This window comes from Canis lupus, chromosome 17 (assembly GCF_011100685.1).
Source record: "Canis lupus familiaris isolate Mischka breed German Shepherd chromosome 17, alternate assembly UU_Cfam_GSD_1.0, whole genome shotgun sequence".
In the NCBI taxonomy this organism is placed as follows: Eukaryota; Metazoa; Chordata; class Mammalia; order Carnivora; family Canidae; genus Canis; species Canis lupus.
Genome location: NC_049238.1, coordinates 16,952,735 through 17,241,092, shown reverse-complemented (window position 1 = coordinate 17,241,092; position 288,358 = coordinate 16,952,735). Strand labels below are relative to the sequence as shown.

At 36.7% G+C, this 288,358-nt stretch overlaps 2 long non-coding RNA genes across 7 annotated transcripts; one reads left to right on the top strand and one right to left on the bottom strand.

The window, feature by feature from the left end:
* The first annotated feature begins 120,339 nt into the window (after positions 1-120,339).
* LOC111090525 lies at positions 120,340-241,327 on the top strand. Of its 3 annotated transcripts, XR_005372194.1 has the most exons (5): positions 120,719-121,088; positions 121,400-121,472; positions 223,427-223,513; positions 223,711-223,833; positions 241,252-241,327. It is a non-coding gene; the product is annotated as an uncharacterized LOC111090525 (long non-coding RNA). The 3 variants fall into 3 exon arrangements; XR_005372195.1 differs by lacking the exon at positions 120,719-121,088 and adding an exon at positions 120,340-120,692 and having other exon boundaries at positions 223,427-223,833; XR_005372193.1 differs by having other exon boundaries at positions 223,427-223,833.
* On the bottom strand, positions 209,686-247,270 carry LOC111090524. Of its 4 annotated transcripts, none has more exons than XR_005372192.1 (3): positions 247,086-247,270; positions 222,385-222,524; positions 209,686-211,802 (listed from the first exon to the last, which is right to left on the bottom strand). It is a non-coding gene; the product is annotated as an uncharacterized LOC111090524 (long non-coding RNA). The 4 variants fall into 4 exon arrangements; XR_005372191.1 differs by having other exon boundaries at positions 222,385-222,495; positions 247,086-247,268; XR_005372190.1 differs by lacking the exon at positions 247,086-247,270 and adding an exon at positions 223,021-223,158 and having other exon boundaries at positions 222,385-222,495.
* Between the last annotated feature and the right edge of the window lie 41,088 nt (positions 247,271-288,358).

Genomic DNA, 288,358 nt, shown 5'->3' with positions numbered 1-288,358 from the left:
CCTGTCCCCTTTCATACCTGTTGACATTATCAGATAACAAGGGCAAAGTCAGGGCTCCCCTGACAGACTGTGATGCCATTTCCATAGAATATAATTATGTTCAGGGAATGACTGGGCTCCATAGCCACTGTTACGGAGTTTTGGTGAGTATCATCATTATTAGTGTTATCTTCACATGGACTCTGCCCTCTGAGGATTCCATATGCTATACAAACATATTTAAAATAAGCATCCTGCTCTTGCTTATAAATTCAGGCCTATGTTTTATAGCACATAGCAGGTGAGTATTGGGATTATTTTGTTTGTTTTAGAAAAACAAATGTGGAATCAGAAGTTGAGGTTCAGGTCTAGGTCACTAGGCCCCTTTAACAGATTCTCTAGTCTATCTGCCATTGGCTGAACAAGGATCTACCTTAATGTCAAAATCTTCTATCCATGGTTTGTATAGTAGCTTCTTAAGGACCCTACTCTCCAAGCTACAAGGAAATATACCATGTCCTCCACTCTCTCGAGTTCTTTTTTTTTTTTTTTTTTAATTTTTTATTTATTTATGACAGTCACAGAGAGAGAGAGAGAGGCAGAGACACAGGCAGAGGGAGAAGCAGGCTCCATGCACCGGGAGCCGGATGTGGGATTCGATCCCGAGTCTCCAGGATCGCGCCCTGGGCCAAAGGCAGGCGCCAAACCGCTGCGCCACTCAGGGATCCCCTCGAGTTCTTAATCAAAAGACTGTCTCTCTTAATTAAGTTTTTAAGTGATACAAAAACCCGTGTCTACATTCCATTCACTTATGGATGTGATTTAAAAAACAAAAACAGAAACAAAAACAACTGGCATCTTATTTCTTAGTCATTTTGGAGATAGAGTGAGGAACACAGGAATACTATTTTTCAGAATAGTATAAGAACCATGTGAATAAAGAGAAAGGTGACAAGTGTGAAATGTTACTTGTGTAACAGTTTTGAAAGTGATTAGCAAATTTGGGTGATGATAATGCTTGAGAGTAATGCTCTTTTAATCACTCTCTATAAATAGAGTATCTGCATGAAGTAGTGGATAGAGCTGGGACGGTTTAAGACAAGTGATTAGACATTTCACTTCCACTCTGATAGCTGACATTGTACTTTTTAAAAATATTGATCTTGCATATATTGTTTTATATTAAAAAAGATCTAGAGAATAAAAAAACCAAGCCACAGACTAGGAAAAATATTTTCAAAAGCTACATCTGCTAAAGGACTATTATCCAAAATATACAAAGAACTTCTCAAAAATCAATAAGAACACAATAAATGGGCCAAAGAAACTTAAAATATATTTCACCAAAGATATACAGATGGCAGATAAACATATGAAAAGATGCTCCACATCAGATGTCATTAGAGAAATGCAAATTAAAACAACGAGATACCATTGCAGACCTATCAAAGTGGCCACAATCCAGAACACTGACAATACCAAATGCTGGCAAGGAAATGAAACATCAGGAACTCTCATTCACTGATATTGGGAGTGCAAAATGGTACAGCCACTTTCAAAGACAATTTGGTGGTTCCTTACAAAACTAACTATACTCTTACCATAGGATTAAACAGCTGTTATTATTGGTAATGCTCAAAGCAGTTGAAAACTCATATCTACACAAAAATCTACATATGAATATTGATAGCACCTTTATTCTTTATTGTCAAAACTTAGAAGAAACAAGATGTCCTTGAGTAGGTGAATGGATGATGAAACAGTAGTATATCCAACCAATGGAGTATTTTTTTAGCACTAGAAAGGATTAAACCATGAAAAGACACAGAAGATACTTAATTTTGTGTTCTTAAGTGAGAGAAGCCAATCTGAAAAGGCTACATATTGGATAATCCCAGCCATGTGACCTTGTGGAGAAGGCAAAACTATGGAACCACAAAAAGATCAGTGGTTGCGAGGATTGGGAGGGGATGTGAATAGGCAGAGCACAGAGGCCTTTTAGAACAATGAAAATATTGTGTATGATATTATACTAGTGGATACATGTCATAATACATTTGTATAATCCCATAGAATGTACAATATGAAGAATAAACCCTAATGTAAATTTTTGATTCTGGGTGATAATAATGCCAAGTGAAGTTCATCAGTTGTGACAAATGTACCATTCTGGTGAAGATGTTTACAATGGAGAGGCTATGCATGTGTCTGGGTAGGGAGTATATAGGAAATATCTGTACCTTCTGCTCAATTTTGCTGTGAACCTAAAACTGCTATAAAAATAGTCTATTAAGAAAAGAGTACAATTATTAAAAGCATAAAATAAACATTTTGAAACTACTTTTTAGAACAATTACTAGTATTTTACAAGACAGTGACAGTAGCTCTCTTAAGAGCTTATTAGTAGTGGTTGGCACATAGTAGGTGTTGAATCAACATTTATTGAGAGAGCATGTGTATATATGCATGAGTGTCTGCTCACCAGTCAATAACTCAAAACACTTTTAGTCCTACAACCCAAGGAACACTCTAATTTAATTCAAGTTGGCCCTACTACACCAGATGAAGCAATTCCATCTTGGGAGATTTTCCTAGAAGTTTTGTATTTTAATGATCATCTCTGTATTTTGTTTTGTTTTTAAGCTAGCCAGTAGTTTTGTAATCAGATTTTGGTTTAGAGATTTTTCTTTTAAAAATCCACTGACTATTTCTGTATCCCTTGAAAGTTGACAGCAGAACTGGCAAAATGTCAAGAACGATTCGCAAAAATGCCAATACAGGATATTCTTCAGCAGAAGTAATACATCTTTGGAAGATTCTCTGCCTGAGTTAATTAGTGCTCTTTCTGAAAACTCTCACAGAAATATCTTAGAACTGCTTTTATTAGTGGCTTTATCTGTAGCATACAAGTCATGACCAGGCTTTTAGTCTGGCCTTAATACAGTGATATCTGTTCTGACAATCCCTGTTCTTTGATTGGAAAAGGGATTTCAAGAAGACTCATTATTAACTCTTGTTATGAGAAATTGGCTCCCCAGCATGGAGTTTAGTATTTGAAATGATTTTTTTTCTAGTCCTAGAATATTGTTGGAATTGAAAGAAATGCTCTGAATTTGATGGAGTCAGATGAGGTATCAGCCTAGGATTCTACTCTGTGGAAGTCCTGGATATTGGTCTTTCCCTCTCTTCCACTCCCCCAAACCTCCTTACATAAGGAAATCCTTTTAATCAAGGTAAATTCTCTTCTCTGTCAAAATGCATCAGTAGGCACCCTGAAGGTTGAGTGGGGCTGATGGATTCTGAAATATCACTCCTGAACAAATGTCCTTTTATAGCTGCTGATCTCTTTCCCTCTTTGCCTGTCCCCATTCTAGATTCCTTGATACATGTGGTAGGTGAGATAAGATGGGGAACATTTTATATCTTGAGGAGCTATACTTATTCTGCAATCATATACTGTGTTTAAAGCCATTTCATCAAGGCATGTCAAACTAAAAATAGCTTCTCCATATCGTTCTTTCTGTTCTTTTCTCCTTGCCCTGAGAGACACAATCATTTTACTTTATAAGCAATCGTCCTTGCATTTATTATGTATCTGTTTTAATAATTGCAGGTAAAAAAGTCTGACAGAAATAACAAGTGACAGGTCATAAGAAAAAGAGACATGGGAGTAATTAGAACAACATAGACATGTGGTAGAATTTTTGGTAAAAAAACACCAAGCGATGCTTTATGTGTCGTATTAAGTCAAAGGTGTGGGAAGAGGGAGAAGGAATGTTTCCATATTGTCATTTACAGTGATTACCCTGGGGGCACTTAGGTGGCTCAGTTAGTTAAGTGTCTGCCTTTGGCTCTGGTCATGATCTCAGGGTCCTGGAACTGAGTCCTGCAACAGGCTTTCTGCTCAGTGGGGAGTCTGCTTCTCCCTCTCCCTCTACCCCTGCTCTCTTTCTCTCTCTCTTTTGCATGTGTTCTAATAAATAAATAGAATCTTTTAAAAAATTTACAATAATTACCCTGAATCATTAAGTAATGACTAAATTACATTTAAAAATAATTGTAGAGCTTATTTATGTGATGCTTCTTATTTCTCAAAGAATATTCTCAAACATCATTTCCTTTGAAGTAGGGTAATGTCAGAAGGAAAGGCAGTTTAAAAAAAAACTATCTCCACTTTATTTGTAAAAACTATGGGCTAAAGAAGTGAAATGGCTTTAAAATGTCCCACAGTAACAGAAAACTCAGAACCATAATCTGCTGATTTTAACTTTCCCTGTTCACCATCTCTGATGCAAACTCACAGAAAGCCTTCTGCCTCGTTAACATATAATGGTTCATTTACTCCTGAGTTATTAGGCCCATCTTTCACCCCAGCTCAAAGGAGGCATCAAAGAACTGGAGAACATATGTATAGCAAGGCAGGATCAAGCTGCTAAGTCAGAGAATGGATGGAAATGAAGAGATGCAGCATTACAGTATAAGATTTAAGTTTTTATCATCAGAAAATGTTTGAAAAGAGAATAACCAAATCATTAATGTGATGAATTAATAGTTTGAACATATATTGAGCACATATGATGATTCCAGAAACAATACTATGTGTTTAGCATATAAGGATGATACATAGTCCCTTTGGGGGAAACACACTTAAACAATTGCGGAAAAACCACACAGATGAGTCTTCTGGTTAAAAACGACAATTTGAGTCCTATGTATTTAATTTAATTCTCTTCCCTCCCAAATTTGCATTTATATAAACATATGTACATATGTGCATATTTATGTATGAATGCATATAAATATGTATGTATGTGTGTGTCTATATGTATATATGTCTACATGCATATGCACACACACAGATCAGAAGTTTAAATCAGCATAGATAAGAAAGTGAATGATGTACAAAATGTCATGTTGATAGCATCAAATTGAAGGCTGGACTGACAAACCCAATATCCAACAATTGAAGCCATATTAGAAAGGGTTATGAATATATAAGCTTTTAATTAGGAGGAAGGGAAAATTTTAGAATTAGAACAATATATAAGCTAATCACATGTGACCAGCCACAATTTGTATATGTCTATAAATTATATTCCTAAGATTATTCATAATGTTAGAGTTTTATTCCAACTACCATCATTATCCACCCTTTCCTGTCATCTTTATTCTTATTCACCTGTGGCACCATCCACCTCAGCCTAGGTGGGCTTAACCGTAGGGCTTGTGACCAGTGGAATGTATTCAGTGTTTGTAACTTTGGTCTTAAGAATTGTTTCTGCTCTGGCTCACCTGTGGTCCTATGATCCACCGTGGGGAGCTCATGGGTCAGATATCTACTGTCCCTGAAAGAGAAGATGTTTGGCACAATCTAAATCTGACCTGCTCCCAAGCCCATTCTGTCCCAGCAAAGTCATAGCCTACCCAGAAAGGTAAGAAAACTAAGTGCTTGCTATTTTAATCTATTAAGTTATTGAGGTTGCTTGTCACACAAAATTATTGTAGCAATAATTTCCTGATGCATCATGGGTTCTCACTTTGTATACATGGCATGGGGCACATGGTATTCAAAGTAGGGGCATTAATGAAGACGATCTGTTAATAAGTAAAATCATATCCATTACGAAAAGGAAAGAAGAGCCCAGCTAACTTTGGTACATCACAACTATCTTGAGAGGGGAAATTCCAACTATTTTGCCAGTAGCAGCAATGTTTGTTACCATATACTGCTCTTTCCAGTAGTAATGAAAAGGTATGCCAGTAAGAGAGGAGTACCCATTAGGTTAGACAGAAAGGGTTGAAGAAAAGTTGGGGGAAATGGGGGAAATTTTGATTTTTGGAAATGTAAAGGTGCACAAAACCTCCTCTGGAGGTATGCCAGATAAAGAGGAGGCTTTGCAACCACCTTACAACTTGAATATATGCACCTAATAAACCTAATAAACCTAATAAACAAGGACCAGGTGCTTACTAAGGTTGAGCTGCTACATTAAACACAAATGATGACAGCCCTGAACATAGAGGACTAAATTTATGTCAGAAGAGAAAAACTTTCACATGGAACAAATTTCTGTAGTTATAACTTCCTTCTTACTCCTCATTTACAACTGGCATCCTTATCTGGCAAAAAAGAAGTGCAGAAAATAGCATAGAGCAACACAGTCATCTTCAGTGGTTTGCTGAGGAAATGGCTCTTTTTTATTTGGTGGTTTTGTGTGTGTGTGTGTGTGTGTGTGTGTGTGTGTGTGTGTGTGACTGCCTCTAGCCAAAGGACCCTGGAGGGTTAGTCTGAACCTGGTGATCTCAAGGATTTTCCTGATGTCCATACAGAAGTCATTCACATTGTGAGATTCTGGCTTCCTTCATGATTACCCAGGTCCTCCCCATCCCTCTGATCCCTGTCCCTGTGTTTCAGAGAATTGGAGGATTGCCTTCCATGTATTGAATCTTAGGCTAGTAAGTAATTTTTCTATCTAGCAATCCAAACCTATATTATATCTTGGAAAAATGTTCTCACAATATTGAATATGTGAATGGCATCCTTCCCTGTTTGGTCACACTGATACAGTTTTCTAAAATATACATATTTTTATATAACATTGTAAATATAAATGAAAATTTAGCATGGTGCAGTCAAATATATGGGCTCTGTTTACCATCTTGAATAGAAACTTGGAGGCATTTCCAGAATCTAATGAACAAAATTGACAATGGATTATATATGGAAGAGATTTGGAGGTTTTGTTTTATTTGGGAGCCTTGAGAGATGAAATTATGAAATATAAGGAAATATGTGGAATATATGAAATATAAGAAAAGTACATGTAGAGGGAATTGAATACAATTCTTTATGTACTAACATTTAATGTTAGTACATTAAATATACTAGACTAGATAGACTAGATAATGGAAAAGACAACTCAAGAAAACTTAGAAGAAATTTTCAAGGTTGTAAGGAGAAAAATCAAGGTATTGTATGGTCTTAGAAACAAGAGTTCAAAAAATGAGAGGGCAGCCAAAAGTGACAAGCGCTATTGGAAAATGGGTATGATAGGATAGAACTGTCCATCAGATTGGAAGGTTGAGTAGTCCTGGTGAGCTTGAGGAGATCAGTATCAGGAAAGGGTGTGGGCTAGATTGCAGTGTTAGGAGTGAATGGAATAGGATGGAGTGGAGACTATAACACTCAACAGCCCTTTTGGGAATTTTGTTAGCCCCCCATATCTCTCTCCTATGTTCTAATAATTCGTCACTTGATTATCTTCCCCATAAGGCAGTAAGATCTTGAAGGTAGGTGCTATGTCTTTAATTTTTGTATCACCAGCATCTAGCACAGAGCCTGGTACATAGAAGTATTCATTAATGTTCCTAAATGAGTGAATTACCAGCTTTGGTGGCCAGTAAGCACCATGTTGACAGATATTTATACCATCTTTGGCAAAGGAGCCAGGGAAAGCATGATCCCCCTGGAGAGAGTTCTCTAAAAGCCTTAGCAAAGCTTTTCTGTGCAACCTGGAATAGATGGATTGCCGAAGCTACAGTCTGCAGAAACTGCAAGGGTAATTTTAGGTCATCAAGATGTCATTTCCCTAAATGGAATAACTAGTCTCTTGCTGGTTGGAAATCAAGTGTATTCTTGTCAGAGAGCTTTCGGTGAGGATACTGGTGATGGCCTTGCTGGTTTGAACTGAAGCTTTTAGCCCTCATTCTATAAGCATTAGATTTGGATCCACATTTAAAATGGAAAATGCTATTTAAAAATATCTGATAGCCCATTAAAGTTCATCGTTCTGTCATCTTACCATCTCCTCTCAAAAGAAATGCTGGGCTGTGCTCCTCTCTGCTGGAAGCAGCTTTTACAGTGACACAGCACACAAAGGCTGATTGTCTCTTCTTGAAGGGGTACGATCTTCCTATCTCTGGATAGGTCACTTTTTAGAAAGCATTGTTCCAATTCAGCTAATTTCAGTCTGATCATTTTCTTCTGTTCAGTCTTCTAAAAAAGCATTCATTTTGCAACTCTAAATTCCATTCTGATTTTTCTTAGATTTCATCTCTCGTGAAGTTTTTTTTTTTTTTTGCCTTTTTGCCTTTTCCAACCAATACCAATGTAGTCCTATACCCAGATACATATATTTGAATATATATTTATTTGTCTATATGTATATTGCAATAATTTTTATACATGCATGTATTTTATCATTAAGGAGATTAAAAGGAATAGATGGGTTCATTTGTCTATAAATAGTGGAATGCTAGCCACTTGTCTGTAATACCCCAAAGAAAAGTAGATTCATTGTTTACCCCCTTATCTTTTCCTGTTTGGAATGAACAGAGAAAAAGATGTTATCTCTATTTAAGGCTTCTTCTAGGTCTGACTATTTGCTAATATCCCTTGTGTTTCAGTCTGACAGGAAGGTCCAGACTGATATTGTGGATAATAAGCTCAAGGACAGAGACATACTTAAGATGGTGACACCCTGGATTGAAATAAACTCTTTCTCTCCTCCTCTTCTTCCTCACTCTCATCTGTTCCAACCTCTATTCCATCCAAGATGTTTAAGTGTCTGGTCCATTATATACACTCAAAATTGCCACTGAGACATCTTTTTCTGTTCAATTCGTCACCCCTTCCTCCATTTTGTTTCCCTGACCATTATATCCATAGCAATCTCTCTTCACTCTGAAATTACATAGCATTATTTAGCCATGTCTCTGTGTTCTTCATATGCAATGTTGATATTTTATTTTTTTAATAGCATATAGCTGCATTCTAATCTTTTTAGGGTCAGGGTACTAATTATTTTCAGCTTTGTTTCTCCTTTAGTCTTAGAGAACAACTAGACAAAGTAGGTGTTCAATCAGCATATTTGTTGGTTCACGGACTAGATCACCTTTTAAAATTCTATTTTTAAATGTCTGATTGTGGTTTTCAATTTTATGTAACCTTTAGTTAAATGACTCTTCTCCTAGGCAACCAGTGTGGGCTGATCCCTTAGGACCCTGCTCAAGAACAAATTTATTTTATTTCAAAATGGCAGACAATATTTGGTTGTAAATTTGATAATCATTAAGATAACATATAGCTGCCTATCTGAAGGTCTCAAAATAATCCAAATATTTGTAGAGTGATTAATGATTTCATAGAATATCTCACTCATAAGATCTTTTTTTTTTTTTTACAATTATTTACAGCAAGTATGTAAGCCAAATTTTACTCCATATTAGAGAAAGGTGAAATGTCTTAACTTGCTGAATGTCACAAAGCCAGCAAATAGCAAACTGGAACTGGAAACCTAGTTTTCTACTTCTAGGACTAGTGGAGTTTTGTTTGTTTGTATTTGATTGTTTCTCTTCTACCAAAGTATTCCCTTGGATATTTAAAAATTTTGTGTGCTCCTTCACTTGTTTCACTGGAAATTAGAGCATTTATATTGTTTTTATTTAGTTTTGCACTCTATTGTGGTAACTCTGTCTTCTGTGGCTATATAAAAGGTTTTCCCAGAATTAATGTTTTTTTTTTTTTTTTAGCAAATTTGTAGCATGGTATTTTAAACAGAGTCCTTCAAATGAAATTTTAAAAGGTTGGCATGTTAGGGCTGACCTTTACACAGAGTGAATCCAACTTGACATTTCCCATGCTTTAAGATGAGACTTCTCCATGATTGCTTCCTCTCCCCACCCTGCCTGCCTTAATTATTCCTGATCTCTTATACTAAAGCTTTGCTTAAGTGAACTCCACTGTACCTACCCCTGGCCTCCCAGAAGAGCAGGTCAAAAGCAATTACCATTACAAAGTGATTGGCTTTTTCTTAGTGGAACCGGAACTTATAGAAAAGTACTTTTACTGCCTTTCTGTGGCTGAGTCAGTGCAGAAAGGCTCCCCTGCAGAGCCTGGCACATCATCCCACACAAAGCAAGCTCCCTAAATATCACGTCATGGTTATCAGCTGAGTCCTTAAATTCTCCTGGTTAAAGACACTAAGTATCAAAAGCAGATTAAGAGTATATCTCTGTCCTGGGTTGACCAGCGTCTCCTGTATATCTAAACAGAACTCGGAACGTAGACTTTTTTTTTTTTTTAGAAATAGGGTCTTTGCAAATATAATTGGTTATGATGAGGCCATACTGTTTTAGAGTGAACCCCAAATCCAATATATCTTGCCTCCTTATAAGAAGAGAATAGAACACACAGAGACACTGACATGGAAGAAAAGTGGCAGACATTGGAGAGATACAGCTACAAAACAAGAAACACCCAGGATTTTGGGCAATACCAGAGGCTAAGACAAAGTCATGGAATAGATCCTTCCTTTGAACCTTCAGACTATGACTCTGCTGACACCTTGATATTGGACTTCTAGCCTCCAGAACCATGAGAGCATATACTTCTGTTGTTTTAAGCTACTGGATTTGTGATGATTTGTTACGGCATCCCTAGAAAACTAATTTAAGCTTCCACCCTTGCAACACAGTGTTTTCTTTGTGGGGACAGCATACCTACAAAACCCAGTGCTAGACAATGGCCACCTTGGTAGTTCAAGTGTGGCTTAGTCAGTTCAGGGAGGGGAGTAGAGTGAACTGGTATGATCAATGTAGTGATCATGGAGAGGTATGAGTTGAGATGGACTTTGAATATTAAACGGAATACAGAAAATTATAAGGAGTGCAGGTGAGAGACATTCTAGGGAGATAACTATTACGCTTTATACTAAATTTAGGAGAGTAGGTAGGAATAATGGAGAGCCCTACACTAAGAATAGGTTGCAAGTTCTTGGATTGTATCCTTTAGAGGGACTGGGGGCATTCAAGGTTTCAAAACTGAGGCAATGCACTCATCATTCTCTCACTGATTATTTATAAAGTTACTTGTCATTCCATTTCCAATATATTAAAAACTGTATAAAAATGAAAAATAAAAAATAATTTAAAAAATGTAGGGAAGTCTATATGACTTAGAGGAAAGACAAAGAGTCCCCAGATTTGATTTTTCCTAGTATGTTGTTTTCAATGAATCACTGTCAGTTCTTCTCAGTTGGCTTTAATTTGGCATAGTCAATGAGAGCCTACTGTCCTGTGAAACTGTGTCTCTGAGCCTGGCATGCCATGAGATAGTCATTGAGAGATTGAATATTCAGGCCTTTTCACTAGAAGGAGTGTTTTCTTGGGAGACTATACCTGGTGGGACTTCCAGGCCAGGTATACATGTGAGTTCTGCTGCTGCACCCTCTCTTGGTTGAGAATCAAGACCTGTCATGTGCACTTGCAGTGTGTGCATGTTTACATCTCCTTCCAGAAAGTGAGCCAAGCCCAACAAGGCTTCTTAAACTTAAGGATGTTTTCTCAAGTTTTTCTCAAAACCATGTTACAGTGGTATTGCCTTTGGTAACAATCGAGCAAACTGTGGATTAGAAAAGCTTTTACTGGGCAGCCCTGGTGGTGCAGCGGTTTAGTGCCGCCTGCAGTCCAGGGTGTGATCCTGGAGACCAGGGATTGAGTCCCACATTGGGCTCCCTGCATGGAGCCTGCTTCTCCCTCTGCCTGTGTCTCTCTCTCTCTCTCTCTCTCTCTCTCTCTCTCTCTGTGTGTCCGTGTCTCTCATGAATAAATAAATAAAATCTTAAAAAAAAGAAAAAAGAAAAGCGTTTACTTGTAGACTATGACCACTCAGAAGTCATTTACCTCAGAAATACCTGAGTACAACACAATAGATTTGGTCATAAAAAGAATGGAAAGTGAGATTTCATGATAGTGTTTATTTTTTGCACTTTGATTCTGATAGTTAACTGGCATATTTGCCATTGATAATGAGATATATATTTTTTGATAATGAGATATTTTAAATGTTCAGGAGTTTCTTTCTCTTTTAAACATTTATTTCATGTTCAATAAGTATATAATTATATCAAAAGATCCAGAAGTAGATTATATGAGATAAATAATATTCACAATGTCAGACATTGAATGAATGAATAAAGTTATACATCTGATTTCACATATACTTCTGGCCACACATGTTTTCTAAATATATTTTAAAATATATTTTTTAAAGATTTTATTTTTTTTATTCATGAGAGACACAAAGAACGAGAGAGGCAGAGACATAGGCAGAGTGAGAAGCAGGCTCCATGCAGGAAGCCGGATATAGGACTCCATCCCAGGACTCCAGGGTCATGCCCTGAGCCAAAGGCAGACACTCAACCGCTGAGCCACCCAGGTGTCCCAAAATAAGTGTTTTCATAAGGCATTTTTCTAGACGAAATAGGAATGTGTTCATTTTTGACATAAAGTTGAATAAAGAGTTACATAAAAATGCTGCACTGTTGGGGATTTACCCCAAAGATACAGATGCAATGAAACGCCAGGACACCTGAACTCTGATGTTTATAGCAGCAATGTCCACAATAGCCAAACTGTGGAAGGAGCCTCGGTGTCCATTGAAAGATGATGGATAAAGAAGCTGTGGTGTATGTATACAATGGAATATTCCTCAGCCATTAGAAACGACAAATACCCAACATTTGCTTCAACGTGGATGGAACTGGAGGGTATTATGCTGAGTGAAGTAAGTCAATCGGAGAAGGACAAACATTATATGTTCTCATTCATTTGGGGAATATAAATAATAGTGAAAGGGAATATAAGGGAAGGGAGAGGAAATGTGTGGGAAATATCAGAAAGGGAGACAGACGTAAAGACTCCTGACTCTGGGAAATGAACTAGGGGTGGTGGAAGGGGAGGAGGGCAGGGGCTGGGCGTGACTGGGTGACAGGCACTGAGGGGGGCACTTGATGGGGTGAGCACTGGGTGTTATTCTGTATGTTGGTAAATTGAACACCAATAAAAAATAAATGTATTATTAAAAAATGCTGCATAAGAGGGCAGCCCTGGTGGCGCAGCGGTTTAGCGCTGCCTGCAGCCCAGGGCATGATTCTGGAGACCTGGGATCGAGTCCCATGTCGGGCTCCCTGCATGGAGCCTGCTTCTCCCTCTGCCTGTGTCTCTGCCTCTCTCTCTCTCTGGCTCTGTATCTCTCATGAGTAAATAAAATAAAATCTTTTTAAAAAAATTCATAAGAAGTTCCTTCTCCTGGGACACCTGGGTGGCTCAGTGGTTGAGCGTCTACCTTTGGCTCAGGTCCTGATCCCACAGTCCTGGGATCGAGTCCCACATTAGGCTCCCTGTGTGGAGCCTGCTTCTCCCTCTGCCTGTGTCTTTCCCTCTCTCTCTGTATCTCTCATGAATAAATAAAATCTTTTAAAAAAAAGAAATTCCTTCTCCTAATTGAAAATCTCATGGGTAAGTGGGTTCTAGTATATTAAAAATTACTATGTAATAGGATATGTAACAGATTACTCTATCTGAGGCACAATCTGAGGCCAAGGGTAGAGACCGATAAGTACCATTTCTTCCCTTAGGAGCTCACATGTTGATTTTATTAGAGAAAGCTGAATTGGATTCTATGGTAAAAGAAGGATAGAATGGCAAGTGGGCCCAGAGAAAGGAGCCCCCTAATACTGGATCACACAAAGACTCTGGTAGAAGTTACTAAACAAAGATCCAATTATCTAACTGGAGTTCAAAATGGAAAAAATGACAGGCCCAGACACTGTCACTAGCATGGGGCCTAAAATTAGGGATGGAATGATGCCAAGTTCTCAGTATTGGTCTGGGTACCTTTAATTACTTTCAGGAGTGAAATGAACCCCATGTGACTTCTGTGATACTGGGTGTGTGAAAAGAAGGCCAGTAGAGGCTCAGATAATTATGATCTTTAAAAAAAAAAAAAGATTTATTTATTTGAAGGGAGAGGGATAGAGGGAGAAAGAGAGACAGAATCTGAAGCCGACTTCCTGCTGAGCAGGGAACCCAACACAGGGCTCAATCTCACAACCCCAAGCTCATGACCTAAGCTGAAACCAAGAGTCAGACACTCAACCGCCTGAGTCACCCAGGCACCCCAAGGCATAATCTTTTGACACTGTTTAAAATGTTGCAAGGAAGGTCTTGGGATAATAATCTTGGATCTGCCTCTGACACTAATTGTATTTTGTAAAGCTTTTGCTACATTGCAACTGTTACCACTCCCCAGCCTAAATTCCCAAGAATATTTCATTCCCCCTCCTGGTGAAAGTTAATAAACAAGATGGTAGTGTTCCCACTTTGATAGAAAAGGAGAAATATGAATTGATTGGGAAACTTTTCTCTGGAAAGAAGAAGCTCTATAAAAGAAAGACTTAACAGAAGGGGTGGTTGTGATTGTCTTAAAAAGAAAGTTATTATACTTTATAATTGCTTAAAGGATATAGTCTCAAGGGTCAAAAGGCAGTGGTTGATTGACTCCAACCTTGCAGTGCTGGAAAAGCATTCTCTGGGCCTCTAAGCTTAGTCAACACTCACACACTTCCAGGATTATCTGTTTGATTTTCCCTGCCAATTTAGGACTTCTTTTAAAAATGAATATTTCTGGATCATTTAATCCCTATTGTTAATGCATGACCTCCCCATTCCTATATTTCAATTAGATGTTGTAGACAATGTTGCAGAGGTGTGCACATCATTGTAGAACCAGAAGAAGAGGCCATAACTCTGCAGAGAAGAATGATGTTTGCTTAAAAAGCATAAAGCATTGTTAAGCCAAAATAAATGAACAATAAGTATGTGACAAGGAGTTAGATTATATACAGTGACTTGATCACCACATGATCTTATACAATCTTATACAAGGAGTCTGGAGTAAACAGTTGTACACTGTGTGTCTACACAGTTGTGAGTGTGTATGGGCCCCCTAGAGTTTTAGGAATGAAAGCACCGTACATTCAAAATAGCACAAAGTAAATACACAGGAAATGCTGCGCTTTAGTCCCCCAAATTTCCACTCCAGTCCTTTCCATTCATCATCGAGACCTTTACAAGGTAACTTCAATCTCAACCCACAGGCCTTTGCAAATCAGAGTCAGTTGCTAGAATATCTAGGGAGAGCTGAATGGAGCCAGCATTCTGCTCTGGCACGTTCTACAAGTAGGTGAGCAGGAAGCCAGCTGAAAGAGAATACTGTAGGGTGTACTCTGTTGGATGGGGCTATAGGAGATTAACAAGAACCTGATAGTGAGTTCAGGCCATCCCTCTGGTTTTACCCTGAACAATATACCTTCATCATGGGTTCCCCACAGACCTGTACAATCCATATAAATATGCATTACAATTCAATCACAAAGAGACTATCTCCCTAGACACCAAACAGAACACAACTCCTAGGATGAGTCCATTTGGCTTTCTCCTTCCTAGATCGAGGTTCAGGCTTCAAATCACACCTTTAAGTCAAATTGTGAGATCACTGTATCTAGCACTTGTTTTACTTCTTTTGGGGCTGCTGTAATACTCAGACTAGGTGGCTTATAAGCAACGGAAATTTATTTCTCATGGTTCAAGTGGCTGAGAAGTCAAAGACCAAGATGCTGATAGGTCAATCAAGTCCAAGATCAATGTCTGGTGAGGAACTACTTTCTGGTTCATAGATGATAATTTCTCACTGTGCCCTCCCACGGTGGAAGGGGCTGGGGAGCTTTGCAGGATCTCTCTTATAAGGGCACTAATGACCTGATCATCCCTCAAGGGCCCCACTATTTATCATTTATTTATTTATTTATTTATTTATTTATTTATTTATTTATGATTTATTTTTTTGAGGGGGGTGGTGGTAGGGGCAGAGAGAGGGAATCTTCAACCAGATTCCCTGCTGAGCATAGAGCCAGATGCAAGGGTCAATTTCACAACCCATCAGATCGTGACCTGAGCCAAATAAGTTGGACGCTCAACTGACTGAGCCATCCAGGCACCCCATGGCCCACCTTTTAATACCATCTCCTTGAGAATTAGAATTTCAACCTATGAATTTGGAGGGACATAGACAGTCAGACCACAGAAGCACTTTCTGAAGTCACTTTATTTTACTCTAAATGTATCCCATGAGTACAATGAGTATAGCTTTTCCTTTCTCATCTCAAAAACTCCTCTGCTTAACTTGAGGTCTTGATGTTTTTTCTAGTGTCTGCATATATTAAAACTATATCCAGCCCCTTTAAATTGCACTTTTTGAGGTATTGCAACAGACTAACCCCAAATCACTTCCAGGTTTTAGGCTTTCCACTGAACTTTTAAAGAGGTGCTATTTTAAAAAGAAAGCCCTCTCTCCATCATCTGAGAATGAATGGAAATAGCAGAGAAAGAGAAGTTTTTATAAACATAAAAAAAGCAAATGCAAAGAAAGTTCTTTGTTGTTTTATACTTCAGAATAACCTGGCATTACCCTTACCCTGAGCGTGGACGACTAATCTCACAGAACTTTTATTGCCCCGGGCTTTAGGACCATGGTTGTAGAGGTCAAATGATTTCTGAGGTTCTATAATAATTTTCAAAACCTTCATATTCCCTATCATTTGTAGAGCTGCAGAATATCAATGAGGGACTTTGTTATGTCTTTGAATAAGTTTCCTACCTCTTTACCACTGGAGCAATGGGTATCTGCCTAGGCTCTGAGCTCTATGAAAGAGACCATCATTTCCTAATCCACTCCATCTTTATATTCCCAATTCCAGAAGAGTGCCTAGGATTATTTTATAAATAGTAAATATTTTTTAGCAATTGGAAAAATGAAACAATTATGGAAATGGATACTAACTGTAAAAAAAAAAGCAAGTATAGACATTCTAGGATAGTAAAACCAAATAGGATTAGAGAAGGTGGCCATCTTAGAAAAGTAGATTTTGTGATCAAGAATAGGGAGTTCCCTAAATTCACTTCCCAGGAAGTTTCCTATGTTTTGGAATTGTTTTAAATTTCTTGTAATAGAAAACATCTCTCCTAGTATAATACTGTCACTTTGTTTGTGTAACTCTGTGTGTGTCAAGCCTCACTTAGTTGAAACTTCCTTCAATGAGCCTAAAGGAGGAAATTGCTACATTTTTGTCCTTTTTAAAATATATTTTGGGATCCCTGGGTGGCGCAGCGGTTTGGCACTTGCCTTTGGCCCAGGGCGCGATCCTGGAGACCCGGGACCCAATCCCACATCGGGCTCCCGGTGCATGGAGCCTGCTTCTCCCTCTGCCTGTGTCTCTGCCTCTCTCTCTCTCTCTGTGACTATCATAAATTAATTATATATATATATATATATATATATATATATATATATATATAGTTGTTGTAGGAATATTGTTTTTTTTATACTTGGTGTTTATGACATATTCTTGTGTGTCATCAAGAAGAGTCATTGTTTAATGTGTAGTCTGATCATTAATAAGAATGTTGATGAAACTCAGCTGGTGGTTGAACTGTAGTTCTCAATCTTAAGTTGTTCATATTCCTGAAGCTCTGTCTGGAGAGACCGTGGGGAGTGCAGGGATGTAGTAGACTCATATCTGCAGTGAATCATGGATCAGTTTGTTGTTGCTGTTGTTAATGGCCAAGCTAAGGATTGAATTTGGCAGGCTGTGGATGTAAACACGCTATCCATGGTCAACTTCATGACTTGGCCACAACTAAAGCCTTTTAATAGTTAGATTTTACCGATTTTTTATTTTACCTACTATGGAGGAGGAGTGGATAAGAAAATGTGTTTACCTGAATTATCTCACTTTATTCTAATGCTACCACATTATATATAAAATATATTATTATTTCTATCATCCAACTTTATTTTTTAGATTTTATTTATTTATTCATGAGAGACACAAAAAGAGAGAGAGGCAGCGACACAGACAGAGGGAGAAGCAGGCTCTATTCAGGGGGCCTGTTGTGGGACTCGATCCCGGGACGCCAGGATCATGCTCTGGGCTGAAGGCAGGTGTAAATTGCTGAGCCACCCAGGGATCCCCTTATTATCTCAAATTTAAAGAGGTGAAAACTGATCCAATTATCAATTTTATCTAATTCAAAATTTTTTTAATTTTTATTTATTTATGATAGTCACAGAGAGAGAGAGAGAGAGAGAGAGGCAGAGACATAGGCAGAGGGAGAAGCAGGCTCCATGCACCGGGAGCCCGATGTGGGATTCGATCCCGGGTCTCCAGGATCACGCCCTGGGCCAAAGGCAGGCGCTAAACCGCTGCGCCACCCAGGGATCCCAATTTTATCTAATTCAGATAACTGATTATCTGACTCTATAAATGCCACCACATTATATATATATACTTATATATAATATAATAATATATATTATATATAATATATTATTAATAATATATATATTATTTATATGTTTGTTTATATGTTTATATGTTATATATATATATATATTTATATGTTATTATTATCTCAACTTTAAAGAGGTGAAAACTGATCCAAGATCACGGTGTGATAACAATTAATTAACAATTAATTCCCTTTTTTCTTTCTCTCCCTCTCTTTCCTTCCTCTACCCATCCGTCTATTTTTACTCTTCATTTTAACTCTCTCCCTTTACTTTTTCTGACTCGCTATACCTCTCAACTCTTCATCTCTCTCTCTTTTTGTCCTATTCATTCTCACTCCATTTCCCTCTTATTTTCTCTGTATCTCTCATTATTTTCCTCTCATTCTTATCATCTCATTATTTTCTTATAAAGGAATACCTGAAATGGGAACCCAAACCAGAAGGGATCTCTCTCGTCTCTGCCTCATTTCTTGGTAAGAGAGTAGTAGACTTTTTAAAAAATATTTTATTTATTTATTTAAGAGGGAGAGAGAGAGAGAGAGAGAGAGAGAGAGAACACAAGCAGGGGTAGCAGCAGAGGGAGAAGAAGAAGCAGGCTCCCCACTGAGCAAAGAGCCTGAAGTGGGGGCTGATCTGAGGACCCTGGGATCATGACCCGTATCAAGTATCAAAGGCAGATGCCTAATCAACTGAGTCACCCAATTCCTCTGAGAGAAGCAGATTTTGGACTTTTCCTAAAAACTGCTTTTACCCTTAGAGGAGAAGAGGCCTTGGGTTTAGGAAATAAAAGCATTATCATATTTTAGTGTGAATCATTGTTTGTAACTGCCTTTAACTATCACCTTTTTTTGGGATGCCTGGATGGCTCAGCGGTTAAGTGTCTGCCTCTGGATCAGGGAGTGATCCTGGAGTCCTGGGATCAAGTCCAACATCAGGGAGCTTGCTTCTCCCTCTGTCTGTGTCTCTGCCATTCTCTCTCTCTCTCTCATATATAAATAAAATATTTATTTAAAAATATTTTATTTATTTATTCATGAGAGATACACAGAGAGAGGCAGAGAGACAGGCAGAGGGAGAAGCAGGCTCCCTGCAGGGAGCCCAATGTGGAATTCAATCCTGGAACCCAGGATCACACCCTGAGCCAAAGGCAGATGCTCAACCACTGAGCCACTCAGGCATCCCAAATAAAATCCTTAAAAAAAAAAAAAAAACCCACAAAAAACTGTCACCTTTTTCTTGGCATTATACTTCCCAAGAAGCTTCCCTGTAAGCCATGGAGAGGTACAGTTTGGATGGTGTGACCCATACTTAGAATATCAAGAGACTTGGATGTGATTTGGTGTCCAGGATTTTCAGTTGCCAAACTGTGCTCTAGTCAGAAGACCTGGGCTTGGGGACTGTTTTACTTGGTCCCCTCTCTGGGTCTGCATTCTTCTGTAACATAGGCATGATCTCTCCTCTGCCTGCTTCACTGATGTGTTCTGAGGACCAGATAAATAGGGCAGAAAGAGCATTAATTATAAAAGAAAAATATGATCATGGAGTTATATTACACTTGACATAACAACAAAAGAAGTCATTAAGAGAGAGAAAAAGCAACCCTCAATGGGGAGAACTTATTGACTACACTCCTATCCAACAAGGACTCTTATCTAGCATATATAGAGTACTCCTAAAAATCAATAAGAAAAAAGAAAAACAATGCAGTAGAAAAATAGGCAAAATGTGAACATAACTCCTCAAAGAAGGATGTCCAAATGACCAGTGAAAAAATGAAAAGGTGCTAAACTCTATTAATTATTTGGCACTTCACAATATCCAAATGATAAATAAATGTATGAAAAAGTGATCAGTTGGGTCATGTGATCAGTTGGGTCATTTAATCAAAATGTGATACCACTATATTCTTATGAAAATTGCTAAAATAACAACAACAAATAATAATAATGCCATAAAAACTGCATGTTGACGAGTATGCAGGGCCACTGGAATACTCAGCATACAATAATGGTGATGGAGTACATTTCTACAACCGCTTTAAGATACTATGTGGTAGTGTACCACAGTTGAACATATGTATACTCTAGACCTCAACAAATCCACTTCTGAAATTTTCATACAGAAATTCACTTGTATACTCACCAAAATACATGGACAAAAATGTTTGCAGCAGAACTATTCATAATGCTATAAATAAGTAATTACCCAAATTTTCACCAACAGAGGAATATATAAATTGTGGCTCATTTACAAAATGGGATGCTATCCAGTAATGACACTGAATGAAATACAACTCCATGCAACCATATGGGTGACTCTCAAATGTAATGTTGACTGAAAGAAGAAAGACATAAAAGAATTAATATCATGTGATTTCATTTATATAAAACTCCAGAGCAGGCAAATTAATTGTTGCTAATAGAACACAGGATAATTATCTACTACCTCCTTGGGTGGAGGGTAGTGATGGTTGAAGGGCCATGAGGGAGATTTCTATTGTACTAATATTCCTTTTCTTTAGCTGCATAGCTGGTTACAAAGGTGTAAAATTCTGAAAATTCAGCTGGCTTAACACTTATGATGTAAGCACTATTCTGTATATCTATTATACTCAATACAAAGGTTAAAGATATTATCCTGTAAGTTATCTTCAGATTCAGAAATGATGAAAAATTCTTCCAGTAGAAACACGTTCTATTTGTCAGAAATTCTACGCATAGGAAAGAGAAATTATGACCTGTTTCTAGTCAAGGGACAAGTTTAGACTAAGAAAAAATTGATATAGATTTGAATTCAATGGAGAAGAATCAAGGAATTAAAGAAAGGAGAATATTTATGGTATAATCCTGGATTTATGTGTAAACAAGGCTGACTAGAAATTGGAAAAAAAAAAAAAGTGGCTGGCATGAAGTCCTGGTAAAGCTCCAGTTTAAAGAGTTTGTTCTGAATTCTGAGATATTGAAAGTGTTTGATTTCTTACCACAGAATAAAAAACAGGTAGAATGACAGAAGGGCTGGAGGTGGGCTCTGAAGTCCAACGTGGAATGAAGGGGACAGGTGAGATGAAAGAAGGAACAGTTAGGCACAGCAAATAAAGTCTTTGGTCACGAAGGTACTGAGACCTGTAAATTCTTTTTTATTTAACTAGATTATCATGTGTTGTGACAGAAATTAAAGTCAACATCTGTTCTAAGGATTCTCACAGAACTGGAACTTCATTATGAGTTTTTGTATTTGTCCACATATACCATATATATTTACAGTGAGTAATCTCAACTATCCTCACATTAATATGTGGGAAACTATAATTTTTGTTTTTAAAGCATCGTTAAAAAACCTGGCGATCTTCTCTTCCTTCTCAGCCAAAGTGGAGTAGTAGATTGCGCTCCATTTATGAACCGGCAGTACGTTAACTTGCAGCGTGGGTAGGATTACCATAAATTAAGGCAAAACTACAACGCTAAGCAAAAGAACAGAATGTGTTTGGCAATGGGCTATCCTTGACTTTGTAATCATTTGTTTTAGTTCTAATCTGCACACTCCAGTAATCTGCCAGCCAAAGAGGCTTGTGAATTAGCAAGGTTTAGCTGTTTATAAAACACATGCATAAATATATGCGGGGACTGTGTTTGCATACAGGGTGTGCGCTTCTGTGTGCAGATGCATCTGTGTGGGAATGGGCACAACTCTGGATGTCGTAGGGGAAATGTGAATTGTGTGGGTCTGTGTCTCTATGTGTTGAGTGGGTATGTATGTCAATGTGTGAAGAGAAGTTGGAGTTGTCATGTACACAGTTGTGCTGGCAAGAATTTTCTCGTGAGGGACTGACACAGCCAGAGGTTTGTAAAGTTGCTCTCTAGTCTACTCAACCACAATCAGTATCATGGAGCAGATGGGGATCTTCGAGATGTTCTATGAAAGAGATCACAGCGAGAAGAGATGGCATGCTCAGAGTCACATGCATAATAGAGATCTCCTTTAAAAAAAAAGATTTTATTTATTTATTCATGAGAGACACACACACACAGAGAGAGAGAGAGAGAGAGAGAGGCAGAGACACAGGCAGGGGGAGAAGCAGGCTCCATGCAGGGAGCCCAATGTGGGACTCAATCCCAGGACTCCAGGATCATGCCGTGGGCTAAAGGCAGGCGCCAAACCGCTGAACCACCCAGGGATCCCCCTAGAGAACTACTCCTGAAAATAAGTGCAGAATGAAGGATTTTCTAAGTCCATTGAGTAACATTGGGTCTGAGAGTTGTAATCAGAATCAGAAGTCAACATTTGGAAGGTAGGCAGTTCCACTTTCAGTGACATTTTTCAGTGTCACTTTCTTTATTTGCTTTGGTGTGGTAAAATGGTGGCCATTGTCCCACTTGCTGGAGCTTCTGGAGACTAAAGACTGAAAAATAGGGGGATTGTAAAAAGATATTTAAGTGTGTTTATTTAACAGATCTTGGTAATTACAGGGTGTGCACATACCAGGGTACCTATGTGCGTATCCATGGCTTTAAGTATACAGAAACTAGGTAGTGACAGTGTACTATGAGGTCAATAAGTGGCCGTCTTTTCCATGCTTACTTATGTATTAAATTCTCTTAATAAGAAGAAACAGCTTTTTCTTTTCCACATGACAAGGGTTAGCAATTGATCTCCCTAGGAAGCGTGGAGTCATCTGGAGGGGTAACAAACTGATTAGAAACCTTCCCCAAAACAGAGCTGAAAACTGGACAAACAATAGAGTGTGAAGATACCAGGAATAGAGGAAGTATAAAAAAAGAGAAGGGCTCATGAGCTAAGTTTCACTGGGTCAGAATTTGCTGAGCATTGGCAGTCTGTGGTGTGTGTGTGTGTGTGTGTGTGTGTGTGTGTGTGTGTGTTGGGCATGTACACACATGAACACATATTGAATATATAAATTACCAGCACATTTTCTCTGTTGTGAAGTATTTAAGTGCCAAGATATAGGTAGTTCTTGGAAGTACTTACAGAACATATGCTGTGCTATTCCACCATCTGTAGCCTAGGACTTTGGACCAGATTCTGTTGCTTTGCTTTGGGGCAAGGAGGAAGGAAATGAGCAGATTTCTCTCTCATTTGTGACTCCTCTACCCAACCAACTGGGTCTTGTGACTCTAGTTCATGCCTCTCCTTGGGGTGCACTTGAAACTGGATCTTTCAAGTTAAGAAACAACCCTGTTCTCACTTAAAGGAAAATTTTGCCCTTGCAGACAACACTGTGGAAGCAATTGTACTCAACAGCTTGTTTGTCCAAATTCTTCAAATACACCAGGTTTTTTTCCTTCCCTCAGGACTTTATGAATTTCACTTTCAACTGCAATTGCCTTCCTTGCCTTGATGATGTAGTCTAGCTAAGACTAATCTTATCACTGTCTACCCATAGCTTTTGCAACAAAATCTAAACTCTTAATTTAGCTACATAAAACTGTTCATGGCCAGATTCTGTCTACCTTTGCTGACTCATGTCTCACTACCATTGTATCTGTTCCGTTGTCCCTACCACTTAGATTTATGTGAGGTTACACCAATTTGCCACTCTCTAGGATGCCAGGGGTGTTATTTCTCCTGCCTGGAGGGATGAGGGGCAGTAGCCATCCCTCCCACAACCCCTGCTCCACCAAGCCTTCCATTTCTGATGCCACCACACCAGGGTCTTATAACACTGTGAGTGTTCAAGTTCTCCTGGCTGAGCCATAGAAGGAGAAATCTTTCCATTTGTCCTTTAGAGATAAGGAGACTTTTTTTTTTTTAAATGAGAACAGCGAGGGAAAAAATAGAAAGAAAAAAAAAGCATGCGACAAAACATAGATTTTATTAAATCATACAAAATGGGTTCCTTATTAAAATATCTTGCCCCAAAGGACCTAGCTATCCTAGTTTTCTCCAATCCTGCCTTGGCTGAACCAGGGAATAAACAGATTTCTTGAGACCTTGGCCAGTATTCTGACACTGTCTTGGGAGGTTTTCTCCTTCACTCCAGGGGACATTGCTGATTCATATTGCTTCGTTCTGGAAATTTGGAAAGAGCAATCAGACGTTACACTGCATGATTTTTCATCTCCATGCTCACACAGAGGGCTGCAATGAGGGCATTGAGTGAGGTGACCTCCAGGATTAGCCCTCCCTGGGTCTCTCTCCCTAGCATCCTCCCTTGCAGCCCTAGCTGAATTTTTAGACTTTGCAGCTGAAACTTGCTTTTCACTCATCCTCAGGGTGATTCTGGCATGACCAAACCTGGAGTAGAGGAAGCACACTTCGTAATTAATTACGATCTGGGACCTCTTAATGACGCAGCTTGTCCGATGGCAGCAGTGATGTGAATGGAGACTTGAAGCACCACTTGTGGGGTGATAAGCTCCATTCGGCTCTTGGCTGTCTCTTGGTTGCCATGGTAACATCCTTGCTCTAGGGCTCTGTGACTATGTGAGGGGTTGCAGGGATGAATTTATGGCAGCCTTTGGGAGTCAGTCCTGAGGCTGAAGGACCACTCCCCACCTCCACCCCCCCTCCCCCACCCAGGGACAGTGCTTTCTCTACTCTATTGGTAAAAAAAAAAAAAAAAAAGGAGAATGTGGCATTGCCATTTTGAGGCTGTTGGTTTGTATGGTTCAAAAGCATACTTGAATGCTGGGTTGTGAGGACTTGGAAAGCTGAAGAGCAGAACAGGGGTTCTTGGCTGCTGAGGACTGGCATTAGTGGCAGTGAGGAGTGAGTTCCGGCTTCAGATGGTAAATGACTTGGGAAGCTTTGATGCACTGAGGCATTGTCTGGAATGCTGGATGATGGAGCAGTGCTGGCTTTTTAACTCATGTTTGCTCTGTGCTGGTGGTTCTCAGGATGGGTCCTGTCTTGTGCTCACTTTCATATGTTTATATGAACTCTGTTTCTTTTTCTAGACCATAGGAATCCCCACAGCATTCCAATTACCAGCAAGGCCATGATTTCTAAGCCGGCGTTTTTTGGTTTAGCTTTTTCGAAGTACAAGTGACAAATTAAAATTATATATGTTTAAGATGTACAGCCTGATATCTTGATACACATACATGTTGTGAGATGAAGTCTGTGGGAAGGCATGCTGAGTGTGAGTAATTTGCCTGGGTATGGAGTGGCCTCTGAATCTTGCTCCCACTCATTGTGCCCACTCTCCTAATGCAGGATGTCTGTACTTAAAAATATTTAGATAGACAACAGTTTATTTACCTGATTCCTGTTAGTGCATTGTAAGAATTTGGAAAAATATCTTAAGTATTTTGAAATGAGAGGTTGTATCCAACAAAGGGGACTCAAGCGAAGGATGGTATTGGAACAGGTTTTTGAGGAGAATGACAGCTGCTACTTGGAGGGCATTAGTTTCACTGAATACAGTGAGATAAGGAGGGAATGAGGTCAGTATTTGGACAGAGATGAATTGCTCCACACACAGCAAGGAGAAGAATTAGAAATTCAAAGACATTCTAGAATGGAGGCAAGAATTGGATAGTAATCTAGATGATAGAAACAGTAATGTGTGATAGATGATAATCCCACTCAATGCTTCCTTAAGATTAGTACTATGTTCTCTTATTAATTAATCTTTGGCATATTACTCAGTGTACTTTTCATAAGCCAATGTAGTAATAATTACACCTTCTAAATCTGTATAATGTGAAGTAGTTTCCTTGCATTATTTCACTTACACTTTCACAGGTCAAGATGATTTTGTCTGTTTTCTAGATGAAAACACATTGGGTATGTTTTCTAGATAAAGACACCTAATTTTATCAAGTATTATTTCCCAGTAAAGTGATCGGTTTACATGGGAAGTCTCAGACATAAAAATTACATTAAATTTACATATAATTTATTTATTCAGCAACATATATTCCTTCTTAAAAGAATAAAAGTGCCTAAGCCTAAGATAGCACATAAAGATTCAGGTGATAGGGCTGTTTTATCATGGAAGTCAAGAATCACCTTCCATACAAGGATCAGCTTTGACTCTAGGGTGGAATTTATTGGTGTATCCCTGTTCTTCTTCTGCATTCAAACACTGTGAATCCTATCTTCTTGATCACTGTCAGTCCTAGTCTGGAATTCTTATTCTGGTCTCTTCAAGTTTCAATCAGTATTTTCTTGTCCTATAATTAGGGAAAGGTGATGTGTAGTTCTTACTCTCAGAGATAAGGTCCTCGATATCATAGATTATTTTGTTACTCTTTTCAGAATACCTATTGCTTTTTAGAAAGGAGTTTTGGGGGAAATTATACTGGAGGCAGCTTGCTGCTGAGAGAATATGAGTCAAATTTTAGACTTCCCCACTTAGAGTTCAGTGACTGGGTGGTCACTGCACCCAAGAAGCTTGCCCTAAGCAGTGCCATTAGGTTTTAGACATCATTTTAGAACAACCTTACTTGCTGGAAGTTTTGTATTTACAGACAAACTTACCTTTGGGTTCTCCAAATAAGTTACAGATAGGGGATTTCAAAGTATCTCTCAAGGACCACAAAAACTCAAATGACTTCAGAGTCTTTTAGGAAGAGGGCAAGTGATAGTAAGGGCAATGACTGTGGCACATTTGCACATAAATTTATATATAAATATATATTATACACATAAATACATGCATATATGAAACACTGCACCTTCTAAACTAACAACTCTATAGCCATAAGAAGTCCAGAGGCCTTGTATCTAAAAACCTCTGAATATTATTGGACTAAAAAATTAATGCCAAAGTTGAAAAAGAAAAAAATCAGAAAGGGCCACAGATGAAGAGTTTAGCTTTGATTCTTTAGTCTGCAATAAATCGTATAGATGTATAGATGTATGCTCAGTACATTCTGGTAAAGGTTCATCAGCCCACTGAGACCCCGGTGGGAACCTTGAATCATATACTATCCAAGCCAAGGATCAGAATTGGGCATCCCAGGAAGACATATTTCTGTCGCTGAGCCTCTGGTCACCAGGAAGGGAAGTGGCCTTGGACAATGACATTGATAATTGAAGGTCAGAGTAGAATCAATTCCTTACCAGTTACTTGGTATAGCAATAATTCAGACTTTAGATCAGATTATTAAAAGAATGGCTTGGGGTAAAATATGTTTTGTGTCTGAAGATTGTCTTACTGAGTCTTCAATGTGCTGATGAAACAAGTCATTTTTGAACCATTGGATTTTTCTTTTCCACATTTAGATTCATACCTTCAATATGGTACATTATAGCTTCAACCCAACTGCTATCAGATTCTGCATTGGGAATTTGGTTGAGATAAGAGGTTATCAAGTAAACAATTAGAATCATGAGGGAGTAGAGGAGGTGTTCTTCTAGTGGTGTTGCTTCAGGGAATATGTTTGTTAGCACTTGGCTTTGTTGAAATGTGCACATTATATTTGGGAGATCTTGAGAGGCTTTTTAAAGTTTAATTGCTGCAAATCTCTTGTTATCATGCTTTCCTGTGAGATTTACACAGCTCTAAATGCTTTCCAGTATGAAAATTATTCTTTCCCATATTGTTTTGCCTGGAAAAGTAGAGTGTGATGAGCTATAGGAAAGAATAGCCTTCATTCTCTAGAGTCAGTAAAAGTGTGTGTTAGTTTGCTCCAACTACCATAATGATATACCGCAGACTAGGGAGCTTAAACAATAGACCATTATTTTTTCATAGTTCTGGAGGATGGAACTTTGGGTCCAAAGTATTGGCAGTCATGGTCTCTTCCAAGACCTTTGTCCTTGGCTTGCAGATGCCTGCCTTTCCCTGTGACTCACATGGTCTTTATTCTGTGTGTACACATCCCTGGTATCTCTTTGCATGTCCCGATTTGCTTTCCTTGTAATGACACTAGGCAGTTGGATTAGGGGCCAACCTAAAAGCTTTGTTTTAACTTGATCCCCTGTTTAAAGGTCTTATCTCCAAACACAGTCATATTCTGAGGTCCTGTGGTTTAGGGCTTCAACAAAATATATTTTTTAAAGATTTTATATATTTATTTGAGAGAGAGAGAGATTTTGTGCATAAGAGCAGCGGGAAGGGGGAGGGAAGAGAGAGAAGCAGATTCCCCGCTGAACAGGGAATCAGATGTGGGGGGCTAGGTTCCAGGACCCTGAGATCATGACCCAAGCAGAAGGCAGATGCTTAATTGACTGAGCCACCTAGGCACCTCCAACAAAAGAATTGCAAGGGGATGCAGCTCAGCCCATTAAAAGGTATAATTGCTTTCAGGGTTAGACCAAATGATGAGTAAGTTCTCTTTTTAGATATATAAGTGTAGGATTCTCTGATTCTGGAACTTGCTTTATTTATGACTTCTGAAAAATTCAACCTTCATAGAAAGTTGATTTTCTGTCTCTTTCTTGCACTGTGTTGGCCAGATAGACCAGCTTCCCCCAAAGAATCAAGCTCAGACATGACCTTCTGTGCTTTTTTTAAGATTTTATTTTTAAGTAATCTTTATACTCAACATGGGGCTCAAACAAAGATCAGGAGTCACATGTTCTACTGACTGAGCAAGCAAAGAGACACGATGACCTAAGTGTCTCCCCACTCTCAACACAATCCCCATTCACAACCTGGTCAAATTCTTCTTTCTTAATCAGAAAAAACTATCAAATATGGACATACAAGTTGCTAAGGAGAAAGGAGGGACTGCTAAATATTGTTTCCTTTAAGGGAACAATGTCTGTTGACACATCCTCATGAGAAACAATGACTCAAGAACAGAAGTAAATAGAGATTTAAGAGAAAATTCTGGGGTGAAATTCTATGGATTTGACTTCCTATTAAATATGGTACAGGGAAAATGGAGACATCTAGAATGTCTCTATGAGTTCTGGCTTTTCTGATTCTATGGAGGGTAGAGCCATTAACCAAGATCACTAGTAAAGGAGTGAAGTTATTTTAAAAGTTATTTTAAAAAGCACACACACACACATATATATTTCCCCACCAACACTTTTTAAAAATATATTTTATTTATATATTCATGAGAGACAAAGAGAGAGGCAGAACTTATTAAACTCAACACCAAAGAAACAAACAATCCAATCATGAAATGAGCAAAAGACATGAACAGAAATCTCACAGAGGAAGACATAGACATGGCCAACATGCATATGAGAAAATGCTCTGCATCACTTGCCATCAGGGAAATACAAATCAAAACCACAATGAGATACCACCTCACACCAGTGAGAATGGGGCAAATTAACAAGGCAAGAAACAACAAATGTTGGAGAGGATGCGGAGAAAAGGGAACCCTCTTACACTGTTGGTGGGAATGTGAACTGGTGCAGCCACTCTGGAAAACTGTGTGGAGGTTCCTCAAAGAGTTAAAAATAGACCTGCCCTACAACCCAGCAATTGCACTGTTGGGGATTTACCCCAAAGATACAAATGCAATGAAACGCCGGGACACCTGCACCCCGATGTTTCTAGCAGCAATGGCCACGATAGCCAAACTGTGGAAGGAGCCTCGGTGTCCAACGAAAGATGAATGGATAAAGAAGATGTGGTTTATGTATACAATGGAATATTACTCAGCTATTAGAAATGACAAATACCCACCATTTGCTTCAACGTGGATGGAACTGGAGGGTATTATACTGAGTGAAGTAAGTCAGTCGGAGAAGGACAAACATTATATGTTCTCATTCATTTGGGGAATATAAATAATAGTGAAAGGGAATATAAGGGAAGGGAGAAGAAATGTGTGGGAAATATCAGAAAGGGAGACAGAACGTAAAGACTGCTAACTCTGGGAAACGAACTAGGGGTGGTAGAAGGGGAGGAGGGCGGGGGGTGGGAGTGAATGGGTGACGGCACTGGCGGTTATTCTGTATGTTAGTAAATTGAACACCAATAAAAAATAAATTAAAAAAAAAAGAGAGAGAGGCAGAGACCTAGGCAGAGGGAGAAGCAGGTTCCTCTGGGGAGCCTGATGCAGGACCTCAGGATCATGACCTGAGCCAAAGGCAGATGCTCAACCACTGAGATACTCAGGTGTCCCCACCAACAGATTTTAAAATATGCCAGCTAAGCAGAACTTCTGCTTTCTTTCAAGGAAGCCTAGTCACAGAACTGAACTTATTGAATGGTTAGCAGAATTATATCCCTAGACTAAGGTGCCTAAGAGCATTTCTGTTTTAAATGGAAAATGGGTAAGAACAAGAACTGGACCATCTGTAAACACATGGCATTTATATCTTAGAAAAAATAATCCATGTTGAAAAAAAAAACCACATAGCCAATGATCCAGCATATAGAATTAAATAATATATGTATTAAATCAAAGGACTGCCAATCTGCAATTCTTTAGTTCTTTTGAAGAATTCCTTTTTATCAAAAGGATAATGCTCACTACTCCTCAGTAACTAATTAACAATAAATAATGTGTGGAAAAGGTTGAGAAATAAAACATTCATAGCAAGCATTTCATTATGTGATTAAAGATCATTAGATGTATTAACTGCTTTACTAATGAATGCATTGTTAATTACTTGTTAGCATTTTGTCCAGGCACATTACTTAGAATACTGCTGACTCTTGTGAAGGGATATGTTGGCAGTAAAAAGTGGAAATACTGGGTAACTTTTAGAGAAATCGCAAACCTATCAAGTTCCCCTAACCTAAATGATATCAGTATTCCTTTCTAAATGATTATGCAAAACCATCAATGGAAGTTGACTATTGATAATTAGATGCAGTAGAAGCAGAAGGTGTGTTGATTTTCTCTGGCCAAAAAAGATGAATGTTTTCTTCATATGTGTTGTGCTTTACTGCTAACCAAACTTTACCCCTATTCTTTATTCTGAAAGATGGAGTTCAAAGGCTGTTGATACTAGGTTTCAATATTGCCAAATCCACAAGTAGACCCCTCAGGGATAGTATAAGCTTAAGTGTGGAATAATCCATATCATCCAACATGTATAGAACATTTGTTTTGTTCAAGAGTCTGAGAAATTTTCATTGTTGAAACATGATGACGTTGATAACTACAGAAGATGCCTAACCAACCTTCATATAAGCAACTCATCAGAATAATTTTGTCAGAACTCTATTTGTAAATATATTGAGCAGTGTCCAGGCAAGGCAATCTTATCTTATAGCCCACAGGCTCCGCACCCCTGTTCCTATGCCTATCTGTTCCTGCCACTGGTGCTAAGCTTATCACGAGTCAGTAAATATATTTATGCCAGTTGCCCTTGCCATTGTAATTGCATAACTCAATTAAATATTATGTAAGTCAATGAGCCATGAGTGCAATGAAAAAAAATGTTTCAGATTGTTTTTCTGTGAAGATGAGGTGCTCAAAATTGTTATAAAATTAGATGTGGTTAGACAATTATAAAGGTAGAGGAAATTCTGTTAAAATTCTAGAATTCCGGGCTCAGATATGCTCTTAAGAAACTTTGCATTCTCAATCTCACTTGAAGATACCAAAAGAATGGAATTGTAGACCATGCATCATAAATGTGGCTTTTGTAAGAAAACTGGAATTCTAATGAAAAGACCTGAACACAAAGAAAAAGCCTTGGCCCTACAACATAAGCACAGCTAATGAAAGTATACTTATATATGTTAAGTGAAAACAAAATGTTTAAGCAAGGAACATATTTTATAATGATTCTCTGCTTTACAAATATTTTTTACAGATTTTTTTGGATTAATTGACCAGTTATTGACTCTTAATATACTAGATAGGAGAGCTTTGATTGTATACGGGGAGTCAAGAAAGCAGTGTAAAATATGTTTGTAATATAATCTAACTTCCAAAATTATATGTGTAAGGGTATATATCTGTAGAGAAAGTTTGATGAGAATATTAATATTTAATGTTGAGTAATTATGCCAGGTTTTTATTTTCTTTGTTATATTTTTCTGTATTAAAATTTCTTGTAATTCATTCCCATTACTTTTATATTGAGATGACAAACCACTAAATATTTCTTTTAAGGTTTTATTTTTAAGTAATCTCGATACCTGATTTGGAGCTCACAACTCACAACCCCAGGATTAAGAGTTGCAAGCTCTACCAACTGAGCCAACCAGGAACCCCAACCACTAAATGCTTTTTTAATGCACTATGTTTTTTGCTCCTCTCTCTCCATTCTCATATTTCTTCATATCTAAGCCAGAGTGAGACTGGTCTGGGCTTCTTCCAAGATGACACAAAGGGACTTCAGTGCAGAAAGACCCCTTTTAATTTGTCTTCATTAACATGGTCTCTTCTTAGTCCCAGGGACAATTTAGAAGTAGTTTATGTGTGTTCCGGAGATAAAAGTGCTCCCTTTTCTTTGTTTTAGTGAGCCATGAGCACCATGATTTAGCTGAATAGTTGAGGGGCTGTAGAAAATGGAAACATTCTGAGTCTCAGCAACATTTATAAACATTTCAAATAGGTAATAGTTTACATACTTTATCTCCTTGCACCCATGTTATGAAAAATTATTTTAGTTGAACCTGTACTGTAAATTACACATGTGGGTGGTTTTATTTTTTTTTGTAATTGTTGAATAAATAGGGGGAGAAATGACTTGTTTACATCAGGAGGACTAAGCAGATATAAGGTAAACACCTATCACTAAAGCTGAAAACTCAGAGGAAAGAAGAAAAAACTCTAGAAGGGTATTAAAAGAGGGTAACACAGAGGCTTTGTTACACTGGGCCCATGACTCTTGCACCATAAAGCACACAGGGAACCAACACACGGAAGGCAGTATGCAAGGCATCCAAAACTCTGCCCAGAGTGTTCCAAGAGTTTGCCAGTCACTGGTACATAACAGATGGATATGTGGTTATTTTCAGAATGTTTTGTCTGATTATGTTTACATCTGAATTTATTATTTCAGTTAGATAAAGTTTAGTTTAATCTTACTTGTTCTGTCATGTGTTGGCATTTTTCTTTTGTAGGGCTCTGGTAACATTTTTTTTCTATGATCCAATATCATGTCTTTGAGTCAGATTGTCTTATAATCACTGAATATATAGATCAAAGAAAGCAAGAAGAGCAAGGTCAGGAGTCTAGATTACCTCACAGTAGTTCAATCTGTGCTCCTTGGGTATACTAACGCCATCCATGGGACTCCTCACCACTTTGGTGTGGGCTTCAGTCTGTGCAACAGTAGGTTCTGTATGAGAATAAAAGTGGTACTTAAATGTATTGAGCATATATGAATCCCTAATTTACATATGTTCTCTTAGAATAATCCTCACAATTGAGAAAATTGAGGCTGTGTGAATTTAAAAAATCAATTGTCTTGTAATCACACAGCTAAGAAGGGTGATAGCCAGGGTTTGAACTTAGTACTGTTGTGGAGGTTCTAAGAGACTATTTGCACCTTTGAGGGGGTTGCTGCATCTATCTGGACCTATCCCTTCTTCATACATAGCCAGATTGTTCACAAAGGGTGGGGAGAGGACAAAAAGGTCAATCATATACACCACCCCTCAACTTGCTATCTCACTCTCCATCTACCCCCTTTCTTGGGTTTTTGATGCTACATATTAGCTCTCCTCGTTTATTGCAAACTATGAAATATATTGTCTGGTAGTATTTTTTGGCATTTTTTTTGTTTTTCTGTTTAAAAAAATAACGAGATATAATTTATGTACATATTTGTACAAAATGTACATATTTTGGGTATACAGTTCAATGAGCTTTGATAAATTTCATAACCATTTAAACACTATCCTAACAAACATATAAAACATTTCCATTGCTTCCAAATATTCTTTCATGCCACTTTGTAGCCAATCCCCACACTCCAGTATCAAAACTTCTTTCTGATGTCTAGCACCATGAAATGGTTTTGCCTCGTGTAAACTTCATTTAAACCAGAATTGTAGAGTGTATAATTTTTGGTCTGATTTATTTGACTCAATACAATATCTATGAGACTCAAGCATGGTGTTTCATGTCTCATTTTCATTGCTCAGTAGTTTCCTACTGTACAAATATATATCAATTTGTTTATCCATTTTTCCTATCAATGGACATTTAGTTTTCCTAGTTTAGGGCCATTATGCATAAAGCCACCATGAACATCCACATATAAGTTTTTTTGTGGACATGTGATTTCATTTCTCTTAGGTAAATACTTAAGGATTAAATTAGGTCATGGGGAATGCATATTGTAAAACTTACAAGAAACTGTGCTGCTTTCCCACATGATTGTACTATTTTATATCCCCACAAGCAACGCATGAAGGTTCCAGCGCCAGATTCCACATCCTTGCCGATACTCAATTTTAGAAATTGTTTTCAATTGTAGATGTTCTAGTTGGGCACAAAGAGGTATCTGATTATGGTTTGAATTAACATTTCCCTGATGTCTTACGAAGTCCAGTCACTGTTCATTTGTGTATTGGCCATTAATATATCTTTTTGTTGTTAAAATGTCTGTTTAAGACTTATCCTAATATAAATTTTAAAAAGTTGTCACTGTTTTCAGAGTTCTTTATATATTTGGGATTCAAGTCCTTTGTCATGTATATGTACTGTGATTATTTTCACCTAGTTTGTAGTTTCTTGACTTTGACCTTTTTCTCTTTAATAGCCACCCTCCAGCCCCATCATTGTGCTGCCCACACACAGTGAGCATTCTCAACTCACACAACTCCTTCCTCCCCTGAGTGCTCCCTGAATAATGCATTGGGTTTGCTAGTAACACTCAAGAGAGAAGTACTTGTTCCAGAGAGCATCTGGTGGCCACAAAGTCATGAGCCCTCCTCTTGCACCTCTTTTTCCTCCCCACCAGGAATCTGACATGGTCTTAAAATTAAATATGGCTTAAATATTTCAGATCCCTCACTTTTTTCTCCCTTTACTTTATGATTTGCTTCCAAATGTCAATGATAAAATGGTTCCTATCTTGAAGATTTTGTGATAATCTTTGATTTTTTAATAACTACTTCTGCCAATCTGATGACTAATACCACTACCGGAACGCATAGTACATTTCAGTTCATTTATGCTGCATACCTATAATAAGCAGAGATGAAGCCATAGAATTCAGGAACAATAACTTCAAATATAGGAAATGATTTGTCTGGTGAGTAATATCAGATTTGGCTATATTTTCCAAGGTGGTATGAATGGTACTATAAGTAAAAATTGCATTTTTAGCAGGAGGTTGAGGATTTTTTTGGATGCCTGAGGAAAATGAAATTGTCAGTTTGAAGTAATATAAACAGTTTGAAGTTGAATGATCTATACGCCTTTCACCAATAGCAAATAGCTTCTGGTAGAGGATATGGTACGATGTAAAATGTAGAATATAGTGTCATTTTTATTGCAATTCAGAAGCAATGGCAACAACATTCTGGTGTGCTGGAGACTGTTTCAATCTGTCCTAGGGTTTTCTGAGTTTCTTTGCTCTATGTCCCCTCCACTTATCCACAGGTAAATTGGATCAGTTCCCACATGGGCATCAAGACTTACAAGACTAGTCTTAGTGATGGGGCAAGAATCCCCAAATGGATCCAGGTCACATGGACCAGGCATTCGATGTCAATGGAGAAAGGCTAAACTTAGTGTCTTTTGGGGTTCTGTCCTCTTTGGGACTCAGTGAGTACAGAATATATGGAGATTTCGGTAGAGGTTCTGTATGAGCTATCAAGCTGAACTGGAAAAAAATAGGGAATTTCCAAATTTATCATAGGAAACTCTGAATTCAGTGGAAGGATCTGAGCTAAAGATTGGTCCCTAATTCATAAAACATATTTCATGGAATTAAAACCTCTTGAGTCAAGGGGTATCACTGTTCCTTCTATGTGTGAGTAAATGGATCCATAGTATATGGAAAGACAAAGAAAACAGAATCATTTTCTAAAAGATGCAATATTCCATATTGGACTAGTTTTCAGCTTAAGAAATTGTAAAGCCTTGGGATGCTGTGAAAATAAAAATTATTAGTTCTGATTGTTATGCTCCGTATACAAAAGGGCTAGAGGATCATGCAACAAGCAGTGATGGATCATGGCAACATTAGAAGTGCAAAATTTCATCTTTCACCTGAACCCAGAGTATTAATGCTTGTGTTTACAGTGGACTTGCATCTGCATGAAGGATGGCCTTGTTTCAGCAATCCTGACATCTATGGCTGCAGTTGGGCTGCATCTATTATATAGCCTACATTTCTTTCTTGACTGATGCCTTCAATCCTTTTGTCACTGAGACAGAAGAATGTCACATTAACCTTCTGTTTCACTATGATAACTCTGTTTTGTTCAGAATTCAGCACAGTTACATAAAACCAATACTCTATCCACAGGTTTGGGGGGGGGGTCATTAGTAGCTTTGGCTGCCATAATTATTGAATGATCCATCATCTTGAAAGCCTTATCCTCATGGTTCTCCTTTTATGTAAATCCTCAGCTGCAAGATATGTCTTTCCTGAATTGTAGAAACCAGTCTTATGGCAGTAGCTGCCCTGTCACCCTCTGTAGAGAAGGGACAATCCAAATGTGATATAGCACATTGGAAATGACAGCCAAAAAGTGGTATCATCTGTGCCACAAAAACAAAACAAAACAAAACAAAAATCAGAAAAGCAGGTAAAAGCAGAGATTCCCCCACCCTAGGTACACAAGAAACTTAGTAAACAGTCATGGATCAGGGATAGTAAGTCATCTTGATAGAAACCTGCTAATAACCTGATTACCTCACCCATCTCGCCGAGAGACATCTGTGGAGTCCAGTGGGGGTTGGTCCTCTGGGTTCTTATAGCCAGAAGATCAGCTAAAAAGAATCTATAGTTTCTACAGGATGGCTCTAACAATTATTTAAACCAAACATTCATGGACAAAGGGGTGGGAGGATTAAAATATTTTAACAGTAGGTAAATGTACTGCCTGAGTTTACAAGTAGAATCTCAGACCTTCAGAAGTTTAAAATAAATGTCCTTGAATTTAGAGTTAGTGTGCCTTCTCAAAGAAGAAGTTAATTATGTCTCTAAGAACAAAGATTTATCTCATCAGAAACACTGCAATATTTCTCACAACTTGTAGCTGTTCTGTCAATTATAATGGAAATAAAATGTTATTATAACCTTTTATTTAAAGTAAAGCACATATTTTTAATGATTAAGCTTTCTGGAATTTAAAAAAAAGTATTATTTTTTTTTATTTTCACTATCTCAGAATGTCAAAAGTACTGAATTATAACTAAGGATGCCAATCTGTGAAAACCTGTTTGTTACAACCTGTTTACTCAGATAGACAGGCAGGCCTGGCCGGGCAAGCCTGGGGATGGTGCTGCTGGACAGGCTGAGAAGCAGCTCCATCTGGAAGAGGTGAACTCAGGGAAGGTGGGCAGAGGGAAGCAAGGAAAGAGGCACAGAAGAAAAACTAGCTCTGGAGCTAGTCTGGAACTAACCAGATCACACTGGTATCTCTGTCTCCTCAAGGTACCAGGCCAATCCTGATTTTCCACTTCCTTTCCATTGAACAAACGTGTGTGCATGTCAGAATCTATGCTGGGTGCTTGAGATATAAGCCATCAGTTAAACATGGTATTTTTGTTCTCCAGTTGCTCAGAGCATTTGAGGATTACAAACTTATTAACTAAATATTATCACTTTTATTTTTCCTGAGGTATTATTTAATTTTTGTTTGTTATCTTTTCTTTGCATAGGTAATAGATGCTTATTGGAGAAAATTTTGTAAAATTCAAAAAAATATTCTTTTTTTTTTTTTGATTGTAATGTTTCCTTTTATAGGCAGAATTTATTGATATGTACTCAGTGGTGGTTTTCTCCTTACATCTTACTTAATGAGAGATCTTTAAAAATTTTTCCTTCCGGGTCTAGGCAGAAATAAGCCTCTGTTTTGGATGAGGCTTTCTTGCTCAGAGATGCAATAGGGGCTGACCCAAGTTGTAGACCACAGGCAAATTGTCAATACCTGACCAATAATTTCTGAGTAGACTACAGGATCAAATCATGAACATAGAGGGAATAACATGTATTATGCAAGATGTAGTAAGGAGGATAGAAGTCACTGTAGATACTTCAAGCAGGAAAGATTTAATATGGGAAATTATCTACTTAGAAAACTTTGCAGGAAAGATAGGGAGCCATGAACCAAGGTCAGTTCAAGCATTTGATTTGGCTCTGTGGTAGTCAGGACATATAAGACTTATAGGGATTTCCACACATGATCTCAAAGACCTACAGCTCCAGAGGGGGTGAATTATAGGAGACCCAGAATGCTCTGTGAACCCCACTTCTGCCTTTTGCCCTTTCATCTATTTGGAGAATGAGAAGGGTGGCTTCTCTTTCTCTTCGATTTTTTTGTTTGTTTTTTTGTTTTTTTTTTTTTTTTTTTTTTTTTGTTTTTTTTTTTTAGGTGAGTTTCATTGATGGACTCTAAATTTGAACCTTTGAACCTGGGAAAGGTACTTTCTAGACATTGCTAGTACAGCTTACAGCTGTGTGTGTGTGTGTGTGTGTGTGTGTGTTTATTTTTTTTTTTCTGGGGCATATGCTGAATACCAATAGACAATCTCTAGAATATAATAAAAATATAAATAATAAAAGTAACAGGTACAAAGCATCATCTTGTTCTAATCCTCATACTAGGGATTTTACATGTATTCTCATGGGAGCTAGGAGAAGGAGTCATTAATATTTTCTTTGTTTTACAGGTCAAATTTACTGAATTTTAAAAATATTAAGGAAATTTATCAACTCCCCCACCCCCATCACCATGTAGCAGAACTGGCATGCAAATTCAGGCCTATTTTATTCCCAGGCATGGACTCTACCTAACATTGTATCTGGCTTCTACTGTTTGATCAGCTAATGACACAGAGATACTTACTTCTGAATAATTAGATACATTCTGTATTCACTCTCTTGCCATAAAGCAGAAGTCAAAAATGACAATTCAGAGAGTTCATCAGTTTCCCAGATCTTCACACCTGCCTCTTTTATCTAGCCATTTTTATTCCCTCAAAACTTTATCTGTGCTTTGGTTAGTAGAAATTCCCCCAGGGTTTTGGCTGAGCATTGAGAAATTTCAAGTTTCTAGTGCTGTTTCCACTTGGTAACGCTTGTGTATGTGTTTTCATAAATGTTACATCAGGGCCACAGCTGAGAGGCATTCACAGATCTTTTCAATAAAATATATGTCCATTAATAGAGATATGCATTCAGGGCTACAGAGAAGGAAGGAATATGCATTGTATCTTTTTATTGTGCTAACAGAGTATTTAAAAAAATATCCCATATCCTGATGTTTTTATTCAAATCACATGGTCACTATAAGCATGGACAGTAGAAAGAAGATGTTTAGCTATAGAGGTGATAAATATTAGCACTGGACCAGATGCTTCCCAAACATCCAGACCTACCTAAACTATCCGGCTTGGTTTTTCTAAATTAGGTGAAACTAGCTTTTCATACTTGAGATTGTAGCTAAAGAACAAAATGGAATAAAATAATCACAAGAATTATGTACAGTTATTAGGGTTTTAAGAACTGTATTTTTTTGTTTATATTATATCATTTGATCATTTTAATCAACCTAAAAGTAGTTAGAACATATAATATATCCTTATTTACAAATGAAGAATCTCTGGTTCAAAAGCATTAAAAGTGACATCATGTGTTCAGTTAATGCCTGCCTAAATTTATCTCCTGTGAAGTTGGCATTGTGTGAAAATGAAGCCTGTTGCAACCCCCACTCTCAAGCGTTTAACTTGGGGATGCATAGCTGATACACAGGATCTGTGAAATGCCAATTAAATACAGAATATGGTGTGGCAAGCTAGATATGTAGAGTGTCCAAATGAGTCGTGTAAATATCTAGTGCTCAATGTGCTTGGAAAAGGGACAGAGGCATGCAGAAAAGTATTGTCAAGAAAGTTCCCTTGGGGCTCTGGGCAGTGGATAGGAAGCAAGTAAATGAGATGTTGGCCAGAAACCCATCATGAGTATATTGCCAAGGCAGGAGACAAGAACTTTCCTTAAACCTCTGCTATACTCTAGAAATCATACTAGTCATGATAACATTAGTTTTCCATTTAAAACCCATCAGAGACCTGTGATTTAGGTAAAATTGTCCCGTTTAAATACACATGCACATACACACACACATACATGGAAATTAAGAACATGAAGTTGGGGATCCCTGGGTGGTGCAGCGGTTTAGCGCCTGCCTTTGGCCCAGGGCACAATCCTGGAGACCTGGGATCTAATCCCACGTCGGGCTCCCGGTGCATGGAGCCTGCTTCTCCCTCTGCCTATGTCTCTGCCTCTCTCTCTCTCTGTATGACTATAATAAATAAATAAATAAATAAATAAATAAATAAATAAATAAATCATGAAGTTGAAGTTACTATTTCAAAATCACAAATTTTTATGTAGTGAGGACAATATTTGAATACAGTCTGTCTGACTTTTAAGTCCAAATTTGGGGTTTCCTCTTACACCAAACTAGAAAGCAATGACTACGTTTTATCTTTTTTTTTTTAAATATTTTTTTTAATTTTTATTTATTTGTGATAGTCACAGAGAGAGAGAGAGAGAATGAGGCAGAGACACAGGCAGAGGGAGAAGCAGGCTCCAGGCACCGGGAGCCCGACGTGGGATTCGATCCCGGGTCTCCAGGATCGCGCCCTGGGCCAAAGGCAGGCGCCAAACCGCTGCGCCACCCAGGGATCCCTGACTACGTTTTATCATTTTAGTTACCCACTCATCTCTTTTTTTTTTAAAGATTTATTTATTTATTTGAGAAAGAGCATGAGAGAGTGGTAGAGAGAGGGAGTGGAAGAGAATCTCAGGCAGACTCCTCACTGAGTGTAGAGCCTGATGTGGGGCTCGATCCCTCAGCCCTGAGATCATGACCTGAGCTGAAAACAAGAGTTGGCGGCTTAACCTACTGAGCCACCAGGTGCCCCAGTTACCCACTTATTTCTTCAGCATATGTTTAGGAAGCAACTATTATGTTCAAAAGAAGAATCTTGCCTTTTAGAATCTTAGGTGAATGAGAAGACCCAGAAAATGATAGCTGGATAGTGATGTAGTGCTTTTTATGTCACTGACCAGGTAAGTTGCCAGTATAATAATATTCCATTTGGGAATCTTCTATTTTAGTACAGTCTTCATAGGGTTTAATCAGGGGATTTCCACAAAGATTATGACTCTTTTTTTTTTTTTTTTTTTTTACTTAGAGGCATATTAGACAACATACCAAAATCACTAGAACCTCTTGCTCCCCTGTGTGATCAAAGATATTTTTGAATACTTTATAATGGGAATGTGCTTTTCCCTTTCAGGTCTAGAGTCCCAAATCACAGGGCAGTGGTGGTTGAAATGACTTGGACATGAATTTAAGGTATAAAGTACCATCTGTTTTAAGCAGTTAGGATAAAGATAATGTGAGAGACAGTTTCCAAGATAGATGGTTATTGGAAAACAACATTTGGTTGAGGAATTACTAAAACAGCACACCCGGGTCATTTTCAATCCACCCAGCATTCTATGACAGAAGGAGAACAAAATGGTGTGACAACAAAAATGGTGCCATTTTCCCGCCCGGTGGTATAGCTCAGGAAGTGAGGTCTGTTGTGTTATATCAAGAGGAGACATCACAAGGCAATCCACAAGCATACTCTGTGAGTCTTCGGTAAATAAGACTAAGAGCCAGTGAGAATGCAGCTCTCTGCCTTCTGTAGTCCTGAACCTCTGACCTCCAACAGCATGAAATCAGCTTTCAAGGTGTTGCAACTGGACTTCAGGGATGGAGTTTCTGCATTTTACAAGACAGTGTCCACAAACATCTTCAGTAGAAGATCAAATAACTGAGGATAGCCAGTGTCCTAAGTAATACTTATCTGAGCCGTGTTAATCAACCTTTGCTCTGTATTTGTGTATTCTCATTTCAGCCATTTTACTCTTGCCTTTTTTTTTTTTTTAATTACAGCGATGTAAGAAGATTTTATTCTTTTGTTAGGCTGTTCCTCTTCTATTCATCCCCTCTGGTATTAAATTATGTGTGTGATTCTCTCTCTGAATTCCCTAGCATTGGTTGACCTCTGTTTAAAATACAGAGACCCAAAGTAAAATGGTCCTGCAGATCTGACACATCAGGCATGTAGAGGCCTTTTTCTCTTTCGCCTAGGTTAGATGAGAGCTTTTTGTCCACAGCCCAAGTGATTCCTGCATGTCTGCTCCCATCTCCTCTTGGCAATGTCTTTATGATGAAGCGTCCACTTTCACCAAACCCTCGTGGTCCCTGCTGCTCTGCTTCCCATTAACCGTGTGTGTTTCTGCTTGTTTGTCTCCAGATGTATTCGTTAGCATTTTTCCAGTTGAATCTCATCCTGCTATTTCTTGCTCATATTGCTAACCTCTCCAGGGGCCCATATGCTTCCACAGCTCCTGTGCCAAAATCACAGAGCATCTTAATACAAACCTTCCTTCAACGTCTTCACACCAGCCAAAACCACAGGCTCAATGGACTGCTAGTCTGATTTGCAACCAGCTCTGCTGCAGCGTAATAGAACGGGCGTCAGGTTTGGAGCTGAAACATAACCATGCTATTTCCTAGTTCTGTGACCTTAGGCAAGGTGGTTCCACCAATGAACCTCAGTTTCACTCATGCCCATTCTAAAAATGGTAACCCTCTTGCATAATCAGAATATGAGATGATGGTTGGCAAGTACTTCCTATATTCCTTGGCACACTAGGGGCACCTCTCTGTCTCCAGGGACAGCAGAGAAGAGCTGAGATTTTTGGTGAGCACCCAAGAAAAAGGAGGTTGTGGCACAATAGTCAGACAAGGCTAGGGCATTAGTGACATGACTGCCTTGAAAAAATAAACTGTGAGGGCAAATTGGTATAAAATAATTTAATTGATAGGCACAAGAAACTGACATTTGGGCCAAGGTCCTCCTCCTAATTCATTGGGTTTTTGCTTCTTGTGGATAGACTTCTAGTTCCCTGAAGACACTGTGCTTGTCCACACCTTCATACCTAAATAGCATTATCTTTCTATAGAATGCCTGTACTTTCCCACATTTTTCTCATCTAATTTCTATTCAGCCTTCAAGAGTCAGGCCAAGCATCTCTTCCTGCAGGAAGATGCCTTAACCTCCCTAGGCTGAATTAAACACTTACAGTTCTGCACTTCTATATTAACCTCTGCAAATCTCTCAAAGCACAAATCACATTACTGTCTGTTCACTTCTACAAGGCAAGGGCTACATTCTACTTTTCTCTGTATTCCCCGAGCCAGAATTTTGTTTGATATATTAAACAAATGCTAATGAAGGCATGTGTGAATAAATGAGTGAATGAATGAATGAACAAACGAACACAGTAATTTAAAAAAAATCCATCATTTTCATTCAACTTTGGCTAATAGCAATCCAGAATAACGATTTTCAGACTTGGTCTTAGGATCAGAGAAAGAGTAAACTCCATTGAAATGTCCTGCACAATGGCTGTCCACCCCACTACCATCAGAAACAGCACTTGCTATGCCCTCTTTCTACTGCTAGGAACAGAAGAAATCAGACTATTCTTCCTTAGAAGTGATTTTTGACTGTTTAATAAGAACAGGTCAGAAATTGAGGAAGCTAAACAGCAAGACTAGCTCTGCTTTCCCTAGTCATGTACGAAAGGGAATTCAGTCAATTAGTACAGGGGGAGTTCAGAATGGGCTCACAGCTCCAGGAACGTATAGACTGTGTCTTTCCATGTTTAGATACACAATGTTAAGCTTATTTATCCTTGGAAGTCTTTCTAATATCTAACCCTTTCTTTGGAATGCTTTTTCCCAGATCATCTCAGGGTTAAGAGTGGGCTTCTTTGACCATCTTTTATAATGTGGCTCCCCATCTCTCCACTCTGTATAAGAGTATCAGTGTTCATTTTCTTCCGATCATTTATAACTTTATAAACTTACCTTGTTTACTTACCTACATCTTTTAACATTACTCTATGAACCTTATCCCAGGATTCTAGGTCCCATGAGGACAGGGATTTTTTTTTTTTTTTTTTTTTTTTACTTAGTAGATAGTTAATAAATATTTGAAGATTTACTGATTCATTTCTCATGCTGCAACATTCTTCCTCTTCTTTTGCTTATTCATTTAATAATTAAGCACTGACTGTGTGCCATGCATTGATGTAGTAGTGGGGCGTGATGTGGTTAATTTGAGGGAAATTAACTTAGAGGGCTTATAACGGAGAAGGGTCATCTTTAAAAATCAACTATCTCTGAAATTGTAAGGTAGGACAATAACATAAAGTAATGTATGAGAAGTATGCATTTTTCAGAAGTCCTTAGATTTCAACAGATGGGGATACAATAAGGTAAGAGCAAAGCTAACTATGTAGCGACATTTCTACCCAACATAATCCATGGTTTACAGATGAGAGGTTCCCTGCACAACCCATGTACCTATTTGTCTAGACTACCCCCTAACCCCTGGCATATATTTAATCTGAACTAGATGATAAACTCATGGGAAAGATCAGAATCTCAAGTTATGGATTCTTAACACCCTTAAACTTGTAGGTATTGGATTCTTGGGCAATGAGAAGCTAATAGCCATTTACTACAATTGACAGTTTTTGCTCTTTTAAATTACATGAATTTAGAATGTAACCATGGATAAAATAGGAAATCAAACACTAATTATCCATCTCATATGTGCTTTCCAAAAAGGCTTTTTTTTCCCTCTGGAGGCTAGGAAAAATACAAAGGAAAATTTGAAGTCAGTATCTTGAGGAAGACATAGCATTCTGTCTTGGAATGGAATCTTAAGGCAGGAGGCCATAAATATGAATGAAGAATATAAGAATCAGAATGAATATACTCAAAGTTGGGTGATGTTCCATTGTCAGAAGCTACTTGAACATCTGAGAGGTGGAACATAGAGAGTGACAATCAGGCAATGATATGCAGAGTTCTGGGCAAATAAGGAAAGGGGAATGGGTCCTTCACTTCTGGGTGGTCTCAATGATCAGAGAAGTGGATCTATAGATCCTGAGGTGAAAGGTAAACCATCAGTGACAAGCATCATGAGTTACATAAACAATTTAGAGCCTACCTTTTTATGAATTTCATTTTATTTTTCTATATATTCATAATTATAGACATACACTACTCACACACACACTCTCTCTCCCTCTCTGCTTAAAATAAAGTAACCACACCTAAATGAGATTCTTTTTAAAATACAGATAAAGCCAAAATTATTTACAACATTTATAGGGTTCTGATACAGGTACCAGTTAGAAGGCCAGCCAATGTGGTGAGGGAATTTTATTTATTTATTTATTTATTTATTTATTTACTTACTTACTTACTTATTTGGTGAGGGGATTTTAATGTCAACTTATTTTATCTTTCAATGTCTCAACTTCTCCCTTTCTCATCATGATGCAACCATTATGAGATCAGTACAGGGAGGGACATATCCAGAAGCAGAAAAATGCTCCACTCAGAAAGTCTACTCTTAAAGCTGCCAAGACAGGATACTATCCCTAGATTTGAGCTGCTATATGCCTACTTGAGGTAGCAGGAAGACTCATCCCCATATGGGGTGGAGGGTGATGGACAATGGTAAGGGTTTCCTCAGCCAGTTCTTCCATTGTTCCTAACTGCTGGCTACCTCCTCCTTACTATACTTGGTCATCCATTCCCTGCCACTCTTGTCAGGCTTGGCCCTAGTGTTTAATTCTTAACCCAGAACCTTAACAGGATAGAAGAAATAATCTTTTGTAGAAAATAAGGAGAGAGACCAGTGACTGCACTTTACAAAGCACTTCATTCACTCAGCTGATACTCACCAAGTACCCATTTCATGTTAGGTATTGTGACAGTCTCAATGATAAGGGCTGCTTAGGCTCTGACCTTCAGGACTCAGTCTAGGGAAAGATATAGAAAAATTATTGGCCAACCAAAATGAAATATGATTATACTGATATTAAATCTGTCTCTGAATTAGATTCATGCAAGATATTTCATATAAATCCAGATTTCTTGCCCCCTACCCGTTTTTTAAAACTAGATCTCTCAGGATGGAACCTAGAATTCTGCATTTAAAAACATGAAACCTTTTTCAGGTGATTCTGATGGCCTAGTTCACGGACTTCCTTTGGGAAACACCACTGTAATAAATGTATGCATCATGGACAGTAGGTAAACAAAAAGGTGGTGTTTTCTCAGTCTCCTGTTTCCTCAAAGGTTCTCCTTCAACCATCTTTGACTTTATAGGTTTCACACTTTCTATGCTTAGGGAAACTGTTTTACTTTTATTTGCTATCACTAACAGAATGCCTCCAAAGGGTGGCTCCTTTTGTCTGTGTAATATTAGAAAAAAATTACACTATGTACTACACATCTGTAGAAAAGTCTTCGACTTTTATGTACTATGGATTTCAGCTCATGTTTTGAGCTTAATAGCAATGTGCTTTAACACCTGGTCTGTGATATATTTTGGAATGCATTCAGGAGCCTGCTACTTCCTATGCATAATTTAAAAATATAGGCACCATGTGTCGTTTAATGGAGGAGAAACCACCAACTGCAAACTGACCTTGCTTGCTCTTCCATTCAAGTGCTCTGCTAAGTTAATTGTCAGTAAGAACAAAATAACATTTTATGAGAAACCATTCCCTGTGATCAACCCCAAGTCCCCATCTCATCCCCTGCTAATTGACTTGACCAAGACCTTTTTGATGAATACATTGTGTAAAACTGGCAAGGAATTTTCTGTCTGAAGCTCTGTTGACTCTCAAATCTAACGTTTCAGCAGAAAGAAAATTGATTTTGTTACTCTTTTTTTATGCCAAGAAGTATTTAATATAGATAGAACCAAAACTGCTCTGAATACCCTGGTTTGTACTTCTTTGCACTTTATTTGGAGAGAGTCCATGATCTAGGTGGGGCCCTATTTTTCCATCTCTAAAGTAAGGAGGGCTGCATTCATATACTTAGAAGAAATTTTGAAAAATAGGAAAAGGAAAATGACTACAAATCTGATTCTGACAGCATTATCACCATCACTACCACTATAATTTGCCCCACCTAATAGTTTAGAAATTGTATATCTGGCCGTATGGGAATCAATACATTTCTTTTAAGATGTTATGTTATGATAAGTCTCTGAAGGGGTAAAGTTTATGTCCTACTTCTTTCTTGTTTTTCCCCTGCATAACCTAGAGCCTATATCTACTTAGCAAGTATGTAGCATCCACTTAATAAGTCTTACTGATATTGTTTGCTTGGTTATGGTCTTATGGTTCAAAATCTTAACTTTGAAAGGTGCCATTCCATAGTTCACAAAGTCTACCCTCATGCAATACCTCGCCACCCCAGGAGCCCTCCTATGGAAGGAGATGTGCCATGATAGTAATAATATTACCATAGTGATACTATAAATATACTATCCTATAAATACTAATACTATTTATTGACTGCACCAGGCATTGTACCTAAGAAGCAGATGCTAATTGCCCCTAATTTTACATATGATGAAATTGCAGCATTATAGTAACCATGACTTGCCCAAGATAAGGTTGCAAAGTCAGGAAATCTAATGCCAGAACTGCCATCCTAATCACTACCCTCTCTGAAGTGCAGGTATCATGTTGCCCATTCACCTCTCCAATACTTTGCAAGCTCTAATTAAACAGTATAGTTCTGAGTTCATTAGTTTTATGTATTGAGTCTTTACAGGCTATTTCAAATAAAACTATTGGTGCATAAACCACTCTTGTACATAACAGAGAAAAATATCCTGTAATGTGTTCATAAAATGTCTTTTCTAGAGCTTTTCTTATGCTTCAAGTAACATCATAAAAACTAGTATTTTAATTCAAAAATGATATAATTTAGAGGAAAATGCAAAGAAATGCCAATACCTGGACATAAATGAGTTTCATTCATCATTTATTGTAAGCTAAGCTTTGTGTAAGGTACTAGGTTTAGACTGAGCTACCTGTGCTTAACATTCTTTGTGGCTGAATGTATTGATGTTCTAAGTTAACTAAGCTACAATGATGAGGCTGTCATTTTTATAGAATGTAAGACACTGTATATAGCAAGATGTATCATTATTTTATGTACCATTAAGAAGAAAAAATACAATTGTTAACTGTATGATGACATGCAACAAATGCGAGATGAATTTCATTTCAGACATCTTAAAAGGTGAAAATATGCATTTAGGAATTAATTAAATGTAATTACCTTCAATTCTCTTGTGAGGTTGCTAGTCTTAAACTTTTATCTTAGAAGAGTAATAATTCAACCTCTGTAGATACAGTTGTGGTTAGGAAAATGAACTCTGGATTTGAACTTCATAGGTTAGAATCCTGACTCCACCTCACATAGCTTATTTTTGTGATTTATTTTCATTGTTTATAAGTAGTAATGAATAATATTATCTACCTCATGGCATGGTGAAAATGACACAGGTAATTTACATAAAATTATTTGACACATAATGAGATTGCTCGGTGCAAAATAGATATTAAGTATTTGTAGTTTACAATTACATATGAAAATAGTAAAGATTATGAACATTTTCTTCAAAGGTAAAAAAAATGACCAAAGACTTTGAAGTTCCTTCTATCAAAAGGAACTCTTCATTTCTCTACTCTTTGAATATGAGCTTGGCCATATGAATTTCCTTAGCCAATGGGAAACCAGCAAATATAATACAAGCAGAAAGGCACCTGTGTGGTGTTGTCACTTAAGCATCCAACTCTTGATTTCCAATTGGGTCATGAACTCAGGGTCATGGGATCAAGCCCAGCTTCTGGCTCTGTGCTCAGCATGGAGTCTACTTGAGATTCCCTCTCCCTTTCTTTCTCCCCCTCCCCCTGATCATGCTCATTCTCTCTCCTTTCTCTCTCTCTCTAAAAATAAATCAATAAAATCTTTTAAAAATAATACAAGAGGAAACTTGAAAAGTGTTATTTTCCACTATCATGTGAATTAATTATTGGATGATGAGAGACATGTAGGCATCATTCCAGCTGACAGCCAACCATCAGGCACATAAGGGAAGTACTACCCCCATATTCACAGCTTGCCAAATACCAGAAATGTGTGTGAGGCCATCTAAGACCAAGGAGCCCTCATCTGAACTGTTGTCTGACTGTAACTGGGTAAATCAGCTCAGAAAAGCATAGCAGGAGGACTGCCCAACCGAACTGAGCCCATGTTGTTGATCCACATAATTGCCACCTCTTAACAATTGCTATTCTAAGCCACTAAGTGTTAAAATAGTTGTTATGCATCACCTAACTGATACAACTGCAAAAGAAAATATTTCCCTGTGACAGTTTTTTACAGTTTCTTTTTTTACAATGTGAAAAAAAGTCCTATTGGCCTTACTGGTCTAATTTTTATTTTTAAATGAAGGTCAACATGTGTAAAATCCTACTTTTAGTCTACTAAATACTTTAGCAAGATCTGAGAAGCCTTCAAGCTTTTTCATTATTTTTTGTGGTGGAAACAAATTTCAATTCCTTTGGAGTTATAATTTTTTAATTTTGAAACATTCAATAGTAAAGAGATATTTCAAATAGAGGTATACAGTAGTTTCTCCACATTTCTGATTTGGAGTGTTATGAAAAATAGTAATAAAAACATGGGGCATGTAGGGAAGCATCATGTTGACAGTTCACTATTTAAACTGTCTATGAAAGCCTGTTTATTTTTTTTAAAGCAATAACATACTATTTAAGCCTGGCCACAATTAAAAATAAATCCATGGGAGAACCTTGGGCATGCAGGAATAATGCAAAATCCCTGATGGTGTCAAAGAACAGCAAAATGAATGTGCTATAAACACAGACCCCAGAAGAAGTGTATTTAAAATGCTAACATCTCAGAAGACACTACCCTTCTAGCACCAACTTAAACATCTCAATCTTTCATACCATTGAGAAGTCAAATCAGTCTTTTTCTGAAAGTCCTCAAAGTCCATGGAGAGCTGAAGAATTGTGTGCTGCCTTTTTAGGCAGGCCAGCCTTAGTGAAGTTACAAAGTTATATTCATTAAAAACATTTTTTAAAGAGTATTAAAACCCCCTGGCCTCACAATGAACAGGACTGAACAATGACAAAGTAGCAATATTGTCTGATTTGCTGTATACTTGCTATTGAAAAAAATTCTATGAGATTCATTTTAAAAAATGTATGTCAGCATTTGAAACATTTCATTAATATAGAAAACTATTCCCTGAAATTGGAGACAGCTTCAGAAGTGTCTGCCTTGGTGTTGGTTTTATTTCCTACAGAGTTTACTGCAATGTTCATTTTATTTAAAAAGATAAAAGATATTTATGTGGAATTATTCTTATAATTGTGGAATTATTATAAAATTATTATTATTAGACATACTAGTAGCACTAGTAGCATGTGAAATTATCATATAAACATGAGTTGCTTTCTCCAGTACAGAGTTTCTTCATGGAGGGGTCAAATCTATGCCTAATATACTTTGGACTCCCCTCACCTTCCCCAGCCCATGTCTTTTGGTACCATCCTTGTCCTGTTGCAGGTGCAGAGTAAAGCTGTTTCTGATAGACAAGTTTTTAAATATGTTTGCATATGTGCTTTTACAGAATATTTTCCTTGCTTCTTTTCCATCTTCATGGCCAGTATAGCGCTGAACATAAAGAAGGTGCTTAATGTAATACACTAGCTTTGAGGATAATACATTCTCTGAGGATGATAATGCCAGCTAAGAAATTATTTTATTTTTATTCTCAACATTCTAGATTTTAATGCATGTACTGAATCAAAAAGAATACTTCCTTCTGGCACCAATGACTTAATTGGAAATTATTAATACTCCTTTAATAAAAAAAAACTAATTTGAAGAACTCTGGAAAAACTAGGAGACACAAATTAGGAATTCTCTCACAATTCTCTTTGCCTTCTCACGTTGTCAAATGAAAATAGCAAGGAATTTTCAGACTCAAACTTTATGATTATTGAATAATTAAGGAAAGGACAGATCTGAAAGTCTATGAGGTTCTTCCAAGAACCATCTCACTACTTGTTTGTTTGTTCTTACCACAGCAAAGAAAGTCATTTTTTCATGTTTTGCACCAAAAAAATAGGTTAGTGATAAGACAGTTGCCATCACACTTATACATGTTTTTGTAATATGTCATTAAATATTTATATACCCTTCTCTTCTACCCATCACTGAGTTATTCTAGGATGTATACTTCTACCTTTTATCTTTTATGACTGGCATAGTACCAGTAGCATAATGCTTCAGTTATCTATTGCTGCAAATTTAGAGCCTAAAATAACAGCAGTTTCTTTGTTTTTCATGATTCTGTGAGTTGATGGGTCTCTACATTCTGTTGGGAGCTGAGCTGTGGCTGAAAAGTCCAAGATGGCCTCATTCACATGTTTGTCTAGCAATGTTGGCTGCTGGCCGGGCAGCTCAGTTATCCTCCACATGGTCTCTCTTCTTCCATTAGTGTAGACCAGCTTTCCTAATGTATGGTGACTAGATTCCAAGAGAATAAAGCTCAAGCTGCCAGGCTTCTTCAAGTTGGGCCCAGAACTGGCACAGTGTCCCATCTGCTGCTTTCTATTACTCAAAAAAAGTCACAAACCCAGATCAGATTCAAGTGGAAGTGAAACAGAACCCATCTCTGGAAGGGAGGAGGAGCAAACCAATTCCTGGATGGGAAGAGTTGTTGGTAATCATCTCTGAAGGCAATCTTAGTTTTTTTTTTTTTTTTTTAGCTTCTAGTAAATATTTGTGGAATTAACAACTGAGTAGTAGGAAAACCCAGTCAGGATGACAATCAGAATTGAGAAACATCAAATACTGGAGAGAGAACATACATATTTTTGTTTTCTCCTCTTTCCCTTGTTCTCCTCCACCTCTCTCTTTTTTTTTCACTTATTCGTAAGTTCTGAATAATAAATCTGCATTTGCCTGAAAAAGAATGAAGTGACTGACATTTCAGATAGAGGAAATTCCCTATTCAAAGAGCTAGGGTGATGAGATTACATAATGGGTCTGAAGAACAGCAAGTAATTGGACATGGCTAATAAAATGAGATGTTTGTAGAGGAGTGAAGGGGCATGAAGATGAAAATGTATGAGGAGTTTGTATATTATAGAAGATTAGCATCTGTTCTTTAAGCAATGTAGAATTTGAGGATTAGAAATAGGATAACATCATGAACATCATGGTGAGTTTTCCTAGTATGTGTCTAAAATAGATTATTTATGGACTCTATTGAAAACAAAAGTCATACATGCTTTATTCTTTGCTAGGTCTTCTCTTCTTAAAACTCTGCCATAGTGTACCTACCATATGCTAGGTAATGTTAAATTAACTTAAGAAGAAGGTTGAATACTTGATTATTAAGTGAATGAAGCTATCATGTGCCAAATTGTTCAGAAAAAACTAAGTATGAGGGAGCTCATGCACAAGATTTTTTGCCATTAACTGGAGCCCTAGGTGATGAACTTTGCATACAGGCTTTGAAAGTCCTGATGAAGATGAATGGATCAATGTGAGATCTTGTTCAACTAACCCTTTCAAAAGGAAAGCTTTGCATAGATCACATCACTTTATTTATTTTATACCCAAGACATATTCTAAGTAGATATTTCCTGTTATTTATATAATTAAATGTAAGTTACCTCTATTATTTTAACTCATTATTTTACAATAACAAATATTTTATTTTTGTCATTTTACTTGTTCTCTTTATCTCTTTGAATTTTGGCCTACCTGGAATAAAGACTCATTATATTCTTTGCCTACACCATGTTATGATTGGTCTGGAGGGAATAATGGTTAACAGTTACCTTTTCACAGTTAAAATTTTCTAGGTACATAAAATTTTTTGTACATAATTTAATTATAATATTGATCCCCACTGCAAGTATGTGAGATAGGTTGTTTGGGTATTAGAATCCCTTTTACAAATCCAAAAGGACAAAAGTGTGCCATTTTGATTGTTTTAGTAACTGATGGTAGAGAACCTATGCATTTATTCTGATTTTGGAGAAATTGCTCCCAATGAACCATATAAGTAGAAGCAAATAAAAGATGGACTCAATGAAATTTGGAAGAGACTGGAACTACTTCTTGTATCTGACATCTGGGTTCTTTGCTCTGTGACCTGTGGCTTGTTGATTTCATGTTTCTCAGTAATTGCTTATTTAATGCCTCAAGCTGAATGCCTCCTGGGTGACCAAGACCAAGAACAAGTACACATTTCTCCTTCAGATCACCTGACCATTAGGGCTACAGGCCAAGTCCAAATTTACATCATTCTGTAATATACAGGAGTACCCAGTTACCATGCTTCAGCATACACAGGGCTCCAGGGACATGCCTGTGGCTCTGCCTTCAGGTTCCCCGACAGCCTTTGGACACAAGTTGGAGAGCAGACTGTGGATTTTTATAAAGTCTTCCATATGCATTTGGAGCCTGTTATTCTATAAACTGAAAACAAATTCCACTAAATATTAAAAAAAATGAAAATTTGGCTCAAATTTCCTTAATAGAATGGTTACATTTATGGAAGTAGTGGTAAGAAGATAAGTTGATGATTTTTTTCAAAAATTCTCTCTTCTAAAAAGGGAGTGCTTTGTAAATAAGAAATGAGCAGGTACCTTCCTGAGTTTCATCAAGGATGTATGGAAAGAATAAGCTCAAGTGGGCCGTTCCTATAATCATTCTTGCTTACATCTCTTTCTTCCTCCTCTGCTTACCCTAGTGTGTTCACTTTCACATTTCCCACAGCCTTATTTATTCTTTTATTTTTAATCATATGGATGGACCCAGGATGCTTTTTAATTCAATATATTCAGACACAAATTCATTCTGGAGATACTGCTGGGTAGCATTGGAATGCATTAATTCTGGTATTAAACTGTCTTCCCTCTGTCTTTCTAGTATCAAGAATTATATTGTGAATGAATTCATGATCACATTTTTAAAGATGTTACTTGGGAGGCTGATCAAGTTACTTGTAGCTGTCTGAGTATCCAATGTTGTATTTTTAATGTCCTACTATGGGCCATCTAGATGTGAAATTACAGGCTCTCATACACACCTATTCACACACCAACACATACACATTCCTTTACAAACTGGCCACTACTCACCCTGATTTCTCATTCACAAGTAATGCTATGTGATGTCCATGTGGATTGCTTATTTCTACTGCTCAGGTTTCCACTGAGAGAATTTTTTCCTTACACTTCAAGCTTCTTGCTCTATTCCCTCACTCCTTTCTAGGAAAAAAGGAGTGTATTCTAACTGATGCTACAGGGAGTAGAAACTAAAGATGTGAAACGGGATGCTCCCCCTTTTCTCTTTGGGATATCTTGCTTGCAGAGAGCTTACGCTTTGGTCTGTCCTTGGGTGTGTGGTGTGCTGACCTGCAGGTGAGGCCCATGGTTTCCGAGCATTGCTTGCAATGTGATAAGTAAATTCAAGGATGTAGTATCCCTAAGTCCACCTAGTTAATAGTCTTAAATCCTTATCCTGCAAGCCAGCCTTTGAAAGCCATGTATGTGATATATTTATCTCTATCTTCCTGATTCATTTCTCTTTCAATGTGATCAGAACTGGGATAGAGAAGCAAAGGTGCAATTGATTAGTCCCCTTGAACTCTAACATCTATGACTGAAATTTTTTTATCTATAGCTCGTTGTCAGGCTCCTCTGAATGTCCTTCCATGTGATGAGAATGATCTCGTTATATCCTCTTTTGCTTCAGTTAGTAAGCCCATATTAATTCCCTCCATAGAACTAGGAAGAAAAGTACTTTGCCTAAGACATGTATGGTGGTGAATAATATAACCATAACTGCTGACAAATATGAACAGGACTGTGGAAGCCCAGAGGCATGCAATTTATTTGGAACTTTCCTATAAGACACTGTTTTTTCTTGAATGAAGGAGAGGTACCAGAGTAGCATGTGATCGTTTTTAATTTTTTTTCTTTCATCAAAAGAATCCCTTTGTTTGAAGATTTATTTTAGTTCAATTCGTAGAAGAGGTAAAAATGATGCCATCATAGACAAAATGGGGTGAAAGTCCACAGTTAGATACTACCTCCTTTTCCATTATGATGCCTCAATAATACCCTTAGAATATATGGCTGGAACTCATTTTTAAGACCAGAGAAGAAAGATCACTGCACTGGAAGTCAAGCATATGAGAATTTATGTCCATAAACACCTAAGTGAACAAAGAACATTTGAACTGGTCCATTTATTTTTTCATCTCCTGTTGGAGACAACTGGTCTCTTAAAATGCCTCTGGCTTATAGAATTAAAGATAATATTTTTAAAACTAGAAGATGACCCAGTTTCTGAATTCCTATGGTACCACATTTCAACATTCCATTCTTTAATTTTCTACAGTGTCTAGAATAGTACACCTAGTGCAGAGCTGATAGTGAATGTTTCATGACTGAATGAGTGAATGAATGAGTAAATAGAAAAAGTTGGGGGATCCCTGGGTAGCTCAGCGGTTTAGTGCCTGCCTTTGGCCCAGGGCATGATCCTAGAGTCCTGGGATCGAGTCCTACATAGGGCTCCCTGCATGGAGTCTGCTTCTCCCTCTGCCTGTGTCTCTGCCTCTCTCTCTCTCTCATTAATAAAAAAAATAAAATCTTAAAAAAAAAAAGAAAAGAGTTGATAGCTGTCCTTAGGAGAAGCAGAATGCAGGAACCAAGCATGTACTATGTAATAAAGAATCTCATTCAGAAAGTTCTCTATTGACTTTTCAAAGATCAGAAATCTATAGACCTAAAATTACCTTCTCCATTTTCAAAGAGAAGTCCCTGTCTGTTGAAATATACCTCTCACCTGCTGAAAACACCTGTTCCTGATATATTTTGCTTCTTTATTCTGCCAATGCATTGTGAAGAGATTACCCATAGGCTTCTAGAGCAAAAACAAAACAAAACAAAACAAAACAAAAACATTGTTTCATTTAGTGGCAAGACTGAATCTTGATGAGAAAAATTCTTTTTCACGTGTATCTAAGTTTCTAATTTCAACCGCCCTTTTTTCTTTTCCTGTAGAAAATAAATGCCAGGACTTTAAAAAAAAAAAAAAAAGTATTGTCTCCTCACCCTCATCCCTGTCACCTTGTACCTCTAAACCATAACTATTGACATTTATAGGAAGACTGTGAATGAGAGGTTAGTATCATTCTTTTATATCTGTGGATCCCAAAATGTTTGCTAAAGTGCTCCAGAGCACTGTGGCAAATTCATAGGAGGCTTTTAGGATAATTTAAATGTTTGGGTGAAATAAAACTTTTGTTGGACATTGCCTAAACTACTACCTAAACGTGATTCACAGTTTCAATATTAGATTAAGCTACTTTCCTTCAGATGGTGTCATATCTTTACATGACTGGACTTCAGAGGATTGCCATAAAAAGAAAGTTCATAGGGTTCATTTCTTCTAGGAGTTATACCAGGGATTGAGCCTGAATTGCTCTTTCTCATGAACTGGTGAGTTAGTATTTCCTATGTGACATCTAGTTACTATCATTCATAACCACAGGAAAGAAGAGTTGCAGAGAAGACTTAATAAGGAGAAAATTGATGCTTAGATATCTAGAAATTAAAGAGCGTGTGCCACAGCCAGTGGCTCTATTACCAAAGGGAGAGGTTATAGGTAAAATATATAGGAAAAATTGTGCAGAACATTGTGTGAATCCTGCATGAGCTACAGTAGTGCTTCAGAATTCACCGGGAAAATGCAACACAGAGATTGGGAAAGGACATAAAACACAGTGTGCCTCCTGCAGAGTGAGGCTTCAGAGGAGCATCCTGATGCTGGGTATCTCAATGGCTTGCAGGTTTGGCACACTGGGTGGAAAGCAGAAGGCACCATGGAGGGCACCTCTCTTTGTTCATGAGGAAGAAATTCCTTAGTTGGTTGGTAAACAGTGAACATGTGAGGAAAGCAGAATCAGAAGGAGTAAAAAGAACATATTAGAGACTCTACCTGGGGACTCCCAGAAATATCTGAGGAGACTTCATGGAGGGGGGTGCTGTTACATCAGCAAGTTAGGGTGATTAATATGTTAATATGAACACCATTATGGGGCAGCCCCGGTGGCGCAGCGGTTTGGTGCCGCCTGCAGCGGAGACCCGAGGTCAAGTCCCACATCGGGCTCCCTGCAAGGAGCCTGCTTCTCCCTCTGCCTGTCTCTGCCTCTCTCTCTGTGTGTCTATGAATAAATAAAAATAAAATCTTTAAAAAAAATATGAACACCATTATGTCCACAAACTGCTGGGTATGGAATTTTTCTTTTTGCACATTCCCAATAGAATTTATTTCTTCCTCTACTGTGCGTTGGCTTTTTCCCGTTATCTGTAGAGGGTAGAAAATGGAAAAAAAGCCATACGGCCATTTCACTTCTGTTTCCAGATGCTTTTCTCCCTGACTATACTATAAGCTCTTTGAGGGCAGGCACCATGATCTTTCCTGTACTTTTTATTCCCTCACTGAATACAGTGCCAGGAAAAAGAGTAGATGCTCATTAATGCTAATTAACTAGAATTGAATTGCGTCTGCAACCTTAGAGAAGACTAGATGACTGAAGTATTATTTTCTAATTTGCAACTAAGAGGCAACTAGCAAGCTTCCTCATAATCAAAGAAGTGATAACTATCAAAGCACTATTAATCAAAATGTGTTTTATTTCCTACCAGACTTTACTCATTAGGAAAATGAGGGAGGGGATTTATGTGCAGGCATAAATCAAAGTTTGTGATGCTAAAAGAGCTGTGTGCTGCTAGAACCAGACAAATGACCCCCAGCTTAAAAGAAACAACATTTAAACCTCTCTATGCATAGAATTCTCTCCAAGAACATTGCAGCTTTCTGTAACTATGGGAATGTTGAAACAAGATTTAATATTGAAGGAGAGAGATTTACTTATACATTGAAGCATTGTTTGTATCTTTTCTATGTAATTCCAAAATTATTTGGGTTTTCTTTTACACCATGTTATTGAAGTGTCCCTACAATTTATACACTTCAATAATAGAACTAGAAATTGTGATGGAAATAAAAATAAATAAAAATTGCTTTCTTTCTATTGATAGTTATGAAAAAAATGAATATTCTTGTTAACTAAACGTTCACCATATTCCAGGAAGGAGCTAGGGCATCACAATATGGAAAGACAGGCAAAATCTGCCCATGCCTGGGAACTAGGTGCAAGTCTCAGTTATCACTGGATGCCATGATTGTATTGTCTGCAACAGTGAACATAGTCCTGCCTCTGGTTTTACAACTATAGATAGAAAGGTTACTGGCTGGAACATCCCTTACTTGAGGCAAAAGTGAAGGTAATCAATAGAAATGTAGGGAGAAAATTTGATATGGCATATATGATCTCTGGGCTTCAGTTTTTGGATTCTTGCCCTATAAAACAGAAGGGAAAGGAGAGTTTTGTAGATGCCTTAGATAGAATAGATAATTCTTAAGGATTCATTTGGTGATAGCCTTAAACCCCACTAAAATGTCCTTTATACTCTCAGATGTTCTGGAGGCTCATGAGTTTCATCCTAGGTTCATTTAAAAATGCTCTTGAGTTCCAGCCTTGTAACAGTATATTGTTACTATACCACTTTCTGTTTGCTCTTTATACACATAACTCATTTGCTTCTTACAAAAATCTTATGAAATCAATAACATTTTACCATTATCTCACAAGAAACCTAAGTTTAGGGAGTTTAAGAAATTTTTCCAATCCTTCATGTGGCTATATAACATAGCTGGATCTTGAACCCATATCAATGAATGAGATTGATTCACCACTAATTATATTGCAACAACCTCACAGAAACAGAATATGACTTGTAAAAAATCAACTAATTTAAGTCATCAATAAGTGATGATAGAGTCCTTTCTAGATGGATTTACAACTTTCTGTGCTAATTTCTATAATTCAAATTTTCTATATAGATTTCTACCTCTGGGCTAGACAAAGATGTATTCTCTTATTCCAAGAAGGTCTTAGGGGAAGAAACATTTCTAAGTTTCCAGCCATGAAATACCATGAGAAGTGCTATAAAGAGACATAAACACAATGACATGAGAGGTTCAAAAAATGAGAGATTAGCTCTGAGTTAGAATATCTACTAATTTTACTTTAATTCAACACAGGACCTGGGTGGAACAAGAGACCTTGAGAGAGAGATGGAAACGCTAGATCTTATAGGCAAAAGGGTAGCATAAACAAACGTGTGAAAGCAGTGAATGAAGATCTTGTTTCAGCATAAGATATTTTAGGTAAAGAGTTGGGACAGGATATAAAGAAAGGGAGGTGTAAGATAAGGCTAGGATCTTAATAGATGTAAAACAAGTTGTTTGATATAATTTCTCCTTTCCATTTAACATATTCCTGGAATTTCTAACATTAAGATTTAATTACCATACTTGAGAGAGATTTTGATCAAAAAGGAGTGCATCTAGATTTAAAAACTTTTAAAAATGTTTAGAGACTAATGTCCAGCATATTAAAGGTAATAAGTAAATATTTCTTAAATGATTGAGTAATCACACCATTAGTGGCTATCTAGAATTTGTGATGAGTTTTCAAAATCACTGATTTTTTTATTGTATAGGCAATGTGAATTAAATTGTAATGAGTTTTAATTTAAACTTGTTCCAAATGTGAATTTTTTTCCATAATAAAGTATGTTCTAATTATTACCAGAGTAGTTCATATTTGGTAATGGCTGGCATTGCTGTTGGGTAGTCCATTAAATCATGAAGTGATTGATTTTCTTTTCCTTTTCTACTTTCAAGGGGATTATTTCTACCAAATATAATTGCCCTTTAGTGAACAGTGTTAGTTTGATGTACTGTGAACTTCCTTGGGGATGATCAGCCTCTGTGAATAGTAGCATTAATCTAATACAGAAACATTAGTGGCTTGTAAGGATTAATTCTATTTTAAGAACCTTTTACGAACCTTGAGTGTACACATGCTCCATAATAACTTGTTCCCAATTTCTCAACTGTCACATCTTTAATTTGGTTATTCACATTGTTTCTTCACAGTTGTTGATTCAAAAATCTGCTATACATTCTTTACATAACATTTTCAACCACTTCTTTCTTTCTGAGAATAAAAAATGGATGACAGAAATGCCATTGGTGTTTAAAGCACATGCATCAAAGGTAGAATGGGTCTTTCGATCTTCCTTCCTACTGTAGCAAATAAATAGCCCAGGTTTTTCCTGATTAAGTTCTGTTTCTTATATGTTGTCAGCAGAAATTTAGGTTTAAATTTTGCATTCAAATTTCTAAAACAATTATCACTTCACCTGGGCCTTCCAACAAGTTAATCAGTGGTTGAACTGAGATCATCATCACCTCATCAAGCAATTGCACAGAGTATCTGCTAATTCAGTTCCAGTCAATTAATCCTCAGTGGAATGAAGCTGCAGAGCAGATGGAGATGGAGGGAGTTTCTCCTATCCAACTCATCATTGGTCCTAACTCATCAAGGAACCAGTAAGCTTTCTTTCTGGAACTTACAGTTGATGCACGAAGGCCATATCATTTTCCTATTTAGCATGATGGATTATAAGATTCTCTGGGAAAATATTTGCATTGTGTAATGATCATAGGCAGGAAATGTTTTTCTTTAGAGAGGGCTATTCAACAGCAGATAAGGGATGCCTGCCTGTTTCTGGCAAGAGAATTAAAAATAAATAAATAAAAGGGAAGCATAGTCTAATATTATGCCTGGGATTAATTCTAATTGATCCCAGAGAATTTAGAACCTAAGTCTGGAGAGGTTAACATATGAAGTAAAGCTCCTTAAAAATAAATGACTTTTCTATTGACAGTTTGATGGCTATGACATCTCTGGGCATAATAGCCTTTTTATCCTGAAAGATCCCCAAATTGGGGGAGGACAGAGCTGAACTTTGGCTTATTATCATTTGTCACACCTCAGTTCCTGTGGATGACAGTATTGTTTACTAGCATACTAGAGTGGCTCTAAGCACTTAAGAGAGTATACATGTCATTTGGACATAGGAAAGCTTACTTTATAACCTCCCACTGGTAAATGTTTTCTGGCTGAAGCCCAACATAGGCTAATAGGAACATGGTAAATTAATGAACCATTTATTCTTTTTTAAAAATAATTATCTATGTTCTCAAGTAAATCTTTTATCTGAAAGGATATAGCTTTTGAGGTAGGAAGCATCCACAATTTGAGAAATTGAGGGAAATGAGCCTGCCAATGTATCACTGTGGCTGGATCCAATTATTCACTTTTTCACCTATACGACTCTTCAATAATTTTGACTAAACATATTTCATGAGGATAATGCTGTGAAAAAACAAAGCTTGAATGAGAGAATTCCTTTATGCAAAAAGGTTTAAGGCCATCATTCAATGAACTATGATGGCTGGTTTAATGTTACAGGGGGAAAAAGAAGAATAAAGAATTTAAGCTCCAGCAAATTAAGCACCATGCCATTTCTCAGACACTTTTTTTTTTTTTTTTTTTTGGCTAGCATAGGGCCAAGCATACATCAGACATTTGCCCAAAAGCTAAAAGGATAATGGTAATGCCAGAGTCATGAGTCTGAGCTTTTCTGTGCAGTGATCCCATACTTCTCTCGTAGTCATGTAGGTGAACTGTAGATGTTTCAGGATAATAATGCCTTTGTTTTAGTCAGTAAATCCTTTCTTAGCAAGCCATTGGTTAAGGTTGGGGTGGGGGTAAATGCTCAGTAGTTAATTTGAAGAACTGTAAATATTTGGAGCAAGCCAGAAAAATGGTGTAACTTTGTGTATGTTGCTAATTTCTAAGTCTCGCTTTTTATTGCTCTAGAAGGACATTTTGAAAGTTAACAGACATCATGCAGAATCCTCTAAGTGATTCAATTTTTTTAAAAGGCAAATCTGTTAAAAAAAAAAACCTATCTGATTAATATTCTGCTTTGTAACTTACATAATCCATATTCAATTGCTTAATGAGTTTTTGATTGTCACAATGTTCCTTGTATGTACTTGAAGGTGAATTGAAAACAAAAGTAGTGGAAAAATATACTGAATTCTCAAATGCTATAGAAAAGCCATTCAATTAATAATCAATATTTGATATTTGAGATATATATTTGTATATATTTAATTATTAAAATAATATTAAGCTTGAAGTCAGATTCAAGAAAAAGTATATAACATGGGCTTTAAAAATTGTGTATTTATATAAACTAGCAGATCCAGACTGGGAAGAAACAATGCATTGATTGTCTATATACAGTTATAAGTAATGTGGTAGAGATTTTCTCCCAAATCCCTAACATGCTAACATATCCTTAAATAATATGACCTGATTTTCAGATGAATTACAAGCATGGTCATCTGTCATGACAAAGAAAATCAAGAATCCTCAAATAGATCATTCATAACGTCATCGTACATACCATTGTTTAATCATTTAATACATTATATTATGATTGTATATTTTCATGTTTCTATTTCTTATAAGACATTTGGGTCTTATCATTTTAGTTTTGTAGATTCAACTCCTTACACAGGTGCTATAAAAGAAAGAAGTATTTATTTGATAATTTATTAGATATTAATAACATATTAATTTGCAGAACTTACCTTATTCTTTGGTTAGTACTACAAAGAAAAAAAAAGAAAATCAGAACATTTCATTATTTTGAAAAAGAGTGAGACCAACATTACAAAATTTATTTTTGTCTAACATTCCACAGCATTAAAATAAGCAAACATTGAATTTCACCAAATATCAGCTAGGGATTCATTTCACAATGACTTGTTCTGGAAAAAAAGATGCATTCAAAATTCATATGTTCTATACAAGCCATTCTGGGATGGCAGACTAGTTGCTTTAAATATATATATATATATATATATATATATATATATATATATATATATATATCCAGACCCTGTGGTCCATCTCTACTACACTATGATGAAGAACTGAGAGTTACATACTTGGGCAAGGTATATACTTGGACAAGAACAACCTTGGGGGAAAAAAAGTGTTCCTTTGAGTATGACATGCTTATAGGATGTCCTTATAACTAGTCAGGAAACGAAGTCTGACTTTTATTTGCATAGCTGAATGTTAGCTTTGCCATCTGGTCATCTTATTGGTCAAAGACAAAGATATCTAGAGCTCAGGATAGGATATTGAATTGATCTTGACTGGATAGTTATTGAGTTTCCAAATATTTTCTAGAATATTTGTTTTTAGTTATTCTATTTTAAATATTATTTTATTTTAAATTACCTCAAAACATTCTTAAAATATCCACAGTATATATTATGTCCATACAATGCTCATATTTGTTTATGTGACAAGATATATGTACCTAGCTATGCAATTTTTTTTTGTATGAATACCTACTCATGAAATTTTGAGACTTTAATAAACTTTTTGAAAGGAAAGAGATAGTGGATCTTGAAACATGGTTAGGATTTGGATATACACATATTTATTCAGAATTTTATGTGAGATTGGCTGGATCCTCTCTTATTCATGGCAGAGCAAACTAGTCTGGATGACTGTGTAGTAGAGGTATAATAAAATAGAAATAAGGAAAAACATTTTTAAGATTATTTATTTATGGAATCTCTATACCCAACATGGGCTTGAGCTCTTGACCCCAAGATCAAGAGTGGCATTTTCTATTGACTAGCCAGCCAGGCTCCCCAAAATAAAGAAAATTTAAACACAGGCTCCAATAAATGGGCTTTAAAACTAGATGTTCTTTAGTATCTTCTTTTGAGGTCTTTCTCAGCTTGTTGATTTACCGAGATGTTTTAAGCATGATCAAAAAAATTAAAATAATCATTATAGATAAAGTAACCAGAATTTGGAATTTAATTATTCTTTCACATTATTTTTACATTGTTCCTTTTATATTTGCTATCTAAGATTTTGTCATAAGCTTCTTTCTGATCCTGATGGATAAGTCAATGATCTACCATTTAATTCCCATTTATTTAAGGCTATTTCTTAAAGATGATGTTTAAAATATGGTATACATATAATTTACTCTGATTCCTACTTGAGGAGTTCTCTTGCTAACTTAGTAGCCTTTATTGAACCCAGAGAAAATTGCTAGTTCAGTGATTGCCGGGTCTTAATTAATTACAAACTGCTTTGCATTACCTGTGACCTATGGATTTATAGTTAGAGAGGAAGCATCTTGCAAAGGATCTTTGGGGCAGAAAGATATGGAAATAAAAATCCATCTCTCTGTTTTGCCTTTGTAAAGAGTGGATATTGTCAATGTAATTATGTCTGTGTGTTAGTAAGGAAGCTTTATTCTCTGCTTCTCAAATTAACATGTGGAAAGTCTTCAATTAGACTAACTGTCCTGGCTTTTCTCTCCATCCTCCATCCCTATAAGAGGAAGAATATGTTATCAGACTGATGAATTTAAAAGGATAAATTCACCAGGCTCAGCTCAGCCCGTTTGTTTCTCTTCTCTTGGATCTTTTTGCTGTGGAAGATACATTATGATCTGCTGTTACATTCCAGTAAAGGGACTCTGGCAATACTAAATACTAGATTCTGGGGAAATAACTTGGCTTTGGATAAATCCTTTAGTTAGGATTGGTCTGTTTGGTATGCATGCTAAACTGAAATTCTTTATATTCTTTCATGATAAAGGCACATAAGAGACTTGGTATTGTTGAACCAATGCAACTTATATATTCCCGAAAGAACATTTTTCTACACTGGTGTCTGGAATTTGTCCAGTTTTGCCAATAAGGGATGAATAAGGCTGTTTAATATTAAGACAGTGAGTGTTAACCAACTCTTTTATTGGCAGATCTAAAGTTATATTATAGAGCTTTTTTTTCTACCATTAACGCAGCTAATGTTTTCTTTTCCATTTTTCTGTCTTATATGTTGCACAGTTGGTTCCAATCTTAGGAAATAAAGAAACGGGTAATGTTTACCAATCCTGTAAAGCCCAAGTCATATGCCTATCTAACGATAGGTAGCAATCAATTTTAACACCTCCTATCAAACCTATTTCAGGTATGAACATAAGCACATTAAGGGTACTTTCTACGTGACCAAAAATTCTGGCCCCTTTACAATAGTTGTAAAAAAAAAAAAAAAACCCACTGTAGTTAATCTTAATCCCTACACTGAGCTTCTATCTTATCTTTGATCAAAGTTAAGTGTATCTAGAAATTTCTTTATGATATGGATCACAGATAACTGTGAAAACTTATGGTATATTATATTATTATTCCCAAAATGTTTATTGCCATTCTCTATCACATTTGTCATTTCAGGGCCCCACCCTTTGGGAGGAATGTAAACCCCACCTTCCACTGGTGTTCAGCTTGGCTCTCTGACTTGTTTTGTCCAATGGAATGCCAGCAGAAGTAAGGTAGGCCATGTATGAGAAGTTTAAAAAGCCGTCCTCAAATACATCATTGCTTCTTTCCCATGCTTTGAAGTATGCATGTCTCAGATGTGGGCTGGCCACTACTTCAGCCTGGATCTCAGCTAATAAAGGTAAGAAATAAACCCTTGTACTCATAAACCACTGAGATTAATTGCTTCTGTACATGACACAGCCTGTCACATGGTGGGTAATATGATACAGATTCAGCAGTAATCATCTACACACATATTTTCTCATTTCTCATTCTTGTGTTTCCCTTTATCATTATATATATATAATATATATCATTTTATATATCATATTATCATTTATATCATATATCACATTATATATACATATGATCATATGTATATATATGATCCCTTGTCCTTTTCTCCTCCCTATTTTATTCTTCCTTTAGATTTCTGATTTTCTGCTCATTTGTGTCTGTTTGTTGGTTTGACCTCCTCAACCCCACTTCTTTTTTAAAAAGGCTCTGTCAGAAATCTGGTCTTAGCCAGAGTTGAAAAAAAATCAATTTTCCTAAATTGACTCATCTGGGTGGGGTTTATATCCAACTTATTGTATTTTTGAAAAGGTCTATGAGAAACTTTTGACATTGAACATTTTGAAAAATTTTACTTATAAACATTCTTTGGTCTCTTAGCATTGTCATACCATGGAAAAGAAGAAGGAGGACATGCATAAGATTTATATAGCTGACAGAGATTTCTATGTACTGTGTGCACTACATTTATATTTTCAGCTTAAATCATTGAGTGATTATTTTCTGAAAGAATTTCGTCTTTCTTGGGGGAGGTTGAAAATCATGTCTACTCGATGATTTATTAAGTGAATAAGTAAGTGAAAATGAACAGACTGGTACTGATTTTTACCATAGGCAGCAAATTATGAATAATGATTCTTCCATGCTTGAACTCCTTTGCAGTGATTCTGCAAATAATTCTAGTTTTCTCAGGTTGTTTCAGCCAAATGGATTTGCATAGGCAGGAGAGGCTGAAAGACAGCAGGTTAGGCTTGAAGCACTATGTCGGGGGGCACGTTAGAATTTTATTAGAAATATGGGCTTTTGTGCCATTCGGTGCCCTGCGTTTATCACTGTCATATGCTTGCAGCTCTGTAACTGAATGGAAGACTAGAAAACATTTAGAATAGGGTGATAGATAAACAATATATGGGTTAAAGAACTTTTAAAATGTACTTAAAATACTAAAGGTCTTATAATTAAACTGAAGAGCTTTAAGAAATCTGTGGAATCTGTCACTGCCTACCTTTATAAATAAATACTGTTAACTGGCATTCTTTGAGAGGAAAACTGCTTCTTTTTTCCAAGGTAGCACTTTTAATATATAAGACTGAACCAAAAGTCATTTCCTTTTTTTTAGGTCAAAAGTAGTTGAAATTTGGCAATTTCATATTGTTCAAGCAAATAACTTAAAATTTGCAGTCCAAGTGCACCCCATGACAAAACGTCCATTTCTCAGTGTGCACATTTGAATCAACATGCAGAATGTGCATTTGTAGATTTATAACGATCAATTTCTATTATAACATAAATATTTTATACCATAAGTATTTTGCTCCTACTCTAGGAGGATCTCTAGAATACGAGATTTTTATTGATATGTCATAATTTATTAAATTATCTTAATATTGAGCACATAGTTGTAGTAGCAAATTTTGTTTGCTTTTGCTTCAATAGATTATAGTAAAATACCCCTCTCCCAGTATATACCATGTGTACATACTACATATGTTGCATGCTTTTCTTTTTCAAATATGTCTATGGTTTCTTTATTTTATACCATTTTGCTTTCCTAAAGTATGAATTTAAAGTAGGATTGTAAATAGTTAATTTATCATCTTTAATTCCATTACATAATTATAATATCCTTATCTTCATATGTCAATGTATGTATAATCATTATCTCACTTGCTAGAATTTGAATTACTACATTTCTAGTGAAATCTAATGTTTTAGGGGGTAAATTATCTATTAATGTTTTGGGGTCATTTTTTCTATTGCAGGCTTTCATGTTTTCCATGCCTTAATAATTTTCTCATAGATACATGCAGAGATGTTTGATAAATGTGAGAAGGCGGGGAGCAAGGGAAGTCAATGTGCAAGGAGAAGCAAAGGTGACCCAGAGAGAACATGACTGGGAAGGAGGAGGAAATCTGTCAGAGCAGTGCAAATGTAATATGAAGCCTCAACAATGCAGAGTCAGGATAAAGTGTGGAGATGTGTCTGATCTCTTCGATTTTTTCTTGTCCCTAAAACTCCCATCCCCTCACCCTGCCATTCCCTGAATTTGTACCTTTGTAAAGTGAAGGCTGCATTAGAAAGGCGAAAGTCAGTTTCATTATGCTGTGAACCTCAATGGGAAGAGGCAGTAGGCAGGATTGTGGTCTGGAGTGTGTGATGACAGGATGTGTGCTCTGGAGGCACAGGTCCTCAAAAGGGGACCCCACATGAGCTGGACTAAAGCAAAAGGCAGTGGTGCCTTGGAGGCAGGACACAGCTTCTAGTGTATCTGAGTCCCTTGAAATCCCATGTGGGGACACAGATGAGAACTCAAAAGGAAAAAGCAGAGGTTCCTCCCCAAATATACTTAAGCTTTTAATTTGTTCATATTTCTTATTTGTAGGGAATCTGATTTAGAAAAACAATTATTTTTTGGCATTTAGTGAAATCTCAAAATATTCTTTTATGTTTTACATTTTCACCTGGGAGATTTAAATGTTCTTTTATTCAAATCTTTAAAAAACAGTTTTAAAACTTAGTATTTTTCTCTTTTCTTAATAATTTAATTTTTTATGATGAAATATGTCACCCATGTAGAAAGTTTATAAAATGCATATGTAAAGCTTCAAGAATAATAAGATGATTACTCAGGTAGTTAAAAACTAGCTTAATGAAAAGAATATTACCAGACTTAGAGCCTGTGAGAGTGGCCCCCACAGACTGCATACCCCTCTATCCCCCTGGGGAAACACTGTTCTGGATTCTGTGTTCATCACCCTCACAGTTTTATTAAAGATAGTCTATTTTCTTTTTATTAAAGATAGTCTATCTTCTACCCATGCACACCTCAACAATATATGGTAGGAATGTTTCTTTGATTTGTCTCTGCTGCAAAATTATGCTTCAATTTCTCATCCAAGTGGTTACAAGTTTCTGAGTAGTGGAGGCATAGTTCACATTTTTATTCCTATAAGGACATCTTAGAATTTATATTTACATTTTACAATTGATAGACATTTGGGTTTTCTTATTTTTTAAAAAGATTTATTTATTTGTCTTGAGAGAGAGGAGATAAGGGATGGAGGCGAGGAGTAGAGGGATAGGGAGAAAGAGAGAGAATCTCAAGCAGAGTCCCCATTCCAAGCTCAGTGGGAAATCTGATGCAAGGCTCAATCTCATAACCCTGAGATCATGACATGAGCAAAAATCAACAGTCAGACACCTAACTGACTGTGCCACCCAGGAGCCCCTGGCTTTTTGAATTCCCTTGAGTGAGTCTATTTAACATAAGAGTTTAATAATTTGTCTCTTATATGAGACACATATATCTTTCCTATTGTAGAGCTTGCCATTTACTGACTTTATGAAAACAGAATTTCATGAATCTGTGATATTTTCTTTTCATGTTCAAACTTTTTACATGTTGCTTAAGAAATTTTTCTAGGGGCAGCTCTGGTGGTGCAGCAGTTTAGCGCCGCCTGCAGCCCAGGGTGTGATCCTGGAGACCCGAGATCAAGTCTCATGTCAGGCTCCCTGCATGAAGCCTGCTTCTCCCTCTGCCTGTGTCTCTGCCCACCCCTCTTTGTCTCTCATGAATAAATAAATAAAATATTTTTTTAAAAAGATAATTTTTTCTATCATGAGATCATGAAAAAGTCTCTGTTGTTTCCTAAAAGTTTTATTGTTTTTTCCATTTAAGTTTTTAACCCACTCAGAATTGATTTTTGTAGGGTATGAGAGAGGGATAGAAATTAATTATTTTGCATGATAACCAATTATTTAAGCACAGCTAGGTAGATTGTTCTTTTTCACTGATCTGATGGTCCAGTTCAGTTGTAAACCACATTTGCATACATGTATGAATTTTAATGACTACAGTTTACAATAAATCTTGCTAACTATTAGGGGAAGTCACCCCATCTTGTTCTCCTCTAAAAGGACCTCGCTCTTTTTCATCTCTGGTGTTTTCATATAAATTTTAGAATCACTTTGTCATTTCCATGAACAATTCTGTAAAGATTTGGTTTGGAATTTCATTGAAGTTAAAAGTATATGGAAAACATTTACATCCTTGGGATATTCACTCCTCTTGTCTTACAATATATCACTTACTTTATTTAGATATCCTTTAATACCTTCAAAAGAGTTTTTAATTGTTTCCTTAAAGAATTGATAAAACTTCTGCTAGCATTATTTCTAAACACTTTGTTTTTCCATCATAAATAGCAGTCCTTTCACCTTTTAGTTCTTAAAGTCTTTCTGACATTTTACCTTCATTCTATCTCCCATCCAAGTTATCACGTGTAATCACATATATTAGTTTTGATAATTTTTAACCTTATAATCATACTTATGCTGTACACTCTTTTGTGTCTGACTTATTTTTTTCAAAAGTATATTGGTGATAGTGAGATTAATACTAAATAATGAAAAAATAAATAAATAAATAAATAAATAAATAAATAAAGTATAAAGTGTAAGTATTATTCCATTCTAACAATGTATTAATCTTTATTGATGGACATTTGATGTATTTCCAGCTTTGTGTATTAGTTAAAATGACACATACAATATTACATACTTATAATAAATATACTTATGAATAATTTGATGAACATAAGTATGCATTCCTGTTGGGTGTACATATACATTTAAGTGAAAGTATGGTGTCATAGTCTATGAATATGTTCAGCTTTTATAAATATTATCAGTTTTTCAAAGTGGTTGAAAAATTTTAAAATTATCCTTCCATAGTAATATATAAGAGTTTCAGTTTCTCATTATTTCTACGTCCTTGTGTAATAGGCTTTTTGATTTAATTTTTATTTTTTCTGGTGGGTATTTAGTAGTTGTCTCTCATTATGGTTTTAGATCATATTTCTCTGACGTCTAGTGAGATTGGACACTTTTTCATAATGTCTATTGGCCATTTGATTTCTTCTCTTGCAAAATGCCTGGCTATGTCTTTTGATACTTTTTAAAAGCACAAATTGGAGTGCCACTTATTTTCACTTTGAAATGTATAAGAATTTTTCATACATATTTGATAACAGTTTTCTATCATATGCAATTTAAATATTGTCTCCCACTTGGCATTTGCCTTTCACATTGTTGATGGTGTCTATTGATAAACATAAGTTCTTAACTTTGATTTTTTTCTTCATATATTTCCTCTTTACTATTGTCTTCTTCTAGAGATTATGTCAGGAATTTCTTATACTTAATTCTGTACATCTTTTTTTTATATCTTAGCATTATCAGGTTGCGTTATATATAACTTCATCAAATGTGTTTTTCATTTTACTAATTCTCTCTTCAGCTATACAAACTCATAGTTTTTTTTTTTTTTTACTTCTTGATGAAGATTTGCCCTCTATATCTAAACTCAAAGGAAATAAAATTTCCTTGCTGTTCTCTAATGTGTAGTAAGTAGGTTTAGAATTTGTTTATTCTTGCCATATAGGTGTGCATTATGAACTCAAATTTATGTGAAACTTTCCTGATACTTCATCTTGGATACTTTCAAGACTTAAGGCTTATTTTATATCCCATAAATTTGTGTGGCTATAAATTTGAAAGCTCAAGATCTCCAGGGATTATTAAAAATCTTCAAGGTGGATACAAAATCAATGCCCAGAAGTCAGTGGCATTTCTATACACTAACAATGAGACTGAAGAAAGAGAAATTAAAGAGTCAATCTCATTTACAATTGCACCAAAAAGCATAAGATACCTAGGAATAAACCTAACCAAAGAGGTAAAGGATCTATACCCTAAAAACTACAAAACACTTCTGAAAGAGATTGAGGAAGACATAAAGAGATGGAAAAATATTCCATGCTCATGGATTGGAAGAATGAATATTGTGAAAATGTCAATGCTACCGAGGGCAGTTTACACATTTAATACAATCCCTATCAGAATACCATGGACTTTCTTCAGAGCGTTGGAACAAATTGTCTTAAGATTTGTGTGGAATCAGAAAAGACCCTGAATAGCCAGGGGGATATTAAAAAAGAAAACCATATCTGGGGGCATCACAATGCCAGATTTCAGGTTGTACTACAAAGCTGTATTACAGGGAAGCTGTAGCCATCAGGGATACACAGATCAAAACCACAGTGAGATACCACCTCTCACCAGTGAGAATAGGGAAAATTAACAAGGCAGGAAACAACAAATGTTGGAGAGGATGTGGAAAAAGGGGAACCCCTTGCACTGTTGGTGGGAATGTGAACTGGTACAGCCTCTCTGGAAAACTGTGTGGAGGTTCGTCAAAGAGTTAAAAATAGATCTGCCCTATGACCCAGCAATTGCACTGCTGGGGATTTACTCCAAAGATACAGATGCAGTGAAACCCCGGGACACCTGCACCCCAATGTTTATAGCAGCAATGTCCACAATAGCCAAACTGTGGAAGGAGCCTCAGTGTCCATGAAAGATGAATGGATAAAGAAGATGTGGTATATGTATAAAATGGAATATTACTCAGCCATTAGAAACGACAAATAACCCCACGCTTCCACGTGGATGGAACTAGAGGGTATTATGCTGAGTGAAGTAAGTCAATCCGAGAAAGAAAAACATTATATGGTCTCATTCGTTTGGGGAATATAAAAAATAGTGAATGAGAATAAAGGGGAAAGGAGAAAAAGTGAGTGGGAAATATCAGAAAGGGAGACAGAACATGAAACTCCTAACTCTGGGAAACGAACAAGGGGTGGTGGAAAGGGAGATGGGCGGGGGGTGGGGGGATAGGGATGACTGGGTGATGGGCACTGAGGGGGGCATTTGATGGAATGAGCACTGGGTGTTATGCTATATGTTGGCAAATTGAACTCCAATAAAAAAAAATCTTCAAGGTAAAATCTATTTTGGGATATGACTTATGAACGAAAGTCTGGCTTTTACTTTGATTTTGATTTTGGCCTCTGCAGGTAGCTTCAATTTTTCTAGATCAGCAATGTGTTCTTAATGATTGATTTTCTTTTAATCAGCACTTTTATTTTATCTGTTATTTAATTTGTAGTAAGAAAGGCCATTATCTGGTCTGCCATACAGCTAGAAAGAGAAGTCTAATTATCTTGATCACAAAAACTCATGCACATCAAAATAAGTGTATTTTATACCTTATTTTGAGAAAAAATGATTTTTTTTGTTGTTGCATCCATTGCTTTCATTAAATAAAGTTACTGAGGATTTGTCCTGTATTTAACTCAACTATCTTTCCAAGTATAGTATTTTTAATGGATTTATTTCAACTTATTTTTAACCAAAGTGTTATGTTATTCATAAGTATTAACTTTCGCTGATTTTCAATAGCATTTTCATAAAATTATGCCTATAACATTAAATAATTTAAACTTTTATGTTTTGTCAACTTAAAATTGGTTTTCATTTGTATACTTTTGAATTATTTTTTTAAGATTTATTTATTTATTCATAAGAGACACAGACTGAGAGAGGCAGAGACATAGGCAGAGGGAGAAGTGGGCTCCTCACTGGGAGCCCGATGTGGAACTTGATCCTCGATCCCAGGATCATGACCTGAGCCGGAGACAGGGGCCCAAACACTGAGCCACCCAGGCATCCCTTGAATTATTTTTATATAAGCTCTCATAATATTTGTATACTGTTTGCTTATCAGAATACTTGTTTGGTTTTGTAAAGTTTCATCTTGTATCTATTGAAGTAAAGGCTCTCACTCCTAACATCTTCCAATGAGTCCCATTTAGAAAGTTATTCCTAGAGTACACAAATATACACTAATGGTTCTTGAAATAAAGTAAGTGAGCAAAGGAAAAGAATTCTCAAAGCCAAATTTGGAACAATTTTAACAAGATAAATGAAGTAGCACTAGGTTATTACCCAAAATATAAAATATATACCCATGAATCCATATTGATATAAATATGGATAAATAATGCTTGAATAAACTTATAAATGGAGAAGAGACAAATTTCCCAAGCAGAAGAATTCCAAATAAATCAAAAAGATACTCTACTCTTAAAGAAAGGGAGCTCAACTCCTGACCTTTTAAATTTGGGCTTTGCATAGTGACTTCCTTCCAAAGAGTAGAGTATGAGAAGGGGAAAAAGTGTAACTTTGCAATATAGAAATCTGACAACCATTACTTCAAGAAATAGATGATCAAGGTCAACATTAACCATAATAAATCATATTAATACAATGTATCCTTGACATGATATTATGACAATGACATTTTACCTCTATTATATTCCTCCCTAAAATCCATAACCTCTGTCTCACCAGAAGAAAAATATATCACAAATAGCAGTAGTGGGGCATCCCCCAATATCTCTAACCATCACTCCTCAAACTCCAAGTCATTGAAAACAAGGAAACTTTGAGAAACTTTCATAATGAGCCTTAAGAGACATGAAAACTCAATGTAATGTGGATAGAATTCTAGAACAGAAAAATGAGATTAGGTAAAAATAAGAAAATCTGAATAAACTATGGACTCTAGTTAATAATAATATGTTATGATTGGTTCATTAATTGTAATGAATGTGACCTGCTTGTGGAAGATGTTAATTGTGGATGTGGGACATATGGGGACCATCTGTACTACCTTCTTGATTTTTCTATAATTCTAAAACCATTCTAAAAAAGTCTATTAATAAAATAAATAAAGCCAGGGAAATGTGTAAAGCTGAGGTGCTTTCAGGGAAGTTGCTTTCAATTCAATTCCGAATATTCCTTGATCCAGATATATTGCCATTCAATGTATTTTACATCTTGAATGCAGTGACACTCCTGATTATCAATGATTGCCTGTAAGTTACTTTGGAACCATTGCATCCAAATGAGTGAGCCTTGTCCAATTTGTAGTACAAGTGAACATCTTTTTTAAAAAAGGAGCTAGGTAATTGAAATAATAATTATCCATCATCATTTATTATAGCCTGTGATGGGAGCTAGTGCTCCAACCTAGTACACTTAGCAGAAACATGAACTTTTATAAATATTGAATGATAATTAATCAAATTGAAATACTTTGCTCCAAGACATAAACCTTAATTCTTTAGAAAATTAATTGAATTTAAAGTAATATTTTTGTAGGTTTGGGTAACTATTCATTAATACCGGGGGACATTTACAATTGCAAGACTTTAAGAACATTTAATAGAAATACAGACTCATAGAACTAGAAGGGAGATCATCTGCTTCTAGTCTCTCATTTACTCTACTAAGGAGAGAGATCAAATGACCTGGTCAAGACTGCTGCATTGTTTGTCACAGAGTGCTTAGAATTTATTTCATTTTTCCACTGAAGCTTAGAACTTGAACCAAGGGATTTGGATTTGGGTCCTGAATGTGTCCTTCAAAGGCTATATGAAAATAAGCTGGTTCTTTAACTTTTATTTTTCTAAATATTATTTTTCTTTATTATGAAATGAGGTTAAAGATGATGATATAGTAATCATTCTCTGAGTACTTCATAATGCTCTTTAAGGTTTCAATGGCAGCTTGTCCTGGAAGGAAATTTTAAAGCTCTAAAGTAAAATACAACTTGTTAATATTGTTCTTATTTTTAAAAATTTTAAAAATTTTAAAAATTTTATCTGTCTTTAGCCTCTGATTTTCCTTTTCTAGATGGATACATTAGTAACCAAGCCAAGAAGCCCAGTCTTACAGAACTGTTGAAATTTTACATATACTTAGGTATGGACAGATTGTACACTTTTCATCAATTTCTGTATATCTTTCTCTCTTTCTTTCTCCCTGTCTCTCTTTCTTTATTTGCCTGTAGCCTGTTGTGTGCTTTAAATTGTTTTGCTAAGCTTTATAGTACTAAGAGTAGGAGACAGTGTTCCTCTGCAGCCTTAGATTGTCTTCATCCTTTTTCCTTCTTATATTCTCTTTTCCAGGGATTTCTACAAGGATACTTCTGCCCAGTTTTCCTTCTACTTCTTTGAACACCCCTTGGCAATGTTTCCTTCCTCCTGTGCCTTAGACAGTAATGTAACTCTGAATTCTATAGTTAGCATCCTTGTCTTTTCATTACACATATTTTTCTTGGATAACTTCATTTAACTTCCCATGACCCCAAGTTTACAGTATGCATCAGTGAACTTCATATTTCCTCCTCTAGCTCAGACCATTCTCTTGAGTCTCAGACTTATAAAGCTAACTACCTACAGATACTTCTCCCAGAAAATTTAATAGTCACATTGAATTCAAAATATCCAAAGATAAAGCCATAGCCCCAACCCTCCTCTAATTTTTCCATAACCTTTTCTCAACTTTCAACTCGTATCTATTGTACGCTTCAGAATTCCAGAAGTTATCTGAAGCATTTCTTCTCTTAACATTCTCATTTCTAATTGTGAAAAAAATATCCTGTTGAGTTTATTTCCCAATAATTAACTAAATATGTCCCCTTTTCAGCTTTTCCACTTTCTCTGTTTTGGCTAAGGTTTCCATGATCTCTCCTCTATACTCTCACAATAGTCTCTTAGCTAAGGTACTTGGGATTCAGGTAACTGAATCATCCTTTTTTAAAAATAATTTTTTAAATATTTTATTTATTTATTCATTAGAGACAGAGAGAGAGAGAGAGAGAGAGAGAGAGAGAGGCAGAGGGAGAAGTAGGCTTCATGCTGGAAGCCTGACGTGGGACTTGATCCCGGGTCTCCAGGATCATGCCCTGGGCTGAAGGCGATGCTAAGCCACTGAGCCACCCAGCCTGCCCTAAATCCTCTATTTAATTCACATTTCCCCAGGTTTCTAAGTTACATGTATGCCATGTGATTTTACTGTTTAAAACTGTTTGTTGGTTCCCTGTTGATAACATACACATTGAAGACCAAATTTCTTAGAAAGTAATGAAGGATCTTCGTGAGCTGAGGATCTTTCCAACTTCATCTTAGTTCTCCACATAATATGCTTAAAGTCCCAAATGAAATGCCTTAAAATTTTTTATTTACTCATTTGAGAGATAGAGGTGCATATGAGTGGGGGGAAGGGCAAAGGGAGAGGGAGAAGGAGAGAATCTCAAGCAAACTCCTCACTGAGTGCAGAGCCCAAGGGGCTCCATCCCACAATCCCAAGACCATGGACACAAGCCAAAACCAAGAGTCAGGTGCTCAATACACTAAGCCATCCAGGAGCCCCAACTGAATGCCTTTTAATGAGTGTTCACTTTATGTAGGATGTGTTATATGTAGTTAGTCTATTGTGTTCAAGATCCAAGTCAAATGTTACTTCTTATAATTCTTCAGACAAGGTATAGCAATCCATGTCTCTAACAATTTTTCATGGCAATGAAATTGGTTAAGTATATACTTTTATGGTTAGGCTACAATGCACCATATTGTTCTATAAGATAGAATAGTAATCCAGTCCTGGGTATTCATTTGACAAAGTTAAATTAGAAGTATAAAGTGGTAGAAGATTCCCTTTGGTGTATATCACATGAATGATTCTAACGTAATTAATAAATATCTAAATTGGTGGAAACTGGATCATTTGAGTATGATCAACGGCCATTGGTTTTCAACACTGAAGTGAAAGGGATCAATCAGTATAGGAGTCCTTGGCCCAAACTCCCTTCCAATAAAAAAGGATTTTTTAATTTGATAATTAATTGAAATATTCTGCTCTGGAAACATTTACTGAAGTGTTGCTTATGCATTTTTCCTATGATGTCTTCTCAGGAAAACTTCTGGTCACTAGTGTTGCCACAAGAAAGTTGTTGTTAAGGTTGGGTCTGCTAATGAACTCTGTAAACACATTCAGCATCTGGCAGACATTCCAAGGTGAAAGCCAAGCAGATGGCTAATTTAATATAATCTAAGTGACTTTGGATCAGATAAAGCAATTGAATTAACAGCACTTTAACTCCGCATACATCAGTTCCCAGCCATTCCTACCATTCCATTCCAATAGGCATTTCTTCAGGATGAAAATCAATGCTAATTGAAAGCTCATATGGTGATGTTTATGCCTGTAAAATGTGTGGTTAAATAGCATATTAAAAACATGTGGGCATGAATATTAGGATTGGGAAATGGGTTTAATATAGAATAAATCATAATGCCCTTAGAGTTGCTCTATGGATTTTAAATCACAAATTGTATCTTATCCATTGTGCCTACTGTATTAATCTCAATTTCTTCCAGACTCTTTCCATTAGATCCACTGGGATTTATGGTTGATTCATAGTGACTTTCAACTTTCTATCCTGTGGGATAGGGCTCTCTCTCTCTCTCTCTCTCTGTGTGTGTGTGTGTTGATAGATATTTTATTTTGTTATTCCATATTATATATGTTTTTAATATATTCACTGCACTTGGCAAAGTATATTTTAATCTTATTTTATAAAGAGAGATTCATGTGCAGCACAAAGTTGTAAATAATTAGTCTCAGGTCACTTAGCCAGGAGGTAGCAGAGTAATCTCACAATTGGTGACTTTTAGCTATAGTGATGGACACAGTAATTAGAAAGACCAGGGTTCAAATTCTAGTTCTGTGACTAACCACCTGGGTAACAGACCAACACTCTGCTTACTGAGAGGACAGCATGGCATGATGCTTGTAACTCAGGGAACACAGTATATCAGGTATTTGATAAATATAAATCATTATTGTCAATACCTTCCCATGTTTTCACCTTTAGCACAATAGCCCTAGCCATCCTTTAATCAATGTATTTAATAAGCACTCATGTACTGTTTGCAGAGAGCTACTCTAAGTATTAATAATGGAAGAGTAATACAAGGGAGGGAAGATAATAAAGTAAAGTGAACAAAGATGTAGACTTTGAAGTCAAAGTGCATGGGTACGAATTCTGGCATTACCACTAACTGGTCCTTTCCCTTCAAGCAAAGCACTAACACTCCCTCTACTTTAGTCCTTCCATGTTAAGTTGGAATTAATACCAGTACTTACTTCATGGGTGGTTCCTTTAACATGTTTATAGTTGTCTAGGCTTTGAACATTGTTTGGAATACAGTAAACATTACAGAAGTGATAGGAAAATACTAAAATATAAGCTGCATGAGAAAGGAGATTAGTTTACTCTTTTGTTTACTACTTCAGAAAGTTACAAATATTTATTTAATAAATGGAAAGCAAATTCCTTTTGTTCAAGAGACATAGTAAAGACTTTTAGAATCACACAGATCACAATCAAAGTATCTTTTTGTGTATGCTAAATAAGTTATGCTTACACATGACTCCTGCCCTCTTAGAGGGATTTGTGAGAAGCAAGAAAAACATTAATAAAATATGTGTGATGACTTCACAATTAATTATTGTACCGAAGGCATAGACTTTTGTCTTTGGATAATTCAATGAGAAAAGAGAGAGTTCTCTTAGAACTCTCTAAGTTAGAGTCTGATGAAACCTCATTGATGCCATGATCTCTCTGATTAGGGATGATGCCATTTTACACTCACAGCTCAAGAGTACAGTCGATTTAAAACCATGCCTTTCTCTCCATTGCCCAGCACTCTCCAGTTCAGCACATCTTCTCTCATCACTGGTGTCTCACATCAAAATGAGCTAAAGGACATTTTATTAAGGAAATATAGGGGAGCAACCTACAAATATGATCCAAACTTTCAATTCACAGGTAATTTTATTACTTTCTTGTAGGACATTGACATCTTGTGATATGTAATACTCTAATAAACATTACTTTTCACACGGAAAGTTTCCAAGATAAGGAGCTATTAACCATTGAACTGCTCTTGATGATACTTTGGCTCTGTATGTACACACACACACACACACACACACACACACACACAGTATCCTTTAAGTGTCTTTCAGGCAGGAGAGATGATTGCAATAGAACTTGGCTGTCCCATATACCCCACAAGCATATAAGCTATGAGAAAGATCATTTTTCAGTTTTCACCTGGAAGTGCCAGATTAGTAGCTTCTAGTTTTAAATGGCAGACTCTTATGCTCTCTTCTCTGTGTGTCTCTCTGGGACTCTCCAAGAAGATACATGAGCAGTCCCTTTATTTATTCCTAGGTGTGGTGCGTACTTTTACTGCTGTCTTCTCCCCTATAACTCTCCCTCACTGTAGACATCTGTCTGCAAGTCACCCACATGATTATCTCACTCCTAACTTCTAAGGCCCTTGGCTTATCTGCTTTATTTTCCAACATTCTGTCTAATGGAGAAAATGCCCTTTGCAAATCTCTTGTTTTAAAATATGGATCTCAGGCAGAGTATATCAGACCCCTAGATGATACAATATTTTGTTCATTATTATACCAGCTTTTCTTTCCCAAACTTTAGTGCTCACTCTCTCTTGGGCTTTGTTGCTTTGCTTTTTTTTTGGGTTCCACCAACTGCTCACTCTCTCTTTGGGCTTGTTGCTTTGCTTAAATTTGGGTTCCACCAACTGCTTTATTCCTTTTCTGTGTCTTTCCAAACTCCAATTGAAAATAAGTTTCAAATTTTTCCTCCACAGTAACTCCAGAACCATGAAGCAGGGGATGTGACAGGACACCTGTAAATGTCACAGTCTATTTTACCATGGTTATCCACTGGGAGACATAAGTGACTCTAAGGGGCCACACGCTAGCTAAGTCCATGGTGAGTGTACAGAGACATGTGAACACAGCACATCACTGCAAGCTATGTTGAGCAAGTAAAAACCATTGTTTCAAAAATAAATAAATAAAAATAAAACAAATTGGGAAGATGAATGAAAGACAGGGGTTTGAACCATATACAGCAGGCCCTTGCTTTTAAGTTGAATGTCCAATTTAGCTCATCCCAATTTTAATTGAGCATTTCCTTTTATAAGCATTCATAAAGCAAAAGACATATTACCATGTCTGAACAAATGTGTAAGAAATAGTATGAGGGACACCTGGGTGGCTCAGCAGTTGGGCGTCTGGCTTTGGCTCAGGGTGTAATCCCGGAGCCCTGGGATTGGGTCCTCGCATTGGGCTCTCTGCATGGAGCCTGCTTCTCCCTCTGCCTGTGTCTCTGCTTCTCTCTCTGTGTCTCTCATGAATAAATAAATAAAATCTAAAAAAAAAAAAAGAAAGAAAGAAAATAGTATGAGCAATAATGGTGTACGTGAGTCATGTGACTGAATCTAGTTTTAGATCCTATTTAGGTCAAGTCAACAACTTCTTGCTTCTAGTTTGACATGGCTAAAAGCCTCAACACTGTCCGGTCCCTCCCTACCTCTCCTGGCCAATTATCCACAGTGCTCATACCAACTCTCTCAGTTCCATCTATACTTGCCTTCATTTCATTTCTCAAACGTGTGATGTGCTTTCCCATCCCACAGCCTTAGCATACGCTATTCCCTTCCAGACTTGAGTTCCATCATTGTTTCCTTGGGGAAATGCTGCAAGACCCACTGGCTATACCACATCTCCTCATCAAATGCTCTCATAGCACTAACACATGTCAACTGTATTACATGTCGCTTTTGCCACTTTATATTTATCCTGAGCTAACTTGCCTAAATATCTCTGTCCACCTCTAGCCTGGAAGGTTCATCAAAGTAGGAACTCCATCTGTTTTGCTCACTGTCTGTTCCTTTAGCCCTGACCCAAGGATCTGACACATAGTGGCTCATTGAATATTTGTTGAACAGATTACTGATTTAGATTTTGCCTCTTTTTTTCTTCTTCATTTTGTAATATTTTTCAGCTTTGCCTCTGGCCAAGCACTTTCATGTTTTAGTACGTGTATTTTTTCATGTACTTCTGTTATTACTTTGAGAGTTATTTCCTGATTAATTAAAGCATTGATTCTGGAAATTCCTTAATTGGAGAATGGAGAGGATCTTGATGAACAAAGAAAGGATCAGATCAGATTTTGCAAGAAGGTTTAGAATTGATCTTTGTTAATCAGGAATGAGAAATAGCCATATGGTGAACAAAGAGAAGAGAGAGAAAGAGAGAGTATGAGAGAGAGAGAGAGAGAGAATGTACAACCCAGGGGCCTGTTCCCACTGCTATGTGTCCTAGGAGGAGTGGATGTGAGTATTTGGGATTAAATAAGCTTGTTCTTGGCCCAAAACTTAAAGTACCTGTCACTGCAGCTGGCCATGATGAATTAAGTGGAACCTGTTCTAAACAGGCCACCCTGCATATTAAACTTCTCAAATACACTAACAAAGCACTTTTGGAAGTATTCTAACTAGGTCAGCAATACATTTGCCATATATCACACGAATAATTCTAATGTAATTCATAAGTATCTAGGCTTATGGAAATTGATGTTTTCTGTAAATATTGGAGTGTGAACAACTCTCACTGCCAGTCAAAACAGAATTAAATTTCAGGCTGGGCTATATCAAGGGAAATAATAGAGATTCATAGATTATAGGGTGAGAGGGGTCAAGTGCTACGTATTATCTGGCATAAACAGAAACTTCCAGACTTATAGCCTTTTTTTTCCCATAGAGTTATAGACAATCTGCTCTCCCTTTGAACTATGTTCCTGAAGGCACCTCAGTGAGATTTTCTGGAGTAAATGATTCTATTGCCTGCTTGAGCTTATTTGAAAGGATTCATCCTAATGCATCCTCTGAGCTTCTCTTTCAAATCACTGGCCCTCTTGACTGCCTTGATTAACTTTTCCAGACTTATATCAGTATGATCTCTTCAGAAGCCTCAATAACTTTAATAAGAAATCATCCAAAAATTTTCACTGAATTGTTAACAGTGGTTAACTCAGGATAGTAACATTACACACACGTACACATATCTATTTTCCAAACTTTCTATAATTAGTATGTATTGATTTTATAATGTGTCACTCAATTATTTATTCAGCCAATATTGATTGAGTGCCTACTGTGTACTCTCAGTCTTCTAGCTGATAGAGATACAGAGGAAATAATGATTGAAATAAATCACCAGAGTGTCATGTGGGAAGGTGTCGGTAAGAGCCATGCTAACTCCTGCCATTACATTCTACACAATACCTTTCAGAACCAAAAGAGCAGTCCGTGGCAGGAGCTCCTCTGGTCTAAAACTTGGGAAGGAAAAGGCGTAGCTGAGAGGAGAGGAGGTTCTACTCTTTAGTTAAAGTCCCGAGTTTTTATTTCAGAATCAAGTTAAAATTACTTCCTGAAGGTGAACTAATTTTCTCTTCTATGTTTTTGGAGTTTCCTGTGGAGTGAAGCATTTACTGACCTAATTCTTGGTAAGATTTTGTAATCTAGAGGAATGAAAATTAAAAGAAGAGATGTGTGCTCAGGAAAGAAAGGAAGAAGAAGTCAAAAAGGATGGTTGATCACCACAGATTCTAGCAAGAAAAAAAACAAAACAAAAAAATCTGTTAACTTGCTACTATATTGATTTTGTGTTCAACTTTTTTTGGGGGAGTTGTTGACATAAAAAGTTATATGATAAAAGTATTTAAATTTACTATCCCAGATTCTCTAAATATCTAATAGGCAAGAATTAGATCTTTTAAATACTAGGTTTAGTTAAATATTTATTTGGTGTCAACTGTGTGCTCAGCAATAGACAAAATGCCTAACCTGCCCATAGAAGCTAGTCAGTTGTTTAAAATTTTTTTATATGTGACAGGTAGCTAAGGCATAACATATAGATGTCAGCTGCCATTCTCATGGCTTGCCCCAGGCACCTGTCACTTCAAGAAGCTTTGAGAGGAGACCTGGATTTCCTGCCCAAGGCTTCAGAAGGAACATATGGCTCCAGGAAGGCTGTCAAAGATGATTCTCTTGCTGACCCTACCCTTGATGGACAGCTCTGTCTTTGAGCTGCCTGTCTCAATAGGAGGTTAGCCTGGTTTGTGCCATAGGACCCTTCCTATGACTTATCTTGCGCTAGCCTGGTCCCTGGGAAGATGCCACCCCCCAACACACACACACATTTAGTTCCAGAATTCCCTGTACATATTCAGGAAGTGGGACACATCTTGGGATGTGTATGCTTTTTTGTCAACCATAAATAGTCACTGTGGCTCATATTCAGAACTTGACCTATCATGGATGGGCAACAGAGAGAAACTGGAGAATATGTAGGAAGATTCTTATTAGATGTATATCTCTACTTTCTTTTAATACAGCCTTTTCTTGATACACTCAACATAATGGAATTTACCATCACAGAAATTAGGTGAGCATGCAAGTATGGGTCCACCTTGAGCTCTTCTTTTTCTCTAGGTCTTTTTTCTAGCAGGACAGCTTCCTCAACTGTGGTGCAAACCTCTATTAAGCACATCATACCCACTGTGTTACAAACAAACAAACAAAGCAAGGCACTTGCTAAGGGAGTCTTTTTCTGCCTCCTCTGGCTAGTCTCCATACACAGGGAAAGCAGTCTTTTAAAAATGCAAATGAGATTGTGACAATAAACATTTTTCTTCTTTAATCTTCATTTTTAAAAAAGATTTTATATATTTATTCATGAAAGAAAGAGAGAGAGGCAGAGACACAGGCAGAGGGAGAAGCAGGCTCCATGCAGTGAGCCCGATGTGGGACTCAATCCCAGGACTCCAGGACCGTGCCCTGAGTCAAAGGCAGACACTCAACCACTGAGCCACCTGGGCATCCCTAAATCTTCATTTTCAACATTTTTAAGTGGCTTCCATCACCCTCAGAATAAAATCTTGATTAAGACCTGGACATCCGTGAACTTTCTGGCTTTATTGTGTGCCCTCCGCCTCTTGCATTCTTGGCTTTGTCCACGTAAGTTTTCTCTTAGGACACCTAAAACTGCCACTTAATTTATATTTCCTTTGTGCTTTTGCACATAAGATTCAATTTGTCTAGAGAGAACCCTTTCCCTAAGACTCACTGCCCCATCTTCTAACACATGTTAATGTCTCAGCTTACATACCATTTCCTGTCTTCAAGGCCATGCTAAGTCTTCATGGTCAACATGCCTATATATCCCAGCACATTGTCCACAAGCACCAATGATGCTAACCAGCCTTGCCCAATGTTGATCTTTATGGCTGATTTAGATATTCAGTACAGATAAGAACACTTTCTTTATATCTACATATTTGACAAGAAATAATCAGGGATTGAGTGAATTGAAAGCCTAGAGTTTTCTCTTGCTCTAGAGTCTTTATCTTTCTGGGAGAGAAAGCAAACACAAACATTTTAAATGAGTGCCATACCTGACAGGAAGAAAATCTGATTATGGACCAATAGCTTGTATTTACATTATGGATTGAACTGTGTAACTTTTAATACCATCTTTGTGGTATTTTTTGGCCCTTAAATAGGTTCATCTCCAGCTATATAACACAAGTCAGAAGGGAAGTATGGTTCAGGAAATGGAATCCTGTTTCATGTATTCTCCACAAAACTTAATTCAGGGATCCCTGGGTGGCGCAGCGGTTTGGCGCCTGCCTTTGGCCCAGGGCGCGATCCTGGAGACCCAGGATCGAATCCCACATCGGGCTCCCGGTGCATGGAGCCTGTTTCTCCCTCTGCCTGTGTCTCTGCCTCTCTCTCTCTCTCTCTCTGTGACTATCATAAATAAATAAAAATTTAAAAAAAAAAAAACCTTAATTCATACTGGCCCTTGAATCTTTGACTAGGCATTAATGTCAGAAACATAAAAAAATAAACAAACACATACATATATACATACATAAATAATTGAAATTCACAGATGTCTACAAGGTACCCATGATTCTCCCCACTTAAGACACAAGGACAACAAGAAAGTACTTCATCAGCAATTTATCAGTAAGTGTCTTGCAACTTTCCCAAATTTTCTCCATCTGAGCAATCAGGAGCATAATTGAACACAACGAGGTGTTGAAAGCTTTTTCAAAGTAATACAGAACAAGATTAACTATTCAGTTATCCTTTACAAATCTAGAATATCACTTCTCTTGTTTCATAACCTTACCTTACAGAAAATTGTTATGACTCTTTTGAACTCTTTAGTAGTTACTACCCCATCATTATTGGCTGTCATTCCACCCATTTTTCAGATGAAAAGACTAAAGTAAAGAACAATTTATTCTTCAAAGGGCAGCAACAATATAAGTTATCATGATGTGAAAAAGAACGGTGATCACATATTTACATCATTTTTATATAAAACAGAATAACTATGACAAGTATTTTCACTGTACATATCAAAGCAACATCAGACAGTGCTACAGGAGACATAAAATCATACGAAGCAGATATAGTAATTTAAAAACATAGCAGGCTGGGTTATTTATTATGGGGGAAATATGTCCTTTATGACTCACTAGTTTCTGGGTCATTGCTGAGTGACAGTCCAGGATGGTTTGTGTATTTAGCATAATGACCCAGAGTCATCTAATCAATTTGAGTTATTTTTATATCCTTAGGTTCAGGAGTCAGAGAATTGTGTCATGCATTTTTTAAAGATTTCAAGCTTAGAATTGAGGTATAAAAGTTTATTATGGATACTTTGTGCAGTCAATAAACAACATGATTTCAGTGGTAAAATTCAGGCTGGTTTGACTCAGAAGCCCTGACAAGAGGAGCTGCTCCCCTGGGGGCCCCCAGCATCTTGCAAACACTTGTCAGATTCTACTGTAATTGGTTGTACATCTGTCTTCTCAATTATGCTCTTAGCCCCAAAGAGGAAGAATTGAATTTTCTTCTGTATAACACACAGCACCTGGAGCATAGTAGGCAATCCATAAGTGTTTCCTAGAGGAAGGAGACCCACTTGGAATAGTCTGTGTCAGTCTGCATTGGCTGATTGGAGAGCGGCCAAGAAACTCTGAACTTCCAGATTCTTCAAATCAAGTCAGGGAGGAAAACTCAACTCTTTTTTTTTTTTTAACCAAATATGGGCATGTTTATAGTTAGGTCAATATGTATGTGAGGCATTGATGATCAATCATTCAGAAATTTAGATGTTAAGAAAAATGACTCAAAACATGGAAAGGATTACGGAAAGTCTTTTCAAATTGTGCCACTAGACATTATCTCACAGCCCTGCCAAGGGATTATCCAATTCTCTTGTCTTGTATATTCCCTTTGATTTGCTATTTATTATCATTTAGAATAGTTTGAAACTTTGTAAGGATACGTGTTTCCCTGCAGAAAATGGACAGCAATGTAGATTCTATTTTTTTTTAATTTTTTTTATTTATTATTTATGATAGTCACAGAGAGAGAGAGAGGCGCAGAGACATAGGCAGAGGGAGAAGCAGGCTCCATGCACCGGGAGCCTGACGTGGGATTCGATCCCGGGTCTCCAGGATCGCGCCCTGGGCCAAAGGCAGGCGCCAAACCGCTGCGCCACCCAGGGATCCCCAGCAATGTAGATTCTAATCCTGTAGCAATGAGAATTAATTGCAAGTGATTTTTGACTAAAGATAACAGAATTACTTGTTCTTGATGAACTTTAACTTATTTTGCACATGGACTAGCAATCTTTCTCAAACTTTTTTCCTTTTAGCCACTAAAATATCTCTATATCTCAATGCTTTTGAACCAGCTTCAGTGTCCTGGTGATTTCATCAGCAGTAAACTAAATAATCTTTGACATGTGCTTACTTTATATTTGCATATAATTTATTATTTTAGCTTTTTCAAAATTACACTTCGACAAAGTAAGATCTATATATAGTTTGTATAACCATGTTTTAAAGGTACTAAAAAACACAGAAATAACCATCCAAATCCCCCCACATTACATTTTGTATTATATTTAATTTTTTAAAAGATTTTATTTATTTATTCATGAAGGACACACTGAAAGAGGCAGAGACATAGGCAGAGGGAGAGGAGCCCGGTGTGGGATTCGATCCCAGGACCCCAAGATCATGATCTGAGCAAAAGACAGATGCTCAACCACTGAGCCACCAAGGTGCTCCTGTATTATATTTAATTTTTAAAAAAAATTTTTCAGGAAGAGAGAGTGTGAGTGGAGGTGGGGAGGGGCAAACAGAGAGGGGGAGAGAGAATCTTAAGCAGGCTCCACGTTTGGCGCAGAGCTAAACATGGGGTTTGATCTTACAACCCTGAGATCTTGACTTGAGCTGAAATTAAGAGTCAGATGCTTAATTGACTGAACCACCCAGGCACCCCTACATTTAATTGTTTAAATATTGATGTAAGAAACCAAATATGTGTGTGTGTGTGTGTGTGTGTGTGTGTGTATGTGCAGGTGCTAATCTATAGATTACAGGTTGGATTTTGCATGCAATTATTTTTTTAAGGAAAAACAAGATGGCACAAGTGAAGAAAATAGATTTTGACAATGAGCACACCAGTGGGAAAGTGATACATTTGTCAATATGGAGTGCAGGCAATAAAAATACAAGCAGGCCAGGAAATATGCCAGTAAGGGAGTCTGGGCAAAGGGGAGGTGTTGGGTGGGAAACTGACAATGTTGAGGCATTCTATTCCAAATATCCTTGGAAAATAAAAATTAAAATAAAAATTATAACAGCATAGTTACATAGGCTTTTTTTAAAAGATTTTATCTATTTATTCATGAGAGACACACGGGGGGGGGGGGGGCAGAGACACAGGCAGAGGGAGAAGCAGGCTCCATGTAGGGAGCCTGATGTGGGACTCGATCCCAGGACTCCAGGATTGCGCCCTGGGCCACCACTGAGCCACCCAGGGATTCCCACATAGGCATTTTTTAATGAAATATTTGGTTCAAACTCCATTTTAAAATAGGTTATTGAGGGGAAATTCAGGGACTGATGTTAAAACAGCAATGCCAGTTAAAGCATGGCATATTTTTTATTCAATGCATATGTATATATATGATACGTGAGATATATATGGTATACATATATACATATATGTGTTATATGTGTGTATATTTTATATCTACATATACATACATATATGTAGGTATGTGATTTACATATATATGATATATATATATACTTATATATATATGGGGTTTCTACTATTTGCCAAACTTTACAAAGCACATGACAGATATTTTTTTAAATGTAAATCATGGCCTTTTTTCCCAGTAATGTGAAATTTATTGAGAATATAAGGCATAGAAATGCAAAACAGTGGAAGTGAGAGGAGAAATTAGATACGTATATCAGAGGTTGTGGGGAAAGCAGACTATAAGAATAGCTTCTTCTTGAGTAGCAGATAGTTATGATCATTTCTAAACCCTTCTTGATATTTGTCTTCAATCTTCAGCTTAGGGAAATTCTTATGAACAGATAAAATAACTGAGTAAGTTAATATCATTTTATTAGGAAATGGGACCCTTTCAAGTGAATATAGGCATCATCGACCTGGACTCTTGCATGAGGCCCTCGATCATGTGTCCACAGCACTTGGCTCAGATATGGCTGTGGGCAGTGTCTACTCCTCTGTACATCTCAGGGAGAAAGCCAGGGAACGTGTCCTCGGGCAGCTCTAGTCTTCATTTCTCCTTTCAGTTCTCTGAGTGGATAAAGGGGAGGTAGATCTGTAAATCTCCGAATTTGTTACATTTCCCTTTATTGCACAGATACCCTTAGAACAAAATTTGGTTAGGGAGGGGGTTATGAAAAAAAAAAAAAGAATCTCCTCCAGCCTCATTGTTGGGAATATTTAAAATGCTCTATAATTTTTCCAGCTATATATTGCTCTAGTATTTATCCATATGTGAGCATGCTTCTACAGAATTTTATCTGTAGTATTGAAATAGTTATTTTTCCTGTTCATTTAATGCTCTTTCATAAATATTCTCCTTGTAATTATATGTTCATAATTATTTTATATTGCTGCATAAGATTTAGACTTGGTATACTTCACTTAGATGTTTATCTAGTTGTAGGCATTTATTTAAATATTAGTTTTCTATTTTAACTAATTCTGCCTTAAATATGTTTGTGAATGTCTCCATGTTTTCATCATATGAATGATTATAAACTCTAAATCCTAAAATAAATATTTTTAATATATTAACTACTCTAAAATCAGGGTATGTTTTACAATCTATATGTATTTAACATGGTTATTAAGTATTATTAACAAGCTGTATTAAATTGATGGCATGTCCGAGAATCAGTATTAGTTTGGAATCTAGAAGTTTAAGTATTTCCTTAGTGTAAATTACTAAATTGGTGATAATAAACATATAGGAGGATATGAATGTGATAAAAATAAATTGTAGGATTTAAGATAGAATACAAAAAAAGAAGAAAGTTTTGAAATGCTCAGTATTATATACATGAAACACATTTTATGAAAATAAAATATCAATATTTTATGAAAATAAAATATCAATATTTTATGAAAATAAAATATCAATGAATTACAAAATATTTAAGTATTAAGTTTATAGAAGTTGTAAATGCCATTGCCACTTACAACAGAAATACAAAAATAGATATTAAGAATGAAAATAGAAACTAAAGTAGGGAGAAACTATCATAAGTAATTGTATAAAATATATTTTTAAAGATTTCACATTTAGCTAGGTAAGTCAAGAACAAAAATCAGGAAATTACAAATAAAATTCAGAAATAGAAAAAAAGACAAATACTAAGAGGTATAGAAGATTATACATGTATCTACAGAATCTTACAGGAATCATTTGGAAAATCTAAATCAAATGCAAATTTCTAGAAAAAACATGTTAATAAAGGTTACCAAGAAAACACATAGAACATAAAGGATGAACTAAAAAAACCTAAACAGACTGATATCCATATGAAGTTTTGAAAAGGTAGTCAAAGAATCATTTCTAGTTAAAATTGAAGGGTTCAGATATGTTTCTAGATAAATTATGTTAAATATCTAAATAATTTTTATATTCTTTATCAACAATTTGTGACATTGAGAATAAATCAATGTATGTATATTTAATGTCATTTTTAAAATATCATTTTGAAAAAGGTGCCTGCGTAGCTCAGTCAGTTCAGCTCCAACTCGATTCTGGCTCAGATTGTGATCTTGAGGTCATGAGACTGGCCTGCATTGGGCTATTTGCTCAGTGGGGAGTATGCCTGGGAATTCTCTCTCTCCCTCTCCCTCTGTTCTTTCCACTCTCTTTCAGAAACAAATAAGTCTTTAAAAAATAAAATGTCATTTTAAGAAAATGAAAAGTAAGCATGTGCTAAAAAGTATAAGTCAATTCATTTAGGAATGCCAATGCAAATTCCAAATAAAATAAATATTAGTAGTTAAACCTATACATAAAATACATGGCTTCTCGATTCAGTAAATTATTTGAGCATTTGATACATGTGAATTACTGTCCTAACACTCCTAAAAATGGCATAAATGAAGTAGATGCATAATAGACAAGGTCTTTAGAGAACTAACACTCCCTAGGGAGAAATAGACAGTAGCCAAATAAATGTTTACCAGTTACTTAGAGATTTTTGACCTATGCTGTAGAGTAACTATAAACAAAGATGAGATAGAAAGTATTTGAGGACATCACTTCAAATAAAGTGGTAGTAGGTGCGTGTGTAAGTAGATGGCATTTGTCCTCAAGAGAGTTTCATTCTAGAATAAAATTATTTGATAAAAGTCAACATTAATTTCTTGTAAAAGCATTAGCAAAATTGAAGTCAGTGGACAGTTCCTTGAATCTCTCTCATCCTCTTCCTCCCTTCTTTCACCACCCCCCAAAAACAATATTTTCCCCCCACCTAATAAAATAAATGATATAAGTAATCCCATTAAACCAAGAGGAAGACAATGGGCTCGTTATAACAGTATTATTTAAATTTGTTCTGGTAATGCTAAAAAATGTAATTAGATAAAACCACAATGTAAGATATACAAATGCTGCTAAAGAGGTAAAGTTGTCATATTTGTATATTGCATATTATATGGTTATTTATAAAGAGACTGGAAGAAAATGAGCTTAAAAAGATTAGATATAATAAGGTAATATAGCAAAGCAGGTGAAAACAAAAAATCAATTTAAAAGAATCAATAGCTTACCAATGTATATTGTATGATAAAATCTAATTACATAGTATAACAAGGGGGAAAAATCCCTTCACAGTAAAAGTAAAATAAAAACCAACCTTTTAGGGATATATTTATCAAAAATAAATAGGTTTTTATATAAAATGAATTCTAAAGAGTCTTCTGAGGACATAAAAGAATTAAAGGAACCACAAACATTGGAGAACATCAATAAAGAATAAAGATAGTCATTTTAAAAAATACATAAATAAATTCAATGTGATTCATTCAAAGTATCAACCATCTATTTCTTAATTTAATGAAATGATATGGAAAGTTCATCTTGAAGAATAAAAGTGCATAACAAAAAAGTTTTAAATATATAATAAAACTTACCATGACTTTATAATACATTTTGATGCCTTGCAGCATTAATTTTCCCACCTCCCACTTCCCATTTTACATCCTTTCCAGATTTGTCCTGGCTAGCTTCACCGGCTGCTTCTTATTCTAGATAACATCAGTATCAGGTTGTTGGTACTAAACCAGAGATACTTACATCACTGAGCAGAAATGAGCACCAATTCACCCTCTGTAGCAATTGACTATATGTTATACTTTGTATTTCAAGTAAGTGAACAACAATGTTAACTTAATTCATGCTATAGGGATAACTGGCTAAATTTTTGAAACCTAAAAAGTGAATTAACATTGATCATCATAACAAAATATTGAAAATATATAAAATGCTTATATGTAAAGAAGAAAACTCTACAAGTGCTTGAAAAAAGTGTAAGTGCATTACTCTTAAAAAATATATATTTTTAATGCTGAAGACCTTTCTAAACATAATATGTTACCCAGAAATTACAAAAGAAGGATTAAAATGCTTCATTGTCTTAAACCTGTTAGGGTGGTCAGAAATATCCTAACTGTGGTTAAAAGACCAATGGTAAGTTGATAACAACCATTTGTAATTTATGACAGAAAATGGCTAATTTTCATCACACAAATTAGTCCAACGAATGCATGGACAAAGTACTTAAAGAAATCCAAGTGACAAGCAAAGAGAGAAAAACACATAACTTCAGTTTTCATTAAAGAAATGAAAATGAAATGAAATACTCATTTTACCTATCATAGTGCCCTGTCTTCTTCCTGCTTTTTTTTAAATTTTTATTTATTTATGATAGTCACACAGAGAGAGAGAGAGGCAGAGGGAGAAGCAGCCTCCATGCACCGGGAGCCCGACGTGGGACTTGATTCCAGGTCTCCAGGATTGCGCCCTGGGCCAAAGGCAGGCGCTAAACCGCTGCACCACCCAGGGATCCCCTCTTCCTGCTTTTTAAAAAAGTCTGACAAGAGCATTTGTATGCCAAGACAGAGGAAAACACATGGGGCTGGTGTGTTTCTGTGCAGAAAGGGTTAACACCACCTGAGACCGATGTTCTTAGAAAGGTCTGCTTGCAAAGAAGGCAGCTGGGGACTTCAATTTCCACAGTTTTTCCACTTTTTCCTAATTGGTAAGAATGACTCACTGTACCTAGACTGTTTATACAATAATATGGTTTCTGCCGAACACTTCCTTTCCTTCTGGAATTTTGATAAATGCCAGATAGAAGATGTCTACATGGGGCACCAAGGTGGCTCAGTTGGTGAAGGGTCTGCCCTTGACTCAGGTCATGACACCAGGATCCTGGAATGGAGTCCAGCATTGGGCAGAGTGGGAGACTGCTTCTTCCTCTTTCTGTCTCCTCCCCTGCTCATGTTCTGTCTCTGTCTAAATCTCTCAAATAAATAAAATCTTAAAAGAAAAAAAAAAAAAAAAAGGTGCTACAGGAAGAGCCTCCCCTGGAAACCTCCAGCACTGCAACCCTAATGCACTGGAGAGAGAAATCACACACATGTTGTTGCCTTTTCATTGTTGGAGGGAGAGGGCTCTGTGTGGCTCCTTGTGAGATGGAGAGTGTCTAAGAAGACTACACGTGGGCTCCTCCAGACTCTGCTGCCTGTTTTACCTTTGTGATCTAGCTGTGTGCCCTTACTGTGTCGCTGTGAAAAACCCCAGCCATGAGTATAATTGTATGCTGAGTCCTGTGAGTCCTTTCAGTGACCCTCTGAACTAGCTCCTCAGTTTCCCATTTGTGCCTCCTTGATGGAAAATGTTTGGCAAGTACTGTCAAATATGCATAATCTTTGTCTCAGCAATCCCATTCAAATATACACTTTTATAGTTGAAAACCACGGGAAGATATGATGGGGCAAATTCCAAACTTAATTCCAGTATGAGAGAATGTTGCATTAAATATGGTAATCCTAGGCAGCCCGGGTGGCGCAGCGGTTTAGCGCCTCCTGCAGCCCAGGGCCTGATCCTGGAGACCCAGGATAGAGTCCCGCGTTGGGCTCCCTGCGTGGAGCCTGCTTCTCCCTCTGCCTGTCTCTGCCTTTCTATCTCTCTGTCTCTGTGTGTCTCTCATAAATAAATAAATAAATAAATAAATCAATCAATCAATCAATCAATCAATCTAAGTAAGTAAGTAAATAAATAAATAAGGTAATCCTGGAAGTGTAATTGCTAGGTGAATGTATAACCCTGTAACCATGGCTCTTGATACAGAGTGCTAGATTTGTTTTCCAGAAGGGTTGCATCATAATGCATACAGATGCTACGTTTATTGCCATGTTAGCTTATCACAACCTGTCCTTCATTGGTTTCCATCATACATGTATTGTTCCTTTAATAAAAATGTAAAATTCTTTATTTAAATGGATGTTTCTTTTCTGAGTTGAATATTGTTTTATTTGTTGTATTTTGTTTTTTCTGAGTTTCCTAATTCTGTCCATGGTTCTAAAAGTGTTAAAATGGGGATCCCTGGGTGGCTCAGCAGTTTAGCGCCTGCCTTTGGTCCAGGGCGCGATCCTGGAGTCCCGGGATCGAGTCCTGCGTTGGGCTCCCGGCATGGAGCCTGCTTCTCCCTCCTCCTGAGTCTCTGCCTCTCTCTCTCTCTCTCTCTCTCTCTATGTCTATCATTAAGTAAGTAAGTAAATAAATAAATAAATAAATAAATAAATAAACAAATCTTTAAAAAAAATAAAAATAAGAGTGTTAAAATTCATTTCAAATTATAAAGACAAATATTTGAGTACTACATCAATATTTTCCTTACTGATTTCAATTATTATTGAAAAATTTAAAATTAGCAATTTGACGATATAAAAATTATGACACTAATGTGTCTGTATATAATTCTCATTAGTTTAGAGATAATTTCTGTTATTTACTTTTCACTTTAAAATATCGAAGTATACTCTAATTTGATATACTACATATAATTTTCCTTAGGTCTTTTGATGACTTATCATAAATTTAAGTATTATATAGTCTAAAATCTTTCTGAAAATTTATTAGGAGGTGTATGTATATATGTGTGTGTATATATATACATATATATATATATAAAGAGAGGAAGAGGTAAATATATAATAAACATGTGATATATAAATACATAATATATATTATGTATAATATATTATGTATTCTATATTTTTCTTCTGCACTCTTAATTACTATTGCTTAATGATTTATTAACTTAAATTTTATTTATGTAAAACAGTTTGTGCATATTGTGGACTAATTAAAAAAATAAAGACAAGGAAAAGGCATTAAGTATCATCCTTAATCTAGCAATTGACAGTTAATCATTAGTCACACTTTGTGCATAGCTTCTAGAATGTTTCCTATGCTAATATGTACTCGTACCGTGTATAATGATTTTTATCCTGTTGTTCATTGGTTTGTTTCTTCTTGATAATCTACCATGACCTTATTTTCATGTTATTATTTTTCTATTACCTAACCTTTAATTACTAAAAAGATTTCCATAAAAAGATCTGGCATGATTATCTAACCACTTCCATGTTTTAGGAAATATATGTTATTTTCAATTTTTTATCAACTGTGAGCAGATGACTATTATTGTAAATTAATATTTTCACACATGCTTAATCACTTCCTTAGGATAAATTCCTAGTTGCAAAATTATTGGATCAAATGTTATGATTATTATAATAATCTTTGATACATATCATAATATGGCCTCCCAGAAAGATTTTACCCTTTCACAATCTCACCAGGAAGGTATGTGGGGCAAGATACATGTTTGTTTACATATTTTCCAGTATTAGATTTAATATACTAGCCCATCCTTTAGAGGAAAGTATCTTCTCATTAATTAACACATTTATTTTATATGAACTTTCCATAAGTGTATCAGCTATTTGTACTTTTCACCTTTAAAGTTTTGGGGTTGGTTATTCTTTTTTTTTAGATAGTTCTGAAGTTAGCTTAATTTTCTTTGAGATGCAAGTACATGAATCAGTAAGGAGTAAAATAGACCCCTACCTGGCTGATGAAATAATGGAATTAAACATCTATTTCTCTATTGCTTGTGGTATGGTAGAAAAGTGACAAAATTAGGTTTATCTTTAATTTTGTGATTCTTGTTTTTATTTCAGCCTCCACTGTGTATGTGAGGTGTGTATGTGTTTCAGTTGTGTTTTCTGTGTAATTGATCCTGATACCATTTACTAAATGTTATATTAGTTCACTGGAGACAGTTTAAAATTGTTTTCCATTTGAGCTCAGACTGAAAAAAAAGAAAATCCATTCATTTATTTGTTGCTGACTTTGCTTATTTGATCTTCACTCTAGCTTTTTGATCTTTCAATGAGCCAATAAAAACATGTTTCTTCAAAAAAAGAACTTTTTATTAGTCAGCTTAAATTTAGTTATTGTGCAGTGAGAAACAACCCCAAAGTCTCAGTAGCTTTCACATAGTAAAGGTTTATTTCTCACCCGTGCTGAAAAATATTGTGGATTAGCTGCTGCTCTATTCCATGTTACCTTTACTAAGGGTTCAAGCTGTCAGAACAACCTCTAAGACATCACCAGTCTCCTTCCAGATGGAAAAAAGTGCATGGCAAGTCATGCATTGGATTTTAAAGCTTCTTCCTGGAGGTGAAACACATTATTCAATTCACAGTTCATTGGGCAAAGAAGTTATATGGCCAGACCTGATGTTAAAGGAGCCAGAAAATATAATTCTCCTCCCAGAAAGATAACAGCAAATATTTTGAACAAAAATGCTATCACCTTATCTGTTCAAGTTGTTTGCTAATATTTGGCTCTAGAATTATAAAGCCATGCCAGTGTAAAGCCCCTTGTGCATTAATTAGCTCAAGAAATGTACCCCAGGGCAGCCCTGAGTGATTTAAAGCAAGGGCCTGCAAACTTTTCCATAAAGAGCCAGATAGTAATTTTTTTTTTTTCTGGGCCATACAGTCTGTTGCAATACGTGGAACTTCTCAAGTCTGCTAATATAGCCAGGAAAGTGCCATAGTTATTGCAGAAACAAATATGTATGTCTGTGATTTAATAAAACTTTATTCAAAGATAGGCTATGGGCTGGATTCGTCTGGATGGTCGTTATTTGCCAATCCCCTAGATAAACCAGTTCTTACCTGGTTAGTGTAGAAATTCAGAACATCTTGTTGGAATCTGGAGTTTTATCTGTTCTTACTAAAAGAAGTTCTACTAACAGATAGAAACTGTGAAATTTTGTTTATGGTAGGTCCTGCTCCAGTCTAAGGCAGGCCATATTTATTTTAATAGCTGTTGATTCTGTGAAAAATATTCCAAAATAGAGACATAATTTGAAACATCATTTTCAATACACTTGCTTTCTTAAAAAAAGGCTTAAAAAAGAAAGCTCTATGAAATTTGCTCGGCTAATAGGGACATGCAAAAAACTGGGAAATATTGTAAGGGACATGGATTAAGAAAAAGATGAGAAATTCTGATTTAATTGTTACAACAGAAATAAAGAGAATAGTTTATTCAAAAGGGTAGACACATCACCGTCTTCTTGGAAATGGCATATTACTATTTAGCATCTAAATAGATACAACATAGTTATAATCAAAATCTAGCCACAGTGTGTGTGTGTGTGTGTGTGTGTGTATACATATATGTATACACATATATGAAACTATAGTCACAAAAATAATGAGATCACAAAATATAGCCAAGGATGGTGATGTCTATGTCTTTTAAACCTTCAGAGGAGTTATTATAGGTAAACATAAAAATAGAACTATCTATAGTTGACAAATTAAAACATTATCATTCTATTGGTTTGAGACTTGCTGAAAATATTTAACAAAATTATATTGCTCAATTTTGTTTGTAGAATAGGTATGAAGTTTTCAAATTTCTTTCCCCAAAAATGCAGGCTTAAATACAAAGAAATGTTAATTGATGCATTGAACTTTTGAAGCAACTATTTAACATTTTCAATAAAAAGAAGCCTACCTCTCATCCCAGGTGGTAGCTTTACTAAGGACATACATTATAATTATGCTTCTGTGTTCACTTTCTCCTAATAACAGAGACCGGGGAAGCCTGCTTTCTACATCTGGATTTCAAGTCATCATTCAGACAAAGCTTCATTAAATCCTACCAAACACTAAAGGTCACTGCGGTTTCATATGTTTGTGTTATAGCAACCAAATGTTGCAAAAACTCTATCAGCAGCCAGCAAAATTCCAAAATACCGGAAAATGGCAAGAGTCAGATGAGGACATAGGTGATAAGTTCATCTGTTCAACAAATAGAAACACAGATGAATAGAATATAGTTCTTTTCCTCAAGGAAATCATTCTACATAGAAGAGTAAAACTAAATTGACAATTAGAATATTTCATGTAAATGCAAAGTGATTTCCATTAAAGAGCTGGCCCGGAAAATCTTTTTCCTATTTCAAATATATAGAAATGCCATTTAAAATATAAAAACTGCAAATGTAAATATTTTGCGGAGTTTAAGATACAAACAAGGAAAAAAGTCTCTAAATACAGAGGGAATTCAAAATTGGAACAGTGAATGGAACCTGAAGCCCAGGGCACACAGGCCTTACTGGCTGGGGCTTCGGACTCTGCTAGCCATTGGCAGAGCAAGACATCATGTTGAGGATTAGAAATGAGTTATTGGGTAAAACCAGGATTCATAAAGACTGACCTATTCATAAAATGGAAACTATTTAAATTATTAATAACCCAGGAAAATAGCACAAAAACTTTCAGCCTGCCTGAGGGCATGGACAGAAACAATGATCTGAAAAGAATTATAAACTCAGGTCTTTTCACCTTTTATGAAGTCTGAACTCATACTCTATAATCTACACCTCCAGCTAATCAAAGGAAAATACTTATTAGAGGCACATATTTCTGAAGAGATATTCTCACAATCCAGGAAAAAGAGAACTTCTACTGAATGTGGCTTCTTGTGAGATGAACTTATTCTAAAAATTACAAACTATGTATGAGAGTCAGCAAGCACATCAAATAGAAAAAAAAAACTGGAGATAATTAACTTAAAGAATTTAAGGGGATTTTGAAATTTTCATACAAAGGAAAATAATACTGTAAGAACAAACTATGATAAAGGGAAAGGCAATGTTGAAAAGCAACTAAATAGTCTAAAAAACAAAACACACAATTGTTAAAATAAAAAAAAATCCTTCTTTGGATCAGATGATAAGTAGATTGGATATAGTTAAAGAGTGACTATATTAATTGGAAGACAGAATGTAGGAAATTGTCTGGGATAATGTATAATAGACCCTCATAGTATAGAGGAAAAATAATTAACCAAGCCAAACTTTACTTAAGAATGAGGATGAAATGAGGGAATTTCCTAGCAAAGGTTGAGGGAATTTCCTTCTGGCAGACTGATAATAACTACTAAGGATATGTTTCAACAAGAAGGATATTGAAGCCAAAAGAAAGGAGTAAGATAAAAGAAACAGCAAATGTGGATCAATTTAAATAAGCATTGAGTGTAAATAAGAGGACTGACTCAGAAAGTGAAGAAACTAGTAGATCTGAAATACTGAACAAAAGTAGGAAAAGTGAAAAAAAATAGGAAAAGTGAAAAAATATAGGAAAAGTGAGACTTAGGGAAGATTGTTCTGAAAGAATTCCGATGTTCTTATAAACAAATTCTGAATATTTATGTTAAATGTTAAGTGCTACTAAAACAATACACATAATATGTACATCTTTCCAACAGATAGAGGAAACAAAATATACAAAAACAAAACAAAACAAAAAAACAGGGTATTATACTGGGTGGGATAAACCAGACTGAGAAAAACAAATACTACTTGATTTCACTCATATGTAGAATCTTAAAAAAGACAAAAACAAAGAATCAAACAAAAGGCAAAATCAGACCTATAAATACAGAGAACAAACTGATGGTTGTCAGAGGGGAGAGTGGGTGGATGGGCAAAATGGGTGGAGAGGAGTGGAAGGTACAGCCTTCCAAGTTATTGAATGAATAAGGCAGAGGAATAAACGGCACAGCATAGGAAATATAGTCAACGATATTGTAATAGCGTTGTATGGTGACAGATGGTGACTACACTTGTGGTGAACACAGCATAATGCATAAACTTGTTGAATCACTATGTTGTACACCTGAGACTAACGTAACAGTGTGCATCAACTGTACTCAAGTTAAAACCAAAACAGCAGTAACAAAAACAACAAAAAACCCCAAACACTTGGTCAATCCAATTAAGGGCAGAAAATAAGAAAAACACAATGAACAGTTAAAGGAAGACATGCAATAAGATGGTATAAATCATGTACCTAATGTACAATAGAATGTGATTATATTAAACTCATCTGTTTCATTGTGATGTAAGGAATTGGAAAAATAGAATAAATTCAGCCATGTGCTAGTCAAAAGAGCTATGCACAGAGTAAAAATAACTTTGAAAGACTATTATAAAGCAATGAAAATGAGAATGTGTACTATTAGATTAGTTCAAATGTTACATTATAGTTACATTACTGTTTGAAATAAATTTTTTTTCATGAAGTGTGTTTCAGTGGGGCATTTGATAAATATTTATATTTTATGTTTTGATTTTTTAATTATATTCTTCCACTATGTTTTTCTTTTTTTTTCCACTATGTTTTTCTAACCAATTATTTCCTGTACACATAAATATAATTACTTTTATGTATTTATTTTGTAATCATTTATATTCTTAAACCTTGTTAATCATCTAATCTATACAGAATTGTACATTAGCTTCTTTTTTCCAAGTGATGGAAAAAAGATAAGTTTGTCATATTTCAATGACTAGACTTCCAGAGAAATACTAAATTACATGGTGACGGCTCGTATATGTGTTTTGTCCCTGAATTCAATGGGAATTCTTCTAATATTTCAGTATTAGATATACCATTATTTGTTAGTAAGATATAGTAAGATATTTGTTAGTAAGATATTTTTTATCATATTAAGGCAGATTCTTTATTTCTTATTTTATATAATTTTTTCTTAGGTTAATGATTTTATTATAGTTCATCATATCTAATAATATGGTCAGATAAGTTTTCTTTTATTCCCTAATGATAAGAATATTAACAGTTTCTTGTTATCAACCATTCCTGCATTTTTAGGATAAACCCTAATTGGTTATAAAGTGTATTTTTTTGTTAGAGTGATTATTTGGGTAGTATTTCATTTGGAATTATTGGATCTATGTTTTTTTTAAAGATTTATTTATTTATTTATTCATGAGAGACAGAGAGAGAGAGAGAGGCAGAGACACAGGCAGAGGGAAAAGTAGGCTCCATGCAGGGAGCCCGACATGGGACTCGATCCCGGGTCTCCAGGATCAGGCCCTGGGCTGAAGGTGGCACTAAACCGCTGAGCCACCAGGGCTGCCCTGGATCTATGTTTTTAAGTGAGATTATTCTGCAGTTTTCTTGAAAATTGTGTTTTATCCTGAAAAAATCCTTTAACATTTCTAAATTCAATAAAGAAGGAGCTAAGTTTGTTTAACATTTATGCTTATTTAACATTTATGCTTAGCACAGTGCTGGGCACATAGCAGAAAATCAATAAATAATTGTTAAATAAGGCAAACTGACTTTTATCAGCAGTCTTCTACTTAAACTAAGCTTTTTAAAAATCTTTTATTCTCTTCAGGCTTTCCTTTCCCAGGTTCTTCACTAGCAAGGTAATTGTCAAAGATCTCTTGTCCTGAAGAAAATCACATTAGGGCATCTGGGTGGCTCAGTGGTTGAGTGTCTGCCTTTGGCTCCCATTGTGACCCTGAGGTCCTGGGATCAAGTCCTACATCGGGCTCCTTGCAGGGACCTGCATCTCTTTTCTGCCTATATCTCTGCCCCTCTTGCTGTCTCTCATGAATAAATAAATAAAATCTTTTAAAAAAAGGAAAATCACACTAAATTCTTTATAACTCATTTAAAAGTCTAAGGAAAGAGTTTTCTTTTACTTTTTTTTAAAATAATAATTGAGGAGAAGTTTATCTGTTTAATAATTCCTAGTTATGCTTGCCTGCTTTTGGAGATGGAAGGAATGAAATCTCTAATATTTTGAAGAGTAAAATTTTATTTCAAGATGTTCCCTTGTTTCTCAGAAGCACTTTGATAGTAACTGTCTTAATTCTCTGCAAATGGCAATAACCTCTAAGTATTCTATTGGATCATAGGGAATAACAAGAAATAAATTGATCCCCTTTTGCAGGCAATTTAATTCTTGGTTCCCTGGCCTGTCTAGCTGAAGTACTGGTGGACGGGGAGGGTGCTTTAAGACAGTCTGATGAACATGCACTTCTGGATCATACTTAATAAAATGTTAGTCTGAATTGTTTGTGTGGAGCTACTGGAATATATTGTCAGCACCTTGGCCAGCGATTATTCTAGGCCAATAAGAGCAGGGCCTGGATTTGCTCTCTTACATTTCATGTGGCATTCATTGTTCCTTTTCTCTCTTTATCCTCCTCATAGGGCTACCACTTTCTCTGACTCTTGCAGATGCTTTTGCCATTATGTGAAAATTTTTGAACCAGAAAATAGAAGTTACTGAATCTCTCTAAATTCAGCTTCTCCAATTATAAGCTGTAAGAGAAAATCCCTAACTCAGTAGGTTGCTATAGGAGTGTGAGTGTTCAGTCTTACGAAGAATGCCGTATGGTTGCTAGCATACAGTAGGGTCTAAAAAGAGATAAATGGCTGTTAGTTTCCACCAGTGTCTCATGGTTATATAATGCTTTAAATATGGTTTCTCTTTTATTCTTTAATTATTTGTAATATGTAATACAAAATCCCAATATTATCTGTTGGGAAAGGCAGTCTTGTGTGTGCCGTCTTTCATCCCCATTCAGCTGAATAAGAATGAGCCTGGGGCCTGAAACACTCCTTTACCAAGAGATAAAGAGCCCCCACAGCCTTGTGCTGAGCTTATCACCTTGTGGGGGGCTATTTTTCCCTGTTTCAAACTCAATGTGCACTCCTTAATTCTGTTTAGTGTGTGTGTCATTAAGCACTTGACCAACCCCATTACTGTATCTGAGGTACAAGAGGGTAGCATGCAAGCCAACAGCCCTGTGTTGGCTTCCAGGACTGACTGCTGGCCATGGGGTCCAGCACCCCCTATTAAAACTGATCTTCCCTGTCTCTTCTCCATGTGAGCAAAGCATTGTTCTATTCATTGCTTGACTGCACTGTGCTTTCCTTGATGACTCCAATACCAAGATGCAGTGGGCAGAAGTGTATATTCCTTGTGGTCTTGGCAGTAAGCAACAGATGCCACTTGCTCAATAGTTTTATAACAATTCCAGAGAATTGCTATAGATGTAGAATAAAATATGAAAGTCTCCTTATTAATTCTCACTTTTTTCTCCTGTATCTTACCCAGAGGTAACCGTCATTAAAGACTTAATGTGCATAACACTAGTCATTTTTAATGATTTTAATGTATATATGTATATATGCACGTGTATGGTATCATCAGATAATCACATATCATAATTTTTGTGACTTTTTCTTAATAATATAATCTTAAAGATCTTGTTCTTTCTTTAGAATGCTCATAGAATACCGTGGTATGGCTATATTATAATAATTTTTTCTCTATCCTTTGAGGAGTGTTTGAATTTTACTCTTTTAATTCTGAAAAATATAGCCAATTTTTCTTCCAAAAACAATTAAATAAATTTACACTTTTCCCATTGATGTATGTAAATATCTGCTTTGTGAATGAGCAAATAATTTATTTCACTTAGCATAATCCCCTGCAGATTCATCCATGTCACAAAGAACAGGATTTCCTTCTTTTTTGAATTTATATTTTACTTTTACATTTACAATAACACTCCTTTGCTTACATGTTCTTTATCCATTCATCTGTCAAAGAACATTTAAGTTGTTTCCCAAATTGGCTATTGTGAATAATGTTGCAAGGAACATGGGTGTGCAGATATCTCTTTAAGATACTAATTTCAATTTCTTAAAATACATATCCAGGAGTGGGATTGCTGGATCATATGGTGGTTCGATTTTTAATTTTGAGGCACTGCCATACTGTTTTCCATAATGGCTTTGCCATTTTACATTCCCATTGATAGTGTATGAGTTTCCTTTTCTGCATATCCTTGCCAACATTTGTCTTTTTGATAATAGTCATCCTAACAGATTTGCATTTTAAAAGGATGCTCTTCTGTAGGTTGGGGAATCTAGAGGTATAAGAATGAAAACATAAAGATCAAGTTTTTGTTTTCCTCAAAGAGATGACCAGTTCTCTCAAAACGATATTAAATAATCTTTTTCTCACAAAGTTGAGGAGGTAAAATGTAATAGATCTGAAGCTGATTCTATTGATACCCCTCTTCATTTCTTTTTGTATGTAGGACTATTCTAGTTACCATATGGTTTGAATTGGGCCAAGTTTTACCTCATTATTCTTCTCTTTACACTTCTTTACTGTTGTGCATTTTCTTCCTTATCAATTGTAGAATCAGCATGAAAACATACATTTTCAAAATGTATTGAGATTTATTTATAGATGAATATGGAAGAAATATTACATATTTGCAATATTGAGTCTTTCTAAGGAGGGCGCTTTATTTAGGTCTTTTAAAAATGTCTATATCACTTTAAGCAGAAATCTAGTACACTTCTTGTTAATGTGTTCTTAGGAATTTAATGGCTTTTGGAACATTTGTAAGTGGATTTTTTAAAGTACACTTTTGGGGTGCCTGGGTGGCTCAGTCAGCTAAGCTTCTGATTTCAGCTCAGGTCATGATCTCAGGGTCCCGGGATCCAGCTCTGCATAGTGTGGTGTCAGGCTTTCTGCTCAGTGGAGAGTCTGCTTGTCTCTCTCCTTCTACCTCTGCCCCTCCTCCCACTCATGCTGTCTCTCTCTCAAACAAATACAATTTTTAAAAAAATATTTATTCATGAGAAACAGAGAGAGAGAGAGAGAGGCAGAGACACAGGCAGAGAGAGAAGCAGGCTCCATGCAGGGAGCCCGATGTGGGACTCGGTCCTGGGACTCCAGGATCACGCCATGGGCCAAAGGCAGGCACTCAACTGCTGAGCCACCTAGGTGTCCCTAAAATCTTTAACATGAAAATTACGTTTTAAAAATTTTTACCGGGTTAATTGTGTGTTTTATACAAATGTTTATCTTGTATTCAGAGGCTTAATTCTGTTGTATTATCTTTAATAGTTTATTAGTTAATTCTTTATAATTTTCTTTAGAATTTTCTAGGTAAATACTTGTGTTACTTTCAATGAGTGACTACTTTGAATATTACTTTCCAATATTTCTACCTCTCATTTTATTTTATTTTAACATATTTGTTAGGACCCTCAATAAAATGTTAAAAAATTTTAAAAAGAAAGTTGGCATTGAACATCTTCAGATGCTTTCATCACTAATATAGTGAGACACATGTTTTATCATCAAAGGCATTTTTAAGCCATCATTTAGGGACTACTTACCAATTATTTCGTTTAATCTTCATAACAACCTAATATTGCTGTAATCTTAGCACACCACTTTTTGTACGAGGAGACTGAGCAACTTGCCTGGGGTACATAATAGAAAATTGAATACATAACTTAGAAGACTAACTTTAGAGTGTATGCACTTGGAAAATCTTTTCAGGTTAAGAAAGTTTTCTTCTCTTAGTGTACCGAGGGTTTTATCAAGTATGAATGTTGAGTTTTATCAGCACTCTACTGAGATAATCATATAGTTGTTCACCTTTAATCTTTTAATATACTGAATTACATTAATAGATTTCCTGATGTTAATCCATTCATGCATTGCATTCCTGGGATATACCCTAGCTGGTAATGACACACTGGTGTATTTGATTTGCTAATATTTTATCTATGATATTTCATCTAAATTTATAAGTGGAATTGACATTTTTATTTCATTTTACTAGCCAAGATAAATATTAGGATTAGGATAGGCTTTTAAAATGAAATAGAAAGATTTCCATGTTTTCTAATAACAAAATAATAATATTAATCATCAAAAAATGTAGCTAAAATTTTTGATAATATTTTAAAGCTTTGCACATATAACCTCACTGAATCCTTACAATAAGCCCTATGTAATAATAATATAATTATCCACTTATTAAGAGATAACAACAGCTAGAATGTTGAGTAACTTGAGAAGGGCCACACAATTATGGCACAGTCATGATTACAACAACTGAATTTTTATGTCTGCAATGTCTTTATTTCTATGGCATGCTTTCAAAAGGTAGTTTAGCTGATTAAAGAATTTAAACTTGATAGTTTCTCACTCAGCACTTTGAGGATATTATTCCTCTAGGTAGTAGCATCTACTATGCTGATGCTAAGTCAAACTCCTGGCAATCTGACTGTTGGCCTTTGAAGATCTGTTTTCTCTCTCTTGAAGTTACTAAATGTTTTTGCTTATAAAGTGACTTTTTCTTATCATTTTTACAATAAGCCCATGAGTGTGGACTGGGGTGGGTACTTGGGTGTTTTAATCAAAGGATTTGGTATTCAATTTTTTAATTTATTCATTTAATAAATATATATTGGACACTTCTTGTGTTCCAGATACTGTTCTAGGTGTGGCATATAAGCTAGTGAATAAATAAGAGAGAAAATCCTACCCTTACAGAGATTATTGTCTAATCTGGAGAGTTAGGCAAAAGATAAAATAAATAAGTAAATAAAAAAGCAGGTTGTACAGTCATAGTTCTATGGGGGAAAATAAAACAGAAAGGGTGATGTGGAAATTCAGGTTTGGGACTAGAAATTTTAATAGACATGATCTTCACTGGGAAGGTGTGTTTGAGAGAGTGAACAATGTGTATGTGATATAAGGAAGACACCATAGTTGCAGAGAAGTCAGAGAAGTCAACAAGTAGGATAGAGATAAGCGATGCAATAAGAGAGTTATCATAGGTCTAATGGTATAGAACTTTCTAGGCCATTTAAAAAGAGCTCAATTTTAATCTGTGTGAGATGGTCAACCACCAGTGCTTTTAGCAGAAGAGTTTCTCAACTGGATTTGTGTTTTCACAGGATCATTCTGACTACTCTATTGTAAATAGATTATAAAAAGGCAAGGGCAGAAAGATGGATGCCTGGAAAACCAGTCATCAAGTTATTGTATTATTTTTAAGATTATAAGAGCATAGAACAGGTGGTAGTAGTGGAGGTTATAAGAAGTAGTACGATTCTGTACATATTTTGAGAGTAGAGCCAAGTGAATTTGTAGGTGAATTAGAAGTGGGTTAAAAGAAGAAAGGAGAAATCAAGGAAAATTTTTTGTCTTAATCACAGGAATGATTGAGATACCGTAAGTGGTCTAGAAAAGACTGGGAGAAGCAAGATTGAGGAGAAATAATAAACCAGGCTGGGATCTATTACATTTGAGATAGTTATTAGAACTCCATAATGAGTAGGCAGTTGGAAATCTGAGTCTGTGGTTTTAAAGAGAAGTCTGATCTGAAATACAATTTTTAGACTGTCCAATTTACGCATGGTATTTAAAGACAAGCAGTTGAAAAATCTCCAAAAGAGAAACTGGATGTAAACAGAGAAGAGATTAGAAGGAAGGACTTTTTTAAAACTCAAAAAAACAAAGATTGAGACCTGCAGCACTCCAACACAAACAGTGAAAAGATTATTAGTTTCTTTCAGCAAAGGAAACTGAAAATGGTGAATCAATAAGGTAGGAGGAAGATCAGAAGTGTGTGATGTCTGAGAAATTAATTGAAAACATTTAAGAAGCATAATTCAGATGCTACTAATATGTCAAAACTTACAGTGGAGTTTTGGGGAAGGTCTAGTTCAAGTTGGTTTAAGAGAGAATCAGAAGGACAGGACAGGGAGACAGTAAAATAGACATATAGACAGTGGTTTCAAGGACTTTTGCTTTAAAATAAAGAAGAAATATACACTGCCAGCTGGAGGTAGAATTGAAGACAGCAGTGGGTATTTTTTTATGAGAGGAGAAATGAAAAGAGCAATTTCATATGTTGATAGAAATAATTCAGTAAATAGGGGGAGGCTGATAATACAAAGAAGGTAGGAAAACTTGCTGGTGTGATGTCCTTGATTACATCTTGAGGGGCTGAGAGCAGATACACAAGAGAAAGGCTTGATCTCAGCTAGGCATAGGGAGTTCATCTGTAGTTGCAGGAAATAACGCAGCATATCTGCCTGCAGATGTTGGTAATTGCATATGCGGCAACTTGTGAAAGTTATCTTTTAATTGCTTCAGGTTGTCAATGAAGTAGGGAATAAGGTCTTTAAGGAAAATCAAGGATAGTGGGGGAGGTAATATAGGGTTGACAAAAAAAGAAAATGACTGAAGTAGCCTTCTAGGAGATTGGGAGAGTCAAAGCATTAGGGAGATATATTATGATTAATATATATAAAGAGCTCTTATAGATGAACAAGAAATGGATAAACATGCCAATAAAACATGAGAGAGAAGGTACATCCATAATTCATACACACGTACATACAAATACATATGGCTAATTATCATTAACCTCAATCGTGGTGTAAGAAAGGAAAAACTAACACATTGGCTGATATCACTGGAGGGACATTCTTTCTAGAGAGAAATTTTTTTGTTTTTTAATTTCAAGTTGTTATTTAAATTCTAGTTAGTTAACATATACAGTAAAATTGGTTTCAGGAGTAGGATTTAGTGATTCATCACTTACATAGAACACCCAGTGCTCATCACAAGTACCCTCCTTAATGACCGTCCCCCATTTAATCCATCCCCTTCCCACCTCCCTCCAGCAACCCTCAGGTTGTTCTCTATAGTTAAGAGAGCAATTTGTAAAAGAAATAATTTGTTTCAACAATATGCTTATCCTTTCACTTGCCTTAAGGAATTTTTCCTCCAACGAAATAATTGATTATGCTTGAAACTTATTTAATCCTATATTGTTTATCTCTACTATTTCTGAACATTCGTGGGGGAAAGTAAATGTTGAAAGAAGAAAAGCAGATAGGTAAATTGCTGTGCAAGGCAATTCAATTATATTCAACTAGTAAAATATCATTAATTGTAGACGAATATTTAATTAAAAAGTTTATGAGACACATAAATGAATTCATGATGCTAATTATGCTAGTGTCTTCTTTTGAAATTGTGATGCATATATTTCTATTATGAAAACATGAGATAGGCTGTATATGATTTTGTTTTTTGTTTTTTGTTTTTTTGTATATGATTTTGGTATTGGTTTGTCTTTATTTGTTATTTTAATTCCATGGAAGTTTTTCTTGATTTTTTTTTTTGTTGTTGTTGTTGTTGTTGTTTGTAATGATAATTTGTAAATTGGTGATTCCACTGTCATCTTTCTGGGAAGCTCAATTCACTGATTGTTTCTGCTACATCTTGGCCTGATCTGACTTTCATTTTAAAAAGATTATTCAAAAAAAAAATAAAAATAAAAAAATAAAATAAAAAGATTATTCAAGTACCACAAGTGGTATGGTTTCGATAAAGAGAAATTGGGCACATGGAGAACACTTAGAGCCCTCTTTAGGAATCCCTGAGGGAGGTAATGAGGATCAGGGATGTGAGCAGTGGGAACAGAGAATAGGGAAAAGCATAGTGGATCTAGATGGGCTGTATGAAGGAAAAGCCCATGACATTCACCTGGAAAACCACAGACCAAAGTGAACATTCAGAGAAATCTACAAATGTGGCAGCATAAGCATGAAGCAGAACCGATTTCTTCCCTACTAAAAACGCCAATCTCTGCTTATACCTCAGCTTTACTATCACAATTTAAAATTATAGGATTATTTTTGTCTTCAGTTACTCCGTCTGTGTTTAATTATACACCACTGTGATGATAGGAAAATAGCAGCTATTTTGAGGACACTGTACCTTTTCAGGCTCTGTATCCCCTCTCCATGTGATACTGGAGTTAAAAAGAAGAAAATGAAACAGAAGAGGCGCAGGTGGTTGTGTTTATGGGCTTCAGGGAGATATGATTACCTCACTCGGCTGATTGCTACCTGAAGGAAGTCAGATTACAATTAAGACTGTCAGGTAAAGCACACAATTAAAGTTCATTGCAAATGCTGTCGACAAACTGGTATTAGCTGGGAAATGCACTCTGGCAAACAGATGTACCTTGGAAAATAGAAAGGGAATGTTTCCTTCTAGAACAAATCTACTTTATCAAATCTGACAACTTTCACTTGAGCTCTGGGTCCTGCGCTAAAAGGAGCTTCTCATTTGATTTAAGCAATTGGCACGTAACATGCAGGTTGAAAATGAGTTGACTCATTAACTTATTTTGCTTAGTAGGAAAGGTAAAGGTGAGAGAAAACATCCTTACATCGCTACATTTTGCTCGTTGCTCTCCAGATTTGCTTAAAATCTAGAAATATTGCATTCTACTATGTTTATTAAGAGGTGAGGTTGTGGTTCTAGAATTGGAATATTCTTATCACAAAATGTTGGAAAAAATCATACCTATCTGTTTTTAAAAATTGGCTTTTAGTCATTCTAATGATGTGGCTATACCTGGCCCATGCATTATCAATCTCTTTAAGTATCTACTTACATTTATATGACACTAATAAGAAAGAGTTCCTATAGACAAATAGCAATTCTGCTATTTGACTTTACCCCATAAGTAACTATATATATCATTTGCTCTTAATAAAGTGGAGTATTCCCTCAGCTTGCACACATCACAGACATTACTGCTAATGGAAGTTATGCATGGGGACTGAGTCGAAACTACCGCTCCTACTCTCAAGCTTCCACTCTGTGTTTTCCTATAGAAATGATATTTTTCATCTAGCCAGTAATGGGGCAGTTGCTCTGGGGAATGGCTATCACAGAGAAATTCTAATCTAGGGCAAAGGGTTTGCTTTTCTCCGTAATACTAGGAACCAATGGTCTAGATCAAACCTCTTTCTATGAGAAGCTGCTTCTGACCACCATGAGAATCTCAGGAAAACACCCAAATTAGAAATGTAGAAAGTAAAGAAACACATAGTATTCTGGTTTAGGATGAGAAGAGTTTTATGGTATAACCACTGTCTTCTCTTTCTCATGGCACATCGCTCCCTTGGGAAAATTAACCTCTCCAAGACCTGGTAGTAAGCCCTCAAGGAATGAGGGTGTTCATCCTCCTTTCCTCAGAATCTTTGGGGTCCTGAGTGCACAGCCATTGGTCCCATGCTCAGTCTTTCTAGAAGACCCCTTCACTACTAACATAAGCTGTAGTGTCTATGGAACAGCCAGTACAAGGCCTGAGTCGTGTCTAGCTCTGCTATTGGCCACTAGAGGCAGTAAGCCAGTGTGTTCTGTGGAATTCAGAAGGTGCATTGACCTACTATATTCCTTCTAAAACGTGTTTTTTTGTTTTGTTTTTGTTTTTAAACTGCAGGTTTTTTAAAAGAAAAGATAGATTTATTTATTTATTTATTTATTTATTTATTTATTTATTTATTTATTTATTTATTTATGATAGACATAGAGAGAGAGAGGCAGAGACACAGGAGGAGGAAGAAGCAGGATAGGATTGGGCTCCTCCATGCCAGGAGCCCAATGTGGGACTCGATTCCGGGACTCCAGGATCGCCCCCTAGGCCAAAGGCAGGCGCTAAACTGCTGAGGCACCCAGGGATCCCTAAAACTTGTTTTTAATTGGAGTAACCATTACTTACAATAAGGTCTGAAAAATGCACGAAGCTTAAGTGAACAGCCTGATATATTTTGGTCTATTTCTACATACCTGTCCATTCCTGTAAGCACCATCACCTCATTTTAACAAACTTTATTTCCACTTCTTTTAGTAAAATATCCAAGAATACCTCAGCTTCTACTTCCTTCAGTATATGAAAACATTATATTCCTACCTGCTCTTTTTTGAGGTGCTTTGGAATTATTGTTGCCCTCAGATATGCCCCACTTTTAGACTTCTGCTACCTGACAGGGAAGTTTGGCTATGGAAATGTAAAAAAAAAAAAAAAAGCCACACCAAAAAAACAAAAAACCAAAACTCTTCCTAATCACCAAGCATTTATGTAGCAGTAGTAAAGACATTGTGATACACTCCAAAGCATGAGGGATAATACCTGCTTGTAATGTGTTCATGTTAGTCAAGGCAAGGGAAAATACAATGACACTAACATTGAATCTGTGCCTGTTCTGGATCAAAGGTTATCCTGGGTGGTTTACAGAGGTGTAACCTTTAACCTTGCAAGTATTTTCTGCAGAAAGCCACACTTAATACTCTCCTGCATCTCCATCATTTTCTTACTCTTCTAAACCCCTTTGTAGTGACTATCTTGCCACAGAACTATTCTTTGTAGGTATTGCCTTGTCCCTAGCCCTTATTTCTATCTCTCTCTCTCTCTCTCTCTCTCGTTTACACTCTCCCTTCATCTCTCTCTTTCTTCCAGTCTCTCTCTCTCCTCCCCCTCTCTCTGGCCCTTCTTTTAGCCTTACATTCCTCTTTGACATTCATGAGCTTCCTTTCTTGTTTTCTTATCTTCTTTTCATCTCTATCCTCTCCACTGCACTCTGATATCTCAGATTGATAAAAATCCATCTGTTATGGATTCCTGAGAACACTAGTCCTCAATCTTGAATGCCTGGCCAGCTCATAAAGTGTTTTCTTCAGTCATCTCCCACTGGTACAGGGAGACTCAGGTTCCAAAAGTAACAGTTCTTTTGTGGAAAGGAGCATATGTTGCTTTACAAATTTGGCCACTGGTCCTAGCTGAGTCATTTCCCACCCTTTTTAAATGCCTGATTTCTTCACTTGATTCCAGTTTATCTCTCTCTCTCTCAATGGTTGTAGGCATCCTTCATCATTCTGAGCCAATATCCACATTAATCTTTTCTATTATGTTAATTATCATAATTCCTTAACATCCTGTTCAAAGCAATTCAAAACAATGAAATAACATCTTACTTGAATGGAATTACTAATGTTTCTCAGGAGCTCTTTCATTTCATTCTCACCCTACACTGTAATCTAGGAAAGGTGGATATTTATTATTTTCATATTTCAGAATATTGAGGAAAGGGACACAAGAGAACTAAATAACATGCTGTGGGTCACTTAGCCCAGCCTGCAATGAGATCTATGCTGGTTTTGCATCTTCTCTCTCCTCTACTACAATATAAACTTCAGAGGACACAGGAGTATATCTGTGTAGTCCACTTTTTTATTCTCAATGCTTATCTCATGCCAAGCCCTGAGAAAGTAATAGTGGCCTGTGGATTTGAACCTGGAGCTCCAGTCTAAAATTGTGCCATCGTGGGCAGCTGGTGTGCTGATACTGCTCATCTCTGAGATTTCAGTTTCTATTTCCCTTCATCTGAATTGTCCCTTATGACCTGTAAGCCTTTTGTTGATGTGCAGGTTTTCCACGTTGTAGCTGTCTCCAGTAATACTCCTAGAGTTATTGATACTTCACCTGTTTCGCTGCTAGGTCCCTTAGACATACTATCTCTTAAATATCCAGGTTTTCTTCAGCTAATCTTCATAAGCCTGGGGAAACCAGTACTCTATAGCCTGAATATGGCCACATGGCAGAGACTCTTTCACCTTATGCTCAATAGTATGGTTACTGGGGTGAAGAGACTATCCCTAGGGTCCTTTCTGATTCCTTTTATTCCTGGTTCTCCTGCTATATCTCTGTTCCTAGTCTCTGAGACCCCATATGTCTTAATTCTCCAGGGCTGTCATTCCCTTAACCCATATTCAATATACACAAAAACAATAATGGAAACAATGGCCCCCAAGAAATAACAATTCTTATTTTTGTATTATGTTTTCAAATTATGATGTGACTATGCGAATAAATTGTCCTGAATAAGTTCTTTTCTGAAAAGCATTTTTAAATGAATCATATTGCTCTCTTTCTTTCTTCCTCCAGCCTCACCTGGGATTAATCAAATCAATCATCACCAGATTAAATTCATCCATAATGTCAGTAGAGTTTTATCATGTTCCAAAATTTCCGACGTCTGCAATTATCAGGCACCTAAGAAACAAATCAGCCCTTTGAAGAGCCCCATTTTTGTATGATGTTCAGCTAACGAATAGGGCAAGTACCTTTGGCTTTAGGATAAAAGTCAGGCTTCCCACCAGAGTAGACTTGGCCGAGCATTGCATACAACTTCAGTTAAACTCTAACTTGCAATATGATGGTAAAATGAGATTCAGTTAGAGTGAATTTTTTGAAGAACAATCATTTTGAAAGAGCAAAACACCTGTACTGACGTTTTAGAGCTGGAAGTTCCTCTGCCCCTCCCCTACAGGCATACATGCTCTGGACTCCTGGAGATGATTGTCAATGGATTTATTAGTGCTGTTGTATCATGGACTTGCCAACTCAACCAAGCACTAGACTTAGTGCTATGAAAACGAGGAATTCAAAATTTTAAGGATATGTGTTTTCCTTAAAAATATATATATATATATAGGTGGAGAAGGAGAAAATTATGGAATCCAGGTTCAGTCTGAAGTTAACACTAGGTTGGGGGTCTCTCATAAGTCCATTCATGTGCTGAATATCTCACCCCTGGTTATACCAGTGCTTTGGATTCAGGCAGACATCCATGTGAATCTTGGTTCTTCTGGTTGTTGGCTGTGTAAACTTGTTTGTATTTCTCATTCTTTCTGAACCTCTGTTTTCTTGTCCATGAAATAGGGATAGGAATACCTCCCTTGTGGTCCTGCTCAGAGGATTAATTGGAATAATGTATATATGGCACTTCACACACTGCCTTCAATGAGTAAAACATAGCAAAGGCATTGGTTATTATTATTATTTTTTGTTCAACCTTTATTGCTTTATTCATTCAACAAATATTTGTTGTTCCAGGCACCTTGTGAAATGCTATGAATAGAGATACAAATGATAACAATAAAAATAACAATCAGTGCCCTTCATGAGCTCATGCTCTGGTTGGAAACACAGGTAAGGAAATCCTGCAATTGTAGTTCAGTAACCTAAGTGTAACGATGGGGGGAAAATAGAAACTGGAACTTCTGTGTCCCCACAACATTGCACTTGCTGCAGGGAGGAAGTTTTCCCTCTATTTAGCACCATGCTAGGAACACAGAGTGTTTGCTTTCACTTTCACCTGCTGGCCCAAGCTGTACTTGAACCGCAACAGTGGGGGGCTAGCAATGCAACCCACACACATTGTTTGCTGGGCACAGGGTCAGATTTTCCTCCCAGAATCCATATTTTCTCTCTGTGCTTACTTCTTAACCAGTTGTGAAGAAGCACCAGTCCCCTGGGAAACTTTTATCAATATGCTGGTGGTGTCCATCTCTAAAACAAGGAGAAACTGGAAACCCAAAAGATCTTCTAACAATGTGTCTCCAGTTCTTTTATCTCTATAGTTATATCTGAGGCTAACCATAGCCCTCTTAAGAAACTGAGACTCAGAGGAGAAAGTTATTTGCCTTAGATGAGACAGCTAGTTTGGGCAGAGCCAAGACTAGGACCTAGGCCTCCTAACTCCTGGTATACAGCTCCTTCTATCTGCTAAATCTGTCAGAGCAGTGTGACAGAGCAGCACTGTAGGGGAGGAATCACGAAAATCAGTGTCATAGCAACTCTTAATAACAGCATCTAAGTATTACCAAGTGCCTATTTTGTATCAGGTACTGTTCAGAGATTTTGTATAGTGCTAATTTATTTGGGTCTTATAACAACACTAAGACCTAGATCCTTGTATTCATATTTTATAAATAGAGTAATAGAGCTATTAAGTAGTTGTCCAAGATCACATGCTAGTAGCCGGCAGGGAAAGGCTTTGAGCAGCCTGTCTGACTCTCTGAATGCCTCTCTGTACTGTTCTCCCTTGGTACTATTTTCTAAATGACCACTGCCAGCTCAAACTTGTGTTAGGCACACCTGGGTCAAAGGCATCATGTGACTCCTGGTCACAGGGTTTAATCATCACCTTCATAGTGGAAAGTATTAGTGACAAAATCAGAGCAGAGTCCCATTAGACCTTGAACTGCAAGAGCTGGTCTTTAAAAATATCAGCCTTTTTGTTAAAAATAAGGAAATGGGTTGGAAGCCTTGATCAGTAAGCTGGCTAGACCCTGATTGCTTCATTCTTTTAAGCATTTACTCAGTTTATACTTGGAAGTATCTTATGGGGCAGCCCTGTGGCCCAGTGGTTTAGTGCCGCCTTTGGCGCAGGGCATGATCCTGGAGACGCAGGATCGAGTCCCACGTCAGGCTCCCAGCATGGAGCCTGCTTTTCCCTCTGCCTGTGTCTCTGCCTCTCTCTGTGTGTCTCTCATGAATAAATACGTAAAATCTTTAGAAAAAAAAGTATCTTATGAAGCAGGCACTGTCCAATGCATTGGGAGAGAGTTTGAGGGGACCAGACATACCCTGGCACAGTGAGTAAAGAAAGAGAACTATAGGGTCTTGCCTTTCCGAAATGCAGGGAATCCTGATATCTACATTTGCCCTCACTTATTTTTTTTTCTTCCTGAAATGTACACCTTCCTCTTCTGGCAAACTCCAATTTGTCCTTCAAGACCAAAACAAAATATTACCTTGTCATTTCAGCTTTCCCTACATTTATGGGGAAATTATTCACTGTTGTCTCTGTGTTCCCAAACCACTTTCTATATGCAAATCTTATAGCACCTGTTGCATTATATTTTAGTGATGAATTTGTGACCCCTTCCCAAATCCCAGCTGAAATCTTATGTTGTCATCATCATATTTCTAATACCCAGAATGGAGCTTGAATCATAATGGAGTTTTAGTGAATGCTTATATTCTGTGTATTAGTCCTATCATTTCTTTGATTCTTACCATTCTCATTACTCTTTTTGTTTGTTTGTTTCCTGGGTCCTGACTGTAGATACCTTGATGTATCTTGCTCCTTGTTTTTCCTTACTAAAGTGCTGAGTGCAATGCTAGGAAGATGGCAGTTAGCATCTAAGTGCCAACAGGTGAGTGAGGGATGATATGTATATTTTCAAGTTTAATTTCTCAGACTCTTGGGTCTTTAGAAGGTGGAAGTACTAGTATGCCTCCAGCTTGTTCAAAGCTTGTGTCAACAAAGATCCCAATAGGGTCCAATACTGCAGAGAGGATTCTGACATCCAGTCTTAGAAACCATGTGTCTGGCCTCATTTGTATATACTCAGATAGTTCTGTGTCCTTGGAAGTCTTTTGACACCTTCTCTGGTTGCACTATCTCTAGGTGAGCCATTCTTGAATTACCCAGGGTTTGGTAAGGATACAGCGTCTACTCATTCTTTTATATTCTATGAAAACAACTTCCTGATTATCTCCTAAGTGCCTGGCACTATCCTACACATCTGTAATGCATGAGTGAACAAAAGCAATAAAAAATTGCCAACCACATAGAGTTTACATAGTGAGGGGACATACACTAAATAATACATGGAATAAATAAATGTATTTTATAAGATGTTAGAAAAAGGATCAGGGTAAAGAGGAAGGAAAGAGTTCAGGGATAACTAGCAAGGTGAGACAATAACGATTTTAATTCTAACGGTTAAGGTAGGTCTTCTTCTGAAGATAACATTTAAGCCAAGACTTGACGGAGGTGAGGGGTTTAGCCCATGGACATTTTTGGGGAAAGAATATCAGAACAGAAGAAACTGCCACTGAAAAGGTAATCTATCTTTCTTTCTTTCTTTCTTTCTTTCTTTCTTTCTTTCTTTCTTTCTTTCTTTCTTTCTTTCCTTCCTTCTCTTTCTTTCTAATGGTGTAACAGATTTTTATAATTGTGTGCCTGCCCCTATATCTCCCTCTGAGATTTCTCCAACATTTTGAAATATAAGTTAAATTAACAGGTTTTAAATGGTAGAGTCTGTCACGATTGATAGTAAAACCCCACAAGGATGAATACTACTGCCACAAATGAGGCTTAGTCCATTTGATGGTTACAGATTTGAACACATCAGAAGTCAGAAATTGTCACAGTTATTAACACATTCCAGCCTTAGGGAAAGAGGTTTCCATGCAGAGATCTGTTCAGGCTTGCCTCCCTTCAACTGCCTTGGGTAAAAGCCCTTTGGACCCCAGATACATAAGGGAACAGGGAGGTCAAAGGGCAGGTGGTGGGTCCCTGAGCCTGATTTATTCCTTTTACTACCCATGAGGTAGCCTGATCTCATTCTGGAGTCAGTTTTATAGTAAGAGGCAATACTGCCAGGGTTTCCCAAGAGGATTCAGTCACCCTCATGCTGTACATTGTTGTGTCTGTGTCTACTCTGCTTGCCATGTCTCTGAGTCCTGGCCTATGGTATGAGGGTGAGTGGGAGAAAAGGAGCTGCAGTTACAGCAATGAGCAAATACAATCTCTATTCAGAGTGAGTCAACAAAATACTATGGAAATAAGAATCAGTCATGTAAAGGTAGTCAACAACTGAAATTCCAAATTAAGATTCTAGAAGTCGCTGATATAAGAGCTCAGAAAAGAAAGAAATCTTCATGGATCTAAGGCATCAAAGAGGGCTTCCTGGGGGAGGTGAGGACCTGAATAACACGTGGAGAGTAAGGGGCTGTTGAAGGAAGATACTTCCAGGCTAGATTCAGTGACTGGCAGAGTAAGAACCTGCATGAGAATTAGAGGTTGGCAATGGAAGAAGCTATGAGATCATTTAAAAGCTTCCAAAGTGCCTAATAAGTCTCCTGGTCCCACTCTGCATCTGCTATGCAATGATTGTTGTAATAAGAATCATTAGCAACAAAAACTGAGGTGCAGTCTGGTAACAGAGATTGGAATTTGTCTTTAGAGCACCTGGTTAAATCCTGGAACCATCAATTCAATACCAGCTAACAGGACCAGGGATTCAGTTTTCTTACTTATAAAATTAGGACTACTCACAGAATTTTCAGTCTGTTGGAACAATTGTGGATTCCTTATAAAGTATTAATGAGGTACATATGCCTGCTCCTAAATTAGCACTATCTTGATTATGTCACATGGGTTGTTGCCTTCCAGAAACTTCTAATTTAACCTTGAGATAGCTGATAATTTGATAAAGCAAATAGACAACAACAAAAATGTAAGTGAGGTCAAGTATTAAGCTAGAATGAGATCAGATTGAATTGACAAAACCTTATTTGCAAAGCATGGTAGGGCCTTTTGTCTATGGTACAGTTTCTAAACAGTTTTTGTGTTCTCCACAAGGGTACTTCAAGCTATCCTTCTGGTTTACTTAGAAGTCTGCTGCAGGAAAATAGATGTCTGTGGCTCACCTCTGCATGTCTTTTAGAAAGAAGGGAATAGTTAAGAGTTCCCATATAGTTAATAATCTAAATAAGGACATTTTTGAGAGTGAAAAATACTAGGAACTGGAATTATCCTAGAAAAACTGGGTTATTTGGTCACCCAGAGTACAGTTCCTTTGCTTTGATGAGTATAGTAATCTCAGGGGCTCTGAAATGCACCCCAGAATTACAGAGCATTGTGTTTATAGAATTGTTGCCACAGATCATAACTACCATTATTCTGGCTCTGATGAGGTCATCTCTGGGGAGAGACAGGAATGCATATGGCATATTCAAGGTTAGGGCTATAATCAATATCTCTCTACTGATTCTGCATGAACAGGCAAATATCCAAGGATTTCTAAGATAATCCTCTGGATGATTTATATTTTCAGTCTCTACTACATTTAGTTGCCAATCCTGTGTGTATATTGTGCTATGTAAAGACTTTCTGCTTTGTTGGCATCTAAACTGCCTTTGAATCTTGTGGGTTGCCACTTTCTTAATTTACCTCTCCATCCTGTTCATAGAATCAATGGGTCAGGTAAAAAAGGAAGGTGGATCTGTATCCATTTTAAAAGCAGAGAAGCTGGGGTTTCAAGTTCACACAAAGGTTCAGATTCTTGTTAACAGTCATGACTTCCAAATATTATCTCTCCCTCGAAGACTCCCTTGTCCAAGTATTGACTTGTTTTTTTGTGTGGACCTATTATACATTGGGTATGCCTTCCTTTTGGTAGTTAATGTTTGTTACTGTGAATTCTTCTAGATAATTAACCTCTAGAAAGCAGAGACTATCTGTAAATTAGCTCATATTAAATCATTCTGCATACTCCTGTTTTCTGTATTTGTTTAATGAGTGTGTCTCAACAAGCATTGTGCCTGGAATTACTTTAGTCTCATGGCTGGTGATAATACTCCAGGTTCTGAGGTCCCCTTGGAGATAAAGAACATCAAGAACCTGGTGCAAAACAGTAGATGTAGATTTAGATAGGAAGAGTTCCAAATGCTGATGCTGCTGAATCAATAATTAGCTGAAACCCGTAAGAATGGATAGATGTGTAGCATCTTCTCTCATAATGCCAATAAAAACCTCTGGCATGCAGGAAGCACTTAATCAGCTCTGCTCAATTAATTAATGGATACATTCTATAGTAAGAGAAGAGAACTGAAGTGTCGTGGAGTTTCAAGCCATCTCCACTGTATCCACTTATTGAGGTCAATTCTCTCCTCACTGGAAGACACTCTGATGAGGCAAGATGATGACCTGTCAGGGATGATGGGAGAAGGTGAAACCAGATGACAAATAAGGCTCCCTTGGGATGAGAAAATGTATGATTTAGGTACTATTTTTATTTTTTAAATTTCTGGCTTTTAAAATTTTGTCTTATGAAGACAACTAAAGTATCTTGACTCAGAGACATTTACCTGAGGGTTTTTCATTTTCAGTAATTTCCTAATTCATGTCATTGCTTATATTTTGCTGTCAAACCTGGACTGTGATCACTGAATAATGATGGTGGAGATAGATAGAGGAACATTGTTGGTGGAGGAAAGATGGATCTAAACTTTTTCTCTTCTGAGAAGTCTTTATCTTCCTCAACACTACCTTTTTGGGGTTAGTGGGAGGGGTATAATATTTTGATATTGCCAATTGTCTGTTCTAGATCGTTTGTCTGTTAGTGACAAATATAGAACAACCGTCTTAAATCAACAAAATTTGGTATGCCAGATAAGAGGTAAGATACATGATTTATCCCTTTCTATTTTACCCTTGTTAAACTATTGTGACTAATCTCAAAGTCTGAGGGCTAGTTTTCTTCAAAAGCCCAAAAGTAGCACAGTTGCTGAATGAGGGAGAAAAGAGAGAATCATGATGTAATACCCTACCATTCAAAACATTCTGCTTTCAGGAGCCTAGAACTGAGATGCGAGAGATGAAGTGTTTGACACTTCTCTCCAAGTTTACTCACATCATATGACTGCTATTATTGTTATTGTAATCATGTGCCAACATGATCCAGTGTTTTTTTCTCCTGCTCTACACTAGATAGTCATTGGACCTGAAGCTTCTGCCTCATTCTTTAAAACTGAAGATCATATCAAAATGTACAAAATCACAGGTATGTGAGGAGAAATATCTGAAGGCAATGTCTCTTATAAAATAATCATTTTCATAAACCTAACTTAATCATATCTGTAAAAGACTAGAACCCTGGATTCCTATTATAAATGTCAAATTATAAACATGTCATTGATTTAGAGTAGAGGCTGCAATGGAGATCCTGGAAGCAGCCTAAGAGCACGAGATAGTTGGTAGGGGTTTGGAGAAGGAAAGAAGGGCAGGTAGTAGCATAGAAAGTGTTTCTTTTTATCTAGGCCAAGTCTCTGTCATTTCCCCACCCAGGGTTTCACCACCACTTATAAAAGATTATTTCCCCATCAGGGAAGGGCAGAGATTTGTGGAGTTAGTAGCCACTTAGATAATAACTTCTTCATCATTTTTTTAAAGATTTTATTCATTTATTTGAGAAAGAAAAAAAGGGAGAGCACAGAGGGAGAGTGAGAGAAGCAGACTCCCCACTGAGCAGAGCCAGACATAGGGCTTGATCCCAGGACCCTAAGATTATAACCTGAGCCAAAGGCAGATGCTTAACCAAGTGAGCCACACAGGCATCCTGGATTAAAACTTCTTCTCTTCAGCTAAGTCAATATTCATTCTTCCAACCTCTGCAAAAATGCAGAAAGTTTTACACCTGGTTGCATTCTCTTTTATTAACTTTGTCTTCCTAAGATAATACAGGTTTTTAAATGTCTGTTGTAACTTTAATGGACTCACAGAGAGAAAGGAGATAAACAATGGTAAAATGAAAGTTATTATTTGGGCTTTCTTATTTTTAATATATCCTGCTTAGTGTTGAGGTAAACATTAACAAGTTAAAGCGTTTATATGGTGTTAGTGCATAGGAAATACTCTAATGATATCACCATCATTATTATTATCCTCCTTACTTGTATAGCCCTTCTATCATATATTCAATGTGTCTCTGATTTTTGCTCTGCCCTGTGGCCTCATACCTTTGTGCCCTGACATTATAGGCAGTTCATCTATTGGATCATAATACTTAGTTGTAAAGCCTAGCTTACACTTGGAATTTATGTCTTGGCTTTTCCCTTTTAAAACAATGACACCAGACAAGTCTTCTCCCTAATCATTGACAACTCTCCCAGGTTCCTAGAACCAATACCTGGAACCTGTGCACTGATTCCCACTGGCTTGGGAGTAAATGTCTTTTCCAAAGAAGCTAGCAATCCAGCATAAAGAAAGATAAGAACAAATAAGTAGCAATAAATCATACAATGCAAACTCTACAAAAAAAGCATGCACACATTATAGTGAAAATCCAAAGAAGGTAGCAATTAACTGCATGGAAATCTTAACCTAGAGAAGATTATTTCTTGAATTGCAAGTGTCTTCCCCCAAGATTATTCTTTGTCTTTCACCCCACAGTCTAATCTTTTTCTAAAGTCTCTCATTTTTTTTTTCTGACATACTTTCTCTTACTGCCTACTTCTCCCCATTAACACTGTCCTTATCCCAGGCCTGACCTTCATCACATTCCTAGAGCATGATACTGTTTGCCAAATGGGACTGCTTATAACTATTTTCTCCTAGTCTAACATACCCTACATATTGCTATCAAGTTAAGCAACCTTCAATACTATTTAGATCATGATACCCTATGATTGGAAAGGTAGAATTTTTCCTGATTCTATTACCATGAAAGAGACTTCTAGTATGTTTCTAATATCTTCCTAACTTGCTCTCATTTGCTACTAAATGTTCATTCCTGTATTCATTTATTAATTCATTTGTTAAATCAGTTAGCAGTCAACATATATTTAATAGTTGCCTTCTACTCATGAAACCAGTGCCATAGCCAAATTTAGGCATTCAAGTTCATGCTGCTCCTTCCCTCCTTCCTCTTTCCCTTCTCTCCCTCCCTCTCTTTCTTATGTGTGCTTATTTTTCTCTCTTCCTCTATGTATATGTGTGTGTGTGTGTCTGTCTCTTTCTCTACCTCTGTGTAATGAGAATACTTCCTTTCCATTTTGCTGCCCACTTTGCCCAGACACATGGCATCCATACCTAGGTGTTCCCTGGTCTCTTCTGGCTGGCACAAAGGCAGTAAGCAGGTGGGTGTGTGAAATATGATGAGCCAAAAGATTCATTCCTTTATTTTCTTCTAACTGCTTCAGCCTTCATAAAATCCAGTTCTATAGGTTATTGATTTTCACAAAAAGAAGAAAAACGAGTGGGGGTGGAAAATTATGATGTTATGTCCTAAATGAATTTTTCAGAGAAAAAGAAGAAGAAGAAGAAAAACAACAACTATTCTCTGTCTTGGACAGTTGGTCAGAAATGAGGTTTGGGGTATGGAACAGGAAAGGCAGGAGTCCGTCTGTCCCCAGGGGAGAACAAGCATTGATCTCTTGGGTGATTGCCCTGACTACCTCTGAAGCTGAGAATTAGGTTCAATATGTTAGTGCTAACATTTAAGTCCTTTCAAATCTCCAGGGGCAGAATCTGCTTTCTCTCCCTCTACTTCATTTATGGTTAGGTGAAAACTGACTTAACTCTTTAGTTTCCAGGTATGCTCTTTATGCAGAAACTTAGGTGTCAGGAAATCCATGAAAGCTTTGATGGGATGTTTTAATTATTGTTTCATGAGCAATATTGAAAACTGAGATAAATAAAGCCAAGTCTCTACCTCTGTAATAATTCACTTTCTAGCTAAAATAGCAGTAACAGACCCATTTCTTTTGCTCATCATCTATGAAGAACACTCAGCAGCACGGTGTTATAAAAAGCCATACATCAGAATCACTTAGGGAGATTTTTAAATGTGCATTTGCAGATGCAGCTTCAGACCTGCAATCTGAATCTCAAGTGTGAGGCCTGAGAATCTGTATTTTAGCTTTCTTATAGTTTACATTAATTGGCTCCTAGATATAAAACAACAAAGGCAATGAAGGCAGGGGCGGGACACCAAACTCCATGGAGAAAACTGCTACAGATCAAAAATTTAAAGCTGCTTTGCCTAATTTCATGAATATAGCACCAAAGAAAGAGCATAATAAGAGGAAAATGTTCAACTGCAGACTTCTAGCAACATAAAGATGTCCCCCAAAAGCCTATTTAACGATCTATTGATCAGTGTTATGAGATCTAGGGTCAGGCAAGGGGTAAGGAAGAGGTGGAAAACAGTCCTGTGGAAAAATTCCTCAATGTCTCTCAGTAGTCAGCAGGGAAGGCTTGAGAAGAAGCATACCTACCAGCTATTTCTATCACCTAAAATGCAACTTGTTCTCTTAGAAGAAAATCTGGTGAGGGAGTGCATTGAACAGAGATTTTGTAAGCTAAAGGACTTTGATTTGAGCCACACGAAGCTAGTACATACAGGAACCTGGGTAATATGTGCCCTTGAGGCAAAAGATAAATCAGATTTGGCCTGAGGACGTTTGGAACAACAAGGTCATATAGAGGCTGATAAATACACCAAATTGTTCCCCTCCAGCTTTCTGAACAGGATGTTCCAGCAAAAGCCAGAGTTACTCAAGAAAGAATAATTTCAAGAGAAATAATTAGAAATAAGCCAAGAGGAAACCTATGAACGAAAACCAGTAAGCCATATTTTAGCCAAGTTAATGAGTTCCAAGGGAAAAAGAAGAATCACAAGCCACTGACACTGTGATGGGTGGGGTGGGAACATCTGATTTCTGTATAGAGAGCAAAGAGGTCAAAAGAAAAAGTCTTCAGCCTCCATATCCATAAAAGGAGAATTCATTTATTCACTCATTAATTTATTCAACTACTATCAATTGAATATATACTATGTGCCAGTCACTATTGGAGGATTTGGGGATATAGTGCTTCACAACAGAGATATGTCCCAGCTCTCAGAGAGCCAATATTCTAATGGAGGAAAGAAACAATACAAAAAATAAACAAGAAAAAGTGTTTTGGAGTCAAAATAACCTGGTTTCAAAGCTCAGCTCTGCTACTCACCATCTGTATTGTACTTAACTTTGTTGTGACTATTTTCTTCTCTGCAAAATTGATAGGAATGCCATCCTTGAAAGGTTTTAATGAGGATAAGAGAAAATTTGCGCTGCTGACTAGTATCTGGAATATAATAAGCATTTTATAAATGTGTTGGATGAAAAATTGGCAACATGTAGGAACCAGTTAAAAGAGAGAGAATGAAATTCAAAGCACAGTAGAAGAATGTACTCTTAAGGAAGTAAAAAAAAAAACTGACTGATGCACATACACACACACACACACACACCTCTATATACACATAAATATGAATTAATATATCTATGTCTATAGGAAAGGCAGAGAGCCACAAAGGGACAGAGAGAGGCAGAGAAAGAAGATATATGGTTGAAGATATAGGTGAGGTGATTTGGTGAGTTTGGAACAGAGAGATGAGGAACTGGTGGTTTCCATTTCATCCATAATATGGAAGGTGAGGAAGGAAGAGCTAAATGTTTAAGGAGGGTAATTATGTTGAGGAGAATAGTTGTGTAAAAGAATTCATGACAAAATGGCATAGTGAGTTGAACAGAGTTTCACTTTTGCAGGCTCGGAATCCTAATTTCATCATATGGGAAGAATTCTATCTTTCAAAGATATCTATAAGAAGTTGTTGGAGACATAGGTACCTATCAATATGTACCAAGAAATCAGATGGTCACAGAAAAGTCAGAACTCATGGGCATAACCAATCTTTTACAATCTGAAGGCCTATGTGGGAAGCCAGATGGCGATCATGGAACTATCATAGTGTCTTACAGAATCTCAGAACACATCTGGCTAAGGTAGCTCAAGGAACACTCTTTGCACTTTTAGAGAAGGTTTTGTCAGTGGGACTAGAGCATTCTCTCCTCCACCTCATCTAAATGAATACTAGCAACATTGATTTCTCTGACTGTCCTGCTAAGCTTTCATGGAACCAACACTCGTTCTGGCCAACATAATCTTTCCTAGATATGTTAATACATTCAGTTAGTCTCATAATACCATTCAATTGACCTGGAAACCTTTCATTTTCTTTAAAGTAGCTTTGTGTAACTTTATTTTCTTATTTATCTATTGATTTATTAACTTAGAATCAAGTACTACAGGAAGAGTTTTACTGTTTTCTAAAGTAATGGGATGACAGAGCCCCCACTTTTTTTGAACCCTAGGAAGAAGATAGATTCTTCATTCACTAAGGAGTGCCATCAGGGAGAATTTCTAGGTCACATGATTAATAATTAGAAAAAATAAAAAGTGGGCACAGAATCTTCCAGAAAGTCTGTAATGTCTTACTGTTTGGAATCCTAAATTGAAGTAAGCTACGGGAAAGCCAATGCCAGGTTAAGGCTGTATTCATTCAGAAAGACTCACTCTCCTGTTTACTGTGGTTAAGATTTAGCCTGTTAACCTAAAAAGGCTCCTCCCACCACCCACCAATCTGTATTGTGGTATCCTTTATAATTTGCTCTTTAGTAATAATTCTAAGGTTTTCCTGATAGCATGACTAAGGGCTTTTTCCATCCAAGATTTGAGGGTAGGATTTTTGGTTCCCAAGATGCACCAATTTCACAGTCCCTGTCATTTCCCTATTTGTGAACTTTCATTCTTCCTTACTTTTCAGTTCATAGTGTAATGAATAATCTATGTGGCTTATCACCACAGTGATGCACAAGAGTGCAATTGGGAATAATCAGTGCTAAGTACCCTAATGGAGAGGTGAACTCACTCTACAGAATTCTAGGTACCAGTAAATGTTCAATCATACCAAAACCCATAAATATGTCCACAAAAGAGAATAGACTCCAGAGGGGTCTCTCCATTACAACTTCAGAAGGTCATTATAGATCCTGGTTCCTTAGAGAGCTATGCTCCAATTTAGGAAGAATTACCTTAAATTTCCAGAGAAGCTACTTTTCTATTTGAAATCATATGTCCCCGATGTGGCTAATAATTGTGTGTATAATTAGAAAAGAAGCTCTGACTCCCAACTAGATCCTTCCCAGACATTGACTCTTAGTAACATATGCTATTTGCATGATGATGGCTCACATCATGAGATTTATTTTTTTTTTAAAGATTTTATTTATTTGTTCATGAGAGACACAGAGAGAGGGGCAGAGACACAGGCAGAGGGAGAAGCAGGCTCCATGCAGGAAGCCTGATGTGGGACTTGATCCCAGGATTCTGGGATCATGCCCTGAGCTGAAGGCAGACTCTCAACTGCTGAGCCACCCAGGCATCCCTCTCACTTTCCTTTCTTTCTTTCTTTCTTTCTTTCTTTCTTTCTTTCTTTCTTTCTTTCTTTCTTTCTTTCTTTCTTTCTTTCGACTTCTTTCTCTCTTTCTTTCCTTCTTTTCTTCTCATGCAAATCCCTCCTTCCTGTTCTTTCTCCTCTATGAAGTGCTTCCTTTTTTATCCATCATGGCTCATGGGTAAAGTGAGTATAAGGGAGACTGATTCATGTGTTAGGATGATGAGTTCCCACTGATTCTCATTAGAGAGCTGCTAATCAATCAAAACCAAACCTTTGTTAGGGTTTACTGCATTAAGGGAAAACATCTTGACAGAGCCTCAGTAGTGCCTGAACTGAGGAGCCAGAATTTGAGTATTTACAAGGATTTGGGGTCTGAGTTTAAGTGGTTAAAGGCAGATCTTAAAAGGTAGGAATTGACAGGGATTGGGTATACTTTGTAATGTAATTGGTTAGAATGGTAGACATAGCAGAGTGAAAGTCTTGAAGTGAGTCTCGATATGTAAACTGTGGTTAATAAGTAAGCTGTTACCTAGGTGTCTCTTATAAACTGACCTGTGGAAGTTCCTGAAGCAAGGTGTGAAATTATTTATCAGATTATAGCTTATGTTTTCTGGGCAAAGCTTTCTTGGAACAAATGACCAAATTATTTTTAGATCAGAGGCCTATACTCTTATCTAAGTTATTGTAACACAGATGGCCTCAATTCTAATGAACTAGTTGACAAGACAAGATATCACTGACGACACATGATGAGTCTTTGAGGGTTGGATATAACTCACCAGTGCAGAAGGAAACATCTTTCAAAAAAGGTGACAATAAATCCTAATGCACTTTAGCTAGGACTTAGAGAATGGATAGGATGTGTTTAGAGGAAAGGGTGGAGTATTTCACCTGGGGTTAATGATATCAGGAAATATATGGAGGTGACAATTATGTTCATGCATTCATGGAATTCTGATGTGATGTATCTGTATGAAGCAGAGGTTAAATTTGGAGAGCTATGCTAAATAAAGTCGAGTCATGATAACTCATATTATGAAAGGCCCAGAATTCTAGATAAGTTGGTTTGAATTGGTTAAGGTTATCATGGAGGAATATGTGTCATGGGCTTCCCTGTAGTCTTTTTGGCCATTTGAGACCACGTGGTAACTTTAAAGAGAAGGCCAATCTGTTGACAATTATTGAAGATTTTGCTATCCACATGAGACCAATGAATCCAGTAAGAAATAGACAACAGAACACCTCAAACTTCCTTCAAACATGTATTTATTTATAATTTACATAATTCCCACAATACAAAATCATCATTTTAATGATTTTAAGATATATAATTCAGTGGCATTTATTATACTTATGTTGTAAAACTATCATGTCTAGTTTCAAAATATTTCATCACCTCAAAAGGAAACTCTTTTCCCAATCCCCCCCTTTCCTTAGCTCTTGGAAACCACTAATCTGCTTTCTCTCTCTATGGACTTGCGTAGTCTGAAAATTGCATATAAATGGTATCATACAATATGTGACCTTTTGTGTCTTCTTTTCCCCCTTTAGCATATTTTCAGGTTTCATCTATATCATTATATGTATCAGCACTGCATTCTCTTTCAGAAATGAATAGTATTCCATTGTATGGATATACCACTTTTGTTTATCCATTCATCAGCTGATAGACACTTGATTGCTTCCAGTTTTTGCTATCGTGAATATTGCTGACATGAAAACTTGTGAAAATGTATACTTTTCTCCAAGTATTCTACAGTTTATGAAAGCTGCACTCCTTCATAATTTTAGGATATTTCTAACCTAACATGATAGCCATCTACATCATTTAACAAAGACCCTGAATGCATATGGTATCAGGATATACATAAAAAGAATTAAGACACATTTGCCAAATTAACCTTGGTTCTAGTAGATCATCTCCTGTTTTTCCCTTGAAAGTTCTTGGAATCTTTTTATTATTAATATCTACTCTAAAGCACTAAATAATCTAGACATATTAATGCTTGATGATTTCTTAGCCATAGAAGGCTGTCAAACTTACAAAAATCTTACATGTCAAGGGAGAAAATGAAAAAAACAGGGGTTCCCTGGGTATCTCATCGGTTTAGCACCTGCCTTCAGCTCAGGATGTGATCCTGGAGTCCTGGGATCAAGTCCCACATCGGGCTCCTTGCATGGTGTTTGCTTCTCCCTCTGGCTTGTTCTCTCTCTCTCTCTCTGTCTCTCTGTCTCTCTGTCTCTCTCTGTGTCTCATGAATAAATAAATAAAATCTTAAAAAAAGAAAAAAATAAATAGTATAATTAATGGATTATCAAAAGGTGACCCTGTTAACTAGCTAACTAATGGCAAGTTAAAGTTTACACTTACATTACAGAATGGTGCAAAGTTGTGATTTGCCTCATCTGGGAAGTTCTGACTCTGGAACAATGATGGTGAATGGGAGTGTCTAAGAGAAAATGATCTGAATCTATTCTGAGAGAACTGTTGGAGCTGATGGAAGATTTGGAGTATGAGAGCAATATGATAAGAATGATATTTTGAAATCATTGAATGATATTTTGAAAGATGACTGATGTGCAACAGGATGGATTCATGAGTCAATTCTTAAAAAGTGTTTAAAAGACTACCTGGCATGGGGCTCCTGAGTAGCTCATTTTGAGCATCTGACTCTTGATTTCAACTCAGGTCATGATCTCAGGGTCATGAAATAAGAGTCCCATGTTGGCTTCCCACTCAGCAAGGAGTCTGCTTGAGATTCTCTCTCTTTCCCTATCCCTACCACCCTCATACTCTGTCTCTCTAAAGTAAATAAATCTTAAAAAAAAAAAAAAAAAGACTACCTGGCAGACAGCATTAATAATAGAAATAACAATAACAATAATAATAATATTGATAATTTGGAGAAAGAGGACAGACGAGGCAGGGAGAACAGTCAGGATGTCATGAAATAACACAAAGGCACTGATGCTTGTCCAAGGGTGTAGGTAACGAGGAAAAGTCAACCCAGTGCTAAAGCAAGATAAATTAGAAAGTCAGATAAAACACTGTGCCACTTTTTCTTTGCTTACCACAGCATTTATTAGCCATAGGCCTGGTTATTCAACATGTGACACAGCAGGAGCAATTGTTTCATCTGGAAGCTTATCAGAAATGCAGATTCTCAGGCTCCACCCCAGTTGTTCTGAATCTGAATCTGCATTTTAATAACTTACCTAGATGATTCTGTGCCTCTGATTAATGAAGGAAAATTCAAGTGTTTCCTGGGTGCAAAACGTATTTTCATTTATAAAAAGTTCATGGTCTTTATTTGTTTGCCCTCTTTGATGCCTATGTCCACAACCACTGACATTTCCCAATGTCAGAAAAGATAACCTCTTCACTCCTTCTTTTAATATGAGTATTTAAAAGACAAATTACAACCCTACTTAATACCCTTCAAATTCTAAACTTCTTGTACTTATTTACTCATTTATTCTATTAGTTTAATCAGAACAGTTTCCGTACAGATCTGTTGTTCAATGCTTTTACTCTTAAGACATTTTGAGAATTTGATAAAGTCTATGGAATTCCTTCACAGAAAAATGTACATAAATACATGCAAGGATTTTTTCCCCACACAACTTATTTTTGCATTGTAAATGTATTTCCTTCACATGTATTGACTATAAAAATCTTCATAAATATTATACCTCTTGTTTTTCATGCAAAAATAAATATCTTCTTCTTGGAAAAGGGCAAATAAACCCAAACCATACAAAATAAACAGAATATAAAACACTTTATAACTGAAAAGTAAATTCCAATGAGATGCCAACTTTGACATTCAACTGATTCTAACTTTCTGTTTTGAATCCAACAAGTGCCGAAAGCTCTTGACTTACAAAGGTAAGGATAAGCAGAGAGTATCAGAGTTCCCATGGCTCACATTGCAGATGAAAGTAGGCTGTCTTCAAGTAATAAGAGAATTCTTTAAAACCCTTCATGTTGAATCTATGTCCCAGTATTTTCTTTTCTTTGTCCTCAAGTCAACAGGACAATCTTAGGCAAAGCCTGAAACACTGATGTTATCTAAATAAGTGTGAGACAGGTTATGAATTTATTACTTCTCTGAATCTACCTAACTTTTAAAATTATTGAAAAGAACCAACCTCCAAAAGAAATTCTGTAGTTTCTTTGAAGGTATAACTGACTTCCAATTGCTGAAAAGCACACACACACACACACACACACACACACACTTCTCTCATCTTGGCTATAGCCAATGAGCCAATGGAAGTGGTTCTTTTATAGCAGCACAATCTTTCCTTCCAGAGTGGAAACTTACTTTAACCAAGAAAGATTATAGTTTTGTTTTGGATTTTATTCTCCATACCCCTACACCAGTGGGAGTCATAACAATGATTTCTAGGTTATATATTAAAATATTTGTTTTATTGATAAGGTTAAATACATGCAGCACATAAGTGAATGATTAAAGAAATTCTTCCCAAATTGCCTTTAGAGGCAGTTAGAGGATTTTTTTTGGAGGCAATTATAGACAGATTTGTTTTTCTCTCTTTCTCTCTCACCAAAATGAAAAGAAAGAGGGAGGGAGAAAGAAAGAAAGAAAAATGAAGTTCATTCAAGTTTTAAGAATTCCCCAGTAAGCCAAATGATTTCTGTATGATACTAATATTCACATTTTACTCTAATTTCTTGAAAATTGTCTTAAATAGTAACGTTTCAAAGTCAGGCTGATAAAGATAACAGTTTGCATGACAATAAGCCAAGATTTCTTTAAATTAAATTATGTGACTCTAGAAAGCAATGAATAACAGTAACTTTCCTTCAGCAAAACACCAAAATCATGTATGTTGTACTCACATATTACCGTCTTTCCTAAAAACACATGGCCATCTAGAGTATCTTGGCCTGATTCGAAAGAATCCGCTTGGAAGGAAGAAATGCCACATGGTATTTCATTGGCTGATAGAGGAAGTCAGGAAGTCTCTTCTTTCTTAACTCAGAGATAAGGGCCTCCTTCAGCACATGTGAGTTATCACATCCCTCATAACTCCCTCAGTCTCCTCCCATTCACCCCATTTCCAAACCCTGCCCTTGTAGAATGAATGAAGAAAAAGCCTTTCATGCTCTTTTGTTTGGTTCCTTTATCTCACACTTTAATAATTCAAATTTGACCTTGAGATTCAAAGAAATAAATTACTTAAAGTTTACATATAGGTGGGGCTGGGTCTCATCCAAATAATCATATAAGAGGCACACTAAAGCAACTTTGTGAGACAAAGGAAGGAAAGACAAAGGAAGGTCACATGGAACTGTCATTGACCACCTAAAAAAAACCTAGAGAGAGAAAGTGGAAGGTATGAGACTTCTTCTCTGTTGAGTTCTTGATATCCTTATAATAATAGCAGCTGCTCTGACCTATTCCTTGTGGAGTAATAAGACTTTATATTCATGGAATTCTCCTTGTCAAAGAAACCTTTTCCTTGCTATCAGCCACTTTGAATCTCTAATGTGGTTACTAATAGAAAGTCATCCATGATTTATTGAGTCTATTTAATTGATTTTATTTTAGTGTATGATTTTTGAGTGATTATCGTATGCCAGATGCTGCATGAGTCAAGGAACAAACATTCAAAAATTTTTGACATAGGTTCAATGTTATCCCCATTTCATAAATGAAGAAACTGAAGGTCAGAAAAATTAAGTAGTGTGCAGGCAGAGCTAGGATTGTGTTTTAGATTTATTTTACTTCATAATCATCAGTCCTAACTGCTGTACTTCACTACCTCCCATGAAAACATGTGTTCATCTGGAAGACAAAATTCAGGAGCTAGTTGCATGCACCAGAGAAATCCGTGAAACTCATTCAATATGTTTTTGAAAAAAAAAATCTCTACAGTCGTCCCAAATGTATGCTCTCCCTAAGATATTCTTGGACTTTTAAATATTGTTTAAAACTTGAACAAACATGCAGATGTTCATGGTAGAGTTGCCCATGTGAGAAGCCACTAAGTCACACATCATTGCCTATAATTTAAAATATCTGTGCTTGTGACTTCCAGTTTAGAGTTAACACCGTTTGTTTTTCATGTACACGATATGTTATTATGTATGACTCTTCCCTCCTGGTTGATAATCGAAGAAACCTCTCAGTAAGCCTCACTTTTAGCTGCTCTGGTGGTAAGGGTGACTTAAGAGATCCTCCAGAGCACTTTCCCCCAAACTGAATGTCATGAATGCCATATAGTCTATATTGTAAGCCAAACGCAAGCTCCATGTGTGATGCCAATTTATCCAGCTTTGGGGGTTGAAGTAGTATTAGGCAAAAATAATTTTATGTGCATTGCTACTAAGTGCTCTCTACATATTTAAAAACAGCAATTGTAAGAACCAAAATACCACTACCCTGATGTCTTCACAAAAGAGTCCAGGCTCTGTGTGGGCTTCTGCTCTGTAAGACTGGTAATCCCAATAATGCCCTATTACTGTTCAATGGGCAGAAATCAGACAGTCTGAAAGTAATTTTAGTAAATGAATCTTCTCATACAGAGGGAAATCCCTCCCCTCCTATAGCATAAATATTTCATTAAGGGACATGTCTTCTGCCTTCCCAACAAGGAGACTCAGGTAGTACAATTTCCTGGAGTACACATTTGATATGTTTCTTTTCTAACCTAAATCATAGAAACTTGCCTTGATGAAGGAAGTTTTTTTTTTTCTTTTTTTCTCCAAAGGGTTTGCCTGTCAAAACTGTTTTACCACTTTATAATTTTTCATTGCTTCAATAAGTTCCTCATGCCCCCTAGGGAAAGTCCAGCCAAGCTTGTTTGCTGACGTCAGAGACTTCAATACAAATGTTCCTTTTTGTCCACAGGAAAAATAATGGACGTGGGGAGCCACAGCTACATCCAGGCATTAAGTCTGTTTACCAAAGACGGTCATTATTCTGTAATTCTCTCTGCTAATTTTGTGTGGGAACAAAGCCTTTTGGCTCCCTGATGCTAATGAGCTTAGGGCATTTCTCTTGTTTCAGTTCCAAGGCAGGGATTTTTCTTATTTTCCTTTCCTGTCACCTTCAGGTGAGCTAATCAGCAATGAGCAGCCACTGCTTTTGGAGCCGGAGATTTTCCAGCTTCCCTCCTTCATACTTCCATCTTTAGCCAGGTCCCTTTTCTTTCCCAAGTCATTTTTGGCTCATATATCCTTTATGTTTGGCCTCCCATGTGGATGCCTGATAGCTTTCCTCCTGGAAACTGCTCTGTGGGGATTTCTTTTTGTTTTCTGAACATGACTTTTAATTACACTTGGATTATTTGGCCATCAGCTGCTATGTAAAGCCTGAGTTAGTGCCATCTAACAGCATTAGGGTAGAGAATGGCTACTAGCCAGAAAGGTGGCCTTTGCTCTTTATTCTGAAATGGGCCATCTGTGGAAGAACAGGGGCTATGGAGATATTCCCTTATATACTTGATCCAAGCTCTGCACGTAGCTTATGAGTCGTACCTGATAGGCTTGGCAAGGAAAGACTTTAGCATATTAAAATTCTTTACTATGTTCTCACTCCTCACTATACTATCTACAGTTTTTAAGTACCTCAATGGGAAATATGGAGCTGTGGTTACAATTGGCATCTTATATTCTGGATACATATTTGATTAATGGAGAAATTGTGCTTTATTCATTGATGTCTGGGTATGGTATGGCCTTAAATGAGTCTCCCTAATTGATTATATGAGTTCATTGATTGTGTGCAGTGGGATCTTGTCTCAATCATCTTAGAAGAGTCTTTGAATTTTCATTTCTTCTTAAAGTTCTTACATTCTAGCACACTAGCTTGATAACAATAGACATTTAGAAGAAGTTTGCCAACAAATCAGTGATAAAGCTCATTAATAGTAATGCAAGGCTAAGAATGTTTGTAGGAAGCTCACTTTTAAAGATCACAGTCTTCAGAAGATAATTCTTTTTAAAAATGAATGATATAGTCTAGAAACATTTATAATAACTTTTTCACTTTATCTCTCATTTGGAAAAACTAAAAATAGTCTTGTTCCTTGGTGGAGAATTACAAAGGAAATTATCAAATGATCAAAACCTGCTATTTCATGTAACTTTTAAAATTATGGTCAAAACATCTTATTTGACAAGACATATTTTGGTGTTTGTTTGTTGCTGTTGTTGTTTTGAAGTACCTTTCCATCATTTAGAACCAGGTCTTAGTGCATCATTTACTTGTTTTATAGAAACATTTACTTCTAGTTCCTATTAAAATAAATTGTAGAAGAGGAAAAATATATGCAAATGTAGCCAGATTTTTAAAATCCCTTAGCATGCATTTTGTAAATTTATCATAAATTCTTATCCATTCAATTGTATAAGATGACAATTTATTTCCCTGGTAGTTCAAAAGATACGTCAGGTCCCCTTAGGAAATCCATACTCACCAAACAAAAGCAGTACAGTGTCACAATCCTGGAATAGATAGCACAGATAACAAGGAGAGGTAAAGGCAAACACATTTCTTTGATTTCCCTGTGGACACTTCTGGTCATGGTATTTAAAAGGAGCAGCCCAATGGAAAATGTTTTTCTTGCAAAACTCAAATATCTAATACTAACATTTACCTGGACCTGGATTCACCTTTGCAAGCTGTAACTGACTGATCTCATAAACTTGAAACATACCCAGTAAGTTCAAGGTGACGTCTGTCTGCACACTCCTTCTCTCTCTGTCTCTCTAGGTAGTCTGTGTCAAGATCTTTTGTTATGTGGAAACTAACATGCCAAAGAAGCCAAGAGAATTGTTCATGTAGCACTAGTATTTTGGCTAGAACAGAAAAGAAGCTTTAGATTGAATTTTTAAAATATTCATTTGATCACTGGCATTAATGCAACTAAAATGGAGACTAAACTTGTCATTATAACTCTTTCTTGTACAATGAGCTAAGCTGTTCTTTTTTTTGCTAGATCATTTCACAAACTAGTATTGGCTTCCCACCATGTATTAGGAGCTGGTTGAAAAAAAAAACTAGATAAAATATATTCTCTGCTCTCAAGGTGTACACTGTCTGATGAGGGGGACAAACAAATATTTCCAAAACATTGTGGAAATGAATCGATAGCTCTATGTTGAAAGCACCACGGGAATGGAGAGAATAGAAGAAATGCAATGAAACTAGATGTCAGTATCAATCAAGACTGATTTTCTAATTATTTTCTAGGAAATAAATGCTCATTTTAACTTCAAAGAATAAGGAGGAATAAGTCATGTTCAGTTTGCTTATATGCAGTAGGTATGGGAATGGTCAAAGAAGCAGAGAAAAGATCAGGAGAAAAGAGACAAAACCTAAAATGACATGATGTATTAAGCAGCAAACAAAAAGATTGGTGTTGCTGGAGTATAAACTATATAATAGTAAGTTCTGAACATGTTGCTAGATAGATAAAACCAGCAATAGAGAGTTTTGTATATATAAACACTGTAAATATTATCTTGAAGGTTACAGTAAGGAAAAACCTTCAAATAAGGAATTGAGTCATCAAATTTGTGTTTTAGGATTAATTCTTCAGTGGTTATGTGGAGAGTGGTTGGGGGATGCAAGAAGATCAAATCAGGTAAGGACACTTAGGAGGTCCCAAATCCAGGCATGATGAAGAGGGTGTACCTAAACTAGAGAAAAGGTAGAGAGATGAAGAGAGGAAATGAAGAGCTATTTAGAAACCAAAACCAACAGAAAATAGTACTTTGATAAAGGTATAAAAGAGAAGCCAGAGGGAAGTTTTGATCTTATGTGTTTAGCTTGAGGACTGAATAGATAGATCTCAGTGATACAAATAGAGCATCAACAGTTTGCTAACGTCAGGTGCCTCAGTTTTATACCTCTGCTGAAATAACTGGCATTTAGTAGATGAAATACTTTCTCAAAAGGTGATAGTTGAGTGAGGCCTTCAAAGGTGAATATTGTTTTAATTGATGGAGACCAGAAATTATTTAGACTAGTGGAATTAAACCAGGTAAACTGGAGATTAGAACCTAATCTCCATTCAATTGTATAAGATGACTACTGAGTAGTAATGATGAGAGAAGACAGCAGTGCTGATCTTGAAGAAAGACCCATATAATGGCAAGCGATTTATAATCTATAAGTAAGAAAGTGGTTGTTTATTTAGGTTTTCATTATTTTTCCTAATCAATAGGGGCAAGATATCGTGAAAGAAGTAGTTTAGGGAAGCTATCTTGTGCAATATCTAAGATGAGAGGACAGAGGCTGCTGTCAAGCAATAAAAATATGATACATTGAGATAGTGGGACAAGGGGGGCTTAGTTTTGGGGGGTGGTAATAGAAATGATGGGCAGGCAGAGCTGGTGGTTGAATAGAATTGGTTTCTTTGAGAGAGGAAGTCGAAGAGAGAGAGAGAGGGAGAGCGAGAGCTATTTCTTCTATTTTGGTGGTATTGTGCAAGCTTTTAGCAATCCCATCATAAGGCCCAAGGGTGAACCATATGTTAACTACATTTCCACAACAGAAACATCAATTGCTCTCTGGCAGTGAAGACTGGCTACTCAGATTTGTAAGATGCTTGAACACCCGTAACAGGACATCACCTGGAAGACACAGAGCTAGCCAAAAATACCTTTCTATGCCAGTTTCATCTTTTTATTCTAGTTTTCTTAATTGTGAAAACAATACTATAATATCAATAAGGGGGATTTTGAAGAAGAAAAACAACTCCTTTAAAATTTTATTTCCCTTATAAAAATTATCTTTCACATTATCTTCCAGTTAATTTTTCTGTCCAAATACTTTTTTGTGAAGTTCTATATGTATTACACACACAATTCTTTTGTTCCCTTTTCCACTGATACATGTATTCTACATATTGCCGTTTCTATCACCTGCATACCATGAATCACTTCTACATTGTAATGCTTATAGCCATTCTTTCTGAATGAAGATATTCTGAAAAATATTTCAGTTGTATACTGAAATGCCTACATCATGAGCTATTAAATGTATAATAGTAAACATCTTTATAAGCTTGTAGCTCCCCTTTTTTTTATTTTTAGGACATTTGTCCAATAGGAATAAAATGTAAAACACAAAGGCAAGCCACACACACAACTTTAAATTTCCTAATAGCCACATTAAAAAGGTAAAAAGAGACAGGGGATATTAAATCTAATAATATATTTTATTTGAACCAATATCTTAAAAATATTTCATTTCCACATATGTCTAAATTAAAATTACTAAGATTATCTCCTATATTCTGTTTTTTAAAAATTGTCTACAAAATCCAGTGTGTATTTTATTTCTATACGATAGCACATCTCAGTCTGACTAGCCAAATATCAGGCACTCATTGTGGTTTATGGCTACTGTGTCGAACAGCATGTTTTTAACATGTTCCCTAAAGAGAATTTCATAGTCATAGAACCAAAGGTTCAAAAAGTTGAACTAAAATAAGACTTTTGCTTCATATAGTTATTCATTTTTTCCTAGTAAATCTATAAACTTAAGCATTATGTTTATTTTAATTGGCTAACTCAATATTTCCTATATATTGATCCTGAGCCAGATGTTACAGAAAAAGTCCTAGAGAAGAAAATGTTGCCATTCAACTCCAATATGAAATCATACAGAAAGGAAGGTTGAGATGCCACAGCTTTACTTCAGAACCAAACACAACCAAGTGTTATGTTGTAAAAGTAAAATAAACATATAAATACACTTGCAAATTTTAAAATTTGGCCACATAAACAAACTGACTCAAGAAATACATTCAGCATTGTTTAAAGTTCCTTATAAAAATCTATCCTCCTAATAATTATATGCCATTATCATAATAAAAAAAATAACCTAAGTCTACACAAACATAATCAGAGAAAAACTGTTCAGTATGGCCCATCCAAATAATTCCAGTCCACCCTAAATAAAACATGTGTCTTCATCCTACCCCTACAGATGGCTGGTGTCTATAATTCCCTCAGCAGCAAATACCACTTTGCCCAGGTAGATGTTTTCAAACAGCACATATCTGGGGCTGTTCCACTCCACAGGCATGAATTGCCAATCCTATCATAGCAGCTTCCGCGTGAATTTTCGGCTGTAATTGTTCACATTCTTGCAGTACTTATGCTACGAGGGCAACAGCATCAACAAACAGAAGCATTTGCAGTTTCTCTCCATCTACTGGGAAGCCGCCTTCCTAATCAATTCTCCTCAGCAAATGCTCCAGGACAGTGGAAAATTCCTTGGGCGAGAGATAATACCACCCAAGGGAAAATGCATTTATAATTGATGTGGTAAAAAGCTGTCAGACAGACATGGGTTTTCTCAACCATTTTTGTAAACACTGTTAGCAGCACTTCCTACAACAGCAGAAGTCTACAATCTCTCTACCTCTGGGTAGAAAATTGTCTGCAGCAAGGAAGAGCCCACATGCCACATCTTGTGCTGCTGCGTATCAGAGTCTCCCCCAAACTGAATAAGTACCGTAGATACTCATGGCTCACATTTACCCAGCCATACGTTTATTTTTAAAGTATGCTTTTAAATGAAATGGTTGATTTACTATTGAGTACATTGCCAAGGATGGGAAAGAAAGAGAAAAATGGAAAGGAGCTCTATCCAAAATTGAGGTTTCCTTCTTAAATGGTCTTAGAAGTTATCAGGAAAAGGACATGCTTTGTCATATTTTTGGGTTATAAAAGATTTCAGAGATCTGTGCCTTACATAAAGCCAGGTATATTCTGCAAGTGTCAGAGTTTTATAGCGCTAACAAGTTTAAATTATTTCAGCTATTGGATGTTAAAATCCCAACTGTATATACGGAGTCGTGTTCTATTCTTACCTCTCTTGTGTCTGCTTTCAGGGTACCTTAAAAAAGAAAACAAATAAATTTTTATTATATCTGCATAATATCAAAAGTCAGCCAAAATAACATACATATTACAGAACTAGGAAAAGCTTAAGTAGAATTCAAGGTGTTTTTCACCTTTCCAAGGACATTGAATTTTGAATTACTGTGTAGTTCTGCACCTTTGAGTACAATAATTCAAAAAACATGCAACATTGTGAGTCATATTTGGAGTTTGAATCCTAGTTTTCCACTCACATTTTGAGTCTGAGAAAAAAAACTTAATTAGTCTGATCCTCTACTCTCCACCTGATAAATGGGACTAATAATATCTACCTTTAAAGGATATGGAGAAAGTTAACAATAATTTGTAGGTAAAGTGCTTCAAATATAGTAGGCATTTAATATGCAGTGAGATTAAAATAATATTGAATTTATGGGTAATTTATGACCTGCTGTAGGATTTGAGTTGAGTATCCCATCAACTATATTGACTTCATGGGAGTCTCCTTTCCAAAGTTCCTTTTGTAATTAAAATTCAATCTCACTATTGGTTTTAGTTTGGGCAATGGACTGGCTTCAGTCTTGGAAGTGTCCAGTTGGGGTTTTGATCTTATACTATAGTTCTTTATTACTCCCTTGTCTTATGTTTTTAATTGTGTGATATCCTTAGTTTATCTTAAATCCATGTGTCTATCTCTACTGTTTAAATGCAAAACAGGCAATAGTAGAACCCAGAAGATCATATGAAAACCATGGCCAAAAGACATGAACAGAAATCTCACAGAGAAAGACATAGACATGGCCAACACGCACATGAGAAAATGCTCCGCATCACTTGCCATCAGGGAAATACAAATCAAAACCACAATGAGATACCACCTCACACCAGTGAGAATGGGGAAAATTAACAAGGCAGGAAACTACAAATGTTGGAGAGGATGTGGAGAAAAGGGAACCCTCTTACACTGTTGGTGGGAATGTGAACTGGTGCAGCCACTCTGGAAAACTGTGTAGAGGTTTGTCAAAGAGTTAAAAATAGACCGGCCCTATGACCCAGCAATTGCACTGTTGGGGATTTACCTCAAAGATACAGATGCAATGAAATGCCGGGACACCTGCACCCTGATGTTTATAGCAGCAATGTCCACAATAGCCAAACTGTGGAAGGAGCCTCAGTGTCCATCCAGTGTCCATCGAAAGATGAATGGATAAAGAAGATGTGGTCTATGTATACAATGGAATATTACTCAGCCATTAGAAACGACAAATACCCACCATTTGCTTCAACATGGATGGAACTGGAGGGTATTATGCTGAGTGAAATGAGTCAGTCGGAGAAGGACAAACATTATATGGTCTCATTCATTTGGGGAATATAAATAATAGTGAAAGGGAATAGAAGGGAAGGGAGAAGAAATGGGTAGGAAATATCAGAAAGGGAGACAGAACATAAAGACTCCTAACTCTGGGAAATGAACTAGGGGTGGTGGAAGGGGAGGAGGGCGGGGGGTGGGGGTGACTGGGTGATGGGCACTGAGGGGGACACTTGACGGGATGAACACTGGGTGTTATTCTGTATGTTGGCAAATTGAACACCAATAAAAAAATAAATTTATTATTTAAAAAAAAAGAAAACCATGGCCAAATGCAATACTTTCTCATAGTTCACTTTCCCCACACCCTTTCTGAAATTGATCTGATGATATTTAGCTCCCGGCAAAAAAGAAACCTTTGCTCTTGGTTTCAGCCAATGAGAAGAAATTGAAAGCCTATATTCATGTTAAAACCATTTATCTGGCTAAATTTGGAGACCCAGAGACAGTGTAGGGTAGTCATAGGAGCACAGATTGTAGATCCAGACAGCTCAGATTTGAATCCTAGCATGGCTACTCACTAGCTGTATGATCTTGAGCAAGTAACTTAATATCATCATGCCTCAGTTACCTTACTTGTAAAAGTTGGTGTCCAGGAAGTAAGATATGTGCTCAAAAGGGACAATTTAACAGAGTTTAAATGGAGGAATATTTACAAAGCCATGAAAAGACTTAAGGAAAACTAACAATAATACACTCTGACAATAGAAAAATCTTACCCTTCCCAGGTATGAAGGGGCCAGGGAGAGAATGGTTAATGGAATCTTAGGAGAGTTATTGCTTATAGAGGTGGGCCAGCTGTGGAGATTATGGGCTTGGTGGAGAAAAGTATCTATTGTCAGAATGCAGCCTGGCATAAAAGAAACTGATGGAGTAAAAATATTGACCTTTCTCTCCTCCTACTTTCTCACATATTTCTGGTATCTCTCATGGCTAGATTTAAGGACAAACCAGAGGGCAAGGAGCCTGAAGCAGATGAAGAATGAAGGAGACATGACATAGGGTGGTGAAGGGAGACTATTCAGTGGAGTAATAGTATCTATTTCATGACATTTGTATACAAGTTAAATGAGTTAACATCTATCAAGCTCTAGGAATTATACCCAATACACAGTTGGCATTATATAAGAGTTTTTTTAACACAACATTTACTATTAACTTTAGTATTACCAATAACTTCCTAAGTGATCAGATCTAAAGATAGCTCAAGATTCTATAAGAATAGGATTGTCTCATCTTTAGAAAAATTTAAAATCTTTATTATGAAATTTAGGAACAAGATGCTAGTCTCTGAGATACCAGAATGTGTGAGTAAACCTCAGAAAGGAAAAGCGTGCCCATTAGCATGCCCATATCTCAGCCAGGATTACATTAACTATTTTAGCTTGATTTTTCTTTGTTTAATAACAGGTACTCACCCTAAAAGATGAAACTATAGTCAGGATGGGTAAAAGAAGAACAGGATGGAAATGCAGAAGTTACTGGACTGAGTTCCTCAGCTTAAAAGGAGAGCAGGGTCCTGGAGGAGATTGGTCAACTTTGCTTAACATGACATTAGCAAGAGGTTTGAGTGCAAGCATACCTATACTATTGATTCAGTTTTCATTAGGTAACTACATGCAGTCAATAAGCTACATGGGTCAAATATACAAAAGATACCCCCAACACAGCCCCAGATCATCAGGTGTCATTATTTTGTTGGGGAGCAAACACAGAAAACTAACCATGCTAGAAAGACATAAAAAGACTCCTAATTATCGCTAACGAGAATAAGTGCTGGAGGATTTTGGCACCTGGACAATCTCCTTAGAGTAATGGGGTTAAAGGCTTAATGGAAGAATAGAAAATATAGTCTTGGGCACGGCTTTTATTACAGGATGATCTGTTTAGACAGGAAAGAGATGGAAAGGACATTTATGACAATGATGGAGTTGAAAGGTAAAGGGTTGCTATTTGTGGATACTGGAAAATATGCACAAAGAAGTACATATTGCAGGGCAAGGCAAATTAGACCAGTCCAACATAAATGTCTGGAAAGAAGACATGATGAAGTCTGAAGAGATAACACGGATCCAGAAAATGTAATATTTTTAGTACAGAGCCAAGAATTTTGTCATGTCCTATTTTCTATTCAGCTAAAGATGTAGCTCGAGGAGTTGATTTCCCTATTGGCTTTTAGATGTGGATACAAACACATTAGCTCTGGACTACCTATATCTGAATCAATGACTAACACAGAGAAATCCATGCATGCTAACCGGTTCATATACACTATGTATTTTCTGACTTGTTGTTTGGAATTTATTGATCCCTCTCAACTTTCTATCTACTCTGTGATAGACAGAGAAGTCAATGTAACTATATTAGAATTGATCTTGTATTCAAAAAGCTAACTTCGAGCCAATACTAATGGATTGGGGATATAGAACTGAAGCTGGACATGAGTGCCTGTCAGTCCTGCATTGGGAATGACATTGTTTGGTGTGATGAAGTACAAGACAAGAGAAGGCTGCAATCTTGTAGTCAGTCTTCTTGGTTAATACACACAGCACTTAGAACCTTTCAAATCAATAAATGTGGATGAGTGCTTATGCCTTGCTTCTCTCTTCCTGGTGGTTGGAACCATCTCAAATAATAGCATGAAACAGCAAAACAAAACATTCCAGTACCGTTTTTTCCAGTGGGAGATTATGTCAAACCTACTACCTTCCTGTGCTTAGGAGTTATAGGGTACAGCATAGCTCATACTGGGGATAGAAACAGACCTTGAAGAAGACAGACATTATTACAAGACAAAACAACCCAAGAGAAAAATAAGAAAAGAAAAGAAAAAGCATCACAAAATAGAAAATCTGAATGGATATAAACATGTAAAGAGTTGCCAAACATGATTAATAACCAGGGGTTGTTGAGTTACCATTCCATAACCGCAAAATGGATAACAACTGAAGTCTGAGAATTCCAGGTGTTGATGATGTTTTGAAGCGGTGAAAACCATCAGACACTGGAACAGGGGGTATAAATTAGTACGTTTTGAAAAACAGTGTGTTTTTACCAAACACCATTGAAGATGGGTGAATGCTATAACCCACAAATTTGATTCCTGGACATATATCCTAGAAAAAGTAATGCATTTGTTTTGTCTATTAGCAATAAAATAGGTAAAACAATTTTATTATATCCATATATCATAATAAATACTACACAGCAGCAAAACTGAATGGGCCATAGCTACATAAATTAAAATAGGTGAATCTCAAAAATACAATGTCTATTGAAAAAGTAAGTCAAAGATATTTAGAGAGTGTGTTCCCACTTAAATACAAATTATTATGAATATTGGAGTAAACAGTAATACTGTTTGGGGATATATATGAGGAGAGGCACCTGGGTGGCTCATTAGGTTAAGACTCTTGATTTCAGCTCAGGTCATGATCTCAGGGTTCTATGCTCAGAGGAGAGTCTGCTTCTCTCCTTTTCCCTCTCCCTTGGCCCCTCCCTCTGCCCACACTACTCTCTCTCTCTCTCTAGTAAATAAGTAAATCTTAAAGAATATATGATTAAACTATTTTTATAGAATTTTTTTTAATTTTTATTTATTTATGATAGTCACACAGAGAGAGAGAGAGAGAGGCAGAGACACAGGCAGAGGGAGAAGCAGGCTCCATGCACCGGGAGCCCGACGTGGGACTCGATCCCGGGTCTCCAGGATCGCGCCCTGGGCCAAAGGCAGGCGCTAAACCGCTGCGCCACCCAGGGATCCCCTGATTAAACTATTTTTAAAAAGCAATGGTATGATTAATACAAAACTCAAAGTAGCGGGATAAAGGAGAGAGAGATGCAATCAATGAGGGGCATGCTTGTAGTATATTCAGTTCCGCTAATGTTCTGTATCTAAAGTTGGGCAATAGGTAAATGATATTCCTTTTTAATTTATGATAGTCATACAGAGAGAGAGAGGCAGAGACACAGGTAGAGGGAGAAGCAGGCTCCATGCACCGGGAGCCTGACGTGGGATTCGATCCCGGGTCTCCAGGATCACGCCCTGGGCCAAAGGCAGGCGCCAAACCGCTGCGCCACCCAGGGATCCCGATATTCCCTTTCATACTAATGTGTAAATGCATTCTCCTCTCTCTCAGTGTCTTTCTCTACACATATGTACATTCATACATACAAATATATGTATATGCAAATGTAAATACATATAATTGCTTTTCTATGGAAGATATATTTAATAATAGAAAGCCTCTTACATTCATTACATTGAATCTAGACAATGGCTAGTTTGGGTTTGGATTTTGCCCACTTGAGGAGACGTACTTGCTTTAATTCCATTGGTATAAGTTGTCTACTTCCCACACAGAACAAACTGGAAAGCAAGGTTTGCCTCTAGTTGTCTTCCTATTCTCCTCTCTTTATCACATAAAATCTTGAGCTTTCCATTCTCTCTGGTTTTTTAACTCACTTCAATCAGATTTTTGTCGCCATATCACCACTGAAACTTTTTTTTCCTAATACCAATCAAGTCCATCAGCAACATGAATCATTATTTCTTAGTCCTGGTCTTATTTGATGTATCCATTTTAGGTGGTACACTAATAACCTCATTTTTTTTTGAAGCAAGATGAACACCCTGACCTCTGGACAGCTCTCAGTAATCATAATTTTCTGATCTATATTCTCAGTCTCCTTGGCCAATTTCTATTCAATTTGAAACTTCTTAATTTTGGAATGCCCCAGGTTTGGTCCTGAATTTCTTCTATATCTACACTCATTTTGGATGAATTCTCCACCAGTACCATTGTTTTAAATAACCATCTACATTCTGAAGGCTCTAAAGTCTTCTTTCCAGTCCAAAACACCAGACTTATAATCAAGTGCCTACTCACTGTATCTACTTTTCAATGCCATTCCTGCCAGTGTGCTCTTCTTCCTGGGTCCCCATCAGGACATGGTGCTACCATTAATTCAACTGTTAAAGCCAGAAACTAGATATTCCTTGATGCCTTTTTTTTTTACTCTTCCAGTATTCGATCCATCCTGTTGGCCTTAACTTCAAAATCTATCCCCAAGCTGATCATTTTTCACCATACCCAAGTTTCCACATCTCTTGCTTGGACTATTACTGTAGTCTCTTATGTCCCTACTCCTATACTTTCTTCCTTCAGTCTATTTTTTCACAAAACAACTGGAATGAATCCTCTAAAGGACAAATCAAATTATATCAACTTTATAAAACAAAACAAAACAAAAAAACCTTCCTAAGGCTTTTCATCATATATTGATTCAAATTTAAGGTCCTTAACTTAAACTAAGTGCTTCTGTTATTTGACCCTCTGGCTAACTCTCCAGCCTCATCACCACTCTTCTCTATCTCACTATACTCTAGCTTCATTGACTTTTTTCTCTTCCTCCATTGCAGGAAACATAATCCTGTATTAAAATTTTATACTTACTAATACTTTTACCTTTAATAATCTTCCCCTAGATATGTGCAAGACCATCTTCTTCTCATAGGTCTGATTTCTTCCTAAATGTTACATAGGCTTTCCTTGACCACCGTATTTAACAAAATGCCTGGTGAAACTCTTTATCCTTCCACTCTGCTTATTTTTTTCTTTAAGGAATTTACCATTACCTGACATAACACTAACTTCGTTTTTTGTTTGTTTCTTATTATCTGCCTCCTTCTAGAATTAATACTTCATGGATACATACTATTTTTGTTCATTGCTACATGTTCAATACTTAGAATGATGCTTACCATATCATAGGCCTCAATAAATATTTAATTGAATGAATGAATCTCTGGATGAAGTGAGTATATAGTTTAAAATTTCATTCCCAATTTTTACTATGATTTTTTTCTTCTTAGCCATTCTGAGAAGAGGCTCATCAGTTGCTTATAATATCTAGGTAACTTGTGTATTCTTGGCAAATATTAGTGGACAATTCTCTGGATAAACAATTCTAATAAATTCATGCTTAAGTGCTAAAATTATATTTGTTTCGTCCTTTGTATGTCTTGTATTCTTAAATGGCAAGAATTTGATCAGAACACACTGAGTGGATTCTGACTCACCACTTGACACATGATTGGTTATGCGTCCCTCTCCTACAGTCACTATGAGAGTGTGATATACACAGTGATATGCAATATAATCTTGGGCTCCACTATGACCCATCTATGGCCCAAGATTACACATCATGCTGACTTTTTGCCCGAAATTACTTTGATGACTAATGATTTGATAGAGTGTAGATGTAATTCAATTAGCTTTTTGATAGTTTATTCAAAATGATTTAAAATCTTGTTGAAGTTTTGGCAAGTCAACCCATTGCCGACTCTTTCAGAGTCTTTATTATCTCTATGAGATAATAAAATTATTCAACAAAATTAAATTGCCACGAAGTAAAGCTAGGTTTCCACAAGCTTATCTAATAACTATTAAAGTACTGAATACTGTAATGAATTTAAAACATATAAAATCACATTTAATTGTCTGGCAGCCTCTGTAAGAAACCAACATTTCAGATATTCTCTGAGATTAATCTTCCTTTCATTCAGTTATTAGGGCCAATGTTGGAACTGCCTGATGCTGTGCATGATGACTGAATCTCTCCTCCTTAATCCTCATGGTCCTTCCTTTTATTCTGGTAATGAAGGACCTCTGTAATCTTGCCAAATGGCTCTTTTCAAGATTTACCTGCTTTTATCTTCTGCACAGATCCTTTGCTCCCACTTAAGTGATCCCATGGTCTTCTACACAGGATTGCTCAGTTTGTCTTTAAAGTCTTCAATAATGATATTCCCAACTGATCTGGCTATATGTTTCCCTTTTACACAAACACACACACACACACGTGCACGCGCACACACACAAACATACACAAATACACGCCTGTGGTTTAAGGTAAACCTAATCAAGGCCTCCTCCATGGAACCTTGCCTGCTCCTCAGCAGGAAGGAATTCCTTCATTCTCTGAAATCTTAGAGCCTGTTTATGCATGAGCACCTATATATTTGACAGCTGATCAAACATATTATTACTTTGTAATGTTAATTCTCTCTACATACACAAATGTGCCTATGTTCTTGTGTGTATAAACTCCTAGAAGACATTTGAATTTTCTTGTTAACAAGGGCTATCTTTTAATTCCACAAAGTATTCATATAATTCATCTTCACAGGTTTTTGAACCTTTTTTCTAAAAAGCTTTCCAACATGCCTTTGCAACTTAAGAGACTGTTGTCTGTGTTTCACTTTGGAAATGAGGTATTCCAAGCTTATTGCTCCTCATTATCTTTGTGGTCTATGGCGGCTGACAAAGAGACCCTGTACTTGCTACATACAGCTTTTTATGACTTTGATGCATCCAGGGTGGGGCTCCGTTAGTTCAGGACACTCCCGGTTGCTTTGGTGGCAGATGGCACCACTCTTTCATTCCTTACATATCTGCCAAAATATTTAGAGGAGATGAAAACAGGAAGGCTAGGGATGATTAACTATCTAGTGGTATTAAAAACAAATAAATAAAAAATATAAGATGTGGCAATCCCCCAAGTGGAATTGCTACAGAAAGAATGGTGTCAGTGGATTATCCAACAAGCAGGAGAATCTGCTAACCTTCCAGCCCTGATTAATAACACAGTCGCCAGGACACGTCTGCTTTCCTCACATCTGTCAGGATTCTGGGTTCACAAAGCATTTTTCCATGATCTCAAATTCTGTCACAGCAGCCTTATGAGTAAGAAAAAGTAGAAATTGTCCCAATTTTTATATTATCCCTATCAAACAATGTTTTCTGATTCAAAAATCCCTTTCCCTATCAGAAATGGTTTTTTCTCCCCCTTTGAAATCTTTTCTTATGAAGTCCTACAAGCCAGGAGTATGCCCATTGTGGCTTCTGAAAGCCTTCAACTGATTGGCTTGCCTCTCAGACCTTCTCCTGCTGTGTGCTTCTTTTCAGCACCAAATAAGTGTCAGACAATTAGAGATGGGACTGGAGATGTGTAAATTGTACTGTCGCCAGCAACAAATTAGTAATTTCGTGATAATACACTGTCCTTGTAACATGGTTAGAGTTAGCACAGTTACCTGCCTCTATTTGTGCTAAAAGGCCATGGGTAAGATTGATGAAGATCCTGTGTGGTAATTCATTTTCCTTCTTGACACTCTCCCTCACCACCCCCCTCCCAAGAAATGAGATGTTAACCAGCCTCTGGGAGTTGAATGAACAAAGCCTCTAACCTGGCTTTCCCAAACTCATCATGCTTTCCTTGTAGTCCTTACCTGGAAGGTATTGTACCACCCATGTTGAATGGGTGCAGGCAAAAAAGCTCATGACGCAGTGGAGGGAGTTAACATCCCACATCTCTTGATCTAGCCTTCTTTTATTCCATGATACCGGGGCCTTAGTGGGAACAGATAGTGGGTTCAGAAATCGCAGTTACTGCTTAAACTTGAAAGCTTATAAATATGAATGGAGGGTATCCTGGTCTTTGTCCTTCCTTAATAGGTAGATATGGGAATAAGTCCTCCACAGAGTTGCTGTTCCCAGGCCTTGACGCTTTCCAGCCTTGACCTTTCTGCAGGGGGAATTTGTGCATTTCTGAAAGGTCCTCCCATTGATGGATAGGTGCCTGCTCACTTGCCTTGTTAGCACTCTGATTGCTCTTCTAAGGAACAAGAGAACAGAAGTGGAACCATTTACTCTAGAAGGTCCCGGTTAAACTGTGCCTGGTGCTCTGATACAATTTAGGAATGAGGCAGTCTTATCAGTGGGATTGGTCATGGTGCTATTATAATATTGTGATTTATAAGAAATACATTCAGATGACCAAACATATTTCTCATATATATTTGGTCTTTGTCCACAGTTTCTGGCTCACAGCTCCCAAACCCTTGTAATTTCTGAAGTGTTAAGGTCAATAAAGGTATCTTTTGCTGTGTTAATGAAGGTGAGATTTTTATCTTGTCCTAGGCAGGGAGAGTGGGGGGCTTGTTGCCAGGAGGAAATCATGTGATTAGAGCGTTGGAACTTTCAGTCCCCCCTGGTTTCAGAACCCCAGGCCCTCTGGGAGGAGGAGAGGAGCTGGAGGCTGAATCAGCCAATGGCCAATGATTTAGTTAATCATGACCATACAATGAAACCTTCATAAAACCCAAAAAAGAGAGCTTCAGATTGGTGAACACGTGGAGATGCAGGGAGGAGGGCATGCCTGGAAAGGGTATGAAAGTTACTTGCCCTTTCCCCTACCTTGCCCTCTATATCTCTTTATGTGACTATTGATTCATAACCTTTATCATATCCTTTAATAAACTGGTAAAGGTAAGTGTTTCCCTAAGTTCTGTGGGCCACTCTAACAAATTAATGGAACCCAAAAGGTGTCGGTCATTAGAACTTCCAACCTGCAACTGGTGGGTTTGAAGTAGAGGTAACAGCTTAAGCTTGTAACTAGCATCCAGAGAATGGGATAGGTGGGCACTCTTACAGGACTAAATCCTTAACCTATAGAATCTGATACTAGCTCCAGGTAGATAGTATTGAGTTGAATTGTTGGACACCCAGCTGGAGTCTGCGAATTAATTGTGTGTGGGAGGGAATGGTTCCCCTATTGAAAACGGGCCTGGGAACCCTAAGAGAGCCATCAACACACTATTTGCTACCTACGTATAATTTTCTATACCTTTGTGGCAATGATTTGCCCATAATCATGATAAATTTACCACACACTAACTCCACCACAATTCCCACAGGAAAGTAAAGGTTCAAGAATAGCCAGGGAATTTTAAATAGGAAAGGAGAATGAATCTTGCTGTTTTTTAAAATTAGGATGTTACGTAGTTATACTAATGTGTGGCAATAATGTAGCAGTAACCAATATCTAAGGTGAAGGGAAAGAGAGTCAGGAGACTGACCCAGACATCTATAGGGAAATGGAATATGATTGGTGTAGTTACAAATCAGTTGGGAAGTGAACTGGTAAAATAAAAGTTTATGAACTAAGTAGAACTGGGAAGGAAACTTCAATCTCATATTCTCAATTCAAAACTCATAGCAAATATCAAAAATAAGACTACTTTTCTTCCTTCCCTCCCTTCCTTCCTCCTTTGCTCCCTCTTCTTTCCCTCCTTCCCTCCTTCCTTCCTTACCTCTCTCCCTCCTTCCCCCTCCCTCCCTCAGGTTTTTTCTTTTCTTCCTTTTTTTCCCTCTTTGTCTATATCTTTCTTTTCTGTTTCTCTCTCTTCCTTTCCCCTCTTCTCTCTCCCTCTCTCTGTATCATATATATGTATTATGCATGCATGTATGTACCTATCCATCTGAAGAAATTTAGAAAGCATAATATTGAAGAATATAAGCCAGTTATAAAACAATATTTAAAATATGCACTAAGTATATACATATTTAAAACATATGCTAAAAGCCCTTGGTGTCTAATTAATAAAGTGTGTGTTTATGTACATATAGGTGAAGCAAATAGAGGGAAAAAAAACAAGCAGAATAAGCAACATACTAACAGGAAAGATACCCGTATATTTCATAATAGGGTGCACCTCGAGGGAGTCAGGACAGAAATGGAGCAATGGATATGGGACAAGGGATGATACTTATTCCTTAGGAAAAGTTATAGTGGATATAACACAAAAAGTTCACATTTCCTCTCTGAGCATTGGGTATATGACATATGTAATAAATATTTTTTCTCTATTTCAATAACGAGAGAAAAATGTCTCTGCTGACCTGCCAGCTTACTAGAATATATATTCTGAGTATTGTCCTCTAATTGGCAGGGCTGTGTTTATATACACACACATACACACACACATACAACCAGCCAGATTTAGGAGTATTTTCAAAGTCCACAGAATTCGGAAAAACAATCTGCTTTTACTCTAACTTTCCTAGTCACTTTGTCTTCAGAAGGAACTTACTGGGAGGAAAGTAAAGTGGCATTCATATATATTTCTCCTCTACTTTTAAAAAAATCTCTAATAAATCTTCGATAAATTCTATACCACCTCAGCTTTTTGATAAGGATATGGAAAAGTATTTAGATTTGCTTCACACTGAAGAAGAAAGGAAAGCTTTAGATCAAGCCTGATGAAAGCTGTGTGTGTGTGTGTGTGTGTGTGTGTGTGTGTGTGTGTGTGTGATGTGGCAGCTGGGATGGTGATGGTGGTGGATTGATGAGTGATGATAGTGATCAGAGGAGGAAGACTTGGTGGGAAAGCAGAAAGAGTCCTCTAGATTTTTCCTATAGCTACTTATCTGTTCAAGCCACGAAACTTTTTCCAGCTTTAAACCAAGCCAGAGACATTAACCCAATCTCTCAAGTATTCACTGGTGTTTATGTTGTTCATGGAAGGGGTGCAGCAGACGGAGGTTTGCTGAAAGAATAGTTATCAGAATTTTTGATAAATGGAGGGCAACATAGCAGGAGGGAAGTCTTTGTTGCTGAGTGTCCAGGAGAGGGGAGGGGAAAGCAAATATATTCTCCTGGATATGTGGAGGCAAAATGCCCAGTGTTCTAGAGACCAATTTCACTGACTTTCTCAACTTTAGCAAAGCCATTCATTTTCCTCTAAGTAAGAACCATTGTCATTTTCTGCATTGCAGGATAATTAACTAACATGGATAAAGAGCTATTGAAATGTTGAGTGTCATTACCCCGATGACTCATTTTTTAGAGTAGCTTTGGAACATGATTGGCGAAGTTTGTGAGTCATGGTAGGGAAAGTTTCCAGAGTAATAAAGCCCTAGATTTCTAACTATGCCGAACTCAGGGTGCAGGGCAGAAATAAAACTTAAGGGTGACAAGTTTGAAGCTTTTGTCACCTGTCTGAAGATATTAAGCTGCCTGTGGAGAAGCGCTGAAAATTCTAGGTGCTTCCTAAGATCGGCTGTTACCCCGACTAATGAAGCAGCTTCAGATCTAATCATCAGCAAATGATCTCACTCCATCCCTTTTTTTCCCCAGTAGGTGTGATGTGAATCATTTGACCATCAAAAATGAAATTTAGATATAAATACTCTGTTATTATTAAGTATTAACTATGGAAGTTAACACTTACTTATTTAAAGTATGGAAAGGTCAGTGGTCTTAACCTTCAAAATGTTGATTTTATTTGTACAGAAGAAACTATCTTAAAACAGAAAAGGACAATAGCACAATTTAACCAAGCATTTATATTTGATTTTTTAAAATGATGCCTGTGTTTTAATACAGACTGAGTATCAGAGAAGGATCTGCAGATAATGGACAATGCCCACATATGGGTAAGGAGATAAAAAGCAATTATTTCAGAAGTAGAAGCCCGTGATATAACATAAATAGTGAAAGCTTCCTTTCCCTCCATTTTCTTTATTTTCTCCACTCATGTTATTTTAGGAACTGCAGGGAATATGTAGTTGGATCATAAATGCTGTTCAAAGATCATATGGTTAATGTTGCAATTTTTTAAATATAGAAATGGCTTCGGGCTGGCTCTAATTGAGCAGTCTCTGCAAAACATACTAAACCACAGAGAACTTATGCAGAGAAGGAGTTTTTAATTTATTTGTATGGCCTCTTTGGTGTGGAGGCGGAGGCATTAACAACTTAGAATGGCATTTTTTTTTTTTTGTAAAATCAACATAAATATGGGCAGTTGGATTAGAGGATTAATGGCGCCCTCATTGCCTGATCTTTTTTTTTTTTTAATATTCTTTTCAGACAGCATATTGTCCATAAGGGTTTCTGATTATCTTTCCTGTTACGCTTAGCAAGAACTTTGAAAAACTATGAAATTGGACTCAGTAGGTGTTAAAAAAGTTTATTAAATGCTGATGGGAATCTGTCTAATTCTGGAGACTTTCCAGTTCTAAGGAAATTGCCTTATTTGCAGCATTTCCATTCCATTGTTAAGTGATTGTGTTTGTATCTTTTAAATATATGTCACTTGATAGGGAAAAAAATCAGAAAGACAAGTTATGACAAAGAATTATTACTGCCTTTCTCTGTTGCTTATTCCTTTGTTTGTGCATGTGCTATTTACCAGAGGACTGGACTCCTTTATAGGTCTCTGGATTAGTCATTAACACCTTCATGTGGGGGCGAGATACATGGGCATCCTGTGGGGAAGATAACGAGTTTGGGATTTTATTGCAGGGACTGCATTCCAGTTCCCAATTTTTTCTATAGGTCACTCATATTGCAAGTAATTCTTGAGCAAACCATTCCCCATCTGTTCAGATCTTGTTATAACAAAATCAGCCATGACAGATTATGGTACATAAAACAGAATAAACTTTGCCCAGCTGGATGTACAAAGTAAGGAGAGGAAGGATATACAGGGCCCTCTGGCTACAGAAAACTGCAATCAGGAGAACATTCTCCATCAGAAAGGGTGAAAGGTGTGAAAATGTTACGGGGAGAGAAAAGAAGGGTTGCCTTTTTGGAAAACCACTTCTCACTGCTAATGAGTGATGAGTGTAAACAGGCAAATTAGAGCTTTTTCTTTTAAATTTTATTTTATTTTTTTGTGGTAAGGACACTTAACACGAGACCTACTCTCCTAATACATTTTAAGTGTATAATATAGAATTGTTGACTATAGATCCATTGTTGTACGATAGATCTCTAGGTCCTATTCGTCCTGTTTAACTGAAACTTTATGCCCATTTATTAGTGACTGCTCATTTCCCTTCCCTTACCCCCAGCCCCTGGCAACCCACTATTTAACTCTTTGATTGTACGATTTTGACTATTTTAGACACCTCATATTTAAGTGGAATCATGTAGTATTTGCCTTTCTGTGACTGGCTTATTTCACTGAGCATGCTGTTCTCAAGTTTTATCCATGTTGTTGTGTAAGATTGGGTTTCCTTTTTGTTTAAGATTGAATAGTATTCCATTGTGTATCTATACCACATTTTCTTTATCCATTCATCTGTTGATGAGCATTTAGATTATTGCCATAGTTACTCCATGTTTTGACTATCATACTTAATGCTGCCATGAACATTGGAATGCTAGTATTCCTTTGAGATCCTGATTTCAGTTCTTTTGGGTAAACATCCAGAAGTGGGATTTTTGGATCATATGGTAGTTCTAGTTTAATTTCTGAAGAACCTCTGTACTGTTTCCTGTAGTGGCTACACTACTTCACATTCCTAGCAACAGCGTGCAAGGGTTCCAATTTCTCTCATCTTCACCTAGGCTTCTTGTCTTTTGTTTTTTGTTAATTACTTTGTCTTGCTATTCATGTCCCCAGGACCAGCCCTTTGCTCCCTCACCTCAAAAATGTGTGCATGGAGCCTGATTTCCTCAGTGGGCATATCCCATTTTAGGGAACATACACTAGCCACTCTGGCTGTAGTCGCTAGCAATGACAGAATTCCATCATCATGAGTTGAAAAATCTCTAAGGGATTCTAATGAAAAAGTCATTTTGTTCATGACTGATCTAAGAATCCCAGAGTCTGCCTCTGAAGATCTGCTTTCAACTTTAAGGCAGCCATGGGTTCACTTTGGTGGGGACTATTCTGGAGAGTAGGCTTGTTTATAATATTTGCTCTGAATTTTTCACCTTTAATGTGAAAGGAACAGCCTAAGTTATGGAAGTCAAACTAAAGGTGGCATTTCTGATGTCCATGTTCTTTTTTTTTTTAAGATTTTATTTATTTATTCATGAGAGATACAGAGAGAGAGAGAGGCAGAGACACAGGCAGAGGGAGAAGCAGGCTCCATGCAGGGAACATGATGTGGGACTCGATCCCGGGACTCCAGGATCACGCCCTGGGCCAGAGGCAGGCACTAAACCACTGAGCCACCCAGGGATTCCCAGATGTCTATGTTATTGAAGAAATTCTGTGCAGGCCACCCATAGGCCTCCCATGTCTCCCAAGTGCCCTTTTTCGGAGATAAGCTGTAGCATCTGGTTGGTGATGGTGTGACACAACCACTATTTCTTTCTAGTCCTAAAGTAGTGGGGCCGTTGGGTCTTTTTACATTGCTTTGGCAAGAAAAGCAAGAACTCCACTTTTCATTCCTTTCTCAGTTTGGTGGGCGTTTTTGATTCATAGACCTTCTTTAGAGAAATCCACTGACCCACTGCCTTCCTTCTCGCCCAAACTTTCCTACCTGTCACCAGGTTCATTCTTTAGTGTTCTTCAGAACCAGTCAAGTCAGTTGCTCCTTAAATCGAAAAACAAAAGAGCAAATAAATCAAAACCGCAACAATCAATCAGGTGCTCTGGCCTTTCCTCTTCTTTGCTTTCTTCAACTCACTGTCAGCTTCATAGATGGGGAAAGGCCAATTATTTGCTATTGTGTTTTCATAGTTATAGAGGTTATTGCTATGTGGTCCTTAGGTAGTTCTTTGAAGTGATCTAGAATATTTCTTTTGAGAGGTGTGTTATGCCTGACCAATAAGATAGGCTTTCAGGGGGCAAATGGGTGGCTCAGTTAAGTGTCTGCCTTCAGCTCAGGTCATGATCTCTTTGTCCTGGGATGGAGCCTGAGTAGAATTCCTTGCTCAGCAGGGAGTCGGCTTCTCCCTCTGTCTGCCCAATTCCCTGTGCTCTCTTGCTCTCTCAAGTGAATAAATAAAATATTAAAAAAAAATTATTGGAGGTCAATTTGCCAACATATAGGATAACGCCATTCTCATCCTGCCAAGTGTCCCCCTCAATGCCCATCACCCAGTCACCCCAACCCCCTGCCCACCTCCCCTTCCACTACCCCTTGTTCATTTCCCAGAGTTAGGTGTCTCTCATATTCTGTCTCCCTCACTGATATTTCCACCATTTTCTCTCCTTTCCCTTTATTCCCTTTCACTATTTTTATAATCCCCAATAGAATGAGACCATATAATGTTTGTCCTTCTCCGATTGACTTATTTCACTCAGCATAATAGCCTCCAGGTCCATCCACATCGAAGCAAATGGTGGGTATTTGTCGTTTCTCATGGCTGAGTAATATTCCATTGTATACATAAACCACATCTTCTTTATCCATTCATCTTTCGATGGACACCGAGGCTCCTTCCACAGTTTGGCTATTGTGGACATTGCTGCTATAAACGCTGGGGTGCAGGTGTCCCGGCATTTCACTGCATCTATATCTTTGGGGTAAATCCCCAGCAGTGCAATTGCTGGGTCGTAGGGCAGGTCTATTTTTAACTCTTTGACAAACCTCCACACAGTTTTCCAGAGTGGCTGCACCAGTTCACATTCCCACCAACAGTGCAAGAGGGTTCCCTTTTCTCCACATCTTCTCCAACATTTGTGGTTTCCTGCCTTGTTAATGTTCCCCATTCTCACTGGTGTGAGGTGGTATCTCATTGTGGTTTTGATTTGTATTTCCCTGATGGCAAGTGATGCAGAGCATTTTCTCATGTGCATGTTGGCCATGTCTATGTCTTCCTCTGTGAGATTTCTGTTCATGTCTTTTCCCCATTTCATGATTGGGTTGTTTGTTTCTTTGCTGTTGAGTTTAATTAGTTCTTTCTAGATCTTGGATACTAGCCCTTTATCTGATACGTCCTTTGCAAATATCTTCTCCCATTCTGTAGGTTGTCGTTTAGTTTTGTTGACTGTTTTTTTTTTTTTTTCTGTGCAGAAGCTTTTTATCTTGATGAAGTCCCAATAATTCATTTTTGCTTGTTTCTCTTGCCTTCATGGATGTATCTTGCAAGAAGTTGCTGTGGCCAGATTCAAAAAGGGTGATGCCTGTGTTCTCCTCTAAAATTTTGATGGAATCTTGTCTCACATTTAGATCTTTCATCCATTTTGGGTTTATCTTTGTGGATGGTGTAAGAGAATGGTCTAGTTTCATTCTTCTTCATGTGGCTGTACAATTTTCCCAGCACCATTTATTGAAGAGACTGTCTTTTTTCCAGTGGATAGTCTTTCCTGCTTTGTCGAATATTAGTTGACCATAAGTTGAAGATCCACTTCTGGGTTTTCTCTTCTGTTCCATTGATCTATGTGTCTGATTTTGTGTCAGTACTACACTGTCTTGATGACCACAGCTTTGTAGTGCAACCTGAAATCTGGCATTGTGATGCCCCCAGATAGGGTTTTCTTTTTTAAAATTCCTCTGTCTATTCGAGGTCTTTTCTGATTCCACACAAATCTTAAGATGATTTGTTCCAACTCTCAGAAGAAAGTCCATGGTATTTTGATAGGGATTGCATTAAATGTGTAAATTGCCCTGGGTAGCATTGACATTTTCACAATATTAATTCTTCCAATCCATGAGCATGGAATATTTTTCCATCTTTTTATGTCTTCCTCAATTTCTTTCAGAAGTGTTCTATAGTTTTTAGGGTATAGATCCTTTACCTCTTTGGTTAGGTTTATTCCTAGGTATCTTATGCTTTTGGGTGCAATTGTAAATGGGACTGACTCCTTAATTTCTCTTTCTTCAGTCTCATTGTTAGCGTATAGAGAGGCCACTGATTTCTGGGTATTGATGTTGTATCCTGCCATACTGCCGAATTGCTGTATGAGTTCTGGCAATCTCGGGGCGGAGTCTTTTGGGTTTTCTATGTACAGTATAATGTCATCTGTGAAGAGGGAGAGTTTGACTTCTTCTTTGCTGATTTGAATGCCTTTTATTTCTTTTTGTTGTCTGATTGCTGAGGCTAGGACTTCCAATACTATGTTGTATAACAGTGGTGAGAGTGGACATCCCTGTCTTGTTCCTGATCTTAGGGGAAAGGCTCCCAGTGTTTCCCCATTGAGAATGATATTTTCTGTGGGCTTTTCATAGATGGCTTTCAAGATGTTGAGGAATGTTCCCTCTATCCCTACACTCTCAAGAGTTTTGATCAGGAATGGATGCTGTATTTTGTCAAATTCTTTCTCTGCATCTATTGAGAGGATCATATGGTTCTTGTTTTTTCTCTTGCTGATATGATCAATCACATTGATTGCTTTATGAGTGTTGAACCAGCCTTGAATCCTGGGGATAAATCCCACTTCGTCATGGTGAATAATCTTCTTAATGTATTTTTGGATCCTATTGGCTAGTATCTTGTTGAGAATTTTTGCATCTGTGTTCATCAGGGATATTGGTCTATAATTCTCCTTTTTGGTGTGGTCTTTGTCTGGTTTTGGAACTAAGGTGATGCTAGCTTCATAGAATGAGTTTGGAAGTAAACCATCTCTTTCTATCTTTCCTAACAGCTTTAGTAGAATAGGTATGGTTTCTTCTTTAAACGTTTGATAGAATTCCCCTGGGAGGCCATCTGGCCCTGGACTTTTGTGTCTTGGGAGGTTTTTGATGACTGCTTCAAATTCCTCCCTGGTTATCGGCCTGTTCAGGTTTTCTATTTCTTCCTGTTCCAGTTTTAGTAGTTTGTGGTTTTCCAGAAATCCATCCATTTCTTCTAGATTGCCTAATTTATTGGCATATAGCTGCTCATAATAAGTTTTTAAAATCGTTTGTATTTTCTTGGTATTTGTGGTAATCTCTCCTTTCTCATTCATGATTTTATTTTATTTTTTTATAGATTTTATTTATTTATTCATGAGAGACACACACAGAGAGGCAGAGACATAGGCAGAGGGAGAAGCAGGCTCCATGCAGGGAACCTTGACGTGGGACTCGATCTCGGGACTCCAGGATCACACCCTGGGCTGAAAGCAAGGCTAAACTGCTAAGCAACCTGGGCTGCCCTCATTCATGATTTTACTAATTTGAGTCTTTTCTCTCTTCTTTTTAATAAGGCTGGCTAATGGTTTATCTTATTAATTCTTTCAAAGAACCAACTCCTGGTTTTGTTGATCGGTTCCACAGTTCTTCTGTTCTCTATTTCATTGAATTCTGCTTGAATCTTTATTAATTCTCTTCTTCTGCTGGGGTGGGATCTATTTGCTGTTTTTTCTCCAGCTCCTTTAGCTGCAAGGTTAGCTTTTGTATATGAGTTCTTTCCAGTTTTTGGATGGCTGCTTATATTGCGATGTATTTCCCCCTCAGGACTGCTTTTGCTGTATCCCAAAGATTTTGAATGGTTGTATCTTCATTCTCATTAGTTTCCACAAATCTTTTTAATTCTTCCCTAATTTCCTGGTTGACCCTTTCATCTTTTAGCAGGATGGTCCTTAACCTCCACATGTTTGAAATCCTTCCAAACTTCTTCTTGTGATTTAGTTCTAGTTTCAAAGCATTATGGTCTGAAAATATGCAGGGTATGATCCCAATCTTTTGGTATCAGTTAAGACTTGATTTATAACCGAGTATGTGGTCTATTCTGGAGAAAGTTCCATGTGCACTTGAGAAGAATGTGTATTCAGTTGCATTTGGATGTAAAGTTCTGTAAATACCTGTGAAATCCATCTGGTCCAGTGTATCATTTAAAGCTCTTATTTCTTTGGAGATGTGCTTAGAATATCTGTCAATTATAGAAAGCGCTATGTTCAAGTCACCAAGTATAAGTGTATTATTATCTAAGTATGTCTTAACTTTGGTTATTAATTGATTGATATATTTGGCAGCTCCCACATTCGGGGCATAAATATGCATGATTGTTAGGTCCTCTTGTTGGATAGATCCTTTAAGTATGATATAGTGTCCCTCTTCATATCTCACTACAGTCTTTGGGATAAACTTTAATTTATTTGATAAAAGGATGGATAACCCTGCTTTCTTTTGAGGACCATTTGAATGGTACATGGTTCCCCAACCTTTTATTTTCAGGTTGTAGGTGTCCTTAGGTCTAAAATGAGTCTCTTGTAGCAAATAGATGGGTCTTGCTTTTTTATCCAGTCTGAAACCCTGCGCCTTTTGATGAGGTCATTAAGCCCATTCACATTCAGAGTTACTATTGAAAGATATGAATTTAGAATCTTTAAAAAAAAATAGACAGGCTTTCAGGATTCTAGCCAAAAGAAAATGGGCTAATAACATTCTTTAATACATCGGTTATGTACATTATTTTTACGCAATGATACGCAATGATGAAGAGAAATGTGCATCTGAAATGTATATCTGCTATATTTATTTATTTATTTATTTATTTATTTATTTATTTATTTGAATTTCCCTATTTACTTACTGCTCCTGATCTTAGGACATTTATCTAATGGGATTAAAATGCTTAAAGTTATAAATATTTATACATTTCTTATTAATATTTATTACCTTAAATATTTAATTTAATGTTTTTATTTTTTCTGTTTGTTTTAGATTTTTAGGAAATAAATATTTCATTGTTAATATGTCAATATATTAATTAATTTATTTTTTTCTTTGAAAATGTAGTCACATTATTATGAAAATGTATGAAAATAAATGTACAGTATATTCGTTTGTTTATTTATTTATTTTAAGGTTTTAAATTTTAATTCCAGTTTAATTAACTTACTGTGTTATGTTAGTTTCAAGTACACAATATAGTGATTCAACAATGCTATGTATTACTCAGTGCTCATCATGATAGTGTACTCTTTAATCCCCTTCACATGGGGTGGCTGGGTGGCTCAGTGGGTTAAGCATCCAACTCTTGATTTTGGCTAAAATCATGATCTCAAGGTTGTGAGATTGAACCCTGCATCAGGCTTCATGCTGGGTGTAGAACCTGCTTAAGATCCTCTCTCTCCCTCACCCTCTGGACTACCTTTCATCTTTCTTCTCCTCTCTCAAAAAAAAAAAAAAATGCCCTTCACCTATTTAACCCATTCCTTTATTATTTTTAAACTTAGATTATCCTGCTCCAATCAAATATATTTTTGACTTTTGAAAATATTTTCTATAATTTTCATAATTGAAAATTAATCTGAATACCAATATAGAATTTTTTCTTGATATGTTTTTTGAGATTTTATGTAAGATTTGATGGCTTACTCAAATAACCAATTTTCTAGTATCATTTAATAAATTATTTTTGTCTTTTCCAGTGATTTATAATTTTTCCTCTGTGGATATGAAGTTCTTAGATAACGTAAGACATACACAGATGTGCACTATTCTGGCACACTCACTACTCTTCTGTAAACATTCATTAATGGATAAAATAATACATGGGAATTTCTGGACTAATATCTTTCCATCTACTTCCAAAATGATCTTCTAGCTGTGACCAATTCAAACTATGTTTTAATATCTGAAAGTAGAAGTTGCTTATGATAACTTCATAAAATGATTTATATACCAGTGTCCACTGGTTATTCATTCAAGGGAACATGAGAATCACTTTAAGATTAACACTGAATTGCTACTGGGATTTTGACTTTTATTAGGTTAAACCAATTAATTAGCACATTTTTCCAAGATGTTATTCTGCACAACACTGTGTCATAGGTTAATAAGGTGCTACCAGAGACATGTATTCAATAAGTCTTGGTTAAACAAAGCTGCATATACTGTAGATTTACATATGGTGGATTATCTGAGAACTACCAACATTTGAATTCCTGTATGATTATCCAGTAAAGAAAGAGAATAAGTAACATTTCCCAAACTTCTTTGTTATGAAATGTGTGCATATGTGTGTGTACTTGTGTGTATATATATTTCATCCATACTGACATACTTAAATTGATGTCCTCAGCATTGGCATTTGGAAACACTGACATAAATAAATTTGAAAATAAATGTCATTTTTATAAGACCCAGCCTTCTTAGTCAGGGATGTAATAGTTCTCCATTCCTTTTATTTTTTTAATGTCTCAACAAAGTTTTATTTTATGCTTGGTTCCCATAAGTTTTCTTTAAAGCATTTCAACATATTATTTGAATCTGTTATTATGAATAATTTTTCTAATGTATTTTCCAAATGACTATTGTTAGTATATAGAAATATTTTCTAATTAAGTTTGTGTTTATTTTATTTAACTTTCTTGTTAATTTTCATGGATTTTCAGCAGATAGTCCAATGTTTTCTCAGCAGAAAACTATAATATGTAAAATAATTGTTTTTTATTAATTTCTCTTTATATTTTTGCTTTAAATAGGAGTTCTAAAATTATGTTATGTAATAATACTTTTAAGCAGTATAGTGTAATATAAAAGAGGTAGAATAGAGCACAAAATAAGCATTTAATAAATGTTAATTCAGTTTATTCCTACTTTAATAGATACACTCGTAGTCTTCCACCATTATGATAGGATCATTTTTATTTCTTAATTTGATGAGTATAACTGAATTTGTAGTATATATCATTCAGAATTTTATACAGATACTTTATTCTTATATTTTTCAGAGGTGTTATTTTTACTCAGTCAGAATACTCTGTAGAATTTATTAGGTTAAATGCCTTTTTAGGGATCCCTGGGTGGCGCAGCAGTTTGGCGCCTGCCTTTGGCCCAGGGCGCGATCCTGGAGACCCGGGATCGAATCCCACGTCGGGCTCCCGGTGCATGGAGCCTGCTTCTCCCTCTGCCTGTGTCTCTGCCTCTCTCTCTCTCTGTGACTATCATAAATAAAAAAAAAAAAAAAAAAAAAAATGCCTTTTTAGTGTCCTAGAAATACAGCAATAAAAAAAGTTTAAAATCTATACCCAAAGTAGCATACATTTGAATGAAAGAAAAATGGATAAAAATAAAATTAAAAAGTCAAATTCAAAGAACACGATATAGATGGGAAAGGGTAATAATGTTCATGATATATCTAACCAGATTTCACAGGTGACAATGGGGAAGAGACAATAGCTGAGAAAAAGGCCTGAAATATTGAGAGATATTGAAGAAACTCGATAACCCTAGGAAGATTAATGTGCTTAAAATAGTCATTTCAACATTCTTGTCTCCTGAAATCAATATTTAGATTATCTGTTCATCTTCCATTATGTGTCTTTTGCTTGATTTTCAGATCCTTTTTCCTGGCTTTTCATCTTTCATGACTTTTTACGATACCAAGAACCACAGAGACTGTGAATGATATTATTTTCTCAGAGAGACTGTCCACTCTGTGCTCTGTTATAAGCAGAGGGTGGTGGGCAAGTAATCATCACAGCTAGGGATTAGAATGTTCCATGTTGGGCTTCAGTATTAGTAACAATGTCCATCTTGAATTCATCTGTTTCTAGAATGTGGGGTTTTGAATTTAGCTTCAGAAGAATGAGAGATTCACTTATACCCTTTAGTTCTAATCTTAGCTCTTTAATTTCTTTTCCAAAGTCTTCAGAAAAGACTAGTCATAACTTGAGTACTTTTGATTGAACTTTATTTTCAAAATAGTCTGAGACCACGAGGCATTTTTTTCTGCCTTTTACAAGTTTCTGGTCTAGCTCCCTAAATTCGCATGCCACCTAGAACTTAACAGATGGGGATCCCTGGGTGGCGCAGCAGTTTGGCGCCTGCCTTTGGCCCAGGGCGCGATCCTGGAGACCTGGGATGGAATCCCACATCAGGCTCCCGGTGCATGGAGCCTGCTTCTCCCTCTGCCTGTGTCTCTGCCTCTCTCTCTCTCTCTCTGTGTGCGACTATCATAAATAAATAAAAATTAAAAAAAAAAAAGAACTTAACAAATGCTCTGTAGGGAAACCAGCTGTGTTTTTGTGCCCCCCCTCCCCCAGTCTGTTTCATCAGCCTGTGCAAACTTCAAAAACTTCACTGTTTTCTATTTCCTTCAGCAGAATCCTTCTGCCCAGGTAAAGTCTGATCATTGGTTAATGTCTAGAATGGACAAATGCCTTCAGGAGAGAATAATAGGCAGTGAATGTTAACTCACTAAAAATCCCACTCTTTTCTTTCTGGGATTTTAATTTATCTAGTCTTCATTACTTTCACAATCCTCTTCTGTCTTTTAAAATATAATATTTGTACGTCATGTATTTTTTAGGTGTTATGAACATTGTTGACCTGGTGTGATCTACTGCATTCTATCCAAAAATAATAATTAAAAAGTAACCACACCTAGACACATTGTACTGAAATAATAGCAAACCAACAGTGTTAAATGGGAATAGAGATGGAAGAAGGGCTTGTGCCTACTAATTTACTCTGCAACCAAGTGGGACACATTCAAATTGAGTAGACACCCAATTTCTTGAAAAGCTTTTCAAAGTCAATTGGCATAAAGCAAATGCAATGAGAATATATGGACAAGTGTTCAAATAGAAAGTAAAAAACCAGACACAGAAGGATGATGAATTTTAGAAAATAACATACAGGAAAACATTAGGAAAAATTCTCAAGTAATAGGTTCCAAAAACTTTGCTGGGTTTTAGGCATCTTCCTACCATGGAAGACCCTAAAATAAGCAAGTTGTGACCTCATGTCTAAAGTTGCTATACCACTGACAGGTGATTGAAGCAAGTCTCGTTGTAAGAATAGGTGTTAAAGGCACAAGCCGTGTTTCTAGGACTGTTACATAGATCAGAGTGGAATCAGGATACAACTGACTTCATCCTGAATTTTCTGAATCCCTTAGCTGAAATTCTGCAAAGTCAAATTCTCTTGTCTAAGGGTACGATTATTCTCAGAGCCTGAAACAGACCTGAGAGGAAAAACATGGACCTGGGCACCACGCTTTGCTTTTCTTCCTAACTCTGCCTTGATGTGCTTTCCTACAACTTACCCTTGATCAGTCGTCTTTTGACCCTTATCTGTCACTTGTCTTATTACTTACTAGTGTGTTTTAAAGTGTTACAACTTAGAAAGAAGCCAACCCTGAATAGCATTTCCCTTGGTCAAAAACTTTCTCTGGCAAAGAGAAAAGACTGTAAAGATCAAAATAAATGGAAATCAATACAATGAAGACATTGAAATTCCAGCCCATTTGCTACTGTCACCTGCACAGGGCAGACGGCCTGGTAGCAAAGAGGAAGCGAGAATTGTTGAAAACAAGTTAGAAACAATAAAGTTTGCCAACTCAGGGGTTCTCTGTGGATTTGAGTGGTCCCTGCTATGGCTGTAGGACCTTTTCTCACTGCTGAACATTATGAGTGCATGGGGTCTTAACAGAACTTGGGTTCACTTAGATGCCTGCTTCCCTCTCATACTCCTGCAGAGGTGAAGAATGAGGGAGAAGCTCCTGAGCTCTCTCACTGACACAGACAATCAGAGCTCTGAGAAGCAGTCAGAGAGGGACAGACAGGGCCCCAAGAAAATAGCCTGACAATTTTTTAGAAAGTATGGCTAGGATCAAGTGACTAAAATTCAAGAATAACTGGACATACTTTGAGTGGAATGAGAGAGATGATTAATCTGCCAAGAATGCTACTACATTAGGGGAGGGTTGGATTACAAGCATTGAAATAAGATAGGGTTTTGTTTTGTTTTGTTTTGTTAATAGGACAGGGTTTCTGGAGAGTGAATTGAAGGTGAAGGTAACCAGATGTTTCCTGTTTTATAGTTAGGAAATGTTTATTATGCTAATCTTTGAAGGCACAATTTATAGTCAGAGGTGCTACATTTTCACCCTTTCTGGTGTTAGGATAGTTACCAACTGGTATTCTTCAGGAAAAAAACCCAAATCATTTGGTTAATTCCTCTAGGTTAACTTCCCCTGTAACCAGCAATCCTACACTGAACTTAGAAGTGCACTACAGATACAAGTAGACAAATAATCAACAGACTAACCCCACCTACTCACCACCATCACAAGTATTGATTCCAGATCACAAACTGGATGTCCACCAGCCAAATGCTGGCAAAAAAAAGATGTGTTTGTGACACATCTTTTTTTTAGATGATTATAGATTAATTATAATTATTTAAATACTAGAATATTTCACAAGTGCAGAATTTCCACTTAAAAAAAAAGACTTAGGCATTCTTGGAATATGGGGGCTAACATTTTGCAAGACAACAATTAGATAGAGGGTGCTTGCTTTACGTGGGGCATGTACTATACATTATTTTCTTTTACATCCAGCTTCTTTATTCATTCATATTCCTGGCTGGATAGTATCAGAAATTAAGTTTACAAACAAGGTAAACATTAATTATTAAAGTTGATATATATCAAGAAGTTCATCTTGATAGTTTCATAAAATTTTTGGAGGTAAATAGAATTTCCATAGTACCAAGCACTGCCATCACTAATCAAGAAATTTCTATCTTTTCAGTCATGTTTTTTGTTTTGTTTTACTTTGTCTGTAGCTCAGTTTATTTAATAGTCAAAAGTAATGGCTACAGATCAATTTCTTCATCTATAAGATAAGGTCATAACTCAGAAGATATTAATAATTAAATAAAAGTAATGCACATACAATTTTTGGAGTAGTTACTATAATCTCATAAGTGTAAAATGATATTATTTGTGTATCTATTAACTTTATTCCATAAAAAAACTGCCTCAAAACTCTGTGGATTAAAACCACCATGTATTTAACAGTTATTTGGATTGGTTGCTTAGTATTCCTGGTCTGGAGTAATCCGGTTGGTCTTTTCTGGATACTTCTAAAGTCAGCTGTCAGGTCACCAAATCACATCATGGCTTGGCTAGTGGCTGGATGATCTAAGATGGCCTCACTCACATACATGGCTAGTAACAGGCTGATGGGGCAACAGGGTAACTGCGAAATATGTCTCTGATTATCCAAGAGGCCAGACCAGACTGCTTCACATACAGTTTGAGGTTTTCAAGAGCAGCAGGAGTAAGGAGCCTCTCTATTAAAGCCATTTCTAAGTCTCTGAGGGCTCTGATGGTTGAATTAACCAAAGGATATCAAGAATATCGCATACCAAGCAAAGACTCAATGATTAGAGAAACTCATTTTGACTCATTAAAAAAAAATATTTATTTGAGAGAGAGAGAGAGAGAGATAGTGAGTGAACAAGCCTGGGAAGAGGCAGAGGAAGAGGGAAAAGCAGGCTCCCCGCTGAGCAGGGAGCCCAATGTGGGGCTCAATCTCAGGACCCTGGGATCATGACCTGAGACAAAGGCAGATGCTTAACTACTGAACCATCCAGATGACCCTATTTTGCCTCTTGATAGGTGTTGCTGCAGAGTTATTTTTCAAAGGGACACACATACAGGGATGGAGAAATTTTGTGGCCAGTTTTGCAACCTACCATTATTGCTTTTGCAGTCAGACTATTATTATTATTATTATTATTATTATTATTATTATTATTATTATCCAAATAAGAATATCTGGACACCTGGCCATTTAACTTCCCCGTGTCGCTCCTCTCACCAGCTCTCCATTACCATAGATAAAAAGCCCTCTAAACTCTATGCTAACATTCGGAGGATCCTCTGGGATTTGATTCCATGTACCTTTCTAGTCTCATACCCTCCTCACCATATATTGGATAGGCTTCACTCATTCTGAACTACTTGCTAGTGTCCCAATACTATACTTTGAAAACTGTGTACTTTTTATATATCACCTGCTACTCAATGACCACCTAAGAAACTCTAATTCAGGTCTCAAATTTTGCTCAAATTTTAATTCCTCCATAACAGTTTTCCTGACCCCTTTTTTTCTCACCCAGAGTAAGTTTCTCCTTGCTTAATAAGACCTTTATTTCATTTTAATGAAAATGCCCACATAACTGCAAATATTGTGTAACTATAAGCGGGGACCTCTATCTTCTCTATGTCTGAAATTTTATCATTTGCCAAAGTATCTAGAATCTAACTGGTTCTCCATGAATGCTTGGGGGAATGAGAAAACAAATAACAGAGTGACATAAATAACATGTCTTTAAATGTCCCCTAGAATCAGGGTTGAAGAAACCACCATTATGCATCCTATAGTATATGAAAGGCCTAAATATCGAGGTCATATTTGTGTGGCCAGATTTCCTTAGCCTCAGATAACCTGCTCTTTACTCATCCAAATTTATTTCATAACAAAGGAAACTCTCTCTCCTTTCACTCTCAGTGAGAATAAATGCTTTGTCTAAAGTAGACCATTCCCTGCTATGAATTGATAGGATAGGGTCAAGCATTTTCCAGATCCTGAAACTAAGTTTTGTGTGCAAGTGCATAAATGCTGTTAGTAATGTATCTGGAGAGTAGAATGTAGTCAGTCTGTGCCAGGGGACAGACTGCTCTATGAGAAGGATTTATGATCTGTCAGGTGAGAACTTTTATGGTGCTGTGCTAAGAGACAAAGAAATTTTAGGAGCTGCTAAAAGCAACACAAAATATGCTTTCAAGCTTAATGAGGAGAGGCGATAAAATCGGGTTGGCATGTATGGCTGGCTCCATGTGTTAGAGAAAAGCTGAAATGTTCTTAGTGTTACATATTTTGATTTTGCTAAATTTGTTTTGGGCAGAATGGATATTTATGTCCCTGCACGATGAGCAGCAATTTCAATGTCTATCAATATAATAGAGTTTTATTTGAAAATTGTGCCCCACGAACAGTTTTTATGTGAGTTTGTCATAATTTTTTTCCCACAAAAGCTTTTTTTTTTTTAAGGAAAAGTAGATAATAAATCCATTTTTCATTGTCTTGGCTAAAGAAAATAGCCATACACTGGCTGAATATCATTTTTATTTCACTGATTGAAAAACATTCCCACAGGAATGGGTTTAAATAGGTAAAGTGTTCAGATTGGCAATATTTCTAAACTTTTTCTCTACAGTCCTTTGATCTAACCACTAACCAATAGTCTCTAGAATATAATAAACTTCAGGATGGACAGGAGTAACAGACAGACTCAAACAGACCACACTCATAAAAGTTAAAATAGAAAAGCACTGTTTTTAACATTTTAATCTGAACCAATATATTAAGGATAGAGATCAAAGCAGTTTAAATGATAGATTAAGGTTCAAATTGCTCAAATATATGTTGAGCATAAGGGGTGAATTCTTTCCACACTTTGGGACTGTTTGATGTCTGAATTAAAAGTTGACAAAGCCATATTTCTAGTTATTCTAATCAGGCTGCATAGTATACTCTCAACTTCACTATAAACTAGTGGAAGAAATTATTGATTTGGTAGAATTCACTTCAATATCATTTGCAATGTTAAAGGCACCCAAACAACCACATCTCTTACTTTAAACCATAATACCACAGGTATGCATAAAAATTTGTGTTTATTGATCTAGGGAGCAATGAAAAGTATCAATAGCTCACAAAAATTACATTTCTTTTCTTTTATGACAAAAAGAAGAGGCATGATTAATGTTTTCCAAATCTTGATGCCATATATAAAATTATATATATATAATTTTCAAAGATAAATGTGAAGTGTTGTATTCATCCATTCATACAGCCATCTGAAAAAGCACTTACTTGTATGTTTAAGTTGTCCTGCAATAATGCATATTGGTATATGAAAACTGCTTAGAACTGTAGGGTGACCATTAAACAGGTAGCTAAATCCTAAACCAGGAATCCTGACTCTCCCCTTGAATCGAAAAGTCTTCAAGTGTAAGCAGTCTTGTTTCATTAGCTGGTGACCATCCAAGTGGTGCAGATGGAAATGCTTCAACTCCTTGGATTAATGGGTGCAGTAGATTGCAGAGATTTTGATTCAGTGTATCTGCAGTGTTGTGAGGGAGTACAAAATTTCTCACTTTTTAGATTATCACAGGTGGAAACTGAAATTTGGTCCATAGTACTTTGAGAATCATTGCTCCAAGCTTTAAATGAGGAAGTATATGGATTCCTGGGTCAGAGGTTTTCTTATAGCCTGATGAATTGTTGTGCATTTGGAATAAGAGAAGGTGAGTGGTAGAGAAATAAAGATAGAGAGAGAAAGAGAGAAAGAAAGCAATCATAGGAGCTGCACAACTATGTTTGTGTCAGAACTCCACCACAAATTAGCTCTGTGACCTTAGGCAAATAAACTAATCTCCTTGAATATCAAATTTCTTGGCACAACAGAGCTAATAACAATACTTACAAGGTTGTTTTGCTGATTAAATTAATTGACAGAAAGAAAAAGAATATTTTAAAAAGTGTCTGCCACATAATAAATTCATAGTACAGCTCTTCCTTGACTTATGAAGAGGTTTTGTCCAGAAAAATCCCTCATAAATTGAAAATATCATAAGTTGAATATGAATTTCATATACTTAACCTACCAAACATCATCATGCTTAGCTTTGCCTATCTCACATATATTCAGAAATCCCATTAGCTTTTGTCGGCCAAATCATCTAATACAAAACCTATTTTATACTAAAGTGTTGATTATCTCATGTAATTTATTGAAGACTGTACAGAAAATGAGGAACAGAATGGTTTGTATGGGTGCAGAAGTGTTGTTGTCAGTGTGTTGGTTATTCACCCTAAGGGTCATGTGGTTGACTGGGTGCTGTGCTTTCTGACACTGACCAGCATCATGAGAGAGGGTCATCCACATATCACCAGCCAAGAGAAAAGATCCAAATTCAAAATTCGATACATAGTTTCTACCAAATGCGTATTGCTTTCACACCATTGTAAAGTTGAAAAATTATAAATTTAACCATTATAAATCAGGAACCATCTATGATATAGAAATTAAATTAAGGTATAAATGTAGGGAGAAGTACTAGAAGAGTTCTTGTGAACTCCTTTATTTTGTGGACAATGAATTTACTTAGAAAATAAGAAAGTAAGAAGACAACAGAAAGCCTTTCCCATGACCTGAAAAAAGAATCAATGTGCATGGGAGAAGATTAGAGAAAGTCATAAAGGATTCACCATCATGCAAGATTGACTATCTTGATCCTTTTTTGTGTTCTCCTCTGCAAATCCATGGGTAGACACCTGCCCTTTAGAGAGCATATTCAAGGGAGCACCCCTTCAATATCTAGCAATTATTTTCCAAATAGACATGGTCTTGTAGGAAGTTGAAGTAATTGAGAGATGGAGCTATAGTGTGTGTATTTTTTATAGGCTGTGATCCTGAGTCTGACATCTAGCTCTGGTTATATCAAACAGTAGAAGAAAGGGATTATGAACCGAAATTCAACAAAAGCAATATAGATGTGTTTCTCCTCAGTGAGGAAGATTCTCTCTCTAAGATTATATAGGGATCTACTTTGAAAAATGCATTGGCAGATACAAAGGGATTTGCACTGAGAAAACAGACAGTATATTGTTTTTTAAACAATCTTTCACTGAAACAATACTTATTCTTAAACAAACAAACAAAAATAATGTGCTGCAGTAGCAGAGATATACTCATGCATTTTCCAATACTGAGAAATTATACAATTGATAACATTTGAGGGTGCGTCAGGTCTTTTGAAAAACCTCACTATATAGCCATCTATGAAGATTATACTGGATATTTGATTTGTATCCCATATTGTTCATTAAACATGGCCTCATGGCTAGGCTTCTGTGTCTTTAAAATTAGTTGAAAACCTAATTTATATTGATGCCCTCTAATGGGTATGGAAGCCTTCTGATTTTGGAAAAGTATATTGTTTCTAATTCTTCTCTAATACAAATAATTATTTGTGTAATAAATTGTTCTAGAAATGCAATTCCAATTTATCAAGTTATAGCACAAGGGAAAGTCCATTTTTCTGCACCCTTGCTAACACTGAGTATAGATGAATTTTTTAAATTTGTAAATTAGCGAGTTAAATAAAAAGACTCTCATTATTGTTTTGTTCTGAATCCATTGTTTACTAGAGAAGTAAACTTAGTTTTGGCCAATCAAGGGTATAGAATTTGGAAATGAAAATTTGATGCCAACTTTTATGATCTGCCTTGGATTCTTGACTTCTATCCCTGCTGGTTGGGATTAAAAATGAGCCTGTCACCATCTGTCCGTGTCTGCCCCATTTCTGTTTCTCGGAGTCATGCATGGGCGCAATCACACAGACACCCCTTGATTCCACACATAATCAAGAGGAAAATTTAAAACCCCAGGAAAAAAGCTTTTCACAGAACAGGAATTGTGTCCTCGATCTTTACATGCTAGAAACAGTCTTCAATTTTCTCCATGGAGATCTGTTTTATGTGTTATTTTGGTTTGCTTCTAACCCTGTTTTCTACTGCAAAAAGGCAATTTCTATTACTGGACTCTTGATTCGATGTGCAGTTAAATGCTACATCACAGCTGAGTTTCGATATTTCACAGTGGATAGGAAAAGTATTAACAAAGTTTGTGTTTTCCTCCGCATGTAATAACCACTAATTCACGGGAGTTAGGGGTTTCAGTGGGCTGACTCTGTACTTCCATAACAGTAGATTTTCTACCTTTTTCATCAGAATTTCACCCAAATATAGTGTTTGTCAGAAAACCCTCTGGTTTGACTATTTGACAGAATGTCAATCTCTTAGTCATTTAACTCAAGTACTTCAAACTTCTGACCCCTTTGGCCAAAAAAACCACTCAAGGACAAGAGTCAATTCCTGGCTCAGTCTATTATTAACAAAGTTTTACGTTTCATCATGCAGTTGTGCTATCATTGTCTGTTCTCTGTGGTAGGTAGTTTTTATTTTAAAAAAGTCACTTATATGGGCCAGTAAAATCCAACTGGTATCTGTAAATTTGTCTCAAAGATGGTGGTAGAAGAATTCACTCTCTGAAAGCTATCAGGGTTCTTTCTTGTCAAGAAACTTCATTTTATATATTCAAATTTAGGAGTACTAAGTGACCTTAAATATCAACATACATTCTGAATGATACAAATCAGTGAAAGGTGTGGACTATTAGGGGCGTCTGGGTGGCTCACTGGTTGAGCATCTGCCTTTGGCTCTGGTCGAGATCCTGGGGTGCTGTGACTGAGTCTCACATTAGGCTCTCTGCAGGCAGCCTGCTTCTCCCTCTGCCTATATCTCTGCCTCTCTGTCTCTCATGATAAATAAATAAAATCTTTTTAAAAATATAATAAGATGTGGACTATTAGTCGAAGTCCAAGAGCAGAGAATGAACTCAAAAATGAGAAAACAGAACCTGAGATGAAATGGATAAATGAAGGAGCAAGTATTTCCTTAGCAACATTCCTAAGGGAAATGTTTTAATGTTGTTGTTATGTTTGATTTGTACTATTTTCTCACTGATTTCTCTTTACATTCTATAGTCTCCAAAACTACACTAAATTTTTCTAGGGCGGTTTGGATCCTGATAGATTTGGATTGTAAACCAAGATTCACCAACTAGTAGCTGTGTGACATCAACAAATATATTTAACATTTTTCTATTAATCTCAGTTTCCCCATGGACTAAAAAAATATATAATAACATTGCTATGGGTATTAAATGCCTACTGTATAGCTTGGAACTAATGAACATTAATATATGGTTGCTGTTTTTAAATATTATTCTTTTGAATCTCTACAACCTCAAAATTAGGTTGGCCATAAGATCAGTATTTAATTGGGGGGGGGTCTGAAATGAACTGGGATATTTTAATCTGTCTTATTAATGTATTTATCCTTTAAATACCCATGCCTTCATATTTGAAAGATTTGTTTGAAATATGTCATAAAAACAGAAATGATAGGAGAGAGAAAAACAAATGATATCATTTTGAAAATAGTGGCTGACACACAGTTGGCATTAAATAAATATTTGCTGAATGAATAAACGTATATGCATATTCCCAAGCTACTCAGCTCAGTAGAGGAAATTATGTATTTTAATCATGGGTCTCAAGTATGGTAGAGAGGTGAGGAATGCAAGGGATTTCAAGTTACCAGATAAGTGCTAGAAATTTTAGATGCAGAGCATCTAACAAATTATAAGTTTGTTTTACTGAAAAATTAGTCTCCCTAAAGGGGAACCTTAAACAAAGCTCTATCTCTGTCAAACAAGGAAGATTTATGGATTAAAAGCCAAAGTACCTTGGAAGACAGCATAATGTCCAAAACTTATGATAGCTGGGAAAAGAGGACTGTATTTGGGGAGTCTAAGATATTAAGAACCAAGAGGAAAAAATTCACAATACAAGGTTTTAGATGGGGAGGTGATTCAGTCTTGCATAGAATATTATGAAAATTAATTCTAAGTCTACAATGGTAAATGCTCTAGATGAGCAATACAGTGAAAATTCCTCAGCATCCCTATAAACATGCCAAGGATCTCAGAGACAGAATCGGATTTTGAAAGGTACATAAGAAATGGTGTGAGAAAAGCACACAACAAAGATCATTCACAACGATGTGCAAATTCTTTTTTCTCCTTAATAAGTTAACTTTTAAGAATTACCTAGATTTCCTAACATTTGACTTACCTTCTTTGTCTATTTTGATCCTGCTACCACTCCCACCCTTCCATTGGCATTGTCTCATTTACAAACATTAATCAAAAAGAAAAAAATTCAGTCCTTGACTTGCTTGTCCTTGCATCTTTAACTGTTTTATGGTTTCTCCTCAGTCTTCAGTGCCAATTCTTGACATTAATTTCTTTAGCAAGTCTTGAAATGTTGGTATTTCTCAATGCTTTGTCCTAGGCCTTCTATCTTCCCTTTCTTTTGCAACAAACTTTTCACGAGCCCATTTATTTCTATTTTCTACTTGTTAATTTAATATAGATCTGCTTCTGCTTCTTAAATTCATGTTTGCAACTCAGTTTTCTCTTCTTAGATGCTACTTGGCAGCTCCATTCAAATTCAACAAATTCTGCAGATCCAAAATTGAATTCATGACTCCAATGGTCTTTTAATGGCTGAAGCTCATTCTCTTCTCTGTATTCACAACTATCTACTCAGTCATGCAAACTAGAAACATTTGAGCTATTCTTGACCACTCACAGTGATTATCACCAGATATTTCCCTTCTGAATATGTCTTAATTAAGGCCAAGTCTCCTCAGGTTACTGATCACCCGATTCCTAAACTATCATCCCTCACTTGAACTAAATTGAGAGGCTGAAAAATCTACATTCTGTCTTTATAGTTGAATAATTTGAAGGCATTGCTTCCAGGGTTGCTACTGAACAACTGATGTCATTCTGTCTCTTGATTCTTTTTCTGTAATCTATTCTTTCCCTGCTCTGGAAGCTTTGAAGGTCTTCTATTCATTACTGGTGTTTTGAAATTTCATAATGAAATATCTTTGTGTCAGGTCTCGATTTATTTTGCCGGGAATTCAATGGTTCCTTTTAATTCAAAGATAACTTTCAGATACAGGACAATTTCTTAAATTATTTCATGTGTAATGTTCTTTGGTCAAAATCCTCTAACCAAAGACAATCAGCACTCATCTGTAATTGAAAAAGTTGGTTTTATTGACTTTTGTCAGTGTTGAAGAACATATACCATGATGAAACATGGGGCATCTCAGGAATAGGGTATAATAAAGGATAAATTATAGATTTTTGTCTTGTGGCAAGAGAGTCTGGGGAAGGTAAAATGAGATGGACTCTGCTCTAGGGTGCTGTCAGGAAGTAGGGATAATTTTTTGGGGGGGTTTTCCTAATCATTCTCATCTCAGATGAAGCCTTGCTCAAATGCAATTGATAAAGAACCAGCAATTTTTATTAGTTAGGAAAAGAAGTTGTTTGGGTATTTTTGTGGTTTAGACAATGTTCTCATTTCTGTTTGTGCTTATCATGCTTATGGAGTAGTCTTGTCTTTTTCTTGCTCCATCATGGAGCAAGAGTAGCCTATTCTGATGTTAAATTTTTGTGAAATTATTTATGTTCAATAGGAGAGCAACAAAGCCTAGCCTACCCTGAGCATTTGAACACCTCCTCCCAGTACCACCGTTCAGCTCTCCGCTGCTTTTCTCTTTCTCACTACTATTTTTTTCTTCATTGTGGAATTTATATTGTTTTGTTGTTGAACAAGGTGGGCTAGCCCTTTAATTATCATCCACTTTTGTTTTGTCTTTGCTACTTTCCATCTTTGTCTATTTTTGTTTTCTTTCTGGGAGATTTCCTAAATTTAACTTGCATCTTTTCCAGTGAATTTAATCTTTAAGAGTTCTTTGTGGATCTCCAGACATTTCTTTTCATGGCATTCTGTTCTTGTTCATGCATGGAATAGCTTATTTTATTGCCATAAAGAAAGGAGAATTTTAAAAAGGCTGTGGCTTTGTTTTGCTTTATTTTTGTTTTAAGTTTTCTCTCTCTGCATTTTTATCTTTATTCATACATCCTATTCTCTAGTTAATTCTTCCCTCTTCTATTGATTCTTGTTTCTTTTTTCATCTTTAACAGTGAAACACTAGAAAGCTCTATACATGGGAGTGTTTTTCATATTGGTAGACTTCACAGTAGGGTGATATAGTTGGTCTGTTTTATTGGACCATCTACAACTGTTGCTATCTATAACTCTAGTTAGTTTAGTTATTTAATTTTGTCTGAATCTAAACATTATGTCTGTCTAGGAATCCACCTATGGCTGATAGGGATTAAGGGGAAGCAAATCAGGCAGGAAGCTTCAGGTTTCATACTCATTATGTACGTTTTTATTATTTTCCCTTTTGAGTACAGCATCCCTGCCTTATGCTGGTCAAAGTGTTCCAAATCCATAATCACATGATAGAAAGAGTAGGAGCAGTTTCCCATTATTACCTAGTCAGTTAGGTGGGAGAGTTTCTTAGAAAATCTAGTTTCTTCTCATAGATTTTCAGCCAATTCTCCTGAGCTTCACTTGGACCTCGCTTTTAGAAATTACTGAACTTCTAATGTGTTTCCTTTTTTTCTGGCATATATCCACATTCATTTGATTGTTTTTATTCTCATTGCTAGCTTATATATTTATTCTCTGTGTACATTGAGTTACTACCTGTTCATCTATTCTCTACCTTATAATTTTTTTGTGATTCCTTAATTTTCCTTTTGCTTTGTCACTGAGGACTTGAGGGTTACCAAAAGGAATCAAGGGAGCTCAAGCCTCTGTGTTTAACTAGAAGTTTCAGTTCCTACTTTAGAAACAAGAAAAAATGAGATTCTGAAATTTGAGATGGTTATGGCATGGACACTGAACTAGAATCTAAAATGAGATATTAAAAAGAAAATCTATGCAATTGTGGTATATTACATAATTGCATATAATTATATATATTATATATTAAATGATTATATTATTATGTAAATATAATGGATAGTGCGGAGTAATGTGGAAAAAAGAATTGACCATGAGTTGATAATCCCATAACCAGATAACTTAATGCTCTATTCTTGACACAATATCCCAAAACGTATATACTAAAGCACTAGGACAAATGAAAGTATTACACTTATTAGAGTGTAAATATAACACAGGACTTAGGTCAAAAAAGGAAGATAATGGAATCCATAGATTATAATTATTCTGTCTTGGCTCAATCAAAGAAAGTTTTAATAAAGATTTTTAAAGTTTGTTAGTATTCTAATGAACCTGTCATCTTTCTTTGTGTTTGCCCTGGATCTGTGTCTTATTTGAGCAAGTGACCTTGTACTATGGAGCTCCACATTTCCCTCAGCACTTAGCACAGAGCCAACCATGTAAAATATCCTCACAAAGACTTATTAAATTAATTTTCTTAAATCCCTTCTGGACTGCCCATTTGCCTTCATTAATTATGTTAGACCAAGAGGAGATGACCTCTACTTGCTGTCAAGATTGAATTACATCTTAGACTTGTGGATTCTTTGAACAATAAAATTTTTGAGGGGACGAGATAAACTACAAGCATTAGAGCGTATTCATTTCACATATGAGCATACATTCTTCCTCAAGCATGGATTTTTCTACCTCCCTCTCCCAAGCACATATATGCATTCATGTCTTCCTTACACACTTTCTCTCACAATTATTTCTAGCTGCAAAAGAATGGACTTGGAATAAGAATGGAGATATGCCTTATCTTTTGTCTTTTCAGCTGGTAAACTACAAATAAACATCAGTCTTAACTATTGTAATGCAAAATACAAATATGTCAAGCTATTTTTTTAAATGATAGATTTTCATTTTTTAATTACACCAAGTATTTCTTTTGAGATTTAAGAGATTTTAAGCTTTATGAGCATTAATACCTTTGTGATTGTGATTTGCTTGCCCCTAATTAAAAAGAATCAGGAGCATAGTTGGGAGAGAATATTGATGCACTAGGAAAAATTATGAAGAATACAGCTACTTATTTTTTTCCTTTTGTGTCAAAGATCAAAAACCTAGCACGTGGCAGAAATGAGGCAAATCTGTTATGATGGGATAATTGTGACTGTAGCCTCTGTTCCATCATTCATTAACAACAGGATAAATATGAATCCTGGATTTTGCTAATCTGATGGTCTTGGCTCTGTTTTCAATAAACAGTATAAATTATTTCCCGAAGAGCTGTGGAGAAAAGTGTGAGATATTATTGCAAAATCCAACATTCTCATAAATCTTACAGAATTTCTGTCTGGCCCAGGAGACACTAACTACCAATGTGTCTTCAGGAGCCTAGGGGAAGACATCAGACAGGCTCTCTCACACTCAGTACCCTCATCCCCAGTTCTAGTTGCACCTGGATGAAAGAGAGTCTGCCAGAATTTCTTTAGCAGGCTTCTGGCTGTCAAAACAAACTAAAGCCTCATGGGGATGCTCACACTTGCCTGCTGAGGAGAAAACACTGTGTTAAGTGTTTTACACACATTATCCTATTATATCCTTACAAAGCCTTTTGAGTAGAGTCTCCATTAAACAAATGAGATTGTTAATACTGTATGTCTTTTCAATGGAAAAGCTGGGATTTGAGTCTCTATGGCTTGGTACTGAAGAAGGAAGTGTAATATACCACTTTCCAGTAATGGTCTGTTGTTAACATGAGCCCTAGGACCCTCCTCATTCCATTCCATTCCTTTGATGCTTGAGATTATCTGGTGAATGAATTAAGGTATTTCAAGTGATGTAAAGAAAGTCTTTCTAGCCCACTGTGTCCTAAGAATGCTGCTGTTACATGATAATATTGGCAGTTAATTAAAATATTATTACTGCTGGACTGCAGGTTCCATGAGAGTGGAATATCTGTCTGTTTAGGTCAATGATGTATCTCAGTTCCTAGAAGAGTCTTTGACAAAAGGAAGAAACTCAAGAAATAACTGTGGATGAATGAATTTTCCAGGTTGAGATGACTTCCAATGCCAACTTCAGACTGCTCACTATTATTTTTGTTTTGCTGCAGAAAAGAAAGGTTGCACTTTGGAGAAATAAATGAACCTTTTAGAATTCACTGAGAAAAAAAATAATAGAAGTTCCTACAAGCCACAACTAAATAGATATAAAGTCTCCAGCTGCTCTTTCAGAGTGGTTCACCACTGGTTATAAACCATAGGCATTTCTGCTTCCAATCCACTAAAAGCATTCATTTTTCTTCAGAATAAGTTTTAGTCCATTAATCACACTCCTACCAGCAATGGTTGGTGCACACATGGTAGGAAGGAAAGGTTGCCTTGGTCTAAACAACCGGAATGCTAACTGCCCAAAGAAACAACTTTCTTTTCAGAGAACTAGGTTGCTTGTTTGATTGTTCCTAATTAATTTCTCTCTAGTAAGGAGGAAATTCAAAGAGATACCTGACTTGCACGGGGTTCCAGTAGCTGCTTTCCTTGTGTATGTGCATTTAAAACCAAGAGAAAGGAGAACAGATTTTTTAAAATGATAGAAAGGCATAAAGGGAGAGGACAGAGATGTGTGCCAGAAAAACAGAGAGCAAAATACAGACGCTAGGAAGCATGGGGTTGACAAGAGAGGGAATTGCATTATATTGCATAGGAAATGAGTCTGAAAGTTGACTATTAGAATGTGATGAAAAATATTATGTCCGTTGAGAGAAGCAATGTTGTGAGCTAATGAGTTCTTCCATATTTTCTATTATCCACATCTGAATTGCACAGCCATCTGCCAACACCTGGTCACAGCTGACCCCCCTGAAGGCATGGTATCTAGGAGAACATAAGCAAAGCAAATATCAAAATTTTGAATGTGTTAACTCCTAATTTATATTTTTCACTGATCCCCGTGTATGAAAGAGAGACTATTCACCAGTGCATGGTGTTACTCTAGCAAAGGAAAGATTGCAGTCTTTTCTTCTAACTATAGCATCCAGGCTTTGCAATAAAATAGGTATTTTGATCATTTATATAATCATTATTTTTAAGGGAGCAATTCAATCCCCAAATTAAAGAGCTGATGTATGTAAACAGATAGGATGCTCCCTTAACACTCTCATTGAGAAGTTACTTTTTAATTGCTTTGCTTATAATTTCAACTTCAAAGCCAGTAATAGCTTTCGAATTAATAGCTCATAGCCCATTTGATACACTGATATTTAATTAATGAGTTCATAACTCAAGCAGCACATTGCCTTTCTGACAGCTCCTCCAGGTTGTTAGATTCTGGTCTGCCATCCATTCTTAGAGAGGTCATTTCGCCTATGTGATCTTTTCCAACTGAATGGTGAAAAAGAATGGGTTCAATCAGAGGGAAAGGTGTCCCTATCCTGTTCGGTGGAATAGCTAAGCTTTGTTAGGCCTCTGGGGATAGCTGGAATTTTGTATTGTTTTTTTTTTTTTTCAACTTTAGGATTATTCACACTGATGTTTTCCACAGTACCACTAAGTAAATAGTTGTACCTCTATAGGGTACCTCCTCTAATGGAAAAGTAGATAAATGGGTCCATATCTCTGCCTTTTTCTTTCAAGAAACCTTCCCAAACCATCCCATAGCCCACCATATGCTTCCCTCCTCAGGACTTGCCTTGTCACTTTGCAGGAGTTGACAAACAGTGGCATTGGAATTAAAAATGTGTTTTACATTTTTAGAGGATTGTGACCAAAAGCAAAAAAGAGAGAAAGAAAGAAGGAAAATTATGAAAATTATGCAAGCCTTTACAGAAAAAAGTTTGCTGACCCCTGAAGGATAATTTACACTTGCCATCAGCTTCTATAATTGAAATCTTTTTTCATTGGCCATGACTTGGCCAATTTTCCTTTCCAATGCACAAAACACATTTTCTCCTGGTATTGATGACAATGATGAGGCCTGTCCACAAAAGCCACTCCTACTAACAGGCTCTTCCTGCTGAGGAGGCAGACAGCCACTCATAGGTCTACTTGGCATTCTTTGTCCCTCCTTTTAGGTGAACTAGCACCACCTACTATTATGGCCTCTCACAGAGTTTCCGAGTAAAATAAAAATCTCCATTATCCATTATTGGATCTCCCTCTATAAAATTCCTCCTGAATGTCTTCAGTTATGACTACCAGCATTGAGACCACCATTTGAAATCAGCTTTGTTGACTTTTAAATTTTGACCTTTTAGTAGTCTCTATTAATAAGCAGTGACTAAGAACATTCACATGTATACTTGTAAATGGCCCATGTCACCCACTGGTAGTTGGTTGGTTGCCAGCTGAGCGCCAGAGCCAGAGAGAGTATGACACAAGACAAGTGCTGAGAGAGGGACAAAGGACCACACCTTGTGTGTATCAGCCAATTCCCCTTGCTGAGAATTTATTTATCCAGAACCTTTCCAAGAGCAAGTCTTCACAGGAGAAAAGAAAGAACAATACCAAAGGAATAGAGGAAAAGAAACAAATGCAAGTACGTCTACTTGGAGTTTAAAGTTTAACTGAGGACTGGCCCAGCCAGAACATTATAGATTGCCATGAAGTTAGAAATAATTAATGATAATTGAAATAGCTGTGAGTTATTAGTAGTATTTGGATTATTAAGATAAAGATAATTATAATAAAATTAGGTACTACAAATAGTGATTGCAGTAATGATTTTAACTTTAATGATTGCTTTAAAAGTGTGCTAGAAATAGATTTTCCATAAATGGACTAATAATAATAATGATAATAATAATACCTACCATTTATCGAGGGCTTACTATGCATCAGGAGCTATGCTATGTTCTGCATATACATTATCTTAACCGATTAAAAATGTGTTGATGATGTGGATTCATGAGAAGAGGGTATGAATTTTGTGGGAGTATATGTCTAGAAAGTTACCCGAGAAAAGAATTAGCTGAAGAAAGGTTTCTTTAGAATTCTACATATAAGGACTTTCCATTATAACAATAGCACTTCTGAGGTGCATCTTTCCAAGATCAGCAAGGAGAGAATATTTGAAATTGACTCTGAGCACTCTCCATGGACTGCTGTGCAGGAGGCTCATTCCACATGCATGAATAGGAGGCTCTGGCAGTAAAAACAACCTTGGGAGGAACCCTTACTCAAAACTACCCACCAAAACTACAGCAAAAGACATTTCTGCTTGGCTTGAGTCTGGAATATGTCATCTGTTATCAGATCCTGAAAATGTTGAGCATTTGTGCAAAAGGAGTTCAGGTATGTGCAATTATATATAAAAGTTTGTGATAAACATGATAAATAAATTGGAATATCCTTTATATATTGATTAGTTTTGAACTTGTCTCTAAAGATATTGCATCAAAAAGAGATGAACAAACAATAATAAAAGGTGTTATTTTGTGACTGTTTAGAATGTGCAAAGTACCGGACAAGCATTTGGTGTGTGCTATATAGCTTTTGAGTGAGTTGGTAATATGATCTTCACTTGTAAGGAACTGAAGCTTAAAGAGATTTCTTAATTGCCTCCATGCCATGCAAACAATATGTAGTGTAGCCAAGATTTAGGTACATATTTATAGGATCTTTTAGCCAGTAAGCCATTATTTGTTCAATTTGGGGGTTTGATGTAGTGTGTGTGTGTGTGTGTGTGTGTGTGTGCCTTTGTATTAGAGCCCAGGAGAATAGGGGCCTCTCCTTTCACAGCACTGAGTAGTGTTATGCATTTAATTAGCACGTGCTTAGATGATGTTGATAACATGCAGTATTTTCCTCTTTCCTCCTCTGAGATATCACCATGGATCAGCCTCCTTCTTTTTTGTACTACTGGGAAACTAGCCTTAAGGTTTATTGGGAAAGGAAAATCATTCATCTGATTTCAGTTTCTTGCTCTGCTTTTGTTTCCTCTTTTTGTATGTGAACACAGCTAGCTGCTCTAGAATTTTGAAGATTGCAAAGCCCTCCTGTCTATTGAGTTAAAATCCTTCCCCTCTGTTTAGTCTGTGAACTAATGTCTTTTTCTAATCAGAAACCTTCTAAAAAGCTAATGGATAAAAAGAAGTGTTTATGTAATTGTAGAACCACTACTTATTTTTTATGCCACTCAGAATCTGTTCAGCACACAAGGGTTGGGAATTGGGTAAAAACTCTAAAAGTCATTATATACATTAATACAAAACCTAACCATTAAAACAAAGAGGGGTTATTTCTTGAGCCCTCTGAAGGTAATTTTCAAAATGCCTTTGTCCCTCCACAGAGAAACATTCTGTAAGCATCAAGCTCCTTCCTTGGCACAAATTTAGACAAGATGGCCTATTGTGTGGACACATTAGTTTGAACAAAGTCCAACTGAAGCCCAAATGACGTTCTAAGCAAAGCAAAGATCACTGGAAACTTCTATTACTTGTAATGATCTTTTGGAATGTATAGTACCTTTTTTTTTTTGGTTTATGGGATGGTAGCTTGCAGTTGGCAAAGCAAATCAAAGGAACACCCAAAGTTAAATGTGTGAATAAAATACAAGAAAAACATAGTAATGACTAATAAGATGTAAATGCCAAGAAATTTTCTTGTCTTTTAAATTAGACATCTGTGCCCTATTTTTACATGCTCATCACCATAAGCGCTTTAGCATGTTTTCCCCAATCTGTCAGCACAGACATATTCAGAAGGCCTTGGAGCTTTAACACCTTCACTGCTACAGAAATGCCCTGGCAGCCACTCTCACGGAACATCTGCTGAAAGCAAGAGATGTGTGATGCGGACCCCGCCCTTGAGTGCTTTGTTAGAGGGGTTGGCACAGTGCCTCTTCTCTAATGAAAGAAAGAACTGTGTTTCTGGGTTGCATCTGTAGGAAGATCAGCTTGAGGGACACCACATCTCCCTGACAGGCCTCCTTGTCATATGGATTCACCAGTTCAGAACTTGGCCTTGTGTCTGCACAGGAGGAGATGAGCAGATGAAGGGCTGTCTCAAAACTGAGCTGCCTCAAGCCCACACATGTTAACACAGCTTGCATGAGTGTGGGCTGGTCCTATCTGCAAAGAAACAGTTGCTCTGGAGTGCTCACATCTGACCAGAGAAGGTGCCTGCACTTGGCTTCGTAGCACCAGAAAGATGAGAACCAGGGACTGGGTAACCTGCTTTGTCCACTAGTGGGGAACCTTATTTGAAGGCAGAGGGTCTTTAGAGGACCTTGAGATCTCTGACACTTCCAAAGCTACTAGTTCACCTTCCAGATATCTCAGAACCTGCCTCTCTCTACCATACCCTGGAAAAATCTGTATTTGAACAGTGTGAGATGGGCTTAAAAATCAAATCCCTTGTTGTGGTACACATACAATGAAGTAGAAATGTCTGATAAGTTTGTGGAGGCCGAGAAAATTAAGGCCATTCCATTTTAAGTTCAGCGTTAGCACAAGTACAGCCATCCCAGGCCCCTGTGAATAAGAGCTGAAATTTACATTACTTCAGTTACAGGGAAAAAAACAGCTTACAGCTTAATGTCCTAGAAAGCCCCATATTAAAATTAAAACAGAGTCCAAGCCAGTGGCAGGAAGCCCCATATTAAAATGAAAACAGAGCTCAATGCCCTTGAAAGCCCCATATCAGAATGTAAACAGAACTTGAGAAAGTCTTCCACCCCTTCTGGAGGTCCCCTAGACCAGCCCATAAAACTAAGCTGAAACCCACCTCAGGGTCCAAGTCCCTGCTCCCCTGTGTTGGGTATACTTGGACCCAAGCTCGAGCTTGTAAATAAACCCTCGTGTGTTTACATCGGTGTCGGCTCCTTGGTGGTTTCTCGGATTCGCAATCTTGGGCACACAAATTGTTTCAGAGAGAAAGATGAGAACATCGACTGGCCGAAAGGCTGTATGAAGAGTTAGGAGAAGAAAGGCAGAAACCTCAAAAAAGACAAAGTCAAGGACACCAAAACCTATTTGTGGTTACATTATTAAAGCTCAAGGCCAAATGCATTTTCTACTTTAAAATGTACCTGTTCCTTTGTTGAGCATTATATTCACCAACTTGTTAATTTAACCAAGAATCCTGTGAAATTCTTTCCATTTTATAGATGAAGAAAGTAAAGCTCCAGAAAGATCAGTGATTGGCACAACGTTAGCTAGGAGAGGTGCATGGATTATAATAGAAAGAAAATGGAACTTGGAATCAGATAGGCCTGAGATGTGAATCCCAGTTTCAGAAATGATGAGTATTTGACCATGAGTAAGGTGCTTCAGCAATCTGTGCGTCTGTACTTTAGGGGTGAGAATATCCTTTCATGACACTAAAAGGTTAAATGACTTGCCTAAGTTTACACAAATGGTGAAGAGTCAGCACGTAAAGCACAAACTACAATTCTCAACACATGACGAGTTGGTGAATAAATGTTTGCTAGTATTAGAAGTGGCAGAGCCTGGATTTAAATCTCTCAGGTTTATGTGTTTTATGTCCTGTCACCTGTTATACTATCATATTCACAAAGGATGATTGCACAGGAACAAGGAACATTTTGCCATTTATGCTTTTTTTTTAGGCACAACTGTGGCCAATGACAATGTCAAGATAGATCCAGGGAAAATTATTCATATTGATCATCACCCTCTGTTTAGGAGATAAAAGCAATTTCTGGAAATGAATCTCAGCATAACTTAGGAGAATAAAGTAGCATTTCCATATACACAAGGTTTAGTCTGTTGATCTGTGCTTCCTGGAGCACCTCATTCACTCACCCTCTCTGGCAGCTTTCCCTCAGCCCAGCCCACTGATTTCAGCTTCTTCTGAGGTCTTAACGTCTTTGATACAAATGTTCATTCATTTATTCTTTCAAAAATATTGAAATATAGCCCAAAAATATTGGGCTTCTGTTTTATGTCAGGCACCATTTGGAATGTTGAAGATAGAGCAGTGAACAAAATAGAAAAGGCCTCTGCTTTCATGGACCACACATTCTGGTGTATGGACAGGGAATGACAAACACACAACTAATAAGTAGATAGCGTATTAGTCTCCTGTGGCTTCTGTGACAAATTACCACATGCTAGATGGCTTGAAACAACAAGAATGCATTCTATCACAGTTCTAGAGGCCAGAAATCTGGAATCAATATTACTGAGATGAAATCAAGGTATTAGCAGGACAAACTCCCTACAGATTCTCAAAGGGAGATTACGTTCTTTGCCTTTTCCAGCTGCTGGTGACTGCTGACATCCTTTGGCTTGTGGCCACTTTAGTCTCTGCCTTCTCCCTTCTGTGTGTGTGTGTGTGTTTCTGCACAGGGAGAGAAGGGCCAAGAATGCCTCTTATGAAGCTGAACCAAGAAAATCTTTTCTCACTACTCTGCCTGTCAACTTCTCACTTCTTTTCTGAGAAAAACACAAAATAATTCATCTCTGATCTGTCCTTTCTTATTTCCACATTGACCCTTTCTTTCCTCCTTTAGCCTAGTATATAGTTCTTGTCACCAGAAGTCCAAAGTCAGCCTCCTGAGGGCAAGGTTCCATGTCTTTTCCTTGTCTTCTTGCTCTCTGGAATATTATAGAATATGCATATAAAAGCTCCTCTTTGAAACATCTATTTTTCAGATTTTGATAATACTGCATCCTCCTGGATTTTACTTCTTTCTACCTCACTGCCAGCAACTTCTAATTCCAAGTGCTTAACCCTCTGCCAGGTTAGGCATCTAAATGTGCTTGCCTTGCTAGCTTTCTAAAAGTCTCTTTTCTTGTTAAACTATCCTGTTTGAGCAATCATATCCCATCCCACAAGTACAACTATAACCCATAAGCTGAAACAGTTATGGAAGACTATTAGTTGTTCTTCCACAAATCTGTTTGCTCCAACCTCCCCAGTGATAGGATTTTAGCTGGATATCCCAGGCTCTCTTAGAGTTAGGTGGAGGCAAATCAGTAAGTTTTCATCGATGAAATGTTTTTTTTTTTTAATTTTTATTTATTTATGATAGTTACAGAGAGAAAGAGAGGCAGAGACACAGGCAGAGGGAGAAGCAGGCTCCATGCACCGGGAGCCCGACGTGGGATTCGATCTGGGGTCTCCAGGATCGCGCCCTGGGCCAAAGGCAGGTGCCAAACCAGTGCACCACCCAGGGATCCCTCATCAATGAAATGTTAAAGAGGGAATCAGTGCAACATTCATGTCGGGTTTTTTTTTTTTTTCTTGGTAATTTTTTTTTCATTTCCTCTGTTCTTCCCTTTCTACTAGTTTGGGAATGGCTCCAATGATAGCAGCCAGCATAGACCTAGAAAGGGGAGTCACGTGTCAAAGAGAGTAGTCTACAGAAAATAGTCTCTCCAGATCCTTTCTAAGAGGTCTTTAAAATTTTTGAGTCTCCCTTCCAGTACTTTTACTTTCAACTCTGCATCTGGAAACTTCTGCAAATAATTTATCAGACAACAAATAGCAGGTCAAAAAAGAATTTCTTTAAATAAAAATGAACAAATACATATACCATCATCATGTGAATAAAAACCACAGGGAACTTAGAACAATCAAAACTAAAGATACCTAACATAAAAAAATAAAAAAAAAAATAAAGATACCTAACATATATACTCTCAGTGTAAAATAAAATAAAAATAACTTGAAAATAAACCTTGCTGATATCAAGAATAATATCCTATCACCAATCTTGGTGTGAATAAAAGCTTAAAAAATCAGGAGACAATAACAAAATTGCAAGCACATAGGGTTTACAGTCAGAATTTGTACTATGCAGGTAGACTTAAAACTTAGAGAATTTAAAGAAATCCTAAGTTAATAGTGTTCTTAGCTGCCTGAAAGAAGAAAACACAAATACTCTCTGGAGAAAAGCACCATCAAGCTAGGCCTCAAAGAATTTCCACAGAAAAACTTCTAAGGAATATGAGCTGACTGTCAAAATTAACATAACAAGCAAAGAAAAAAAAAAGGTATCACGAGAGAGAGTCAGCAGAAATATAGATAACAAAGAAACTCACAATTTTTCTTAGATTTTTCAAAGTCAGATATTGAGTATAAAACAAATGTATGTAGCTCAATAAATTTTTAAAAAGTGAGAGATATTATTGAGAAGAGAAATATAAAAAACAACTGCTATAATCTGATTCTGTCCTCCCAGATTCACAAGTTAGAACCTTAACACCCAACATATCGGTGTTAGAAGGTGGGACCTCTAGAAGAGGTTATGACAGTGGAGGGTGTGTTCATAAAAGAGACTCCACAGATCTACCTACCCCTTCTACCATGTGAAGAAATCTGCAAACTGGAAGACGGCCATTGCTTGGTCATACCGGCACTGTGATCTTGGACTTCCAGCATCTAGAACTGTGAAAAAATGAGTTGCCTGGTGTGTGGTATGTTGTCATAGAAGCATAAATGGACTAAGATAGAAACTAAGTTGAAAATAATCAAGCAGAACTTCTAGATATAAAATATGAATATTAAGGAAGGACAGAAGAAACAATTAGGCCTGAAAGATAGATCTACATAAACTATCCAGAATAGATCACACAGAAACAAAGACAGGGAATGTGAAAGAATAAGAGAAATTGAAGCTAGAATACAGAGACCTAACATTTTTCTAATTAGACTTCTGGAAGAGAGAATAAATGATGACTTAAATATTTTCCACTAACCATAAATCCCCAGATTCAGTAAGCCCAATGAAACCTAGGCAGGGGAACACCTAGGTGGCTCAGTGGTTGAGCATCTGCTCCAGCTCAGGTCCTGGACCCTGGGTCCTGGAATCAAATCCCACATCAGGCTCCTTGCAGGGAGTCTGCTTCTCTTTCTGTCAATGTCTCTGAATCTCTTTCTATGTCTCTCATGAATAAGTAAATAAAATCTTAAAAAAAAAAAGGAAACCTAGGCAAGTCAAAAAAAAGTGTCTACACCTGGAACTTAAAAATAATAAGACTGAAGAACACTAAAGAAAAAAAAAAAAAAGAAGAAGAAAAAAAAAAAGCAGGGTACCTGGATATCATCAGTGAGTTGAGAGAAAATAACTGTTAATCTTGAGTTTCATACCCAGCAAAATTATTTTAAGTTACTATTAAAATTAAGTTCTGTACCTGGGAAATTTATATTTTCAAAAACAAAGGAAAGTTAAAAACATTTTTGTTTCCCATCAAGAACAGAGTTTTTCCCTACACACACACACACACACACACAGTCTTAGCATTCACTAAAGGAAATTTTCATGAAGGTAAGATGAAAGAACTAAGGTACAGGAGAAATAATAAGCAATGAAAATGGTGAATGTAAATAAATGTAAAACAACAATTTCCTACCAAAAGAGTAATTCTGTATTATAGGATTAAAGTAAGGTAAAATAAAAATAGAAACAATGACATAGAAGTTGAGATGTGAGTGATTGATAATATAGATATCTATGTATAGTTTGGGAGGAGAGTAAAAGTAGGTTTTTCCCCCCTTATTTTAATAAGAAAACATTGACTTCTCTTGGGTACCAATCAAAGAAAACAGCATATAATTTCTAAATTGATACAGTTGAAAACAAAATGAGAAATACAATAAAAAAGCAGGCCAAAAAAAGAGAAAGAAATACAAAAGTTTGTATAAATGAAACCATTAAAATGCTTTTAAAATGTACACAAATATATTGGAAATTACAATAATATAAGCTGATTAAATACTCCAGCTAAGTGATAAAGATTGTTAAATGTTGTTAAATTGGATATAAACAAAAACTCAAATATAACTGTATGCCATTTGTAAGAGATGTATCTAAAATATATAAGACAAATAATTAACATACATAAAAAGATCACTATACACTAATAAAATATTCAATTCACCAGGAAAACATGGTAATACTCAACTTAGGTTATATAATAACTGACTAAACATATATAAGCCATTATACTAGGAGAGTTAGATATACTTCTTTCTGTAATTCATAAATTATATAGGAGAAGTAGGTGAATAATTTTATAGGAGAATTGAATTGCAAAATTAGTTACATTGATCCAATTAACATTCATGGAATGTTGCACCCATGAAATGATTAATACATATTATTATCAAGTACTCAGAGAACATTTATGAAAATTAATCACATATTGGAACATGAAGCAAATTTAAAGACACATTTAAAAAATGGTTTTATTCAAACCATATTCTGTGATCTTAATGAATGTAAGTTAAAACTCAGCAATAAATATGTTGCTAGAAACATTCTTACATTTTAGAAATTAAAAATCTAATTTTTTAACACACATAAAAATGAAATCATTATAGAATTTAGAATAAGCTTAGAACTAAATGATGCATATGCCACATATCAAAATTGTTGAAATAGTTACAGTGGAACTTGGATGGAAATTTGTAGCCTTAAATATTTTTTTAAAAGTCTGCAAATGAATGATCTAAGCACCCAAATTGAGATTTTTTTTTTTTTTTTGTCTTGGGAGTGGGGAGATGAAAGTGAGAGGAAGAATCTATAGAAAAATAAAACAAAAGAAAATGATGAAAACAAGTAAAAGCAAAAGAGCATGATAAACTTGTAGCAAGACTTATCAAGAATAAAAGAAAATGGTAAAAAAAAATCAGTATTAAGGAGACATAACTATAGTTAGTGCAGATTTTAAAAAATTAATGAATGGACATGATGAACAACTTTAATTATATGAGAACTTTGGTGAAATGGACAAATGTCTAAGAAACCATAACCTATCAAATCTGTCTCAACAAGAAATATAAAATGGAAGAACAGTTCTAAAACCACTAAAAAATGATCAGTGGTTTACATTTTTTTTTCATAGAGAAAGCATCAGACAGAATGCTTTATGGCATATTGTATCAAACATTGAAAGAATAAGTAAATCAAATGTTACAAAATGAACATAGAAAGAGTGGGAGTGGTCTGCAACACATTTTATGAAGTCCACATAATCTTGATTTCAGAACCTAACAAAGATAACTGACAAAGATAATCTAACAAAGAATTTGGCTAGTACAGAAATGTACTAGCTAAATTCACTTGTAAATATAGATGCTAACACTCTAATTTAAATAATCAAAACTGGGATCCCTGGGTGGCTCAGCAGTTTAGCGCCACCTTCAGCCCAGGGCATGATCCTGGAGTCCCAGGATCAAGTCCCACATCAGGCTCCCTGCATGGAGCCTGCTTCTCCCTCTGCCTGTGTCTCTGCCTCTCTCTCTCTCTCTGTGTGTGACTATCATAGATTAAAAAAAATATATATATATATTAAAAAAAATCAAAACTGTCTGTAGTGAAAAAAATAACATAATAGACCATGAATGCATTGGATTTTCTTAGAAATATAATATTGGAATTTTATTTTATTTTATTTTATTTTATTTTATTTTATTTTATTTATTCATGAGAGAGAGAGAGAGACAGAGACAGAGACACAGGCAGAGGGAGAAGCAGGCTCCATGCAGGGAGCCCAACCTGGGACTCAATCCTCGGTCTCCAGGATCAGGCCCTGGCTGAAGGCAGCGCTAAACTGCTGAGCCACCCCAGCTGCCCTAATATTGGAATTTTAGATTGAGATTTAGTACTTAGATATAATGTTTGGATTGGTATTTAGGTTAGGAAATCTATTGAAATAATTCAGTGAAGGTACAAAAGCCATACATTAAGTCAACAATTTCAGGAATAGCATTAGACAAAATTTAATATCTATTCGTGATGGGAAAAATATTAGCAAAATAAAAGTAAAAGTAATAAAACAACCTTTCTTAATATAATAAAGGATATATTTAAATCCCTAAACAAATATTCTTAATGGAGGAATATTGAAAGCAATTTGTTCAAGATCAGGGCAAAGAAGCAAGAGAGTCCCAAGTTATCCCCACTTCTAGCTCATGCTATATTGGTAATTCTAGCCAGGCCTATAAAACATAACAAAATTTTTGGTGAATGAGTTAATTGACTGGTAAGGCTTGAAATGAATTAAAATTGTATATTTGCAGATGATTTATCTATGAAAAATCTAATAAAAATAAAGTGAATTAATAGAATTGATAAAATTATTTACTAAGGCTGCTATACAGGGTCAATATTTGAAAAAAATCAATTAACATTTTATAGAATACAAATCAATATATAAGATAAATTGTGTTGTATTTTAATAAATGAAAAATAAAAATACTCGAATGTAATTAAAGAGTTTTAAGAAATCTACAAAAAATGTAAATTTGTATTAGATTTGTTAAAAGCTAATTAAAATAGTGAGATATCTCATTTTATGGATAAAATGAATCAATATCCAAATGATGTCAATTCTTCCCCTATAAATGATCTATAATCCAGCACAATTATAATAAAAATTCCAAGTGATTATTTTGTTGAGTGTGATAAGCTGAATCTTAAGTTTATGGAAGAATAGAGGGCCAAAATTATTTAGAATAAATAAGAACAAGAGGGGGATATTTTATATATTTAGGATTAATGGCATCTGCTACCATTTCTAAGGCATGTGCCTCCTCTATTGCTTATTCGTAAAAGGCATGAGAACTTGGCTCTGGAAGGAGGGCTCCAAGTACAAGTCTTTCATCCAGACCACTCAGCAGGTCTTCCAGGAAAGAAGTTACCTTGCCTTTTTTTTTTTTTTTAAAGATTTTATTTATTTATTCATGAGAATACACAGAGAGGAGAGAGAGAGAGAGGCAGAGACACAGGCAGAGGGAGAAGCAGGCTCCATGCAGGGAGCCTGACGTGGGACTCGATCCTGAGTCTCCAGGATCACACGAGCTGTAGGCAGTGCTAAACCACTGAGCCACCGGGGCTGCCCCTACCTTGCCTTTTATAGAGTATTCCTTCCCCAATTCTTCCTGCAGACAACAAATACTGTCATTATGTTGTCTACTTATGAGTTCATTGTGTACTTATTAGAAGACCATAGTCTGTAACAGGCCAGAAAACTGTGCTCTAGAGGAATAACTAACACTGAAAAACTACAAAAAGTATAGGTTCTCAGGCCTTTAGAGTCAGGATTATTTATACCACTGATATTCTTCATTCTTCAGCTTAAAAGTTTTGAAGGGCAGATTTTAAGATTTCTTGGTCTCCATAACTATGTGAAGTATTTCCTATAGTAAATTTTCTTGAATACAATTCCTTATATATCCCATTGGTTTTGTTTCTCTGGAAAAATCTAACACATCCAAAGGATGCCATATATTGGTATATGCTCTAGGCACTTGAAAACAATTTGTATTCTGCTATTGTTAGGTGGAGTATTGTATAAATGTTGATTATATCCTGTTGGTTGATGGTATGCTGAGTTCTTCTGTATCATTGCTGATTTTCTGTCTCATTATTTTACTAGTTGTTAACAGAGGGGTGTTCAAGTCTCCAACTCTAATTGAAGATTTATCTATTTTTCCTTTTATCAGTTTTTGTTTTACATATTTTGCAGCTTTTTTGTTACATGCATTCACATTTAGGATCGCTGTATCTTTTTTGTGGATTGACATCTTATCATTATAAAATTTCTCCCTTTGTCCATGATAATTTACTTTACTCTGGATTCTACTGTATCTGATATTAATTTAGCCACTCCTGTTTTCCTTTGAGTAATGTTAGCATGACACATCTTTTGTTGTCTTTTTACTTTCAACTTGCCAATTTTCTTATATTTGAAGTTTCTTTGTAGGTAATATATTGGATTGGTTCTTTTTTTTTTTTTTACAATCTACTTTGCTAATCTCTGTCTTTTAATTGGTATGTTTAGACAACTTATATTTAATGTGATTATTGATCTGTAAGGACTTAATTTGTAGTTTTAATTTTTTTTTCTGTTTTTCCTCTTTGTTTTTGTCCAGTTTTTCTGTCTTCCTATGGGTTATTTGAACTTTTTAAAAATAATTCCATCTTTATTTATCTACACTGTTTTTTATTGTATCTCTTTCTATAGCCTTTTTAGTAGTTGCTCTGTGTATTACATTATACATATATAACTTCTTGCAGTCTAACTTTTTGTTGACTCCCACTGGTGTTTCCAAGTTATTGGTTTCTTCAGTTCCATGTCTGGGCTATATGAGTGAAAGGAAAATCCAGGAAATTTACCACTTCTTTGCATCTTGAGGTGTCTAAGTAGTCTGCATTTCTTTAACCTACCTTTTCAGGTTGTTTTTATATTTGTTGCATATACGATGTTCACAGTTTGTACCTTTTGACTACCTTCACCTATTTTATCCCTTCCATTTTCAAAGCTAACGATTATAGCACTCTGACCACTGCTTCTATTGTTGCATCTTCTTCTCTGAATCTTACTCCCCTATCTCCCTCTTTCACTTAGAGGAATCATTTTGATTACATTGGTCCCACCTAGGTAATCCAGAATAATAGTCCCATCTCAAGATGAGTAGTCATAGCTATAAAATCCCTTTGCTATAAGAAGGTAACATATTCACAGATTCTGGAAATTAGGACATGGACCTCTCTGAAAGGTCCTCTTTCAGTCTATTGCTGAAAGCTCTGTTTGGAAGAGCTCTTTCCTCTCACTTTTAAACTATAAATACATGTAATGAATTTTGAATCAAATAAATTGGGGACTTTTCCAAAATAACTCTAAATAAAAATTTTAAGGTTTTTTTTTTTTTTTTTTTAAACAGATTTAGCAAAATACTTACTATGCTAATTCCAATGGCTTAAGGTCTTCTTAAAGGAATATCAAATGCATCATTTCCTGGAGATAGTTATTTTTTTTAATTTGTAAGATTTGTTTTTGTGCAGAATCCATTAAAATGACTTTTTTCTTTTCTCAAACATCATAGAAAAGACTGTCTTGGGCTGGTTATGTAATAGTTTGCTATATGTATCCAGTACACAACCCCTTTCTTGAGATTTACCTGGCATGTTATGAACTCTTGCTCTAGCAAATGCTTCAAATCACTAGTTTGCCACATTACCTGGAAAAAAACTCATTTATTACAAAATGGGCATAAAGAGTTGACTAGTACTTTGATCTCAGGAATCAGAGATCTTGATATATACTTGCTTCAAAGGTGACAAAAGCATATTTGTTAATTTGTCTGCTTGTCATTTATTAGCATTCATTGAGAGTTCACTATATTCCATGCTGAAAACTACACATGCACTGTGCAAGGATTTAAAAAAAAAATATGGGCTTTGCTCCTCAGGAGCAGAGTTAAGTAGAATTGGGAAGTGAATCCAAGGAATAGACTCAGCCTATTTGGAAAAGAAGATAGGAGGAAACTCAGAAAAGCTTCCATGAGTTGGTCTTATTCTTAAAGAATTGAAGTGAGATGCTAACTAGGAGAGCTGTTACAAAGGGAGAAGTTGACCAAGTGATTAGTTACCTAACAGGAGAGAATAGGAAAATGATCCAAAGACAGATGACATCTGCAAAGTCAAGACATTTCAGAAGTAAGTTTTGAAGAGCTCTAAGAGATTTAATGATTTGGAGTGGGGATGTGAGACAAGGAGCGGCAGGAGATGAGACTGCAGAAATATTTAGGGCTGGATCAGAGAAAATAAAGTTTTAATTACTATATTCCATTTAGAAAACACAGACTTATCAAAGCTTTTTTGAGCTTTCCAAACTGCACATTATTTTTCCTTGAGCCAATTAGACCTGAGGTGAGTGATCTATAGGGCTCAATTTACCCAACAATCATTTATGTTCATAAACATTGTCCTAGAATAATCATCAATAGTACCCAATTTCACTCTCAAAAGTATCTGGTTTTCACTTATAAATTATACAATAACCCTTAGACAATGGCATTATTTACTGAAGAAACATAAAAGCATTACATAATTAATGGTGTGTCTCATTTTATTTTATTTTTTATAATCCCTGCCATCTGAGACTGAAGTTCTGAAAACAAAATTGGATTGATCCTTATAAAATGAGGTTGGGCAACTTACTATTCCTCTCTACCCACATTTGGGAAATGACTGTAATAATACTCATGGTACTATTGTAAGGATTAAATGCACAAAACATTTATAGTGGTATTTGCCATAAAGTAGGCACTATGTATGATTTTCGATTATTTCTAAGTGGTTTGCTTATCCTAAATTCTAATCTTGACTTTAGCTGCTGTGTAACACCCAGAGAGTCCATTAGGGGTCAGCTCCTTCAGAAGGTCACAGCACACCCTGCTAAAACTGATAACAAATTTGCCATCAATACCATTATACTTGACCCAGTCTATCTCCTCCAGTGTCATATCCCCCACTAGTTTGTGAGCTCCCCAAAGGCAGGGCAAAAATATACTGCTTACTCAAATTTACATCCTTAAGGCCTTAAATAACTCGGCCTGGAAAATAACCAATGCTAAATGGATGTTTTTGAAAGACATGAATGAATGAGTTGATACTGTTATTTTTTTGTGGTAAAGAGAAGTTCCTGGAGGATTATTTATAATCTGGGTTCTCTGTAATTTTTCTGACATGCTAGAGAACCAGAATAATACCTCATATGGCTTTCAGTAAATTGCCTTAGGTCAGTGGTCTTAATCACAGGCTGTTTTGCCACCCATGGGACATTGGCAATGCCTGGAGAGTTTTGGTTATCACATTCAGAGGAGTATTACTGGCATCTAGTGGGTACAAGCCAGGGATGTTACTTAGGATTCTACAATGTACAAGGTAGCTTCCAAAGAATTATCTGGCCCCAAATGTCAGTGTGCTGAGGTTGAGAAACCTGATTGAATCATGGATATAGCACATAATTTGTGTGACCTTACCAGATCTTTTTGATACTCTTGATTTCAGTTCCCTACTTTAAACCCATATGATACTTCTGACCTTCTGTTTATTTATTTGTTTGTTTACCTCAGGAATTTATTTCCCACAGACTTGGGAACTTGGGTAGCCCAAATTATGTGTACTGGGCAAACTGGAAGTGGGAGGAAATTAGTGGTCCTTCAGGACAACATTACACAATGTGGGACAGAAGTTAGAGGATAAATGGCTGAGCTTCCAGATAGTTCAAAAGGCAATTTTTTACTTCCTTCTTCACGGTTATTCAGATGCTTCTTTGTGGGATTGAGACCCAGTTGACCCAAGTGGTAATCTGTACACTTGATTGGATTTTTCTTCTTCCCATTCTTGTTCCCCTTGCTCCATCATTCCCACTCCCAGATAAACTACTTGTATTCAGGTCCCTGCCTTGGTTCTGCTTTTTGATGAACCCAAACATAGACAATGGATCTTCCACTAAAAAGCAGTAAACTAATAGTTCCCAGCATTAATGGGGCAGGAGTATGAAAATTCAGCTATTCCAAATCCACTATTTAATATACTAGAAATATAATAGTGAAATGAAATAGTCAAACTAAACAGGTTACTGTGGGTCAGTTTCATTGATGTCAGTCATCTATCTGACTGAAGCATAAGGAACGAAGGTTTATGTGCCCTGAGTATTGAGGCAGTGCTAGAATAATTACTAATTTAGAAGTAGTATCTGCCATTCTTGCTTACTCCTTATCTTACTTTCCTTTGACCTGAGTAGAGTGTGAGATATGGGGCAAAGAAAAAGACCTAGCTATTATAATAATCAGGAAAGAGGAGATGAGACAATTGGTATTCATTTACAGTATTTTCCCCTGTGCAGATGTCATAGATGCTTTTTGAATCACTTCACAAATTTATAGAGTCTGTCATTCAGTGGAAAGCATTAATGAAACCCTATTGAAGGCATTATATTGTGAAAAAGGACACAAAGAAATGAGGAAGACATGTAAGTCTTCTAGATCGAAACAGAATCCACACAAGTCTCATAGTATAAATTTATGCATAATTTTCCTGAAGGTTGGTAAGAGTTGCCTTAGCAGGTAGTGTTAGCTGGGGACCTTGCTATATTGTGATCCTGACATCCAAAAGCTTTCAGGGTTCAATGCAATCAGTCATATGAGTGCCTACATGCAATATTATTCTGCCTGGAATTCTTCATGCATTATATATAGGTTAAAAGAGGTTGCCATAAATAGTAGGTTCATAGAAAGGACAGATTGAACATTTGAACTCGTTGCAAAAGAAAAAAACAAGTGAGAGAGAGAGAAGGACCATTTTTCACTTTCTTCCTGGACTCCCCATCACCCCTCTAATGTGGGAGACTACAGAAGCAACATTAGTTCAGCATTAAAATCCAATAAGCCTTTTTCTTGATTCAAGTCTGACAGTTTCCCTGCATGGCAGAGAAGCCACAAGGCTGAATGAATGAGTTTCTAAACAAATTGGGTCAGATGTTGCTTTTGCTTGACTTACTTGAGATTGATTGGTAATTAAGTGATTTAAAATTGGTACTTTCCGAGTGGAGCAAAGTTGCAGCACAGTTTTTCAGGTTTTTTGAGACCTTCAGAGGATTGGGGATAAGCAAATGATAGTAAAGAGACATGTTTTTGAAGGGCCTTGGTGTCAAAAGCAGAATGGGATGTGGTTTACCTTTTTGAACATGCCTCAAGCATGGGGCAGATATATTTAATGATGGAAATCCATCACTGGAATTATAGGGGGTAACAAGTGCTTTCTCTTCTGGAGAATGCAGAAAAATAAGTGTGCATTGACCCTCCTCCTCAAATCTAAACTGGTGATTTATGGACTGACCATCATATATGGGATGGAATTGATTCTTGTTGCCTAGATGTTTGGGAGTGTAGAGAATAAAGTAGAGGAAGATGAATTCCAGGAAGAAGCCCAAGTTGGAGTCCTGGATAGGCAGGTAATCTCAAGGTGAGACTAAATAGATTGTGGAGCAGGACTTGATAGAGTACAACTAAGCATTACTAAAAATCAAAGTTAAAGTCACTTATTTTGTACTTCTGTGAAAATGTAGAAATTTGTGCATAGTTATCTTGTATTAAATATAATGGAAATTATAAATATTATGAAATATGAGCTTATTTGTTTATCTCAACCCCTAACATATGCACTCTGCTAATTCTACTGTGTCTATTCCAAGGTGACAGGTGTTATTTATTTTTATTTCTCTTTTTTTTTTAATTTTTTTATTTATTTATGATAGTCACACAGAGACAGAGAGAGAGAGAGAGGCAGAGACACAGGCAGAGGGAGAAGCAGGCTCCATGCACCAGGAGCCCAATGTGGGATTTGATCCCAGGTCTCCAGGATCGCGCCCTGGGCCAAAGGCAGGTGCTAAACCACTGCGCCACCCAGGGATCCCTATTTTTATTTCTCTAGAATGTGACGCAAGCTTCTATAGAATTTGATGCAAGCTTAAATCTTCAATAATATTTAGGGCCAATCAGAAGACATCGTTATTGTTGTTTGTTTGGGGGAAGCAAGGGCATAGAGAATTTTATCTGGTTTTATATTTTGAGTTCCCTGGAAAAGTCAAAAGAACTTCTAATGCATACATTAATCTAGTGAAATTTTCTGGAGAATAAATAGTTGCAAGATGCTGAAGAAAATAGGACAGTCAATCAATTAGACAGAAATCCTATCTTTAAAATCTTATATATCCTACAGGTAATAAGATGATACTGACTCTGTAAAGTAAAACATCATAGGGTGAAAAAGTACAAATTAATCATTAGTTGGATTAAGTAGAGACTTTTAAAGGGGGAAACATCAGGGAAAGCCCTGGGGAATAGACACAATTTAACCTGAAATTGGATGGTTGATTTGAATAAATTGAATTATAAGTTTGTATAAGTTGAATGTACTATATGAAGTTGTTTTTTTTTTTTTTTTAGGAAAGCACTATGTGGGGAAGAGTAGGGATATATCCACAGAGCATCAGGTGACTTGATACTATGTACAGACTGTGAAGGAAAATAATGAATAAGGTGGGAGAGATTGTCCATGATTTAGATGATCAGGGGCATTAAGTGGAAGTTTGAGAATCTGAGGCTCTGTTCAGTGATCAATGGAGACCTACTGAGGATTGATGAACTCAGTTATGCCCAAGGTAGATCAATTTCAATCATGGTATTTAGGATGGATTCAACTAGGGAGATTGGAGTTAGGCAGTCTGAATTAGCATTGAAAGTATGCTAGAGGAGAAGTACAATGTACACAAGGCATTGGCTCAGTAGTGGAGAAAAGATGAGAGAGCAGGTGGGGTTTCAGACATGCTGAATTCAAGTACCACAACCTAGTACTTCAGTGAAGAGGACCTGATTTTCAGATCCTTTGTTTATGCATCATTGTACCAAAGATACTATATGTAATGATACTTTTTTAAAAGTGCGTTTCTTAATTTCACTAAGCACTAATTACTATACAGTAATCTTAAGGATTACTTTCAAGCTCTAAACAAATATTTTTTCAAGTTGGACTATATATTTAAATCTCCTGAGATGTTCTTAAAACTGAGAAAGCCTGGGGAACCACTCCGTACTTGTTTAGGATAGGGCCCAGGAATCTGTATTTGCAGTGTTCCAGAGCCCATTCAGATACGTATCCTAGCAAAATTGGACAATAGTGCTCACTTTGTGAGTTTACCCTCCCATGTGAAAGGCAGTCTTATATTATCTGCTGCCTGTGTCTGCAGAAAGGGACAGTAATTAATGCAATCACAGATACTTAAGTTGGGCGATTCATGGAACATTTTAAAATTTTATGAAATCCTTAAAAGAGTTTATGGTTATGCATTTTGAGAAGCTTTTTTCCTTTCTTTACTAGTTGATGACTAGCATTACTATTGAAAATTCATTACTAAGTGCTTATTTTTGAGTTATTATTTTAAAATCACACTATCATTTGATAGGCTGGAGCTAGAAAACGTTTCTAAGTGTCCACCCAAAGCTGTTTTTTTAGTTTCCAGTGTATATATTTCAGTGTTCTAAGAAGGTGAGCAGAGAGCACTCTGAAAAAGCTATCATACTATGTGAATGGAATTTCAGTCAATTGTGTCTAAAATATTAAATTTTAAATATAATCTAAAAAATTATTTATTCTGAAGAAAAAAATTCAACAAAGAATCTACAATCAACCATTTTTATATTTCTGTGATATTTAGGTTATTTCATTTTGCCTCCTGATTCCTTTCATGTATGTACATTTTTGCATAGTTATTATGTAAGATCTTCAATAAAATTTCCTTCTTTTTCATGAACTAGATTAGTTTCATTATATCCTTAGGATTTTTCAGCATTTGATTTTACAATAGCATTTTAATGAGTGTGCAATACTTCATCAAATGGATACATTGTAATTAACAGACCATGTCCCTCTCTCCCCCAGTAGAAATTTGGGTTGTTGTTTTCACTGATATACAATGCTGATGTGAACATATAGTCTATTTTCCTTTCAATTAACATATTTATTAAACAATAATTTATAGTATTTACAGTTGGGGAGATTTAGATCTAAATAAACTACTGTCTAGCTTCATGGAGCTGACAATCTCATAGGAAATTATGTGAACCATATTATAATATCATAACAGATGAATGTACAACTATGTAAACACAATGGAGGAAAACATAATCATTATATATGGACCAAGGTCAGTTGATAGGATGAAATAACACTTGCATTCAGGCCTAAAGGTTAAAGAACGGTTTAGTAGGAAGACAAGGTAGGGAGGGAACCCATTCTGAAGAAATTAAACAAGACTTTTGTGGAATTTGGAAGCTTATGGAAAGGAATAGAAGCTAAGTTGGAAGAAGCAGGTTGTTTGATATCATGGTAGTTTAGAATGTTAGATAATGCATGTAATTAGAATGATAGATAATGCATGTGGAAAAAGAGGAAAGATTTTGATCTTCCATATTTTTTTCCTTATAATAAAGACAAGTAGTAATATTATGGGGTCAAAAGGAAAGTACAATTTTTATAGGTATAGAAATTATTGCTAAGTACTTTGGAAAAGGTGCGTTAACACACACGATTTACTAGCACATCATAGGTGTTACAAATATAATTAACAATTTAGGTGTACTGTATAATGATTTGGTTAATGTTACATGGTTAACTTTTTTATTATGAAATGCATTGTATACACTGAAAAGTACATACTATCTATAGCAGAGTAAAATAATAAGAATTGAGCACACATGTATCCAACTCTGAACTTAATAAATAAAAGTCTTCCAATGAATTAAAAGTCCTACCATCTTATCTCATCCTCTTTACTGCTCCCCCACAGGAATAACAATTCCCTTAAATGCACTAATTTTTTATCTTTCTATAGAGTTCTAATATGTATGTATATAATGCTAAATAATATTTGTGAAATTTTCATTTTAATCTTTGCATACATAGAATCATTCCCTTTGACCAGCTATTTTGGTTAAACATTTTATTCTTGAGATCCATGTTGTGACTGCTTTGCTATAATTCATTTATTTTCACTGCTTTATAGTGCCATATGCATATAATACATAGCACCATTTATTTATTTACTGGTGTTTCTTGTCTTCTGTTGAATTTTTGCATTATTATTACTGTTTTGAACATTTTGTACCTGACTCTTGGTGGCCAATCTCCCTGAGATATATATGTAGGTATGAAAAGGCCAGGTGTAGGTATGTGCATTCAACAGCTTTACTAGGTGATGTCAAACCTTTTCCAATGTAACTGTGACAATGGACACTCCCACCACCAAGAGTGAAAGTTTCATTGTTCTATCACTACATTTTCATTTGGGTTAGTCTAGTGCATATTCAATAGTGTGTCATTGTGATTTCATTTTGAATTTCCTTGATTTTGATTAGTATTGAACAGCATCAGTGTTTTCAAACAATTTATGTTTCTCATCCTAGTCACTACTACCCCATTGTACCCTTTGCCATTTTTATCTATCAGAATTTTTGAGTTTTAGAAAAATGCACTTCATATATAATTGGCTTATTATGTTTCAAGTTCTTCTCTCAGTTTGTTGCTTGTCATTTTTCTTTATATGTTTCCAATTGGCATTAGAAAAAGAACTTTGTGCAATCATCTTCTGTGAGACACAAGGATGCACAGTGCTTCAGAATTGAGATAGCAAAATAGATTTATATAGGGAGAGAAGAAGCAGGCCCTGATCACTTTGTTTGAACTCTGAGCCAAGGCATGCCTAAATATTGTCCCTGAAATATACAGATTCTAGTAGATTCCATTTTTATTAATGCCCACCCAGGTTAGGTTTTCTTTTAATTGCAACATATATTGTTTATAATGGACAGTGATATCTATTAGCTAGGATTTTACTTACACTACTTCATGTCACCAAGTTCAAATTACTATACAGTTGTTAAATAAAAGCCCAACTAACTTTCATTTGTCTTATTTCAAAATCTGGTGATTTTTCTCTGCACAATCCCTCAGGATTCTTCATTATTTTTCCAAGCATGTTTCTTACTTGCCTTGAATGTAGGCAACTCTTGAATGTAGGTCTTTGTGAACCAGAACAAACTTCTCCCTTAGGGATTCAGAGAGGTAAAAAAAAAAAAAAAATGCATTTCACATTTCTGCTCTGAAGGACGTTTTCTTCAAGATGAATTGGTAACCTTCAAATATTGGATGACTGACTTTTCCGGCCTAATTTAGAAAAGAATGACTTCAAATCCTATGAAAAAGACATCGCCTACCAAAAGACCCCTCTAGTGGGCCAGTCTCTCCCCTTGGACCCTGGGTCTCAATCCTCCTCGCCTTGTCAAGGGCTTTGTTCCTTTATTTATTTCTCCTCTTCTGTTCCAGCAGTCTCTGTTGTATTGTTTTCTTATTTCTATAAACAAAGAAACATGCTTTAGAATCTCTCATTAAGAAAAAAACAAAAACTAACAAGCAAAACAAAACAAAGTCCCCTTTCTCCTCGTGTCCCTCTGACTACATTCCTACTCCTTTCCTCTCCCTTTGGAGCAATACTTTTCACAATAGTTTTCTATGCAGGATGTTCCCAGTTCCTTCCCTGTCAATCAAATCCTCATCACTCCACTGAAAGTGTTCTTGTCCATGGTCACTTTTCTGTCCTTGTCCAACCCAAACTCTTCAGTTTCTCCTTGATGAAGGATGTTCCTCTCTTGACCAACAAGACACCATACCCTCTTCCCGGCTTTCATTTGACTATCTTCCTTGACTCATTTCTCCTTTTTGACTATTTGCCTACTAGAAGAACTGCATCACAAAATAATATAGAGCCTTATTTTTCTTTACTTTTACCCCTAAGGTGATCCATTCTTTACTATACTTTTGACAACCACAAGATTCTTATCTCCAGCTAGATTGCTACACTGAAAGTATAGGTTACAGACTTGTCTACTGCATGTCTACATTTAGATGTTTCAAGGACATTTCAAATTTAACATGAGCAAAGCTTCTCATTTTGAAACTTTTCCAGAAAACACCTTTTCTCTTATTCTTCCTTATCTCTTTTAAGAGTGCAGATACTACTCACTTGATCAAATCACAAACCTAAAACACATCCTTGAGTCTTCTCTTTACCTCATTCACAAAATCAAACTTATTGACAAGTCATGAGTATCTCCACCAAATATGCCTTGTACTTGCCCTTTCCTCTTGACAAGTACTTTTATGATCATATTCTCAGAAATAATCATATCTCATCAAGACAGTTTCTACAGCTTCTTGATCTTTCATATTTACTCCACTCTGTTTCATTTTCTTCAAAACAACCAGACTGATATTTTTCTAACATGAGTAAAACTATATCATTTCCCAATTTGAAAACTATCAGTCATTCCCTACTCATTTTAGAACAAAGCTCAAACTCCTTTCTTTGGCCTACTTGGCCCTGCCTGATCTTGCCCTGATCTCTATCTATTCTTACTTTATGATAGTCTCTCCCTCTTTTGGTCATGTCCTTTCTGACTTCAGAGACTGGATTTTCCAGATGCTTTGCCTGGATTCTAGTACCATTGTACCATATTTCATTCTTACAAGGCCAGCTCTTTCTCATCCTTCAGGTTTCATCAAAACCGACAACCGCTTCATCTCAAGTCGTTTACCTGAACATATGATTTTTTTCCATCACCTGACTTTCCTGTATTAATGATAGCACTTGCCACAAGTCTAGAATTATTCATACATTTGCCTAGCTCATTGTAGACATTTAAGAAATATTTATTGAATGAATTAATAGCAATGATTTGCTAGAATTAAAAAAAAAAAGATGTATATGTGGAAATTATCAGTCTCACATCGGCATGAATTTCTTCACAAAGCTGTGGTTCTTTCCATTGATACTGCTTACCCAGTCTATAGATCATAACCTGAAGGAGTGCTGTAAGGTGCTTGTCTCTGTTTTGTAGGAGGTTGGACTAATTTGCCAATAAAGTTAAAGTTTGGAGGAACTAAGTTACATAATTAAAATACTAACAAAAATGTTTAAGTGACAAAATTGTATGGCTCAAAAAGTAGATAAGTAAGAAAGGTAAACAAATAAGGAAAATTTTACTTGACAATAATTTTTTAAAGATTTTATTTATTTATTCATGAGAGACACAGAGAGAAAGAGAGGCAGAGACACAGGCAGAGGGAGAAGCATGCTCCATGCAGGGAGCCTGATATGGGACTTGATCCCGGGACCCCAGCATCATGCCCTCAGCCAAAGGCAGGCACTCTACTGCTGAGCCACCCAGGCATCCCTACTTGCCAATAATTTTTATACTTGCTGTAACCTGTCAAATCTCATTTGATTCTCTAGAAACCAGCTGCTACAAAGGTGGTCCCAGTGCCAGGTGCCCTAAGCCAGAGGTCATATATTGGCATTCCCCAGTCAAGAGGCTAACTGGCAACTACAAACATCCAGGTTTATCTTCCTGAACTTTTCTATTCTTTCGACATTTCCCTTAGAAATTTTTACAAATATATTTCAGAGTCTGGCTGCAATTTTCTTGACATCTGGCTCTTATTTAAGCTTTTTACATTTGTGTGTCGTTTTTCTTTTTAATTTAGTCCAATTCCTCAAACAAGAAAGTGAACTTCAAAAGTACAAAACATGATGATCTGATAAGAGAAAATTAAAGTGTTTATGATTTTGAGGTTATTTTAGGTCTACATCTGGAGCAGGTCTAGAAATGTGTATAGTTACAAGCTAATTTAAAGAATGTTGGAAGGTGGTGAAAAACATTCCTTGAATTACCAAACTTGCATTCTTATTTTGTTAACTACAATGACACTCACCTAATTAAGTGGCTGAATGGGCCAAGGTTCCATGATGCCATTCCCATCTTCATGGGTAAACACAAATTTGGAGAATTGCCATACAAGAATCACAAGAATTCATTACAAAGAAACAAACTAGGACATTATTAGCCAAGCCATGTATTGATATAAAACAAGTAAAAGGCTCATGCCTAGGGCTAATTACGCACATACAATAGCTGAGAAACATAAATATCTGAAGTTGTTCATTGTACCAGGAAGTTCCAAGTTTGTGAACTAAGCTATTTATTCTAGTTTTTTAAGTCCACTGCCAGATAATGAGAAGCTCAAGGAATATGGCTTATTCATATTTACATCATAGATATATGGCAAAGCTTTTTGGCATACAGTAGCAATTTTGAAATTAATGAAATATTATTTGTCCAACCTTCTTTTTTTTTGTTAAATAATAAAATTTTAGAGTCACTACTTTTACCATGAATAATAATGGCTATCATTTCTGCTGTTTGGTTTTGGATTGTGTCCTTTTAGGAAGAGGCTATATGAAATTCTATAAAGAAGTGAGTATATATTTTTTTAAAGATCTTATTTATTTATTCATCACACACACACACACACACACACACACACACACACACCGAGGCAGAGACTCAGGCAGAGGGAGAAGCAGGCCTCCTGCTAGGAGCCCAATGTGGGACTTGATCTCAGATCCTGGGATCACACCCTGAGCCAAAGGCAGACACTCAACTGCCGAGCCACCCAGGTGTCCCAAAGTGAGCATATATTTGACAAACCTTTTCCTTGCCCTAAATGTACTTTTATTTATATTGCAAATATGTTAATTTCTACTTCTATTTGTTTGTTTTAGGAATTGACAGTATGATAAAAATATAGTATACATAAAGGCAAACATAGATCTGTTTTTTAAACGTTATTATAAATTTCAGATAATGGTGTATCTCAAGAAATTTCTGATGATAAAGCTTTAAGAAGATATTAAACTTCCAACTAATCTAAAATTTAGGAGTGTCTTTTACTTATGTTATTAACCTCATAAATTATGTTAGAGTTCGGGATAAGAAAACTCAACAAAATTATCCCAAATTTTGACTCTTTAGATAGGAAGAAGAAATAACAGCCACAATGAAACTGTTTTTAACTAACTATAGATATACATCAAGAAGTTAAACAATGATTTAGTGATCTTTAAAGATGCTACATGGCAAGTAGGAAACAAGGCAAAGAGCAACAAGGCAAATTCCTGTTAAAAGTTAAGCTGCCACTTAAGGACTACACTTCCTCATATAGTATTTTTGTTGTTGTTATTTTGCTTTTTACTTTTTCTATAATGGGACACTATTCTCTCTGTTCATGCTTATCGCTGAAACAAAGGAAGATGAGAAGGCTTCTAACTTTAAGGAGGGAATTGGGAGAAATGTGTTATTTAGATCAGGGAGATATAATCAGATTTAAATTATTGAGTAATAGATAACAGCTAAGATTTACTGTAAGGTCTTGCAAATTATGACCAGGTGTTTCTACTTTTAAAGTTGTTTTAGATTTCATCTTAAAGGTGATATGCAAATGGTAGGGATTTATTATTATTGCTATTAACATAATAGAGATATTGGTGCAGACTAATTTAAATGCATGCTATTTAATGACCTCACAGATATTTCTGCTCATTAGAAACCTAACTGCCCCCAGCCAGCATGAACAGTGTCGCTCTTCATCCAGTGGCAATGAATAGAACAATTAACACAGTTCTGAAAATGACACGGATTTTAGGAAGCTGAGTTTATTCAAGAAAGGATAGGAAATGTCTGTCATTGTGAACAATGCTTTGATTGAGGAATCTGTTGTATTTTTATTATTTAAAATAAAGATATTTAAAGTCATCAACTCAGAAAAATTTTTACTTGTAACAGAAGATATTATAGGTAGTAGATTCTAAGGAAGAGGTCATAAGAAACCATTGTTAGCTCTAAATGATTTGTCACTGCACCTCTGTGCATCTGATACAACATACAAGTTCTGCCCAGCTATAGATTATGCATGTGTTTTGGCCTCATCCTTAAGGATTCTGATCCAACAGTTCCAGGTAAAATCTGGAAATTTATGCAAGTATTTTATGGGCTTCCAGTCTGGTTCTTGAAGGAAAACATATTGAGAAGCATACATTTAAAATACCCTCCCCACTAGCAGAGACCGGAGTTGCCTCTGTAAGATCTTTCTCTTACGGTACTGAATTATCGCCTTATCCCACATGTTCATCTTTACACTCTGAAATCTTTGCAGATCGCCTTCACAAGCAAACACTTCTTCCCAGTGCTCACTACCTGTCCCTTTTTGCCTTAGCACTTAGAGCTATAATTATTTTATTTTATATTGTTCTCAACTAGTTTGTAAGCATTTTAAGGTCAAGGACTGGAACTTTTTTTCTTTTTTTTAATTCTTGGAACAAAGGATACTGTCTAGTATGCACTCTCTATATATTTATATGTATATATTAAATGTACATACTGAAATGAATGGATAAAAACAACTAATCATCTAGGATTATCTGTATAAACATGGCTCTGGCTTTCAAAGAATATGAAACACATGGAAAACATCATTTTGTAGGATCTGTGTTCTTCCTTTGTGTCCTATTTCATCATCATTTTGCATTCTCTGCATAATTTTTAAGAACATAAGTTCTTGGCAGATTTCCTGGTTTATAACTTAAGTAACAAGTGTCTGAGAGTCCAGAGTCATTAGTATCTATTGTGTATATCTATATTTAGTATCATAAAATCTAATGGAATCCCAAATTACTGATCATAAGAAATGGCTGATTTTTAAATACTGAAAGTAAAGCATCATGCTAAGTGCTTTAATTATTTTTTCCTTGAAACGGATGGTTTTATTATATCTGACACTATTAAGAAAAATGAATTCTTTGGGGAACTAAAATCTGAAAAAGCTGAACATTTTAAGTGCTTTCTCTTTGGGTGAAGATTTATTTTACTTTAATGTGGGACCACTTAGTGAGTGAGGAGGTTGTAAAAGACTTTTGTGTGCACATTAAAATTTTACATGCTCTGTGTTCTTAATATTTTACAATGTATATCATTATATATTTCCTGAAAAAGCAGAGGATCCCTTGAAATGGTAATGATAATACTTAAAATTGCTATTTGTGTGTACCTACTATGTGAAAAACTACATGCCTGCCCTGCTTTATGTAATATATTTGAAAGGGTTCAGTGGGATATGGCTTTTCTTGGTGGGTGAATTTTTTATTGAACAAGAGACTTAAAAGTTTGAATAGATCTTCTAAATGGCACCTACTTGAGTTCTTTAATTAATACTCTTTAAGAGGATATACTTGCATTCGTCTGATTTAAGAAAGACCAATGATCATGAGAAATATGCTTGATTAAACATATAAAGTGACAATGGGACATAGCTTTTGAAATTGGAACTACTTTGAAAATTCTGAGGAGAGTGGTCACTGCAACTAGTCGTCTGAGTTTCCTCTTGATATTAAGAAGCTATGTGCCGATGTAATCCCATGTCCATTATTGGCTTGAAACATATTGCCTCTTCAACTGGAAATACCTAGTCAAAACTAAAAATGCTATTAGTCTGTAGTAGATGTAATCGCAGCCTGGTTTAAGGAAACTTTTCCGAGGGAGACGTTCTTGTCATGGAAATACATGGTAGGCTGAGTGAATGCAGGTTTGAGGCCAGATTTCAAACTTAATATACTAGATGACTTTGTATTTCTATTTTTCCTTGTGAATCTAAGGCAGAGGATCCATTTTTAAGTACATCAAATATGATAAATTTTGCGACAATTTCTCTTGCATTTAGAATGCATTTGGCTTTATCTTGTATCACTTGAGTTAATATAATCCCAAGATGCAGCATCTCTCAGAACTTCACCTACACATTTCTTTCCCAGTTTGAAAACAAAGGAGTTTCTGCTCCACAATTTTCTCTTTTCTTGTTACTCAAAATGAGTAACTATTGCCAGTAGCTGCTGAAAAAAAATAAAAAGATTTGGATGAAAGATTATATTTGTAAAAATGTGACTAAAAGGATACATGCTGAATTGTACATTGCTATTAAAGGCATATTCCAGTAGAGCATTAAATTCTAGGAAAAAGGATTTTCTGTAGAAAGTGTGTATTTTGGAATAGAACCTTAGATTCAAATACTATTCTTGCATTCATAGCTAGAAGACTTGGGAAGGTCTACTTCTCTGAGATTCAATTTCCTAATTTGTGATATTTGTAAAATAAAATTATACCTACCTCAAGTAGTAAAATAAAATTATATCTACTCAAGTAGTTGCTATATATGTAAAATGAGTCAAGAGATTTAAGCACATACTCCAGTGTCTGGCATATATTAGCAACCTCAGATGTATTAGTTTGCATTTCTTCCAGCCTGGACTGAGCATCTTACTGGTACTGGCATTGAGAAAAAAAAAAAAAAACAACGACCACAAAGTCAACATTTAATCAAATATACACAATACACCTCTATGCTTTAAAGCTTTCACAAGTGTATATAATCAGTTAAACAGAGCAACACGGTAACCAGTCACACAACAGATGCATTTCATTCAGTATATTTTCATCGTGGCGTAAACATAATGTAAAGTCTCCTCATTGCCTCCTTCACCAATGTTCTGTTTGCTTGTGCGTGTTTTCATGGCAGCAGCAAATTGAATAGTGTGGAACATCTTCATTAGAATTCTGAAATTCAGAAGGATTTTTCTAAAAAGAAACATATACATGTGCTTTAAATGTGTGTGTGTGTGTGTGTGTATATAATTTATATAATTTTTGAGAAAGAGGATGTATGAGTGGGGTAGGGCGGGGATGAAGAGAGGGAGAAAGAGAAAGAATCCCAAGCAGGTTCCACGCCCAGTGCAGAACCCAATGCAGGCCTCAATCTCACAACCCTGAGATCATGACCTGAGCTGAAGTCAAATAGGATACTTAACTGACTGAGCCACCAAGGCACCCCAAATGTATGTATATGTTTTAAAGAGACTGTTGCTTGAGTATGTTTGAGAAAATTATTGAGGAAATATTATATCATACTTAATATTATAAAGATAATGTAATCTATATCAATATATCCATCCACCGGTCTTTGATTCTCTGTTGAGATCTAAATCTCAGGTTTCGTTGGTCTCAAATCAAAATATCTATGTGTTATAGAAATCTCAAGCAAGAAATTTTTCAGAAAACACACACTCAGAATGGGTGAAGGACATGTAACTGTGAAAAAATACAAACCCGTCTTCTAGGTATTCCCCACTGTCCAGAGCTCACATAGAGGATGAGATGATATTGAGGATGAGTTCAATGTGCTGAAAAAGTGAAGGGTTCTAATCTCTATATACATTTAGGGAACTGGGTTCTGTTTCTTACCAAGCATGAGATGCATTTGGCTTCTGTTTCTTGGTTGGCACTGAAAATTAGACCAGACTATCTCTACATGGTCCTTATTTTCCATAGATTCTTTTTTTTTTCTCTGTATTACTCAGAAATTGTGTTCATGACTGAGTACATTTCTTTATCTCAATTTTAGAATATATTTTATCTATCATGTCTATATGTCTTGAATGGAGGGTTAGATTTTATATTGCTTACAATTTCCATTTTGCAATTTTCTTTTTTTATTTTAAAAGACAAAATTCCTGAACCATTATTAATGTGTATTATTTCCTAGTTATAAATATAATGTGTTAGTTATAAAAAATTGTGATTTATATTTTCTTAACATCCTTCCTAGAAAAATAAGATACTTTGAATGGCATAAAAATGTAGTGCTATGATGCCAGCAGTAATCTTTCAACCAAATAATGCAAAGACATTTAAAAAGCAATTGTATATTAACTATTTTCCTCCATTCTTTTAATCAATCTGGGCACGTCTTGAGTTTGTTCTGATGGTCACTGGTGCCTCATATTCCATTATTCAGGCCAATTTTGTAGTAATATTGACTGACAAATTACACATTTTGATATGTTATTAATATTTACAGAGCACCCATCCCAGGTTTATCACTAATGTCACCTTGAGTGGAAGAATGATGCTCAAACATTATTTAAATTTATGGCAACAAGCAAAAGCAATTATTATTATTATTATTTTTAGTTTAGAAATTGATGCAAAGAGTTCATCTCAAATGGCTATTGCATAGAATATTCATAACCCTGGATTGCTGTCACCTTTTCTGTGAAGAAAAGGAGTTTAAGAAAGGTAGTAACCACAACTACAGTTGAAGCAGGAGCCCTAGGAGAAAATACTACTCATTCTAGTCTTGCTTTTCTGGAAATATACTTGTATTTCCAAGATTCTTAAAAGACAGAGGGAGAGGAACCTTGCTTTCTAAGTTGCCCCAAACCTGGGAACATAGTGGTGGAGGCTGGCCTTCTTTGCAGAAAGACGAAGACAAAGGACACTGAATTTTCCAATGAGCTATAGCAACTGTAGTTGGAAAAAATAGGGAAAATGAAACATGGGCCCTCTTTCTTCTTTCTGAGAATTTCAGCTGTGCACAATGCCATACAGCCAAGGACTATATTTCACAAACTCCATTGCAGATAAGTGTGGCCGTATAATTAAATTCTGGTCAATGCAAAATGAGAGCAAGTGCTTCATTTTGATTCAGTCACGTCCTTATGAAGGAAAAGTATGCCCTCCTCTTACAGTTTTTCCCTTCTTGCCAGCAACATGTTTTCATTATGGTGGGACCTGGATCTGTCATCCTGGACTATGAGATAGATGTTTTAAGGTCCACAGAAAAACAAGGTAGAAATAGCTTGAATCTCTTACAACACAGAGCCATGGCACCAGCCTTGTTGTGAGAACCTGGGCTTTTTAATATTAGAGATAATGAAACATCTGTCTTGTTTGAGCCACTATATATTGGAACCACTGTGTTATAGTACCACACCCTGTGTCCTAATTAATATGCATCACAGACTAGAATAAAACCAGTCTGCAAAAATTAGTATCAGCTATAAAATTTATAATATATAAAACACTTGAAATCGATGAAAAAAGATATCCTACTGTTGAAAAATGTACAAATATTACAAACAGGCAGCTCATAGGAAAGGAACCCTGAAAAGCAACTAAACATATGAAAAGTCATTCAACATCCTTAATAACTGGGATTGTAAATTAAAACAACAGTGATGGTTTTCCAGTAGTCAAATTTTCAATCAATAACATTTTTGAAAATAGCAAGTTTTTGGAAGGGAAATTGGTACTTTCATAAATCGTTTTGGGGAGTATAAATTGTTGCAACCACTTTGGAGAGCAATTTTGCACTGTCTAGTAACATTAAAAATGTACATGTTCCATGTCTCAGTAATTTCCATTTTTGGATAAGTACATCCCCTACTGTATGCTTTATAGTAGTAAAAAAAAAAAAAACCCTGGAAATAACTTAAATGCCAATTGGACATAAACAAATATTACAATGTGGTCTATGTATAGTATGGAATAGACCCAAACACACATACATACATAGTGAAACCATGAAACTGAGAGATAAAAGCAAGCTGATATGGATAAACAGGTACAGTAATAAGTAGTGCTACTTATTACACATTTTAAAGCACATATACAAAAGGCCATATTATATGTATAAGAAGAGTAGAAAGATATTAAATCTATGGTATCTGTTACCTCTGAGAAGGAGCATAGGTAATGGAATTGGCCAGAAGAGGAAAAACACAACTATCTCTAAAGATTTATTTTTAATTAAATACATGACAAAATTAAAAAAAAAAAAGACAAAATGTAAACAGCCACCAATTTAGGGTGTTGGAAACATGAGTGTTTTTTATAGTATTATTTCTAGTTTTCTGACTTTGTTCCTCTAAAAATAGCACTGAAAAAAAATTGTTAAATATTACAAAACCATTGTTAGAGGCTCCCACATTCTATTTTGGAAAATTATAAAGCACTTTGATTAACATGAAAATTAGAGACACTGTCCTGTGAGATTTATACACATTGAGGTAGACCGAATTTTCTAGAACCAAGTTATTCAAAGTTCCAAACACTCATATTCTAGTTTCTGCCTCCATGCCCAGAAGAGACCTTTCAACATGTGAACAGACTCAGCTTATGATTTTTGTGTGTGTGCCCAAGACATTCCAAAATATTTTCCATATTCTTTAGCTTTCCCTACTGGAAACTTCACCATACTTTTTTTTTTTTTTAAGATTTTATTTATTTATTCATGAGAGACACAGAGAGGCAGAGACATAGGCAGAGGGAGAAGCAGGCTTCCTGCGGAGAGCCTGATGCAGGACTCCATCCCAGGACCCTGGGATCACACCCTGAGCCAAAGGCAGATGTTCAACCACTGAGCCACCTAGGTGCCCCTCTACCATACTTTTAAAATTTGACTCCCTCCTGGAAGTGAAAAAGGTGTTGTCTGACTACCCAGTATAATGAGACACAGTGATCCACTGAAATGATTTTGCTTGCAGAAAGGCTTCAAAATTATGCTTTGTATAAGAAATGCCTTATAAAGAACGATTTAAAAGTGGTGATTAAAGACATCCTGGATGTGTGTGTGTGTGTGTGTGTGTGTAATTTAGAGGTAGTAAAAAAATTGTGGGGATGTTTACACTTCTTTTAGGGACCCAAAGCAGAGACTTAGGAATATTTAGAGCACCAAGTAGCACCTGGTGCTATCCTCGGTCGAGCCCTCAAAGTCAGGAGGGGTGGGAGATAGACAGGACCTCTGATAGGATTCAAAAACTGATCTGGAGACAAAGCAAGACAGAGCTCTCCACAGACAAGAGAGCTGCCCATTACATTAAGGAGGTTCCAGAGTAGAAACCAAGCAGATAAGAGAGACAGGATGTATGCTGAAGAGCAGTGAAGGTCAAGTTTGTCTGCGTAAAGTTGGCTCTGGTCACCCAAGGTCATGGCAGCCAGGTTAAAACTGGAGTTCAGTCGAAGATCAAGGACCCTGGAAATCTCCAAGCCTGGGAGTGAAGATAGTCACATAAGGGTCCTGGGTACCAAACTGAAAACCTTTGATGACTGGATACTGATGATTTTCTGCTTTGGGTCCCAGTTAGAACTGGAAACTTCTGGTTAAAGGATAAACGTAAGACCTGTAACAGCCGCGAGAGTCTAGCAAGAATTCCTCAGAAAGAAACCGAGTTCGAGAACAACAGATTCAATAACTTCAGTTGCCACTGTGAATGTCAATTTAGCACCCTAGTCTTCTTTTCCTGACAACGGACCTGGTTAAGTAGTACATGTGGAGCTTCCTGTCAGACACAAGCATGTGCCATTTGACTACTCACAACAACACAAGTGAGCGCTGTTACTGCTGTGTAAAGGAGGAAGTGTAGACACAGAGACTGCCAGCCATTTCCCAAGGTCACACAGTAGACACGAGTTCAAGCCTGGATTAAAACGGGTTTGGAAGGCTTTGGATTCTGTGTTCTTTCCATTGCTACTACCCTCCAGAAAGCCAAGTGCTATTGTGCCAAATATACCACAGCTAAAATAGGATTCCAGCCACAAATTCTGGTTTCCAGATCCTTGTGCTAGCCACTTGCGAGACTACTCTGCTCTTTTTGTGAAGGAAGCCTCAAGACAGTGATTTAGAAGATGAAATGGGCAGTACTTGGGGGGTGGGAGAAAGAAAGCACAATTTGACCAAAGACAAGCATGGCTGTATCTGGAAATAAATGCTCTGCTTCACTACCTCCTGACTCTGTGAGGATATTCCCCTGGGAGCACAGAGGGGGTTATTACATGCAGTACTTAGATTATCAGTAAGTGCTGGGTACAGCTCTGTGGTGGGCGTCTCTCTGAATTGCTGAAGCAAGAGATAAGCTTGAGGCTCATTCAATTGTGAAATTGGTTAAAGGGGAGAAAACAAATATCACCCCCCACACACACATACATACTCAATGCCAACCATCTTCGTAGGAAAAAGTGATTCTCCTGATATTGAGATTAACCATTTTGTTACTGCCACGGGCTTCTCCCTGTGTGTTTTTGAGAAATACATAAACGACTTTTGGGGAGATCAAGATACTTCTAAAAGTAAATGGTTACTAGAGAGCCAAAAAAAAAGAATTATAAATAAATGATAATTGAGAATTTAATTTTTTTTTTAAATTTGAGAGAGAGAGAGAGAGTAGGGAGAAGTAAGAGGGGGAAGGAGCAAAGAGAAAGGGAGAAGCAGACTTCCTGCTCAGTAGGGAGCCTGATGCAGGACTTAATCCCAGGACCCTGGGATCATAATCTGAGCCAAAGGCCAATGCTTAACCCTCGGAGCCACCCAGGTGCCCCTTTAATTGAGAATCTAAATAAAGTCTACAGTTTACCTGAAAACAATGTACTGATGTCCATTTCATCATTTTGACAATGTATCATGGTTGTGAAAGATGTTATTGTTTAAAAAACATAATTCAGGTCATTTGGATAGATGGAGTCTATCTTTTGTAAGATTTTCTAATTATAGAGGTCAGAGGTCATGTTTGGAAAATGAATTCTTTATACCTGAAGAGCTAACACTTGGGCTAGAATGGATGCACTATTTGCCCAGGACGTCTCCACACATTTCCACTTGTTTCCTGTTGTAGGGTCTCATGCAAAAAGAAACCGTTGCACTAGCAGAGCACAGAACACCAAGTTCAACGTACTGATGCCTCAGAAGCTTCCTGAGCCTATCTAGGCCTTGGGCATTGCACTACTGACTGTGATTGTCAGGAAATATATGTATATGTACTTTTATTCTAAAATGTTCTTGGGCTTTCTTGAATGGGATAACATTCATAGTTTCATACTAATTTTCTAACAGTTAAGTCTGCATATTACTTTCTAGATAATTGACTTTTTCTTTGTTAGAGTTACTATTTGCTAGAGTTTATTATTATTTAGAGTTATTATTTGCTTGAGTTTGACTCTCTGCTTTTAATTAGGGAGACAGAACGTAAAGACTGCTAACTCTGGGAAATGAACTAGGGGTGTTGGAAGGGGAGGAGGGCGGGGGGTGGGAGTGAATGGGTGACGGGCACTGGGGGTTATTCTGTATGTTAGTAAATTGAACACCAATAAAAAATAAAAAAAAAAAATAAGAAAGGAACTAGTTAGAGGTGTCTGACTGGCTCAGTGGGTTAGGCATTCACCTCTTGGGTTTGGCTCAAGTCATGATCTCATTGGTCCTGGATGGAGACTTGCTTCAGGCTCTGCACTCAGCAGGGAGTCTGCTCCAGAGTCTCTCTTCCTCTGCCCCTCTTCCCTACTCACAGGTGCTCTCTCTCTCTCTCTCTCTCCCCCCTCTCATTCTCCATCTCTCTCTCAAATAAATATAAACAGATTTTTTTAATAAAGAGGGACTAGTTAAAGAGTTTTGGAAGAAAGAAGAGGATGTTAATGAGGCTGAGGTAACTCTGGACTCAGGAGGGCTTTTTAAGCATACCTAATTTCCTTGGTTTCCTGAAACCATTGGCATTAGAAAGTGGACCATAGATTTCAACTTGCTCCAACAGTCCTGATTTCCATTTGTTATCCCAGTGACCTCTTTCATCTACAAAAGCGCACCACTTCGGGTGATTAACCAGATTGTCACCTAATTAGATTGAATAATAGCACTTCTTCATTTTGCCAATTATGAAACAGTGATTCAATAGGATTAAAAGACTTACATGAGGCCACCCAGATATCTTAGCACTGAAGCCAGGTCTTCGAATCATGTCTGTAATTGGCTAGGTCACTTAATAGTAAATGAGGATAGGTGATAGGCGTCAGCTTTTAGGGGGACGTTTTTTGAAAACCCAAACATGAGCTGTTCATTTTGGCTTAACACTCAACCAAGGAAACCAGAGCACCTCTGGATCAAAACTAAAGGTACTCTTCTGTGATCTGTGTCACCAGGGAAGCCTGCCAATCAGTGATGTCACAGAAGCATCTGAATGAGAAGTACTTGCCATATGCTAACTTGGTGCTTATAAACTATTTTAATAATATAAATTATATTTAACTTACAAGGGACTTTACCACATGGGAGTAGAGGGAACTAGCTATTCATAATAGTGAATTAATTGGGAATTGCTTCCTCAAAAGCAGCTGTGTTTGCAGCTACAGAATACCTCCTCCCCTCCTTTCTCCTCCTTGGCTGCCGTGATAGGAGTTGAGGAGAATAATGCGCAGTAAGTGTTCGCAGACACAAAGCAATCTAGTCCTAGGGCTGGATGGGTTCCAGTTCTTAGGAACTATCCACAGCAAAGCTGCAGCATTAAATATGACAAAGCTCCTCCGCATACAGCAGCCGTGATAGCAGAGGGCCCTCCGCAGCCGACCTTTAGATGAACTTAATTACAATCGGCAAGAGAAAAATGCTAGGCCTTCTATACAACATAATGGAGTTGCTCTAATTTGTTTACCAGTGGTGCCCAGCAAGGGCCTTCTCCTCACAGAAGGCTTTGGTGTGCAGAGATGAATCCAGGCAACCACATTTTAGAGAATCTGGCAGATTAGGCTGTGAGGTGTGCATATTACAAATGGAGCAAGAGTCCTGGAAGACAAATTCCTTTTGCAGTCTGCTGTCACTTTGGGGGTTATTGTCTAACTAGATGTTCTGAATTTATTCAGTCCTACTTATGAAACCATTTAAAATCATTGATGGCAACAAGCAACAAAATTTTCTGATTATTAGGGTCTTGTAGAGATTTTGAGTGACAGATAAGTAATTTTCAAGCGCACAGAATTGACATTTCTTACTTAACAACTTAGATTTCGTTTTTCTTTTTAAACTAGGAGAGTAGAAATCTTTTTCCTGCTTAACATCTACTGATCTGAAATCAAATTCTAATATAACTTAAATATACATTAATAAAGAAGAAAGTGATTGGAAAATCTAAAATTATTTCCAAAATTCATAGACTCTATTTCCCCATTCTTATCTCCTTAGGTTATATCACACACATGCACGCATGCATACACACACGTTTTATACTAAACTCTGGTTGCAAATGCAAGATGAATATTAGGATAGATTTTATGTATTTTTCTTTGCTCCCCTTGCAACTTGGCTGAAAAAGAGTGCACCGCTGTCACTGTAAAGTTTACTGATATTATGGTATAGGCTAGGTAACTGAATGCAGAAATAAATGCTTCTGGGATCCTTGGGTGGCTCAGTGGTTTAGCGCCTGCCTTTGGCCCAGGGCCCGATCCTGGAGTCCTGGGATCGAGTCCCACATCGGGGTCCCAGCATGGAGCCTGCTTCTCCCTCCTCCTGTGTCTCTGCCTCTCTCTCTCTCTCTCTCTTTCTCTCTCTCTCTGTCTATCGTGAATAAATAAATAAATAAATCTTTAAAAAAAAAAAAGAAATGCTTCTCCATTTAGCAAATGACAGAAGTGTTCCACATTATATATTTTGTAAGCAAAGGTACCATACTATGAGCCTTTTGTACTGGTGAATTTTGGCTGCTTTGATGGTTGGGTTTAGCCACCTATACTCTAGGATAGTGTTGCTCAAACTGTCTGTAGTGAAAAACTTTTTTTTTTTTTTTTAATTTTCAGTCCGTTATGCACAGACAAAATAAAATCAAATTGCAAGGGTAAGATTACTTAAGAAATATAACATGTAAAGTACAAAATACAAGTCCAATATTTTAGTTATTATTATATTCAACATACATTAACATTACTTTGTCAAATCACTATAGAAGTTTCTAAATGTTTACTCTCAATTTCTGTATTTACGAATCAGAAACTGACATCTTTGCATAGACCATAATTTGATTAGCAGTGCTCTAAGGCATACTGAGTTTAATATTCTCATCTTTCCATGCTATAGATCAGGGGTTGGCAAACTTTTTCTGACAAGGTCCAGATAGTAAATAGCACTGGCTTTGTAGGCCATATGGTCCGTGTTGCAGCTACTCAACTCTGCAACTGTGGCATGAAAGCAGCCATGGACAGTATGTCAACCAATGAGCATGGCTATGTTCCAATAAAACCTTATTTACAAAAGTAGGCTACTGGTCAGATTTGGCCTATGGGCTATAGTTTGCTGACTCCTGCTTTAGAGAATCTGAACTATATTCCCACATACCCTAAATATTTTATTTGTGTTTTCAAAAGACATTTTAAAACAGGGTACTCACAGCTGTTGCTGTACATTTAAAACATATTTCGCTTTAGTTTTCACACCTTTTGGAAATGCTACCAATAAAAAGAACTTATAATATTTTAGATTAAAATTTTCTGGAGGGGGAGAAAACACCACGACAAGGTAGCAGAGAAAGAACCCCAAATCAGCTTCATATATAGATGTAAACCATTCTTGCCTAAGGCAGCTGGGAGTTTTTACTATTAGCAGCTGTGGGCTGAGAGGGCTGGGGTAGAAAGGTCTCTGAATCTTACATCAAAATCACACAATCTCTTTCATTCTGGTCTGTTTTGTGAGTTGTTGTTTTTTTTTTATTTCATTCTGGCCTGTTTTCAAGTGAAATCTTCTGTGTAGGAGGGATTTTGGCCCTCTGTGAGATCTACTTTCCTATTTCCCCTAGAAAGTGCAAGCATTTACTTCCCCCCACAAACTCTTACCATTTATCGAATTGTACAGGGCTGTCAGTTTATATGTTCCTTTATCTTCATAGAATGAACTCTTGGGGACAGATTCAAGTCTCTCCAAAGGCTCTTTGTTATTCCCAATGTCTAGCATAGAAACACATAGAAACATGTTTCTCCATGAAACACATGGAGAGAGATATTATATAGATATTACATAATATTAATAATATATATCATTTATATATAAAATGTGTACATGTAAAATATATATTAAAATATTGAGTAGTGTATATTATTATATATTATAAAATTATATATCTTATACTTTTTATAATATAAAATTATAAAATTATATATGTGATCATATATAATATATATGGATATATACACACAAAAAATACCTATACATACATCTGTATGTACACGCGTGTGTGTACTTTTATGTGTCAGTCTTTTATATGTGAAGGGAATAACTTGAAGTGAATCACACCCAAGATAGTTGCAAAATACAACTGAGATTATATATAAGGAAGTGTTTGGAATCTATGAGTAATTATGCAAATGTGCTGCTGGGGTAGTTTTTTGTTAGTTCAGCTCTGAATTTTTCTTCCCTCCCATCCCTCCACTTTTGTATTACTTTCTAAAGAATTTTGGTATGAGTCTCCTTACTGTATTATCTGCGATGGCTCCTTATTCCATTGTCCATCCACCCTGTGCTCTATTCTAATATTCAAGGCTAGTTCCAACTTTCCCTTGAAGACATAAATCCTTGGGTGCCTGGGTGGCTCAGTTGGTTAAGCATCTGGCTCTTGGTTTCAGCTTAGGTCATGATCTCAGTATTGTGAGATCGAGTCCCGCATCAGGCTCTGCACTGAACAGGGAGCCTGTTTGAGACTCTCTGTCTACCTCTACCCTTCTTTCCCACTCTTGCTTTCTCTTTCTCTCCCTCTCTTAAAAGCAAAACGAAACAAAAATCCCACTCCTCTCTCAGGTGCCCTGGTTTAATAATAGTACTGTTAACATTTTCCCCAAATCCACCCAACTTTTCCCTATTTTTTTTTTCATTTCTGCTTAGGTGATTCCCTCCACCTGCCAAGATCTTATAAATGTCTATGGCTGGAGGTGAGACCTGTGTGTCAAGCCTCCCAGAATCACCTCTTCTGTGAGTTTTCCCTGGACCTTACAACTGAAAGATTTTCTTCACAGTTTCTTCCATAGTCCCTCTTAAAGAACACATCACTTTCCACCATTTGAAACTGTGGGGTGTACATATACTACTCTCTGTATCTGAAAATGAACATTACAATGCCAGCAACCTTGCCTGTTCACCCTGAGTTGTCTTTACTTCTGATCCCTTAGTATGTTTTGCCTAACTGAAGAAAGAGAAGAATGTCAAATTTGAAGTGAGACGTACTGACTGTCTTGCCAAAAATCTCTCCTCCCTTTCCTACTCATCCCTACCTACAATCCCCTACCACCCAGGTAAGTCAACTCTACCTCCTGCTATCAGTGTCCTGTTGTCTGAATGAATTAGTCCCTTTGCTGAAGTGGTGGCTTTACAGCATCCTTCTGTGAATCCAGCAGGCACTCTGGCCAATTAGCCTTTTGGAAAATCTGAAGATTTGGGAAGGTTTGTATTTGTAGAAACCCACCCAGAGCCTGTGTTCTTTCCTACCTCTATTCCTGGTCTGGAAGATACAACCAGTGGAACTTTAAAAAAAATTATTTATTTATTCATGAGAGAGAGAGAGAGAGAGAGAGAGGCAGGCAGAGACACAGGCAGAGGGAGAAGGAGGCTCCATGCAGGGAGCCTGATGCATGACTTGATCCCAGGACTCCAGGATCATGCCCTGGGCCAAAGGCAGGCGTTAAACCGCTGAGCCACCCAGGGATTCCCACCAGTGGAGCTTTTTAAAAAGACTTTCTGAGTCTTTTTTGATACTTCTCTCTATGCAGTATCATTCACTTCCAGGACATGGTAGCTGAAGTCCTGTTGATTAATTCTTACTGTTGCCCAAAGGGTGAATGGATAGGTGAAGACTGGTCTGGCAGTGCTGCCACAACATAGCTAATGAACACAGCAGTCACTTTGTATTGTGGTGGGGAGCCTTGGAGTCTTCTGGGGATGATGGTTTCTATTTCTTCAACCCCCAAACCACCTGCACAATACCTATGCACACATGGGGAAGCTTGGTATTTATTTAGTCTCACCTTGTCGTCTCTCAGACTAAATCAAGGTCAGCTCACCTACTACAAAGCGTCTCAATTCAACAATCCAGGATTTTGTTTAGGAGCAGAATAGTAAAACAAGATACTGAGGAAATAAGTCTTAGGAAATAGAACACAAATTCTCAGATTGGTCAGGCAATATCCCTTCTTGGAATTTCTTGATGACACATGGCTTTGGAGGAAATAAATAATTTTTGAGTATATCCACAATAATTTCTGTTAATTTCTCTCATTATGCATGTTAGAATAGGCTAGTTTGGGTACTGAAAACAAATTCAGTTGCTTATTCATTATTACTTTTTTTTATTACTTAGAAACGTATAAATCAGTAAGAAGAGTTAGGTATAATATTTATAAATCAGTTTTACTGCCAACCTCTAGGGACTTTTACTTTTAGAAACTGAGGTTTGCAGGTTAGCATTGTTGAGGGAGGGGGCACTTCAGACAGTCTGAGAAGTTGAGAGCTGAGGAGGAGTACCTGCTAAAAACTCTGTCCTTCTGGAAAATGTGAAGTCTAGAAGAAAAAGAAAGAGCAAGGGTGGGCTGAATCTGAGAAGAGAACAGATGGGCTACGGTTATGCCTGCCAGAGGCATGGGCAGAAAGAAATGAAAAATTATTTCTCCTTTCCTTCCCTTCTAAACAGAGAACGTGTACACCAGAGCTCCTTGTGGGTTGGGGCATATGGGATGCTTAGAGGAATAAAAGTCTGCCAATGTCTTCCTCAGAAGAAGAGGAGGCTAGCCCATGAGCCTCAGTTCCTCAGAAACCAGTCTGGCCTTTGCTCTGTATGTTGGCAAGGAAAACTTATCAGGAAGCAAAGCTATTAAGAGTCTGCAAATAGTACACATAGCAGGTCCCATTCTTTAAGAATTATTCCTGATTTGGAAAGATTTATTTGTTTCAATACTTTATTATAGGTAACACTTTATAGTTTTCACTCATGGATACTGTTTTGATATGCTATATAGCCTTACATCAGGAGTCTGTCTCAATCCCTGGTACACCAGCTTCACTGTGAACTTGTTGCAAATTCATGGGCACCACCAGACCAACTGAATCAGAAATTTTAGGGGTGGAGTTCAGTAATGTAAATTTTGTGCAGGATGAAGAGACTGAAGGTTGAGAACCTCTGTAATTGAGTTTAGGGATAGTTCTCTCAGTGAATATCTTGGATCACTCCTTTACCAGCGTTGTGGCTTTGGGCAGATTTCTCACATACTCCAAAGCCTATATCTTGGGTTGTTGAGAGAGTCAAAAGTATAACCCATGTGTCATTCCTTAAACAACTGAAAGGTAAAAAATAAAACAAAACAAAAAAAACAAACTCCAAACAGATATCTGTTTATAAGAGACAGACAGACAGACAGACAGACAACACACAGATAGATTCCAGAGCAGCCATTCAAGTCTCTTTAGGAGAGAAAAGCAATAATCTATTTGCTCCACCATATTTCCCAGCCTCTTCTGAAGTTAGTTTGAGGCCTGGTAACTGTTAACTAGTTCTGGAGGATGGCCTGTAAGAAGTGATGTGTGTCACTATCAGCCAGAGGCATTAGAACCAGGGTCCTTCCTCCATCTTTTTGCTCTCCTGCCATGAAGCACACTTCCTGTTCTACCAGATTCTCTGTGAGCCAGGAATAAATTTTTGTTGTGTTCAGCTACTGAGATTCCAGGAGTGATATGTTGTGGCAGGTTGCATAAATTATCCGGGTCAGCAGTGTAGAAGGAAAAGCAATGAGAAAGAGTAAGATTGACAGCAAAATGTCAGAGAGAGGGTAACACTGGTTCAAAGAGAAAGAATGATATTGTCTCCTGATGATAGGAAGCAGACACAGGGCCATGTCTTTATTTCCATAAGTCCTAGGAAGAAGACAGAGATCTCTAAGACTATCACTAAAGGAAGGACAGGTAAATTTCTAGAACATTATTGTCTAATCAATGGCTTGTGAACATGACCAATTCAGGCAGTTATTCTCATTCTGTGGTTGTAGAGTGAGAAGAGGATGGAGTGGCTTGAGCTTGCTTCTCATAAAAACCTACAGATTCTATCTGTTAAAAACAAACACTATGCCAAGCCCCCTAATGGCTTTCCTGCCTGCATTTGCATATTATCAACCCATTCTCTGTAATGTATTCCTTTTCTCTTATACCAAAAAAGGGTCAGGAATCCATTTATGATCTGGTTCCCTTCCATTTGCCCCTTCCAGCTCTATCTCTTGACATTTCTCTGAATTCCTTCTTAGTTTAAGTTTCAGTCATACTGGACCACTGGTGTTTTATGAATGCATCCTGCCCTTTCTAACATTAACTTTTGCAAAGTTTGACTTTTAGGGGCCAGATTATGGTACTGCTTCTTTCAGAAAGTCTTCTCTCACTCCCTAATATTAAATAAGTTGTTGAACTTATGTGATTTCTCAAGGTATATGTTTAATGCACTTCATTGAGGAGGGTAAATAGAATGACAGCTTGTCCTACACCTAAGGAGAGAGAGCTCAGGTCAGTTGGAGGAATCTTTCTATTCAGAAATCTCTCTCTTTTTTCACTTAAAGATTTTATTTATTTATTTATTTATTTATTTATTTATTTATTTGAGAGAGAGAGGGAGAGAACACAAGCAGGAAGAGCAGCAGAGGGAGAAGGAGAAGCAGGCCTAGGAGGGAGACCAATGCAAGGCTCAATTCCAGGACTCCAGGATTCCCAGGACCCCAGGATCATGAACTGAGCTGAAAGCAGATGCTTAACCAACTGAGCCACCCAGGTGCCCATTCAGAAATCCCTTGATGAACACTTTTAGTTAGAATAACAGGGATGCCTGGGTGGCTCAGCGGTTGGGCGTCTGCCTTCAGCTCAGGGCATTATCCTGGAGTCCCGGATTGAGTCCCACATCAGGCTCCCTGCATGGAGCCTGCTTCTCCCTCGGTTGATGTCTCTGCCCACCCCTCTCTCTCTCTTTGTGTCTCTCATGAATAAATAAATAAAATCTTAATAAAAAGAATAATACAAGATATTTAGATGACCATTGTCTTGGACATAAGAAGCCAAAGGAATCTTTATTGCCTTGAAACTGTAGTTTGCAAAACTGATACCTGGGGAAGACATGGAGACATTAAGAACCCCTTTCTCCTGCTTTTTCTTACAACCTTTACTTTTGTGTTTCTGTCTGGGATTATTTTATTAAGTTCTGACACAAGATCAGAATTTATTTTAATTGGGGTATTTTAATTGAGATAGTTTATTTAGTCTTTAAGTTTCTGAATATTTATTTATTTCTGCTTAAATTTAAAATATACTTTTGCTATGTATACAATTCTAGATTGATAGTCATTTTTTCCAGAATTAAAAAAAAATAATTTGTCTTCTGTCTTCTATAATTTCTGTTGAGATATTATTCTTAGTGTTGTGATTTTGAAGGTAATTGTCTCTCCAAATTTTGCCATCTTAGGCTTATTTTCTTTTCTGTGGATTTCAACGGTTTTGCTTTATTCATGTGCTGGTAGGATTTTCTTTGTATTTATTCTGCTTGGGGTATGCACAACTTCATGAAACATGATATGTGTATTGATGTCTTTATCAATTGTCTACCTAATATTTCTTATTTGTTCAAACATTCCTTCCTCCCCTTCTCTCCACTCTCTCTTTCTGTGATTCCAATTATACACTTTTTTTTTCTTATAATGAAGAAATTGTAGGTGACCCAAATCACATTATCTTTCTCAAGAGAATGTTCACCATTTTTCTTATTATGCAGGCAGAGTGAGAACCTATTCACATAAATTCTTAGGGACTCAGCTGACTTGAGACAGGCTTACGTTTTAGGTGAGTTTTCTATTTCTGACTCATTGCTTCTCTCAGGGCATATATCAATAGGAATTATAAATAAGAGCCTATGGTGTTCATTGGAACCTCTTCCTCTTCTGGGTCCTGAGCTCTAGTCCTTGGTCCCTCAGCACCAAAGACTGCCAGATACTCTTCACTTTTTGGAGATTTTTGTTGGCTTGTTTGTTTTTCTTTTTTTTTTTTCTTCTTTTCTTAGCTTATTAATCTCTTTCAATGTGCAACTTAAAAATTTGGCAAATAAAAAAAAATTTGGCAAATATTTCATTGTAGGACTCAATGATGGTCCCTTCCTTATTTATGAAGTTTTTAGCTATTCAAATCTCTAGGTTTGGGGATCCCTGGGTGGCGCAGCGGTTTGGCGCCTGCCTTTGGCCCAGGGCGCGATCCTGGAGACCCGGGATCGAATCCCACATCAGGCTCCCGGTGCATGGAGCCTGCTTCTCCCTCTGCCTGTGTCTCTGCCTCTCTCTCTCTCTCTGTGACTATCATAAATAAATAAATAAATAAATAAATAAATAAATAAATAAATAAATAAATATTTTAAAAAAAAATCTCTAGGTTTTCATTTGCATCATTTGTTCTTTTTGGTTTTTCTCATGAATTCCTTGAAAGTTCCAGTTTAATTCATTTTTCTCTACTTTTTAGTATCAGATCCTTTGCTTGGGCCCTTTGTAGGTGTTCAGCCTCTTGCCTACTGCCCAGAATCTGCAAAAGCCTCAAGGTGAAAAGCAGCTACAGAATGTTGACTCCTTTTAAGTTTCCTCTCCTATTAGGTACTGCTCTCATAATTCTTGGATTCCACACAACCTATAATGTCTTCAAACAGCTTTCTTTTCCTATTTTATCTGTTTTCCTATTTGGTCCTGGTTATCATATTATTTAGCCACAAACTATGCACCCTCATCCACCATCTTACCTGGAAGAGGCAGTGCCCTCCTCAATGTCTTGCAGTTCTTAGTGAATTTATGCATCAGATTATATTCTTGATGGTCAATTGGATATCACAGTCTATTTATTATGCATCCTTATAATTTCCATGTTTATATAGTATTCTTTCTGTTTCTTATTAACTTTCAGGAATTATTTTCTAAGTAGGTCCCATGCCCAACATGGGGCTTGGACTCACAACCCTGATATTAATAGTCAAACGCTCCACCAACTAAGCCAGCCAGGCACCCCAGGGATTATTTATATATATATATTTTAGGTGTTAATTCTCTGCCCATAAGAAATATTTCAAATGGCCAATCATGGGATGCCTGGGTGGCTCAGCAGTTAAGCACCTGCCTTCAGCTCGGGGGTGATCCTGAAGTCCCAGGATCAAGTCCTGGGATCAAGTCCCACATCAGGCTCCCTGCATGGAGCCTGCTTCTCCCTCTGCCTGTGTCTCTTCCTCTCTCTCTCTCTCTCTGTGTGTGTCTCTCATAAAGAAATAAAAATCTTTTTTTTAAAAAAAGAGCTAATCATAAACTCTCACATCTCTGCTTATACCATATAATATCTTCCAATGAACAGAATTTTTTTTAATACAGGGAATTTCATTATTTCTCTCTTGTGTTCTGCTTTTTTATTTTTGTTAAAGAAATTCTTCCCTATTCTAAGGGCCTCCTTTGGCATCCTTCTATGTTCTCTATTATTAACTTCATTATCTTACATTTCCCATTTACAAAGGCAAAAGGGAATAGCCATAGAAACTGAGACTCAGATCTTGGTTTCTAATATTTTTCTGCAATAAAAGGAACCAAATTTCCTTGGAGATATGATTGATTCTATGACTAGGACTCCAAATACACAAAATAAGCTGGGATATCTTCCATTGTCATAATGTAAGGAAATGCACACACACACATACACACACAAAGGTGGATGACAGTACAATCTCATTAGAAACAATACAAGTGGGAAGAGAGTGGGAAAAAATATTTAAAGTATTGAAAGAAAAAATCCTGCCATCCTAGATTTTATACCCATTGAAAATATTTTTTTTTTCAAAAATTGAAATGAAATAATTCTTCACAAATCAAAGAGGAAAAATTCATTAGCAGCAAGACCTGAATGATAAGAAATGTTAAAGGAGGTCTTTGAGTCAGAGGAAAGTTACACTAGAAGGATATATGGACATCAATAATATCAAAGAACAGAAATATTCAATATAGTAAGTATATGAACAACCATATAAGACTTTTTTTCATTATTTAAAGATCTTTAAAAGATAACTGACTGCTTAAAAATAATAGCAATGTAGTTGGGATTTATCATACATTTATATGGAAAAGTTATGGCAACACTATCTCAAAGTTTTGGAGGCACAAAATGGAAGTAGGATATCATAATATTCTTATATGTGAAATAGTATAACAGCAGTTGAAAGTAGACTTTTATAAATTAAAGATATAGGGATCCCTGGGTGGCACAGCGGTTTGGCGCCTGCCTTTGGCCCAGGGCGCGATCCTGGAGACCCAGGATCGAATCCCACGTCGGGCTCCCGATGCATGGAGCCTGCTTCTCCCTCTGCCTGTGTCTCTGCCCCTCTCTCTCTGTGTGTGACTATCATGAATAAATAAATAAAATCTTTAAAATAAATAAATAAATAAAGATATATATACTATAAACCTGAAAATCACCACTAAAATAACAAAGAATTATAGCTGATAAGCTAGCAAAGGGTGTTAAATGGAATAATTTTAAAATATATTAATATAGAGGAGGAGGGGCAAGATGGTGGAAGAGTAGGGTCCCCAAGTCACCTGTCTCCACCAAATTACCTAGAAAACCTTCAAATTATCCTGAAAATCTATGAATTCGGCCTGAGAATTAAAGAGAGAACACCTGGAATGCTACAGTGAGAAGAGTTCGCGCTTCTATCAAGATAAGAAGACGGGAAAAAAGAAATAAAGAAACAAAGGCCTCCAAGGGGGAGGGGCCCGCGAGGAGCCGGGCTGAGGCCGGGGCGAGTGTCCCCAGGACAGGAGAGCCCCGTCCCGGAGGAGCAGGAGCTGCACCAACCTTCCCGGCGGAAAGGGGCTCGCAGGGAGTTGGAGCAGGACCCAGGAGGGCGGGGATGCCCTCGGGCTCCCGGAGACACTAACAGACACCTGCGCCCCGGGAGATGCGCCGAGCTCCCTAAGGGCTGCAGCGTGCACGGCTGGACCCGGAGCAGCTCGGGGGGGCTCGGGGGCGGCTCCGCGGGGGGGGCTGCGGGGCGGGAGCAGCTCGGGAGGGCTCGGGGGCGGCTCCTCGAGGGGCCTGCAGGGCGGGAGCGCGAATCCACCAGCGCAGGCCCCAGAGCCCAGGGCGCCCGGACACAGCCCAGGATCCAGCCTCCCCCCGGGACAGGCAGAGGCCGGGAGGGCCCAGGACAGCGAGGACGCTCCTGCCCCAGCTGAGCAGATCAGCGGCCCGGCCCCGGAGCCTCCAGGCCCTGCAGACGGAGAGCTCCGGAGTTCCTGCGGGGGCTGAATCCAGGGCTCCAGAGCTGCCACCGTGGTTGTTCCTCCAGGGGTCTCACAGGGTAAACAACCCCCACTGAGCCCTGCACCAGGCAGGGGCAGAGCAGCTCCCCAAGTGCTAACACCTGAAATTCAGCACAACAGGCCCCTCCCCCAGAAGACCAGCTAGACGGACAAGTTCCAGGGGAAGTCAAGGGACTTAAAGTACACAGAATCAGAAGATACTCCCCGTGGTTTTTTTTTTTTTTTTCTTTTTTTTCTTTTTGATTTCTGTTTGCTTGCCCCACCCTTTTTCACTTTCATTCTTTTTCTTTCTCTTTCTCTTTTTCTTCTCTTTTTTCTTTTTTTCTTCCTTTTTTCTTTTTCTCTTTTCTTTCCTTCTTTCTCTTTTTCTCCTTTTCCCAATACAACTTGTTTTTGGCCATTCTGCACTGAGCAAAATGACAAGAAGGAAAACCTCACCTCAAAAGAAAGAATCAGAAACAGTCCTCTCTCCCATACAGTTACAAAATCTGGATTACAATTCAATGTCAGAAAGCCAATTCAGAAGCACTATCATACAGCAACTGGTGGCTCTAGAAAAAAGCATAAAGGACTCAAGAGACTTTATGACTGCAGAATTTAGATCCAATCAGGCAGAAATTAAAAATCAATTGAATGAGATGCAATCCAAACTAGAAGTCCTAACGACAAGGGTTAACAAGGTGGAAGAACGAGTGAGTGACATAGAAGACAAGTTGATGGCAAAGAGGGAAACTGAGGAAAAAAGAGACAGACAATTAAAAGACCATGAGGTTAGATTAAGGGAAATAAATGACAGCCTGAGGAAGAAAAACCTACGTTTAATTGGGGTTCCCGAGGGCGCCGAAAGGGACAGAGGGCCAGAATATGTATTTGAACAAATTCTAGCTGATAACTTTCCTAATCTGGGAAGGTAAACAGGCATTCAGATCCAGGAAATAGAGAGATCCCCCCCTAAAATCAATAAAAACCGTTCAACACCTCGACATCTAATAGTGAAGCTTGCAAATTCCAAAGATAAAGAGAAGATCCTTAAAGCAGCAAGAGACAAGAAATCCCTGACTTTTATGGGGAGGAGTATTAGGGTAACAGCAGACCTCTCCACAGAGACCTGGCAGGCCAGAAAGGGCTGGCAGGATATATTCAGGGTCCTAAATGAGAAGAATATGCAACCAAGAATACTTTATCCAGCAAGGCTCTCCTTCAAAATGGAAGGAGAGATAAAGAGCTTCCAAGACAGGCAGGAACTGAAAGAATATGTGACCTCCAAACCAGCTCTGCAAGAAATTTTAAGGGGGACTCTTAAACTTCCCCTTTAAGAAGAAGTTCAGTGGAACAATCCACAAAAACAAGGACTGAATAGATATCATGATGACACTAAACTCATATCTGTCAATAGTAACTCGGAACGTGAACAGGCTTAATGACCCGATCAAAAGGCGCAGGGTTTCAGACTGGATAAAAAAGCAGGAGCCATCTATTTGCTGTCTACAAGAGACTCATTTTAGACAGAAGGACACCTACAGCCTGAAAATAAAAGGTTGGAGAACCATTTACCATTCAAATGGTCCTCAAAAGAAAGCAGGGGTAGCCATCCTTATATCAGATAAACTAAAATTTACCCCGAAGATTGTAGTGAGAGATGAAGAGAGACACTATCTCATACTTAAAGGATCTATCCAACAAGAGGACTTGACAATCCTGAATATATATGCCCCGAATGTGGGAGCTGCCAAATATTTAAACCAATTAATAACCAAAGTGAAGAAATACTTAGATAATAATACACTTATACTTGGTGACTTCAATCTAGCTCTTTCTACCCTCGATAGGTCTTCTAAGCACAACATCTCCAAAGAAACGAGAGCTTTAAATGATACACTGGACCAGATGGATTTCACAGATATCTACAGAACTTTACATCCAAACTCAACTGAATACACATTCTTCTCAAGTGCACATGGAACTTTCTCCAGAATAGACCACATATTGGGTCACAAATCGGGTCTGAACCGATACCAAAAGATTGGGATCGTCCCCTGCATATTCTCGGACCATAATGCCTTGAAATTAGAACTAAATCACAACAAGAAGTTTAGAAGGACCTCAAACACGTGGAGGTTAAGGACCACCCTGCTAAAAGATGAAAGGGTCAACCAGGAAATTAAGGAAGAATTAAAAAGATTCATGGAAACTAATGAGAATGAAGATACAACCGTTCAAAATCTTTGGGATGCAGCAAAAGCAGTCCTAAGGGGGAAATACATTGCAATACAAGCAACCATTCAAAAACTGGAAAGAATTCAAATACAAAAGCTAACCTTACACATAAAGGAGCTAGAGAATAAATAGCAGATTGACCCCACGCCCAGCAGAAGAAGAGAGTTAATTAAAATGTGAGCAGAACTCAACAAAATTGAGACCAGAAGAACTGTGGAACAGATCAACAGAACCAGGAGTTGGTTCTTTGAAAGAATTAATAAGATAGATAAACCGTTAGCCAGCCTTATTAAAAAGAAGAGAGAGGAGACTCAAATTAATAAAATCATGAATGAGAAAGGAGAGATCACTACCAACACCAAGGAAATACAAACGATTTTAAAAACATATTATGAACAGCTATACGCCAATAAATTAGGCAATCTAGAAGAAATGGACGCATTCCTGGAAAGCCACAAACTACCAAAACTGGAACAGGAAGAAATAGAAAACCTGAACAGGCCAATAACCAGGGAGGAAATTGAAGCAGTCATCAAATACCTCCCAAGACACAAGAGTCCAGGGCCAGATGGCTTCCCAAGGGAATTTTATCAAACGTTTAAAGAAGAAACCATACCTATTCTCCTAAAGCTGTTTGGAAAGATAGAAAGAGATGGAGTACTTCCAAATTCGTTCTATGAGGCCAGCATCACCTTAATTCCAAAACCAGACAAAGACCCCACCAAAAAGGAGAATTACAGACCAATATCCCTGATGAACATGGATGCAAAAATTCTCAACAAATACTGGCCAATAGGATCCAACAATACATTAAGAAAATTATTCACCATGACCAAGTAGGATTTATCCCTGGGACACAAGGCTGGCTCAACACCCATAAAACAATCAATGTGATTCATCATATCAACAAGAGAAAAACTGAGAACCATATGATCCTCTCATTAGATGCAGAGAAAGCATTTGACAAAATACAGCATCCATTCCTGATCAAAACTCTTCAGAGTGTAGGGATAGAGGGAACATTCCTCGACATCTTAAAAGCCATCTATGAAAAGCCCACAGCAAATATCATTCTCAATGGCGAAGCACTGGGAGCCTTTCCCCTAAGATCAGGAACAAGACAGGGATGTCCACTCTCACCACTGCTGTTCAACATAGTACTGGAAGTCCTAGCCTCAGCAATCAGACAACAAAAAGACATTAAAGGCATTCAAATTGGCAAAGAAGAAGTCAAACTCTCCCTCTTCGCCAATGACATGATACTCTACATAGAAAACCCAAAAGTCTCCACCCCAAGATTGCTAGAACTCATACAGCAATTCGGTAGCGTGGCAGGATACAAAATCAATGCCCAGAAATCAGTGGCATTTCTATACACTAACAATGAGACTGAAGAAAGAGAAATTAAGGAGTCAATCCCATTTACAATTGCACCCAAAAGCATAAGATACCTAGGAATAAACCTAACCAAAGATGTAAATGATCTATACCCTCAAAACTATAGAACACTTCTGAAAGAAATTGTGGAAGACACAAAGAGATGGAAAAATATTCCATGCTCATGGATTGGAAGAATTAATATTGTGAAAATGTCAATGTTACCCAGGGCAATATACACGTTTAATGCAATCCCTATCAAAATACCATGGACTTTCTTCAGAGAGTTAGAACAAATTATTTTAAGATTTGTGTGGAATCAGAAAAGACCCCGAATAGCCAGGGGAATTTTAAAAAAGAAAACCATATCTGGGGGCATCACAATGCCAGATTTCAGGTTGTACTACAAAGCTGTGGTCATCAAGACAGTGTGGTACTGGCACAAAAACAGACACATAGATCAGTGGAACAGAATAGAGAACCCAGAAGTGGACCCTGAACTTTATGGTCAACTAATATTCGATAAAGGAGGAAAGACTATCCATTGGAAGAAAGACAGTCTCTTCAATAAATGGTGCTGGGAAAATTGGACATCCACATGCAGAAGAATGAAACTAGACCACTCTCTTTCACCATACACAAAGATAAACTCAAAATGGATGAAAGATCTAAATGTGAGACAAGATTCCATCAAAATCCTAGAGAAGAACACAGGCAACACCCTTTTTGAACTCGGCCACAGTAACTTCTTGCAAGATGCATCCACGAAGGCAAAAGAAATAAAAGCAAAAATGAACTATTGGGACTTCATCAAGATAAGAAGCTTTTGCACAGCAAAGGATACAGTCAACAAAACTCAAAGACAACCTACAGAATGGGAGAAGATATTTGCCAATGATGTATCAGAAAAAGGGCTAGTTTCCAAGATCTATAAAGAACTTATTAAACTCAACACCAAAGAAACAAACAATCCAATCATGAAATAGGCAAAAGACATGAAGAGAAATCTCACAGAGGAAGACATAGACATGGCCAACATGCACATGAGAAAATGCTCTGCATCACTTGCCATCAGGGAAATACAAATCAAAACCACAATGAGATACCACCTCACACCAGTGAGAATGGGGCAAATTAACAAAGCAGGAAACAACAAATGTTGGAGGATGTGGAGAAAAGGGAACCCTCTTACACTGTTGGTGGGAATGTGAACTGGTGCAGCCACTCTGGAAAACTGTGTGGAGGTTCCTCAAAGAGTTAAAAATAGACCTGCCCTACGACCCAGCAATTGCACTGCTGGGGATTTACCCCAAAGATTCAGATGCAATGAAACGCCGGGACACCTGCACCCCGATGTTTATAGCAGCAATGTCCACGATAGCCAAACTGTGGAAGGAGCCTCGGTGTCCATCGAAAGATGAATGGATAAAGAAGATGTGGTTTATGTATACAATGGAATATTACTCAGCTATTAGAAACGACAAATACCCACCATTTGCTTCAACGTGGATTACTGGAGGGTATTATGCTGAGTGAAGTAAGTCAGTCGGAGAAGGACAAACATTATATGTTCTCATTCATTTGGGGAATATAAATAATAGTGAAAGGGAATATAAGGGAAGGGAGAAGAAATGTGTAGGAAATATCAGAAAGGGAGACAGAACGTAAAGACTGCTAACTCTGGGAAACGAACTAGGGGTGATGGAAGGGGAGGAGGGCTGGGGGTGGGAGTGAATGGGTGACGCTCACTGGGGGTTATTCTGTATGTTAGTAAATTGAACACCAATAAAAAATAAATTAAAAAAATAAAATAAAATATATTAATATAAAATAAAGCAAAAAAAGGAAAAATGGGGAAAAAATTAGAAAAACCGAAAAACAAATGCCAAGATGATAAAGATAAACCTAACTACATTAATTATCACATTATATATAAGTGGTCTAAATACCCCAAGTGCAGCAGTTCTCATTTTTTATTAAAAAAAATATGACTCACCTATATGCTGCATTGCAAATAGAATATGTTAAAAAAAATAGTCACTGCTAGGCAAAAAGTGATAGAAAAGAAAAGATATATTTTGCTCACATGAATCAAAAAAAGCTTCAGTGGCTATATTAATATCAGACAAGGTATAATTCAGAGAAAATAATATTATCTTAGATGTAGAATGTTATTTCATATTGATAAAGGAGTCAATTCATCCAAGGGATATAACATTCCTAAAAGTTTATGTATTAGTAACATATTCAAAATACATGAGGCAAAAATTAGTGTAAGTGCAAGGAGAAAGATATAAAACCAAATTAGAGCCGGACATTTTGATAACCTTCTCTCTCCATAACTGACAGAACTAGTAGATACAAAATCATAAAGGATGGGCAGCCTGGGTGGCTTAGCGGTTTAGTGCTGCCTACAGCCCAGGGCCTGATCCTGGAGACCTGGGGTCGAGTCTCACGTCAGGCTCCCTGCATGGAGCCTGCTTCTCCTTTTGCCTGTGTCTCTGCCTCTCTCTCTCTCTCTCTGTGTCTCTGTCTCTCTCTCTCTCTCTGTCTCATAAATAAATAAATAAAATATTTTTAAAAAAATCATAAAGGACATACAAGCCTTAAACAACAATATCTACCAACTTACCTATGGACATTTATAGAACACTCCAACCAACAACAGACTACACATTATTTTCAAGAGCACATGAAATATTTACCAAAATAGACCACATTCCAGGCCATAAAAATACCTCAATAAATTTAAAAGGATTCAAGTCATACAAAGTATGTTCTTGTGCCACAATGGATTTCAATTAGAAATCAATAACAGAAAGCTCTCCAGAAAATCCCTAGGTATTTGAAAATAGTTCTAAATAATCCAGGAACCAAAGCAGAAGAGGGAAATTACAAATGTTTTGAACTGAAAGAAAGAAAAACACAACATCAAAAATCGTGGGATGTCATTAAAGGAGAATTTAGTGGGAAATTTATAGCACAAAAGCATTTATTAGAAAAGATGCATGGTCTTAAATCAATGACCTCAGCTTCTAATTTATGAAGCAAAATAAGAAGAGCAAATTAAACCCAAAGTAAGCAGAATAAAGGAAATAATAAAGACAGAGTTAAATTCACTGAAAAATGTTTTAAAAATAGAGACAATTAAATCAAAGTCTGGTTCTTTCAGAAGATCAATAAACTTGATAAAACTTTAGACAGGCTAATAAAGAAAAAGAGAGTAGATACAAATTACCAATATCAGGAATGACAGTCGATGTCACTATATATCCTAAGAGCTATTGAGAGGATAATAGAACATTATGAACAAATTTGGTAATAAATTTGGCAACTTAGATGAAATGAACAACTTCTTTGAAAGACATAAACTATCAAAGTTCACTCAAAGACAAAATAGATGATCTGAATAGACCTATCATCTATTAAATAAACTGAATTTATGCTTAAAACCTTTCTGTAAAGAAAACTCTAGGCCCAGATGTTTTCACTTGTAAATTCTACCAAGTAATTAAGGAAGAAATGAAATCAGTTATACACAAAGTGATCTAGAAAACTGAAAGGGTGAGAATATTCCCAAATTTGTGTATGAGACCAGAATTATTCTGATACCAATGCAAGACAAAGACATAATAATAACCACAGCAAACACTTGAGTATAATATCCCTCATAAATATTGATTTAAATTTTTTATTAAATCATATCCAACAGTATATAAAAAGGATAATAGATCATGATCAGCTCTGGTGTTTATCTCAGAAATACAATGTCAGTTTAGCACCCAAGGTCCACTGATGCATTTAATATATTGATAGAGTAAGAAAGAAAATATGTGATCATATTAAGTAGAGGCAGAAAAGCATTTGATAAAATTCAACATCTATTTGTGATAAAATTCTCAGCAAAATAGGAATAGCAAGACATTTTCCCAAACTGATAAAGGAAATTGATGAATAACCTATACCTTATACCTAATGTAATCAAAACTGGTACAGCCATATTGGAAGACAGTTCGGTGGTTTCTTATAAAAGTAAACATAATCTTACTGTAAGATCTAGCCATCATGCTCCTTGGTATTGACCCAAATGAGTTGAAAAGCGATGTACACACAAATCCTGCACAAGGATGTTTATAGCAGCTTTATCCATAATTGCCAAAACTTGGAAACAACCAAGATGTCTTTCAGTAAGTGAATGGATCAAAAACTGGTACATCCACACATTGGAATATTATTTAGCTCTAAAAGATATGAATGATGAAGGAATGAAAAGATATGGAGGAAACCTAAAAGCATCTTACCAAGAGAAAGAAGCCAGTCTGAAAAGGCTACATATTATATATATGATTCCATCTATAAAATGCTCTGCAAAAGGCAAAACAATGTCTCCATTAAAAAGATCAGTGGTAGGTGATAAGGAAGAGAGTGATAAATAGTTAAAGCACAGAGGCTTTTTAGGGCAGTACTCTATATTATGTCATAATGATGGATACATGTCATTATACATTTGTCCAAACTCATAGAATATACAACATAAAGAATGAAACACACGCACACACACACACACACACACACACACACACACACCAAATACATAGTTGTTTCATCAAATAAATGCTTTGTAAGACAAAACTTGGGGAAATCTTAAGGGAATAGATTCAGGTCTATAAATTTTTTTTTTCTGATAGTTTGTGAAGTGTCTTGCAGCTGAATAATTCTGAGAATCATTCAGAAGATGGAAAATTTTAAAGAAGGGCATGGATGCTTATTTTTTTAAATAAATGTTAGGAAGTAACAGTGGGCAAAAAAATAACGTAGAGATATGTAAAAATGGCATGCAGCCTCACTGAGTCACCAAGCCACCCTCCTCACACAAGATTCATTAGTCTCCGCATCAGTTTTGCTACTGAGTACCTTTATAGAAATGCATGCAATGTAATGGAAATGTACCTGTACCTTATTATACAAGTCTTCTGAATATAAATAATGCAAGAGGCCTGTTCTTTGCAAAAAGATGTTGTGTTAGAAAATGAAAACTGTAAACAGATTTCTAGTGATAGGTATTGTATATGCTCCAGACAGCATCAAGCTTTAATGCATGTGCTAGTTTTAAGTGCGATATGCACAAACACACACACACACACACACACACTCCTTTAACTGTACTGGATTTGGATTTGGTTTTGTTTTGTTTTCTTTTTTCCCCCTTTTTTCTTTTCTATTCCTCAGTGAATCTGTACAGAATCTGTAATGTGAGTGTTCTTTGTTCATGATATTGTATACAAGGTTCCTCTGAAAATTAATAAGGCTGTCTCCAACTCACAGCCCTATTTGCATACTTCTCCCCTACCAGTTAGCTTTTGATTTTCCCCTGTATCTCTTTATCTTCAGGCTATAGCTGAATGGTTCCTTTGCCAAATTCCAAAACAGCCTTTCATATGGATCCCACATAATACTCTTTTTCAATTCTGGACCATGTATTTGGGGTATTTACTCCTACAAGGTTCATATGATTATTTTATAGTTCTTTTCCTTTAAAGAGTAAAATACATATGTGTCAAATTAATTTGATAAGGCACTGCTAATGGGTTAATAAAAACAGAATTCTATGATAATTAGGATTATAACCAAGAGCTTTCCAGTAAAGCTACAGTGCAACTAACCCTTTAAGAGTATAATATTAAGCCAGATCTAATTTAGTAGAGTGTACAATTAATAAGTCTTGGTCTCTTTTTTTTCCTTGCTACTGGGATCATCTCTGAGAAGAACTCAGTGAGAGGAACACTTATCTGCTCCTTTGAGGCCTGAGGTAACTAAAGTCTTTGATAAAAGGACAAACAGACCTGCTGAAGATGGGTTTCCAACATTTTCTCTTCTTGGAATAACTCATTTCCCAAGAGGGTTTTATTATACATCATTAGTTAATAGTGTTTACAGGACCATTATTTAGCCACTCATGATTTTGAAGTTGAGATTAGTAGCCCGTTTTATTGGCAAAATGTAAATAATTCCCCTCAGAGAGGGTATATTCAGCTCTTAAAGATTCATGGCCTTTGGCCTCTCCCAAGATTCTGAAAATTTTCTCCTCCCCATGAAATCTCATCCTTTCTTTATAATTGCTAAGACATCCTAGGATGGGCAATATGCATGTATTTGTCTTTCTAGTCAGAAGAATAAGAAAGCTCACATACTTTACTCTCTTAGATTAAATTGATTACAACTTGGATGCCAGGGCAAAGTCAATGGAGAGTCATTAAGAAAGCTATAATTAAAACTTTGAATTGTCTCAGAAGGTAAATTGGAAAAAAATGTAAATATTTCCATTTTAAAGCTCCTACTGGGCATTTCTTGTTGGAGAAGAGTGGTGAAGGGAACAAGGATGCTTTTGTAACAGGTTATTCCTCACGGGTCAATAGGCACAGAAGTGCCCTGTACAAGCAGTGTCAAACAGAGGACAGCTGCCCTACTTTGTACAAATTGCACACCTGTGTAAAGTATCACCTCTGCCATGGTTTAGAGTAACTGAACAGACTTGGTGGCAGTTAAGAAAACTTTTATCTTCCCCTAGGTGGATTTTTACTTTTTTGTCTCAGAAAATGAAAGGTTTGACTTTGGAAGTAGAATCTGTGTTTGACTCAATAGTTAACCATTTGGATGATCAAGACGAGTGAGCAATCATATCTGCACTTCACACTAATAGGGAGATAACACAGGGGCCAGAAAGGAGCTGAACGCAAGGTTTGTCCTAGCTTGTTCTCAAGCCATCCTCCCCTTTCCTACATGTGCTGTGGTGTTATTATAGTATAAATTACTTGTGCTTTGGAAAACATACTGAAGCAAATCGGTATATAGATTTTCTCTGTGAGGGGAGAATTGAATGGATTTTAAAGTCAGATAAGCCCACTCAGATAAACAACTTGGGTTTTTCTAAAAGGAGGAGGGATTCTCATTGTTAAGGTGGGAACAGGAGACACTCTCTAGGCAGGTAATGGACTCCAGATGGGGGAGTAAGCCGGGAACTGGAGTATGTCCACAATGAAAGGTACCCTTTTTGTGCTGACTTCTTGCCCTCTTTGGACTAGAAGGTTAGTTATATGCAAAAATGCAGTTTTTACTCTGAAATATTCCTTAATACATTGCAAATTCCTTTTGTTACCCAAGCTCCTCAGTAAAACCTATATTTCCTTAGAAAGCTGTAATTTTATTGTGGGGAATTAAACACTGGGCACTTAAAGAGCATACAGTCTGGCCCCATATTCTTCCTGCTTAACTTTGAAGTCAGTGAGGAAAGACCACTATCTTGTAGAGGAAGAGTGTAGTATGGAAGCTTTAGGTGGTATCAATATTAGTAACCCCAAGGAAACTGGGAAAAGCAAGAGTTCAGAAGCACACAACAAGATGATTATTAGCCCAGGGACACAATTCAGCGGCTGAAGGAAACAATTTCCTCTTTCTCAAACACCTCACAGGAAATTTACCCTTAAAACCAAGATTATATTTTCCTATACACTTAAAAATTTGACACAATAGTTAGCCCTCTATTAAATATAGATATGATGAACTCTCATACAGCCTTTGAGAAACACTGAGATATGCAAGGTGATTTTTCCTTCTTAAAATGTCCCAAGACTATAGTGCTTTTGGGATCTGCTTTGACTTTCCCTATTGGCTCTGTCTGTTGTATCAACCCTCAGACTCACTTTTTCCCAAACAACAGGCCTGTCCCTACAGATTTATTCCTTTCTATCTAATCTATTGGCTCGAATCAGGTATGAAGCAGAAGGCAAGGATAGTGAACTAGAATAAGAGAAAAAGATATCATAAATTGTGCCTGAAAGCATTGTTTTTGAGTAAAAAGCAGATTAGGTTTTAGGTTAGGTATCAGCTTCTCTGGGGAGGGACCTCCCTGGAGGTACTCCTGGGAGCCCACTCAGCACTTCCTATGTGGTTTTCTCACATCCCTCAACAGAGTGTACTGTGTCCATGTGTTTTCTTATCAATCTCTGTCCCTAGACTCTATATTCCTTGAATTCTGGGATTGGGCCTATTTCAATGATTATTTAACCCCCTCCCCATCACTTATCAAAAAGCCTGGCAAAGTGTAGATTTCCAAAGATGCTTTTAAACTAAAAAATGAATGAAACATACTACAGCATTTAAAAAAATATGTTCTCCAGCTCACTCCTATCTCCATTCCCCATGTCCATAAGCAGTCTCTACCCCAACACCCCTCACCAAATTACTTAAACTAGGGTAATCAATCCTATATATCAGAATCAATGAGAACACTCTATGAAGTTCTCATGTCTGAAACCCACGAAGAGCAGGAATGCGATAACCTGTGAATACTTTTATGAATGTATGCATTTGTTAATGTTTTAATGCTATAAGGCAATTTAAAATGTGTAGCCAGAATTGAGAATTGCTGGGCTAGTCTATTTGTTTTTACTGGTTTCCATGCTCATGACTATGTATTTCGTCAGTACCATATTCATCATTTTCTTTTCTCAATTTATTTGAATTTTTTACTGTTCTTTTTAATTTTTTTATGTTTGATCATTTTTTTTAGTTCTCAGTGAGTACAAGTGAAAATTTGGTTAAATATAGAATTATTGGGTACAAACATTTTTCCTCTTCAGCAATTATTGGAAGTCCCATTAACTTCTAGCATTTACAGGTATCAAGGAAAAATTTGATTATCAGAGTAGTTCCTACATTTCCATATGTAATTCCTTTAGCTCCATACATACAATATCCCCTTGAATATCTTTGCAAATAGGAATTAGATAATTTGTAAATTTTTTAAAAAAGATTTTATTTATTTATTCACAAGAGACACACAGAGAGAGGCAGAGACGTAGAGGGAGAAGCTGACTCCCTGCAGGGAACCTGATGTGGGACTCCATCCTAGGACCTCGGGATCTACTATCTGAGCCAAAGGCAGACACTCAACCACTGAACCACACAGGTGTTCCTAAACTTTTTTGGTAGAATAACTTTGCTTCCTGGGATACCTGGGTGGCTCAGCCGTTGAGCATCTGCCTTTGGCTCAGGACATCATCCTGGGGTTCTGGGATGGAGTCCCAGATCAGGCTCCCCACAGAGAGCCTGCTTCCATCTCTGCCTATGTCTCTGCCTCTCTCTGTGTGTCTCTCGTGAATAAATAAATAAATAAATAAATAAATAAATAAATAAATAAATCTTTAAAAAAAAAGAATAACTTTGCTTCCATTTTAACTCTGTGAAGAAATGGCATTTGACTCCTTCTTTCATATTGGTTGCCTTCAATTTCTTTGAAATTGTCAAGTGTTTTCATGTGTCTGGAAGTTTTTCTCAGATGGGACTATTTGTCCAAAATTTGGATTAAGCATGTTTCCATCAGAAGTTTTGTGAGTTCCTATCCAGCCTCCTAGGCCCCAGTGAAGAGACAGATGCTCAAACCAACTAAGCTTTTTTTTTCTTTTTCCTTTTCTTTTTTTATAAATATGAGTTCCAGGTGCTCACTGAGTTGAGGAAATAAGCTACAGCTGGAGGCTGCCTGACCAGCGAATCACTGCTGGGCCAGAGATTGTCTCCCCGTGTGCCAGGAGACTAAGTCACTATTTCAGAAGCTGCCTATGGTCTGCACCTGTGGCCCCAAGAGGAGCTGGGATTCATAGGAGCACACTGCTCTTTTGTTTGGAAAACACCTTCACAGACATTTTGCCAAGCAACCAGGTTTCTCTTGGTAGGAGAAATGACAACAAAAGGAAGTGAGTCGGTCTGTGTAGCAGATTAACAGGAGCTGGAGTTGTTTTCTGGAAAACTGAAAAAGAAGGTCAGGAAAGAAAGAAAGGGCTTGGGAAAAAAGGGCCCTCAGTCTGCCTGGATAACTAGGAAATTCCAGAGACTTATGCCTGACATTTAATAGTAAGTTGTTCACTGTTCCTTGCTGTGCTTTAGAACTCTTTAGTCATACCCAAATCTTTGGAAAAGTACATTACAAAAAAAATGGGCTTGTGTCGCTAGTGCTTTAAGGAATATAGATGGAAGGATTGTGTTGGGTTGAAGTGCCCTTCAGAGGGCCTGTGGAGTAAGAGTTGAGGAAATAAATGTTTCCCCATTTCTAAGTATCTTCTGAAATATTGGGATAGATCCTGGACTTTTTGTGGTACAGTAAAAGCAGACTGGAGTCATTTTTATTTCCATTAAAGAACACATTCTGGGGCACTTAGGTGGCTCAGTGATTGAGCATCTGCATTTAAGGGCATGATCCCAGGGTCCTGGGATTGAGTTCCACATTGGGCTTCCTGCATGGAGCCTGCTTCTCCCTCTACCGATGTCTCTGCCTCTGTGTGTGTGTGTCTCTCATGAATAAACAAATAAAATCTTAAAAAAAAAAAAAACATTCTGGAGGAATTGGAGGCAAAAGACTATGCTTACTTTTATTATTTTTTAATAAATTTATTTTTTATTGGTGTTCAATTTACCAACATACAGAATAACACCCAGTGCTCATCCTGTCAAGTGCCCCCCTCAGTGCCCATCACCCATTCACCCCCACTCCCCACCCTCCTCCCCTTCCACCACCCCTAGTTCGTTTCCCAGAGTTAGGAGTCTTCATGTTCTGTCTCCCTTTCTGATATTTCCTACCCATTTCTTCTCCCTTCCCTTCTATTCCCTTTCACTGTTATTTATATTCCCCAAATGAATGAGAACATATAATGTTTGTCCTTCTCCGATTGACTTACTTCACTCAGCATAATACCCTCCAGTTCCATCCACGTTGAAGCAAATGGTGGGTATTTGTCGTTTCTAATGGCTGAGGAATATTCCATTGTATACATAGACCACATCTTCTTTATCCATTCATCTTTCGATGGACACCGAGGCTCCTTCCACAGTTTGGCTATTGTTATGCTTACTTATAGAAGTGGAAGTGAATCAGCTCTTGAACTTTCCTGAGTATGCCAAACAACTATCATTATGCTCTTCACCCAAGGTGTGGTTAGGGCAAAGGGTACATTAGGACTAAATCTTCAACCACTGAATCCTAGGACTCAAGACTGAAGGCTGTAGTTCAATTGATAATTCCCAAATTCCTGCTTCCTTCAGCCCCAGCTTCCTGATTTAGGTAGTATATGCATGATTCCTCTGAGGGCTCCATTCCCTCTCCCCAGATAGATCTTTTTATTCAGATATTTAAGTTTTACAATGTTCTTCATAAAATTTTCTCTGCTATAGGTTATTATAAGTCTTAAAGAATTATCTTTTCTATGGATGGGACTCTTCCATAGCCATGATTTTATTTTATGCTTTGCATTCTTGTGAATCTAAGAGGGCAACTGGATAACCCACTATGTTGCTTATCTAATCAGTTTACTTCATGTTTTCATGGGAGAAATTTCAAAACTCTATGTATTTAAACAATTTTCTCTTAAAGGTAAATAGGAAATAGTACAACTATTGTGCTATTGAATTAGCTTATCATCCCTAGTGCCTTGGAATAGAAATGAGAGAATTTAAGGTACTGATGAATTTATTCTGGGAAGAGATTGGTGAATGTATTAGTTTCCTATTGCTGCTGTAACAATTATTACAAAATTAGAATATTGCCTTACTGTTCTGGAGGTGAGAAATCTAATGGATCCACAGGGCTGTGTAACTTCTGCAGGTTCTTGGGGAGAATCCACTACCTTCGCTTTTCCAGTTTTTAAATGTTTTCAGCATCTTCTTGGCTTGTAGTCCCTCCTATCTTCAAAGACAGTATCCTAGCATTTTGAAATCTCTGTCTCTATTTTTCTCTCTCTCTTTCACTGGCCTCTACTTTTGTCATCACATCTTCTTTGTGACCTCCCCATCTTGTTCTCATGTCACCTGAGTACATTATGCCCACCTGTATTATCCTGTATTATACAGCTCAACATCCTTAACTTAATCACATTTGCACTTTTGCCCTGTAGGGCAACATAGTCACAGATTCTAGGGATAGAGTGTGAACATGGAATTAGGTTACCTACAGTTGTCCCAAATGATAACCTGAGAAGATAAGGAATCGTTTCATCAAAAACATTGTGCTTGCTCTTACCTCCAGCATTCAAAGACCCAATGTTTTCTATGTAGAAATTTTTTTACCGTATCCTCATTTGTCTACTCATCCTTCAAATCTTAAAGTTAATTAATGTTGAAGCATTGTCAGATGGAGTTTTGCAGGCCTGATGATTTTGGGTAGCACTTTGTATATTAGTACCTCATCGTCTCTGGAGTTGCTTGCTGAGTAATTTTAGATGACTACTAACCTCATAATTAGATAAATAATTGATATGGTTCAATTACCTGCTACTTTACAACTTTATTAATATTCGTGTTGGAGCTGTAGATGTCTTTTTGCCCTTTACCTGCCTGGGAGAAAACCTAACCCTCTACGGATTTGGTGAGACGTGCTAGAGAACCCTTGCTAGAATCCAAGATATGTAAATTAGCCATCTTGTTCCCAAGCATTAGCAGCTGTAGTTTTTAACTATTAATGAGATGGTCAGTATTTGCTGTAGGAGAATGAAACCAAGTGAATGGGTTTGGTGTTCATGTCATTTAAAATCAATTTATTATTCAAGGATTATTAACCAAAGTAGCTGAGTTGCCCAGAGGTGGCCAGAAGACTGCTGGCTTTGGTGGTTTGTGTCTCTAGGCTATGCATGGGGATGTGTTGTTGCAATCTTTTTAGGGGTTGGCCTCTTGCAAGCTAGACTGTAGTCAGTAAGGAATAATAACTCGATGAATATCAGTTGAAAAAATAAATGATAACAATTTGCAAATACAAAAAACACTTTTTATTATTGCCTATAATTAACTGGAGAAACATCCTAGAAATGTCAAAATTCAGAACATTTTATATATAGCTGAATTAAGTACTAAAAAACAGTAAAAGGGAAATGGGTAAAAAAAGATGAAAAGGTACAAACTTCCAGTTATAAGATAAATAAGTCCTGGAGAGGAAATATATAGCGTGGTGACTAAAGTTAGCAATACTGTATTGTATTTTTGAAAGATGCTGAGAGATCTTAAAAATTCTCATCACAAGAAAGAAATTGTAACTGTATGTGATAATCACTTCACAATAGATGCATGTATCAAATCATTATGTTGTATATATAAAGCTAATACAATATTATATGTCAACTATACGTCAATAAACACAATTAACACATCAGTGCTGAGAGGAAAAGTAAACATCTTCTAATTTCTTTTAAGGGCATTATCTTAGAATTCCACTTTATTAATCATAATTTTTATACCTTTAAAGCTTTCATCTATATGATACATCATAATCTTACTTTAAGGGAGAAAACATAATTTGTATTTTATCTGGTTTACCCTGTAAGAGTCTATGTGTTTAATAAGCACATTCAAATTATCTTATTCTCCGACATAATATACATTTAATTTTAAAAGCAATTTATAAAGTAACTATTATAAGCAAAAAAAGAATCATTGGTACTGTGCTACAAAAGATTGGAAAAAGAAATCAGCATTTGCTTTGAATATTTCTTAATGAATTAGTTTCATGGGCTTAGCACAGAAGTATATAAGAAATTAAGTATTTACTCTGTTGACTCAAATTATATTAGTTCAGGAAGATCTAATTAGATGATTAGTGATTTAGATTATAAAGCTCCAAGTGGTAGATAGACTTTATTTCTCTAGAACTTTAAGCTGTTTTTAGGCAGATGTTTTCAAATGATCAAGATACATGCCATGGTTCTATGTAGACCAATATAAGTTTGTTTTATGTTATCAGTGACTTCTTTGTGCTTTACATGAATGGAGAACTATGGTAGTCTCTGCCAAGGTTTGCAATTAAATAGCAAAACTAGACAGAAGTAGTGGTGTACAGAATGTCCAGGAAATAGGAAGAATTAACAGGGAGAAATTTTTCATCAACCGTTATCATGGGCTTTTATTTCCTGCTGAAGATGGCATTCCTTAAACCTGACATTCAATTAAGATGATATAGCAAAATGAGGTATGTTATCTTCAGAGTCTGAACATTTGCTGTAAATGTTGGTTTGACAAATAATTGTGGAGAAGATCAATACTGCCTGATTAGAAACAAGTTGGTCTGTCCAGGGAGACATGGACATGCTAAAGGTGGGCTTGTTAACAAAGGCCACTCATCATAGGGCTGTGATGCTCCATTGGTTGGAGACATTTAAGATCATTTGGAGCAAAGATTCTCCCTGCCTACTCACTCTGCTGCCATTTTAACTTTTAATTAATCAGCAGATTCCTGATTAGTCAGAAACTTGAACTCTTTATAGACATAAGAATGAGGATAAATAATCAGTGGTTAGTGACCGTGTTAAATGACTGGCTTATTAATACCTTAGGCAAGTGGGGTGAGGAAGAGACCAAATGAATTTAGCTGTGATAGCTGGTTGCTCAGTGAAGACATGAAACCACTGAAATGATGGCTTTGCTGGAGGTGGGAGGTGGGTAGAAGCTAAATCTACCAATACCAGTAACTCACACATACAAACTCTTTCCTACCCCCTTCCTATTCTTAGGACATTTAGGAAATTTCCCTAGTCTCACCTGTAGAAATACCTAACACTTTGAAAGTGCTCATCTCTTTTTTTTTTTTTAAGTGGGTTCCACATTGGCCTTGAACTCATGACCCTGAGATCAAGACCTGAGCTGAAATCAAGAGGCAGAGACACTTAACTGAGCCACCCCAAAGTGTTCATCTTTTTAAGCAGATTAAGAATCAAGTCATCAGGGACACCTGGGTGGCTTCTGCCTTCAGCTCAGGGGGTGATGCATCTGCCTTCAGCTCAGGGGGTGATCCCAGAGCTCCAGGATCGAGTCCCATATCAGACTCCCTGCGTTGGAGCCTGCTTCTCTCTCTGCCTGTGTCTCTGCCTCTCTCTCCTTGTCTTTCATGTAATGCTATTCTAGCAATAAGAACCATAATACTTATTTTTCCTCAAGGAAGTAATTTTAAAGTAAATTTAAAACTGCTCAAATCCAGTACAGATTGCATATCCAATGAGTAAAAATGATTAGAAATAAAGGACTAATCTTGTAATAGAAATGTGACATTCATGGTAGCAAACCAGGAAGTATGAAACTCTTCCTCCCACATTGTGACAGAGACTGAGGAGGAAAACTGCACTCTGTGAACTCCAAAAATATACTTTCAAAGTTTAAATGAAGTCTTTGGGAATATAACAGGAGGCCTTGAACTAAGTTTGAGGTGGATGCTATAGAGAACTGAACTGAATAGCTTTGCTTACAAAAATGAAAGTACTTTGGCTTGGTTTTGTCTTTTCTTTGTTTTTAGAGGGATAGAGAAGAGAGAGCCAGTAGGGAAAAAAGGGAGAGGAGAGACTGAGCAAGTCACTTAGCTGTGTGGAAAAAAATGCTCATAAGGACAGGAGAGACATTCATTGTCTCAGGTGAAGCCTCTGGAGTTGTTACACATAAGCCTGCTTTGTCTCCTCAAGGCAAAATGAGTTCCCTGGCCAATAAAGTTAAATTTTATTGTGCATGCATGAAATTGTGCATGCATGAAAGCATGGGGCATGGTGGCTAGGATAAACAATAGACCAGTAGGTAGGTTCATAACCGATAAAATAGGTACTCATGAAAAGTGCTATAATGATCTACACATGGAATTTTGATAGCTACTATCAGATGGTACCCTTCTTATACTGGGTGGTCTGGATAGTCCTGCCTGAGAAGGAAGCTCTCAGGTCTACAAAACACTAAGGTAATGGGGTTCCAGGGTGAGCAGATAACAAACACAAAGGTCCCAAGGGACATGAGGGAGATCTTGTGTTTAAGGAGAAGTAGGGGGCCAATAGGAAGGCAGGAAATTGATGCAAGGAGAGAATATAACAAAATGAGGTTTAAAATTTTTATGTGTTTAATATTTTTAAATTACTCTGTGATGTGGAAAATGGTTTGGAGAGGGGCAGACCAACCCCCCTAACATCAGGATTAATCTTTCATTAGGATACCATTCAAAGTCAACATGCAGGTGTCTAGCAGTATACATCTTTATTAATCATAAAGGAAGCATTCAATCAATTTCTTCAATCAATGATCAAATAAAAGAACAAATGAAAAAATAAACTCTATATAAACAATTTAGCTTGACTGTGGTTTCCAAACCAAAACAAATTTACCATGTGTTTTCTCATAAAAATCTAAAATAGGTTTGTGGCAGGTAGAAATTATGAATAGGAGATCTTATTAGTAGGAGCAGCCCTCATGATGAACTGTCAGAATTAATGGAGATAGTTAGTCATCTCTGATTTTGCTTTAGGTGAGACAATCTCTGTTAGGCAATATGGATTGTGCCACTTGAATAAAACTGTAGTTTTACGAATAGCTTCTTCCTAAATTTGGAGGGTTCTTCAATGCTAATCTCAAATGCAAAACAAATCTGAATCACAGTCTCAGAGAGGTTAAAGGTTCCAGTGGGGGAACACTCTATTTTGTCATTGTGTCATCTGGAATTATTTTATGCATCTCAGTGCAAAGTAAAAATGTAAAGGGATCATCACTTAGTAATAAACTGTAGACTTCTAGACAAACATTTTAACTGATTTACATCTGTTTTTCCTCTAGGATAGCTATAGTATTTGATATATCTGTTCTCCAACTGATCAGTGATAGCTGGGGGAACATTTCTTTAGCTGTATGCAAATTGACCATGAAATGCAGAAAGCCAGACTATATGCCTGTGGAAGGAGATCTGTTATGAATACCAGCCATAGAACTACTGAGCCATTCACCAAACAAAGAGCACACCGAAGACCTCAGGAGTAATTAATTGGTCGAGTCACATGGTAGTGTCAGGACATATACTTAAAAGAACCCTGAGCACTCCTGGGATGTTCAATAATTGACCAAAAGTAGTGTTATCGGAGACAAATCAGAAATCGATCATTTCTTCATTGTTTGGATACATAGAGACAGCTCCATTTAAAGTATTTGTCTTGCCAAATTTCTGAGAGAGGGAAAATATGGAATTTAAGTTGCTGTTGACTAAAGGAGGTAAAAATCAAGAAAAATTATTTCTCTCTATTGAGGGAAACAGGATTTAAACCATCTTATTTTGGGTCACTACTATATTTTTTAGGCTTCCACTTCATGACATCTAAGCAAAGGGAGAGATGTAAGAATAGAGAAATCTAATTTCCCTGTGATCCATATGAAGATAAGAAAATATGTAAGGTTACTGAGGAATGGGGCATTTGTATCAAAAGCTTTGACAAGTTTGAGAAAAACTTGAATCTCCATTCCTACTTTCTGTCCAAGGGGTCAGGAACTCCCTCAGGAACCAGACAGATGGGGTTTAAATCTGAGCTCTGGGTTCCATTACTAATCCTGTTTGATGCTGTGCTAGATACTTACTTTTTACATTAGTGTCCTTATGTATAAAAGATATCAATTATTATCTTCAGAATTATTAAAATGATTAAGTGAGGTAATGTTTTCTTAGTATTAGTAGCTATATGAGTGTTCAAAATGGAATTAGTTATAATACTAGTAACAAAAACCACATTTCTTTCATAAACATAAGAATGAATAATTATAGAAAAAAGTGAACAGGAATGTAGTAGAAGAAAGCATAAATATGTCAGAACAACACTATATGCACGCAAAACATTGGAGATGTTTATGGATAAAATCAGGATTTGGGATATAATTTTGGCAGTAATAACTCAGGCATCCCCTGCACCTATATTGCTGAAACACATTGGCTCTTGCCTGGGAGTGATAATAGTGGAGGGCAAAAAAAGATTCTATGGGGCCAGAAAATGCTACTGCTGCAGAATTACTCATCTTCAGTACCCTTGAACCTTAAGAACCAATGTTGGGAAATTAACAGCTGCACCTTGGGGAAGCAAGTGCTTGTCAGGATTAGACATCAAGAACTCCAAACTACAGTGGGCAGACTTCATGCCAATGTAGAGAAAGATTGCATCTGTGGTATTTCATTGAACCAATTCATGTAGACTAGTAAATATGAAAGCAGTTACCAAATTAACTGGACTGAATGATTCTTATTATTAAGGGGAAATAGATTTGCTGCAGTATAGTGAGAGGCAGGAGAAGTATATCTGAACAAGAAAGCCTGGGGGCAGGGGAGTGGTTTCTTAGGACACTTCAGAAACTCCATACAAGGACTCATTCTTCAGGCATGACAGTTTGAGCTGTGCAAGACATTTAAGACCCTCAACAATTGGTGTGCCAGGTGAGGGTAAAGGAATTTGGGAATGTAATGTGAAAGATGGAAATTAGAAATACCTACCATGGAGAATTAATAGGAAAAGGAAGTTATCTGAGATGTAACCTGCTTCTAAAAATATAAGTGACTTTTAGAAATAATTAACAACTGCATGAATTAAAGTTAATAGAGAATGAATTCTAGAGAGAAAATTAGAGCTAATTGTCAAGTCCTTTACTGTGTACCAGGCATTGTACTAAATGATTCTCAAGCATAATTTCATTTAAGCCTCATAACAACTATATAAATGCTATTATTACTGCCATTTTGCAGATGCAGAAACTAAAGTTCCCAGGTGTTAGATACTGTAGTATTTAATACAGGTGGTAGACCCTGGATTGGAACCCCAAAGGCTTACCTTTAGATCTCTCTCATTAATGATTACCCTATGTTGCCTCTCAGTGATCTGTAGGGCATATTTTCTGAACAGGTAACTAAAGAACTTGCCAGCTAGAATGGTACCTGAGGTTTGATTTCTCCAAAAGTTCTCTGCATATGGGGGAAATTGGAAATTGTCTGGAGATAGTTTTTAGTGTCATGATTGGGGACAGGAGGTGTGCTAGCCGACATTTAGTAGTTAGAGGCCAGAGTTGGTACTATATATTCTACAATGTGAAGCATATTGCCCACAACAAAGAATTACCTGACTGAAAATGTCAATAGTGTCAAGATTGAGAAACCCTGAGTTAATCAAACATTTCCTAAATTGTCCTATGGACTTTCTGTATACTATGAAAAACAGCCTTGTGGATTAAAAAAAAAAATAAATCTTGCAACATGTTATATATTACTTTTTGAATAATCTCTATGAAGATTGTATTTTAAATCTTATTTTAACATAATTTAAAATTCTGAAAAGGCCTCCAGCAAAGACACCTGTTTACCTTTTACTCCATAGAGAGATGCATAGTTTGGATTACAGATGGGGTGATGCTTATGCCAGTCATGAGTGACTTCACCAAAGTTTGGAAGAAAGAGCCAAAATTAAAATGCTATTCTCTTGACATCAAATTTAGAAGCTGAGATATTTGTTCTCTTGTAAAGTATACATTACCCTTAAAGATTTGAATATTTAAATTAAAAATAGGCCAATAAAATATAATAATCCACAGATTATAAATCCTATTTCATCCAATTGACAGAGATCAAATAAACTTCATATGTATACAAGGTTTTATTAACTATATCAACACATTCCTCTGATTTGAAGGCAGAAGATGAACTGTATAGATGACTATGCACCTATACAGAGGTTCTATTCACTAATAGCCTATCTTTCATCACTGAGTATAACAAATAGAGTTAGTTAGGCCAGGGGTTAATGGCAGGTGATGGGTTGACCTTACAAGGCTATTTCTGCTTGCCAGTCTTGTCTTTGATTATTAAGCTATATGCCGGGATGCCTGCCTGGATGGTTCCATGGGTAAGTGCATCTGCCTTCAGCTCAGGGCATGATCCTGGACTCCCTGGATCGAGTCCTGCATTGGGCTCCCTGGATAGAGCCTGCTTCTCTCTTTGCCTGTGTCTCTGCCTCTCTCTTTCTGTGTGTCTCATGAATAAATAAATAAAATCTTTTTAAAAAGAATAAGCTATATTCCTGCTTGGCCTTTGCTTTCTTTGGAGAACTGACTATACACACTATTTCAGTTCTTTCTTTACATACTACCTCTGCCCAACATTGCATGTCCCACATGCATGTCCACTATGCAGTGTTCTCTTGTTCCCTTGCAGGATCCTTAGAAGAGTAGAAGGTAACACAAAACTATTTAGCAATGCTCTTGAAATGAAAGATACAGATAAACCATTTTTCAATGAAGTCTAAAAGGAACTCATCAGGAAAAACATAAGCCTTAGAATGGTATTTCTCACTATGCTCCAGATTGAATTGGAAGAGAAGTGTCTGCCATGTGGATTTCTGACTGACTCCTTTTCTGCACAGCCTAATGGATGGCTTGGCATACCTCTGGGTTCCTTCAGACTTGGGCACAAGTGCTTTTTCCTTTGTCATAATGAGATTTAATCAAGCAAGCCAAAACCATTGCTGCAAGTTAAACACTCCCCAGGGAGGGGGAACCAATGACTGGGGGAGTAATGAACCTCTATTTAACTTTCAGATTTTGTTAATAACAGTTTGACTTGTACTGGTTGGAGCTAATTAGTTGCTGCAGCTTCTCCATTAGTGGCTTATAAAATGGGGCTTACCTTGCTCATGTTAAGCAATTTTCTCAGTGTGGGTCATTTTAGAGAAAACAGAAGGAAACTAAGTGTCTTAAACATGCATGATTATTGCATTTTGTTGTGGTTTCCTTTCATATGGAGTTTCAAGAATGTCTACAGATCCAATTCTGACAACTTCAGAAGCAAGTACTAAGATCAAATAACAGGGGTTTATTTGAGGATCAGCCCAATTAGTTATGAGGCATTAAGGAATGGAGTTTTGGTAGCAGTATGAAAAGTAGGGTGCTGTTGATATTGAGTAATAAGTTGAAGCTTCTACTTAGAATGAAAGGTATTCACTGTATCCTTAAGCTTATGATGTTTGGCATTGTTCCCAAAGCAGACTGCCTTCACCATTCATATTCTCTCCTAGAATAGTATTCTCAAGTAAAACCAGAAAAAGAGTTTGATTACAACATAGCATTTAAAAGACACTGAAAAGGGGATCACACAATATCAGGGCTAGGAGAAGGGAAACGTTGGTCATGACCCCACGCCGTGGTAGGGTCATCTCCTTTTAGAAGGAGATGTTTATGATAATTATGGAACATGCCTTGAGACCAGATATTTTAAATCCCAATGTAATCATCTAAACCCCAATGTTACTAGATTGCAAGCCAAATTTGGAGGCGGAGGCCATCCAAACTAGGAGTCGTGGATAGGAGGGTAGCTTAGCACACTCTGTGGATCACTGGACTATAAGTTATCTTTTTTTAACCCAAGATCACCCTTTAACCTGGGCTGATCTTGAAAACTCAGATCTCTCAGCTGAAGTTTTGTGTTCTATGCGGTCCTTACCACATGTCTTTGTGTCTCATGTCTCATCTTCTCAATTTCAAAATATTTGGAATCTAATCTGTATGGTATTTGGGATTCTATAATGAATAGAATTAACAGGCTGTTAGTATGTATCAGCTAGGTAGCTTGATTTGATTTCCTAATAGGAAGTGCTCTAGGCTATTTTAAGTCCTGGGCATCTGATGATGTAGGAAAAATTGAGGAAGGAAAGGTGGGAAGGACTTGGGTCTTGATTTGGAAAGAGAATAATTAGATTCACAGTACCATATACTAAGCTTAGTAATATACCAACACTGGATTTAAGCCACTCACACAGCATAAGCAGGTAAAGTTGAGTAAACTTGGTCCTGATGTTGAATACTTGAATACTGCATCCATTCCTGAAGTCTATAAAACTATCATTTTTGCAGGTGTCACATCTTAAAATCCAAAATATGACACATTCAACTGTTATTACAAATTTTCAATTAAGCAAGATATACCCAAGGGTTATAACCTCTCCATCTCTGGTGCCAGAATGCAGATGTTCTTAACAAACAGAATGAAAAATTAATTTGGTGACATACATAATGAGATGCACTTTTAGTACTGGTTGTTCATGTAACATTAACGAAATGGGTTAATCCTTCAAATGACACAAATCCCTCTGCATGTTCATCAGTATGTCTGATAGTTAATAATCCAATGCTTACCCATCTAATGCATGATGTGACCTAAAAAAGTAGTCCTTAATCCTTAGGGAAGCTGGTGCCTTGTAACAGGTTTAGTCTGAGAACTCTCTTTGGAGTAAAAAAGACACCACACATTGTTTTTAGGTGCTGAGGATACTAAACCTATATTCTAAAGAAACATATGGATCCTTTTTGTAAGTATTAAAGGAGTTGTATTCTATATAAATGCTCCAGTGACATAATATTAGTCATACTAAAGTATATTTTTTTCAAGTAGAAGATTTTGGAACCCAGAGGAATAGAATTATGTCTTCATTTACATTGTACTACCCATTCTTCTCTCTATGTGGGTGCCAGAGGTGGATCATTTCTTCTCTAAGGCTAAATGCTACTCAGCTTTGGCACAGATTGTGCTTGTGTTCTGGTTGGTTTACCTATCCTAGCTTTCTATTTGGTACATAAAATAATGTAGCAAAGAGGAGTACAGAATGCAATGATTTTATGAAATGTAAGAGGAAGTGAGGGAGGCTTTGAGAAAGATAACCATCAAAACCCTTTATAATCCATGGTTACTTGAGTTTTCTTGAAGATTATAGAAGGCATATTTGTGAGAAGACCAGAAATGGAAGGAGACATTGCAATATGGAAACCAACAGTCTTCATTAAAGTCTCTTTAGTCAGTTAAAAAATGTGTGCTTCATTTAGGTGCCACAAGCACTGGGATATTAGTATAGTTTAAGATTTTGTAAACTAACCGTACATTGCCCTCAGGACTGGAAGAGGCCACTACTGGGAAAGGTTCTGGTATTGACAAAGTTTTAATATTCTCTACTGCTGAATCTTTATCCTTTGAGGGTTTATTAGGACCAGCCCTGACTCATTTAGGTTTCATTGTGGCAAATAAATGAGGCGATGAGGTCAGCATACATAAAATTTTAATGTATTTCATTAACCTAGTAGTTTATTAATTATAGAATTAATATATGCCTTTAGGTAAAAAATAATCCACTCATCAAAGAAAAAGAAAAATAAATTAAAAGTTTCCTTCCCCCACTCAAAAAAAGTCTCACGCCTGAGAAACAAGTGGTATTAACGGCTTTTTGTTTTTCTTTTGATGTGGTGATCTTTTTTCTTTATGTTTTTTTCTTTTTTTCTTTTTTTAAATTTTTTATTTTTTAATTTTTAATTTTTTAAATTTATTTTTTGTTGGTGTTCAATTTACCAACATACAGAATAACCCCCAGTGCCCATCACCCATTCACTCCTACCCCCCATCCTCCTCCCCTTCTACCACCCCTAGTTCGCTTCCCAGAGTTAGGAGTCTTTATGTTCTGTCTCCCTTTCTGATATTTCTCACACATTTCTTCTCCCTTCCCTTATATTCTTTCACTATTATTTATATTCCCCAAATGAATGAGAACATATAATGTTTGTCCTTCTCTGATTGACTTACTTCACTCAGCATAATACCCTCCAGTTCCATCCACATTGAAGCAAATGGTGGGTATTTGTCATTTCTCATGGCTGAGTAATATTCCATTGTATACATAAACCACATCTTCTTTATCCATTCATCTTTTGATGGACACCGAGGCTCCTTCCACAGTTTGGCTATTGTGGCCATTGCTGCTATAAACATCGGGGTGCAGGTGTCCCGGTGTTTCATTGCATCTGTATCTTTGGGGTAAATCCCCAACAGTGCAATGGAATCAGAAAAGACCCCAAATACCCAGGGAAATTTTAAAAAAGAAAACCATATCTGGGGGCATCACAATGCCAGATTTCAGGTTGTACTATAAAGCTGTGGTCATCAAGACAGTGTGGTACTGGCACAAAAACAGACACATAGATCAATGGAACAGAATAGAGAACCCAGAAGTGGACCCTGAACTTTATGGTCAACTAATATTCAATAAAGGAGGAACGACTATCCATTGGAAGAAAGACAGTCTCTTCAATAAATGGTGCTGGGAAAATTGGACATCCACATGCAGAAGAATGAAACTAGACCACTCTCTTTCACCGTACACAAAGATAAGCTCAAAATGGATGAAAGATCTAAATGTGAGACAAGATTCCATCAAAATCCTAGAGGAGAACATAGGCAACACCCTTTTTGAACTCGGCCACAGTAACTTCTTGCAAGATACATCCATGAAGGCAAAAGAAACAAAAGCAAAAATGAACTATTGGGACTTCATCAAGATAAGAAGCTTTTGCACAGCAAAGGATACAGTCAACAAAACTAAAAGACAACCTACAGAATGGGAGAAGATATTTGCCAATGACGTATCAGATAAAAGACTAGTTTCCAAGATCTATAAAGAACTTATTAAACTCAACACCAAAGAAACAAACAATCCAATCATGAAATGGGCAAAAGACATAAAGAGAAATCTCACAGAGGAAGACATAGACATGGCCAACATGCACATGAGAAAATGCTCCCCATCACTTGCCATCAGGGAAATACAAATCAAAACCACAATGAGATACCACCTCACACCAGTGAGAATGGGGAAAATTCACAAGGCAGGAAACCACAAATGTTGGAGAGGATGTGGAGAAAAGGGAACCCTCCTGCACTGTTGGTGGGAATGTGAACTGGTGCAGCCACTCTGGAAAACTGTGTGGAGATTCCTCAAAGAGTTAAAAATAGACCTGCCCTACGATCTTTTTTCTTTAAACAGTGAACTTATAAATCTGTTTAGTGACATATTGTCAATACATAGAATTTTTGAAATGACCATGAAAATTGAAGATGCATAACATTTATACCATTAAACTACCCTGCCCGACTTTATAGCCTAATTGTTAGAACATATATGGAATGAGAAAGTATTTCATTTCTTTTGACTGATGTCACCAGTTGAAATAATTTTAAATTATTATTTCCTGATGTATCAATTTTAGAAAGAATCTGTTGCTCTTCACTTAATGAAAGATGTAGAATTAGGGCACTTACTGTACCTTACTAACATTCCCATTGATTCTTTTCCATTATTATTATTTCTTTTTGGTCATTTTGTTATTTTACATCAAGGATTATAATATCACATTATCTCTTGTATCTCTAATTGAATTTTTTATTGCATCTGTAGTTTGTTTTTAGAACATGATATCAATATAAAACTTCAAGCACAATTCACTAGAGAACTAAATAGAATGAGTGTATCTTTAGAGAAGAAAATGTAATCTAATGTCTTTAAAAGTTATTGTTTAAAGAAGAATCTATCCACTGTCAATAATTGATGAACTCTCATTTCTGGATCAGATTCAGTTGCCAATCTTTCTTTTAATCATGTAAACAGACTTATTTTGCATTTGTCCTCAATATTTCACAGCTATTAATATTTGACTATATCTATACATCTATGAAAAGTACTTTTCATCAAAATTTTGAAGATACAATTTTTCTGTAGTTCCAATATTCCTGATATGAAGTCTGATAGTCTGGAATAAGTAACTTGTTTTACTTTTGAGACACTTTATAATGTTCTCTTTTTCCTTGGAATTTTGGAAAAATCATGAATGAATGTCCAGGTCTAATGGTATATTTTGTCTTTTTTTTTTTTTTTTTTTTTTTTTTTTTAGTTTTTCAATTCCAGTTAATATACAATGTAATATTAGTTTCAGGTGTAGAATTTAGTGATTCCTCACCTATATACAACACCCAGTGCTTATCACAAGTGCCCTCCTTAATCTCATCATCCATTTATCCCATCCCCACCCACTTCCTGCAGCAACCTTCAGTTTATTCTCTACAGATAAGAGTCTGTTTTCTGGTTTGCTCCCCCACCCCTTCTTTCTCTCTGTCTCTGTCTCCCTCTCTGTCTCTGACACTAATTCTATTTCAGAAAACACAGACATTTAATATCTGACAATGTTTTCCCCTAGATCCATTGTTTCTTTATTTCCTCCCTTCCATTATTTCTGCTTTTTCATTCTGGAACTTTTATTTGGAATAAGTTGAAAATTTATAACTAATTTCTCAGTATATTTACTGTGCATTCTTCTTCCATTGCTTTGCTTGTTTCTCTATATTTTAAACATTTCAACTATACTTGCAGATAGCCATTTGCTTTTTTATTCATGTCCATTTTGTAAGTCAGACAATCTACTCTAAAAATTTAAGCAATTTATCAAGTATGTATTTTACAATTAGTATATAACACATCATATAATTATTTTATATAGAATGATGTAAAAGAACATATATATTTTTAGTGTCAAATTAATCTGTTTAAAACAGTCTGGTCCTGTTTTACTGCTATGTCTGTTTACTGGCTTATCTATTTTCCTCAGACAAGGGTCCTTATTATTCTTGTTGGCATTCTCTTTCAAATTTATTCCTTTTTTTCTCAGGTGCTTATTAATTTCTAGATCTTTGAATATCTGTGAACAAAGAGTTATGCTAGACAGAGATTACAAAGAAAAAATGCAATGATGGTGGGTATCCATCTTCTGCATAAACTGGAAGGGTTTCTGTTTTTGAACTGAAATCCAATATGAAAATACACTTTTCTTTTTTGTCCTACAGATTTTCTTTAGTATTAACAAATGTAGGAATTTCCAACTAGACAATTACATCATCACTGTAAGTACAATAGTACAATATACAAAAATTCCTTTCGAGGAAAAAGAACTCTCATTTAGATACAAAATCCACGTCTGTCAATATTATTTTTAGTTTGGAGTAGCTATAACTCATAAAATATCAGATAAAAATAGGAAATTATACTTCATAGTCAATATTATTTTAGTGTGCTTCATGTTCAAAAAATTTTATCAATATGTTTGGGTATCTAATCCCACTGATACGAACATTATGTGAAAAGACACATTTATCTAGATCTGAGAGTACAGCACCAAGTCTAATCACTTATTTATTTAACTATTGTTTACTCCATTTCTACTATATACCAAGCATGCCACTGCAATCTGGTTTTACAGTGGTAAACAAAACACAGTGAGTTTCTTTACATGGTAGATGAAGATGATATAAAACAGATATATAACCAGTAAGTTATAGATGTAATATATGATGGAAAATTATAAGATTCTAAAAGGAAATATTAGTAATCAAATATTATCTTTTAAAGAAGTGATATTTAAACAATAAAATTAGGAGGAGGAGAAGATAAGGGACTCTGATAATAGAGTGTGGTCATGTGAACATTTCAGAAAGATGAAATAGCAGATGGAAAAGCCTGGTACAGGATCAGACAAGTATATTATAAGATTAATCAAAGGACCATGTCATTTGGAAGGAAGAAAATTTTGCAAGTCAAGTTTGGAGAGCAAAAGAGAGACCACAGCATGCAGGACTTATTCTATGGAAAATTAGAAGTTATTAGGTTATTTTGGATATTAGAAGTTACTGGATTATTTAAAGTGTGTGGGTAGAGTGATCAAATTTGCAATTTAAAAATCAATTCACTTCCCTGCAGATGGTGAATAAATCAATGGAATAGAATGAGAGTCCAAAAATAAACCTATACATCTATGATCAATTGATTCTCAACAAGACACTTCATTGGAGAAAGAATAGTTTTTCAATAAAGCATATAGGCAACTTTAATCCATATTTAATCTAGATGTCATGCTACATTGAAAGATTAACTCAAAATGGGTCAAACCTAAATGTGAGAGAAATAACTATTAAAGTCTTAAAAGTAAACATAAGCCTGTGACATTGAATTATTGAATAGTTTCTCAAATCTGACACCAAAAATGTAAGTCACCAAAGAAAAATGTTAGGGAAATTAGATTTCATCAACATTAAATTTTTTTAATATTAGAAGACACTATCAAGGAAGGGAAAAGACAACCCACAAAAATAAGATATGGTATTTGCAAATCACATTTCTGATTTAGGTCCAGTATTCAGAATATAAAAAGAACTCTTATAGCTCAACAATAAAAGACAAATGATCCAATTTTAAAAATGAGCAAAGGAAAAAAAATGAGCAAAGGATTTGAAAAGATTTTTCTTCAAAGGAGACAGACAACCAATAAGCAAGCACAGGGAAAGAACAACATTAATCATCAGGAAAACTCAAATCAAAACCACAGTAAGTCACTACTTCATACCCATAGGATGGCTGTAATCAATAGATGAATAACATCAAGTGTTGGTGAGGATATAGTGAAATTGGAAGCCTTATGTAATGTTAGTGGCAACCTAAAATGGTCCAGCCACATTGGAAAGTTTGGCAGTTCTTCCAAATTTTAATTTTTTTTTTTTTTTTTTTTTTTTTTATGATAGTCACAGAGAGAGAGAGAGGCGCAGAGACACAGGCAGAGGGAGAAGCAGGCTCCATGCACCGGGAGCCCGACGTGGGATTCGATCCCGGGTCTCCAGGATCACACCCCGGGCCAAAGACAGGCGCCAAACCGCTGCGCCACCCAGGGATCCCGTTCTTCCAAATTTTAAACATGGAGTCAATGTATGACCCAGCAATTCCCTCCAAAATTGAAAACCTATATCCACATAAATTTTGTACAGAGATGTTCATAAGCAGCATTATTCTAATAGTCCAAATATGAAAACAATCCAAATGTTCATCAGGTTGATGAATGGATAAACAAAATATGGGATATCCATATAGACATGATTCCATTTACATGAAATGTCCAGACTAGACCAATCCATAGAGATAGGAAGTAGTTTAGTGGTTGCCAGGGGCTGGGGGAAAGGGAGAATGGGAGTGACTACTAATGGATGCTACTAATGTTTCTTTTGGGTCTTGAAAATATTTTGGAATGTGCACACAAGCTTGCAACTTTACCAAAACCTTCTGAATTGTACACTTTAAAAGGGTGGATTTTGGGTTTATGTGTATTTGTTTTCTAGGGACGTCATAACAAATTACCACAACTTGAAACAACAGAGATGATTTTTTTTTTTTTTCCTAGTTCTGGAGGCTGGAAGTCTAAAATCAAAGTGCTGGCAGGGCCATACTTTCTCTGAAGTATCAGGGGAAGAATCTTTCTTAGCCTTTTGCAGCTTCCTGTGGGCATGGTTCTTCCTCATAGTCTATGGCAGCATTGTTCCAACCCCTGTGTGTTTGTGTGTGTGACCACTCTCTCCTTCTCCCTATTATAAAGGTATCAGTTACTGGATTTAGGGTCCACCCTCAGTCTAGAATTATTTTATTCTGAGATACTAGTTCAAATCTGCCATATTTCCAAAGAAGGAAAGTGAGGTTCGAGTGGACATGAATTTAGGTGGATACAATTCAACCACTAGAGTATATAAATTATATCTCAATTTAAAAAAATACATAGTAAGGACTACAACATTTAAATATCAAATGCCTAGTTCAGGTCTTACATTCTTATCAAAACCTTCCTTAATTACCCAAGATGAGGAAACAGTGTCCATTAAATTTCATATTCTCAGTGCCTTAAGGAAACAAAAAAACACTTGTATTTAGGCAATAATGATTAGGTGAGTGACTGCACTGGCCAGAAATATGAACAAAGTAGATTTAATTTCAACAGTTATAGACCTAATAGTTTTGACCGTGTCTTAAACCAAAAAGCAATGTAACCATGTTTCAAAGATTAATATGTTTTTCTTTCATGTGTAATATTTTATGTTTTATGTTACATGGTTATATACATATTCATTCAGTTATATGGTCTTTTCCCTGTGGCCAAATTGGCATATATATATAAAATCATTATTTGAGCACCATTGTGCCAGAAACTGTATCAAGCTTGTGTTAGTTCACTTAATTTCTTACAGCAATCTTATAAAATGTACACTTTATATTATCTTAATTTTATGGATGAAAAATAGGAGAGACTAGCTAAACAACTTTCTTATGGTCACACAACTATTAAATGAGTTTCTGAATTTATTTTCCACGGACAAGGATTTCAACTTGATGTATCTTTATTGTTCATCCACAACATGCAAGTTTTTTATCTGATTGAAGAGTAATTAATTTTCCTAAAGGAAAACTGCTTTTTTCTGGTACTACATAGTCCCCTTTTAACATGACAAATTTCAGGATCTAATTGTATTGTATTGCCATTTGGTTATGCTTTTTACATTGCAATTCACATTTTAATGTGTTTTCATTTGATTCCCACAGCAACACTGAAACAGAGTTTAATAGGAATTATTATTCCCATTCTGCAAATGAAGAAAAGAAGGTTCATGTAGAGGTTATTCCGCTAGCCTATGGGCTTGCGTTTACTATGAAGCTGACTCAATTGGCTTCAAGGCCAGTTGTATAATCCACAATATTATGTCTATCTATGTTTCTAATGTTTCATTAAGGCTGTGAATAATTCATACAAGTAAACTTTATTAATAATGATTTCTCCACTTTGTCAGATAATGAAACACTATAAAGTTCTCTATTTTTATCTCACATGAATTGTTCAACTCTGAGCTGTCCTCACAAATTTCATTGTCCATCATTACAATGCTGCCCTAGATCTCAGGGGAGAGAAACTTTCCATTCTTTCAACAACCCAAGGAAAAAAGGGACTAGAGGATACAGTGCCCAAACAATTATAAATGGAGACCTAAGGTATACTGATTGGACACACACTAAAAGGGGGTGACAGACTTAATGTGTTAGGAAAACGGAGACAAGAATTGAATTTATTTCATGCCATTCTGCTTCAGCTCTGAATAGAGTCAAAGCTAAGATGTCAGTGTTGGCAGTAAGAAAGAGAAGGCTGGTGAGCTGGCATGTAAAATTAAGGAAAAGGAAGAGATCCTTGTAAGCATGAAATTTACAACTCTAAAGGGTTCAATGGAGCTCCCTCCCTTGGGCAATTAATGAAGGTTCCACACAAACATGCATTGGCAGATGGGTGGCTCTGAACTCCGCCTTTCCTGAGACTGATCAATAATTGTAGAAACTTCAGCTGATTTGGGAGTAGGGGCCCTTGGGAAGACTAACTGAATAGAAAGTGTGGATTTCTGAGATGTAATTTCGGAACAGATTCAGCAGTTTAAAATGCACAGTTCAAAAGAGTCTTAGAGAAAATGGCCTTTCACTAATGTGAGACTGTGAAAAGCAAGTAAGTAGAACTGAGATTTTGAAATATTTACCTTGAGGATCAGGCTGGAATAGTCCCTCTGACTACAAGGAGTTTGGGGCTGAACTTTAAAGCTTTTTGGCCAGCTTTAAGCTTGCCCTGAGGCAGAGGCAGTCTCCCCAGTACACCATAAAATATCTCTTTGGTTTTACTAATAAAAAATAATGAGTTTCCAAATTTTCGTTTTCAATCTCTGTTTAATTGCCTAGAAACATGCTGTACCTCAGGGCTCCACCCATCGCGGGTAAGGTCTTATTTTCCTACAATAGTGAAAAAATCTGTTTAATTTTCCATTACGCTCATGGAATTTGTCAATAAATTTTAATTATCGTAACAGACTCTTTAAGTATTGACGTTATCTAAAAAATACAATTTTGGTTTAAAAACAATCAAAATAAATTTCGACAAGCTGTATTTGTTAACTTTTCTTAAAAGGGAAACTTATGATTGGGTTTTTGAGTTTGTCCAGAAATCTCACCGTCCATTTCCCCAATCCTTCCATGTACACATGGACTGGGAGGATTGATCATCCACTACATTGTTCCCAGCTAGGTGCTGAGAACCTTGGGAGCAATTAAGTTTGTATTAAATAGGGGGTCCCTGGGTGGCTTAGTGGTTTAGCACCCGCCTTCAGCCCAGGGCGTGATCCTGGAGCCTGCTTCTCCTTCTGCCTGTGTCTCTGCTTCTCTCTCTCTCTCTCTCTAATAAATAAATAAAATCTTAAAAAAAAAAAGTTTGTATTAAGTAAATGAATAAATGAATAAATGAAGCAAGATCCCATTTAATCTACCATGATTTTCAAAGATGGGCTTTCAGAAAGGCTTTGAATTCTGCTAATGCATTCAGGACACCAAACACTACACCATCAGGAGAAATCCTGTCTTTGCTTCTCATTAAGCATAATATCATTGAGAAATTTATGGAGTTTAAGGTCCTAATTAGGTGCACAAAAAGAGTAGATCTTTCACAAATTTCAAAATGATTCTGAAAAATCAGATGACATTAGCCACATGTTGCTGCCAGGAGTCTTAAGCTCAGAGAGGGCAAGAGAATTCCCCAGGTTCCTTCAGCCAGAAGGTAGCTGAGCCTGTATGGCTGTCCACTTCTTCACTCTATGATACTGTAAAGCCTCCATTCTTTCCAGCAGGCTGGGCTCTCTGTTCCCTCAATTACCATTTTATAAGGCTTGGAGAAATATCTTCTTTTTTGTTTCTATATTTTGGATTCCAGGATAAACGTTTTACCATATCAAAGCCAAATTCCCACTGGTGTTACTCCCTATAGCCTCTTCACAAAACAATGCACTGGACATGCTATCCCTGGCCCTTTCTCTCGCTTTTGTATTCTAGCAGTTGGATGAATCTGTGTTCAGGCTCCTTGTAAACATAAGAAAACCCTGCCCTTTCATTTGGACAGTGCCTCAGAACAAGTGATTTTTGTGACAGGGTTTATGATTTTGGTCTGGTGAATGAATAAAATTGAAGACTTAGAGGATTTGGCTGTTCTTAGGTCTTAAATGTAAAATGTTTCTAAAGCCAGTGTTCCTGCCTCACAAATGATAGTCGAAGTGTGCAGCACTGTGATACCAAAGCTTAATGTGGCCAGACCTTGAACTTTCTGTCTCCATCTGACTTTCTAACATTTAGCGGCTGGAATACAAAACGGTCTGCGGAGGCTCTGCCTCCCGGGTGTCGGCAAGAGCAAATGCTGAAGGACTTTCAACTCAGTGGGCTTCACACAAACTATACCCCAGAGAGAAAATCTAAGCAGTGCTTCCGGCAGGTGCATGATGTGGTTCAGAAGCAGAAAACATTTGATTCATGAGCAGGAGGCACTAAAATAGAGGTTGGGGAAGAAAGAAGGGATCAAGCAGCGATGGAAGCAATAGTGCGTCTGAGTTTGAACGTTTGCACTGGTTCACCCACCATCTCTCCCCCGCGCTTTAAGGTTCTAAACAGATCAGAAGGAGCAGGGGAGGCAGAGGGTGTGGTGTGGAGCACACCAATCCCAAAACATCCTGGAGAGAGAAGGAGGCAATCCTCCTTCCAAGGAGGGGAGAAGGAGATTTGCCTCCCACAGAGGAAGAGCCTTCCAGAACCTTGTGATTAACTCAAAGGGCAAAGGCATTAAGTGGATATTTTCTGATTTCCTCGCAGAACAGTAGAAGAAATTGGTGGTAGTAGTGTAAGTGTTGCTGGTGCCCAGCTCCTCCTCCTCGCCCGCTCCTTCTTCTGTATCATCTTTTCCCTTCTTTCTTAAAGCACACACAAACTTTGTTGTTCTCAGATAGGCTTAGCAGAATTTGTAACAAAGTTGGTTTTTTGAGTTTTCTTGGGTTTGTTCTTGTTTAACACACTGTGCAGGTAAAAGTTTGTGTGCTGCTCTCTAACAAACCAATTTTGTTAAGCGACTGTTAGGACTGGGCTGTTTTCAGGTTTAGGGTGGATTTTCATGGATTTAGGGACAGCCCGGTGGTTTGCGTTTACTTACCAGAGGACCTTGAACGCCCTTTTCGGGACAAAATCCTTGTATGTGAACACTCTGTGATCAGATGCTTTTCATTATCTGCCCATTTAATCATCGTATAATGAAGGCTATGGCTGGAATCTAGGGATTTGAATGGCAGCACAGAACCTGTGGCAATGAAAATGGAATTCCATAAAGTCAACAAACATTCAGGTGTGCCAAGCACTCTGCTTAGCTCTCAGGGAGTAGTTGGGGATACAGAAATGGATTTAGCCTCGTGTTTACTCTTGTTGGCTACCTTATTTTATTCCATTTGTTTATATGGTGATATTAGCCCCCAAATATAACTTCTTTAAGGAAAAGTCAGATTGAGCAGAATAAACTATGATGCAGTGTGAGCGTTTGTTTTGATCCTTGTTAACCCAGATCTTCCCAAAGGTGGTGTAAATGGTGTTGAAGTTGCTAGCCATATTGATCCTGTCAGCCTCTATGGAGGCCAGGACAAGCCCTGAGGCAGCCAGAGCCCCTGGGCTTGTCACCTCTGGCTTCAAACAGTCTCATCAAATTACTACAGTGTGCTGTACAAATATTATTATATTCTGAGTATACCGATGTCATGAAGGCCCACACTACCTTCTAAACTCTAGACATTTGATGTCAACAGACATGCAAAAGAATAAACAAAATAGTGGAAGCCTTTCCCTTCTAATCCCACAAGACTGTATTCATACTGCTCCAGAGGCGAATTTTGTCGAAAAGTGTCCTGAAACTCTATCTAGATTATTGTTCCATGTTGGAATCAATAGAGGCAGCCCTTTACAACTTAATTTTTTCCCATAAAAGATTATCTGTTTGAGAATTATTCTTCTTGATAATATGTATGTAGATGACTCAACCATTAGAATGCTGCAAGTTATGCAGCTAACTCTGTCTCTCCATTTTATTTCACTACGATGGTCATTTAGACTCAAATTTTTCACCGTAAATGACAGTGCTGCTATGAATATCTGTATGCAAATATGCTGAAAATACTTCAGGGAAATGGTGCCCACGTGGGGGGCATACTCCTCCTAGGGTGTGTTTGGAAATGCGCATGTGTAGCTAGTTCATGGGGATGTCTGGAGGACACTACTGGCAATTGATTCTGGGGGGGCTGGGGATGCTTCACATTCTAAGATAAGTATCTGGCATCATAAACAATTAGCCATCCATCCGAATCACTAATACTTCCCCTCTGGATAAACAGCGTACTAGGTTGTGTGCTTAAAAGTGAAATTGCTGGATGTGGTAGATTTAGTAGATTCATGATCGATGTGCATGTGAAACTTCTCCTTGTTTCCCTGACCTATTGCAAAACTTGGAAAGTTAGAAGCTCCTTGCGCCTGCAGTTGCAGATCTGCGGTAGCTTTCCCAGTCAGATGTTCACATGGAGACCTGGAAGGGAAACAACAAGGTGAAGGTGGGCTGCTCTGCTGACAAACAGGCACAGAGAGAGGCCATTTAGTTATGTAGTTATTTATCTTGCCAGCAGCCAATGCTGTCCCACTGTCAAGAGCCAGCATACAGGGAACATTTTTTTGTTTTTCTTTTTTATTTCCCTGTGAGCCAGCAGATGTGTTGTGGCCCTGGAGCTGACAATTGTGGTGACAGCTTCCTGACCCTGGGGTAACAGCTATGTCTGGGTACATCCCATCCCAGCTCCCCAGGGTCCCCTTGTGGCAGGGATATAGCAGCATCCCAGGTGTGTCAGAGAGGGCTGCTGGGGAGACATTCCCAAAGGCCCTATGTGGGGCTATCCCTTTAGCCTTTCTGAGAATTGCATGCACCCCCACGCTCCTGTTTTGAATTACTTTAAGCTTCAGACATCTAGACTTGTTTTCACCATATTCACCTGAACCGTGGCTGAAGCACTAGGCTTTAGGAATTAGATATCTTCACTAGATTCTGCTATATTGTCTTTCAAAATAATGGATCAATTTACACCAGCACATTTATGAGTTCCTGTTTCCTCACCCTCTCCACATTTAGATTGTCACTTGTTGAATTATTACTTCTCCTCCTCCTCTTTCTTGTGCTTATCATTATCACTTGTCCATCTGATGACTATACAGTAGCAAACTGATGTCTCTATTTAAGTGCCCTAATTATTTGTAAACTGCACAGTTTTTTCATGTTTACTGTGTGCTTTCCTTTTTTTTAATAATGCCTGATGATCTCTTAAATCTATCATCTATTGATTTATAATCCCCCCCCCCCTTTTTTTAAGTACTTATTTGAGAGAGAGAGAGCAAGGGAATGGGCAGGGGGAGGATCAGAGGGAGATAGAGAATACTAAGGAGACTCCATGCTGAGCACAGAACCCAACATGGGGCTCAATCTCAGGACCCTGAGATCAGGACCTGAGCCGAAACCATGAGTTGCACACTTAACCAACTATGCCACCCAGGTGCCCCATGGTTTGTTTATAATTTTCTGTGTCAATATGTAGAAGTTCCTAGTGTCACTGCCATTCCCAGTCATTGGCTGGAAGCAGCTCAGTGGGGGCTTGATTGCGGAAAAACTTAGAAATGGATTCCAAAGCTCAGCAGCTGAGGCCCTGGTCAGCCCTGCTCTGTGTGGTAAGAGGTCAGTGAGGCACATTCTTACAGCTACCACACTCCTCCCTGTATTGTTCAGATTTGCTTCTTCATATAGGTCTGAGGAGCAGCTTCTCTGCATGTTCCATTCCCTTCTTTCCTGGGTGGGAAATGAGAAGAACAGGGTTAATGGGATAACCTAGAGGCCCCATTGCTGCAGATGATCCCAAACTATAACTGATGCTCCACTCTCCATTCTGAAACTCCTCCACCCTCAGCTACCCAACTCATCAGGTCTTGGTGGCTTGCCTGGTGGTATGATCCAAACCTTCGCTTCTGGAAATCCAAAGCTTTCATAGTCATTTCCTTTTCAGTTCTGGATTACTGCACATAGTCCTATACACTTAATTGTAGGAGGAAAATACCAGGAGGTGTCCAAGTTCCACAGGTATTTCTCCTTGCCCCATATGATATAAATGGAGTCTTATCTCATCCTGATGATCAAGGCCAATTATTCCTACAAATATAGTGATTCCTTTATTTCTAGCTTTTCCCTGGACACAGAGTCCAAAGTGCCTTGGTAGGTGGTATAATTATAGTTCAGTAGGATTCTTAGCTGTGTATCTTAGCAAGAATGTGCACCTTTGGGGACCAGGATCTCTAACCCTAAAGGGCCTAGAGTTGTAGGAACAGAAATCATAAGGTCCCTCAATGAATAATTTGGAACGATGGTGAATGGGGCCATCCAGGCTTCTACCCCTTGGTTTCTGAACACATGTATCTTTCCTACTGGGGACACACCACTAGACAGAGAGACATTTGACAAATGCATTGTGCTGTGAAGAGTCGTGCTTACTCCTTTCAGACAGTTCACTCTGAGCTGGCATTTTAGTTTCACCTTTAGGAGGTCATTCTTATGTTCTATAAAAGGCCAGAAGCCTCCTGATGGCATAGTATATAATATAACCAATGAATCTCACAGGCATTGGCCACTCTAGCACCTTCTTCATCCATCACTTAACATCAGTCTCCAATCTGATGGGATGCTATATGTAGAGAAGTTCATGCCTAGGATCAGGCATTCTGTTAGCCCCCAGATAGTGCTGGCTGTAACTGTTGTTATGTGGGCAGGAGAAGAATGCCCATATTCACAATTTATTTATTATCCCTGTGAGGTTGAACAGATGGTCTTTTCAGGATAGGAGGAACTCAGTGTAATCAACTTGTCACAGCTTAGCCAGTTCATGTCTTCGAGGAATGGTGCTATACTGGGTATTCAATTGTTGATCTCTGTTACTGATAAATTGGAAATTCAGAGGTATCAATAGATCTGCCTTGATAAGTGGGAGTCTGTGCTATTGGGCCCACTTAAAGCCCCTGGGTCTGTCACCATGACCACTCCACTTATGTGCTCATCATACTAGTTGTGGATGGCCGATGACAAAGGACAGCTAAGGATAACTGGCTCAGTCACATTGTCTATTGTTGTTCAGGCAAGTGCTTCTCCTATACTTTATGTCCTCCTATGGGAGTTAACAAAAGAATTACATTTTGTGCCTACGTCTCTATGACCTCCATATGCCTTTACCCAGAAGATGTCTCCAATATTCCAGTTCTTTTCCTCCAAAGTCTTTGACTGTCACTTTGGGTCATTTCTCCTTCCACAAAAAAAGGTAAGTAGGTTAACTGCTCATAGTTTAGCCCATTTTGGAAATTATCCCTTTTGGCCATCTTTCCTGACCACCCCTGAATATCGATCTGCAGTCATTGCTTATTTTCAGTTTGTACTCATATACCAACTCAAACTATTCATAAAACTAAGCCCAATTACTTCCTTCCTCCTTCAGCTGGTTGCATAGGAACCCCATATGGTCATTGGTACAAGTTGATAGAGGGGCACTGGTGCAATTGTTCAGATGATAAAAGGTCTAGAATATGTTCATGGGTGTAACTTGTGCCCTCCGGCCCTGCTCAGATTCATTCCCAAGTGCACATTTCTATTATATTATGAACAGCTGCTTCTAGGCCTACTGCTTAGTGGGCCTGACAAAACCCAGTTCATAATGGGAAATTCCAAAGGCATTGTCACTTTGTGTCCCATGTTCAAGTGCTCCATCAGTAAGATAGCAAAAGATATATATTTCTTAAAGGACTGAAAATTCTCTTGTAGATAACATGGCCCCAGAATTCCTGGGACACACATTGTGATTCTGCAACAGATCTTACCATAAGGTCCATATTGCATCCTTCTTCTCACTGACACTTCTAATACCATAGTTTTTGCTGCATTGTGTGGCCCAGCTGGCAGCACTGATCACACTATGGTTTGGACCTACTATAGGGTCCTTTCCTATGCCAAAACCCTAACAGTCTTTCATGTTTCCTGGTAATTATTCTTAGGAATGAATGTGTTACCTGTAGACCCAAAAGGGTCTAGCAGGCATGTGTTTCCTTCCTTGTGATGGAAGATGCAAGCTGCAGCAATTTGTGTTTTACTTTGAAAGGAATATCATGACAGTCTCCTAACACTAGAATCCCCCACATTCCACTAGAGTGTCCAGCCCCTGAGTCTTTGCAGGGTTTATTTCTCCTTTCCTGGGATGCACATATCTCACCAAGTCCTATAGAAGACTAGTCACTTCTTTCTCACCTTGCCAACTCAGCATGATGTTTTGGTGTCGTGGAACATTGCAGCATACTTTGAGATGTCCAGGTGGCCCAGATCTTTTAGGATTCCTGACAGAGGATGAGAGACTTAACATAGTCCTGAGGCATGATCATGAATAAATATTGTTGTCTGTCCTACATGAATGCAAACTATTTCTGATTTTGTTTTCTAATTTGAATGGAAAAGAACACATTTGCCAAACCAGTGGCCACATCCCATGTACCTGAGACCTTATCAATCTGTTGTAGCAACAATAACACACTGAGTGCCGCAGCTGTTGCTGGGCTAAGTGCTTGATTAAGTCTGGCTTGGAATACATTCTCCAGGAGCCGTCCAGTTTCTGAAGGAGCCAGATTTTTGATTTAAATAAAGATAGGAGAAGGACCACCACACTTGACTCTTTTAGGTATTTATTTATTTATTTTATTTTCTTTTTTCTTTTAGGTATTTAAAGATTGAACTCATCTCTACCATCCCCTCCAGAATATAATATCATTTTAAAAAATTATTTATTTATGTGAAATTCACAAAAAAATTTATTATTTAAAAATGAACAACTAACTGGCATTTAGTACAATATTGTACTGGATGTTACAGCGTTATGCAGTCATTATCTCATCTAGTTCCAAAACATTTCCATCACTCCAAAGAAAACCCCTTACATATTAAGGAGTTTCTCCCCATATCCCCCACCTCCAGCTTGTGGCAAGCAATAATCTGTATTCTTTCTTCATGGCTTTATCTATAATGAATATATTTTTTAAAGATTTTTTTTTATTTATTCATGAGACATACAGAGAGAGAGAGAGAAGAGAGGCAGAGACACAGGCAGAGGGAGAAGCAGGCTCCATGCAGGGAGCCTGATGCGGGACTTGTTCCCTGGTCCCCAGGATCACACCCTGGTCTGAAGGTGGTACTAAACCGCTGAGTCCCCCCCACCCCGCCCCGCTGCCCTGTAATGAATATTCAATACGAATAAAATCATACAGTATGTGTGACCTTATATATTGAAAGTTCATCCATGCTCTTATATGTATCAGTACTTCATTTCTTTTTATGGCTAAAAAACATTCCATTTTGTGTATATAACAATTTCTTTATTCTTTCCTCCACTGGTGACCTTTGGGGTTGTTTTTACCTTTTGGCTTCATTATTGTGAATAGTGCTACATTGTGAACGTGCATGAATGTATATTTGTTTGAGCTCCTATTTTCAATTATTTTGGGTACACACCTAGAGGTAGAATTATAGGAGTCATATAGTAAATTCTATCTTCAACTTTTTGAAGAACCAACAACCTCTTTTCAGAAATAGTCAAACCATTTTGCATTCTACCAGCAATGAACAATGGTTTCATTTTCTCCATTTCCTCCAATTGCCAATATTTATTTTCCTTTTTTTTTTTTTTGATTCCAGCCATTCTAGTGGGAAGAAAATGGTATCTCACTGTGGTTTTGATTTACATTTTCATAATGACTACTGATGTTGAGTATCTTTTCATGTGTTTATTGAGCCTTTGTGTATCTTCTTTGGAGAAGTGTCAATTCTGGTACTCAGCCCATTTTTTAAAACTTTTTTGTCTCTCTTGTTTAGTTGTAAGAGTGTTTTATGATCCTGGATATTAGATCTTCTTCAGATATATGATTTGCCAACGTTTACTCCCATTCTAAAAGTTGTCTTTTCACTCTCTGGATGTTTTCTGATGCTCAAACATTTTTTCTTTAATTTTAGTAAGGTGTAATTTATCCATTTCTTTCTCTTTTTTTGTGTGTGCATGCTTTAGAGTCATGTCTGACCAGATCATTATTATTTTTGTGTTAACTTCAGCACTCACCATAATGACTTTCACATAACTGGCCTGTTCTGTATTTCTACAATTTTTTTAATGTTTTATTATTTTTTATTATTTTTAAAGATTTCATTTATTTATTCATGAGAGACAGAGAGAGAGAGAGAGGCAGAGACACAGGCAGAGGGAGAAGCAGGCTCTCTGCAAGGATCCTGATGCAGGACTCGATCCCAGACCTGGGATCACACCCTGAGCCAAAAGCAGATGCTCAACTGCTAAACCACCCAGGCATCGCTACAAAATTTGTTTAAAACTGGGTTTTGTTCTGTCCTAATATGGTATGGGCTCAATCTAATGATCATTACCATGTTTGAGCATCCTTTAAGTGACTTTCTTTATTCTTTAATATTAAAAGTGATCTGAGTCCTTTCAAAGGGATATGTGTAAGTTTTCAAGGTATCCAATTTACTAGAAGCTTAAAATATTGGGACTAGAAATATATTTGAGATCTCATATCCCAACTTCTACCAATGCAGGGATTCCCTTTGATTCTGTTCCTCATGGATGACCATCACACTTGAATTCTTCCAGTGACAAGGAGACTCATGCCTCAGAAGGGTCATGTTGTGTAACTGAATAGCATTAATTGTCATAAAACTTTTCAAAAATGATATAAACTCAAGGGTGCCTAGATCACACAGTTGGTTAAGTGTCTGACTCTTGGTTTTCACTCAGGTCATGATCTCAGAGTCCTGAGATCAAGCTGAGCACAGAGCCTACTTAAGACACTTTGTCCCTCTGCCTGTCCCCCGTCCCAATCTCTCTCTCTTTCTCTCTTTCTCAAATAAATACATCTTTTTAAAAAAGATGTAAACTCTAACATATTTCAACATTATTCCATTTGACCTACTTTTACTATCCAAAGCTACACAATATGAAGGTATATTTTTAAGGTAGTGTGTCAGATATGCAAAATTATACAGTGTCTTTCTTATGTATTCAAGCTAAACAGTTACCATACCAATAGCTCTTAGTTATTCCTAATTTGGATTCTAGATATTTCATCCTCTAGATTACCGTCCTCTAATAAAATTTCATTTTGTCTCAATGTTCTTCAAGTGTAGGAGTCAGAATAAAACAAAATGCTCAACTCTGATCAAAGGCAAGAGATGTAATTATTTGTACATCATGATTTTATTAATGAAACTCTTGTTGCTAACTTCCTTATTAGTGAGCCTCATTTAGATGAAGCCTGTTTCATGTACTGTCATTTATTTTTGCCCTAGTGACAATACCAACTCCCAAGGAGAGCTCTATGTCTCTGCATGTGAATTAAGGTGTTTTCCCCCCATTCTGAAGTATATTATCAGGGCCTCCAGGACCACACAAGGAAGGTTTACAATACCTTACAAGGAAAATGTACTATTTTAACATCAGACTACCTGAAACATATTGTATCTTGGCTGTAAAATGGATATTATTTGTGCGTCAGTTTCTGATTTATTCTTTTAGAATATATTGGCTTATGCCTACTCTGCATGTAACCAAGAGGATGAATTATCTCTCCTTATAGTCTTATATTTTACTCTATCTAGACTTTCTTTGTAGTAGTATAGAGTGTGTGTGTGCGTGCATGCGCGCATGTGTGAGAGAATGTGTTAATGTGTGGAGAAGAATATTTCTACATGTAGTCACAAACAGCAATAAAATTGCTGACTACATGGAGTTTCATCCAGATAGGCATCAAATTTTATTCTCTTGGTTCCTAACTGTATTTCTGGGGTTTTTAAAAGAATTTTTTAAAGATTTTATTTTACCTAACTATATTTCTTTTAAAATCTGAGTGATGATATTTTTTCCCATTTTTTAAAATGCAAAAAATATGCAAACATAAAATTTATCATCTTAACAATTTTTAAGCATGCAATTCAGTGTATCATATATGTGCATAGTGTGTAACCCTCACCACCACCCATCCCTAGAACTCTCTCCATCTTGTAAAGCTACAATTCTGTTCCCGTTAAACAATAAACTCCCTCCATTGTTTCTCCCCAGTCCCTGAGAAACAACATTCTACATTCTCTCTCTGATATGACGCTCTGATGACCTCATGTGTGATAGAAAGAGAGAGAGAGAAAGAGAGGGAGGGAGACTGGTTTATTTCACTTAGCATAATGTTCTTAAAGCTCATCCATGTTGTAGCATATGTCAGAGTTTCCTTCCTTTTTAAGGCTAAATAATACTCCCTTGTTTGTATATGCTACATTTTACTTATCTATTCACCTGTCAATAGAAACTTGGATTGTTTCCATGTTGTAACTATTATAAATAGTGCTGCTACAAACATGAGTGTACAAATCCTATTTTCAATTTTTTGGAGTATATAGATGGAAATGGAATTGGAGGATCATGTCATAATTATATTTTTAATTTTTTGAAGAACTGTCATACTTTGTTTTCCATAGCAACTGCACCACTTTGCATTCCCCTCAACAGTATGCAAGGGTTCTAATTTCTCTCCACATTTTCACCACCACTTGTTTGTTTCTGTATTATTATTTTTAAATAATAGTCATCCTAATGGATGTGAGATAGTATCTCATTGTAGTTTTGATTTGCATTTCCCTAATGATGAAGCGATTGTTTTTTAAGCTTATTTTGGATACGGCTTGAGGCTTAACAGGTTTGATGTCTGTCAAAGACATAACTGGTAGTATTGTTAGAAAGTGAACTCATAGGAGGAAAAGTTGGCAGTCACTGCAATGATCCATTGGTCAGCTTTGGTGGATTAATATTCCAAGAATTCTCAATTGCAGGAACAATTGCCTCTGGTTTCTGTCCTTATCTACAAAAGACTTGAAGGGACTTACTCCAATCTCTGGTGAAAATATTCAGAATGAATCAGCATTTGAGTAATGTATATCATTATCAGTATAAAATAATAAAGAATAGACAGAAAATCAGCTTAGGGCAGTGTAAAGCTAATTTTCTGTATGAGTGTGATAAGAAGCAGAGGAAATTCTTCCTGTGTGATATATCAAGGTGATAATGTGCCCCATTAGGACAATTTGTTTTATATTTCTTAAAATAGATATGACTGAGAAAATGACAGATGGAGGTCAGGAAAAAATTCATGAAGTCCTTCACCTTATATTCATAAATCAATGACTTGGTCCCAGAGAGGTGGCTAAAAATATATTTCTCTTTCAGATGAAGGAGATTAGGTTGTGAAAAGAAGAATGTGATAGCTGAAATGACTGAGAACATCACCTCCGTCATTCACACTCTACTATAGCATTATGAGGAACACAAGGAACATGATTTTCTTTTCTTTCACTTTCCAGTAACACACAGATCTTTCCCTCTGTCTCCCTGTCTCCTCTTCGCTTCCCTTATCTTCCCCTGTCCTCCTCCCCTAAACCCTCTTTCTTTCTCTCACATACAGGTACAGCTTTCCATTTTATAGATGAAAACCATATGGGTTTATAGTCAGAAAAATAATTGGGTTCAGCCAAATGTTTGGTCTCTGGCAGGGAATAGTTAAGGAAGAAATAATTTAAATGAAACTGCACCAAGTATTTTCATGGGGGAAGAATTTGAAAAAAAAAATACCCAGAAGAGATTATGTTGAAACAATAGTAATGCCTGAAAAAATAGGCTTTAGATGTTTTTCACTCTTAGAAGGCAATACCAGCATCAACTCCCAGAAGAGATCAGTATGTGAAATGACAATCTTAGGTTGAGAATAAAATCAGTAAAGTTCAATGTGAAATACTGATTTTTTAAAATAATTCCTTTTGAAATATCTGTAATCTTTTAAACTTATAATCAGGTACAACCTAAACTATAATGAAGGTACTTAACATGTCAGGAAACAAGGAGAAAGAGTCAAATGGCAAGGTAGTGTTATGAATTTCTAGTGAGATTTGCACTCTTGCTTCTGTTTTTTATTGCATTCCATAAGCGTCACAGAAAAAAAAATCCTTTAAAGAAATACATTCTACAGCTTATCACTCATGTTGGAGAAAACTCGTTTAATGCTTTTGTTGGCCATGATACTGAAAATAAGTCTTGATTGAAGCAAGCACAGTCATATATTGAAGTACACAAATAGACGCATTTGCTTGGTTTATTCTCCAGCCTTGCTGCACGAATGCAAATGAGCTTTTCCAAGCCCAGTTTCAAGCTGTCAAGTGACAAGGGAGGGGGGACAGGAAAAAAAAAATCAATTGAGTTAACCTAGCACAGAAGTCTACAGATTAATTATGTTTTAAAAAGCTGAAAACAATGTGTTTTTTGTTGGCAACTTGAAAGATTGGTGCCTGAAATACTCCTTAATATTATGTAAACAAATGGAGCTTAATCAATTGCAAGGACAGCAGTCACCATACCCATAAAGGGTATAGAGTAAGGTTGTTATTTTCTTTTCAAATAAATGAATAGGGCACAGAAGACAGGAGTTCTTTTGCAGCTGCAGACTGAATTTATATATTGCTTACAGGATGGTGACAGATTGGCATTGTGACTTCAAATGCCAAGTAGGTATCAGTGTGCTTATTCTTTCTGTGGGGACTCCAGAATCCTAGGGACTCAAGGGCAGTTAAACAGATACTCATTTTATCCCTGGCATTTTGTAGTAGAGACATGACCTCCAATGCTTATAAGGCTGTGGAACATCCTCATTACTGTTTTTGGTTCCCTTGGATGGATTAAAACCACTTTACTACAGGATTGTTATTCAGCCATCAATTCAGTTAATCAAAAAATATCATTACTTTGGTTGTTGACCCACCTCTGACTTCAGTGTTGGGAAATTTACTTACTGGTTAGCTATTTCATGTTGATTGAGAATCCAAGGATGGTTAGCTCTGTATACTTGAATAAGCAGAGAGGTAAAGTTGAGCTCTGACCAATTTAATGGAGGAGCCCTAAACTAACCATATGGAACTCTGGGAAGTGCAGACTACAGGCCAAGTAGCAAGGCTGTGCTTTGGAAGATAGAGGGACTCTGAAAATAATAGATGCCTTTGAGGTCTACCTAGGACATGCAAGCATTAAAGGCTTTTTAGTAATTAAAAAATACTTTATAATGAAATCCAGAGGAAAGTAAAATGATTTGGTATGGTTTGGAATGGCCCATGTTCACCAATTGGCAGCAAGAAGTTAAGGTGGAGATGGGGATAAAAGAGGACAAGTTAATTTGCTTGAAACTGAAGGAAGATAACTTCAGTTTTTACAATTTTAGATGAGATCAGAGATGTTGCAGAGATAAAATGCAGGTTTTGTGGAGAAGCACTAAAGATAACTTTCTGAGATTATTTTTACCTTTATGAAATGAAAAATTAGAAGAGAGAATTTGGCAATGCATTGGAAATAGAGGATACTTCGAAGACATTTTCCTGCTTTCAGTTGGAATTCATATGGGTATGTTTAGATTACAGCTGAATATAGAACATTGGCTACAATCTGCAACAGGAAATAGCAAAGAGCATATTATTAATTAGGACTCTTGTTTTTGCCCAGTGTTTTCCACTTATTTCATTAACAATGTATCTATTACCTTAAACCCCCTACTGATCAGGGATAAGCAAAATTATATATTTTGTTGCATTAACTCATAATTACCTAGCACGTTCATGCTGTATAATCTCAGGTTTCACTTTATTAGTAAATATGCTTTATAATTGTGCAGCCCACATAGCTTCAATTGAAGGGTTTGAATGTGTTTTCCTTCCTGCATTTATTATATTGACTTTGGTTAATAGCCATATGCATTTGTTGAATAGGGTCTTAATGCAGATACTTTTTAATTCTTTTTTATCAGATCCATCCTCATATCCCTATCCTGTAAGGAATAAACATATCATAAAGAAAAGTCACTGAAAAGTATGTGCCCATTAAATTCTGTTGATGAATACAAAAAATGCCTGAGTAACTAAAGAATATACAGATATGAAAAATCCCTGTAGTCTTATAATACACACACACAAACATATATATGTATATATGTGTGTGCATGCACACAGGCATACATTTAGATGTGAAGGTTGACATCCTAAAAATAAATTTTTATTCTCACAGTAAGCCAAGTTACAGTACTTTGTTAAGCAAAAGCATTAAATTATTCTCATTTTATGCATTGCCATCTGGCATACTTGTACTTTTTTTGTGAATCACAGAAAAAGCAATTCAAAACCAGACATTAAATAGACTCATAAGTAATTATCGACATATTAAGTAGTTTCTGAAGACAGGTTTGAACACATACATTCCAACAGGATTTTCTTAGGTTGATAGCCATAAGCGTGTTCATTGAGAAAAAATATTTTATAATATTATTGTAAAATAACTTGGCAAACTGTTTCTATGTACATCTGCTTGAATATTCTTAAAACATGCTACATTACAAAAGTAGTTCTGTGATTCATACTCATCCCCTTTTCTGTGACATTTTTCAACATTTTATTAATGGGGAAGGAATCCTTATAATGAAAAAAAAAAAAAAAAAAAAGCCTTCATCCTGAAAACACCCAGATTGTTCTGTCATATACATCTCAGGATTCTGCACATTTGGAGGGAGAGTGGGTGGAGTTAATCTACTTTATTTGTGGAACAGGGCTCATGTCAAAGGGACCACTCAAATGCTCTCCCAATTGCTTGTGAAAATAACATAATGATGTCATGGGAAAACTTATTCCATTTTTTTTGTATAGTCTTGATCTTAAGAAATATGCCTTTATATTGAACCAAAACAGATGCCCCTGCTAGCACTACTAGTCTGCAGGAGACTGTCATGCCACATGGAAGCCATTTGTAATTCTGGTCACACTAGTTTACAGGTTGTTGAGCCTCTTGAAATGTGATCTTTGGAAATAAGCACAGTATTCCAAATATGGGGTCCAAGAAAGAGAGGTTCTCACTTTCAGTTTTCCTAATAGAAATATTAAAATTATTCACAGACTGCATTTGTCTTGTCTGGAGACACTGCAAACTGTTGCCTAAAATTGATCTTGACTCATTAAGATCATGAATATTTATTAAATGTTTTTTTGTCTTCTCATATATGTGTATCTAAACACAGACGTTTGTATTAAACTCTATTAGATCCCATTCTATTAATTGTTTCTGATTTTAACCATTAGGGAATCTTCTTTTAACAACCTCTTTATGTTTCTGACCATAAAAATAAAACATCTTTTAGGACAGAAACAGTGAAAAAGATTGGACAAAATGGACAAATATTAGAAGCAGGGCAAAAAATATATATAAAATGCCTAAAACGTCACCATTATGTGTAATAATTTTATATACTACTTTTTTCCACTTAAAATTACTTTATGGGGTGGCTCAGCAGGTTAGCAACTGCATTCAGCCCAGGGCATGATCCTGGCATCCTGGGATCAAGTCCCACATTGGGCTCCCTGCATGAAGCCTGTTTCTCCTTCTGCCTATCTCTCTCTCTCTCTCTCTCTCTCTCTCTCGTGTGTGTGTCTCATGAATAAATGGATGAAATCTTTAAAAAAAATTACTTTATGGATATTTTATTGCACCATTCAATATTCTTTTGAAATCTGATTTCTAGGAAGAACTGAGTAATATTTGACAAAATGGATATATTTAGTTAAATAGTAGATGGTTATTAAGTGTGTGTCTGTCAATTTTTTTTCTATTGAAAATAATACTACTAAACACATACTTAAAATTTTGTATGCATTTCTCAATAACTTTAGAATAAATTACTGGATATAGACTCCTTAGATTAAAATTGTGGGTATTTAAAGGCAATCTTACTGCATTTTGCCAAACTAAAATTCATTCTCAAGGTGAATTTTATTTTCTAATATATAAATCCAAATAAAAAAAGGTATGTGTATATATAGTATTTATAACATATATGTACATATAACATAAGTTTATATGTGTATATATACACATGTGTAGATAAGTTTTTGTGTATATACATATATGTGCACTTGTATATGTGTGTGTATAAAGATAGATATAAGAGTAAGTAGAAAGGAGAGAACCTGGAAAGATTCTATCAGGTATTATTATGACCAATCTTATAGCTGACTCTTAACCATGGGGTTGAATTTGTTGTGTCAGGGTTTAAGTGTTACATTGTGCTATCAGACTAGTCCAGAAATTTATACCCTATGTGTGGGATACAAAAGTACTATGATGGACCTGACTTGTATTTTACCTTTCCTGTTTCTTTGACAAACATTTTGGTAACAATGGAACAATGAAAGTCTAACATTTTAGTAGGGTATTACCATTGCATGAAAAGATTCATATGTGAAATTCATCCAGAAGTAACAATAAAACTTCAACCTTTAATGGGCTCTGATAAAAATTGTTGCTGTTATTTTCTGAGAAAACAAATTCTTTGGTTGTTGCAAAGGTTTACTTATAAGCATTGATGGACTGTGCTGGGTTAGGCACTATAGTTCATTTAGAGTAATAAAAGAATGTTCCTTTTATTCTGAAGATCTTACTCTCTAAATGGGGATACTGAAAAGTAAACAATGATCTATGCAGTGATATAGATATGCACAGAGGTCTGTGTGAGATTCCCTGTGACACTCACTCCTGGCTTTAATCTTCCACTTTAGCACTCTCTTTCTTCCCTCCTCCCTATCTCTGTTCTGTAGTGACTAAAATAGTGTAATGGGACATAAAAGGATAATGGGTGGGCAAACAATGGACAAAGATATTTAATTAAACAGAAGTACACTCTACCCAAGACCCTATCTTCAAAGAAAATTAAATTTCCTTTAGGCAAGAGCAGTCCAAGAACTTGCCAGCACTTTGCTAATGGCATATTCTGGCACTTGCTTACAACCCTATATACCTGTTCTCTGCTTGCCATTAAGCAGAGAAAGAGGGATATTCTGTGGGGCGGCAGGGGTACCAGACCAGTTCTGATCCCTAAATAAACTGATGTATCTCTGCATTGGCACCACTCATTGCTGATTTACCTGTGAGAATGCCTTTGTTGCACAGTCACTGATGTTTACACATCTAAAATGTGTAAGAGCCAAGAATGCCAACAAGAGATCAGTATCCACCTCTGCAAGTTAGAGGAGCCACAGGCTTCAGTCTCCACCAAAAAAACTCCTAATATTATTATTTACAAGTCCCACCTTATTGTTTCTATAAAATTGGGAACTATCACTCCTTCTCTGTAGCCTACAGATTGGTAACTCAGATTGAGAATTCGAACTATTGTCTGGACATCTGTGAGGGACTAAATGCAGAAAAAGGCTGCAGATGACAATAGTGTTGACCTTCACACCAATAACAAAGGAGATTAGGAAGTAACACAGTTGGGAGTAAAGGATCTGCTATCTGGAGTGGGTGTGAGAAAACCTAGCTAACCTAGCTACATGGTGAAGAACCAAAGGACCATGGTAGTCAAAGTATTTCCTTAGCCACATCACCAATGACTAGTTCACTATGAAGTCTGCACCACACCTTTAGGTTGTGAAGAGAAAAGACTCTAAAGCTATAGGTGTACATGAGAGGGTAAAGGTGATGGTAGTGAATAGGGTTCTAACAGAGCTTCCTTGCAACTTCTGGGAAGCATCAGCAAACAGGTCTTCATCCAAATCCTTGTAATAGATGAAGTGACTAAGAACTGAATCCTCTAACAGTCAGTGAGAACCATTTAAGGAAATAATAGTACATGAAGGAAAGTAAAACAAAAAGTATCCTGAGAGACAGAAAGAAAGCCACAACACGTGATGTCCTAGAATTCAGGGAAAGAGCATTTTTTAAAAACATTGAGTGATTAAAAATATCAAATATGAAGAAGACTCAGAAAAGAGAAGTGATCTTAGCAACAAAGAGTTGATAGACGATCACAGAGAAGGCAAAGCCAGATTGTTGTGAGTTGATGAACAAATAGGAGATGTGAAAATTAGAGACAGTAAGAATAGACAGTTATTCTAGGATTGCTACATGGAATTTGATGAGGATGAGAGAGACCTGAAGATGTTTAAATGATTATGGGATGCGGTCAATATACGATAGCAAATATTCCCTCTCTCTGTGGTATCATACATGTCAGTCTTAATTCAAGCCCTTCCGTTCTCAAGCAGCATGATTTTGGACATTTCTCTAAGTTGTCTTCTCTTCACCTGTGAATGTGGGTCCACATCCTCTCAACCAATGTCAACTAATTGTTTTCTTTGAAGTCACTGCAGAAAGAGGGAAAAATCAATGTAGCCAGGTCTCTTAGGAGGTAGCAGGCTATAGATTTGAGAACTCTGGCAAATGAATTAATCTTTCAAAAGGGGAAGGTCTCTCTTAAGCTGTGGTATGTGTAAAAGATAAAAATAAGTGTTCAGGCACATTTACCGTTATGGGTTTGACATTAACAGATTTCTAATTTTAATGGCACTTGTTTGTTCTGAAATAAGAGAATTATCAGCTCCAAGTAGGAAGATGAAGATTTAAAATAGCTAGCAGAGTGATGGTGAGAGAAAGTTTACTGAGACAACAGGGTTGTCAGACTCTGTTGGTGCCCATTTGATGCTAGAGAAAATCACACTTAAAGGAACAGCACTTTGTGAGGTCCATTTTTCTCTGAACAGTGTCCCTACTCGCATTTGGTTAGGGAAGTATCATTGAAATCTACACGGAGAAGGTAGTGGGTCGGAGTGAAATAGGGTATAAATAGATCATGGAAAGTAGAAAGGATATAAGTGTGGAGATCATGGTCAGATAAAAAGCAAGTTGGAATAAAACTAATTGGAGAGCTAGGAGGGTGGATAAACAGGTGTGAAAACAAAACCCAAACCAAACTAGGGTGTTTATAAGCAGAACTTTTCTAGGAATTACAGATCAGGTATGTATCTGTGTGAATATATATTTCAGAAGGTTTGAGTCAAAGATGAGGTCACTCATTTTATCCTTGTTGTCCTTACATAACCATTAATGATTCTGCTTTCATTTTTTTCCATAACCAAACACTTAATAAATTATTTGTAAATTAATAAATACACTAAACCTGAAAAATGTGAAAAATGAAGACTATGTTAGTGATCCATAGGTGTGCAGAAATTCCAACTGCACATAGATATGAATGTTTTATAAATAGCATAATCACTACAGACATACACCCTAGATACACATTGTTGATAATCTCATTTATGCCACTGACTATCCTCAAAAAAGATGAGTTCTACTTAGTTCTAGTTGATGTGTTATAAATCCTAAACTAATGAAGTTTTGCTGTATGTGAGGACCACTCTTTGGCTGATGTACTAATCCCTTTGTTTCTTGCTTACATATGCATCCATGAGTAAGCTGTGTGTGTGTGTGTGTGTATGTGTGTGTGTTTTCTGAAGTTTATAACAATACACTGTTAGTGACTGGCACTCAAAGTTGTGCAAAATGACTCCTCAGCTGTATTCTAAACTTGCAATTCAGTTGATTTTATTGCCCTCATCCAAGTCTGCACAACTATCACAAAAGAAAGGTATCAAGACCCTAAATCAAACTAGTTATTCACAGTATTTTGCTTCAAATAAGATTCATATTTAAACATGAATCAAGAAATTAATATACATGGTTTGAGAGATATTTTAGAATCCTATGTTTTGACCCTGTCTTTCTTGAAGAAATGTGACACAGAATTTCTGGATAATTTAGAAAAAAAGTTATAACCTTTCTAGCTAGTTTTAAAATGAACATTTTTTTCTATCAGATTTCTAAATTTATCTTTCTGAATTCATTGGTTTCTAGAACTTTCCATAAACAGTGTTCTGAAATCTAGGAAACTACTGGACACTATGTAAGCCAGACCAAGAATATACTTCAAAGTGTCTTAGATTTGTGTATCAATTTAGGAGAAACAATTGGTTTTGCCAAATCCTGAAATCAGGTGCTGGGAAGAGTATGATATCCCAATCTATATCCCCCTGGGACCACTATGGAGCCTTAAAAAGTTCTGTCTAATGGATAAATGATGCCTATTACCAAAGACTTCTTAAGTGACAACATCTTAACCACTAATCCCTTATATACCAAAGTGGCTGGAGAAGAAGTACACTTTAATTACATGGCACCAAATATAACTACCAATTTATTTTTTATCTGGAAAAAGTATTTTAAGAGGCTCTGAAAGAGGAGGGAAACTAAGAATTGCAAGATTAAAGGGTATTTAAATTTTTAATATTAAATCTTTCACACAAACTTTTTTCTTCTTACATGAAAAGTACTAAATAAGTTACATTTAAATGCCCTACTTATGTAAAAATAAAATTAAGTACTTCTCATTTTAGAGAAAGTGGATAAGATTTAAAATATAAGGAACAGGAATAAAGGATGAGCAGTATA